We start from the raw sequence: 288,358 nt of genomic DNA, 5'->3' as shown, positions 1-288,358 counted from the left end.
GAGAGACAGTATTTACATGTAGAATCTAAAAAAGTTGAACTCACAAAAACAGAGGAAGAAGAGTGGTTCCATGGGACTTAGAGGGGGCGGAATATGGGGCGATGTTGGTCAAAGGGTACTTCTAGTTGTGAGATCAATAAGTTCTGGACACCTAATATACAGTATGGTGACTAGAGTTAATGATTTATTATATACTTGAAATATGCTAACAAAGTAGATCTTAAGTATTCTTACCATACACATACATGGTAAATGAAAAGGTTATATATATATGCTAATTAGCTTAAATGTGGTAATCATTTCTCCATATATATATATATATATATATATATATAAACACCATATTATACATCTGAAATAGATATGATTTTTATTTATCCATCATTCCTCACTAAAGCTGGGGGGAGGGGGGAAGATTAAAGATCACCAATTTCTTCTAGAATATATAATGAGAGAGGAAGAGAACTGTCACAATCCAGAGACAAGAGACTATGGGGACACGAAGTCCTTGCCAGTTGAAGACAAACAATTTCTGAATGTCTCTGATAGTAGGGATGTAGAAAAAAATGTTTCTAGGCCAATAATTGTATGCCAGGTGCCAAAAATTTCTGTTTATTTGTTTCAGCAAAGATAACACATTTGGATTTATAATTGTGAATTACAGCATGACCTGATTATGTCTACAATAATCTGTCATTTTGCATGAACCATTTAGCTTTTTTACTGACCAAAATGTACAAATTAAATAAGGATGATATGGTAATCAAGACGTTTGCATCTATTAGGGCTTTGATAAAAGTACTAATTTGTCATATTTCGAGGGAGCCCATATAGCTTTTGGTTTATTGTCTTGGGGAAGCATTTCTAGGGACTTCCACATGCCCTTTCTTACTATAAAAGTTCAGGGAACCATTGTGGGGATTCTTTCAATTTTTAGTGTATCTATTCCTATAATAGTGCCTGGATATGGAAAACAAAACAAAACAAAACAAAACAAGGGATGGACCCTCAGTCCCACTGGAGAGATTATGAGATATATTTATCTAAATTTCCAATTATTATCTGGTCTCCAAAAGCCTCTGCAGCCAGTGGGCTGGGGTGGTACTTTAGGTCTGGTGATTGTTGCAATTTCAAAGCTACTATGTAATATTAATGAGAAAGCGTGAGCATTTATCTTTTTGAGGTCCCTGTGGCTCTAGAAATGGCCCCTGACTACTTTGGGAAAGGCTTAGGAAAACATGCTTGGTGTATATCTGTAGCCACATGACTATGTCTTCCTCAAAGGGATAAGGTCTTACCCTCAATCAATCTGGATCAGTTAACTAGTTTATACCCTTTGGTAAAGACCATGACCTCCATGTCAGTGGCTCAAGTTTGGTTTCTTTAATTAAAAAAGAAAAAATTTATTTTTGAGAGACAGAAAGAGACAAAGCACAAGCATGGGAGGGGCAGAGAGAGAGGGAGACACAGAATCCGAAGCAGGCTCCAGGCTCTGAGCTGTCAGCACAGAGCCCAACACAGGGCTTGAACCCACAAACAGTGAGATCATGACCTGAACCAAAGTCTGACATTTAACCAACTGAACCAACCAGGTGCCTCTCAAGTTTGGTTTCTTTGTATCATACTTAGAAAATATCTGTTTATATAAGTGTCAAGCAGCATCTTAGAATGTTATTTATCTATTTAATTCTTCAGTATTCTATGATTAATTAGTTATCACAACAGTTCCTTATGGGTCCAAACACTCTGATTACCACTCTTGTGGGGAACTGTGGCTTATTATGAAAATTGTTCCCACCTTGTCTCTAATGACAAATTTTATCTCTGAAACTTCAGTAGAAATGTACAGCCAAGGGGTGCTTGGGTTGCTTTGTTGGGCATCTGGCTCTTGATTTCAGCTCAGCTCATGATCTCAGGTTCATGAGTTCGAGCCCCACATTGAATTCTGCACTGACAGCATGGAGTCTGCTTGGGCTTCTATCTCTGCCTCTATCTTTGCCCCTCTTCCACTTGTGCATGTTTCCCCTACCCCCATTTCTCTCAAAATAAATAAATAAATAAATAAATAAATAAATAAATAAATAAATAAATAAACAAACATTAAAAAAAGAAAGGTGCAGCCAAACTATGGCAATCTAACAACACTTGAGCCCTAGGAGTAATAGTATGAATTCTTCTTTGCCTGCACTGTTCTGCTACTGATGCCTCACTGTCCAAACTCCTCTGAAAGCCAAAGGGGAAAGGAAGCACACTGATACAGTCTAGAGCACAGAGCAGGATGGAGAAGGATGGAGAGTGAATCTAGGAAAGCAAAGGGAAAAGAGCCAGTACCCCCACTAGAAGGTGAGGTCCATGGTGGCAGGGACATTGTCTATTATCTTTCTTGTAGCATACCCAACTCTTAGTCACAGTCACATAGTACATGCTTCATAAATATTTGTTGAATGGATGGACACATGATTTTATGGAAGGGTGGACGTACTTGAAATTGCAGACATGTAGCTATATATCAGGAAAAGTACATACAAGGAAAACACATGAGAGAATGGCAAATAGATACTACGGTAGTTAGATTTCCAATAGATGATGGCTTTCTGTGTTAGCGCTGCTTTTAAAGGACAGACTTAGCCTGGTTTCTCTAGATAAACAGTGACTCTTTAAAGACTACCTGTTACCACTTGGGATATATGGTAATATTTCAGAATCAAAAGGAATTTCTGGCTTTACCCTAAAATATTTCTTTCCAAATTGGTCATAGAAATGTGTGGCTCTATGTTGTGATGACATTAGGCTCAATACACTCTTTCCATGTTAAACTGATAGACTCTTAGGAAAGAGGATGATTATCCATTTCAATGTAAACAAAATTTTTATACCGTTTCTCAAAAACTATTTTATTAGGGAAGAGAAAAGGAGAGTACTTTGATACTGGGTATCCAATGGGGAACAAAGAAACATATTTTTAATGTTCTGGGACCAATAGTAAAAGAAAGACTCAAATGTAATGGTAGAATTTATGGTCTGTGGCAAACAAACAAACAAACAAGCAAACAAACAAAAAATACTGGTCACAAATTATCTGAAACTCTTTAGACTAAAAATTCATGTTAATTTCTTAGTCTTTTAACATTTGTTTTAATATTTATTATTTTGAGAGAGAGAGAGCACAAGTGAGGGAAGGACAGAGAGAGAGAAAGACAGAATCTGAAGCAGGCTCCAGGCTCTGAGCTGTTAGCACAGAGCCCGACAGAGGGCTCGAACTCATGAACTGTGAGATCATGACCTGAGCTGAAGTCAGGTGCTCAACCGACTGAGCCACCCAGGTGCCCCAATTTCTTAGTCTTTTGATGCCAGGCCTAGCCTTTGGCTTTACTTTGTTTAGTGGGGTATGAGAAAATGTGATATAAGCGAAGGCTTGTGCATTGGGGGCTTGCTTGTTGTTATTGCTGGGACCCCTTCCAGTTCCACAGAAATGAATTTGGGATAATCTGCTGGATGACAAGATCTACAAGGCCTTGCTCCATATGACATCAAGCCAGCCACCAGACAGGTAGACAGGTGCCCTAGACAAACGACTTCCAGCCACCAGATATGTTTGTGAAGCAATCCTAAATTATTCTACCCCCAAATAACTTGACCCAGGCCATAAGAAACACCTAGTCAATCCACAAAACCATGAAAAACAATAAATGTTTATGATTTTAAGTACTAGTTCTTGGAGTGATTTGTTATTCACTTTTTTGTTGTTTTTTTTTTGCGATTAACAGAGTTTTTTTTTTCCTCCTGGATAAGAAGAAATAATGTCTAAGTATTTGGAGTGACAAGAATACACGGTGCTAAAGAGATTTACCTGAGATACCATAGCACTGACTCCTGCCCTTTACTACTCTGATTTACCTCCTCTTTATCATTTCTCACTCTTCCCCCAGGACTCCAAATTGGTATTGGATTTGTTGTGGGCAGAGCCAATCATACTTGTGGGTGAAGAAGTCTCTTTGTCACTAAGAGACATGTTAGGGTCATTTGTCAACTTCTACCACAGGACCTTCATTCTTGTTCAAGTTGCAAATTCCCTAGGCTGAGGTCATATTTTAAACTGCTTTCTGTCACTTTTGCTTTTCATGAGAAGAAATTTCAGCTTCATTCTCAAGAGGAGATTTTGATAGAGAAACAGCATGAGACTAATGGATTCCTAGAGATAAAAAGTGGCAGCATAACTGATTAGAAAAAGGAAAGCATGTTGAGGAAGGGAGAGAATTCGAAAATAAAAATCCAACTACTCTAAATTTTGCCAGCAGTGGACTTTGATCATGTGTGCATATCACATACTTTCAATTCCTGTAACTGAATCCTTTGTAAAACTTCCGTAACAACTTTCTCTCTCTTTCCTTTCCTGTCTAAGACAAGACAACCCCAAAATAATTTTCAAGAACATAAATATACCAGTTATTAAATGAAAAACAAGCAATACATATTAGATGCACACTAAATTATATGTTATATGTATATATGTTATATGTATCTATATACATGTACACGACTATATTATATGCACTATTATATGTACTAATCATGCCATAAGCTTCTAGTTAAATTTCCCTTCTTCCCCTATCCTCCCTCAGACTTCCATAATTATTAGAATCATGCTTTAAGCAGTAAAGAACTGTGGGTATAATGTGATACACCTTTTATTGCTAGCATGAGAGTAAAAGGCAATTGTCATCTTTGAGCAGTGTTATTTGATTATAGGGGTGAATTCCATATGAGAATGATAGAGCCATTTTAAGGTTATCAGAAAGATAGCTACCAAAAAAATGTATTATTTACAAAATGCAATTTGAGCTTGCCCTTTGTCCTGTCACAATTCAAGAAAATGAGATGCTTTTTGAAATTAAAAGACAATATCCGAAAGCAGATAAAAGAGAGATTGATATTTTTCAGGCACATAGCACCTTCTATCCCAAAAAGCTTTACACCATAATAATTTGCATTCCATAGTACTTTTCTTGTGAGATTTTTCAAAGCCTATTACATTAATATGAATTTGACTATGATGCATTCCCTTGAAGTAGGGATTTATTCTTCATATCCCTGTTTTACACATAAGCACATCAGGTGCTTTGCTGAAGGCTACACAGCAACTTACAAGTCAGTTAGGAAATTGATCCTAGAAATCCTAATTTCCTATCTCTTGTTCCGGTACCTTGACAAAACCATTTTCCAAATAGAGAAGCATATTACTCTTCAGCTAAATAGCAAATTAAAGACATGCTGTCTCATGTAATCTTGTAAATATGCTTTAAAAGCCACCAGCACTCCCGAGAGTTTTACCGTCTGGTTCCCATGGTGGCAAAAAAGAAATGGAGCTGAGAGCGGAAGACACACTGAATTGTTTTCAGCAGCCAGAGGTGGACTTCTGCACAGACGAGAGCGTTTGATTAGAATCTCCAGATTATCTTTGCATTAGAGAAGTCAATTTCATCTGCGGCCCTGCTGGAGAATACCAGACCTAGAAAAGAGAAAACAAGGTATGAAAACTCCTAACCAATCTGTGGCAAACACATTTAGTATTAAGTACTTACAGCCTGTGGCCACCACCCCCCAAGATGGCTCCCAGTGACCCTTGCTTCTTAGCATCCGTGCTCTTGTGATTGTACACCCTCACTGAATTAGGGCTGCATCAAAACAAGTGTTGCAGCTTCCACCTTGGTCACTAGAACCACTCCTTCAGGGAAGCCAGCCACCATGACATGAGAACATTTAAGCAGCCCTGAGGCCCAAGTGGAAAGGAGTGAAGACTTTGGTAGACAACCAGCACTGGTATTCTAACCATGCCATCGTGGGAGTGAGATGCTCCCAGCCCAATCGAGCCTTCAGATGACTGCAGCCTAGTGAACCACATGCTCATGAAAGACCTTATACCATGTCTTTCAGGACTGCTCCCCAAATCCTGACCTACAGTGACAATGAGAGATATGAAAGATAATAAATGATTATTGTTTTCTTAGTCACTAAGTTCTGGGGGAATTTGATGTCTAGTTCTGGCTAACTAATATTTAATCAAACAATTGATAAGCCTGAGAAAAATAAGTTGTTAAATTAGGGGTTTTGTTTGTTTGTTTGTTAGTTTTCTCAATTCAATTCAACAGGTATTTAATGAACATCTACTCTCTGTTGGGTACCATAGAAAAGACACTGATAGGTAAGCACCAAGCCTGAGGACAAAAGTGGGTTATCTCACTTAGAAAAAGAAATTAAGGTAAATACTCAGGTGAAAAGCATGCAAACTTCAAAAGATAAAAGATATTCATTATTAAATTCCTTACTTACGATTTTTCAATGGCTTTCCATAGCACTTTTGAGTTAAAATTAAACTCTGTGTCTCACCTGGGTCCTAACTAAGCCTCACCTGCTGCTTCTCCAAACATTCTGGACTTCAGTCTCTTGAACATGCCAGGCTTTTTATTATCTAGAGCCTGAGTGGATGCTCTTCCTTCAGCCTCATCCATCTCCATTCTCCCACCCCTGGCCTTGGTCATATCCTTAATATCATTAACTTCTTCAGGTCTCAGCTTAAATGTCACCTTTATGAGCCTTTTTTGGAGTACTTTTTGTAACCCCCCCATCACTACATGCACACATACAGATACAGAGAAACACACATTTTTATTGTCATGTGATTCTTACTTGTTTCCCTTAAATCACCAATCCATTTTTTTAAGTTTATTTCTTTAGTCTGAGAAAGTGAAAGAGAGAAAGCATGAGTAGAAGAGAGGCAGAGCGAGAGGGAGAGAGAATCGCAAGCAGGCTCCTCACCGTCAGCGCCGAGCCCGATGTGGGGCACAAACTCGTGAACCGTGAGATCATGCCCTGGGCTGAAGTCAGATGCTCAAAGTCACATGGTCAACTGACTGAGCCACCCAGGTGCCCCTCACCCATCTAATTTGTCAAACGGAGTCTGTGTTTGTTTTCTTTACCAATTTTTATATACCCATTAGTTAGCACTATGTGTCCATATGTTAGGTGCTTAATAAATGCTCAATGAATACCTAAAAATCAAAAAAATAAAAATAAAAATAAATCACTATGAACATTGGAGGGCTTGTGGGATCCCTTTAGGAAAGACTTCCTGGAAGCAGTGGCACTTAAGGGAGGTTTACTGATTGCTTTAGGCTTCAGAAAGCTAGCATATGTGATAGAAATTTATTCCACTGGAATCATTGTGTATGGAGAGTAAGGAGGAAGAACAGTCATGGTTTTTCAGAGAATTGTGGGGTTTTTTTGTAGCCAGTCTTCATCCTTGGCAGAGTAAACACTCGAGTCTGTGTTTGAATATAATACAGTATTGCCTGGCAGAAATTGTAGGGAAGAACATAAATACCACCCCAGCTGAATTGTGTTTGTTATGAATTGAATCGCTGCTATTGATTCAAAATTCAAAAATGGAATGAGGGAGTAATGCTCCATCAGTGGTGGTTCTGCAGTGTGGGTGTGGGAAGAATGAGGTGGGTCTATAAGAATTGATCTGCAGTATTGTGTTTACATTCTGCATGCTCCAAATCTGAACATTTTACTGAGATATTGTTGAAAACTACTGGACACAGGTCATTTTAAGCAAAACATCTGAGAGTGGGATATGAATATGAAACAATGCCCAATTAAAGAACAGCCTACGACATAAAAATATAAGGAATTGAAGCTTCCACTGCTTTGTGAAGACAGAATCACAGATGCCACGAGTTTAAGTTAGGAGACACTTTTTCACGTTGATCCCAATCTAATAAGTTTGTTTTTGCAAAATGTCACAAAAAGTTCTAACTCCTTGGTAAAAAAAAAATGCGTATGTAATGAAACTAACCAACCAACATGTACTACAGAATGATGCACATAGTTTGTAGCTTGGGTGGAGAATCTCATCAATGGAGTTGCCCATATTTGGACATATATGTGACTAAGCCTACCAGTTGAAATGAGAAGACCAATTATAGGGATCTTAGGCCTGATTTAAGAAACCATAAAGCATATGGTTCTTATCCTTTCTTTTATTAATGTTGTATATCACATTGATTGATTTGCAAATATCAAACCGCTCTTGAACCCAGGAATAAATCCCACTTGATTGTAGTGACTGATTTTTTTTTTTTTTTAGTGTATTGTTGGATTTGGTTTGCTAGTATTTTATTGAGAATTTTTGCATCCATGTTCATCAGGAATACTGGCCTTTAGTTCTCTTTTTTAGGGGAGTCTTTATATGGTTTTGGTATCAGGGTAATCCTGGTTTCTTAGAATGGATTTAGAAGTTTTCCTTCCTTTTCAGTTTTTTGGAGTAGTTTGAGAAAAATAGGTATTAACTCTTCTTTACATGTTTGGTAGAACTTGCCTGTGAAGCCATCTGATCCTGGACTTTTGCTTATTGGGAAGTTTTTTTGTTTTGTTTTGTTTTTATGTTTATTTATCTTTGACAGAGAGAGAGACAGACAGAGCCTGAGTGGGGGACAGGCAGAAAGAGAGGGAGACAAAGAATCCAAAACAGGCTCCAGGCCCCGAGCTGTCAGCACAGAGCCCGTTGCAGGTCTTGAACTCACGGACAGCGAGATCATGACCTGAACCAAAGTCGGATGTCCAGCCCACTGAGCCCACCAGGTGCCCCTGGAGTTTTTTGATTACTGACTCAATTACTTTGCTGTTATCTATCTGTTCAAGTTTTCTATATCTTCCTGTTTTCGTTTTGGTAGTTTATATGTTTCTTCCAAGTTGTCCAGTTTGTTGGCATAGAGTTTTTATAATATTCTCATATAAATGTGTGTATTTCTGTGGTGTTAGTTGTCATTTCTCCTCTCTCATTTGTGATTTTATTTATTTGGGACCTTTCTTTTTTTTCTTTTTGATAAGTCTGACTAGAATTTTATCAATTTTGTTAATTTTTTTAAAGACCCATCTCCTGATTTCATTGATCTCTTCTATTTGTTCCTTTAGCTTTTATATCATTTATTTCTGCTATAAGCTGTACTATTCCCTTCCCTCTGGTGACTTTAGTCTTCATTTGTTATTCTTTTTCTAGCTTCTTTAGGTGTATGGTTATATTGTGTATTTGAGACTTTTTTTTGCTTCTTGAAGTAGGCATGTATTACAATTTACTTACCTCTTATGACCACTTTTGCTGCATCCCAAAGGCTTTGGACCTTTGTGTTTTAATTTTTATTTGTTTCTGTGTATTATTTTTATTTCTTCTTTGATTTCCTGGTTGACCTCTTCATTGTTTAGTAGCATGATGTTTAACCTCCATGTGTTTGTGGTCTTTCCACATTTCTTCTTGCAGTTGATGTCTAGTTTCATAGTGCTGGGTCAGGAAAGGTGCATGGTATGATTTCAATTTTTTGTATTTGTTGAGACATGTTTTGTGACATAATATGTGGTCTATTCTGAAGAATGTTCCATATGCACTTGAAAATAATGTAGTTCTGCTGTTTTAGGATGGAATATTCTGAATATGTCTGTTAAAAACCATATGATCATTTCAATAGATGCAAAAAAAAATTTTGACAAAGTACAATAACCATCCATGATAAAAAACCTCAACAAAGTAGGGTTAGAGGGACATATCTCAACATAATAAAGGCCATATATGAAAAACCCACAGCTAATATCATCCTGAATGGGAAAAAAACTGAAAACTTTTCCAGTATAAACAGGAACAATACAGAGATGTCCACTCTCACCACTGCTATTTAACATAGTATCGGAAGTCCTAGCCACAGCAATGAGAAAAAAAAAAAAAAGAGAGAGAGAGAGAAAAAACATAAAAGAAACAAAAGGCAATCAAATTGTCAAGAAAGAAGTAAAACTTCCACTAATTACAGATGACATGATATGCTGCATAAAAAAAAAAAGAAAAGAAAAGAAAAGAGAAAAGAAAAGAAAAGAAAAGAAAAGAAAAGAAAAGAAAAGAAAAGAAAAGAAAAGAAAAATAAGGCGCCTGGGTAGCTTAGTCTTTTGAGCATCCAACTCTTGATTTTGGCTCAGGTCATGATCTTGCAATTCATAAGATCAAGCCTCACATCCAGCTCTGCTCAGAGTGTGGAACATGCTTTGGATTCTCTCTCCCTCTCTCTCTCTCTCTCTGCCCCTCCCCTGCTTTCTCTCTCTCTCTCTCTCTCTCTCTCTCTCTCTCTCTCTCTCTCTCCTCTATCTCTATCTCCTCTCTCAAAATAAATAAATAAATAAACATTAAAAAATCCAAAAACTCCATCAAAAAACTTCCAGAACTGATAAATTCAGTAAAGCCACAGGATACAAAATTAACATACAGAAATCTGTTGCATTGCTATATACCAATAGTGAAGCAACAGAAAAAGAAATCAAGGAATAAATCCCACTTATAGTTTTACCAGAAACAAAAGCTACCTAGTAATAACCCTAAACAAATAAGTGAAAGACCTGTACTCTGAAAACTATAAAACACTGATGAAGGAAATTAAAGATAGCACAAGGAAATGGAAAGACTTTCCATGCTAATGAACTGGAGGAGTAAATATCATTAAGATATCTATGCTTCCCAAATCAGTCTACACATTTTACACAATCCCCATCAAAATACCACCAGCGTTTTTCAAAGAGCTAGAACGAACAATTTTAAAATTTGTATGGAACCACAAAGGTTCCCAAATAACTAAAGCAATCCTGAAAAAGCAAAACAAAGCTGGAGGCATCACAATTCCAGATTTCAGGCTATATTACAAAGCTGTAGTCAGCAGGAAAGTACAGTACTGGCACAAAAACAGACACATAGATCAATGTAACACAATAGAAAACCAAGAGATGGACCCACAACTGTATGGTCAATGATCTTCAACAAAGAAGGAAGGGATATCCAATGGGGGAAAAAACAGTCTCTTCAACAAATGGTGTTGGGAAAACTGGACATTTATATGTGAAATAATGAAACTGGACCACTTTCTTACACCACACACAAAAATAAATTCAAAATAGATGGAAGACCTAAATGTGAGAGAGAAAATCATCAAAATCCTAGAGAACACAGGCAGCAACCTCTTTGACATCAGCCATAGCAACTTCTTGTTAGACATGTCTCAGGACGCAAGGGAAATAAGGTCAAAAGTGAACTATTGGGACTTCATCAAGATAAAAAGCTTCTGCGAAGTGAAAGAAACAATCAACAAAACTAAAAAGCAACCTTTGGAATGGGAGTAGATATTTGCAAATGACATATCTGATAAAGGGTTAGTATCCAAAATTTATAAATAACTTATCAAACTTGACACCCAAAAAACAAATAATCCAGTTAAGAAATGGATGGAAGCCATGAGTAGCCATTTTTCCAAAGAAAACATATACGTGGCTAACAGACACATGAAAAGTTGCTCAACATCACTCATTATCAGTGAAATACAAATCAAAACTACAATGAGTTATCACCTCACACCTGTAAGAATGGCTAAAGTCAACAACACAAGAAACAACAGATATTGGCGAGGATGTGGAGAAACCAGAAATCTGTTGTACTGTTGGTGGGGATCCCACTGGTGCAGCCACTGTGGAAAACACTATAGAGATTCCTCACAAATTTAAAAATACCTACCCTGGGGCTATTCTGGGGTGCCTGGATGGCTCAGTTGATTAAACATCTGACTTGGCTTGGGTCATGATCTCATGGTTCATGAGTTCAAGCCCCACATTGGGCTCTGTGCTCCAGCTCAGAGCCTGGAGCCTGCTTCGGATTCTGTGTCTCCTTCTCTCTCTGTCCTTATCCTGCTCATGCTCTGTCTCTCTCTCTCTCTCCCTCTCTCTCTCTGTCTCAAAAATAAACATTAAAAAAAGATATGTAAAAAAATAGAACTACCCTACTATTCAACAATTGCACTACAAAAACACAGATTTGAAGAGATACATATACCCTGATGTTTATTGCAGCATTATCAACAGTAGCCAAATGTCCATTGACTGATGGATGGATGAAGAAAATACACACACACACACACACACACACACACACACACATACACACATACACACACACACACACACACACACACACACACTAGGATATTACTTAGCCATAAAAAGGAATGCCACCTTGTCATTTACAGCATGGATGGAGCTAAAGAGTATTATGCTAAGTGAAATTAGTCAGGGAAAGACAAATAGCATACAATTTCACTTATATGCAGAATTTAAGAAAGAAAGCAAATGAGTAAAGGGGAAAAAAGAGAAGGAGAGGAAAACCAAGAAACACGCTCTTAATCATAGGGAACAAACTGATGGTTAGCGTAGGGGAGGTATGTGGGTGGATAGGTGGATAGGTTAAATAGGTGATGAGGATTAAGTAGTGTACTTCTGATGAGCACCTGGTGTTGTATGCAAGTGTTAGATCACTACTGTATACCTGAAAACAATATTACAGTATATGTTAACTAACTAGAATTAAATAAAAACTTGAAACAGAAAACAAAACAGATAGATAGATAGATAGATAGATAGATAGATACTTTTTAAAAAAGGATCCATAAATCATCATTATCCAAGTAGGGGCTACTGCTTTCTTTCACTCATTATATACGTACTTTATGCCCATCACTGTGCCAAGCACTGAGGTTACAAAGATTATTAGAACATGAGCTCTACCTTCAAGGGTCTCCCTGGCTGGCAGATTGGTCATCTAGATCCAGCAACAACTGAGTTCGTTCTGGCTCTTTTCTCATATAAGCGAAGGAAGCATTATGAGAAGGCTCATCTCCTGGAACCTAGATTGATCTTTGTAGCTGCCTTAATCAAAAAGATGTGACAGAAGTGACTACTGAGTGACTTCTGAATGAATTTGAGTAACTTCTGAAACAAGGTCACTAAAGTCAACAGAGCTACCACTTAGCTTTTGCTCAGGACACGCTTATGTTCCATACTTCATTCTACTTATGTAGCAAACTGTCATCATTTCCTCCGTTTACCTAGTCATAAAGAGTCAAGTTTTAAAGTGCAAATATTCTACTACCACGTTGTTGCTGATTCCCTTAACAAATTTTAGTTCACAACCCAAGGAAGTCCAACATCTTAATTTCCTATTTTCTTAACCCTTGGTTCTCTAATACAATTCAGAATGTAGTAGAATTGTTTACGTCCTTGTGGTCTTTCTAGTTTGTTTAGGTTTTTGTTGTTGTTATTGTTTTAATCACTCCCTTGAGGGAATTTCCCTGTCTTTCCACTGTCCTCAGATCAGACTTTCTAAGAACGTTCTCATCTTCTAGCTTTTATTCACTCTCCTTCTTGCCTGGGAGTACCTTATGCCCTTCTCAGCCTACAATCCAGTCTAGAGGAGGAACGTCCTTCTTCAATGTGAAATTTCTTAGAATGTCCCATGGTGAGCTCTTCCTCCAAAACTTATAGAATCTATTCTATGAAATCGCATCACACAAAATCATACAACATCTTGTGTCAGCTCTTTCATAGTATTATATTGGTATGTAACATTTGTTCAAACTTTCACTGTAACTTGATATTATTTCTTCTTACTGAGCTGCAGTCTCTTAGAATTTATTTACCAGAAAACTCAGAAACTTGCATTGTACACAATAGAGCAGCAATTATTTTTTGACATGGAAGATTGTATTTTCCAAGGACTACCACTGCAGTATATAATTTGCCCACGTGTGCTCTTCATGACATGTCGGTATTCCTCCCAAGCAAAGATAGTGTCCATGCTTTCTCTCCTTGAACCTGGAGGACCTTCATAAATTGCCCAGTCACCAAATTGTGGCAAAAGTGACACCGAGCGATCCTAGATTAGGTTATAAGGGCAATACAGTTCCCACCTGGTTTTCTGTCTTACTTCCCAGCCACTTGTCTTTGGAGCTCCGAAGTATTCTGAAGCCACCGTGCCGACATATCACATGTATAGACCACACAGGACAGAGAGAGATGCCTGAAGAGCTATGGCTGTTATAGCTCCCGGCTGTTTGGGTCTTCCCAGGCCCGATACCAGACAGCAGAGAGCAGAAGCTTTAGAGACGGTTCCAGAGCCAACCATTTCACTAAAACAGTGAAGAGAACCCAAGAAAGCACGACCTCACAGAGCCTCATCAATCCCCCAGAATGTGCAGTATAATAACAATAGATGGCTGATTTTGTTTTAAACCACTAAATTTGAGGCGATTTGTTATTCAGACAACTAAAAGGGATGCTAAATTTATTATTTTACCTCTTCTATCCATAAGGTGTAACACAAATGCAATTAACAGCATTTTCCACATTTTCCAAAATATATGTTTATTTTTTTCATTGATTAATTTCATTCTTAAATTCTTAAAATTCTTTAGTTTTTTTTTTTTTCCCGCAAATTGCTTATGTCTCCCTCCAGATGAATATAGGGTCAGTAAGGGAAGGATTTGGTCTATTTTATTCAGGGCTACATTCCCAGTAGATAGAATAACAACTCGAGTTCTCGGCTCATAAGTCATAAGATGGGGGGCGGTGCCTGGGTGGCTCAGAGGGTTAGCATCCGACTATTGGTATCAGCCCAGGTCATATTCCTGCGGTTTTGTGTTTGAGACCTGTGACTGACTGTGCTAGCAGAGATTATCTGTGCTTGGGAGATTCTCTCTATCTATCCTCTCTCTCTCTGCAAGTCCCCTGATTGCACTGTCTCTGTCTCTCTCAAATTAAATAAATAAAATTTACCAAAAAAAGTAAAAAAGAAAAGTGATAGGAGGACCTGGATATAATTCTAACTGCTGTTGGAAGTAAACAGAAAATTTAAGCATAGGTGTTAGGGATGATTGACACATACAATGATTCTTCTAGCTTTTGTTTGTTGTGATTGAAATGTGGAAGCATATTTGTGGGTGATATCTTGATTTTTTATAAATGCTCACATTCTTAAATTTATGTATTAGACATACGATGCTAATTTATCTTTATCTTCTCACCCTTGGGTCATATTGCAAATTCCATTAATTTTTTTCTCATTATAAATCTGAGGTATTATTCAGTAGTTCTCATTAACTATACACCCTTTTCATTAAGTATTGGTTCTGAGTATTACCTGTTCTCAAGGTCTGGGAAGTCTCTTTTCTCTCATTTCAATCTTTTTTCCATCAATTTTAAGTTTTACAGGCCTTTTATAAAATTCTTTCTCTGACCTCACTAGGGCTTTCAAAAGCTATTGAATTAATATCATCCAAATTTAATGTGCTGTTTGCTCCTTTTCGATCATTAATGAAGATGTAAAACAAGACCAGCTACCTAGCCTTTTGTCATTTTTCTTGATTTGCCACCCTCAGCCAGCCATCATACCAGTTAATAAAACTCATATCAAGTCCAATTTGGAAAGATGCCCTTTAAAAATAACTAATTTCAGCCTTGTTATTCTCAATTCATGTTTTCTGTGTGCACCACCGTTAACCCCAAAACTCAAAATGTTTCTTTGAGAAGTAGGAGAGAAACTGGTAATGTTATAAAACAGAATAAAACATTGTTGCACCTGCTTGCTAATGGCATTATTTTCTATGAAATAAAAAAATTTGATCTGAGTGGGGTCAGGTAATTTTCTTCTTGACACATGTTTCTTTAAAAGAAAAAAAAATCAAGAAATAAGCTAGCCAGGCTGAATTGATATAAATAAAATCAATTTAGTGGGAAGATTGAGGTAGCATGGATTTAACTCTTTATATACTTTCTTTGTTAATATACTTGGTCTCTGTTCCACAGGAAAAGAGCTTCATGCAAACCCTTCAGAGATAGGGATCTGGTTTATAACTTTTCTATAAATCTACAGTGATCCACATACAGCACAAATCACAGCTCTTTCCTTTCATTCTGATTGAATTTCTTGCTGCAATAATATTGCCACACATTTGGAACATAGAAACATTTTTTAATGTAGTGACTCTCGCTCCCAAGATATTTTGGATTATATAAAGAACGTCATCAGATTCTGACAGCAAAATGGCATTTAACAAAGGGTGAGGGACATTGTTTCCATAGTACCATTATATTAAAAGCATTACTTTGCCATTCTTCAGAACAATTATGATTGATATCATATCCCCCACCCGAGGCTCTGAATGATCTTCAAATGTCCTTTGGCAATTTGTCATTAACCAAAAAAGGCAGGACATTCCATGTCCACAGTCCCACACACCAAAGAGCTAACAGTTCTTTCTTTATTATTCACTTCATTTGATAGTTTTATGTTTTAAAATATAAGAGATAAGTAGACATGTATCAATTTGGGGTAAGAACAGAACACTTTGTCATATCAAGTAAGAGCTGTAAGTTAGGGAGCCAAATACTTCACTAACACTTGATAAAGCATCTGGGGTCTCATTCCCTATTCCTCCCATCACCATAATCTAGGTCAACTGCAATTCAAATGAGTCTTAAATCAAGAATAAGAAAATGACCCAGAGAGAATAAATAGACGTTAAAGGGAATGAGTCAAATCAAGTGTTCTCTGAGCTCACACCCCTTTCCTCCTCTGAGTTGAGCTCTCCCACAACATACCTGTTGTGTCTTGTAGCTCTGTAAGCACCTTCTCGTGGAGAGCACACATTCTCATTAATCCTAAGAGTTTGGCAATGGGAAGATACCATTATTTTCCCCAAACCGTCCCATACCCGGAACAGTTCTTGCACAGCAGTTACCCAGATTCCTTTGTATACATTCCCTTGGCTACTCCTTTGGGTTTTTTCATACACCCCCCATTTTTATGCACAGGGACACACATACCTATTACATACCATACCTATTATTTTATCTCAGGTTGGCTCAACACCTATCCCCACACTTGTACCCTATGAATAGTTTAGACATCTTAATATTTGCAAATAGTAAAATTATATTTCATTGGATTTTATGTGTTTAATGTGAAAGCATTTAAAACACACTAGTGTCTGTTGTAACTTTTTATTTGACATTAAAAGAAATATTATACTTTGAGACTTGGAAAGGTAATAGAGGATTGAACCTCAACCTGTGAGGAACCCAGCCTGGACATTTTTATCAGTGTGTTCCATCAGTGTATCGGTGTATTCTACCATAACAGTGTTATGTGGTACCGTTTGTTTAAGTATAAATGACCCACCACTGACTTTTTGGGAGACACAGATAATGCCTCATTTTTGTATCCCTAGAAATTAGAGTCCCTGAGACAGAGTAGAGACTCTATATGGTTCTGAAATAAAATGAATGACTGACCTGATGAATGGATGGAGGAAAGACAATACCATACCTAAGATGTCACCTGTGCCATATTAGATTGAGATAGAAAGATGAACAAGACAAATATTTCCCTCAAGGATTCATCCTTTTGTATGCAGAAGAGGGCCAGAGAAGCAAACATATATAACTCAAGGTGAGACTGGTTTAATGGAGTCACATGCAAGACCAATCATAGCCAATGTGGAGTCCTCCGAAAAGTCTAGTCTTGCATGATTAGCCATACATCTGAATTAATGGGTAGATGATTTAATGTATGAAAGGCAAGCAGACGTGGTGTTAAATCTCAGCTCTTTGCTTTTTATATAGATGGTAAAAATCTCCATAAGTAATAGTTACCAGTAGTTTATGTAATAATAATAACAAATGAAGATAATAAATTTTAAGGTGATATTCACATAATCAAGGGCCATGGGTCAGAGTCTTTTCGTTCAGAAGAATCATTCCTCTGGGAAGACTGAAGACTTTGAAGATGTTTTAAGATCCTAGCAGTCTTAAAAGATTGATTAAACATAAATACAGGAAAAAGACTTCAAGACATTACTAATGGGGGAAGAAAACCAATATGAACAAAAATACAAAAACAGCAACCATAAAATCTTCACCAGCTTAATCAGTGTGTCCATGCAGGGACAATTATTTCTATCTGACTCACTCTCTCAGCCAGCCTGGAAATATATTCTTACTGTCAGCAAAACTAAAAATGGACCGAAATGCTTTAGACATACAATGCTGAGAAGGACTTCACATGTAGGATGTATTTTTACTAACAATGATCTGGACCCCTAAGTTTTTAAGTGAGAGTAGAAAATGTTTAAGATCTGACCTCATTTTATGGCCATCCACGGCCACTTCCAAACCAAGGAAGACAGAACCTCCTTTTTGAGCCACTTTTATAGACACCCAAACACTTAAGAAGGATGTTATTTGGGCACAACTCCTCTTATGGCAGAAGCTCATAAATTTTCTGGATTAATTGCATCTAAGTCTAGCATCTCAAATCAAAAGCATTTTTCCCCGGTTGCTACCTGTTCATCTGACTGACAGGCTGTAAATCAAAGGTTCATTCCCGTGACCCCTTCCTCAGGTTCAATACATTTGCTGGAGTGACTCGGAGAACTCAGAGAAATGTTTTACCTACTAGATCGCTGGTTTATTATAAAAGGGTATAACTCAGGAATAGTCAGATGGAAGAGGTTCATAGGGCACGGCTTGGGGAAAGGACGAGGAGCTTCTTTGCTGTCTTTAAGCATGTCACTGTCCCCAGATCTCCCCATATCATCAACTCAGAGGCTCTTCAAACCATCCTTTTGGGTTTGTATGGAAGCTTCATTACATAGACATGATTGATTACACCATTATTTGTTGGTGACTGATTCAACCTTCAGCCCCCCTCCCTTCTTAGGAGGTCATGGGTGGGATTGAAAGTCCCAACCTTCTAATCACAGGGTTGGCTCTCCTGGAAACCAGGACCCATCTGTGGGTGGGGTCTAAAAGGCACTTCATAACAAACAAAGACACCTTAATGCTTCTCCTCAGTTATGAAATTTCAAGGGTTTAGGGAGCTGTAATCCAGGAAAAATATATTTTCATCATCTGTGTGACCAAATAGGTATTTCTTATAAATCACAAGGTCTCACCCTTTGTTTAATTTAGCTATCAAGACTTCCATGGTGGGGTACAGGGAGGGGAGAAGGACTACAGCCAATCACCTTAATCTTCCACTCTGATGTTAAATAGACTAGCCCATAAGAAGCAGTAATTACCAATATGCCATTGTGCACTTTCTAGCAAAATCACTCCCTCCTTCAAAGAGGAGAAATTTCATTTAAAGTGCTCAGCCAACAGACTTAGCAGAATATAGGCAGATATTAATGAACTAAAGCAAGCCTACTACCTTGCAATTCCCATTTTTCTCTTTTATTCATATTTTCAAAGCTGGAACTGTTTCCCTGTCCTCCTCTTCCCCTTCCTCCTCCTCCTTCTTCTAATTCTTCTAATTCTTCTAATTCTTCTTCTTCTTCTTCTTCTTCTTCTTCTTCTTCTTCTTCTTCTCTTTTACTTGTTTAAAAATCCTTCCTTCAACATTATATGCCCTGACTTTGAACAGAGGGACCCTCTAGTGGCTAAGTTTTCCAACAGTCTACAATTGCCTTCACAAAATGAAAAGGTACAACTGACCTGTGAAGTTGGAGGAGGGCAGGGCTGCCATTGCATCCCCTAAGTTTTCACAGAAGGATCTACACGCATTCTTCTGCTCGCTCGCCACTCAATGGCATCCTTCCGTTATCTTCTACAATAGCACGCCGGGACATGCTGCAGCGTGCTGCTTTTCTCCTGGGCCAACGTGACAGAATGCAGCTTTAGGGGAAGAGACGCACATTCATCACCCAACCTCTTTCTACAAAATGTTGCTTTTCCATTCCATGCTGCCCCCACAATAAATGAAGTTGGAGATTTAGTCATCAGACCTGAAAAAAACAAAAACAAACAAACAAACAAAACCAAAACCAAAAAAACAAAGACAAAAACAAAAAACAAACAAACAAAAAAACCCATGGCGTGAATCCTTGCCCTTGATAGAATTTGCTGAGTAGCTCAAGCCACGCTGTTTTCTGACTACTTGTGGTGAAAGATCAAATAGAAACTAAATGTTTCAGAGCCACTCAGCCAGCCCAGTGGCCTTTAAGGCACCTTTCTTATGTGAGATGTAAGTTTCACGGCCGTTCCCACTCTAGATTCGGAAACCTGGTTCTTCCAGTATAACCCAGAAAGGTGAGAGTCTGAGACTCATTTGCCATGGCCTCCTTACCCAGGGATCTGTCTGGGACCAGCAGCCAAGAGAGAATGTCTCGCAGATTTTAATTAGTTAATTAAATGTCATGCTTAACCCAGAGTGGCCTTCTTGCTAAATTATTTCAGCAGCACCGTTACCAGAAATCATGGCCATACTCGCCTCTAGGCAAAGAACTTGGGAATTTGGGTATGGGGAAGAAAGGAATGTATCCCTTAAGTCTCTCTCTCTCTCTCTCTCTCTCTCTCTCTCTCTCTCTCTCTCTTTTCAAAAATGGAAGAAAAACCTGGCTCAAACTAGGTTAAGCAAAGGAGGGAGCATACCAACTTAAGCAGTCCACTTAGAAGTGCAGGGTTTAGAGCCGTTTCAGGCACGACTAACTAGGCTGCTCAGAGCTAGGCTTCCCTCCATCTTGTAGTCTCTCTTTCAAGACAGAAAGGTGGGTGCTGTGGCTATAAAATTTGACACCTGTCACCTTCAAATCCAGCAAGTTAGAGCATCTGTCCTTCGAAGGCCCCGCTGAGTCTCACAGCGTCTCCCTGGCCTGACTCAGTATCTGCCCATGACAGAGGACTAGGAGATTCTGATTGGCCATAGCTGAGTCACCTGGTATCACCTGACTAAAACTGAGGGCGGAAGACCCCAAACACAAACTGGAAGCGACTTCGCAAGGAGGTGAAGCAGTGCAAGAGGACGACGGACGAGTAAAGCGCTTCTCTAGAGCCCACTCTGTACTGCAGACCAATTATATCAAACTTCTGGGGGCATCCAGGTGGCTCCAGTGTGCAGCCACTGCTGGAAAATATTGTGCCAGAGGCGGCCCTTCTTCTCACCACCAAAGTCCTTGAATTTCTTTCATTAATCACTCCTCCCGGCAGTCTTTATAGGAGATTTATTTGCCCTTGCTAGATGCTTTCACACATTAGTTAATCGTCTCAATAACATTATCAGGTTTCTATCATTGTTCTTTTCCCTTATACAAATCAGGTAACTGAAACAGAGCGATTAAATTGTTCATGTAACATCAAACAGTTCTCAGAAGGTGGCGGACACAGATGGGTCACCTTAATGATACATTTCACTAGGTAATGATTGTATTTACTGCTACTACAGCTGCACATCGGGGGGCAGAGCATGTGGGCTACATCGAAAAAGTGGAGTGCCATCCTGACCCATTTAGCCTTGTCTCCCCTCTTTCTACACTCCAGCTTTTACTCTGATCTTTGCTATGGAACATCTACAGACTGAATTCTGAATGTTACCTCCTAACCATGGAGACCCTTCTCACCTCCCCCTATGTCCTCCGTGCTCAGTCTTGGTTTTCTTCTAAACTTTCCGTTTCAAATTCTTGAATCGCATTTATTGACTGATAAACATCTGTACACTTTTAAACTCTCCTTAAATCACCTGTTTTAACTATATGCCATTTGGGGTGGACAAAAGAGATTTGTCTATCTCTGCTAGACAAGTTTTGTAACAGACATTAAGCAAATGTCTTAACTTCTCTGGGACCTATTCTGCAGTGAGTTGTATATCTACCAACTTACTTGCCATATGATCTTGTAAACTTAGAAAAAAATCTAAGCAAAGGGTCTAGGATAGTGTCCACACAACAGGGATTCAAAAATGGTAACTATTATTTTTGGTCCTTATTTCCAAAAATTCTTCAATTCTCACTTTTACCCACACAGAAAAAAATTTGAACTGAAAGTATCTTATTTTTTTAAGTTTATTTTTTTTTTTTGAGAGAGAGAGAGAGAGAGAGAGCACCGAGGAGGGGCAGAGAGAGGCAGAAAGAGAGAGAGAGAGATTGAGAGAATCCCAAACAGGCTTCACACTGTCCATGCTGTCCATGCAGAGCCAGATGCAGGGCTCAAGCTCATGAACTGTTTGATCATGACCTGAGCTGAGATCAAGAGTCAGATGTTTAAAGGATTAAGCCACTCAGGCACATCCAAATGGATATGTATCTTAAAAATGCCAAAGAGTAGCTGCACCAACTTGCATTCCCACCAACAATGCAAAAGGGATCCTCTCTCTCCGCATCCTCGCCAACATCTGTTGTTGCCTGGGTTGTTAATGTTAGCCATTCTGACAGGTATGAGGTGGTATCTCACTGTGGTTTTGATTCATATTTCCCTGATGATGAGTGCATGTGGAGCATTTTTTCATGTGTCAAGGGATAACGGTGCGCTGTTTCAAAGGGACATATGCACTCCAATATTTATAGCAGCACTATCAACAATAGCCAAAGTATGGAAAGAGCCCAAATGTCTATCGATGGACGAATGGATAAAGAAGATGTGGTATATATATACAATGGAGTATTACTCGGAAATCAAAAAGAATGAGATCTTTCCATTTGCAACTCTGTGGATAGAACTAGAGGGTATTGTGCTAAGCGAAATTAGTCAGAGAAAGACAAATATATGACTTCATTCATATGAGGACTTTAAGAAACAAAACAGATAAACATAAAGGAAGGGAAACAAAAATAATATAAAAACAGGGAGCGGGACAAAACATAAGAGACTCTTAAATATGGAGAACAAACAGAGGATAAGCTATCAGGACCTGTCTTTGTCCTGGTTTCTGCTAAGTGCCCTACATCAAGGGGAGTACCCAGCACTCAGTAGGAATATAATCAGTATTTTTTGGGTGAACTAAGTGAAGTGATGTGCACAAGGCCACATTCTGAGCTGTTGGAGAAGCCGAGTTGAACAAGCTCTAACTAACCCTTTTTCTTGCTAAAAACAGATGTCCTGAAGGATGGACTCATTTTGTACTCAGAGGTACTTGAGTTTAGTTGTAGAGGGTATGATAAAAACAATTTGAAGAGCTATTTATGGGGTGCCTGGGTGGCTCAGTCAGTTAAGCATCCAACTCTCGGTTTTGGCTCAGGTCATGATCTCACGGTTCGTGGGTTCAAGCCCCACATTGTGTTCTGTACTGACCCTGCAGGGACTGCTTGGGATTCTTTCCCCATCTTTCTCTTTCCCTACCCCACTTGCTCTCTTTCTGTCTCTGTCTCTTTCTCTCTCAAAAAAATAAACTTAAAAAATTTAATGGAGTGATTTATAAGCTCCGGAAAATGAAGACAGGATGCAAAACCTCTCTAAACCTCAGTTTTATGGCATGAAGAATGAAGACAATCGATGCCTGTAGAATTGGAGCACCAGGATGTAACATAGTAGTATCAACTTCTTTCTTATTATTTATGCATTCTTCAGTGGGTTAGATTTTTGGTCCTAGGTTGTGAAGGTGAAGCTATTTTCTAGGCAGCCAAGTGCTTCGTATAATAAACTCACTCTGTAGGACATCCCCTTGAAAAATACCCTGAGCATTTAATGTCCATATAATTGGCACTGGTTAGTTTATTGTTACAAGAGCTGACTCTTCAATTCTGCTGGATATTAAGTACAAGTCGCCATCATTCATCAATTCGTGACAACAATGACCATTCTTCTTTTCCTTGAATATCACAACTACTTCCTGTCCCTAGATCTCTGCCTTTGATGCTCCTTCTTTCTGGATGCCTGTTACCAGGAATGTCCCATGGTTGCCTTCTTGTCGTTCAGATCTTAACTCATGTGAACTCTTTTCAGGGAGACCTCCCCAACCATCTTACTAAAGATCCTGAACTCCCATGCACGCCTACTGTAACACTGGCTTAAGGTTTACAGAACACCTGTGGCTGCTTGAAACTACCATGTTTATTTCTTGGCTTTTAATTTTTTTAAGTTTTTCTAGACTACTCAAGGGCTTATGGGATACCATGTGTATCTTATCCATCATTGAACTCCTATGTCCAAGATTTTTATAATACCAATACTGTGACCAAGATTTTTATAAGAATATCAGTCATATAGGATTAGGAACTACCCTAATGACTTCATTTTACCTTGATTTCCTCTGTAAAGGGCCTATCATCAATAAACTTACATTCCTAAGTACTTGGGGTTAGGACTTAAACATATTATTTGGGCTGTAGGGGGACACAATTCAACCCATAACAGTGAGATATGCATTTGTATGGGCATTTATTTAATTTGTAAACATTCTTTTCTTAGTGAGATCAAAGCCTGTATTTCCCTTGTCAGTAATCTGGTTCACTTCATACCCTGAATTACCTACCACTGACAGCATCTAATAATGTCAGGTAAATATTAAAATCATCTTATAACTGAATGCTGAAAAGAAAGAAAGAAAGAAAGAAAGAAAGAAAGAAAGAAAGAAAGAAAGAAATCCTCATGTGCTATAGACTATGTGGATATGAAGGTCCAGAAAGATTCTCAGGGAACTGAAGATGTGTTTATCCACAGCCACTTGTTGAACTTCCATAAGCTTCAGCTTTATTGTAAAGATGACATATTTAGTGTAAGGTTGAGGAAGAAGGATGCCGTATTTATCACCCTCTTCTTTTATTCCAAGGTACCTGTCTTGAATCTTAGTGCTAGATGGAGAAAATGGTGTCAACTCTGAAGGAAGTTCTCACATGAGTACACAGTCTGAACTTACACAAATTTGGGGAGAAAAACAATCACTGGTAAAGAATTTTGTTTCAAATGTCCAACTTTGATCCAACATTGATAGTGCCCTTCAGAAAGTGTCATATGTATGTTCAGCTCCTCTCTGTAAGAACTCACTTCAGCAATCCTTACAATTAAACTTCCAAGGACTATAAGTCACAGATAAAAGTAAATCACAAAGTCACAAGGGAACAAGGTACCATAATCAAAAGCCAGCAAAAGCAGTAGCAGAATAAAAGTGCAATAATGGTATATATGGAGATTTACGTTACACACATGCACACACATTCAATATGTTTGAAAAAATTTAAAAAAAACTGAACACACATCAAAAAAGTAAAATATGATTAAAATAATAAAAGATCAGGTTTTAAAAGTCCAAATACACATTTTCAAAATTAAAATCTAATTTTTAAAAGTAAAATTCTATGAGCAAGTTTAGAGCAGATAAGAACCAACTAAAAAGAAAAGTAATAAACTACTTGTCAGGTTAAATAAATCACACATATGATGCAACAGAAGTAGTCAAATAGTTGGAAAATCTGCAAGAAAATTTAAGAGACATTATGAATAAATTAAAATCTAATATGTGATTAATTTTCTTTCCAGAAAGAAAAGAAAGCTTGAATGAAGGAGTGGTAATCATTAAGAAATAAGCCTTGGGCTGTCCCAGAATTAATAAAAGGAAAAAATACAGATTAAATTATCCCAGTTTTGTCCAAAAAAAAAAAAAAAAGATAAGGATGGGAGGGCAAGAAAAAAAGAAGAAATCAGAAGAAAAAGAATAGAAAAAATAACAGAAAATGGAAAGGACAGGGCCCATAGACTCTAATTTGTGGCAAATTTATTTTAAAAGTAAATCTGACATAGAAGTTATTATTATTATTTTTGCTAGGTAGGCTTCATACCCACTGTGGAACCCAATGAGGAACTTGAACCCACGACCCTGAGATCAAGGCCTGAGCTGACATCAAAAGTTGGACATTTAACCAACTGAGCCACCTAGGTGCCCCAGAAGTTATTTTTTTTTATTTTAAGTTTTTTTCTGCTATTTACTCAAAAGGCTATTAAATAAACACAAGTTTATTTTCACATTTGATCTTGAATTTCTACTTTTGTACTCCTTATACACACAGTTGACCCTGAACAATGTGGGGTTTAGGAGCAGCAACCCGTGTGCAGTTGAAAATCAGGTAGAATTTTGACTTCCCAAAAACTTAACTACTATAGCCTAGTAGTTAATTGACCAGAAGCCTTCATTGACCAGAAGCCTTACTGATAACATAAACAGTTGATTAACACATATTTTGTACATTGTACATATTATACTATATTCTTACAATAAAGGATTTGGAGAAAAGAAACTGTTATTAAGAAAATCATAAGGAAGATAAAATATGCTTATAAGTGGACCCATGCAGTTTAAACCCATGTTATTCAAGGCTCAACTCTACAGGTTCATTAGGCACTTATTTAAATATTTTTATTTTAAGCAAATATAAATACATGTTTTGTACATGGGGAGAAGTGCTATTTGGTAATAACTTTATCTAATCTGCTTTAGAATAGACATTTTTTCATAAATTCTGTACAAAGTCAGACATCATATTAACATCTTTTTCCTCCTCTTAAAATATGCTCAGATATGTTGTTATTTTATTGCTCTCTCTAATTTCTGGACCCCCATGCAGTGCATCCAGGCTTAGGTAACCTGCAGTGCTACATAGTAGATCTATCTGGACCCCCTTCCACAATACTGTTCCTTTTGCAATTCTCACCATAATATCCACTGTGCCACGCCATGTGTGAGACTTCTTTAGAAGGCTTCCAGTCTCCATAACACAACAAAGAAGGCATAGGACACTAAGCATGAGCCTCAAACCTACCTGGGTGTTTCTACATGCCCCCTCCTCTCATACCCTAAGGGTGGTCAACACAAAGGAGTAGAGAAATTCACATTTTACTGCCTGCGATGCTCTGTCTTCTTTTGCACTAGAGTTTTACCCTAACCTCCACCATTAGGTCTCTCTATTTCTTACAGCAAATTTCCCATATGCCGTATCATCCTCCTTTCCATTTGCCCTCACCTGTCTCTGGGACAATAACATGAAAGGCTACAGGAAATGAAATAAGATTATCAAAAAAAGATAAATGGTTGGAAATTTCAAAACAATTATTCTTGTTTATATTCAATGGACCATAATATCAAGTATTCTTTGCCAGTTTTTATCAGATTCCCACTTTCTTTTGTACCTTCTCTTAGGTTCATATGATTTCATGTTGGAGGATGTTAAAGAATTTCCACATGGGGAGATTTGCAACGACAGTTTGAGAACACTGCATAAACACAGGCTGCCCTAAACAGTCTTGCCATTCTATCCAACAAATACAGAAGTCACATGATCCTCCAAGAAATGCCTATAGCATTGGTGTCCTCTTGCTTATATTTATTATCACATTCTCAACTACTCTTTAATAATCTCATTGAGGTCTTTTTGAAATCAGAGAAAATTCAGTGCAGCTGGGCCATAGGGTCAACTGGGAAGACACGCAAAGTGGATGATGCTTCCAAGAAACTTTTCCCTGCAACATGATGCAATTACCACTTTCATGGAGGCTTCCAATACTTTACTCTGAGACATTTCTTCCAACCTTCTTTGGATTCCGCATCCTCAATTACTAGGGAATTTCCCAAGTTTGGGTTCCTATGATCAGCTTGTCTCATTACTTGATCCTGATGTTCAACACCCACACTTTTTCTTTGCACCGTTAACACCTTATTGTGGCATTATTTTATGAAGCACCACAAAGCTGTTTTATTAACTCTTTATAATTTATATCAGAGTCAATAAAGTGTTTTGACAAATTGTTCTTTACAGAAAGTTAATACATTGCTATACTAGTCTTTAAATATGCTCCGTCTGAGAGTGAAAGAATTAAGAGTTGCATCAGAAAAGGCATTTCTAAAAACAACAGAAAAATGTATAATTACATATTATACATAAAGACTATTGTAAGTAAGACAAAAATGGATATTACTGAGCCCAAGAAGAATATCATAAATAATGTCTCAGAGTATTGCTATCACTCGATATTCTAACATATAAAGATGTTGCTTTTAGGAAAGTATGGAATATCTCTTTTCACCTTCAGGATGCAAAGATATTCATACTTTACCATGGATTTTTGACCTTTGAGTGATGAAGACTTGTTCCAAAAAGACTTATTCCAGTATTCCAAAAATACTCCAAATAAGAAGGAGTCACTGAAGTGGTATTGGTAGATCTACCTGTTCAAAAGATTGAGTCTACAGTTATTAACTGATGAACTTGAAAAATAGTCTCTCATGAATAAAGTCATGTCAAACATTCATTGCTTTTAAATGTAGCAATAATTAAAATTGTTGAAGTCTCATATTTAAAACCTGATTTGATTTACTTTAAACAAATATAGTTTTCTCTTACAAAGAAAGGCAATAAAGATGGATACTCCTAGAAGCAAATAAAACTAAGTGTCCATAGGATATAGACTAGTGACACCTTTCTATTATTATGTTTGCTACAGCAATGGACTTCAACCTCAAACAATATATCCATAGCCCCTTTCCCCACTATTTACAATGGGCTTATATGGAATGTCTTCCTGACCCCTGAAGTTATCTACTTCATTAGGCTAAATTCATGTGACTCTAACCATAGACCACTAGTCAACTGGAAAAGAACTCATCTTTTCATTGTGAGATAATAAATATTTACTGCCCCATGTGTATGTGCAAATGTGAAAAGAAAAACAGAACATAAACTCTGGTATTACTTTGAATCTTCACAATACTGAGCGTTAATTTTCTTGTTTTTTTTTCCCCCCAAGTTTCAAATGAAATGCACTTCAATAACCACTGGAAAGAAGATCTACTTTTTGCATCAGGAGGAGGCCCAATATATAGAAAAAGACTTAACCATGAAGTAGGTTAGTTTCTATAATTCAAATCACTATAAACAGAGACTCAGGGAAATGTTGACATACCTTGGAGTATATCCAAGCAGGAGTCTGGCACTGATGGGAGTGTACATAAAATACATATATATACATATACATATACATATACATATACATATACATATACATATATGTAATATTACCTATAATAATATAATATATATTATACATAATACATATTATATGTATATATATTATACATAATAATATATATAATAAAAATATATACATATATAAACAAGGGTGCTTAGGTGGGTTAGTCAATTAAACATATGACTCTTGATCTTAGCACAGGTCTTCGTCTCAAGGTCGTGATTTCAAGCTCTGTGTTGGGCTCTTCACTGAGTGCAAAGCCTATTTAAAAAAAAATATATATATATATATAGTCTTATACTTGTATCATTCTATATTTTTCTTGATAATCTAGACAGTCAACCTTAATTGCATCATTTTACACAGGCAAGAAGAGAATGCTACAGGGAAATATTAAATGTGTGAACTACTACCTTCTCAAGTGATGCAATCAGATAATCAGATCAGGATCAATGTTTCTAAGAAAATATTCAGCCAGTTATATTTATTTGTTACTTACAGCTTGTTAAATGTCTCAATAATAAGGTGTATTGACATTTTGATAGGAGGGAAATAAATATCATAGACATAATTCATTTGGAATCTTTCTAGATGGGTGTATATAGTATCAGATAGTCTTTGGTATTTTTCATCTATTAGTTCTTACCAGTTCTACCTATCCAGGCCCCCAGTTAGTCTAAGAGTTATGAAATCTCTTATAAGGTCAAGGAATAAAAAATAATTACAAGGACTTTTGCATTGGAATACAAAAGTATCCAGCACACAAGCAAGGTAAAACTCACAATGTTAAGCATCCAATCTAAAATTACTGGGCATACACAGAAGCAAGAGCACATGATACATATTGAGGAGAAATACCAATTCATTGGCAGACTCAAATTGACATATTTTAAAATTAGAAGATTAGGCCATTACAACTATTATTATGACTGTATTTCATATGTTCCGTGAGGTAAGTCATGACTCGGAAAACATAAAAAGACTATAAATGAACTTCTGCAGATTAAATTGTTAATGTCTGAGAGAAAAAAAAATACACTTGAGATTAACAGCAGACAAGATTTTGCAGAAGAAAATATTGGTGAATTTTAAGAGATAGCAATAAAAACCATTTAAAACTAAACACAGAGGGGCGCCTGGGTGGCTCAGTCAGTTAAGTGTCCAACTTTGGCTCAGGTCATGATCTCACAGCTTTTAAGTTCAAGCCCCACGTTGGGCTCTACGCTAACAGCACAGAGCCTAGAGCCCGCTTTGGATTCTGTGTCTTCCTCTGTCTGCCCCTCCCCCACTCATGCTCTGTCTCTCTCTCTCCTTCAAAATAAATAGACATTAAAAAAATTAAAAATACATGATTAAATTAAACAAAGAGACCTAAAATTTGTATGGAACCACCAAAGACCCCAAATAGCCAAAGCAATCCTGAAAAAGAAAAACAAAACTGAAGGCATAACAATTCCAGATTTCAATCTATATTATGAAGTTGTAATCATCAAGACAGTATGGTACTGGCAGAAATACAGACACATAAATCATTGGACTAGAATAGAAAACACAGAAATGGACTCACAACTGTATGGTCAACTAATCTTTGACAAAGGAGGAAAGAATATCCAATGGAGAAAAGAAAGTCTCTTCAAAAAATGGTGTTGGGGAAACTGGACAGCAACATGCAGAAGAATGAAATTGGACCACTTTCTTACAACATACACAAAAATAAATTCAAAAGAGATGAAAGACCTAAATGTGAGAGAGTAAACCATCAAAATTATAGAGGAGAACACAGACAGCAATCTCTTTGACATCAGCTGTAGCAACTTCTTCCTAGACATATCTCTGAAGACAAGGAAAACAAAAGCAAAGATGAACTATTGGAACTTCATCAAGATAAAAAGCTGCAAAGCAAAGGAAATGATCAACAGAACTAAAAGACAACCTACAGACTGGGAGAAGCTATTTGCAAATGACATATCAGATGAAGGGCTAATATCCAAAGCCTATAAAGAACTTATCAAACTCAACACCCCAAAAATTATCCAGTTAAGAAATGTCAGAAGACATAGAATAGACTATTTTCCAAAGAAGACATCCAGATGGCTAATAGACACATGAAAAGATGCTCAACATCACTCATCATCAGAGAAATACAAATCGAAACAACTTCACACCTGTCAAAATGGCTAAAATTAACAACAAAGGAACAACAGATCTTGGTCAGGATGTGGAGAAAGGTGAAGCAGCTTGTAGTCTTGATGGAAATGCATACTGGTGCAATCACTCTGGAACTATATGGAAGTTCCTCAAAAAGTTAAAAATAGAACTACCCTATGATCCAGCAATTACACTACTCAAAATTTACCCAAAGGATAAAAAATACAGATTTGAAGGGATACATGCCACCTGATGCAACATTATCAATAATAGTTAAATGCCCATTGACTGATGAATGGATAAAGAAGTGATGTATATATAATGGAATATTACTTAGCCATCAAAGAGAATGATATCTTGTCATTTGCAATGATGTTGATGGAACTAGAGGGTGTTATGCTAATTGAAATAACCAGTCAGAGAAGGACAAATATCATCTGATTTCACTCATATGTGGAATTTAAGAAACAAAAGACATGAACATATGAAAGAGGAAAAAAGACAAATGGAATTAAACCATGGATTATCATCCTTAAAGATAGAGGATAAACTGGGGGTTGACAGAAAGAGATAGGTGGGGGATATGTTGGATGGTGATGGTTATTAAGGACAGCACTTGTTGCAATGAGCGTTGGATGTTGTATGTGAGTGGTGACTCACTGAATTCTATAGCTAAAACCAATACTGCACTGTATGTTAACTAACTAGAATTTAAATAAAAATCTGAAAAAAGTGGTTACAGTGAGGCAAAATTAAATAAATAATGAATAAATAAATAAAATTAAACACAGAGAAATAATCAAAGAAAAAATTGAAAGAGCGTCAGTGAGAGTAGGACAATTCAAGAATTCTCATGTATATCTGGAGTTAGAATCCTCAAAAGAGGAGTCAGAAATATTTGAAGAAATAATGGCCCAAAATTTTCCAAACTTAATGAAAACTATACACCCGATTGATCCAAGAATTTCACCAATCCCAAAGGGCAAGAAACATGAAGAAGCCCATAGCAGGTCACATTACAAAATGCTCAAAACTTGTATTAAGCAGAGAATCTTTTATTTTTTTATTTTTTTATTTTTTTATTTTTTATTTTTTAATATATGAAATTTACTGTCAAATTGGTATCCATACAACACCCAGTGCTCATCCCAAAAGGTGCCCTCCTCAATACCCATCACCCACCTTCCCCTCCCTCCCACCCCCCATCAACCCTCAGTTTGTTCTCAGTTTTTAAGAGTCTCTTATGCTTTGGCTCTCTCCCACTCTAACCTCTTTTTTTTTTTTTTTTTTCCTTCCCCTCCCCCATGGGTTTCTGTTACATTTCTCAGGATCCACATAAGAGTGAAACCATATGGTATCTGTCTTTCTCTGTATGGCTTACTTCACTTAGCATCACACTCTCCAGTTCCATCCACGTTGCTACAAAAGGCCATATTTCATTCTTTCTCATTGCCACGTAGTATTCCATTGTGTATATAAACCACAATTTCTTTATCCATTCATCAGTTGATGGACATTTAGGCTCCTTCCATAATTTGGCTATTGTTGAGAGTGCTGCAATAAACATTGGGGTACAAGTGCCCCTATGTACCAGTACTCCTGTATCCCTTGGATAAATTCCTAGCAGTGCTATTGCTGGGTCATAGGGTAGGTCTATTTTTAATTTTCTGAGGAACCTCCACACTGCTTTCCAGAGCGGCTGCACCAATTTCCATTCCCACCAACAGTGCAAGAGGGTTCCTGTTTCTCCACATCCTCTCCAGCATCTATAGTCTCCTGATTTCTTCATTTTGGCCACTCTGACTGGCGTGAGGTGATATCTGAGTGTGGTTTTGATTTGTATTTCCCTGATAAGGAGCGACGTTGAACATCTTTTCATGTGCCTGTTGGCCATCTGGATGTCTTCTTTAGAGAAGTGTCTATTCATGTTTTCTGCCCATTTCTTCACTGGGTTATTTGTTTTTCGGGTGTGGAGTTTGATGAGCTCTTTATAGATTTTGGATACTAGCCCTTTGTCCGATGTGTCATTTGCAAATATCTTTTCCCATTCCGTTGGTTGCCTTTTAGTTTTGTTGGTTGTTTCCTTTGCTGTGCAGAAGCTTTTTATCTTCATAAGGTCCCAGTAATTCACTTTTGCTTTTAATTCCCTTGCCTTTGGGGATGTGCCGAGTAAGAGATTGCTACGGCTGAGGTCAGAGAGGTCTTTTCCTGCTTTCTCCTCTAAGGTTTTGATGGTTTCCTGTCTCACATTCAGGTCCTTTATCCATTTTGAGTTTATTTTTGTGAATGGTGTGAGAAAGTGGTCTAGTTTCAACCTTCTGCATGTTGCTGTCCAGTTCTCCCAGCACCATTTGTTAAAGAGACTGTCTTTTTTCCATTGGATGTTCTTTCCTGCTTTGTCAAAGATGAGTTGGCCATACGTTTGTGGGTCTAGTTCTGGGGTTTCTATTCTATTCCATTGGTCTATATGTCTGTTTTTGTGCCAATACCATGCTGTCTTGATGATGACAGCTTTGTAGTAGAGGCTAAAGTCTGGGATTGTGATGCCTCCTGCTTTGGTCTTTTTCTTCAAAATTACTTTGGCTATTCGGGGCCTTTTGTGGTTCCATATGAATTTTAGGATTGCTTATTCTAGTTTCGAGAAGAATGCTGGTGCAATTTTGATTGGGATTGCATTGAATGTGTAGATAGCTTTGGGTAGTATTGACATTTTGACAATATTTATTCTTCCAATCCATGAGCAGGGAATGTCTTTCCATTTCTTTATATCTTCTTCAATTACCTGCATGAGCTTTCTATAGTTTTCAGCATACAGATCTTTTACATCTTTGGTTAGATTTATTCCTAGGTATTTTATGCTTCTTGGTGCAATTGTGAATGGGATCAGTTTCTTTATTTGTCTTTCTGTTGCTTCATTGTTAGTGTATAAGAATGCAACTGATTTCTGTACATTGATTTTGTATCCTGCAACTTTGCTGAATTCATGTATCAGTTCTAGCAGACTTTTGGTGGAGTCTATCGGATTTTCCATGTATAATATCATGTCATCTGCAAAAAGCGAAAGCTTGACTTCATCTTTCCCAATTTTGATGCCTTTGATTTTCTTTTGTTGTCTGATTGCTGATGCTAGAACTTCCAGCACTATGTTAAACAACAGTGGTGAGAGTGGGCATCCCTGTCGTGTTCCTGATCTCAGGGAAAAAGCTCTCAGTTTTTCCCCATTGAGGATGATGTTAGCTGTGGGCTTTTCATAAATGGCTTTTATGATGTTTAAGTATGTTCCTTCTATCCCGACTTTCTCAAGGGTTTTTATTAAGAAAGGGTGCTGGATTTTGTCAAAGGCCTTTTCTGCATCGATTGACAGGATCATATGGTTCTTCTCTTTTTTGTTGTTAATGTGATGTATCACGTTGATCGATTTGCAAATGTTGAACCAGCCCTGCATCCCAGGAATGAATCCCACTTGATCATGGTGAATAATTCTTTTTATATGCTGTTGAATTCGATTTGCTAGTATCTTATTGAGAATTTTTGCATCCGTATTCATCAGAGATATTGGCCTGTAGTTCTCTTTTTTTACTGGGGCTCTGTCTGGTTTAGGAATCAGAGTAATACTGGCTTCATAGAATGAGTCTGGAAGTTTTCCTTCCCTTTCTATTTCTTGGAATAGCTTGAGAAGGATAGGTATTATCTCTGCTTTAAACGTCTGGTAGAACTCCCCTGGGAAGCCATCTGGTCCCGGACTCTTATTTGTTGGGAGATTTTTGATAACCGATTCAATTTCTTCGCTGGTTATGGGTCTGTTCAAGCTTTCTATTTCCTCCTGATTGAGTTTTGGAAGAGTGTGGGTGTTTAGGAATTTGTCCATTTCTTCCAGGTTGTCCAATTTGTTGGCATATAATTTTTCATAGTATTCCCTGATAATTGTTTGTATCTCTGAGGGATTGGTTGTAATAATTCCATTTTCATTCATGATTTTATCTATTTGGGTCATCTCCCTTTTCTTTTTGAGAAGCCTGGCTAGAGGTTTGTCAATTTTGTTTATTTTTTCAAAAAACCAACTCTTGGTTTCGTTGATCTGCTCTACAGTTTTTTTAGATTCTATATTGTTTATTTCTGCTCTGATCTTTATTATTTCTCTTCTTCTGCTGGGTTTAGGCTGCCTTTGCTCTTCTGCTTCTATTTCCTTTAGGTGTGCTGTTAGATTTTGTATTTGGGATTTTTCTTGTTTCTTGAGATAGGCCTCAATTGCAATGTATTTTCCTCTCAGGACTGCCTTCGCTGCGTCCCAAAGCATTTGGATTGTTGTATTTTCATTTTCGTTTGTTTCCATATATTTTTTAATTTCTTCTCTAATTGCCTGGTTGACCCACTCATTCGTTAGTAGGGTGTTCTTTAACCTCCATGCTTTTGGAGGTTTTCCAGACTTTTTCCTGTGGTTGATTTCAAGCTTCATAGCATTGTGGTCTGAAAGTATGCATGGTATAATTTCAATTCTTGTAAATTTATGAAGGGCTGTTTTGTGACCCAGTATATGATCTATCTTGGAGAATGTTCCATGTGCACTCGAAAAGAAAGTATATTCTGTTGCTTTGGGATGCAGAGTTCTAAATATATCTGTCAAGTCCATCTGATCCAATGTATCATTCAGGGCCCTTGTTTCTTTATTGACCGTGTGTCTAGATGATCTATCCATTTCTGTAAGTGTGGTGTTAAAGTCCCCCGCAATGACCACATTCTTATCAATAAGGTTGCTTATGTTTATGAGTAATTGTTTTATATATCTGGGGGCTCCGGTATTCGGCGCATAGACATTTATAATTGTTAGCTCTTCCTGATGGATAGACCCTGTAATTATTATATAATGCCCTTCTTTATCTCTTGTTACAGCCTTTAATTTAAAGTCTAGTTTGTCTGATATAAGTATGGCTACTCCAGCTTTCTTTTGGCTTCCAGTAGCATGATAAATAGTTCCCCATCCCCTCACTCTCAATCTAAAGGTGTCCTCAGATCTAAAATGAGTCTCTTGTAGACAGCAAATAGATGGGTCTTGTTTTTTTATCCATTCTGATACCCTATGTCTTTTGGTTGGTGCATTTAATCCATTTACATTCAGTGTTATTATAGAAAGATATGAGTTTAGAGTCATTGTGATGTCTGTATGTTTTATGCTTGTAGTGATGTCTCTGGTACTTTGTCTCACAGGATCCCCCTTAGGATCTCTTGTAGGGCTGGTTTAGTGGTGACAAATTCCTTCAGTTTTTGTTTGTTTGGGAAGACCTTTATCTCTCCTTCTATTCTAAATGACAGACTTGCTGGATAAAGGATTCTCGGCTGCATATTTTTTCTGTTTAGCACACTGAAGATATCGTGCCAAGCCTTTCTGGCCTGCCAAGTTTCAAAGGAGAGATCAGTCACGAGTCTTATAGATCTCCCTTTATATGTGAGGGCATGTTTATCCCTTGCTGCTTTCAGAATTTTCTCTTTATCCTTGTATTTTGCCAGTTTCACTATGATATGTCGTGCAGAAGATCGATTCAAGTTACGTCTGAAGGGAGTTCTCTGTGCCTCTTGGATTTCAATGCCTTTTTCCTTCCCCAGTTCAGGGAAGTTCTCAGCTATAATTTCTTCAAGTACCCCTTCAGCACCTTTCCCTCTCTCTTCCTCCTCTGGGATACCAATTATGCGTATATTATTTCTTTTTAGTGTATCACTTAGTTCTCTAATTTTTCCCTCATACTCCTGGATTTTTTTTATCTCTCTTTCTCTCAGCTTCCTCTTTTTCCATAACTTTATCTTCTAGTTCACCTATTCTCTCCTCTGCCTCTTCAATCCGAGCTGTCGTCATTTCCATTTTGTTTTGCATTTCGTTTAAAGCGTTTTTCAACTCCTCGTGACTGTTCCTTAGTCCCTTGATCTCTGTGGCAAGAGATTCTCTGCTGTCCTGTATACTGTTTTCAAGCCCAGAGATTAATTTTATGACTATTATTCTAAATTCACTTTCTGTTATATTATTCAAATCCTTTTTGATCAGTTCATTAGCTGTTGTTATTTCCTGGAGATTCTTCTGAGGGGAATTCTTCCGTTTGGTCATTTTGGAGAGTCCCTGGAGTGGTGAGGATCTGCAGGGCACTTCCCCCGTGCTGTGGTGTATAACTGGAGTTGGTGGGCGGGGCCGCAGTCCGACCCGATGTCTGCCCCCAGCCCACTGCTGGGGCCACAGTCAGACTGGTGTGTGCCTTCTCTTCCCCTCTCCTAGGGGCGGGATTCACTGTGGGGTGGCGTGTCCCGTCTGGGCTACTTGCACACTGCCAGGCTTGTGTTGCTGGGGATCTGGCGTATTAGCTGGGGTGGGTAGGCAAGGTGCACGGGGGCTGGAGGGGCAGGCTTAGCTCGCTTCTCCGTAGGTGATCCACTTCAGGAGGGGCCCTGTGGCAGCGGGAGGGAGTCAGATCCGCTGCCGGAGGTTTGGCTCCGCAGAAGCACAGAGTTGGGTGTTTGCGCGGAGCGAGCAAGTTCCCTGGCAGGAACTGGTTCCCTTTGGGATTTTGGCTGGGGGATGGGCGGGGGAGATGTCGCTGGCGAGCGCCTTTGTTCCCCGCCAAGCTGAGCTCTGCCGTCCGGGGGCTCAGCAGCTCTCCCTCCCTTTGTCCTCCAGCCTTCCCGCTTTCCGCGCAGAGCTGTTAACTTATGACCTCCCAGACGCTAAGTCGCGCTTGCTGTCGGAACACAGTCTGTCCGGCCCCTCCGCTTTTGCCAGCCCGACTCGGGGGCTCTGCTTGGCCGGCGAGCCGCCCCTCCGCCCCGGCTCCCTCCCGCCAGTCCGTGGAGCGCGCACCGCCTCGCCGCCCTTCCTACCCTCTTCCGTGGGCCTCTGGTCTGCGCTTGGCTCCGGAGACTCCGTTCTGCTAATCCTTGGCGGTTTTCTGGGTTTTTTAGGCAGGTGTAGGTGGAATCTAAGTGATCAGCAGGACATGCGGTGAGCCCAGCGTCCTCCTACGCCGCCATCTTCCCTCAGCAGAGAATCTTAAAAGCAACCAATGGGGAATGGGGAGCATCCTACTTTCAGAGGGTCAAAGAAACACATCACATTTTCTTGTCAGAAAAAAATGCAGGTGATAAAAACAGTGAACCAGCAACTTTTAAATATAGAGAGAGGGGAAAAAAAGTCAACCTAGGATTTAATCTCCAGTAAAAAATATCTTTCAAGAAAGGTAAAAATGAAGACGTTTTAGACATATGGAAGCAGAAATAACATAGCACGACCAGACCTTTACTATAAGACACATTGAACAAATCTTTTAGGTGAAAGGAAAATACCAAATGAAAATAAAGGTCAATATGAATGAAGACCATAATAAGACATGATAAATAAATAAGATTTCCCCTGCTTAATTTAAATTTACTTAATATTAATATTATTATTTAATATTCAATATTAATATCGAGTCCAATAGTATATAAAATAGATAATATATATGAAACAAGTGTGTTTATCCAAGGAATGCCACTGTATTAACATACTGCAAAAGAAAACCATAAGTCTATCTCAATAGATGTAGTTAAAGCACTTGGCAAATTAAAGGCCCTTCCTGATAAAGTTTTGGCAATAGAATTGAACTTCTTCAACTTGATAAATGGCCTCTATAAAAGCCTACAGATAACATCATATAATGGTGAAAGACTGAAACTTTCCCTCTAGAATCAGGAATAAGGTAAGATGTCTATTCTTACTCTTTTTTTTTTTTTTTTCTCACTATTCTACTAAAGGGTCTAGCTAGTGAAATCAGTCAGGAGAATAAATAAAAGTCATCCTGATTGTAAAGGAAGAAGTAAAACTGCCTCTATTCAAACATGGCATGATATTTTAATTAGAAAATTTACAAAGATAGGAATCTACAAAAAAACCCTACCAGAATAATAAGTCATTTAGTGAGTTAAAATTAGCAACACAGAAATAATATACAAAAATCAGTAGTCCTAGAAAAAAATATAGAGAAATCAGAGTTAAAAATGCGATTTTAATATCATGAAAAAGGGTAAAATATTCAAAGATAAATCTGACAAATTTGTAAAAGTTGTATGCTTAAACCTGTAACACACTGTTAAGACATATTAAAGAGGATCTGAATAAACGGTGAAATGTACTATGTTCATGGAACAGAATACCAGATAATACTTAAGATGCCAATCTCCCACAATTTATTTTCAGCAGAATCAACATAATCTTAACTGAAATACCACTAGATTTTTTGTAGAAATTAGAGTAGGTATTAAAAATTATATTGAAATAAAAAGAGCATCTAAGATAACCAAAAAATTTTTCAAAGAATAAAGTTGGAGGCCTAAAACATTTGACTTCAAGACTTATTCTAAAGCCAAAGGAATTTAGACAGTGTGATAGTAGTATAAATACAAAGAGATAGTGAAACAGAACAGACATATATGGTCATCTGATTTTTGGTAAACGTGCAAAGGCAATTCACTAGAAAAAATAGAATCATTTCAACAAATGATGCTTGGACATATTTAAAAAGAGAACTGATCCATACCTCACATCATATCAAACAATTAATTCAGAATGGATTAGAGACCTAAATGTAAAACTAGAACTGTAACTAAATGGCAACATAATAGAAAATCTTTTTGACTTTGAGAAAGGCAAGAAAATTCTTGGGTATGACATCAAAAGCATGATCCATAAGATAAAGCTATACATTTACCTTACTGGGTAAAATTCAAGTCTAGCATTACCAAGTGTTGATAAAGATGGGTAGGAACTAAAACTTAGCCATGCTTCTAGTGAGAATATCAAATGGGATAATCACTCTGAAATACTTGTGTTAAAACTTACTCTTCTGTTTCAGTGGACACTGACAAATTAGATACTCAGAAGTAGCGTACCATGAAAAATATATATTTTGGTATGTTCCACCAGAAACTTATTTCCTACAGGTAAAGCAAAAACTGCCCATGTGGGAATTTCTTCAGCTATTTCTCAGCTATTATGACCAAATCATGATCTAGATGGAAATCATTTTTTTCTGAGGATGCACTGCTTGCTGTGGCAGTCACGATGATGAAGTTCCTAGGTTTCTTAGTTACACGAGGCTCCAGCTGCTGCAGTCCAACATTCAATTTTGTATTTGTACCAAGTTCATGGTTCCCATAGTTGCTCTCAACTAGTTACTGAACACAGCAGGGATGCCAAGTCACACCCATTTCTGGAAGACTCTATTTCTCAGGAGTGACCTGGGCTTAAGAACTTCCCTAACTGTCTTGTCTAATTTCCTCCAGAACTTTACTGGAGACTAAAATGCTTTCACCCACCTTTTTCCTTCATTCAAGAGCATACCCGCATCATGGTCTGCCATTCCTCCTCTCCAGTCCTGGCCCCCCTCAAATTTTATTCACAAGTTGTTCCCCTAATAAATGTCTTACACGTTTAATCCAATCTTGACATATATTTCTCATATAACTTGGGCTAAAGCAGCAGTTAAAACCATATATGCTCTGTGTCAAATGTAAGCCCTAGTGGTTAAATATATTTTGGAATTTTTTATTCAGTCTATCAACCCAGTAAACCACTTCAGTCAGAAGCGGATATCTGGGAAGTGGATTGCCACACCTCTACCATATTTGGCCTATTTTTCCTTTATTCTGTGAGAAATAGTGCAATGTAGAGAGTTTTTTAACACCAAGTGTTTAATATGTTTTAACAGAACAGTAACATTGTAGAATTTTGCTTTAGAGGGTTTAGATCAGGGAAGGAATAGAAATAGCAGAAGCAGAAAGAAGACATAATTTTCTAGAGAGAACATACAGCTACTGTCGGGATGGAAAGTAGGAGATAGAGATGAGAGGTTCTGTAAAGGTAATCAGTGCAACTTGGCAAGTGGGCAGCTATGTGGAACAGGATTTTAGGTTCATTATTTTTTGTGGAAGTACTTCAAATATGAAGTACATTCATTCTTTTGTTCTCAAATGGAGTACATTGAACAAAACTTACACTTTCGGTGGTTGGAAATGTAATATAATTCAATGATAATCTCAGGGACTCGGTAATCTATAATTTTATATGATTTATTAAAGATTTCTTTTCCTTTTACTTAATTTCAGTCACATCATACTGCTGATATATCATTAGGAACTGCAAATTATAAAAGGTAATAATTTATAACAAGGAACTAAATGTGACTTCTATGGTTAAATATCCCAAATCTTATCACTACACCAAATTAGTAATTGGTTTGTAATTTTAGTGGTCTTTATTTCTTGGCCAGATAAGGCACATTTGATTTTTTTCCTATTACTCTAGATCAATAAAAAATAGTTTTGAATGGGGCTTTTTCCATAAAGATGGGTGGGGGAAGGTAATTCTTATCTTCACTCTTCAGTCATGGAACAATATGGATATGACAGCAACTTACTGGCTTTCAATCTCCACTCCAATTTCTTCTAACATACAAACTAAAAATAGTAGTCTTGAATATTGAAATTTTAATAACATACTTCTAGGCAACTTAAGAGGTTTCACAGGTGGATTTTAATTTTTTTCCATTCATTAACTGATTCTAGAACTTAACTCATTAGGTACAACTCCACTATTACATATCAATAACAGAATTGGCACATTCTTCAAACATACTATTACACATAATCTCTCTCTGTCTCACATACAGACATAGTACACAATCTCATGAATACGCATGCATGCATACATGCACACATAGAACAGTCCTTATGTTGTTAAATTTGATTAAAGTTGTACGAATGATACTACCAAGACTATTTTTACTGATACTGCAATGTTGATAATTTCAAACGTGTTAAAATTATCACTAAACTGTAGGAAGTATAGTTATCAGTTAGTAATAAACAGAACACTATTCCTCTCTTTCCAAGGGTTCAGATTTGGATAGCTTACAGGGATGATATATCTGTCACTATTTTTTAGGGTAGCCAATATAATAAAAAATTATCTTCAAAACTTTACCAGTATTCATCAAATGTCAAGACAATTAAATGCAGGAAAGAATAGTCTCTTCAACACCAACAAATGATGCAGGAACAACTGGAGGGTCACATGCAAAAGAATGGATATGGACCCCTTTCTTACACCACACAGAATTAACTAAAAATGGATCAAAGATCTAAATGTAAATACAAAACTACAAAACTCGTAGAACATATTGAAGTGACTTTGAATTATGCCAAAATTCTTACCTAAAAAATAACTAAAAAAAAGTATAATTGAGCTTTAAAAATATTTTTAAATTTTATGCTTCAAAGACTACCATCAAAAAAGTATAAGGACAACCCATAGAATGGGCAAAATTATTTTTAAATCATATATCTGACAAGGGACTTGTATTTAGAATATATGAATAACTCTTACAACTCAGTATTTGAAGAACAACACCATTAGAAAATGTGCAAATAATCAGAATAGACATTTCTACAAAGATATACAAAATGCCAATGTACATGAAAAGATGCACAACACCATCAACCATCAGAGAGACACAAATCATGGTGATTATAATAAAAAAGAGGCAATATTAACAACTGTTGGTGATGATGTGGAGAAATTAGAACTCTCATCTACTGCTGGTGGGAATGTAAAATTGCACAGCCACTTTGAAAGAATCTGGGGGTTCTCTAGTGTTAAACATAGAGTTATCATACAACATAGCAGTTCTATTCCTGGATATATATGAAAGAAAAATGAAAACAAGTCGTGCAAAAATGTGTATATGAATAATCACAGAGGCACTACTAATAGCCAAAAAGTGGAAATAACAATGTCCATCAAGTAATTAACACATAAGTTACATATGGTGTATATGTATAATTGAATATTATTTGGAAATAAAAAGGAATAAAATGCTGCTACATGCTACAGCATGGAAAAACCTTGAAAATGTCCCAAAATTTATGGTGGTCATGTTTACATCTTTGCGAATTATATAATTCAAACTGGTGATTTATATTATATCTGAATCATATCTCAATAAAACTTTGAGAAAAGAAATGTAGTCAGTAGCATTTTTAGAACAAAATTCTCAAGATTAGAACTGTAAAGTTGAAGGAACTTATAAATAGCTTTTTTTGCAGAAAATTGCATAACTTGTTAATACATTGTGTTTGTGTCTGAGCGCAAAACATATTTACTGCTTTAGTTAAGTCTGAATCTTAGTAATTAGTCAGATTTTACTTGATACATCTTTTGAAACTGACCTGGATGTTGGGAGACAAATTCTGTCATGAGTTATTTTCTTGTCCATCATCCATGAGACTCCAACCTCCCTAACCATTAATGCTTCTTATAACACTCAGTTAAGGAGACATAAAGCTCTAGACATAGCACTTTTTAATGTCCTAACTCTTTTTAGTCTTTGGTAAGGAGAACACATTGCAACCTTTTTTTGTGTGTCTAGGGAGAACTAGATCCACTCATTTTAAGAATGGTGACTTCAGGAACTCTGGTAGCAAGTAACCGAACTGAGAAAAAAATAATCTCAACTTAGTTTTGATCTAAATGATAGAGGCAAAACCTAGTAAAATGTGTTATATTTCCAATCATCTGGTTATTCTTTGATCTTTGAAACTTCTGCATAAATAGCAATTAGTATTAATAAATCATAATAATATTTTAATAAATAATTCAACTCCATATATTTAATTCAACAGTCTTTAGCTTGCTTAAACTTTCATTGCACATTTTTTTCATCTAAGAACCATATAATATTTTTTGTATGAGGTTAAGTTTTAAAATAATTAATTTAGTTCACAGCATTAGTTCTATACAATAATTTCACTAAAGACAGAATTGTAAAATCTCAATGTGAAACCATAAAACATCAATAAAGTTTAATTTGAAAAGTTAACAAAGTCCATGGAGACTCAACCACATTTTATTACAATTCATTGTACTCATAGTTAATACTGCCAAGATGTAGAAATATTGTGGCAAATAAGCCTTTCTCATTTTTTTTTCAAAGTTATCACGGCAGCGCCTAACAGCACAATAGTATAGCTATCACAGAGTGAAGGAGATAACAAATAAATGTGGTAGAAATACACAAAGGAGAAAGGAGGAATAAGAGAAAGAGGTGTAGAGCATGCATGCACATATTTTCCGTTTCTTTTTCATCTTTATTGTGAAGTCCCTGACATATAAAAATGGTATATATTCATGGTATGCAACTTGATGGTTTGATTTATGTATACATTGTGAAATGATAATCACAATCAAGCTAAATAACTAATCACTCACATGTACATAATTGCCATCGTGTGCCTGTGTGTGTATGGTGAGAAAATTTAATGTAAGATCTATTCTATTAGCAAATTTCAACTATATGCTAAACATTGGCACCATGCTGTATATTAGATCTCCAGAACTCATTCATCTTGCATAACTGAAACCTTGTGCCCCTTTGACCAACATCTCATACCATCTTTCCTCTGCCAGAAACCACCATTCTACTCTCTGCTTCTATGAGTTTGACCATTTTTAAATTTCGCATGTAAGTGAGATCATGCAGTATTTGTCTTTCTGTGCCTGGCGTATATTTAATTTAGCATAATGTGCTCCAGGTTTATCTATGTTGTTGCAAATGGCAGGATTTCCTTCTTTATTAAGGCTGAATAGTATTGCTGTGTGTGTGTGTATGTGTGTCTGTGTGTGTGTCTGTGGTGTGTGTGTGTCTGTGTGTGTATACTACATTTCCTCACCCATTCATCCACTGGCAGATAGTTAGGTTGTTTCCATATTTGGGCTGTTGTGGATAATGCTTCAATGAACGTGTGTGTACAGAAATCTCTTCCAGTTCCAGTCTTTATTTCTTTTGGATATATATTTACATGTAAAATTGCCGGATCATATAGTAGTCCTATTTTTCATTTGGTTGAGAAAACTCGTATTAGTTTCTGTAATGGTTTTACCAATTTACATTCCCACCAAGAATGTACAGGATTATCTTTTCTCCATATCTTTACCAACACTTGTTACCTTTTGTCTTTTTGATAATAGCCATCCTGATGGGTGGTAGGTGATAGCTCAGTGTTGTTTTGATTTGTATTTCATACTCCTTGATTTCAAAATATGTTATAAATCTTTGGTAATCAAAACAGTATGGTACAGACATTACAATACACATATAGGAACATAAAAGAGAGCCCAGAAATAAATTCACACACTTGGGGTCAACTAATCTTTGACAAGTGTGGCAAGAACACGCAGTAGGGAAACGACAATCTCTTTAATAAGTGGTGTTGCAAAAATGGAATACCCACATGCAGAAGAATGCAAGAGTCTCCTTATCCCACACCATCTATACAGATCAACTCAAAATGACTGAAAACTTAATTTAAGACCTGAAACTATAAAACTATAAGAATAAAACATAGAGGAAGATCGTCTTGACATTGGAATTGGGAATAATTTCTTTGGTCATGACACCAAAAGCACAATCAACAAATGCAAAAATAGACAACTGGCATGGTGTTAAATTAAATAGCTTCTGCCCAGCAAAGGAAACAATCCACAGGGTGCAAGGGCAACCTACTGATTGGGGGAAAATATTTGCACACCATATATCTGATAAGATATTAACATCCAAAATATTTAAGGAATTCATATATTTAGTAGAAAAAAAAACTATGAAAAATGTACAAAGGTCCTGAACAGACAGCTCTCAAAAGACATACAAACGACCAACAGTGAACAACTAATAAGGAACAAAAATCCTCTGCATGAACACACTTTTGACCAGTTCTGGAAATCTAACTTGAAGCTATAGTCATACAGGAAAACAAAAGCATACATACAAGATGTTCATAGAAATTGAAATTGTATTTGGAATACATAGAAATTGTATGTGGAATAGCCAAATGTGGGGATCATACAGAATATTACTACAGGCCCAGTTTGTACTCATTGGTCCACCTTCCATCAGCACTTTGAATAGCATAGAGAGGCCAGGAAATGACAGTCCATTATGGCATATGTCTCCCTGAAAACAGTCTGAAGACAGATATATACAAAGCTTCAGACAACCCACCACGAGTGAGCCCAAGTGCTTGCTATGTCCTGCTCATTTTGAAAGGCATTTATCAAATGTCGAATGGGTGCTAGGTGCTCTGGTAGGAACTATAAGAGTCTTACTGGATAATCACCAAAAAAGCCATGCTTCTGAATGAGTCAAGTGGGTCCCAGTGAAGAGCAACAACAACAAAAAAATTGCATTCTAGGAGATCAAGTTTCCGTTAAAGTAGGTTGCTCATGATGAATGCAGGAACAAGTCTTGTATAAACTGACCATAAATCAGATTTCTTTCATGTTTCTCATCCAGAGTGTGTCCCCCACCAAACATCAAACTGTCTGCCTCCAGGATTTTGCTTATATTCCCTTCCTTTTGCTGAAGTAATGCCAATATTTCTATATACAGTTATAGTTATAACTGTTCTATGAACCAGTCTTCCTCAACCTTTCATTTCTGGTAGATGTTTAACAAATGTTTAGGACACTACTTAACTATTAACTACCTATTATTTATGTAAAATATATGATTTATAAATTGTATGGAATATATATTTTATAATATGTGTAAGGCACTATGGATAAACAAAAACATATAGAAAAATGGTGTTTAAATATTTTATTGTATTTTCCCATAAATGATGAGAATATTTCTATGTCACAAAACAGACCTCTCTATTATCTCTTTTGATGAGTTCTTAATAGTCCATTGCATAGACATATAGATGCACCAAAATTGACTTAACCACACAGATATTATTAGATACTAAAAAAAGCAACACTGTAATAAAGATCCGTATACATATATGTCTGAGGACACACTTTGTTTTTATTAATTCTTTATATCAAATTCTTAGATATGAATTGTTGGCTCAGATTTCCTACAGTATTTCTGTAGCAAATGCCTACAGAAAAGCACAATTTTCACATTCACAAGCCAGACATGATTTTTTTCCTTAAGTGTCTCAGCACGACTAAATCATATCACTATTTTTAAATCTTGGTAAATATGATAGTTAAAGGTAATATTTTACTATTTTAATAGTTCACATCTTTTTTATTTACTATCACAGTAGAAGTTCTTTCCACCCATCACATTTTTCTAAGCTTTGATACTGATCAAATTATATGGAAGTATCTATTCTTGGATGGTTTGTTAGACTTTTCTGAAAAGCTATCTATTCATGGTGAAGATAAAAAGTGTGTTTGCTTGTTGCTACATTTTGAGTATCTATTATGGTTATTGGCCTATTCAGGTTAAAAGCTATTTTTTAAATGTGATTTTATCCTCTATTTTATAATAGCAAGCAGTTATATTACTCTTTTTTTCCATGAATAGCTTTGCCAGTGGTTTATCTTTCCAAAAATTTAACCTTATCTCAATTTGTAAATTCTGTTACTTTTCTAGTAGTACCTATTCTCCTTAGAGGTGTGTGCATATGAGTATGTGTGTGTCTGTGTGACTGTATGTGCCTTCTCTTGATCACATAATTTATTTATTCTAATTTTTTCTTTGATAGTAAAAAATAAGTAATAGTCTTCCTCTTTATATATCTTGGGATAAATAACATCACTTTTTATAGGCATTGTTGTCATTATAACTACAATTTTTATTTCCTAAAACTTTGGCTAAATTTTTAGGTAGATTTCTTTTAAGTTTATAACAATTTGGGAATTTTAACTGATTTCTTTGGATAAGGGTAATTTTGTTTCTTTTTTATTGGATGGTGGTTAGCTGTTATTAATTTAAAGTGCCACTCTACTGCACTCAAGTAATATAGCCTTTGAAACCTCTGGTTTGGGCTTTGATATTTTCCCTGAGTCATACAGACAAATTTTGAAATATTGCATTTTGCACTTGAAAAGGAACTACATAGCTTTTGTACGAAGAGGACAGAGTTTTATATATAAATATATTAAATTAATCTATGTAATTAATTATCACCTACATTATCTGAAGACAAATTATATTAATATGTTACTGTCAACTTACATAATTGACTATAATACATATTGTCAATTTCACTTTACTTCTCTAACTACTTTGCCTTTAATATTCAATATTCTGTGTTCATCGAAGTTACTTAGTTATGTTATCATTGTGAATTGCGTCCTTAACTAATTTTTAAAAATGCCTACTAATTCTGTTTAAATGCTTTTGACTTAAAACATATGTCATGATACCAGTAGTGTGAAATTGTATGGAATAGTGAAAACAGCACTAACTCTGGAAGTCATGGACAAGTTAGTGCATAACTCTGTGCCTCAGTTTCTTTAGCTGTAAAGCAGGGATAATAGTACCTTCCCCGTAATTTGTCTGTGAGGGCTTACAACTCTGTAATGATTAGCAATAGTATCTTTTTCTGTTTACATTGTCCTGAAAATACATGTCTTCTTTGTTTTGTACTTGTTTCCCACTTCACTTTCAGACTATTTGTTATAATCAACACCTACTGATGTTTTGGTTTTTGTCGGGAATGACGGTGCATGGGGATAAACTTGTTTAGTCTTTGTCCTTCTGTGCAATAGCACAATAGATGTTGTGGTACCAATGGCATTTGGAGCCAGAAGATATGGGATCCAACCTCTCAGGCCTTATACTTTATCACCTTTGGGAAACTCATATAACCTCTTTCGGACTCAGGGTTCTTACTTGTAAAATAAGAATAGCACCCATTATAAAAATCTTTGGTGAGGCTCAAGTGAGGTAATATGCAAGAAAGCCCTTTAAAAACAGAAATGGTGTTCAGTTTTGCTAGTTACTATTGTCATTGCAAACTCACAAGTCCTTACGGAATCTCTTAGGAGCAGGTATCTTCATAATTCAAAATATTTTGGATTTCAGAAATGTGATTCGGTACATATGCCAATGATTAGATTGAGTGAGGTCTGAAGTAATCAGTCCATAATCAAATGCATTAATATTTCTGCAGCAAAATAGACAAATATTCCCACCAAGTGGGATAAATAAAGAGTGTATCTAGTTTTATGACTATCTTTAGGACAGGTTTCATTCTCAATTGAGTCACAGAAACTTTTTATTTCAATGGCTTTTTGTATTTTGGAGTTGGTGATGAGACATTGTTGACCTTTATTTCCGTGATTTAAATATTAAATCTAATTTCTGTGTTGGGAAGTTCATGCAGATTCCATTTTTAAAGAACATTTATTAAATGTCTAGATGTGTGTGTTGTATAAACAATGAGAGAGAATATGAAACAAAAGAAGAAGCTAGATAAATTGGATTTCATTAAAATTGAAATATGTTGAGTAGGAAAGGATCCCATCAAGAGAATAAAGAGATATAAAATGGGAAATATATTTGAAAATAATTTATCTGATACAGGTCTACTGAGTGTGTGTATGTATGTGTGTGTGCACTTGACTTTTATTCCTCTTGATTGTATGTGATAAAATATTATTTCCACACAATATCAAGGGCCTGAAAAAGACACTGACTTTGTTCCTATTTTCTGAATAATAGGTATGAGTATTTACACATTTAGAGAAAAGATAATGGACATAGCACTCTTCTAAAATTTGGATCCAGGCAAATTCTACTTTCCCGAAGTTGTCTATTTCACCTACTTCTACTACCTGAGTTTCGAATGTTTCCAGCTATTCAACTTTACTTATTTATTTATAATTTTTGAGAGAAAGAGCGCAAGTGGGGGAGGGACAGAGAGGTAGACACAGAATCTAAAGCAGGCTCTAGGCTCTGAGCTGTCAGCACAGAGATCATGACCTGAGCCAAACTTCAACGCTTAACCCACTGAGCCACCCAGGTGCCCATCAACCTAACTTTTAAATATAATTTCTAAGTTATCTGCTATCAAGAATTCTTTCTTTTGATAACCAATTTCTCTGTATTTGTTGTATCTATAACTTTCAGCATGCATGCAAATCTCTGTTTCATGGCTACTCTTTTGTGTTGTTTATAAAGCTCCCTTCATTTTAGTACCATTTTCTTGAGTGTGCAGGGAAGATTTGGTATAGGTAAGCAGGACAGACCAGTATCCAAGGTGCAATGAGACAAAACGTACCGGGGTCTTGTTGTTATTGGTGTCCAATCACGAGTCAGTGCTCATCTCGATACGATGACAGAAATGTGAATTTTGTCCATTTTCTGAGGTGGTGCCTATCTCACAAAAAGCCAGGTTAAAGCCGGTTCATAACCTAATTCAGTTTTCCTTTTTTTTTTCTTCATTCCAATTACCTTAAATCAGTCAAAAGTGTTCATAGTTTTTCTACATATTAGTTCAATATAGCTTGTATTATCATCTTATTTCTTTGTCCTCATAATGATAAGCTACATAGAGGCCATGTTGTATAATTTAGACTTGATCTGTATTTGTCTGAACACATTTGGAATGAGAAAACGTTAGATTTTGAATGGATTTTATCTGAAATTGTGTAATTAAATTTGCATAACACAACATTTTACAGAGTAAATTTTTGGAGAAACATAATGGTTAAGAGAATGTGCCTCAAATTTTAAAGAGCTGGATTGGATTTCAATTTTTTTAATTAATTTTCAGATTAATTTATTTAAAAAAATTTTTTAACATTTATTTATTTTTGAGACAGAGAGAGAGCATGAACAGGGGAGGGTCAGAGAAAGAGGGAGACACAGAATCTGAAACAGGCTCCAGGCTCTGAGCTGTCAGCCCAGAGCCCGGCGCAGGGCTCGAACCCACAGACCGCGAGATCATGACCTGAGCCGAAGTTGGATGCTTAACCAACTGAGCCACCCAGGTGCCCCTCAGATTAATTTATGGTATATAACTTTGAGCAAGATACTTTAAGTTGTGTTAGTATTCTTGTCATTAGCAATAATTTCACTTTAGCTATCAACAATTTCAGTTTTTAAAAACTTTTAAGTACAGAAAAAATGAAAATGGAAATTCTCATGAATTATTTTTAAGAGATTATTATCCATCATAAGAGAGGCAAAGAAGCAATTTGACAAGGCATATGATAAGGCTATTCCTTCTGAAAACCTTGACATCATCAGTGTGTTACATTTTATTTATTTATTTTTTATTTTTTTTAACGTTTTATTTATTTTTGAGACAGGGAGAGAGAGAGAGCATGAACAGGGGAGGGTCAGAGAGAGGGAGACACAGAATCTGAAACAGGTTCCAGGCTCTGAGCTGTCAGCACAGAGCCCGACGCGGGGCTCGAACTCACGGACCGCGAGATCATGACCTGAACCGAAGTTGGCCGCTTAACCGACTGAGCCACCCAGGCGCCCCATACATTTTAAAGAAATCATCACTTTTTAGATAAATGTAGCATATGATTATTAAATGGCTATAGAGTACCTGTATTGATTTGGTTTCATTTTGCTTTCTGGGACCCAGAATCTTGGATCACCTTACTTGCATTTTCTACTGAAGAGCTGGGAAAAAGAAACAGAGGGTGAGAAATCAGAATCAGTCAAAAGAATTGCATTCTAAAAATCAGTCCTTGTTGAACACGAAGCAGAAGACTATGGGCTTCCGTATCCAAACAAATTTTAGAAGTTCTTCTCTTGAGATCACATTCTTGAAACATAGTCTGGAAGATTGACCTTTATTATTATTTATTATTATTATTACTGAAACCTGCCTGAAAGGACAAAAAAAAGTTGCCAAAAAGTTGTGCGTTAACTGGTCAAATCATCATAACACCAGTGAATGTCAATACCTTTGTATCATCTCAAGTCTTAGGATTCAGAAACTCTAACAGAAATGAGGCATGAGAAATTTTGCTAATATTCAGAAAAATCTCAATTCAGAATTAGAATTTCTGTCCTAACGCACCTCTAATGTTTTAAAGAGAGATTAATTATTCTATAAGACAAACAAGTTATTTTAATGCCCACTGTCAGTTCTCAATATCTTTTGATGTTCACATGAACTTGATGTTATTCATCTCTTAAAATATCTAGATAAGAGACAGAAATTGCCGACTAAATACACAGACAAACCAAGGTATATCTTCCACCTTTTTGGACACAGACCTGTCATCATAGCTTTCCAAATCACCTTTTCACCTGCATGCACACTCTATACATTCATCAAACTCATTTCTTGAAACGTTCTTGATAGTATTCATTCTACTTTAAACCACCTGTCAAAACAACCCTTTAATTAGGTTAAGCTGTCTGGCTTTGTGAAAAGGTTTACTGTACTCAGTTGTCCCTGCCATAAAATTAATAGTTTGACCAACTTCTAAGGAGACAGATTTTGCACTCGTGAAAGTCAAATTAAATCCACCTTTGCCAAACGGGGAAAAATTGGTGTGTCTGAAACTTTGAAAGCAGCACTTCATTTATTATAATCTTTCGAGTGCCAAAGTACAAATTAGGTAGAACTGCAGCTGCAAGAAAGCCCACGTTAGAGCCCATTGCTCTCATGACCCTTTTAGAAGGCAATGCACCTACAAGATAATGAACAGACAGAATGACTGTACCAGAGTCAGCACTGCCAAATTTCCGACCAAATTTGCAATAAGCAACCAATCATTCAGTAAATTAATATTCCACAGACTCAAATATTATGTAGGCTAGTCACTGCACATCATTTCTAGACCACAATTCTGATATTTTCCAGGAACAAGGCTCATTATATTATTAAAACTCAGGAGAATAGGATTGGTTTTTAAAATGCTTTCTAATTTCATTCAGGTCTTACTAAAACTGCTTTTGGACCCACATTCTTTCGGTTGAAGTAGCAAAGGAAATAATACTTAAGGCCATTTAATCCTGAAGACAAAGTGATTTCGAGTTTTGGGTTGGGATTTTGTTTTTCCCCTCAACACGTTGCATAAATGGATCTTCTCCTGACTCGGAGATAAAAATGATTAATGATTCCAATTATTATTTAAGGTGTGTAAAGTCTTAAGTTCTCTAAGGCAGGACTCAAAGTGGACAGTAGAATTAGCTAAGACAAAGTGCTCTGATATTTTTCATAGAGTCAAAAGGAGTTATCAGGAAAGTTGCAAAAGCACTATGTTTTACCTTAAAACATTGAGAGGGTAAGAAGTAATTTAAGACAAATATTGATCAATTGATTACTTTCCTTTAACCTCATCTTTTCATTCAGTAAAACTTTATTGAAACTTAATTTGATAATTATCTTCAACTATAGTTTCACAGAGTTTTCTAGAAGTCCAGAAACCTGGTTTCTTGCTTATTCCTTGGTATTAGATGTGGGGTTTTAAGGCAGTCACTTAACTCTGAGAAGAGTTACGTCATCTCTCAATATTACCTACAAATGTGATTCTAAAAGACAAGTGCTCAGAGATGTTTTTGCTATTTCTTCACATTCTTATACAATACTTCTTAACCTAATTGAAACCTTTTTATAACAACATTTTGTAAGGTTTCTTTTACTATCCTGAAGTAAAATTCATGTATTACACAAAATGCCTTTTCTTAAAAGTCAATCTAACACATTAAGTGTTGCATAGAATACCAAAAAGCACTTTATAATGAAATATTCCATATAAGTGTGTCAGTGCTTAGGCTGACTATACTAGGAAACATAACAAAGTCATCAGATTATTTCACTAATTATTATAAGTTTGTTTAGAATAAGAAAGAGGAAGACCGTTAGAAGCAATTCTGTACAAGTTTTACTGAAAATGGAAGCAGACACCCAGGTGGACATTAGAATAAAACTAGTATGAGGATAAGAAAATAATGGAATAGACTTTTTTCTGTTAGCAATAAGACAAAAAGGAAAATGACTTTAATCCATGTAAATATAAAACGCTAAGAACTACCAGGTGGTTGAAATTGAGAAAATGAGGAGTCAAGATATTTGCAAATGATTTAGACCTTATTTATACATGCAATTTGAAAATAATCCTTTACAGTTTGTTTATCAAACATGTGTAGAGTGCTTTCTTTTCAATTTTTAAAATGATTTATATTTATTTTCTTTAATTTGTAAAAACTTTATTTAAATCCCAGTTAGTTAACATGCAGGATAATATTCGTTTCAGGCGTACAAATAGTGATTTTACAATTCTATACAATACCTAGTGCTCATCACAAGTGCCCTCCTTGGGGCACCTCACTGGCTCAGTTGGTTAAGCATCTCTGGATCTCTGCTCAGGTCCTAATCTCATGGTTTCTGACATAGAGCCTGCATCCGGCTCTTCACTGACAGTGTGGAGTCTGCGTAGGATTCTCTCCCTATCTCTCTGTCCCTCTGCCCCCTTCAAAATACACAATAAAATAAACTTTAAAATAAAAAAATTCAGTGCCCTCCTTAATCCCCATCACCTATGTAACTCACCCCCCACGCCTACTCAGGTTATCATCAGCTTGTTCTCTATAGTTAGAGTGTGTTTCTTGGTTTGCCCCTGTCTCTCTTTTTTCTCTCCCTTTGTTCATTATTTTTGTTTCTTTATTTCCACATATCAGTAAAATAATATGGTATTTTTCTTTCTCTGACTAATTTATTTCACTTAGCATAATACTCTGTAGCTCCATCCATGCCTTTTTGTGTATCTGGCTCAGTTCTCTGATTTTTTAAATGCATTATCTCATTTGCTTTTCATATGAATTACCCTGTGGGACTGAAAACATTATTTTGCCGAGGAAACTGAGACACAGACGAATTAAGTTTCTTACCCAAGAAGCCACAGCTAGTAAGCAGCAGATCCAGGATTTGAAATCAAGTATTCTGATTCCAGTGTCTTATACAATTGATTTCCAGGTCATTGTATGATAGGACAAAATCAAAGAATCACAAAATATATTTCACAAAATATATTTCATATATATATGGATATAATTTGTCTCCATTATGTTTTTTTAAGTTTACTTATTTATTTTGAAAGAGAGCTACAGAGCAAGCAGGGTAGGAGTGGAGAAGAGGGAGATATAAAATCCCAAGCAGGCTTCGTGTTGTCAGTGCAGACCCCGATGCAGGGCTTGAACTCACGAACTGCAAATCATGGCCTGAGCCAAAATCAAGAGTCAGACGCTTAAGGACTGAGCCACCCAGGCACCCCTATTTCTATTATGTTAAAAGAACTTAAAGACCATATTGGTCACTATACGATCAGAGAAATTGACTGTACATGGAAAAAGGACAAGAATGAAAATCTGTAGAAAAATGGTGTTTCAAATCTCTAGAATCATCTGAAAATAAGGTTGTATTTTTTTAAACTTTTATTTATTTTTGAGAGACAGAGAGAAACAGAGAATGAGCATGGGAGGGGCAGAGAGAGAGGGAGACACAGAATCTGAGGCAGGCTCCAGGCTCCTAGCTGTCAGCACAGAGCCCAATGCCAGGCTGGAACTCATGAACTGTGAGATCATGACCTGAGCCAAAGTCTGAAGCTTAACCACTGAGCCACCCAGTGCAACCTCCCCGCTTTTTTTTTTTTTAACTGAAAATAAGGTTTAAATACAGTTTACCCTTGAACAACGTATTTGAACTGTGTGGGTCCACTTATACATGGATTTCTTTTTTAATAAATACAGGATAGCACTGTAAATGTACGATTTTCATAATAACATTTTATTTCCTATAGCTTCCTTTATTGTAAGAATACAACATAAAAACATACAAAATATGTGCTAACTAACTGTTTCTGTTATTGCTAAGCCTTCCGGTCAACAGTAGGCTATTGATAGTTAAGCTTTTAGGGGAATCCAAAGCTACAAATAGATTTTTGACTGCATGAGAAGGTCACTACCCTTAATCCTCATGTTGTTTATGGGTAAACTCTAAGTATAGAAAATGAAAAATAAATTGTTTTCAATGTTTCCTCACAAGCTTTTCATTGTGCTGTAGAAATACTCAAATATAGAATGTCAAGAGCATGAATTATTTTTAGACAACCTTTATTAGTAAAATTTAATGAGATGCCTATATTTTTTGTCTCCACTAATTTCAATAATATTTTCATCTGGCTGTGAAAAAAATAGTCTCAGATATGCTCTATTACAAATTTATATTCAACACCTATAAATTGAGAATGATCCAGATTGAGAAATGTGGCCATATTTAATGGAAAATTCAAAATGATATGGAATATCTGATGAAATTTAAAATAGAACAACTTTTTCTTGGATTTAGTTCATATTTGTGTTTCTTGGTTATTCAGTTTGCTTTCAAGTTGTCCCCCCAAAAACCTGTTTTGAATTTGTACATAAAATGGAGTCTTAGTCTATAGGTTTAGGTATAAGCATACATTTTGGATGCATGGAAGATATTTAAGAGCTCTGCAGGATATGGATAATATTTTTTTGCAGAACAATCCTGATCATTGCAGGATGCTTAACCTTCCTGGCCGCATTCATGAAATCCTAGTAGTGGCTACCCCCCAAATGTTGTGACAACTAAAAATAACCTCCATAAAATTTCAAGATGTACCCTAGAGGGTGGTGCCGCCCCCACTGAGATCCATTGATTTAAGGCTTTGCCTACAAAAGTACCTAAAGCAAATTTCACAGCTTGAATGGTATAATCATGTAAGCCAATACATTCTTCTCTTATTTCTTAGCAATATGCACTAGAGTGATGATACATCAAAAAGATCATTTTAATTAAAATAAAAGATAAATAAGTTTACATTTTTGCTCATTCTAGGAGAATACAGGAAAAACAGGAGCAATATATGGGCAATGTAGAACTTTTTCTTTCAATCTCACTATAAAATGTATGAATTTTAATATAAATGTTACATTGTGTCCAACCTAGGAATGAAATCTGAACAGACCATGTGCATCAAGCAACCAGAGTATTAGGAAAATACTCTCAGAAACCTCTATTCTGGTTACAAAAGAGAACATGCATGTCTGAGCAGAAGTTCATTTTCAAAATCCCAGCAGAAGATTTAAGGAGTTCTGTGGAGTAGTCTGTAAATGAGTGTGCTGAGGCAAAGGTGGGTATGTCCCTGGCAAATGCTACTTCTAACTCCTATAACTAAGTGGACAGTCTTCCTGGAAAGAAAGGCATGATTTTATTTATATTTTAAGAAAATACAACAAATACTTTCTAAAAAACTAAATATCTTAACCCAAGGGATCAGACTGATTTTATTTAAGTTATGCTCTTCCATCGAAAATATTTTGTAATATGTTGAGAAATAAAACCCATTAAAATAGATTAGATTGAGTGGATAGATGTACATGTAAACATATGCATACATGCATATACACACATATACATATACATATACATATACATATACATATACATATACATATACATATATATGTAATGAGAGGTAGAATGGGAACAAATGAATCCGTCATGGGTTACTTCAAAGCCCCAGAGAAGTTTACCAAATTATGATAGTAGTTAGCATTGTTTTTTAAATGGTTAGCATTTTTAAGTGTCCATTGTTCTGTTCACTATGCCAAACCTTTACCTATGTTAATTAATATAATACTCATATAATTCCTTTAAAGACAGGTATTATTATATAAGTGTTCCCATTTTACAGAATAGCTCCAAAATGAAGATTTAAGTAGCAAGATTTGAATCCAAGCATTTTGGCCCCAGAGTATCCTCTTAAACACTGTATTCTATGGCTTCCTTCCACCATTCTATCAAACATCAGTTCTGAGAGCCATTCTTCATGTATGCTAAAAAACATCGTGAGACATAAGTTCAAGTTAAAGCCATGTTAGAATAATCCCATTGCTTTATAGACTTTAATATACTAATGTGCATTATGGTTGGCTAGAACATACATCCCAAATTTCGTGGACCACTAGCTCCTCTTATCATATACCATTTTGCAAAAAATAGTGTTTTCATGAAACACATTTGAAAAATGTGCTGCATGATTGTGCCTTTAAATAACATAGTTTTAAAATATTATTAATATGGAATATTAGTCCATATTTTTCACTCTTAAAATGTTATCACAAATGTTTTTTTTTTTAATTTACTGTGAGAGAGAGAGAGAAAGAGAGAGAGATAGAGGGAGGATGTGTGCGTGCATGGGAGGGGCAGAGAGAGAGGAAGGGAGAGAGAATCCCAAGCAAGCTCCATGTTATTAACGTGGAGCCTGACACAGCTCTCGAACCCACGAACCATGAGATCATGACCTGAGCCAGAACCAAGAGTCTGATGCTTAACTGACTGAGCCATACAGGTGCCCCATGCTATCCTCAATATTTTAAGTTGTGTTCCCAAGTGCTTTATACCAATTTTTGAAAAATATTAATTCATACACTCTAGAATCTGAGAATGTTGATGATATACATACATTTTTTACATTAAAAATAGTATTCTAACTATTGAAACTTTAAAGACTTACTAAATGTTTTTGAATATAAAAATCATCAGAGGGCATACTCTATGATTCCAACATTTTCTTGGAGATCCATATGAAAAGGAATTTGTTTTTTAAAAATATTGAATAAATTATTTGTGATGGCTTTAATGGAGATTAAATAAATGGTTAAAAGTAGCCTGTTTTTCTACAAGAATAATAATCTTGGACCTTGTAATACCTAAATATGAAGATAATGTGTTCAAAAATCAGAAGTACTCCACAATCTAGGAAGTGCAATAAAAGTTAATGATTTAGGATATATTTTGATAGATATAGTTATGGCAAGAGAGAGAAAAGAGAAAGAAAAAGACCAAGCAATCCAGAGAAAGAGTGCTGTATTCTCAGAGTTAATATATTTTTCCATAAACTCCAAATACTTTTATATCTTTGATATAAACTGTAAAATGTTTACAATTTTCTGCCTTTAATTTTGTGTTACAAAACATAAGTTTTAACTTTCAAAAGACAGCTAGCCTTTCCTTACCAAATTTTGGCTATTTATTTTTAAGCTCAAGTTAGAAATTTTAGATGACTTTCATTCAAATAAGCTTATATTAACAGTCATCTAAAAATTTAAATCTTTAAGCACTTTCTGTGGATCTAAATTGTGGTGGAACAGAGGTCCTCCAAAAGTTTTAGGTGAAGTCCTTATCCATGTAGTGTTCTAGTTTGCTGGCTCCTATATTTCATAGGAAGATAATTAAAAAGTGCACATTTGGGGCGCCTGGGTGGCTCAGTCGGTTGAGCGTCCGACTTCGGCTCAGGTCATGATCTCGCGGTCCGTGGGTTCGAGCCCCGCGTCGGGCTCTGTGCTGATAGCTCAGAGCCTGGAACCTGTTTCGGATTCTGTGTCTCCCTCTTTCTCTGACCCTCCCCTGTTCATGCTCTCTCTCTCTCTCTGTCTCAAAAATAAATAAAATGTTAAAAAAAATTTTTTTAAAAAAAGTGCACATTTGAAGTACATTCAAATATTTCTATGCAATGCTCTCAACTCAAATCTTTAAGACAATAGCGTCATGAGTGTATGGCCTTCTGATATAAAGAACTAGCATATTTAAATTGTTTTCCTAAAAATGAATGACTTCATTTCCTATCAAAATACTCTACCTTTCATCCTTCTACTTTTCAACCTTCAGCAAGGTTGATTCTTGCTTTGTAACAGAAAAAAAACGAAATGAAATAAGCAAGTGTCATCATGTATAAGTTTTAGGAAATGGCCAAGTATCAAAATATCCACAAATAAACCATTTGATTCATGAGTTACTTTTGGAGATAATCTATGAGGACCTTTCTATTACCTATCTACTTAATATTGTATAGAGAAAATTTTGAGTATTTTGAGCTGAGTTTTACGATTCATCTCTAGGGTTTATATGTCATATAAAAACAGGGTTGAAATAGAAAAAGGTAATTCTCTGCTAAGAACTAACGTCTTTTCTTTCATCTGAACAATGCAGTGCTAACATGCTCGGGGTAACATTTGGGGTTTGGGATTGACAATAAACAAGAAAAGCAGGTGCATCTGCTAAAAGGACTCAATGTGAAAATCTCTTCATTCTTTATAAGCTAATTTTGGCAGAAAGAGAATCTGACATCAGCACTGGAACAATGAGGCAAAAATTTCTATCACTTCTTTCAAGTCCTGGTTCAAACTCCAGTCAAATTCTTCCTTTTTATCCGTCTCTTGTATACGATTGCATTTAATAAGTACTACATTAGTTCTCTCTTTGTAATGTGTTATGACCTTTTATTTTGTCATTTCTACGCATACCAATGCAAACTTAATTGACTATCTCTCTTCCGGGTAATAGATTTATTTTCCACCACTTCTTCCTAAATACATGATATATTACCAAAATTTTAGTCATTACCTTCACAATTTTTGCCATATCCACTTACTACTTTTTTTGTTTGTTTTCAAACTCACTGTTTTTGGTTTTTTAGCAAGGCATCATTCTAAGGTTGTCTCCTGTTTCATGCACTGGTCACATGTTTTCACAATACACAAACACGTGTATATAACCATGGAAATAATAAGTTGGTCCAGATGCCACTTACGCTTATTTCAATACTATAGGTATCGCACACGATGAAAAACACTGGAGGAACAATGTGAAACGCAGCAGAGGGTTGGGCTTTCCACCTTCACTTAATTCACTCGTTTTCTGTTTGTTTGGATTCTAAATAATGGCACACTAGGGCCACAATTGGTTGAGCATCTAACATTGACTCATGTCATGATCATGGTACGTGGGTGTGAGCCCCATGTCAGGCTCTGCACTGACAGTGCAGAACCTGCTTGGGATTCTCTCCCAGCCCCCCACTTATTCTCTCGTGCTCTGGTGCTCTCTCTCTTTCTCTCTCTCTTTCATAAATAAATAAATAAATAAATAAATAAATAAAGGAATGCTTCCCAAATTTGCATATCATCCTTGTTTTGGGGGGGGGCAAGTTAATCTTCTCTGTATCTTTTTTTTTAAATTTTTTTAATGTTTATTTATTTTTGAGAGAGAGACAGACAGAGTGCAAGTGGAGAAGGGGGAGAGAGAGAGGGAGACACAGAATCCGAAGCAGGCTCCAGGCCCTGAGCTGTCAGCACAAAGCCCGACACGGGGCTCAAACCCACGAGCTGTGAGATCATGACCTGAGCTGAAGTCAGATACTCAACATACTGAGCCACCCGGGTGCCCCTCTTTTTTTTTTAAGTTTTATGTATTTGTTTTTGAGATAGACACAGACAGTGTGAGTAGGAGAGGGGCAGAGAGAGAGAACCCCAAGCAGGCGCCACACTGCCAACAGGAGCCTAATGGGGGTGGGGGGGGCTCAAACCCATGAAACCGTGAGATCGTGACCTGAGCCGAAACCAAGAGTCGGCACTCAACTGACTGAGCCACCCAGGAGCTCCTATATCTTTTCAATTGTGTTATAAGTGCTGCAAACACCCACTTGTTTTTTGTTTTTGTTTTTGTTTTGTTTTGAGAGAGAGAAAGCAGAGGAGAGGAAGAGAGAGAGGGAGAAAGAAAATCCCAAGCAGGCTCTGTGCTGCTAGGCTCGTCAACCCTGAGATCATGACCTGAGCCAAATTCAAGAGCTGGACACTTAAAAGACTGAGCTACCCAGATGCCTCAAGCACTCACTTGTTTTAAAATAAAATTATTTTATAAGTTATAAGATTTTTATGCTGATGACAGCTATAATCTGAAATACAAAAGTTAGATATTCACCAACTAAAAACCATACATTTGCACACTTTCCTGTTTAATTAAAAAACAATACATAGGGTGCCTGGGTGGCTCAGTCGGTTAAGTGTCTGACTTGGGCTCAGGGCATACTCTCAAGGTTCATGAGTGAGTTCAAGCCCCACATTAGGCTCGGTGCTGACAACTTGGAGCCTGGAGCTTACTTCAGACTCTGTGTCTCCCTCTCTCTCTACCCCTGCCCCGTTCATGCTCTGTCTCTGTCTCTGGCTCTGTCTCTCTCTCAACAAAACAAAACGAAACAAAATTTTAAAATTAAAAAAAAAGACAAATATTATATTATTTAAGTTAGCTGCAGTATGTAAGTCATTAAATATCTAGAGACAGAAAGTTGACCAGTGGTTTCCAATGGCTACCAGGGAGGAATAGAGTTAATTGTTGGTGGATACACAGTTATAGTTTGTGATAATGAGAAAGTTTTGCAGATAGTGATAATAGTTGTACAACTTTGTGAATGTATTTGATTACACCAAACTGTACACTTAAAATGGTTAAAATGGTACATTTTAAGTTATACTTATTTTATTAAAAATTTAAAAAGTATATATACTTTATATACATACATATATATGTTTTGCATGTATTATGTATATATGTATACATACATACATACATATGTGTATATGTACATATGTATATTATAGTTTAATACCATGCTACATCTGCTGAATGGCAATGACCTTAAATTGACAGCTAATAAACAAACCAACAATGTACCTATTACCTTTCACATCAACATATAACTTTTTGATCATACATTGTTATGGTCTTTTTTATTTATCAAATGTAATTAGTATATCTTCTCCTAATTGTCCTGAACGCTATATTGAAGTTAAATCTATTTTGGAACCATCACCCAATAATAAACCTTTGAACTTTCTCAGAGCTTCTGATTAGAGGTAAGTCAGCCTAAGGGATCATTTTCTATGATGAAGTTCTTTGATAGTCTCTTACTGAAGACCTTGCATTCAGATTTCTACACCCATCCATCAAAATCCCTCAACGAACTCTGTTATTTCTGTGAATTCAGCTTTCCCATTACCTGTTGAACACACTCCTAGTTACTTCTTCAACGCGGAGAGTACACATTCTGTAGAAAGAAAATACATCCTTACTCTAGAATAAAGGATCACCACTCCATAAGCTAACTTTCTACGCTGAGTTGCTGGCCATTACCTAGACTCATTGAATTCAGGTTCAGGAGCCTGTTTACTTTATCCGAATGCATGTGTAGAGGACATAACGTTGTTTATTCTTTCTCAGCATTCATTTTCTCTTCTGAGAGTAGGATCCAGTTTCCTTTGGAAATCCAGTATCATATTCTAACCCTCACTCATCTTCAATGCATTTGGTTTGTGTGTGAAAATCCTATCCCAAAACCCACGGGAGAAGACAAAGGTAGTTAATTAGCATGTTCCGTCCTCCTGTCCACTGGACTTATTTCAGTAGACTACATTAATTCCATAGATTAATTTAATTAATTCAATAAATTAATTCAATATAATTAAATCAAAGTAAATTTGTTGAACTCATTTAAAATAGAAGTCATTTCTCTAATAGGTTTGCGAAGCCAGTATATTTAAGCCAAATTTGTTAGTACCACATTAAAACCATTCCCAGTCAAAGCCTCCCTGAAAATGAAGCCAGCAAGTATAAAAGCAAAGCCAGAAGACAGAAAAAGTTTCCAGACGATTTCCTGTCAGCACCTGGGTCCAAGTTCATCTTAACCTTAAGGATCTGCTCTTGAACATTTTGAGCACTTGAATCAATATGTTCCTACTACTTTTGCTTAAATAAAATTGAGATGAGCTTATGTCCCTTGCCACAAAAAGAGTTCAATAATATATTAGCACGGTGTTCCTCAAAAGTGTTCTTGGTGATGACAAGGTGAATCAGAATTATCTGTACATCTAAAACATGCAGATCTTTGTGCCCCACCTTTGACTTACGGAATGAGAATTCATGGAGAATGAGGTCTGGTAATATACTTGTGTTATTCCAATGTCTGAAAGCCACTCATCTGGAATTTATTTGCTACTTTCCATTTTCTTGAGTCACCAGGCTTCCAAAATTTACTTCTATGTTTCCTTCAAATTATTTACATGGTTCTCTTATTTCTGTCTTTCCACCATTTTGAAAAATAACCTGGCCTTGACCTCATCTATCCCTGTGGTAACTACCATGCCTTTTGTATTTAATCAAAGTTCAGGTCCTGGTCTTGGTTATATCTAGAAATTTCCTTCAGGAATCTTCCTGAAAGAAAAGGGCATTTAGCAGTCCTGAAACTGTAAAAAGCTGAATTTTACATGGGCCTTATAGCAATTATTACTGTCTGATATGGATTCTACAATGCATCCAAAGGGGTACATTTATGGTTCAAAAGATTTCTGTGTATGGGTTCCAGGGCAGATAAATACCAATGTTGTTGAAAGACTTCTAAAATTGGAGCAGAAAAGCACCACAAGTAAGTATAAGGATTAATGCAATTTAAATCTATCACGGACTGTTTTGATGCACAGTGAAAGAGAGAGAAAGAAACACGTTAAGTGTTTTGGGGGTTGATTTGAGAGAGTGAACACAATTAAAAAAGGACCGGGTAGACCATCTGGACAGTCAAGATTCCAACTTGCTGTGAACTATACTTCAGCAATCACATCTTTGGTGCCCAGCAACTTTTCCAGGGCTGTGTTTGCTCTGTAGATGTTTCCTTCTGATTTCCTCCTGGTGGTCTGCCTGTTGGAGGTCTTTTCTGTTTCCATTCAGTACACTTTTTGACTTGCTTCCCACTTCCCTGGTTGGTTCATTCAGCCTAATTATGATTATCTGATAAAGAATGGAGGTGACATTTCCAAACCACAGTCCAAGCAGTCTCATTAGGCAGGAAACACTGCCATTTGTCTAATTTAAATAAAAAGGTGTGTTTTACACAGAACAAACCCAAGCAGCCAGCCACAGAAATTCCTTTCATTGGATCTATTTACTTCTCTTCGGTATTCAGTCTGATCTCTTAAGCAACAGGCAGTTATAATAAGAGTTAAATGGTCCTCTAATTTTTCAAATGGAAGTCAGATTTAGAAGGTGTTTGGCTTTTGCAGACCTGCTAAATTCCTAGGCTTACATATTTCAATAGTTAATCATGAAGTAGCTAAAAAATGTTCTCCATTTTGGAAGTATTAAATAACTACAGAGATTGTTTTGCTCTTTAAAAATGAAAAAATGCAGCAGGGAAAGCAGCTCATGAATTTAATTCTATGGCATCATTTTCAGAAAAGACAGGTTAATAATTGAATGGTGTTGTCAGGAAAGATGGACTATAGAGTAGTTATGAATGTCTGTTGTCAAGTGAACATTTGCTGTTGATGTTGATGTAAAAAGCTAAGACTGACTGAACTTAAAAGAGAACACTGATAACAGCTGAGATCTCTAGATAATCTAGAGCACTTGGACTCAAACACTTTCATTCTGTCCCCCGAGGATCTGTATGATGAGGCATGTAGGGGTATCAACTGCTTCTCCACCGGGGACCCGATGTTGGGAATGGGTGACCAGCTCTGTTCTATACAGTGGTGGTGAGGTGGAGGTTCCCACCTAAATTATCTGAATCCTAGACCTACTAAAAAAGAGATCTCTCTCCTCTGATGTCATGCGCTTTTCCAAAATAGAGAAACTATAGATAGTTGTGCTTTCATGTTCCAGACTACATATTTACTATGCTTCATCAGGGATAAATCCTGTTTGAGTCCATGAACACATTGAACCACACATGAAGACCACACATTTCTAATATTTTCTGACTTGATAATACACAGTACTTGGATCATCACACAGCAACAGCATTCTTTGCTTTTTCATGATTAGTTGGTTAGAGTGGTCAGAGAGTCTTACTAAAATAATCTCATCAACTCTGTTTAGGTTCACATAAGTAGGATATCAACCTGTTTGCACTCTTGGTAGCACAACTTTTATATGATGAGGGACCTGGAGAGTTTAATTTCACATGCACTTCCATATATGGCTCTTTAACAGTTGCATACTGTTGGCCTTTCTTCCATATTTGGCTCTATACCATTTGCATGATGTTGGCTATTCTTCCCATTCCAACTGAATTTCTGACCTGGAGAGGGATGAGTCTCGTTTCACTAATCTTTCCCAAACAAAGACATAATGCAGTTAAACTCTCTTGGTAATTTTTCCTGTGACTCTTAGACTTTTAAAAATTTTTTTATCTCTCCTGCCTTCCTGCCACTAAGAACTAGGCTGTTGGTCTTATTTTTCTTTACATATACTGACCTTATAATATCTTTAATATTATTATATAATAATAATAAATTAGGGTCAGCGAAAGATCATTCGGTAAGAAAAAAAGTATTTCGTTGACTATCATACTAAAGGATTGAAAACGGAAGAATTGCAAGTATAGATAAAAGGTTTTTGATGGGGATATGTGATACATTTTGCTCCATTTCTAGTAAAGTATAGACAGTGGATAGTAGAGTCCTGCTATCTTTGTGGGTTTTGGCCAAGATAGGAAAGGAGTCTAATAAGAGAGACTGACCTTGCATATGCTGATTCCTTTAAGTTACACAAAAAATTTAGACCTGTGTTTTGGTTTCCTTAAGCTAAATCATGGAATTAAAAAGATAATAACAATCTTGTTTCCAACTAAAACTCATATACCCTTATCTGAACAACACTGTTTCCAAAATTGAAGTTTGAACATGAGGTTGGGAACTGAAGTTGGTCTAGTTTCAATAAAAAAAGAATAAACTCAAGTTTGGTCTCTTGTAGTCAAACTTCAAAGTGATTAATTTTTTTAAACTTTTTATTTATTTATTTTGAGAGAGAGAGAGAGAGAGAGAGAGAGAGGCAGAGAGTGAGGGAGAGAGAGACAATTCCAAGCAGTGCAGAGCCCCACACAGGGCTTGAACTCATTAACTGTGAGATCATTACCTGAGCCAAAACCAAGAGCAGGATCCTTAACTGACTGAGCCCCCCAGGCACCCCAAAGTTATAAAAATTAACAAAACCAGTAAATAGACTTAGCAGCAAGATGTACTTCCTGATATGATGCAGCCAAAAGGGCATAATGCCTTTTTGGTCCTCTTGCCAAAAATGCAAACTTGAATTTGACCATGAGGAAACATCATACAAACCCAAAAGGAGAGACATTCTACAAGGTAAATGTCCAATCCTCTTCAAAAGGATAGAGTCATGAAAGACAAAGATCCTTCCCAATTTGGAGGAGATTAAGGACACATGATGGCTGATTGCAATGTGGGATTATGGATTAAATATTGGGCCAGTAAAGAATACCTTGGTTGGACAATTGGTAAAATTTGTGCAGTTCTACGAATTACCTAATAGTACTATGTCATTGTTAATTTTCTAGTTTGGGTTATTATAAAACTGTAGTTATATAAATATGCTATCATTTTTTAAAGGCTGGAGAGATGGCATCCGTGAATTCTTTGTACTGTTGTTGCCACTTTTTAAAATTTGACATTATTTCAACATGAAAGTTGAAAAAGTTTATGAAAAAATTTGTGGTCACAACTGATCACATGAAACCAGATTCCCTAACAGAGTTAGAGAATAATTTGTGTCGTTCAGCTATTCTACTAAACAGGATTACAACACTAATATAATTTGAGAGGTGTATACTCAGAGCAATTGCTGTACAGAATGCACAGGAAAACTCAAGTGTTGGAAGATGTAGTCTTTGCTGTTTACTAGTACACAAATACTGTCAAAACCTAAAACCTTTCTTTTAAAAAGCTGGGAAAATATATTTGAAAGTCCACGACACTAAAACTACATGGCATAATTCATATATTTCCCAGTATGTCAGAAATCACTGCATAATTTTGTAATTTACCAGAATTATTGTTATGAAGAGAAGTTTTCAGTGCATTATACACATGCAAAGAGATCAGTTATGTATTACAGTGTGGGATATGAGATATTCTCAGATAATATTCATAATGACTAATCACACAATTTGCACCGCAGAGAATCTGATTGTTGGGTAATTTATTTACTTGAAGAAGCACAATATGTGAAAGAACTTACACGTCTTCAGTTATGACAGAACACAATTATTAAATTATTTTTATGAAACAGGGCTATTTACAAGTTAGTACAGTCAAGATTTTGTATGTTTAAGTCATCTCTACACCCAACGTGAGACTTGAACTCACATACCCGGGATCAAGAGTTGCACGCTCTACTTACTGAGCCAGCCAGGCACTCCAGATGAAATAGTCTATCTATCGGAATACTCAATTTATATGTATCATTTGTGTGATATTTCCTCTCCTTAGAAAAGTTCCCCCTGAATTATACATATGGCAAACTTCCACTTTTTCAAGAATCAGTGCCAACGGCACCTCCTCCAAGAAGACTTTCTTCACTTCCCTAGCAGACATGAGCACACATTCTCCCATGGTTCGTTCCATTGTTGCTTCTGGGATAGGAACTGTCGCATCTCACTGTAATTTTCCATGCAGTGTCCTTCCACACTAGACGCTGATCACCTTACAGAGCACCTAGTCCACGACCCTATTTCGGTAAATATGTAAATAAACAATTCGACTTGTAAATCCAGGATTTGGATGGGCTCTTCAGAACCAGTCACACGAGATAAGTAAAATGATGATTTGATCGTGACCTAACCTGATTTCATGGGAAATTGCTTACTCAGATGTAGATGGGCTTTGATATAGCAATTATGGCATTGAATCATTGGGGTCCAGATGTAATCAGCAACAATAATGATAGAAATTACCATGCTCCCATGAGTTATTCTTAGAACTTTTTATTTTTATTTTTATTGACTTAATTTGAGAAAGAGAGGGGGTAAGGGGCAGAGAGAAAGAGAGTACCCCAAGCAGGCTCCGCAGTGTCAGCACAGAGCCTGATCCGGGGCTCAGTCTCATGGACCACGAAATTATGACCTGAGCCGAAATCAAAAGTTGGACGCTTAACCAACCGAGCCACCCCAGCGCCCCTACCATAAGTTATTCTTAATTATCAAGATCTAAAACAAGGTTGATTTGTTTAAAAAACAAAACCCCCCAAATTCTCCAATGGCCTGCAAACTGTGAATGTTTTCCACAGAGATTCAAGGAATGTCCATCTATATTCTTCTAATGAGATCGTTGAGGCAGCACCAGGAACATCAGAATCCTTCATATGTTGGCATTAGCCGGGCCATATAACATTCCAGCTAGGCCAGCCTGGGAAGGTTTTGTCCCATAAGCTGCCCAGAGCACACCTCTTCTATTCATGTCCCTGCTGTCTGTCTTAGGAACCAGTGCCCGTAAAATGGAAGATTAATGAGATCATTTCAGCCCTGCTTTGGGCAATCACATTTATCCCTCATCATTCTGCTTCCCCAGCCCTGACATTTAGCCTCTTCTTATACTGCTGTCTGATATTACAAATTGTGCTGGGCAATTTCCCCCAGCCAAAACAGGAGATTTAGAAGCACCAGGGAGTTCTGGAAATCTATCCTGCCCGTCACAAAATGCTTCCTGTCCTGGCTTTAACAGCCCAAGGGAGAGAAGAAATGAGTCTACATCAGGGTGGTGGGGCCACTACAAATAATAGAATCATAAGAGCCACAGAAGCAGGGGAAAAAAAAAAAAAGACATGTGCTTTTTTTTTCTTTTTTTGGTAAGAATTACTATCTTGACACCCCAAAAGTAATAGAAGCTGGGAAATTTCTTAAACATTACTTGACCTACCCACCTTAATATGACAGGATTAGTTTCAGCAGAATTATTTTATGGAAAAAAAAAAAGAAAAAAAAAGGATTTTAGCTGGTAATTTATACTCCTAACCTTGGTAGTAAAGATGTTTTTGTTAAAAAAGCTAGGGTGTGTGTGGGAAATGGCTGGTTTGAACCACTGCAATATGTGCATTGTACAGTCCTTATATAGAGGCACCTTCAGGCTCCTGTATCTCAACTGAATTCCAGAGGAAAGGGATTTATAGGAAAGATTGGTGGTGTGCTTATGAGAACTGCTTATTTTGCTTGAATCAAACAAAATAAGAAAGGTTCCACTCAGACTTCATTCCACCCCCTTCCTTGCCCTGGCAACCTCTCCGTGTGTTTGAGGGCTAAGCTAATTAGTAACTTGGAAGAATCGTAAACATTTTTTTAAAGGAAAAATTCTTCTAGGGGCGCCTGGGTGGCTCCGTCGGTTAAGCATCTGACTTCGGCTCCGGTCATGATCTCACAGTCCGTGAGTTCGAGCCCCGCGTCGGGCTCTGTGCTGACAGCTCGGAGCCTGGAGCCTGCTTCGGATCCTGAGTCTCCCTCTCTCTGCCCCTCCCCTGCTCATGCTCTGTCTCTCTCTGTCTCAAAAATAAATAAACATTACAAAAAAAAGGAAACAATCTTCTAAATGCTGGATTGTGGTAAATTTTCCAATTTTTTGCTTCAGGAATACGTAGAAGTAGAAAGAAGAGGAGGCAGGGGATGATTCAGAGTACCGCTCACTGTCAATGCCTACCTTGGTTTGGTTGAATGAAGTCAAACACAGTCATGGGTGTCCTGACTTAAAAAGTATCTTCACAACTTCCAAATGGAGTCTTCATTAGAAATAAGCTCAGGACTATGTAAGCAACTAACTATTCACTCCCAATGGCACCCTCCTCCCAAATGCTGGCAGGTGTACAAAGTGAGTTCTTAGCCTCCAAATTATCTGCCAGCAAGATAGAGCCTTACAGATATTGAAAGTCTGGCCAAATGTATTGCTTCCCCAAGGAAAAGAAAAAAAGAAGGCTCAGAGAGGCTAACAACTCTTCTCCAAAGACACGCAGTCAGCAAATAACATCCTATAAGAAGGTATGTGAGCTGGAACTCCCAAAATTTTAAGAACAGTTGCAGGGGTCTTTGATGCCCCTTCCCTCCTTCATCTCAAATTCAGAGTCCTTATGCTTTCAGAGAAGGATATAAAAAATATTATTAATACTAAGGCATAGAGATGGAAACATTTTCATGTGTTTCTCTTGGTATGAATTTTCATCCTTTAATGAATCAGGAATAAAACCAGTTAAATCTGTCAGAGTGCCTATGTGAGCTGACAGATAGAAAAGAGTCAGGGGAAAGTGTCCCAAAATTCTCTCTGCCCATAAAATATTATCCAGCTGATATGCCTCTTCTATACATTTGTTAGGAAGTATCCCATGGAAGAGAGGTGTAGAGCACCTTACATCCACAGTCTTGTTTATCTTCTTGGTTCTATCAACCCCACTCCCTGGCTTCAGGTCTCCAGGCCTACAGTAATAGAAAATTACAACTGTCTGTCAAGTCCAGAGAGAGTCTGGTATAGACTGACTCTCTCTCTCTCTCTCTCCTCAGTCTTGCTCTTGCCCACTCTCTCAATAAATCACCTGCTTTTTTTTTAGCATCACATAGACACAGTTTTGGCCAAACTTTGCATATGGGTGAATTCGTTTAGTAAATCTTGTCCTATGTGCTTGAGAAACGGACACTATGCTGCCCACTGGAATTTGGAGCCAGAAGCCATGAGAACTAACCTCTCAGTTCTGACACTTAATCACTTTTGGGAAAGTCATTTGACAAAGACTCTATCCTTCACCAAAATTTTTCAGGCTCTTTTAAGCTCTCTTTCTGGCTAGGCTTCAATTTTGGGGTTCCATGTTCTTCTTTGTAGAATCCACTTTTAGCAAGACTTCCGAATAGCCCTCAATATCTTATCACCCTCAATATCTAACGAAATCCCCTTTTTATGGCCCTTGGTATCTGATCACACTGACCTGCCTTCAGCAATAATCTTATCAAGTCAGCTTATCCAGAATCTCCTGTTACCCTGAAGATTCCTTCCTAGTAATTTCATATTCATTTACACCCCACCTTAATTTTTGGCTGTAATTCCCACTGGTCCATGCTGGATTTGGAATATAACCTTACAGTCTGTTTTTCCTTATTGCAGTAGCTTTAAAAAATAAATAAATAAATAAAATGTATCCTCACTGCCTCCCCTTCTATCTTGCTCTGATTTTCATTAACAGACCTCATCTCTCTGAGCATCATATTTTTACTTGTAAAATAGGTCTAACACACTCTATAAAAATCTTTGGTAAGGTTCAAGTGTGTTAATACAAGAAAACCCATTAGAAACTAAAAGGCATTACACTCTTGTTAGCTGCTAGTATCATTGCAGGTTCATAACCCCTTCCAGAAGTTCTTCAAAATTCAGAATATCTTAGATTTTTAAAAAGTAATTCAGCTGAAATTTACTAAGAGGATAGATCTCAAGTATTCTCATCATACGCGCGTGCGCACACACACACACAGGAAACTATGTCTGGTGATGGATATGTTAACTTGATTGTGGTAATCGTTTCACAACTTATTTGTGTATTAAACCATCACATTGTACACCTTAAAAAATGAAGCTTATTGGGATCCCAGGGCAAAAAAAGAGTAATTCAGTATATACGCCAATTATGAGGGTTAGTGGAGTCTGGGATAGCATCTCATTACTAAGCATATTAATACTTCTAAAAGCAAAATGGACAGATCTTCCCACTAAGTGGGATTAACAAAAAAGACTAACTCTAGCTTCATGACAGTTTAGGACAGGTTTAACTCACACCTGAATTATAAAAACTGCTCCTCTCAATAACTTTTCAGATTTTGGAAACAGTGATGAGAAATCATCAGCTTATATTTCCGTAATTTCAATATCAGATGCCATTCGTTCTTGGAAAACCCAGGCAGATTACATTTTTTTAATGTTTATTTATTTTTGAGAGAGAGAGCACACATGTGCATGCGATCGTGGCGGGGCGGGGGAGGGTGGCTGTGCAGAGCTAGAGGGAGATGGAGAATCCAAAATGAGCTCACCCACCAACCATGAGATCGTGACCTGTGCAAAAGTCAGAGGCTTAACTCACTGAGCCACCCAGGAGCCCCAAGGCTGATTCATTTTTAAAGAACATTTTTAAAATATCTGAATGCACTGGGCACTGGGCACTGTGGGAGACCTGGTAATCGGGTGGTATCAAAGCAAAAAAAGAGTGGACTTTATCAAAATTAAAAATGTTTTTTCACCAAAAGCCATTACCATGAGAGTGAAAAGCCGCCCCAAGAATGAAAGAATATCATTGCAAATCATACATCTGATAAGGATCTAGTATCAAGAACATGTGAGTTCCCTAAGAGCTAGAGACCCCTGGAAAATGTCTGCTTGGGTCCCTAGACAAATACTGAGTTGCCGCTGCTAGGTTATAGTTAAAAACAATTAAAAATTTAAAAGAAGAAGCGAAGGAATTGCATAAGAAATGTCTTCTTTATAGCTCATAATTGTGAAATGCCTTGTGCCCTTCTTTTTCAGTTTCAATTCCGGAGCGCACAGTGTTCATCTAACAGAAATGGAAATCGCATCCACGCTGATAGACAGCCCTGCTTGTGTTTTCATGGTTGCTCATTTAAGCATCACTCCCCGCTCCGTTTTTTCTGGCTTTTTGTGTCTATCGTATATATAAAGCATTTCCAAATCGCCTTTGAAGGAAGCAGTTTGACATGCTAAATTAAACAGAGCTCCAGAGACATTTGTTTTAGGCAGCAAAACAAACTCAACTAGACAAAAAAAATGCCTAGCCCATCAGATCTGAAACCATATTTCTACTCGTCTGCGTGTTAAACGGCAATAATGTCAATGAATGCGAATCGCTTGGCGAGCCGTGAGAAAATAAGCTGCAAATTACAAAGCTGGCGAGTGAATGTTGGAATTGGTGGAATGTGATGATAACGCAATGGGTGGGGACCTGAGCCTTCATTAGAGATTCTCATTTCTCACTCATTTCATTTCCAGTTATAAAGTCCAGTGAAATGGATCTTGGTAATTGCAAAGTTGATTGCTGCATCAGTTTAGGGGAAATAAATACCGCTTTACTTTTTCCCTTTCTCTTTCTCTCTTCTCTCTCTCCTGCTCTTTTGTTACATCCATGGGATTTTCAGAGAGCTTTCCCAACCCATTGGGAGGATCAAACTCTTTAGTAGTTTTGACATTTCTATGGCCTGTGGGCACCAGTGCAATCTTCCCCTTTAAAAATTAGATGTGATAGCATCCCCAGATGACAAACCAGAGCTGAAGCCTTGGTACCCTGGATATCACAACTCCTCTGCTTGCCAAGAAAAGAAAGAAAACAAAGAAAATCACTACTTTTTGAAGTAAAGGCTCTATAAGGAAAAGAGAGGCAGTGAGTTCACTGGATATTACTGGTGACAGAAAATAGACTACAAAATATTTTGTGTCAAAGGTGTTCATTTAACTGCATTCAAAGCTCTTCTTCAATGAAATTTATTATACTTTGATAATCACACTAAGTAGATTCTGTGAGATCGATTGTCCAGTGAACAGTTTTCCAAATTAAACCAAAAGCAGCTTTTGTGTTAGGTGTTGACATCTGTCTCCTGTCATGAAGAATTGACTGGTTCATGGAAACCAAGGTACCACTTTTTTCATGAGAGTGGCCAGATTTCAAAATGGCTGGCACAGCCCTTTTAAGATCTGTTGGAAGCAAAGATGGGTCATAAGCAAGGTAAGGGGATATGCATAATTACGTTTAGGGAGGGATGATATTGGAGAATGTTCAGGTGAATGCAGGTGAAACCTTACAGTCATTATGATAGACTTCCTGCCTGGGACATTATACCTCTCATGATCAAATTCCATTTTGTCTATGGGATTTGATCTTATGTCCCTATTCAAGAAAGGCAAAGCAAAGTTTCAAGATGAGTGTTTACTGTTATAACTCCAATGGGCTACACAAGGGAATTTGACCCATATTGACAATAGTGATCAGATTTAGGGACAGCAAAGCTCAGTAGGCTGTGTCGGACTTCACACTCAAGAATAGGTCATACCTATTATGGTTTGCTCAGAGTGTTGGGACTGTAGTCTTTTCCAGTTTGCTCTGTCTCTCCTTATAGCAGGCTTCTGATTACAAAAAAACAAGTCACAAGGAACATCCAATTCATACAGAGTCAGCCAAATTCCATCTTCCTCAAATTCGGAGCATCTACAATTCTCTGGTGTGATGATTAATTTAACATGTCAACTTAACTGAGCCATGGGGTGCCTAGAAATTTGGCCAAACATTATTCTGAATATATCTATGAGGTGTTTCTGAAGGAGGTTAACTGAGTAGAGTAGGTTATTCGCCTGAATGTGTGTAGACCTCGTCCAATCAATTGATAATACAACCAAAAGACTCAGCTCCTTTTGTCTTAATGTCGGGCTGGGGCATTGGTTGTTTTTTTGTCTTCAGACTTGAGCTGAAACACTGGCTCTTGCTGGGCCTCAAATCTGCTGGCATGTCAACTGGAACTTACCCCATCAGCTCTCCTGGTTCTCATGTCTTTTGACTTGAACTGGATCTACACCATTGGATCTCTTGGATCTCCAGCTTGTCGACAGTAGATATTAGGCCTTTAGAGCTTTCATAACCATGGAAGCCAATACCTTACAATAAATCTCTAGATAGATAGATAGATGTAGAGATAGCTATAGAGAAATATAGATACAGATAGATGTATCTATATATAGAGAGAGCCTATATGTACATATATACACAGTCATGTAAACATGAACTTCTCATATAGCACTGGTGGAGGACACCTAGAGAATATATTTTTCCCTTTTTTTTCAAAATGGAAAACTGAATGCTCATTATGATTTTGTATAACTATTTTCCTTTACTTTTTTTTTGTTTTTCTTTTTGATTTTTTGTTTGTTTGTGCTAGAAATTTCACTAGGATCTTCACACACACACAAAAAAAATTAACCTGTCAACAAACTTGCAGATGATGAGGAAATGAGGTCTGGAGTCATTACACAACTTGCTCATAGTCATTCATTCAGTGGCTAAAGCAACATTCATATGGGTTCACTTTATACTGCCCATCCTTGGCACTGGTAGAAAAATGGTAAAAGGAAGTAGCAGGGGATGTCACCTCTGATTCAAATCAGGAGAAAAGAGCAGTAGTCAGCATGTGTTTGTCACCCAAGCTATTTATCACTTTGCTTATCTAATTATCTTATCGTTTCTTTCTCCTATGTGCACAGCAAGATGCCACTTAGTTCTGTTCTCCATTACCCCTACAAGCTCATGGATAGACAGTAGCATGAAATTCAAGCCAAAACAGATTGTAAGACCCTTCTCATTGGGAAATGAAAATGGAACGAAATGGAAATCCCACATACATACTCAAAAAGAAATAATTTGTAACATATCTCTGATGTTGACAACTTCCTTTGCCCTTGGCCCTAGGTTGGGGCTGGGGGAAGGGGAGAAATAAAGAGGATCTAGTCAAGTCATTTTATGATGTCAAAGTTTGCTTTCCATTCTTATAGATAATTTGCCTGATTTATAAAAGAAAGACTTTAAATAAGATCATTTCTAATGCTCCCAGGATTAACGCTGTTTCTTTATATAGTCCTTTTTTCAAAAAGAAATTCCACAAACTTCCAGTGGATTCATTGATTCAAATTCTTCCCTCTACAATCATTTCTGAGTTTTGTCCAAACTTTAACAGCAGAGAGTTACAAAGTCCTTGACAAATTCACAGGATTTTCCTTAGACCTCCTCTTCTTGAACAGAATGCAGTATTTGGCACTGTGGGTCGCTTGAGACCACAGGTAGAAATGTGTTTTTATGCATTAGCATACTTTTCTAGCGAAAGATCTTATAGCTTTCATCAGAGTCTCAATGAATCAAATTTCATGGCACAAAAAGATTCTTTAACTAATATAATAATAGTTAAAACAACTAAAAATAAGAAATGGAAAGTCATTGGAGACCATTGTCAAAGTAGTTCTATGTTTGGGATAAAAGAAACCTATTGCAAAAATGCGTTGAGAAGTGAAAGAAAACTAGAGGCACCTGGATACCTTAGTCAGTTGGACGTCCGACTTTGGTTCAAGGCATGATCTCTCTGGTGGTGGGTTCAAGCCCCGCATCAGGCTCTGTGCTGAAAGCTCAGAGCCTGGAGCCTGCTTTGGTTTGTGTGTCTACTTCTCTTTCTGCCCCTCCCCTGCTCATGCTCTGTCTCTCTCTCTCTCTCTCTCTCTCTCTCTCTCTCTCTCACTCTCAAAAATAAATAAACATTTAAAAAAGGAAAGACAAGTGAAAGAAAACAAATAAAGTGAGAACATCAGATGTAGTCCATACTTTTAAGAATGAGGTCTCTCTCCTTTTAATCACCTTTATTTTTATGATCTGTATCAATAACCTGGTGCTTATATTCAGAGTGGTCATCTGGAAGGATGTGCAATAGTAATTCATCAAATTCTCTCATTGTATGGAATGTTTAACTGGTTTATCCAAGTTGATACAGAGAGTTGTGGCAGATCAGAGCCATGAACTTGGGTTTCCGCCTCCTTATACACAAACTCTTTTCATCGTTTTTTATTGCTTCCTAATGCTTCACATATGTAGCTATTTGTTTTTCTCCCAAACTCTAGACTAAACTTATATTTTAATATGATACAATTAAGAAAAGGATGGGATTTGACTTACAGGACCTGAATGTAAGTCTGGCCTCATTAGATGCCAAACTTTATTTTCTTCATCTGTAAAGTAGAGCTAATTATCATTGTGGTTTTGATATGAGGATGCACTTTGAAGTTCTTTAGAAGAGCCCAGTCCATAGAAAAGTTCCATAAATGTTGGGTAATTATTATTATGGCACTTGTATTGCTCTACACACTACAATATGGCATCCTGGTCAAGAATAAGGGCTTTGAGATTGCCAAGAGCTAAGTACAAACCAGGTGTCATTCCTTTCCAGGTGTGGAAATGTAGACAAGTATTGTTATAATTATAGGAACAAAACCTATAGGACAAAGGAATACACACTGTTTCAAATATTCACCATACTCACTAGTGGAAAATTTTTACCCACTCCCACCATGCCCGTGTCATTCTGCATTTAAAGTCTATCTTTCTTCTGATCTCTGCAGTCACTAGTAAGAGCTGATCTGCAGGCCAGACATTGTCTCTCTCATAAATCTGTGCAAGTAACTGTTGATTTGGTAATATCCCTGCTTTCCACGTGCAAGCAACACTTTGTCCTATCCTTGATGGATAAGCTTTTCATAAACAAATGTAACCAGTGTGGAATGCTTCAAGATGACAGGATGCAAGGAAGCTAAACTAAGGGAAGTACAAGGTGGGATGAGAGATGGACTTTGCTACTGAGGATTTGAAAGTCCTCTGAGTAACACAGCCTCCATTTCTATTACTCTTCTCCCCGCCAGAATAATTTTTGTCACCAAATCATCCCGCAAACTCTACAGTTGCAGCCATCAGGCCATATGATACTGTCATCAATCTATGTGATAATTCTCACGGCACACTCTGCATGCACAGAGGAATTTGTCAAAGAAACATAGAAGTAGCACGTGTCAACCTCTCTGAAAGGAATACTTTCCAAGTATGTGAGCAATCAAATGAAAGAGAAATCGGATATCCCCCTCATTTGATCTAACAGCCGTAAGAACTCATCTTTATAATGGCCCCATTCCAGGTACCTGGCAGTAACTAGCCAGTTTAATCCTGATTAACAATTCCACAAGGTAGGTGTCATTATTAGTCCATTTCCCAGATGAGAAAATTGAATCAAGTACAGGTTAAGTAATTTTCCAATGCCAGTAAGTGATAGAGACAGGTTCTGCTCCCCACTACAAATCTTATTATCCTGAGTCTGGGCTGTATCACCTCCTGCTATGCTCAGTGCGCAGTATGCGTAAAATTCAGGTGATTGTTTGCAACTGATTAACTCCCCTCATTGGCTGATATCTGATGGGTCTTCCAAAAGGACTCGCAAGGCCAAAGTCCATCAGAAAATATCTATCTTGATGCTGACACCAGCATAACACTGATTTGTTGGAGGTAAGTTTGAGGCAACACATCTATTGGAAATAAGTCCCAGATTCTCTTTTGCCTTCCTAATTCGTTCACTTTCAGACAATATGTTCCAGACTCTCAAAATTACTCTAAAGAGCAAAAGGAATCGAAGGGCTAAATCAAGGGGGATAAAAATTCTTGAGTACTTTGACTTAAGAAAAAGAAAAGAAGAAAGCTTTCAAAGTCATTTTCTGGACCTCATAACTTACAATTCCTTCCCAATCAGCACCGCATCCAATAAAACAAAATCAGTGTCACCCCCAGAAAAGCTCATTACCTTTCCTTCTCCGACATGCCAGGAGGGACCTTTCTCCCCCATGCCGGCTGTTTCAGGAGCCTGGGGCCTGCTTCACCTCTAGGGACGTTAGCTTTAACCTTTCAATCTCTTTGATTTAATCATACAATCATGTAATTAAATTCCAATAGTCGAGTTTCAAGGGCAGGGAGGCAAAGGCTGGGCAGTTCCATTTAGCCCAAGCAGATGGCAGACACTGCTCCTAGAACAGCATGCTCAGATTGCATGTTGCTAGCATTTATGTTGAGTTCTCGTTAAACACATGCAACAAAAAGGCAGAGTCAGTCTGCTTAAAGAATGAAAGCCTCTTCACCCGCTTCCGTGAGATAAGGTGCAATGTATTTTTAATGTACACTTTTATCTCTCCTTGGCAGCAAAGATGGTTTCCACGTGATAGCCAAACCATAAGGTAAGCAAAGCTAATGGGTCTGATTTGTAGACAGCATATGGACCCCTAGGTTCAAATTAATGCATTCTTTCTTCTTCTGTTGCCTCAAGCTTTTCAAATGTTGAGGAAGAGCTTTCAGGATTGAATTTAAAGATGCTTCTTCAATTTGTTTAACTGTTGTTAATAGCCAGGTGTTATTTCAACATCTGGTTGGAGTCTGTTTTATGATTTTACCAAGAAGACATCAGCGACGGCTCCAACCTTGTTACATTAGCAATGTGTTAGCGGGGCTAGCAGAAAACGGGGGTCTTTATACACTGCAGGTAAATCTGTAACTTGGTACAAACTATTGAAAGAATGTGATTATATGAAATAAAAGCTTAAACGTATTCAGACCTTTGCCTAATTTTCCCAATTATTCAAAGTGTACAAGCACGAAGATGTTCATGTTACTTTAAATATATTACTGAAAAAAAATTAATCTGAAAATCCTTCTTCATTGGACCACTGGTTAAATAAAGGTTAGTGCCTCAATAAGATGGAATAGTATATTCAAAAAGTAAATTTGTAAATATAAGTTGCTTAAGTAGGATTCAGATCTGTTTAGATTGGATTATCCGGATTTTATTTTTTTAAAGAAGAATACACGTACAGATATGAAAATGGTGACATTTGGTAGCTCTGGGCGATGAGAATATATGAGTAATTTTTATTTTATATTTCATGTGTTTTCTTAGATTTTCCACAATTAATATATATTACAATTATATAGAGAAAGTTATTTACAAATTAATACATGACATTTTCATAGCCATCTCAAATCTGTGCTATTATTCACAGAAAGATCACAGGCGAGAAGGCCGGTCTCTTCATTTCAGTCATTCCACCAGAAACTGAACTAGACAATATTTGGCACAGACATGAATGTCAAAGTCCTTTTGCCAACCAGTTTTTCTTTTAACATCTCTCAGATTAAGAGAAATTATTCTGATTGTCATCCGATAACTTTGAAAAACAAGATAAGTAACACTAAATCAGTTCATGTAAAATGACACTGATAGGAGATAAAATTGTAAAATCGCACCTTCTTAGTATCATGAAAAACAAAGGTACAGCTTCTTCGTAATTTACTTTAAAAGAAAAATGGGCATCATTTTTTCTGTTTTCTTCATTCATTTCTTAGGCGGCTACTCAGTTTTGTCCTGACGATGTCTCTCTAATAGCAACACCCAGCGAAAAGTTCATACACATGGACTTCTTCTCAAAATGTCCCTGCAACACAGGCCAGGAGTGGCACTTAGATGAGGACAAAGGTTAAGTTACTCAATCAAAGTAACTCTGTGGCTGCCACGTCTCCGGATCTCAGGGCACGTTCTCTCCAAGGTGGCTTTGGTGAGGGGAATACAGTATACTGGTTCCGAGTTTCTTTCATGTGCTTCTAGGAAAAGGCAGTGAGTTTGAGTAGCACTGTGGAGAATACTAATAGGTCCCCTAGCAGAAGGAGTTTTAGCTTTGCCAGAGATTTCCCTTAAACCGCTAAAAGATACAGTTAAATTGAGATTCTGGAGATCACTTGCTTGGAAGTTTGGCTTAAATGACTTAATGGAGCATCCTCAGTGGCTGAACATAGAACCTCCGGATATTCTTCACCCAGGGCTGACTAGCCAAATGGCACTCCATTGATGCCACCAGAAGATTTGTCATCTAGGATGACGAAGTTGGTATCTTTCCAAGTTACATCTGTTCCTTAGAAAAAACTATTCTGTGTCTGGGGTTGCTTTTTAAAGTGTTTTTTTTTTTTCTTTCTTTTTTGACTTTGCTTAAAACATTTCATTTGTAATAGGTGACTGGAAATAGCTTTAGCCTAATTACATAAACCCTCAAATGGATCACCAGTTGATTTTTTTTTTTTTTGGTTTTTGTTTGTTTTGTTTTTAAATGTGTTTTGAGTTCTGATGCATCATTGTAAATGTCTGGAACTTACTTGCTGCCTTCCTTGTTGTAGGTAATGACCATCATCCCAGCCATTGTGTATTAGCTGCCTTGGGTTCAAACCTTGACTTTCTCCTAGTTCTCATGTGGTTAAAGGGAACTTCCATTCACAGCATGGAATATGACATTCCTCAAGCAGAACAAATCAAAGGGATCAAAGTTCTACAACTCAGAGTGAAATGATTTTAGGATATTATTATGTGGATTAATGACTGAAACTTAGATTTCTTTTCTTTCCTTTATTAAAAGGAGTGGGGGAAATTTGAAAACCAAAAACGGTTCAAATAAAGCAAATTCGTTGATAACTTCTACATTTTTGTAAGTCACTAACAGTATTTTTATACTTATTAGTTGTGATATACTCATTTTGAGCAACTTCATTTGATATAACTTAACATAAACAAAAAGCCAGAGGTTCAAATTGTGCAATTGGCTCACTAATAGAGGAAGATTATGTTTAAGTTGTAGCCTAATAAAAGGCACACTCATTTGTTTTGATTGTCTGAAAGTTTTATATTTTCATAAGGGATAATTCGTCTAAAAATAAAGATGTCTTTTTTGTTTGCTTACCAAATGAAAAACTCAACTCAAGAATAAAATTCTCAGAAAATATTTTCTGTAACCAAAAAACAAAAGTAAAACCCACCCCAACGTGGAAAATGCACATTGCTTCTCAAAGAAAGCTTGCGGGGTGTGTGAGTGGCTCCAGGCTCTGACGGTCCGACTTCGGCTCAGGTCTTGATCTCACAGTCCATGGGTTCGAGTCTGCATTGGGTTCTGTGCTGAGAGCTCCGAACCTGGAGCCCGCTTTGGATTCTGTGTCTCCCTTTCTCTCTGCCCCTCTCCCACTCGTGCTCTGTCTCTGTCCCTCAAAAAATAAAATAAAAAAACGTTAACAAACTTAAAAAAAAAAAAAAAGAAAACTTGCTATCTTGGGTATTCTTCAGTGAAGAGGAAGCACGTCAGGGAACAGAAGTCTTTCCTAAACAGTTATAAAAAAAAATGCTCCTTAGTGTAAATGCTACTGCATATCAAAAAAACAAACAAACAAAACAAAACAAAACAAAAACTAGCAGTGTTATTTAGAGATTCTCCAAACAATATATTAGCACAAATCATTAAAATATCTTCTGTGCTGAAAACGTCTTCTGTGCTAAAAACAGAATTCTAATGACTTTAAATAATATGTTTATGAAAGAATCTTCAGCAACATGAAACATACTTCTAATAATACTTTATTTTCCTTCCTAAGAAATATTGGATGTTCTTTGTTCATTGCTTTACTTTTAAACAGTTCATTTAATGAGACTTATATAATCTAGATGATTTTCTTCGTGTTGTTTTGAAGCCCCTATTTAATAGAAAAGTCTTTTTTCAGATGTATGCGTATGTGAGCTCCCAGCATATGTAAATAGGCATGGATGAAGGACAGTAACATGTTTGAAAGTCCTCTCATTATTCAGGAGAAATAAGAAACCATTGATTCATTTGGACTTTAACTCAAACAGGCTTGCTGTGATTGTCAGGAAACCACTTTTTAAAAAAATAAAAATAGAATATGCATCTTCCAAATCAGTTGCGGGAGGGAACTTCCTCTTAAGAGACAGTTTAAGGATAAGGACAGAGGCTAAAAATAAGGGGAAAAAAACCACAACAAGAAAATATCAGCCTAAATAAAGTTAGTGTAACCATGATAACAACAAAATAGAGTCTAAGGCAATAAAGTGAAATGTCCCTCTGAGAAATGAAATGGGTCAGACATATTTATACAAGGAATAACTTAACAAAAACATAGAACTAGTTTAAAATCTACCCATTTAATAACATAGAGTCAACACATGACACAATTGACAAATTGCCACATGCACAATCATTTAAAAATTTACCTCAATAATTCATCAAACAAGCAGGTAAAAACAAAAAGTTGAAAAGATAAAATGAGGCAATCTTAGCTCAATCTAATGTTACATAGAATTCCATAAATAACAATTAGGGAAAAAACACTCGTTTCAAGCAATGACCAAATTCTACTAAGCCATAAAACAAATCATAATAACAAAGAATGGATATTTTCAGGCCATATTCTCAACTTAAATGAAAATAATTAGGAATAAGTAATTAAAGATATATATCTATAAAACAAATAAATCCTGGAGACATTCCAAATAATTTATGGATCAAAGAAGTTACATCAATTGAATCAGAACTAGATTCTAGAGCTGAATGTTAAACTTACACACGAAAAGTTGAGAGAGATGGTGAAACTCAGAGAAAAATTTGTAGTCTTGTATTAAGAAAAATAAATTTTAAAATGATTGCAGACAATATAACAAGCTAACAATTACTATTTAGCACATATAGAGGACTTGAACCGATAAGGGAAAAATTAACCAAATTTCCAAACAGATAAAAAAAATAAATAAATGAAAAGAAGCTTAAACACCAGAAGAATCAGGGAAATGCAAATTCAAATCAGAACAATGCTGTTTCCTTTCCTAAAATAGACAAACATTTAAATGTTTTACAATAGGAAATAGCAAGGGTGTGGAAATGAGAACTCTCATGTATAACTGGTGATAATTAAAATTTGTACAAACACTTTGGAGAACAATTTGGTAATATCAGGTAGAGCTACAAATGAAAATTGAATGTTCAATCTAGCAATTCAAATCTTAGATATATATGATCAAGAATTCTCATATATAAGCTATTAAAAGTATGTTCAGTGAAGATTCTTTGATCCTAAAATGTAAAATGTAAAATGACTTAAATGTTCATCAGCATGCTAACGTAAAAGTTAAATTCTCATATTATATTATTTGTAAAATGATATATTTATATGATAAAATATTATACCGTATTGAGAATGAATGGGTTAAAACACTATAGGTACATTTCACAAACATGATACTGAGTACAAAAAAGCAAGATAGAGAATGATTCATAGACGTTGAAACCATTTAGGTGTATATTTAAAACATGTAAAACAACACTATACACTGTTTATTGATTCATGTAAACATAGTAAATATTTGAGAAAGTAAAAGAGACTAGTGTGATAGATAAGAGACACAAAGGCTTCAACTATATTTGTATATATTTTTTAAATAAACGCAAGACCTGAAGTAAATGTAGAATAATATTAAGATCAGACAAGGGTAGTTGGTGGGTATATGAATGTTCTTCTTATTGCTGTCTTTATTTTTCTGTGTGGGTAAATAATAGTGATTTCCCCATAAAAAATATAAAATAGTACACAAAAAAGATAACAAAGCAATAAGTTGTACAATCAACTAGGACAGAAACTCTACACTCCTCCTCAGAATATGAGAAAGCGTTCTCTATGTGTATAGATGTATATTAAAAGCAGGAACTCATTGCCTTTGCCCAAAAAATGGTTTCTTCTCAGAAATTATTGACAAAATTCAAATAAAGATAATCAAAGACTTCAAAGATGACTCCAACATGTCAGTGATATTAAGTTCATTAAATTTTATAATGATGAAAAGTGCAGATACAATCAGATACTCCATTTTGAAAGAATTCATCTTAAAATCTTTTACCTAAAACTAGTGTGATAGAAACAGAGCTCTGGTTGCGATCCCGAGCTTCTTGTTTGTTAGGATCAATGTGACACCATCCTTGCACATTATTCAAAAACTTAATCCAATGTATTTTGTGCCACTGATAACAAATGTGGTTAAGGAGTTCATCTGACAAAATATTTTGTACAATTTTGAATTAAGTTCTGCCTCGAGACACACATATCTATCTTGGCTCCTGATTATCCTCTTGTTTTTCAAATTATTAAAGCACATAAACCAAAAGACCAACGGATGCGAATAGGAGTTAGCGCATTTGCAACAGATTTTGTTATCTGCTTCAGGCTAGTTCTTTCAATGAGCTATTAAATCATCAAAATTTGGGTCAAGTGATTTCTGCTCAAATAAATAGTTACCCAAAATAAATACTTTGGAGCTTTCTGGAGGAAACTGTAGAATAGAAAATTAATAATTAGTACATTTTCAGATTCTTAACATCATGTTTAAAATGCATACATTTACAGCTCTGATCCTGGAGCCAGACTTCAAGACAATCTTAAGTCACATTGACGTAGTGGCATAATGACGGGGGACAGTATCAAAATTCCCCAGAGATGTGGAATATCTGCCCACATTAGTTCTGGAGCACTGCCTGTGGCAAACTACTCTACATGGGTGTGGGTAAATTACTGGTGGGTGGGGAATGGGTGAATTAGGCAATGCCGATTAAAGAGTACACTCATCATGACGAGCACGCAGTAGCGTATGGAATTGTTGAGTCAGTTTTGTACACCTGAAACTAATATAACACTGTATGCTCACTTTCTATCTATTCTGGAATTAACTTTTTTAAAACTTGAAAAAAAAAAGAAAAAAAATCTACAAACTTTGTACCCGCTTACACATGGTTTCCAATCTATGCATTCAAAGTTGTTGTTGTTTTTTAAGTCCCACTACGTGTGATAGTCTCTCTCCTTGACTAAACTTCAGACAGTTTCTTCTGAGCCCTCGTTTCTTTTTTTTTTTTTTTTAATTTTTTTTTCAACGTTTTTTATTTATTTTTGGGACAGAGTGAGACAGAGCATGAACAGGGGAGGGGCAGAGAGAGAGGGAGACACAGAATCGGAAACAGGCTCCAGGCTCCGAGCCATCAGCCCAGAGCCTGTCGCGGGGCTCGAACTCACGGACCGCGAGATCGTGACCTGGCTGAAGTCGGACGCTTAACCGACTGCGCCACCCAGTGAGCCCTCGTTTCAATGAGGCCTCAGCCTCGAGCCTGCCTAGCCCACTTGTAGCAAGTGTCCTGCTAGGTCATGTTGTGAGAACCTTCCACATTTGATATGTGATGACCTTGCCCTGTGGAAAGGATGAATCCTAACTCTGTTAAACAAGATTCCCCCTGCCCTTGACATTTCCTCATAGTTAACTGTCCGTCACTGACAACTCACTTAACTCCTTGGCTATAAATCCACCCCCTATAAATTCCCCCGCCCCGTCCTTGCTGTGTTCACAGTTGAAGCCACTTCTACACTGAGCTCTCTTTTCCCTGGTTGCAATAGTTTCTAAATAAAATCTGTTTTCGCCACTCTCACTATTGTCTGTCTGCCTTTTCTGGTTCTGCTTACAGTGCGAAGCATTGTGCTAAGTTCTGACCAAAACAACCGTTGTCTCTACTTTCATGGATCTTGTGATGAAACAGGAGATAGTCGTGAAACACACAATCACACAGACAGATGACCACTGAAGCCAGTGTCCTTGATGCAGTTCCAGGGGTAGGTAAGGAGGTAGACACAACTGAATACCGATATCTAGTCAGAGATACGGTTCAAGAAATAAAACTTACCCTAGGTATTTAGGCAAAAAAAAAAAGGTAGATGGAAAATTGTAGGGAGAATTGAAGGAGCAGAAAAAGGGGACCGCCAGTGCAAGTAATCACAGTAAGTTCTAGAACACGTCTGAGTGATTGTTCTCTGGGAATTAGGAAAACTGCTGCTCAGTCCTGCAATTATCCCATCTCAGCTGCTCTTTGCACTCAGGTCTCAGTGAACTTGCTAACTGAAACAGCAGCATAAGCATGGCCTCTGCCTCAGTTTGCCTTTCAAAAAGGCACATCTGATGGTGTTACCTAATTTCCATCTACACCACTGGCAACAGGGGGGTTGGAAATGCCTTTTTAGGCCTGCAGCTTCTTTAATACAGGACAACACCCAGAAGGATGTGAGAACAGATGCTGAGTGCCAATTGACTGTATCCTGTACGCTCTTTGGCAACTCAAGGCCTGCAACTTCTACTTTAAAAAGGGGCGAGGTGGGGGGACTTCAATATGCACCTGCCTAATATATATGCACCAGCATTCTTTATACAAATAGAAATATTTGTATTTCTCCCCAAATGTATTTGTCACTGCGGCCATAGCTGGGCTGTCATCATCTGTCAGCTCCAGTCTTAATCCTAACCTGATAGTCTGTAACTGGAGGACCAAATTACAAACATCATAGTGTATATAAAATTGTAGAGGGAAAAGAAGGTAAAAAGGAAAGTCAGTACATACATAACAGGGCAAGGAAGAAAAGAGGAAGGATTATGAATTCCTTATTCCTTATTCTGCAACTGGTCACAAGATCACAGATGTTGATGACAGTTTATCCCAATCCCATTACCTTTACTTTTGAGTACCTCTCCCAGTACTGAAATTGGTCAGGTGTTTTTGTTTGTTTGTTTGTTTTGCCAGATTCTTGAGTGGTCTTTATTGTTGATGGTTCTGCCTCTACTGGGTTGGTATGGTCTTCCATTTATTTTTATTTATTTATTTTTTCAATATATGACATTTATTGTCAAATTGGTTTCCATACAACACCCAGTGCTCATCCCAACAGGTGCCCTCCTCAATACCCATCACCCACCCTCCATCCCTCCCACCCCCCATCAACCCTCAGTTTGTTCTCAGTTTTTAAGAGTCTCTTATGCTTTGGCTCTCTCCCACTCTAACCTCTTTTTTTTTTTTTCCTTCCCCTCTCCCATGGGTTTCTGTTAAGTTTCTCTTCCATTTAAATTTTGACCAAAAAGGTGATCCTATAGAATTTCCTAGGCTCCAATATACATCTCCTTATCTGTGTAGAAACAACTCTATTTTTCCTTGATAATCAGGATCAGTTGTGCCAGCCAATGCAGTTAACTTCTCCAACTATTGGTTAAGTGGCATGGGAAGACCAAATTATCCAATGTTAATCTTAGAATTCACAGGAATCACTGGTGTGTGTCTTCTTGGAAGAGAAGCAGTCTTCCTTTGAGTGCAAAGATCTTGAAACTATTGCAGCTCAAGGTCATGTGAATAGAAAGGTAAATATTCTGAGTCATCTCTAGATGAAATATAAATGTCTCCTCTCTCAGTTCCATAGCTTGGTTTCCAGACATATACTTTGCATGATTTATATATGTTCTATTGTTAGAAAGCATTCAATTCTGCTGTCTATTACTGACACACACACAAAAAAACTCATAAGATGTGTTATAAAGTTAGTAACCTATGAGCTATGTTAGCCATGTTAAATATCGATAAACAAGTATGTCTTCTGTGTGCTGAACATAGATATAAAGATATGGGAAGACCAAAATCCACCTAATATTCATGATATGCTAAATATACATGAGGTACCTGAGGCACAAAATACTCCTGACACACTAAAAGTACATAAAGCGTATGAGGTACTCAAATTTATGGGGTTGAGGATTAGCCACACATCTGTGAAACCAATCCTGAACCAATGTGTCCTGTCTCTCATAAATGCAAATGAAATACATAGCTGTTAGTGCAACAATTGGCGGTCTACTGCTTTTGCCAGTTAGGCATGGCCCTGTGCTTCTTGGGTAGGGTAAGTTAGCCCCAGAGTACTTCTATCTATTAGAGACCCTTCCTTAGACCTTAAGCTCACTTGCACCTTATTTTAAGAATAGTGTTAACTGATCTCAGCTCTTTCCCCTTACTTTCTGTCATGTTCTTTTTTAAATTTATTTATTTTGAGAGAGAGTGAGAGAAAGCATGAGTAGGAGATGGGTAGAGAGAGAGAAGAAAGAGAATTCCGAGCAGGCTCCACACTGAGTGTGAAGCCAGATGTGGGCTCGATCCCACGACACTGGGAACATGACCTGAGCCAAAATCAAGAGTCAGAGGCTCAACTGACTGAGCCACCCATGCACCCCTGTCATGTGTTTTAAATTGAGTTAGTCGTGTAAGATTTGGGCATCTTAGTTTAGTCTGTGAGCCTCTTTGTATTCAATGACCTCTGGGATAGCTTAAGGTAATTCCCACATGGCATTTAACAATAAAAATGTACCATGTATTGGTCACTAATTCAGATCACATTTCTTATTCTGAAACACTGTGCCCTCATCCCCCCATGGTATCTTCTCCCAAGTGATGCTATAACTGAGTCTTCAATAGTACATTATACTGTTTTAAAAAGCCAGTTGCTTCAGGCAGCTTGTGGCATATGATAACACAAGTGAATCCTATTGACTTGAGTCCATTTTTTCAACCTTTGTATCATAAATGAATGCATTTCCCCAAAACAGTATTGTGTGGGTCACTCTGATAATGTCCCATTAAATAAGTCAACAGATACAGAGGCATGGCCACAAAAAAGGCAAATCCATATCCAGAATTGTCTATTCCAATTTGGATAAATGTTTGCCCTTTCCATAATGGAAGGGGTCCAGTGACATTACCTGTCATCCGATAGATTGCTGGTCCCCCTAGTGAATGGTGATGTGTGAGAGTGTCAGCATTTGTCTCTGCGATTGGCAGCTTGGATATTGATACTGATATGGATACTGATATTGAACTGAACCAAATAAGCCATGTTGTTGAATCTATGTTTTAACCTATATTCTTGCTGTTGTTAATTTTTAATTCATGAATCTACTGAGCAAGCGAGGGGAAGTGGCTATTGAAAGTAACTTATTGACATTCTTATAATGAGTCATTGTATTCACACAATTATTGAGAGTTTCTTCAGCTGGGAATGGCTTCAGAAGAGAATTATGGGACATTAATATCCACATGGACTCTACCAGTTCTAAAAGGTCCTTCCACATACCTCTTTCCTAGATCTCCTTATTACCAGTCTTCCAAATTGTATTCATATGTCTGGCAACCTTCATTTCCAAGCAGAGTGAACAAGCACATGCACTACTCAGTGATCTGCCCACCTGGAAGGTTTCTCATCTCTATAGCTTTTCTGGGGAATAAGCATAGGTTAAAGAAGTGGCAATGCACAAACACATAATCCATTGGTAGGGTAAACAATTGTTCAAACAACAATTTTGAGCACTGAGCCAATCTTATATATACCATTTCTATTTCACGTAGGTTTTTTGTTGCCCAAGCTCAACTTTATGGTTAGTTCATTTTAAGAATGATAGCTATGGTTGCATGGCCACTTGGGGGTCCAATGGTCAAGTGTTTGGCCTGTCTTAGCATCTATTAGCAAAGTAGACTCTTTTTCACAAAAGGATATTAATAATCAATATCAGGAAAAAAACCTGATTTTGTTTCAATACCCAAAAGGTCTACATTATTCATCTCCTATCAGATTTGCAAGATTTTCCAAACGACAAGGCCATTTGCTTCAACCACTTTAGACACCATTGAATTTGCTGCATCATTATGACCAAGTGGCATAGGGAACAGCTTGCAGTTTAGCCTGGATGAGCTAGAGAGTCTCCTCTTCTTCTGGAACAAACAAAATTCACAGCCTTAGCAATTACTTGGTAAAGATATTGTAATAGCACATCCAAAATTAGTATTTTTTTTTTGCTTTCAAACATCCAGAAGCCCACCGAGAAGTGGGCCTGTTTCTTTGGAAGGGGTATTCAGACATGTCTCCCTGAATTTTCAGAAATAGGAAAAAGATGGTAGATCCTGAATTTTCATGAGGTGTTTTCTCCTACCTTGCAGCATGTATGTAAATTACAAAGTTGGCTAGGATATCATATATTCATAGCTCTCCAATTTCAGTCACTTGATGTCATTAAATGGCAGACCTGTGTGACATCTTCTAGTATGGTGAAACAGTCAAGGCCCCTGGAAGGGATGCATGAGATCACCATGAGAAATGTTACTTAACGTGAAAGCAAACCAGTTTGGTGTCTTTGCTTATTGAGATAAAACAAAGAGGTATTTTATGACCATTTCTAGGTTAATAGCTGAAATCAAGATGTCACAGCTCAGCTGATTTTTTCCAATAAAGACCATATTGTCTACAACCATAGCAACTGAAGTCACCACTTGATTAAACTTAGATCTGCCATTCTCCAAAATAGAGCCAACCTCTTCTGGGTGAAAGAAGCAAGTGAAATGGGGATAACGTAGAAATCACTATCCCTACAACTTGACTCTGGGTAACTCTTGGTACGTGGCTATGACACTCCATTGTCATAATTAAAGCCAGGCTCTCATTTGTCATACCTGGGTCATTTCTTCAGTTGTACAATGTAATATGAGTTAAGTTGGCTGGACATCTACTTTATTCATGAAGTTACAATAAATATCCACTCCTAGAAAATGGGTAAGCCATATTTGTACTCCTTTACTCTTGATGCCTATTATAATCACGTCCACCCTATACCTGGTAATAAGTTCTGTCATGTGACCTCTCTCACTCCAGGATTCCATCATTCCCACTTAAACATAGAACCCATTTCAAGGGCAGTATCATTTCTGTCCAAGATAGGACAGCTTCATCAATGTATTGCTAAATGCCTCACTGAAATAAATACCCTTTGGACTCTCATAGGAGACATAATTAGAAGTAAAGTGAATCAGATGATAAATTACTCCTCTGTTCATATGCCCCCAAGTTGCAGATTTTACCACATACCAAAGATTCCTTGCATCTCACCTTCATTTTGTGTGAGCCATTATTGAGTCCAGGTTTTAGGCAACCAATTCAGTAGACAGTTAGAATCACTCTGAGCTGCTTGGGAAAGCACATTAGATGCAGATTCTAGTGGGTGCACACATATTGGTTAATTTCAACCAATATGTTTATGATCTTTCTCATCTGGTGAAACTTCCTTCAAATCTATTGCCACACATATTCCCCAGGTTTCAACTGATAAAAATTAAAAAAAAAAAAACAAAACACCACGACATTTTCCCCATGTTTTAGCCTTTTCCTCCTGGTTCACCCTTTGGCCTCTTCTAACACCCTGGGAACTGATTCTAACTCTAGGTCTGAGAGCAGTAAAGTGGCAAGGACAAGCAATGAGGAAAAATGGCATTCCTTATACATGAGTTACCTCAGGCAAGTTAGTTCCCCAAGTCAGGAAAAACTGACCTTTTACAACAGGGATAATGGGCTTCTACTGGCAAGGAGGTTTCATTGGATTTGGACAATCAGTATAGTAACATTAATCTATATCCACCTAATATTTCCATCTGAATTTTCCAGGTTCTCCGTCTTTCCCAATCAATGCCGTAACTTTTACAGAGGAGACCTGGTGAGGCTGTGATTCAGCCCACATTATAATTCAGCAATAAACAAGATCTGACACTGTGCACCTTTTCTTTCTTTTTCTTTTTTTCTTTCTTTTCTTTTTTTTCTTTTTTTTTCTTTTTCTTTTTTTTGCCAACAGCAGCCCTGCAGCTACAAGATACAAAAGACTGTGGGGAGTAGTCATGGATGCTTTCTGGGCCTCTGACTTGCCTTGAGCAAAGTATCTAAAACGCTGAGCTGTTTTCTTTCTCTACACATTTCAGTCCAGTCATAAGGAGCTAGCCTACCCCACAATTATTATATTTATATTCCTATCATAAAATTCTATTGAAGAAATCACATTGCTCACCAAAACTTTGGCTTTAATAGGTATTTCATCCTAAGTGACCTCAGGTAATAATTTCAGTAGCTGATTTTTTTTTCCACTGCAAGCTAAGAATTGCTAATGTTCCATTACACAGTGATAGAATTGTCTCTTCTTGCACAACCAGGTTAGGTAACCAATACCAAATTTATATCTTTGAGTAAATAGAATTGCAACCAGTTTGCGTTCCAAATACTTCATCCAACAAGAATAAAATGCAAGAGATAGAAATGATTCCAGTATTTTAAACAGGAGAGGATTTAATACAAGTATTAGGTGTGCACAATATATTAAATGTGCATAATTTTTGGACAGCTTAACGGTTATTTTCTTTAATATCTTCAGCTCAAGCTTTCATTGTAACAAACCATGATCTACCAACATTCGGAAAAAACACTATTTTTAAACTATTTCCATGTCGCCATGCAAAAATTCTTCCTTCTATTTCCTATTTAAAAGGTGACTTAAAAAAAAATCTATTGTTTATAGAGGCTGACACTAGCCCCAGAAGAAGAGCAAGAAATGGCTAAGGGAGGAGAAGTCTGGGGCCACCCCTTAAACTATTGTATGCAATAACATTTTACTGTAGCCTTTATCTAGAAATCAGGGCTCTCTTGCTATTGGCTCTTGACCTCAGGCATTGGGACACTGATTATAGCTACCTTGTGTGACTGCCTCTATACCTAAACCCACATATTAATAGGCAGATAGCCTCCACTCCACGATTATCTTGGAAATTTTGCACGTGTGCATGTAATTTGCAAAGCCCAACTGACATCTAGAACCCTGCATGCAGGGGTGTCCTATACATGTGCTAGATTTCTTCCAGGAAAAAAAAAAGTATATAAAAGATATTAGGAATGACAAATACCAATCAGCCATACCTAAGGGCTTTGTCAAAAAGGTTAACTCTTACACCATGCACCTCAGCATTATATACTACATTCCCTGCTTTTTAACTGTGGGGGGTACTATGCTTTGCAAAGCCCTGTCATTAGTTTCACTTTTGCTTTATTTAGTTTGAGCAGAAATGTTTTATTATCAGGATAGCAAGGCACTACAAATAAGTCATAGACCAAGTGTACTACAGGTGGGATTATAATATTGCTACCCACATTATGGAGAACTGGATATAGGATGTGCCTTATATGCACTTAAACTCATTTAGAACTTATACCAAATCTATGGGGAAATGATGGCTACAGTTTAAACAACTTGCCCAAGGTCACGTGGTGAGTAAAAAGCCAGGTCAGGATTTCCACACAGGTACTCAGCTATGCTATGGAGAACCCTAAGGTAGGATCTATATTTTAGGAATGTCCCCACTAATTCTCTGAAGCCATATGTGGGAGAGAACAGGAGGTGGTTTCTCAAGATATGTTCACCAGGTTCCTTGAGAACTTTGCTGTCTTTTAATCAAGGGGCTTGAAGTTCTTTGCAGAGATGCCAGACTCCAACAGAAAAGACAGAGAGAGATCAGTAAGAATCTAGCACATGTATATAGACTCAGTAATATTCACAAGGCACATTTATTAAAAAGTAGGAAATTTATGGCAGCAAATTGTTGTGTAATGGCAGAGGTTTTAATGAGAGAACTAAGTCTCCTTATTATTATTATTAATGAATTCTGTCTCTTCTAATTTGCTTCTTAAAGAAGGCCCCAATGGCTTTTCCAAAGATTAAAGAAAATACCAAAACAATTCTCAAGATGTCTGATATGTGGTATATATACTTTGGTGACTCAATTTTACTTGCCAAGGAAAGCTGGGTCATGATCTGCATTAAAATCTGTAATTGCATGATTCTAAATGTAGTCAGCAGGATGGTTGGGTCATTAATCCACTGACTACCTTGCTGTTCTGATAAAATACACAGTTTGGGGAATAAAGTGCTCAGACTGGTCATTTCCAGATCTCTTTGGATTAATCTTCAGAATGGCCTACCACAGGTTCATCGCAGCATCAGCACTAGTTAGGTAATTAGGTAATAATAATAACTGCAAGAAAACTCACTAGTAAAGTAGCGAAATGCAGTGAGGGGAAACACCTGATTTGAAATCCTAAGCCCTGTGTTTCAAAGCGTCAGAGCTGACTCCATCACTTACGGATGGAGTAATTCTCTCAGGGGGCTTCAGTTATGGCATCTCTGAAATGGGAGATGCATATAAGGATAGCAAAAAAGTTTCTAAGTATAAATTCTATTAAGCACTCTAATCCTAGCCAAAATCATAAGAGAAAATTCAGCAGCCCTCTGATGGGGTTGAGACAAATCATTCATTGCTACCACTCCTTGGGCATATTAAAAAAGTCAGTAGCAGAAAGTAAAATCAGAAGTCTTAGGATTTCTGCTGGAGTCCCAGAATTCTACTTGCATCTATAGAAAGTAAATTTGGAGCCTAGAATACCTGATAGCCTTTAGTGCTTATCCTCTGCTTGCCCATGTGGGCAACTGCTTTCAAGAAAAGCTGCTCATTCTCAGGGCACCTGGGTGGCTCAGTTGGTTAAACTTCCGACTCTTGATTTTGGTTCAGATCATAATTTCAAAGTTTGTGGGATCAAGCCCTGCATTGGGCTCTGAGCTGACAGCGTGAAGCCAGCTTGGGATTTCCTCTCTCTACCTCTCAACTTCTCTCTCTTCTCTCAAAACAGATAAACATTAAAAAAAAAACCCTGCTTATTCTAAACCATAAACTACTCCAAAAAGAATTCAACTCTTTTATTCCCATAAAGATTTTGTCCACATAAGGAGAAGATGTGCTCATAAACAACTTGCCATCCAGATAGCTGCATTTGTCAAGTGGCATTATGTCTGAAAGAAGGAAACTGGGCCAAAGTGAGTGAGAGTCACCCATGTTCCCAGCATTCAGCCAATGACTGAGAAAATTCCTGGGATTTTGCAGGTATGGTTGAAATAATTGGATCATGAGAAAACATTTGTTACAGAGTAGAGACCGCCTGCTCTGGAAATTCTTTTCAGTTTGCTTTAGTTTTTGTCTATCCACAGAAAACACTTGTTCTCATGAAACCAGTAACCAAAGGGTCAATGGGACTGATCTCAGCTGCATACTAATAAATGCAGCTGCAAATTTTTACCCCATCTTTTTCCTTTGCCTTTACATTTCTCTGCCTCTCTTCCTTCTGGGAGGTGGGTTTCAGGCTTGCCCTCCTGTCTCTTTCTCCGGCCACCTCTCCAATAGACCCTTTCCTGCCATACGTGGCAGTGATTACCTCTGCCGTGCATCAAGCAGACAGAGTTGGATTTAGTTAGACTAACACACCAAGCTTTTCGATTGCCTTTTCCATATATCTTTTTCTTTTCATATAGAGTTGATAAACTTTGGTTTCATATGGCTTCAAGGAATTGAATGTTAACTGCTCTTTTGGGGTTTTTTTGGTACCTTGTGTGTTTTCCTTAAATTTTTATGTTTAAGGTATATTAGAGTTATTTTCTTAGAAATTTGACAATCATCAGAGACGGAGAAAGGTTCAATATTGATTAACTCACTAGGTTTGCCATAAACATGCAATCAAAGTTGGACCTCATGAGTACACGTTGATGTACGTCATTCAAATTCACAGAACTAAATGGTCAGAGGTTATAACGTGAAGTTAATTTTATTTCACATTGTTCAATAAATAGGGGACACCTTTGGGCTCAGTCATACCCCTTCATGTGATTATAGTCCTACGTCTAGTGACATTTAGCCCTGAGCAGAAGTGTGAAGCAGGCCGTGGTGGGTTGGTTTCTCAGGGAATCAGACTTGCACAGACTAGAGCACAAGAGGCTTATTAGAGAAGGCTCTTTCAACTGACATGAGTGAAAGGGATGCGTGAGGAGGAAGGACAGCGTAGAGGGAGAGGTGAACTGGTGATGAAATCTCAGGTGAACCTGCAGCCCATTGTGAACCCAGGTGACTACCAGTCATCAGGGAAGGTTGGCGGCCACGGAAAGAAGGAAGAAGCTCAGCGAATACGCTCTCTTCAGCCTCAAGCTTTCTACTAACAGCAGCAGTGCACTTCATGGAATGCCAAACACACAGGTGACCTTTGCCCTCCTTAATGCTGCCCCCAAATTTGGGATCCCATTCAGGGGCTGTCCATCCTAGTGGCCTGTGCTCCAAACTCTGCCATTTCTCCTTTTTCCAACCATACTCCGTTGTCTTTTGTCCCACCCTCTGCTGGTAATTGCTATATTTGGGTAAGACACATATGCCCAGCCCCCATCATAATGGCTAGTATACATTCTACATCTTGAAAACCTAGGTAACCTGTACCCATTTGGTGAGGATGCCTGGAATCAGAGGAATGAAGAAACTGGTGGGAATTTCAAACAAAGTGAAGGATGACAGAGCAAAGAGTAAGAGCCACAGGGAATTTAAGCTTTAAAAAAATTTTAATCAAGTTTATTGATTTATTTTGAGAGAGAGAGAGAGTATGCACACTTGCACGTGCGTGAGATGGGCAGGGGCAGAGAGAGAGAGGGAGAGAGAGAATCCCAAGCAGGCTCCACGCAGTTGGCACAGAGCCCGACACGGGGCTTGATCCCACAAACCTTGAGGTCATGACCTGAGCCAAAATCAAGAGTCTGACTGAGCCACCCAGGTGCCCCTAAGGTTTTTGTTTGTTTGTTTTGTTTTCCTTTTTGGCACAGTTACATAGGTACGTATGGTTAACTCTGTTGTTGCTAATGTGGGGAGACTACATCATGAAAAATTTGCAAAAGTGCATGCCCATCAGCTCTCCCACAGACACCCACAGAAGCTCAAAAGGCAATGACCACGTTTTAAAACTTAATTTAAATCAAACAATACATGAGCATGCCTGGTTGAAATGTGGATGGGTGGATCCACACTCAAAGCTCTGTCACTCCTGGTCGCATGAGATAGTACCTCTCTCTATCTCAGGATCTCATGAAAGAACAGACCGTGGGGTGTCTGTATTCATTACAGGAGCACAAGACAGCATTTTGTTCTATGAGGGGTGATAGAAAAGGAAAGAGACAGGAAATGACAGAAAGAAGTTGGATGGAATTAACATAGCTGAGCGATCACTAGGTACAAGGTACTGTACTGGTAACTTTAAATGAATTCTCACGCCAACACAATGATAGGGGTTTTTTTTATTATAGCACTTTAGATATAAGATACCAAATATTAAAGTGGTTAATTATTTGGCTAGGGACACAGCTGGTAAGTCAATGAGCCAATATTTGAACTCTAAAACCATTGCAATTTCCACCATCATATATGCTGTGGATTCTCAAATAACTTTCAATAAGAGCAGTTCAAATTTCTAGTACTTGAAGGTTAATATTTTTTCCCCTAAATGTTTATTTATTTTTGAGAGAGAGACAGAGTGCAAGCAGGAGAGGGACAGACACGCACATACACACACACACACACACACACACGCACAGAGAATCTGAAGTAGGCTTCAGGCTCCAAGGCATCAGCACAGAGCCTGACGCGGGGCTCGAACCCACGAACCGCGAGATCATGACTTGAGCCGAAGTTGGACGCTCAACCGACTGAGCCACCCAGGCGCCCCTGGATGGTTAATATTTTAAACTACTTGTTAATTCTTTTGATAACTTCTTGGTGTCGATGTTTCTTTTTTATTACATTTTCTAAACTAAGCCTGATTATCTTGTACCCATGCCACAAATGATTTGTATATGTAAGTGTGCTGATTCATGTACCTGCAAAACACATTGTGTGTTTTTCCCTAAAAATGCATTTCACACCCCAATTTATTTGCCCATACTTTAATCACTGCTCTGTAAAACTTTGTGTGTGTGTGTGTGTGTGTGTGTGTGTGTTTCATTTTGTTTTTGATGGGGGCTTTTTGTCCATTAACATGGTAATTTTATGTAAACATTTTCTATCTTTCTTCCCTATGCTGGTTTGTTTGTTGTTTACTTTTCCAGTTGCACTGGCTTGCACTGGCTTTCAGGTTACGCTACAATAGACTCACTTTGTAGTAATTCTTTCATTAACGAAAGCTTTGTTAAAATAAATTATTTCAAAAGCATATCTCTGAAGTTTTGAATTTCCTTCACTGTGCAAAATTGATTAACAATTACGTACTTTTCCCTCAGATGACTTCATCTTTGATTTACTTGTAAGTTCTTAAACTGCCAGGCAGAATTTTAATGTTTGGAAAAAAATACTATTAAGTAATTTTGTCATATTTGCTTTGATAAATTCCTTTAAAATGCGATTTTGGTCCTTTACAGAGGTAGCATAAGGCTTAACTAACTTTCGAAAATAATTATTGTATTAACTTGGTTACATTTTACTAAATTCTTTTCATAGAAGTAACAAACTTTTAAAAATTCCATAACAAGGACATAATGAATAAGTGAGCTTGTAAAAGAAGTGAACAGATGATGATACCTCGATCTGAGTCCCAAGGATCACTTTCTAAGTACATAGCTACAAGCTATTTATTTAAAATATCCATCATTAGATGGTATAAATTATTGGAAAGGCTGCATTATATAAACATCCTTAATAAAGCAATGTTTCATTATTAAATTCAGATGTATGATGTGATCAATTAAAGCTATTGCTTACTGGCTGGGATTCTTAGGCAACCACTTTAAGGTAAATGTTTTCAAATTAACATCCTTTGCTATCTGGTAAGCCATGGCTTTATAAATGTATTGAAGGCCCTGGAAAGAAGTATTTTCTAATTGTTCTAAAAACTCTTTCTTTATTTTTAAGACCACAATTGTATATTTTTTCAGGGTTCAAAGATAAGAAGTGGCACAGTCAGTGTTAAAATCTGTTCTATTTCATCAAAAATAAAGTACATTTATCATTCAGCATTTTCCTGGGTATTATCATAATTTCTTTTCTGTTGAATATTTAAAGTTTAATAGCTATTACATAAAAGGCTTACAAAGATAGAAGATGCACTCAGTATTTTAAGAAACAATCTTGTTTTACACAAGTTTTATTGTAGGGAAATCTATCTTTAATAATTTTTTATCGAAATAAAGTATTTTATAAATATGTCTACTTAGTAACATAGTTTGAATTTCTCTCTTTTGAGGGAAAGATAATTGAGTTAATAAGAATGAGCTTTGTTTCCACTTGCTTCTCTTCCTATTCATTTGTCATTTTTCAGCCATGATGAGCTTGAATGAATCTGTTACTGCACCGAACACTTGACATAAATTATCTCATTGACTCTTCACAAGTACTGTTACCCTATTTCACATATGAGGAAAATAAGGTTTAGGAACATTAATAACACACAGGTATCAAGTGGGAGCTCTTTGTGATTCCAAGGCTCTTTTCATACTTGTGCATGATGCTTTCCAAACATATTGAGTTTACTGTTGCTGTAACTAATGGGGGACATGCTAGTCTTTGTAATAAAGTCAATGAAATGGAATTTTTGCATGCTCCCTGTTTTCTCTCCCATACATATCTTCCGGAAACTCATGAAAACACATGGCATAAATCAGCCCAATTCACTATAGCTAAGCTTCATGGAAAATTGACAAGAGTGAAACAGAATTGAGAGTCCAAAAGAACTTAAGAAATCAACCAAAGTCTTATGCTCTCTACTAGAAGAAAGAGGCCAGAGAGATGAATGGTCTGACCCATGATCCAAAGGAGATCCAAGGTGTGTAATCCAACTTTGTGGATATTAATTCCCCATGTTTTCAGAAAGCGCCTGACATTGAACACTTTAGTGTGTGCCAGGCACCTTGCTGTATTGTTGCTGCTGAGGTAATTATTGTAATAACCTCAAGGACCAATGAGGAAATAGAAGCATAAATACACTCAAGGCCCATGGAATGGAGCAAGGAAAACTCTGGACAGATTTGAACTCAGAATCAGAGAGGTTCATCATGTTCAGTAAGCCCCATACAATAGGCTGTATAGAAACTGCTGCTTTCTGTCAGAGGTGATTGGCCTCCATTACAAAGCAAATGGTTCCCTCTTATTCAAGATCCACTAGTGGAGCACACTGTATTCCAACTAGTAAGAGTCAATATGTAAAAAGTTAACAACAGAAAAAGCCGGGAGGCAAGCTATCAAAACAGACACCAGCCCAAAGAGAAGAGAAATTGGCTATAGACCAGGGGAATGCCAATATTGGCTTCTCCCTGCCGAATAGCTGCCCCGAAACCAATTAAACTCTGCAGCCAAGGACTAGAAGAGAAAGCATTTTTCCCTTAGCATCTGAATGGCTAACCTTCTGCCTTTATTAAACAAGAAAAGGCAGGATAAAAGGAAAATAACGCTAATATAGAGTCCAAATGAGTGACCTGTTTTGAGCCTGTTTTCACTACCATCAATTACCATGCACCCAAGGAAAAAAGAACATGACCTATTCAAAGAGGACGTATGCCTCTTAGTTACAACGAGATTACAAAATGAAGAATGGCATTGATTGCAAAAAGTAACTGGGTGACAGATGGTAGACTGTCACATCTACACTGCAGAACCATTAACATGCTCTTCCGTTTGGTTGTTACCAGCCCCGCTATCTGCCAACCAAGTGCCGGTATAGATCCTATGGTTGGTTATAGTAAAACGAAATAAAACCATGTCATTTAACATTATAGATTTTTGAGCAGAAAGCTATTATCTTGCTTTTTTTTAGTTTTAATTTCCCAATGTCTTCTGAACACTCATTCTCAGAGCACATTTGATACTTCTGTGCTAATTTTTAGCAATAATCACATGTATGTGTATTCTGAAGATCAGAGAGGAAATATGTTAGCTACACTACAGAGAAGTCTATTCTTTTTCCTTTCAACAGTGATGCTCAATGGTCCCACCCATCATGAGACAGAGGACCTGGTATTGTTCTGTGCTACCTTATGGTGCCTCACTTTCCCTAACTTTTCCAGTAAAAAAAAAAAAAAAGTAGAAAAAATGGACAACTCCCTGTTGCACTGTATTGATAATGGTTGTACACAATTATGTGAAATTTGGGATGCTAATTACCTTTGAATACATGACTCTTGTATAATGCTGATCTTAATACTCATGAACTTGGGTGTCTTCATATAAAGTGGACAATATGCCACTCTGTGCTTGTGAAAGAGGTCTGTCTGAAAATATATCGTGTCCAATGCCATTTATTCAATGCTTGCCGAGTCTGGCAAACTGTTAACTGCTCTACATACCTGCACTTCTGGCAACCCCCATATGCGTTGGACTTCACTGTCTCCATTTCAGGTAAAGGAAACTGAGGACCATAAAGTATAAGTTATTAACAAAGCCAATTGGCAGAGACAGGTTTCCAAAATAAGTCAGCCTGTTTCAAGTTTGAGGTTTTAATAACTACCACCTCCACTGCATCCTTCTTTATGGGAATATCATTTCTAGAAGAGAACTATTTATTTGTAGAGCAAATAATCAAGATAATACAATGTGGACCTCTAAATGATACATGCCATATTTTAGGTATAAGATATGACACAGTGAATATCGACTGTCCCTTTTGATATTGCTGATGGAAACAAAAAACTAATCTACTTTTTTACACGTGAAAAGTTCATCATGCCTAGCAAAGTGTCAAAATGTTTTACTTGGACTTTATGTCTATCCATACTTTGTGTATTTCTCATGATGATGACATCTGGTAAGACAATTCTTTAAGATATGTCTTTATATGCCTTTTTGCAAGTTGGCTCAGAGTTTTGGGGTTTTCTGTAAAATATAAAAAGGATGTTCTTCAAATCATTTGAATAGTTCTCTCAGCCTTCCTTGTAGGTATAAACATATCCTGATTTCATAATAAAGTTTTCAAATCAGATAAATGTGTGATCAACAAATAATCACGAAAACAAAATTTCTCTAAAAATAGTCATGGGTAAACAAAAGATTTTTTTAGGAAATGTATGTTTTGTTTCTTGTAAAATTCATATCGTAGCTTCTGAGCAAGTCTAATTCTGCATATCCAGAATTCCACCGATCATTCGGAGGCTTTTAAGAAAGTCATCCAGCCGTAGGAGGTTGACAGGGTAGCTGTTATTTGAGCTGCTGCTGTTTGGGGACACCTGACATCACTTCATTGTCCCATGTGCTCTGTTCACATTTTACCCAAAAGCATGTACGAGACACCTGCCCAGGGCTGGACACTATACTTACTCATCACTGGATGAGATACAAAAATTGGCAGAGTCTGTCCGCTGTCTCCGGGGGGTTAAAATATAGGCATGAAACATACCCATGGAAACCCACAAAATATAGATGCCATAAAGAAAAGTATTTTGAAGTTATATTAACTGTACAGAGGAGTCAGATAGTTGACAGATGTGATTTGAGAAGCTTCCCAAAGGTGGGGGCCACTTGAGTCATATCTTGAAGAAGGAACAGTTCACCAAGCAAAGGAGAAAGTGAATGTCATAGGATAAAAAATGTCGAGCAAAACTACAGCAGTATAGAGGAGTTGACATTTCTTAGAGATAGACTGTTGGTTGATTTCAAGTATCTATCTAGTCCAGAGAACATAATGAATGAGGAGGACATACTAGTAAGGAATGCCAGGGAGTAATGTATATATGACACATTATGTCATACAAAGAGCTTGAATTCTCTCTTAAAATCATGGTAATGCCTTGTCACAATCGGGCATTATTTATAGACTATTATACCTTGTCCCACGGTGTGTAGGAAAGATGCAGGTGGACTAGAGAATACAGGAAGGGTCTTAACCATGTCAGAGTTAGGAAACGGAGAGGAGAAAAAACATTTGAGAAAGCATGTAAGTGTTGTAAGAACTGCTGTATGATTCCTTAAATGTAAGAGTGCGAGCGCTCAAAGGAGGCAAAGAGACAGGAAAAACGTGGCCCATGTGTTGAGCACCATAACTTTCAGGAAAGATTTCTGATGATGCCAAGTTGGCTGTCCCGGAAAGCAATCTTATTCAGCACCAAAACTTACCAGGCTTCATCAAATAGTTGCTAAATGAAAACAAAACTAAACTAACACAGGCCCATCCTACCCAAACCAGGGAGTTTAGCAGAATCTGAACCAGCATAATTTGATATTTGCTTAGGAATAGATTAACCCAATATGGACGTTGATTATGTCACAGAAATGACAAGAATCTCCTTAAGGATGTAATGAATTTTTCATTTAGTTTAGACTTCACACCAAGAAAATGGGCAAACGGGTTCATCAGTTGGTGTGTGTGTGTGTGTGTGTGTGTGTGTGCTAAAAAGACCTCTGTTTTTAGAGTGTACCATTACAAATGCTTTATCCTTAACTTTCCATATAACTAATAAAAACAAAGCTCCTACAAAATCCTCTAAAGTGCACATTTTCTATTTGTGCTATGAAAAATAATTGTAAATCCAGGAGCCAGTTTGCTAAGGCCCTAATAGATTCTGACATATGAGCATCTTCAGCAGGATCTACAAAATACTTCGAGCAACCTCTCAAGTAAGAAACAAACTCATTACTAAAAATAACCTCACTCAAGTCCTTTTAATAGTTTTCAGCTCACCCCGTGGGTGTAGGCATATCTTGATTCCATCTGAAGCTTTCAAGTCAGATAAATGTGCAGCCACCCAATAATAACAAACACAGAATTTCTCTAAAAAAAAAAACCAGGAATGGGATTTGAAAGACAAATGTTTTTAGGTTTTTAGAATGTTTCCTTGACTTGCCACAAACAATAATTAATATATGTGTCCTCAGAGTGACGTTGTGATATCTCGATCATCACAAATTTTAACTGTTGACAAAGAAGTTGTCCTGAAGGCTAGTCCATCTCAAAGCTAGTCAATTTAAGAGGCGAGAAAGTACTTAAGAGTCTAAGAATCACGTTTGGGGTTAACGCCCGACTCTGCCATTCACAGGTTTTATGATCAGGGACGAATCGCTATACTTCTTGGGAAGTTTTACATGCTGAAAAGCTAAGATGAAACACCTTACGTAGTTGAAGACAAAATGTGACCACATGTATCAAAGCATTCTAAATGTGGCATTACATTGGTGCTCAAGAATTGTCAGGTGCCATTCTTTATTGTTTTAGATTAATTTATATTCTGGTGCCCAGTGGAAATTTAAAGTTGCATGTCTAATTACCAAACACAATTCCTAAATGTTCAATTACTTAGTATATGTTTGAAAATTTGATTCAAATTCAATTCTAATTTCATCAACGCACCATCACTTTGCGTCATCTATTAAACACCAAGATCGTCTAATATATACAACAAATGCATCATCAAATGTATCAAGAAGTATGTCTATTTCTTTCGTCACCTTAGATACTCTGTTGAGGTTGAGAGAATGTAAAATTATTACATGGGCTCTGAGACTCCGGAATGTGTTCGAAAACAAGCTTCTTGCACAATCTGTGAGCTCCTTAGTGGTAGAGTCATATTTTTCTCTGAATCCCCAAAAGAACCTAACATAGAATTCTTTAGAAGGTACATGAAAAATAAATACTTTGGGTGAACAGACAGATTTCTTCAGGAACACAGGGAAGTAGAAGATGTGCTTGACTTGCCTAAGACTGTATTTTATTCTTCTACAAAACTTCTGAAGTCAGCCAAATGCTGACTTGTAATAAACTTTTTTTTTTTTTAACGAATTTTATTCCTTGACTAAGGGTCTGGTCTTCACAGAATAAGGTCTGCAATTCTTGGTAAAAGTGACTGAGAGTTGCATGGACAGTACTTGGCACAAAATCTCCCAAGTGTAATATAAATCACCAGTGACCACTGTCTTGCATACTTAATTTTCCAACATAGATTCTACAAATAATTAATACTAGTTAACTGAAGTGTCGTGATTTTGTTTCCTGATTTAATCTCTGTCAAATACATTATTAAAGAGTTAGAGGAAAGGGGTCTGGCAAAATCGTGAGAATAATCCGAGTTGAACTGGAGCACGTGAATAGATACATTTTCATGAGTGCTCATTAGAAGTATGGGTGCATGAGCTATAAACAAATCTGAAGTAGAAATGTACCATGGGAATTCTTAAGAAAAATTGACATTTTAAAACCAATAGTGTATGTTATGAAATGGGGGGGGGGCTCTTCTGATTGGATTACTACATTCGTATTTATCTCTATCCTAAGCAATACAGATTTCACAAATACAAAACAATATTCGTGATGTATGGTGTATACTGAAAAGATATGCAGACAAACACACAAGTTAGTCGGGAAGTAGCAAAGAACATGAAGATTTCATATAAACCCCTCACACACACAAAAAAGGTTAAATGGCTTTAAAAACAGAAGTTGTCTTCAAGGTAGGAGAAAAGGAAAAATCCTATCACCTCCTTTATTCCTGCCACCCTCATGCATCATCAGGAAGCCTTCCACATTAACAATTTCTCTTTCACATTAACAATGCAAGTGTTGGCTATAACCCAATGAACTTACTCAGATAAACAAAATGTGGTTTTCTTTTAAAATAAGCCTTTACTGAATATATCAACAAGGTACTGTATAGTGTAGAGTGAAGTTTGTAGTTAACAAGGTGTGCGGCATGGTAGGTCTCAGAGGACGTGCGATGCAGAATCTTCCAGCCCCTTGCAGTCCCTTGTTATGAGAACACACTAAACATAAACCAGAAGGAAATCAACATGTGGTTCAAACAATAACAAACCATTGGGATTAACTTTTGGTGAATATATACTGGTCTTAGAGGGACAGACAGTGGTGACGCCTTCACCTTGCCTCAAAAAGTTATAAATCTTATATCCCATGGACATCTTCATAAATGCCTCAGTGTGCGTGTTTGTGTGTGTGTGTGCACGTACGTGTGTGTTGCATACTAGTTTAAAAATGTCTGTTATGATGGCCTTGCTTTGTGCTCTTCTGGTGGATGATGTGCCTCTAGAAAAAGAAAAATGAAAACTATAGCAAAAGAATCTGATTGGTTTGTTGTAACAACAGTATCATACATGGACAAAACTTTCTCCCCACATTCTGTGACAAGCATCCCCCAGTGGTCAATTGTCTTATGGCCCTGATGTAGAAATCAGAGAAGGATGTAAGCCATAGCTTTCTTCATTAGTATTTTGACTTTTTAAAAAAGAGCATCAGGTCAGTTTTGACAAGAGTTAAGAATTAGGAGAGTTGTTTGTTTGTTTGTTTTGTATTTGTATTGCCCTTTGCGGCACAAAGAAATTGCTTTGCACTCCCATGAAGCTGGAAAGGTAAATCATGCGCAAAACTGTTCTTGTTCTAAAGTAAAACTCAATGTCTCCTTGTTGTAGGGTAGAGAAAAATGCTGTAAACAAAGAAATTGATGAAAACTAACCAGTTCACTGTCAAAAGGTGATCTGCCTCAGCCGTTCCCTGTAACTTTTGCTTGCATTGGGTGTTCTGCTCACCGCATGCAGAGCTGGTTCTCCACGTGGGGAAGTTAAGTTATGATCTTGGGAAGTGACTAAGACCATCATGATCGGCACTGGTAGGAAACGGAGCCTTAAAATTAGCGACTTCATTAATATTTTTTGCCAGACTGGTCACAATACAGCAACACAGTTTGTTCGTTTTTTTAAACCTTGGGGAACATATCTTATATATTTCCAACAGACATCCAGGTAATTAGAAATCGCATTATTTCTCAGGGGATAGAATCTTTTCCACTTCTCATACAAGGAAACCGGGCAGGGAAACACACTTTTTGTCTCTGCCTGTGGCCATCCGTTGTGATGAACTGCTAATGTATTTGACAGTTTTGAGGGGAGCACAGAGCCTCTCCCTGTTCAAACACATCTCCCCACAACAAGCAGGTATTAATGACAACCCTGGAAATGAATAACGATCAATAACATCTGTGTGATCACGGCTACACCCTTTACTCTTAGAATTTCCTCTGCACAGTGACAGTTGCCTAGCTCTGAAAGTGGCCGTGTGTTATCTGAAATCAGCCTGTTTGGTCAAACAGCATCAAATTCTATAAGCCAGGGTGTATGTCTTGTTGGTTCATGGTCCTGGCCTGCATCTTCAACTGTGACTCTTGGCTAATCTCAAAGTACATAACAATGGCAGCAAGAGAGGCTCCATTAGAGGGTAGATGTTTCAGCAAAACACACTTCCCGCGACTGAAGATGCCAATCAAAGCCTAAGCCAACACTGACGGTTGGTTATTCAGCAGTTTTCCTAAGACACGTAAGACATTACAAATTCCGTGATGGGCTTCCTATCCTGGCGTGAGAGCCCCAGGTATGCTATGACAAACGAGACAGTGATCTTATTTTTAGCAGCCTCCGTCATACTGTGCGCAAGATCAAAGCAAAGACTGCAACTAGGTTCTATCTCTTCAGGAACGTCTTTTAGCAGAGGCCCCTTCACATGACTAGGACTTCATTGTACCACTCAAGCCCCAAATAATTCTTTGAATCCCACAAGACATCATAGAAACCTTTCCAACATCAGTCTTGGCTCGAAACTAAAATGTTTCAGCAGCCAAATATGATGCTGGGGGTTAAATACACAATATAAATAAATGAGCATGATTATTTTGTGGATAAAAGAGAAAAAAAAAACCCTCAAAAGTCAAAGTACCATAATGTGAACACATAGTTTTATCTACACAGCCAAGGAGAAGACAACAGTGGAAGGGAATTATCCGTTTAAATACACACAACCCCATGTCATTGTCCTGAATAGTAGATGGCTTACTGTTAACACTGATCACCTTCACAGACTGTCTTGTCCCTTTGCTGTGTGGAATTAGCTTTCAACAAGCAACAGCCAGATTTTGCTAGCTAATAAACTCATATGGAAACCTAAGTCACTTTAGAATTAATTCAAATTAATTAACAGCTAATTTCAGTTCAACTGACTGCCGTTTCGATTCTTGCCTCTACAACATTATAACTTCAGTTATATGTTCTGCTTATTCTGAGGGACAAGGGAGATTAAAACATATAAGTTGGGGGGTACGTTATTAAAGAAAATAAAGCTCTTACTATAAAGAAAAACTTGCATAGCGTTTTATACCTAAACTCTTACAAAGAAGACACATCACAGTTCTATTTTGTTAAAAGTGAGAGAGAAAGAGCGAGAGAGAAAGCCAAAATGAGTGTGACGTCAATTTCACAGGTCCCTAAAAAATGGCCAGTGGTAAAGGAAATCCACAACACAGGGCAGAATTTGATTTTAAAAGGAATTTTCCAATGGTGTGTTTTTTTAGTTAATGTAGGTGATCGATAGCCCTTCTACATCTACGGGATGAAAAGGAGTGAGTTATACATACTTTGTGAAAATGGGCATTGCTTTGAAAATATCTAGAATTAAGCACAGACATCCCTCTCTTCTCTATGCCCTCTGCTCTTTGCCCACTCTGCCAAGATTAGGGGAAGGAGCCTGTGCTCTCTGACTTGTTCCATGTGATCCTACTAATGTAAGATAGATCATCCCTCCACAATTCCGAAAGAAGAGGGACATCCAAGACTGAAAGGGAATAAATGAAATTTCAAAAGTGGAATAGGATGAACATCGGTCCAAGGTGGAAACTCAGTATTGCTTTAAAAAAATACATTATTTCAGCCAGCTTTGATACGTCCTTATAGAATTATCAGCAGAGAAAATTAGTATACATTTTAAAGGGTATAAGTATATATGGATATTTTGTGGACCCGAGACTGGGATCTCATTTTCTCTTTCAAAGTTTAAGCAGAGTGGGGGGGAAAAATCTAGCATAAACGGCTAGTTACGAAAATATAGGTGAGGTGATTGGAAGACAAATTTGCAAGGGGATAAAGGTATTAATTCAAGCTATTTCAACATGATACTAACAAAGTCGTTTGATGAAGTGTAGCAGAATCACTGATCACTTGCTTTTGTCTAAATGGTACCAATAGTTTTTAAATAACAAGTTTAGTATATTCCAAACACTGATCTCTTGTTGGTCTAAATATCATGTTGACATAGCTGCGGTGAATCTACCCAAATAATTCTCATTATCAAAAATAATTCCATTCAATATAATTCTTCCCGTTATTTTATTAGCCTCTTCTAAAAAAGTATTCTAGAATATATCTCTGTTGAATGTGATTCAACCTGACATATAATTTGAATAGTAACACTTTTAAAGGGAGTTTTCTTGCTGGAACATCCTATCTGTCCCTGAAGATGGCCGGAATCAGACTCAGGTCTCTAACTCTGTTATCACATAGGATCAGGGAGGCGTGAGGGGTGATTTTTAAGCTCCCAGTCAGAAAGCCAACCCCCGGGTTTGAAGTTCTTTTCAAAGCCCACATCATTTTCTGGATTCTGCCGGGTTCGGTTAACTTATCTTACAGGAACGGGCTTCCTCGTGATGCTTTCTAGATTTCCTGCTTTGGGTCAAATCAGGGTAACTACCTCCTTTCTTCTACTTTGAAATTTTTAACTTTCCTTCCACACCAGGAAGTATAGAAATAGCATAAAGATATCTATCTGGGCCATTCCTTGTTTTCCCCATGTTGTGTAGCCTACCCTGATGAGTCCGTTTCCATGTGCCTTTTCATCTGACCACCAACCATAAGAAAGGAATTTATTCTGACAGCTTCAACAGTAAAATGGTGAATGTGCATCATGAGGAAGAATCACTCCTTAGCCTTGGCATTGGGTTCTCATGGTACAACCCTGTACAGTACTTCAGCAACTATTTTTTTTTTAAGATTTAAAAAGCAAAGAGTTACAAAACTGTTTGTCATTAACTTGAAATAGAAAAGATAGCACTTTTTTCTTTAAATCCCATTATATAGTACACCGTATAAATTACAGAGTATGCAAATGCACAAATGCATCTGGGCAACATTTATCAAATGTAATTCGTGTGTCTTTCGGTGCACACACGTGTGTGTGTTCTCCAGAGTCTTACTGTCCGCCTTTATAACGCTGGACCTCTGGCTGTCACGTGTGGCAGTGCTCCAGGTCTGGCACACTGCTGTTACAGTATCGCATGTTGTTGGGGATATGGCAGTCCGTGTAATTAATGCCCCCGTTTGGGGTATAAAGGGGCTGCAGTCTGAAATCTCCTTTAAGGAGCTGATCGTTATTTAAGGAGACGATCTGAAAGCTGGTTTCTGTCATCTCCAGGATGGAATTGTCTTTCTTGGTGCCCGCCTCGCAGTAGTCGTCTTTCCGCCGCCCTCGGTTGTATTTCCACTTCTGGGAGGTGTAGCGCCCCTTTTTGTGCATGTGCCAGCAAAAGACGCTGAGCAAGACCACGAGCACAAATATCACCGCGCCCCCGATCAGGCCCGCCAGCAGAAAAGGGGAGCCCATGCTGCGGGAAGTCGTCTGCTCGTGGCTGGAAGCCGTGTTGCTGCCATTGTTCAAATATGAGGCGTGGGTGGTGGCCTCGGAACAAATGGTATCTTCCACAGCTCGGTAGTTAAAAGCATCCAGTGGCACTAAACAAATCCGATAGGTGGATCTGGGCTCTAAATTAACCAGGCTCAAGTGCTGTTTCTCACCGCTGACTATGCGTTCCTGAACAATGCCCCCTACTAAACTGTGGCCCATTTTCACCCACGTGAGTTTGTATGCCATCACGGTAAAGAGAGAGAGCCAGCTGACTTGGATGGACGTGTCATTCACAAAATGGATAGAGAGTTGGATCCGTTCAGAAATAGGCGGGGTCACTCTTTCTCTGCCATCCCAGTCAGGGATCGTGGGAAGTTTGGCTGTGGTGGGAGTCAGAGGCATGTAGCTTCTGCTAGGGGTTGGGACAGAGAGCGTGGAAGGCTGGGTCGTTGGCGAGGCTGTACTTGGAGCTGGGGTAAAGACGGGCAGCCCAGGGGTCGTGGTGGGGCACGACAAAAGATTCATATTCAGCTCCCTGACAGCCATCCCCCGGACTTGCTCGGGCCCTTGGCACATGAAACCTCGCACGTTGAGAGATGAAGGGATGTATTTGAGCCATTCCGTGACCCACTTAATACTGCAGTCACAAAACCAGGGGTTATTCCGAGCGGTGAGCTGCTTCAGGTTGGAGAGATTATCAAAGACCCCTTGAGTCAACACGCGCAGTTGATTGTTGGATATGTCCAGGCGTTCCAGCTTGCGAAGATTTGAGAAGGCTGTCAAAGGGATGTGGTTGATCTGGTTGTCCTGCAGGTAGAGCCTGATCAGATGTGTACCTGGGAGATCAGGAGGGGGGTGGGAGAGTGAATTCCGAACAATGGAAAATTCCTTGAGCTTGGTGAGATGACTGAAGGTGCCCTCGGCAATGCCCTTGTTAGTCAGGAGGTTCCCATCCACGATCAGACGCTCTAAGCTCGTGAGGTTCTGAAAGGCCATGTCTGATATGACAGCGATACGATTTTCATCCACTCTCAGCTCTTGCAAATCCACAGGAAGCCCAACGGGCACGCTGCTCAGGTGATTCTTGGACAGGAACAACAGTTTGAGGCTCACAGCCTCCCGGAAGGCCCCATCTTCCACCCCCACCGTGGATATCGAGTTGTCATCCAGGTGAAGCTCTTCGAGCTTCAAGAGCTGGGCGAGAGCAGCCCGCGAAATGGTCTGAATGTTGTTTTCCTGCAAATGGAGGACTCTGACGTTCTTGGGAAGGTTCATGGGGAATTCATCCAGTTGGTTGCCATAAAGGTAGACCGTGTGCACCGACCGTACGTTGTGCAGTTCTGCGGGAAATCCAGCATTATTAATTTGGTTGTTGTGGAGGTAGAGTACGGTTACGCCCTCCGGGATCCCAAGAGGCACTGAGGTCAAGCTTCGCTCATTACAGTAGACAAAGTTCCTGTCGCAGCGGCACACGCTAGGGCACGCCAAGGTTTTTGACATTTGTGAGTAGAGCCCCAGGGAAATGAGAAGCCAAGACTTCAGGAAAAAAGCCCCACGGCTGGGCCACTGTGTGGTCTGTAGGCCCATTTCTGAAGTACGGAAACAAAATACAAGGTGGTGGGAAAGTAACAAGAAACAAAACCAAAATGACTGGAAAGGGCTCTGTTAAAGTCCAGAACTCCAACTAGAGGAAAAGTCCCAAGGACCTGTAATAAGAGAATTCTCCTGTGATCTCTGCTCTTATCAGCCTGTGTTGCTGTCTTTGTTACTGTCCTCCATGTGCAAAAACAAAAAAACAAAAAAAACAAAAAAAAATCAATAGGGAGAATTTTCCACACAGGCAATGAGTGAAGCCAAGTTATCTGCAGTCAACAGAGGCCCAACTGGGCAGGCAGAACTCCCTTCTGATGTTGTAGATCAGGTCAGTGTTGATCAGACTATGAACTTCTTGGTTAAGCTCAATCTGCACTCTGTTAGAGGAAAGTAGAGAGAAAAAAGTCAGTTTAGGATAGTGATGGATGAAGTTCTGGTTACTAGCTGCCTTTTAAGAACACTATGGCCAGAACCAAATGGCCAGGGCCACAGAGTTGGCGTTAAATGATGTTTTAAGCAGCAATAATTTAGTTGAAAAGGTATTCAACAAAGGAACACGATTCAATTACCTTATCTTCAACAACCCAATCAGTACCGTCTCTTAAATATCTGTTTGAATATCCAAATAGAAAGGGCACAAAAGGCACACTGCTGAATCCACTGAATCAATAATGATGGTTACCTACAAATCCAACTGGTCACATCTTCTTTCAAGATGAAACAAATGACTGAGTACCTAACACCACTTGAGAGAAGAAACGTGAAGCCTTTTCTACATGCAAAATAGGCACGGCTGCGGTCATTTAAAAAAAATGTGTCCTTTTGATCTAATGCCATAAGGAAGAGGAATAAACACAATGCACAGAAGCACGCGTGAAGGCAGAGAGATTTTTTTTTCTTCCCCATTTTTCGTCTCTCCTCACCTTTGTCTTCCATCAAAACAGCTTACCCTCAAGGTACTAAGGAGAAGGACCAAACTCCAGTTCATGATAACATGCGTATTTATTCCCTCTTTCGGGACCTCCAGGTACAGATTTGAGAGTTGCCACACTCATGATTGGGAATAAGGTATTTTTCAACACCACCCCCTTCCTCCCATCTGTGTTTATTTCTACCTTTTTTTTTTTTTTTTGTAGGTTCCACGTCCAGAGTGGAGAGCAGTACCGGGCTTGAACTCATGACTCTGGGATTAAGACCTGAGCTGACATCAGGAGTTAGATGCTTAATCAATTTAGCCACCCGGACACCCCTTTTTTCCCCCGCTTTAAAGAAAGACCTTTAGCACACTTTGAAATGACAGAAGACCCAGTTGGGGAAGTCAAGGCAATACACGGATAGTAATCATGCCTCCCTGCTCTACAATGTGTTCCATCTGTTTTTAGATCAGAGAGGTAAAGCAGATAATTGAAAGGTGCCAGATTTTATTTCCTTACAAAATAAGCCAACATGACAGGACATGGCAAGCTATGAGTTTCTTAATTCTCACCAAAAGACAGAAATTGAAACAACTCATATCTAGAAGCACAGAGGAACTATTTGAAATTGTTCCCTTAGCTATCTTTAGAAACATAATTAAAAAAGAAAAAAAAAAAACCACACCGCAAATGCTGTTTAACTGTCAAGGATATTGTAAATTTGTTCTACAACTTAAAAAGAATTGTGAACCACCTAAAAAAATGCCACTGATGACCTGAAACAGTAAAATTCATGTTTTGTTGTTCAAAAACCTTAAAAAGGGAAGGGGAGATATAGGGAGTTTTCTCCACGCCAAAACAGATCGAGATATGATACTTTATTAAAAATCAAACATTATTTACTTTGTTAAAACGTACAAATAAATATATGTTTTGCCACTAGACAGAAGCCATCCCTCCAACCCAGCAAAAATCTCCCTATATACTTAAAGAATAATTTATAATACAGCCAAGGATAGTATAAGGAAAATTAGTTTAATGCCATCAGCCTGACATCATCCTTAAGCTCAGATTTCAAATTTTTAAGCCATCTCAATGCTCCCTAATAGCTAGCTATTCAAGTTGTGATCTTGGTCCAGTAGCATGAGCTTGAGCTGGGAAATTGTTTGAAAGGCAGAATCTGCACGTTAGCAAGAACCTGGGTGTGCACGTTAAAATTTGAGAGGCATTGCCCTAAACATAGTAACATTTAACCATTCGAATATTTTAATTTATTAAATATAAAATAAATGGAAGAAGATGCCCAATGACTCTTCAAGAAGAGTGAAAGCATAAGGCATACTCATCACTTTCGTCCCCCGGAGACAGTCTCAAATGACATCTTATGTATAAATGACATCTTGGAGGTGGAGTAGTGCAATGGTTATACCATATGTGTTACTTGGCCTCAACAGACCCTTGAAAATGTATGTCTGCATGACAGGCACTAATGCCCTGTAGGAGCTTGCAAAGTTACTTGTGATCAGGGGAGCCACTTTTACAAAACATGATTTATTTAAGAATAAATATTTGTGGGGCGCCTGGGTGGCTCAGCTGGTTAAGCAGCCGACTTCAGTCAGGTCATGATCTCGCGGTCCGTGAGTTCGAGCCCCGCGTCGGGCTCTGTGCTGACAGCTCAGAGCCTGGAGCCTGTTTCAGATTCTGTGTCTCCCTCTCTCTCTGACCTTCCCCCATTCATGCTCTGTCTCTCTCTGTCTCAAAAATGAATAAACATTAAAAAAAATAAAAAAAAAAGAATAAATATTTGTTTGGTGTTATTAGCATCTGATCTTCACAGGAGGCAGGAAAGTGAGACAAAAGGATAGAACCTAACACATTTTTTAGCATTCCACAAGTATCTTCAACATGTGATAGTAGCACACAATAATTTCCTAAGATAGAAAACCACCTACCCCAGGGTTCTAAGTTCCTAAATAAAGAGAATAGATGTTTCTTAACTGAGTTTACAGTCTAAGTTTTAAGGCCCTGGAAACAATTAGCCGATACTTGAAGATGGCAGAATTTATTTGGAAAGTTCCTCAGCTAACAGCCTCAAAGTTAATAATCACTGGGAGCTTAGCAAAGTACTCAGTACAGACCGGGACACTATCGTGTTTTCAAATTGTAGATTTTCCACTTGCCTGAACTGTGTCTTCTGTAAGAACAGTAAAAGCCCCATCAGCCAATCCTTTGCCCCAGGCTTTGCTCTCTGGCCTCTGAACTCTCCTTACGAGTGGTTCTTTTATAATTATGCAAGAAGAGGATGTGGTCCCGAAGAAATCTCCTAATAGGATTACATGGGGCAAACTGTCACTGCTTATCCACCTTAAGAGGAGAAAAGTCCCATCGAGATCACCATGTGTTGATCAGCTATGACAAGTTCAATTCTAAATGAAAACAAACTCTCAGGGTTTTCTTTGAGCTTCTTCGGAATCCCACAAACTTACATCAAATAGATTTGTTGTAATCCTTGGATCAACGACAGCCTATATTATGTCAGCCCGTCTACTGTATCTTTGTTCAAATTAGTGCAAGTGTAAAATTACAAACATGTAGGCAATGATGACATTTTTTTTTTCATTAAATAGGCTAAAATTTCCTCCATATTTTCAGTGTGAATTCCTACCGAATACTGAGGGCAGAAATCCTTTTAGACCTTAAGCTGGAGACTCCATCCACAGAGAAGGCAGTACAGTATAATGGTCAAGAGCATAGCCCCTGACTTTTCATCCCACCTCTGACACAGAGTAGCTGCAGGATCTTAAACTCTATGCCTTCCTTTCCTCGCCTGAAAAATGACAATAATAATAGTTCTTATCTCATAGTATTCTTGAGAGAATTAAATAAGATAGTATTTGTGAAAAGCTTTTATGTTGCCTGATACCTACAAGAACATAATAAATATAAACTATTATTCTTTGTGTAATTATTAATATTTAGGTTGTCCAAAGAGGTGAACTCCAACGTATAGAGCAAAATAAAATCGCTTTGAACCTTTCAAGTTCTATGCATTTTTGTATACTCCAGGACTTCTCAACCTCAGCACTACTGATATTTTGGGCCAGATGATTCTGTGGTGGAGCTTCCGTGAACATCCAAAAATGTCTCCAGGCCTTGTCAAATATATGTCTCCTGGGGTGACTAAATCACCCCCAATTGAGAATCACTGACCTACACCATCTTACAAGTACCTTAGAAGGTTAGCATTATTATTCTAATTTTATAGAAGAAATCAAACATAGGTTTCTAATAAACAGAACCTAAAAATTCTTCTTGCCATGGACACCAAAAAAAAAAAAAAAAAAAACATGAAAATGCAGCATGGTTTTCATTCATTTATTCAACCAATATTTATTGGCCTGGGCATTAGAATGAAGACACACTCTTAGGCGGAAGCGATGTAGGTTTTGGCTTCATGAGCTTGATTAAGTCAGGGGAGAGAAATGAATAAGCAGGGAATTACAGTACTGTATAAGGAGTTCTAAACTTAGGGTACTGTGTAAGGAGCTCTCACCTAGTCCTTGGGGAATCAGGAAAAACGTTGCAGGACAAAGACTGTCTATGTAATGATCTGAAGGATAAAAAGGTACAAGAAAGGGAAGAGATTCAAAAAGTTCTGCACAAGGAACCAAGCAGGTTGTAAGGTGGATCAAGAGGTAAAACTCAGCCCAGCTAAGAGAAGGAACAAAACTTGGATGGCAAGGCACCTTCCCCAACTCTGCCTACTTCTCCCTGAGATAGTCTAGTTTCCAGAAGGTAAGAAACAAGCCCATGTTTCCAGGTCATTAGCCATTTCCATTTATAAGTCTCTAAATATGAGGAATAAACGTTTTTGCTTTTACAAGAGGTGTTTCAAATACTGAGGGCAATGTTTCCCCCTTTCCTATTTATTTGAATACCGCACTGAGTATGCTTCCTTTCCAGGAAACTAGCGATTATGAAGAACGGTTTAGTGGAAGGTGCTAAGGAAAAAGAAGAATTTTCACTGAAAGTAGCAAACACAGTTTCAAAAGACTGAGTGTAAATCAACAGGCAACAAATGCTCTTTGGAGACATCAAGACCCTGGCCCTGCCAGTCTGGTAAAGCTGACAGTAAGAACAGCAGTTATTCTAGGCTACTTTACCTTAATTCAACTCTTTTCATAGGAACTGAGACTCAAAGCACATAAATCATGTTAAAGCTTTCAGCAAAGTGTTTCTCTCCCAGTGCTGCCTAGGAAGATTTTTTTTTTTTAATTAATTCCGGGAGCCTGTATTCCAGGAGCGCTTAATAAACTCAGACTATAAAAATCATAGTACAGAAAATAAGAGTTGTCAATAGGCACTGCCGATTGCATAATATAGTGACACCAGGACAAACCTAATAAAATCTTAATGGTCTTAGCATTGGCTGGATTGTGACAAGACAGTGCAGTAAAGGAACTGGTGTGAATGAGAAAGGTGACCTGAAGAGAGATTCTCTGCAAAATTTCCCGGGGTACCGGGGACTTAGCACTTCTGGAATTAGGCAATTTGTGCTTGAAATCAGACACACAGGTGCAGAATCGATAGGCCTAACTATACTACAAATGTCTCTGTTACAATCTGGAAACACTAAAGCCATTTATAGATCTTGTGCACATTTCCACATTCCTGAAGATAGGTTATAAATACTGCTCTCACAACAGTCAGAATGCTATAGTTAGCTGGGCAAGATGTGGGGATTAGCAGAGGAATGTGGGGAAAAATAAAACAATAGCCACCCCCTAACTTGAAACAATTTTTCCATCTCCTTCACTGATCCTCAACCAAGCTCCTTGAAGTTTCTCAATAGACAAATATTTTTCTTTGCCAAAACAAAGAGAAAGAAAGAAAGGAAGAGGGAGAGACAGAGGAGAAGAGAGAAGGAAGGAAAGAAAGGAAACACTTTAGGTAAACAGTAGACAATTTCCTGGCTCCAGTCAGTCTAGGATTGAAAACATTAAAATTGGAGCCCCCCCGTCCAAAAAAAAAGAGCTATTCTCCCAGCAAGCATAAAATTCTCTAACACATTTGAAGAGTTGTCCCCATGTGGTTTCCAATGCAGTTGGTTCAAATAATAAGTTGAGAACACACAACCAATGTTAAAAGCCCAAATACATAAACTTTGAGGGCAAATTCATTACTGCCATTCTCTGTTCCTCATCCACTGGGGAGCTTCCACTGACCATTCCTTGGGTCCATTAAAATTTGCATGTCTGGATGCAAGACTGGCCTCCATGTTTTTTTGTCTGCTTGTTTGTTTGGTTTTTGTTTTAATGTTTATTTTTGAGAGAGAGAGACAGAGACAGAGTGTGAGTGGGGGAGGGGCAGAGAGAGGGAGACACAGAATCCAAAGCAGGCTCCAGGCTCCGAGCTGTCAACACAAAGCCTGACGTGGGTCCGAACTCATGAGCCATGAGATCATGACCTGAGCTGAAGTCAGACGCTCAACTCACTGAGCCACCCAGGTGCCCCTAGCCTTCACGGTTTTTAAACTCAGTGGTGAACAGACACTAATAGAGAAGAATTTTATTGAGACAGTACCAATAAAGATAGAAGTAGGGTCCATAAAGGATGGAGCCCTCTAAAACCCACATCTATATATTTTTCAATCCATTTCCAAAAGAGGTAGTTCATTCATTCATACATCCATTCATTTGGTCAAACAAATATATACTGAGTACCTCATGTTTCAGGCCTAGAAAATAGCTGGTTTCATGTTTTTATCTCTGACATGGATTTTTCCCATCATTTGCTCCAGATTTTCCCATCAAAAACACTACGGGAAGATGATGAAAAAAGAGGGTTTCTCGGTACCACCCTGCAGATGTGGGGTTTAATAGGCCTTCAAAGAAGGATGTTCATTGTCTTTCGTCAATATTCCCCAGGCGGATCTGATGATCATTTACTTTTGAGTTCAACCACCCAGATACCGCTACTGGGAATTGTTTTCAAGGCATCGAGGCAACTGATTTTTCTCTTTTTTGGATCAAACTGGCTTGTAAGAGGTGGAACTGTAGGTGTGGTGGCATGACAAGAACAAAGGGTTTGGGGTAAGTCAGAATTTGGCTTTGACCTCAGCTCAGCCACACTTCAAAAGCATGATGATGGAGACCTGACTTGAACTCTCTCAATCTCACTCTACACATCTCAAGAGAGGATATTAAGCCATGCTCACAATGTTGTCGGGAAGACTAGAGATAATGAATATAAAGCAACTAAGAGTCCCAAGTAGGCACTCAACGAACTGTGTTGGGCTCTGGGGATATGTGACCCGGATAGCTTTCTTCCTTGCCAGCTGTGCTAACTCAGGCACAACATTTCACCTCCCTTGGCCCCAGTTAACTCACTCGTCAAATGGAGAAAATGGCAGTTTTACTCTCTCCTACTTTTTGTAGAGCTGTAAATCATTTCAAGTGTTATCTAATATCTAATATACACACACACTCATTATGCTTTGGCTATTCCCATTTTTAGCTTTAAAAAACAACAATAGGGGTGCCTGGGTGGCTCATTCAGTTAAGTGTCAGACTCTTGGTTTCAGCTTGGGTCATGACCTCACAGTTCATGGGTTTAAGTCCCACGTTGGGCTCCATGCCGATGGTGCAGAACCTGCCTGGGATTCTTTCTCCCCCTACTCTCTGCCCCTCTCCTGCACCCTCTCTCTCAAAAATAAATAAACTTAAGAAAATAAAATAACATGAAAACAGCAACCATAACACACAACCTCCTGAACTGGGAGTTTCTGTCCCTAATTGAGTAAAGAGTTGGTTCTTTGGAATCCATGACATTTCACTTTCCTTTTTCATTCATTGATCATAGTTCTTTCTTTTGGAGATACACACATACATCTTCCCATGTATCAACACTGCAAATATGCAGAGACATTTACTGGGTCTCTCAGATCTTTCCTATGTCAATGTTTCATTTCTTTCATTTGCTTCACAATCTTAGCAATGCTGATGCCTCCATTTCTTGGTATGTGCTGCCCATAAAAGAAGACAAGATTCATGTGGTCTGATCAGCACCAAGTACAGCCCAGCAAACACATGGGGAGCACCTCACTCCCTGCCAGGCAGAGAACTAGTTACTAGAAATATATCTATGACAGAGCCCCTGTGTTTGAGTATCAGTTTATGTCAGATCAAGTAACTCTTTGCATGAAGCTCTTTACAATTCCAAAAGCATTTTAATATGTTTTATTTCATGTAATCCCACAACAACGCTTAGGAGATATGTATATGAACCTCAAATGAAGTCTACAGAGATGAAGGCATTTGGTTGAAGCCATATTGATGGTATGAACAGAGGATGGCATTATAAAATTTCCATAAGAAAATACTAGATACTGGTATGATTTGATGACTGGTGTTAGTTACGATGGTATTAAAGCCAACATGCAAAAACTAAAGCCTCTCCCACTGCTTAAAAATACAAAGCTATCAGTAGCCTGGCATCTGAAGTGAGTAAAACCTCTAAGCTGGACCGGTGCATAAATACAGAGTAATTATGCCAGGGAACGCAGTGTCTGTTCTCCCCATGTGAGTCCAGGACTCCAGAAGTAGGAAACCAAGCTGCAGCTAAGCTGATGAGCAGTATCGAGGTGCCAAGGACTGGAGGTGTCTAAAGGACTTGATGACTACTGATAGGATGGGAGCAAAACAGACAGCAAAGCTTCCGTGCCTACTTTATGTCAAAGAATCTCAAGTTGGCTGTCACCACATTCTACAGCTTGAGAAAGTCTTCATGTGGGGCCACCGTGGGAAACGCTGTTGAAGGAATAAAGCTAGTCCCTAACTACCCAACACACGGCCACCTTATGTATACTAATCACTCGGGATGATACGTGTCAAGAATTCCTTCAATTCTAAGGGAAAAAATCTGTAGAAAGTGAGATCAGTAATCTAACATAGAGTAATTTTACGAAAGATCTTGCTAGATCAGCGTTTTTTGTTTTTTGTTTTTCCTGCAAGAGATTGTTCCTAAGCAATCCCATTGGAACACCTGACTCCAGAAATTCTGAAAGTTTTCTGGGGCGCCTGGGTGGCTCAGTTGGTTAAGCATCCAACTTGGGCTCATGAGTTCGAGCCCTGTGTTGGGGTCTGTGCTGACAGCTCAGAGCCTGAAGCCTGTTTCAGATTCCGTCGCTGTCTCTCTCTGCCCCTCCCCTGCTCATGCACTATCTCTCTATTTCTCTCTCTCAGATATAAATAAACACTTAAAATATATTAAAAAATAAAGTTTGAAATATTTCTTGTATCTTCTGCCCTATGATCCAAACATGCAGGGCTCACTCTGAATACTTATGTCCCTTTCCAAGCTGTCTTCCAGCCAGTCATATCCCCAAAGGCACTCTGCCAGCATTCATCTGGAGTGGGGTGAGGGGGAGGAAATGAGAAGTCATCTTCTTTTCTTCCCTCCTCCCCTCACCCCCCTTTTTTTTTGAGAGGCAAGCTATGTTGGGATAGAACAAGAGATTTGAACTTGTTTTTATACAGTCCTTGGTAATTCAACAGAAGAAATAAGCAAATAACTATAATTACTGTATGTACTCTTAGGCTTTGGTACATTTCCAACTTGAGTTTAAATTCAGCTAACTATTCAAATACCCATTGAGTGTTAACCACCGTTAGTAGTGTGAAATACAGAGTGATGAGAAATAAGTCGTAATTATCCTGAATTTACAAATGAGGAAACAAGGTTGGAGAAGTCAGTGACTTACTCAAGTTCAAATAGCAGCAAATCCTAGCCATAGAATCCCAGCTCAGTTTTTGTGATAAAAAGAAAGAAAGAAAGAAAGAAAGAAAGAAAGAAAGAAAGAAAGAAAGAAAGGAAGGAAGAAAGAAAGAAAGAAAGAAAGAAAGAAAGAAAGAAAGAAAGAAAGAAAAAAAAGAACAGAAAAAAATTGGTGCTCTTCCCACTATATTCTCCTCCTTATTGGCTTAGGGTGTATAATCTGTCACTTCAAAAATCCTTCTGCCAACACCCAGAGTTCTCTTTCCCTCTGTTCTTTCATTGCACCAATCAAGCAAACAAAGCACCCAATCACAAGCGCAATCTCCCCTGTGCTTGCCCGAGTTTCAGGTTCTCGCCAGAGAAAGTCACCTAATAGCACAGATGAGGTCTACCTTAAATAAGAAATCACCAGCCTACGGTGAGACTGCACCAAATCGAGGAACACTGTTAAACTTCTCTGGAAAACTTGTCTCTCATTCTCCTCAAAGAAGGCTTCAGTCTTCAACTCTCCTTTAGATTCCCTAACTTCTCTCCCTTTCAGTAGACAACCTGACTTTCATCTGAAGATGAGCAGAAGGCATCAGACAGGATCTCCCATGTCTTTCTGTTGCCAAACATCTGAGCTGATCTGTGTCTGCACCCACTTTCTTTTCCTTAGTGGTTGACGACTCTATCTCTCCTGTGGAGCCCTTGCCCTGCAGGCTTCTCTAGAATGTAACTCTATGTGCTCCTTCCCTGTGTATGCAACCTTTCTGTCTCAGACTGGACCTGCTGTCAATCATATTTCTGATATTTTCCACCAAAAACATCTCTTTGACTCCATATCCTCCCTCCAGCTGTTGCCCTATTTCTCTCCTGCCTTTGATCCAAACCTCTAGAAAGAATAGTCCATAATTGATATCTCTGTTTTCTCACCTCCCACCCATCTTCACATTCTACACTGTTTCCTGCTCCTGCTTTCACACAAGCGTGTCTCACTGATGTCAACAATCAGCCCTGGGGTTATAAATCGAAAAGACTAGTCTAAAACCTTCTGTCTTCTTAGCTCCTGACCTGTACAAGCAAACACCCACCTGATTTACCTATTAAGTGTTTTAAGAGCATTTCTAACTTAGCATTTGCAATTTCAGACTTTTTAAGAAACTTACATTCACTGACTCATAATAAAGCAATACTTTGGTACTGTTACTACTCCCACAGAGGGAACAGGGCTCCAAGTGATGGACCTTCTCCAAGACCCATCAGCAGATAGAAGACAAGGACAGAGTTTGAACTCAGTCATGAGTTGCAAAGCCTTGCTAGAAGCAACCCATGTCTTGCCTCCCTGTAAGCTTCACACAGGCAGAGTTCAGACACCTTTTGCTTACTCTTGTTTCCCCAGGACCTACAACAGCACATGGCAGACATTCAAGAAGGGTCTATAGAATAAATGATGAATCAAAGAACGACCTTCAGATGATCACTTTGTTTGAAGAGGCAGGCTGTAAAACCTCGTTGACATCTTCAGTCTGAGGTCTCATAAGAAATCGCCAAGATAATATTTCAGAAACGGCTTCAAAGTTTTTAAGTAATACCAACCTACCCAGAGAGATTGAGGGATAGACAGAGAGACGGATGAATAGTCTTCAAATACAAAGAAACTAGAAGACCTTAATAAAAGGCATAAATCATGCAACTAGAAAGTAACTGTAATTATCATAGCACTATACTTGTTTTGTAACACAATATCAAATTCTGTGCTCTTATCAACTGAAATGGGGTCAGTCTGGCCCATTATTACAAACTTGGTTTGATGAAAGGCATGATGATCACCTTAGATACCTAATACTTCAGGTTCTATGATTCTGACCCGAATTCAGGGAAGTCGTTATGGTCTACTGAAAAAAAATAAAATAAAATAAAACAAAAAAAACACATGTTTCTGCTCAAATAATGCCAACTGCTTATATATGTTTACACAAATTTCAGTGTGACAGTTCAACTGTGCTTTAATTGCTTACCCCTTTACCATTCCTCATAGTTACAATCCATACAAAATAGGCCGGGAACTTTGAGAGCTATAAAAAAGCTCATGAAAAAAATAAACTGAATCCAAAAATGTAAACATGACCCATTTTCCCACCGAAATATTGCGCCACATATGTAATATGCATAATGAAAGAGAAAACCTTGTCTCCTTCACAAGGAGAATACAGATTTCCGTCAGTGATATTGATTAGGCACATGAAATGAAATTACATAGTGTGTATTTGCAGGTGAGTTATCTGGTTTTGAGTTTAAAAAAATGAAAAATTCATTGCACAAGCCTATTTCGGTATCATAGGGATGGCTCTGAATGTAAATGGTGCAAAACTTCCTCACTGAATAAATAGTTTTTACGTTGCACCTTCTCATCTTCAGAACACCTGTCACGCTGAAGTGTCAGGCTATGTTCAGGGGGGTATTTCTGGATTTGAGCAATGAGAGGGGAAAAGAAACAAAAGAAGAATGATTATTTCCTTTCCTTGACCGTCTCCTTTTCTCAAGGGCATCCTCCCCGACCCCTGCAGCATGATCAGATATGGGATAAAATCAAGTGATTTCCAAGACTTAAAATTAAGCCCCAGATGAGAACCATTGGTACTGTGTCCAGTGTAAGTTTCACACTGCAGAAAAGGAATAATTCAAAGGAAAATATTAAAAATGCACAGCAGATTTTAAAAGCTATCTTTAAAAAATCGACACTGGCAGCTTTTCTCATTTGAATGAATCTTAAGATATGTTTTCCAAACAAAGGGGAATTAAAACATATGAGCAGATCTTTTACAGGTTTATTATACACAGTCAGAGCACTGCTTTCATTTGTGAACACTGCAGACTTCAAACTTTATCCAAAGTGCAGAAAAGTTTGTCTTTTCTTAATCACATGCTGTCAATCATTTTCAATCACTTAATTCTGTTTAAAAACAATGCCTTCCCCACCGCAAACACACACACACACACACACACACACACACACACACACACCAGGAGAACATGATGACTTCTTCCTTTCCTTCCCTTCCCTTCCCTTCCCTTCCCTTCCCTTCCCTTCCCTTCCCTTCCCTTCCCTTCCCTTCCCCTTCCCCTTCCCCTTCCTTCCTTCCTTCATGATGACTTCTTCCTTTCCTTCCCTTCCCTTCCCTTCCCTTCCCTTCCCTTCCCTTCCCTTCCCTTCTCCTTCCTTCCTTCCTTCCTTCCTTCCTTCCTTCCTTCCTTCCTTCCTCCCTTCCTTCCTTCCTTTAGGAAAAGCAAACTACAGTCTGACTCAGTGCTTGCCCATGGTAAGCCTATGTACACAAAGCTGCCACCAGAGGGAAGCAACACAGCTAAATGATGGTCCCAGTAACTCTAACCCACACATCACGTGAGAAGACAGTTTGGGCTGTTTTTTCATCTTTGTCTTAGTTACTTGATAGTTGTACAAGATAGAGTTCCAATCTTCACTTCTAAGTAAAATTACAAACTCAAGTATTAGAGAGTAACAGCATGTTTGGGATGATAAAGCAAATTTAAAACATTGAGACTGGTGAGTCTCAACACATCATATGTATAGAATTAGATCAGATTGCTTCCTTAGTTACACTCTCATACTTGACTAAAATGTGCCCCCCCCCAGACCCTTGGGAATACCATGATTGTTCTAACAAGGTTTATCTTCTAAAGTATTACATCTTAAATGGCAGGTCTGCTCTCTGAGACAAAACATTCAAGAAATAGGTCAAAGAAAAACACACTTTGAGTGGGCACCCACTTAACGTGATGTGGTTTCCTCAAAAACCTTTCCTCACCAGGTCCCTGATGCTTAAAATTTTATAAATATAAACCAATTCCTTTGGATTAGAATGCTACTCTCTCTAGAAATCCAAACATTCTTGGCAAACATTCTAAACCAAGTAAAGGATATCTGACCTTTTCCTAGAGCTAGTGTTTGTCACTCATTCATTCATCAAACGATTGTTGAGCGGTTACTTACTATGTGCCTGGCACAGTGTGGGATCTTTGTGATACAAAGATGAAAAATACAGTCAAGAAGAAGAAAAGAAAAAAATACTATAAACATGAGACTAGAAATGCTAAGATAGTGAGCAATGTCATGAAGGAAAGAAAGAAGGGTGACAGAGAATATCACTGTGGGTGATAGGTGTAGGTTTAGATATGGAGGTCATGGATGACATTTTGCAGAATGGGATTCCCAAAGAATGAGGAGTTGTAATGAATGGGGCATCTGGGAAAAGGGAGGACAGCCCATGAGAAGAGAGAGACTAACAACACTCTGGGCATAGTAAAGGCAGGAGCAAAGATCAATGGAGGAAGAGCCTGACCTCTTCCCAGAACTACAAGACCAATGTGGCTGGCATCTGGTGAGGAGTGGAGTGAACAGAGGGCCACTGATGAGCCTGGTCACAAAAAGTCTCATGGCTTTAGCAAGCCTTTTGGATTTTATTCTCAGGGCAATGGGAAGCCTACAATTAAATAGACTAAAACAGGGAGGGTACAGTGAGAGAAGGTAAGGATCAAAAGAGACAACCTGAATCTCTACAGCAAAAAGCTGAAAGAAGTTTGGGGGAAGGGATAAAGTAGAACAGAAAATGCGATGGAGAAGAGGGGCTCGGTGAGGCAAAGTAAGCTCCGTACTTCTTCTGTCAGAATTTTCTCTTTAAATGCCCTGCTTCAGGACAAATCCGCCACCCCCCCTCCACCATTTTTCAGCTGTCTCAAATTCTCTTTGGAAATAGATGAAGTATAAATAATAAATAAATAAAAGAAATACAGCTTTGACTAAACAAGAACTTAAAAGACAAAGTGAGGTACCCATGCTGGGGAAAGACAGCCACATAATTAATTAGAAGGGTCTCTCCCCTTCTATCCTCAGCACTGAAGCCAGCCACCCTGCTTAGCATATGTCCCCTTCACTGGGAAAGGCACAAACTACCTGCTGTTCCCTAGCAAGTAAATTGGTCCCTACTATAAATTATTCTATGTGGTGAGGAAAAGCACTGGCTTTTTATGTATTTATTTATTTGGTTTTCTGAAGCTAGGAGCACAGCCAGGCAAATAACCCTAGATAATTTGAAAAAGTGGCTTTTAGTGACCCTAGTGACAAAAAAGTTGCCAGTGCTGTCCAGGGTGAGGCGGGGCCGCATCATTCCATGGAGGCTGTTCTGTCTCACCTGAAGAGGGTGCTGGGGTTGCTGCTTTGCTCCCCTCAGGCAAGGGTGGACCCCACTCAGGGTGAGGGTGCAGGAACCCAGGCATTGTCAGCTTCCACTGGAAATCTGCTCACACTTTCTAGACCCAAATCTCTTTACAAAGAATGAGTCCGTCTTTCGTGGGACTTGCGAGGCCAGAAGCTGGAGATTTATGATCAGGACTTAATGGAGGGATTGATTCTCAGGTGCAACAACCCCCCCTCCATTAGCCTCCTTTGGATGTGGCTAAGCCCTGACCTTAATGTTTCCTCAGACTGTTTTGTCCCCTCTCTTGCTCCCTCTTCAGGGAAGTCAGAGCATGGGAATAATTTCAAAACCAAGGCAAGCTCCTCAAAGAACTGAGACTGACCACTGACCACAGCATCACCCTCAAGACGTGCACCCTGCACCCTCCCACCAGGGGCACGGTGTGCACAGGGCTACAGGCCATGACCGTCCAGAGCCTATATAGCCCTTTCTAGGCTATGCTCTGAGTACCCAGGTTGCAGAAACTTTCTCCCAGAACCTTGACAGGCTTCTCAGCTGCATCTGTCTTCCCAGGGTTATGGCACCTCCAGGCCGATTTGTCTCGGTGGGGAAAATGCAGAGCTTGTGTGTGTGTGTGTGTGTGTGTGTGTGTGCCCAAGGCCCCTTGGGACTCAGGATACAGCCCCTGAGGGAAGAGAAAAGGGTTGCTACCAGTTTTCTCTGCACTGCCATTTTCCATGCAGAATGTGGTGGAGTGTGAGACTTCTAAAGTCAAACCTGGCTGGCCTTCCAGGCCACTCTAAAAGACAGATCAGTCACCTAGGAGAACTGTATACACTTTTTAAACAATTTGTTCGGGGCACCTGGGTGGCTCAGTCGGTTGAGCGCCGACTTCGGCTCAGGTCACGATCTCGCGGTCCGTGAGTTCGAGCCCCGCATCGGGCTCTGTGCTGACAGCTCAGAGCCTGGAGCCTGTTTCAGATTCTGTGTCTCCCTCTCTCTGACCCTCCCCCATTCATGCTCTGTCTCTCTCTGTCTCAAAAATAAATAAACATTAAAAAAAAATTTGTTAATAAGATTTATAACTTTCAAGGGATTAAATCTGAGGTGGGCCTCCCTCTCCAACTCTTGCACAGGGCCCCACAAATGTCTAGGGCAGTGCTGCTGGTGACAGTGGCCCTTCAGGTGATAAGAGGAAGTGTCACCATGGAGAGAGCAACTGTGCACAGCTACTGAAAAAATAGAAACACCGCCGTGGAATTTTATCTCTTTCAGGGTGAAAGAGATAAAAATATAAACATTTTAAGAAACTTACTATTAACTCACAAGAACGAACAGAATTCCTAATTCAAACATGGCCAAAAATAAAATAAAAATTCATTCATTAACCCATTCATTCATTCATCCATCCGTTCATTCATTAATTCACTGCTGAATGTCCACACACGACAGGTAGTGGATTATCATGAACTCAGTTGTGTCCCACAAAACTCATGTGTTAAAGTCATAGCCCCATGAACCACAGAATGTGACCACCTCTGGAGACAGAGACTCCAAAGATATACCTACGTTAAAATTACGTCATTAGCGTGGCCCTAATCCCTTATGACTGGTGTCCTTATAAGAAGAGGCCATCAGGACTCAGAGACACACAGAAGAACCATGTGAGAACACAGAGAGAAAATGACCACCTACAAGCTGAAGAGAGGGGCTTTAGAATCCTGCTGACATCTTGATTTCAGACCTCCAGCCTCCAGGATTGTGAGAAAAGAAATTTCTATGGTTTCAGCCACCCAGTGTGTGGAACTTTGTTATGGCAGCTCCAGTAGGCTAACAGAGAGATACCTTACAACAGTAGTTCACCACATAGCAGAAAAGAAAGATATGCCAGAGTCTATTGTAAACTGAGGTGATTAAGAAACAGCTCGCTAGGGGTGCCTGGGTGGCTCAGTCAGTTAAGCGTCCAACTTCTGCTCAGGTCATGATCTTGCGGTCCGTGAGTTTGAGCCTTGAGTCGGCCTCTGTGCTGAAAGCTTGGAGCCTGGATCCTGCTTTGGATTCTTTGTCTCCCTCTTTGTCTCTCCGCACCCTGCCCCCCACACTCTGTCTCTCTCTGTCTTTCAAAAATAAATAAATGTTTAAAAAAGAAAAGAAAGAAAGAAAGAAAGAAAGAAAGAAAGAAAGAAAAAGAAAGAAAGAAAGAAAGAGCTCACTTACGTCTCACTCTCAGAGCAGGACTGCAAAGCGATTTGAGTTTCCGTACCGCTGGAAAGTCTTCCTTCTGGACCTCCACTCTGGACCTCCTTCTGAACCTAATCTCAGCTTCTAGGCCTTAAGCATTTCTCACTCTTGGAGCTGAAAACCTTTTCTCAAGTGCCATGGTCATAGCCCTAGCAGTTTCAAGAATCCACCCACCCCCCCTACTTTTCAGGCAAATGAATAACAACTTCATACCTTCGATAATAATCCATTAATTAAAAAAAATGAAAGCTACTAAGAGGTCATTAAGAAAAGTATGTTGTCTAACTATAATTTCTCTCTCAGACTCTAAAAATCATTGACGTGCTTCAATTCCTTACAGGGTTGTCTGTATCAACAGTTCCCAAATCTAAGTGTCTGTCTCAGGGAAGGGGACATCCAGTGGGGAAGTGAGCATGACTCTCAGGTCAACTTGCTCAGCCATGTCCTGAGCCACGCCCACTCTAACACAGCGCCCCACTGCCTTGGGTAGAGGGGGAGTGCAGTCACCTGAAACACAATAGGTCATGCATTCTTGACAAGGGGGACAGCATCCCCAAGGCAGGTACAAACTGGTTCTTGGAAAAAAGGAGAAGAAATCCTTAGATATTATGATAGTTTATGGACTTTCCAGTGGCCACACTACATGAACAGACATACTGAATGTCTGCAGTATTAAAATGTCAGGAGGGAAGGGGGTCTTTAGGAAAAGAAAAAATCTAGGCAACTTTTCAGGGGAGGGCAATAAAAAAAAAAGTTTGAGAAATACTTCTATAGATTGGAAGTAAGAATACCAAGCATGGAAATAAGAATAATAATAGCTAGCATGTGCTGAGTGCCTTGTAAAACTGTGAAGTGCACACAGTCACAGGCTTGAGATCTGTCAACTCATTTAATTCTCGCGGCAACCCTATGTGATAACTATTATTATTATATTGCCATTCTAATGATGTAGGTATTGAGACATTAAACGTTTAATTTTCTGAGTGTTACGCATCTTAGATATATAGTAGCTGGGATACGTGTAGCAGAAAGTTCCTTACCAATATTAGATTTTATCAACATACCCAAAGATGATTTGTACCCTCACTGACTGCGACAGTGGCACAGAGGATGTTAGTGGCGGCTCAGTGTTCGTTTAGCATCTATATACACACTCTTGACTTTCGAGCTCTATGCCTACCAAGAATTCCCAACCATATTATGCTAGGGGTGCTTTTGTACTGTAGTTACACGAGAATAAAGATTCTATAAAGCAATAAAACAGAAGTACGAAAAGGGAGTTACTCATATGAAAACATGGTTGAATAGTTTATAAAAACAGGGTTTTTTTTTTATTCAATATCAAGTCAGTTAAAGTTGCTGGCGCATTAGGGAAGACAAATATGGAGAGAGCAGAATCTTAAAACTCTGTGATGATTTTGCACTGAGATTACTCTCCTCGTGCCTAAATGTTTTAAGTGCACTATAAGAAAGCAAACTGGAAATCAGAGTTGATGCATTTGGGGAAGAAAACAGGAATCCAATAAGTTCCATAAGCAGATGGAACCCTGGGCCCTACATGAAAAGACTGGCAAATTATTGTTCATTTAAATGTTTGTGTGTGTGTGTGTCTATAAATTATTATTAAATATTTTAATGCTTTCTTAATTAAACTTAATTAAACTTCCCCTAGTGTACCTGATATAGACAACTTGTATACTATGTCCATTTTCAAATGCGTCTTGCAGTTCTATTGGCCCTAAAACCTAGAAACCCGTAACCTATTTTACTGAAGCAACAACTTAAGCAAAACTGAGGAGCACCATCCAACGGAGACAGCTACCATTACCGAAAGAAATAATGCTCCCTATTTCTACCTACTGTTGTGAGCTAGCAAAGGCAAAATATAGCTAAGAGAAAACAAACCACTGGGCTCCCTAAATGACATTTCTTGACAAAAAAAGAGAGAGAGAGAGACATATATGTGGGGGGGGGGGAGAGGAAGGAAGGAAGGAAGGAAGGAAGGAAGGAAGGAAGAAAAGAAGGAAGAAAGGGAAGGAAGGAGGGAGGGAGGGAGGTGAAAGGAAGAATGAAAGAAAAAGAAAGAAAGAAAGAAAGAAAGAAAGAAAGAAAGAAAGAAAGAAAGAAAGAGGAGGGAGGGAGGAAGGGAGATGAGAGAAAGAGGGAGTGCAAATTTAATCTAATAGATGGAAAGTCTTGGATGTTATTAAAGAAGATGAAAAAGCACACTTAGAGTCTTCCGCACCCAGGCACTTCTGACTCCCTGAATTATTTATCAGGTGCACTGCAGTTAGGCTCCAAAAGGGTTATGAATTCTTAGTGGTGTCTTTGTGACCTGTGATGATTCTGAACCCTCCGTGTCAAAGCGCCCCGTCTTCACTAATGGGCCCTGACAGCCAGATGAGGCTGGGACGGCCACTGTGGTCTTCCCATTTTCTTTCCTAATCCCCGTGGGCCGCCCCTCTGCGCACACAGGCAGCAGGAAAGACTAATTTCTTTCCCATTTTCTAAGCCCTCTTTGAAGGTATTTCTCTAGCAGTGTGCTGAACTGCAGCGGTTTAGAGCGATTTAGTTTATCTGCATCTTTTTATTTCCTCTGCCATTAGTCCACTTTAAAAAAACAATAAGAACAAAAAAGAAATCGTCCTCAGTTTTAAAGACAATCCTTAGGCTTATTTATCTTGCTTCTGATTTTTTTTTCCTTTGGTGGAGGTTTCCAACTCTCAATTTCTTCATCCACAGCAATTTGTACAAACAAATACTGCCCACAGCCATCATTAATCCTTGAAGTGTGACCTCATGTGCATAATAATGTTCAAAAGTGCAGGCTTGGTTGTGCAAGGTGAAAAGAAGTCAAAGATGCGATCCAAGTCCTTGAAAAGTTTACAATTTAGCTGGGTAAATAACTATGCACATTAGAGAAGATTACCAGGCCACAGAGGAACAGGGTGGAAAACGTGAAATAAAGTATAACTGAAGGAAGACTTGGGTAAGATTTTTGAGATCCTGATTTTACTCCCGAATGTTCTGCTAATACAGGCATGTCGGTTGGGCGCCTAGGTGGCTCCATCGATTAAGCATCCAACTCAGGCTCAGGTCATGATGTCCCAGTTCATGAGTCCGGGCCCGCGTCAGGCTCTGTGCTGACAGCTCAGAGCCTGGAGCCTACTTCTTTAGAATCTGTGTTTTCCTCTGTCTCTGCCCCTCCCCTGCTCTCTCTCTCTCTCTCTCTCTCAAATAAATAAACATTAAAAAAAATTACAGGCATGCCAATTAACTTTTCTAGGCCTGGTGTCACACATATCTTTACAGAAGGAGCTGGAATCACTTCTATCAGAATTTCTTCCTTTCCAATGTTAAAATAGGTGACAGTTTTTCATCCCATGTCATCCCCCCAAATTAACAATGATAAAACAAAAACTCCCCATTAATGTTTTTAAAATCCAGTAAAACTGGGTAGTATTAATTTAGGTAAGAGAACTGTTGAAATTCCTGAGTTCACAGAAATAATATTAAAGAAAGCAATGATGTGAGCGTGAACAAAAGCGGTGTATTTTAACACAGCCAACACGTCCCCATCAAAAGCAGTGCAGTCACTTTTTTCGTTACCCAGAAATCTGTACAATGTTCATCTCTGACCTTTTCTCCATTCTTAATCCAGGTCTCAATTACCTGCCAAGATCTGACAAAAAGAAAAGAAAAAATAAAGAGAGAACCCCTTCATCTTCTATCAGAAGGTATTTATCTGCCCTTATCTTGTCCTCAAGCAGAAGTCACTCATCAATGAACAATAAGACAGGGTCATTCTTCATATGCTGGTTTTGAGCTTATCAGTTATTCAGTCAATGCGATTATTCTAGAAAGCATTAATGACAGAAGCCTTTTTTTTTTCTGTTAATAATCGATGCCCAGAACCTCAACTTTCGTCTTCCCTTCAGACACAAGCAAAGAGGTCTCTATCTCCTGTTCTCTGGGGTTTACCTCATTGGAATAGCTTCAGCAGCTACCAAGTGAGCGAGCTAAGTGAAGAGCTCTGTACTGAGTGCCTTCAGGGAATTCAGAAATAAATCAGTTCAAGTCCTTGCCTGCGCATTACTTAGGAGAAAAGAAGGCAAAGAAGATGGATAAATGAATAATTGAAGGCAGAAGGTCATAAATGCCATAAATAGAGGTATCAACAAAATTATATCCAGGCTGAAAAGAAAGAGGGGGGATATTTGGGAATATGTGAAGGACTTGGAAGGGAAGTGGCGTTTGAGACTAACTTCATTTCCAACTCCTCATCCAGTAGTAAAGAAGAAAATCACCTCAAGACCCCCCTGCCTGGCTCCCCAAAATAAATCCAAGAAGAGAGATGACCATTCATCTGGGGTTATGGCATATTTTTCTCTACAATATATCTTCCAAATGGTTATTAGTTTCATTTTCAGCAGGAATGAAGGGTCCCCACGCAGAATTCTCACACATCAAAGGATATGCCATCCATTTATGACATTGTAGCAACTCGTTTCCTGATAAATAAGTTGCCAGATCCATTCCCCTACAGGGTGAATGAAGGCATTGATGTTAAGGTAGGGTTCTTAAAGCAAAATTACACTCACTCTTTCCATTTCACTTTTCATAATAACTGGAGCTTTTTTTTTTTTTTTTTTTTTTACCAAATCAGTTTTCTGTACTGAATGTAGAGCCCCCTTAAGCTATGCTCACTTTGAAAACTCTAACTTGGCTTTGAACAGATCCTGATGAAGACAAAGAGAGCACAGAATGTAATCAATCCTGATTTCTCCAATTTGTTCTCTGAGCTACAGGGTGCTTTAATGAAATCGGAAGCGTCACGTTGCCTTCCAGTAGAGGAGCTGGGCCCAGAGAAGAGCCAAGAGCGTAGCAGGAACGATTCTGCAGTGGTAACTCTAAATCTGAGCACAGGGACCACTGCAAGGTTGTTATAGCAAGACGGTTACTTTGAGAAACTGAAATCAATGTATCATCATTTCGAAAGACAGCTTTATAGGCTAGAGCAAAGAAAATAAAGTAGCTGTATATGTAATTTTGTGTAAACATGCATGTAAAATTTTACATGCATTTACAGAATATGTGTGTGTGTGTATGCAAATATATACCCACAAAATACACTTCTCTACTCTTTACTACGAATACGTATTTAATGGTAAATTTTAGATATGGTTAAGAAACTCATGAGTCTATTTTGAAAAGAGCCTTTCCTCCATACAGACCAAGAAGAAGTATTATTTGTCAAAGTCTTCTACTCGACTTCTAGGAGCAACCACCGTACAGGGTATGCAGAACCTTTCATGGTGGACTCATGGACAAGTGCATTTCTGAGTACTGTACTCCAGGTATAGGACTCAGATACAGGGTAATCTTTCTGCTAGTGCTGTTTCTTAGCCATCCACACCTTTGCAGCTTTACCAACAATAATGAAAACCATTAAAGAGATAATATTTGCATAGAATTTGCCATTTACAAAGCACTCTCCCATACATGTCATTTGATCGTCCCACGTCTAATGAGGCAAGTCTTGTCACTGGGCCATTTTACAAATGGCAAAACTGAGGCTCAGGCAGTTCCAGGGATCTGTTCACCCTTATCGAAGTAGTGGGTAGCAGAGCTGGGGGTGAAACCCAAGTGCTCTGATGCTAAAGCTATGCTGTTTCCTTTGGGGTGGAAAGATCTTTAGGGCTTTTCTCCCCAGGCCACCCATCCACTGCAGCTTGCCATTAACCAGCTGCGAGGACAGCCTGCTGTCCTCTATTATCCAGGGGCCTGCAGTCTCCCTGGGGGAATTGGTGATGTTGGGCATAATTTTCGTCTTGGCAGCCTGGCTGTGCTCCAGGACCTCTTTATTAGGATCACGCTGTGTCATTTAAAGTTCAAAGGGGCTTGTAAGCAATGCTGACAAAATGGCTCGACAATGGTCTGTGGGTCCGTGGTGAGTTCAACCTTCCGCTGATGGGTTTGGACTGCCAGTTTACTGCCTGCCTTGGGTACATTCTGCAGGTGGTCTCTTTCATGTTTTGCGTCCTTTAAATCTCATCCTATGCTCCCTTCAGCGCACCGGTCTCTGTACCTGCATCTTCACTGCCTTCGGGAGCTGTAGCCCCTGCCCGGCCGTGAGCGAACCTTCTTCTTTCTGAACTTAACCCTGTGCTCTCCATCCAACTTCCTCTGCTCCCTCCTGCCAACTAGAGGTCATGGCTTCCATTTGTTTGTTTGATTTCATCACGCGTTTAATAAATAAAATGAGGGTACTATCCATCTTTCTGGCTTTATAAAAGGCTAAGTGACAATATTCCACAAACATCTACTAAGTACCTGGAGTGGGTGATACTATGCAGCTAGATGTTAAGATGAAGGTTTCCCCTCCAACCAGATCTTCTCTGCTAACAAAGCTGATCAGGTCTTCACTATTCAAAACCTCTTTCCCGATACTCAATCCCAAAGCTCTCGCTTTGCCTTTCTCTTTGCATTTACATACATCATGTCATCTCTATATCCTACCCTCTGGCTCCTTATGATCCAGCTTACATGATTCGAAACTTCTCTCTAAAAAGTCCACACTAGGAGGGGTGCCTGGGTGGCTCAGTTAGTTAAGCGTTGGACTCTTGGTTTCAGCTCAGGTCACCATCTCCCGGATCATGGGATGGAGCCTGACGTCGGGCTCTGTGCTGACAGCGTGGGGCCTGCTTGGGATTCTGTCACTCTTCTCTCTCTGCTCCTCCCCGGCTCTGTCTCTCTCAAAATAAATACATAAACATTTTTCTTAAAGTCCACAGTACGATTTCCAAATATAAAATCTACTGCTCTCCTTCAGTTGTCCTTTACCTTGACTTCTCCACGAGGCTTGCTACTCCTGATCATGTTTCCTTTCCCTAAACTCTCCATTTCCATCAGTTTCTCTGATATCCTGCTAGTTAGTCTTCCTCTTACTTTTCTGACCACATCCGTTTGACTCCCAGCCTCTAAATGTGGACCATCCTCGGGGCATCTGGGTGGCTCAGGCCCTCGGTTGAGCCAGGTCTTTGGCTCAGGTCATGATCTCGCGGTTCTTGGGTTCGAGCCCTGTGTCAGGCTCTGTGCTGATGGCTCGGAGCCTGGATCCTGCTTCAGATTCTGTGTCTCCCTCTCTCTCTGCCCCTCCCCTGCTCATGCTCTGTCTCTCTCTCTCTGTCAAAAATAAATAAACATTAAAAAAAATTTAAATAGGTGGACCATCCTTATAATTCAATCCTCATGCACCTTCTCTTCAACACACAATTAAGTGCTCCTGCTTTAATAGTATAAAGCTGGATTCCGAATCTTCAACCCAGTTCCAACATTGATCCATCTGATCTGATTTCCAGACCTATGGACGTTAACAGCCGTACATCCAGCCAGAATTTCAAACCGGTCTCTCAAAGCTCTTCTTCTGACTTCTCCAATTTAACCGGTGACAGTGACATTCCCTCAGTGACTCCACAGTAGTGGCCACCACTCGTCCTCCTTCTTCCAAACTTACCACCCAAATGAGGCACTGGTGAGGCCAGATCTTCCTTTATAAGTGCTTCTTCATATGATGGCTGCTTCCCCCATAATGAGCTAAATAAAACTACACTTTGTCCCACATCTCCTTGTCCCCAGCATCTCCTTTCTAGCCGCTCTCAATTACTTACATGAGTTTCCTGGGGGTATCATTGTGTGACGCCACTCAAAAATTTGTATCTACTGCTTGTGAGGATATTGTCACTTAAAAATTTTCATAGCCAGTTACAGCCTATCTTTTTATCTGGGTCTCGAATTGAAATCCCAGATTTGCTACTTTCTGGCTGTGTGACCTTGGGGAAATGACTTAATCTTGCCATGACCTGGTTTCCTCACTTGTAAAATACACAGGCAGGTGTTAACTCGCCGATGAAATAAAGAAAGGATAGATGAATGAATGCGTTAACTGAGTGTCTAAGGTGCAATTTAGGAAGGAGGAATTGATTTTGTTGTGAGTGGCATTGTTAGATGTGCTTGATAATTCTTCAACGTTAATTAGCTTCAATTTTGTTAGGCCAATGTGGTACAGAGGGAAACGTGTAAACTTCATAGCTAGAGAAACCAGTGTTCAAGTTCTGAATATTCTAACGACTAGCTATATGGCATGGTGAAAATCATTTAACTTCAGTGAATCATGGTTTTCTCCCAGTAAACAGGGATAGTGATACCTACCTTACAGAGTTACTTTAAAAATTAGGAATAGCAACGTGTTGTACCAGTGTAGCCAGCAACTTGAGGCTGTTTATTAGTACGATTCTTGAGCATGTTCTAGGGATGAAACAGCCAGAACATAGCCATCTCTGACATTGGAAGATATTTTTAGCTTATTGAGTCAAGAGTGTTTCATGCAGCCAAAATCTGGTCGCATTTGCCATCTGAATTTAAAACAAACAAAAAATCATTTCCCTTCTTTCATCCTAATTCATAGCTGCATAAAATATGTTGTAGATGATTAAATTCGTTACTCGACACTACTCTTTATTTCCATTTTTTTCATGTTTATTTATTTTTGAGAGTGATAGAGACAGAGTGCAAGCTGGGGATGAGCAGAAAGAGAGGAAGACACCGAATCTGAAACAAGCTCCAGGCTGTGAGCTGTCAGCACGGAGCCCCAACACGGGGCTCGAACTCACGAACCACGAGATCATGACCTCTGTTGAGGTCAGACACTTAACCTACTGAGCCATCTAGGTGCCCCTCAACATTAGTTTTCAAGAAAGCCTGTCTGAATAGCAGACAGAGGTATAGCCATGGATTGTAGCGACCTGGCTCTTTGTCTCAGTGTTGTTACTAACTACATATGTGGCCTTGAGGAAAGTTATTTCATTTCTCTTCTTGAGTATTAAAACCATAACAGGAAGAAGGTTTTTACAATGCCTCAGGTCTCTTTCAGCTTGAACATCCCATGAGTCCCAGGGATGGAGTGCCACCTGTTGGGTCCAACTGAAAATTAGCTTTGAGATTTAAAGAATTTCTCAGAGCATCTGAATGTTACCATCAGAAACCGAGCCCTACAATAAATAGAATGAATATAGTGTGATGATGAGAGTCACAGAGAAGACGGGTTCCCGAATCTGCTTCGGTACCTGGCTTCTGATAAGTATCGTTTATACACTGCCATCTAAACTCACTTGAAAATCTAAGGAAGTTTAGAATTCCAACAGAATGATTTAACTAAATTAGGAAACATGTTTAGTTCAAGGATGAATAAATACAGCCAGACAGACTTGTGTGTCCAGACACCTTCTCTGCCATTAATGATCAGAGCTCAGAGCTGAGAAGCAAACCATTTAACTCCTCTAATCCAAAAATTCCTTACAACGTGGGTGTCAAGATTAAATGAGGGGATCCATGCAAAGTCTTTACCGAGCAAGTGGCCTGAATGGACCAAGGACTCAATAAATGGGAATCATTATTTTCATCGTTGGATATAAATTGTTCTATATGAAGTAACGAGAGTAACAGTTTCAAGTGAAACCACTACAGTGAAATACTAGCAATACAAAGCTACTAATGTGAGTCTAAACCAGAGGAGATCAAAGGGTTATGTCCCAACTGCAGAAATTATATTTGTGGCTGTAAATACGTCACTTCTGTTTGTGTAAAAAAAAAAACACCACCGGAGTATATCATCGCTGAGATCCCTCTCAGCTGTAACATCCTATCGGTATATAATTTTAAGCCACACGTCTGCTGTAGAATTCACCAATATCTTTAGCTTTCTGCAGAAGTAGAAATGCATGAACTGTAGAGAAACATGCTGCCTCTGTGAGCAGACGGGACTTCTCACAAGTTGCTTAAAGCCCCCCCAAAATCTTAAAAACCGACTGCATTTTATTTCCAGTATCAACATAGAGAAGGTTAAGGGGAAAAAAAATAAATAAATAACCTCACAGACTTTTGTTATTTAGCTGGGAATGGCTGGCAGTAAAATCCAGTAGAACAAATAAAGAAAACTAACTTCGTAATGACACTGTGATGTTTTTCCTGACGAAGAAAAAAAAAATATCTCCAAGTGGCTTATCTCATTTACTCACATATTTCTATCAGCTAATAAGAGAATATGTACTGAGCACTTACATATATACAAAAGTAGTTCATGCCTAAATAGCTAATATTTCTCTTCATTTTTCTTTCACACCCTGACACATCTTCTCTCATTTTCCAGCTCCTTGAACTACATTTTTCCTTATTATATTTTAATTGACTCTTCATATTAAATTTTGCTTGAAAGGGTGATTTGAGTTCAAAAGCACCAAAGGAGTCATACCTTTTGAGCAAAGGCTTATGTCACGTTTAATTTGATCTAAACTTCGATAGCAAATTCTGATTTTCCTCTTTATTTTTCATATTAACACAATAAAATACAGGCACGGCTGAAAATAATAGAGAGGGAAGAAATAATTTCTGTCATTCAAACACTCAGATTTCACCTTGACTTTCGCTATCATGAAACTCTATCATTTTTTAAATGTTTGCTTGCTTTCTTAGAATCAAATCGTTAAAGCCATATGCTATCTCCCAGCTCAGCATTCTCATTACCATTTAAAGTGTGCTTAAAATCAATTGAAAGTCAACACATCACATAACCAGCAAGGCACAGTTAGCGTGTTCTGATCTGTGCAGTCGCATGGTAACTGCTGGTCTACGAAACATCCAAATTCTCCCAGGTGCCATAGTGATAGGCAGGAAGAGTTTAAATAGTGAAAATGTTTTTTTAAAAAATGGCTTTCAAAAGATGATGGGTTCAGTTTCTTCAGAAGGTCTAAATCTGTAATTCTGTTATCTAATTTGCACATTGGAAATTTCCAAAAACTAAATTCTCACGTTGAAGTCTTCTTTCCATATTGGGGAAAAAAAAAAAAAAGGAAAAAAAAAAGAAAAGAAAAGAAAAAGAAAAAAAAAGAAAAAGAAGAAGTTACTTTAAAAAAAATCCTGTCTTGCGTTTGTGTCTAATCTCTTGTTTGGTCCACGATTCTACAAGACATAAGCACAACAAATAGCAAATGTGCTACAGCATCTCAAAAAGAGAAAAAAGAAGAACTACATGAAAAGGGCCTGTCCAACTGTTTTCATGTTTACAGAAATGCTTCATTCATTTTAACTCTCTTGTGAAGATGAGGGGGTGGGGGGTGATTCTTTAATGGATCCCACCTAAATCCGTGAGGCCAGGTTCTGTGTCATTCTCCAGATCTGGAAGAAGAGATAACACATGAAAACAAACAACTGCATGAGTTCAGAGGAGCCTGTTTCCTGGCCCCTGGGTGAGAAGCCATCTCCCTGACCCGTGCAGGGAGAGACAGTTTGTTTGTTGGACACTGGTATTTTAAAAGGTCCTTCCTGAATAGTCAGAAAAATGAACTGTAATTTCCTGAGAGATGCAGCCCTAAAGCCGGTCCAAAGATCAATGAACATGAGCCCAACCCCAAGGGAAGAATTCTCAAAGGCCTCCCAACCCGCCCTTAGGAGATTTGTAGAAGTTGACTCTAAGTGACCCACCAAGTAAGGAACGTGCTCACCTCTTGCCAGTCAACTGAAGCCCTCTAAACCTTCTTCATGGCACCGAGAGAATATATATGTGAAGACAGGAAAATGCAGTGAACCAGAAATGGCCTAGTTTTCCCGCTGGGCCTGTTGCTTGGTATTAAGAAGTTATCCCCCTATAGAAATAGCTATGGGTTTCATTTCCAGGCCCTTCTGTATTAGGACTTCAAAGAAAATTCTGAATATTAATCCTATTGGTGCTCTTTGAACATGGTAGGCACTTATACCTTGGATAAAAGAAGGACATTAATTCCTAAGCTCTTTTCATATAGACTTCAAAGGGTTCTTTCTTCCGTATCTTTGAAATCCATGATTTCACATAGCCACGTGCATATACACAAATATAAAATAAATAAGCATACATACATATATTCAAAATGTGTCCCTACCAACTACTGAGCATGTTCTTAATCCCAAGCACCTTGTCAGGCATCTTTTTCTTACATCTTACCAGTAATCCTTACAAATCTCTTGTAGGTCATTACTATTAACCCAATTTTGAGATTAAAAAAAAAAAGAACAACTAAATTTAAGAAAAATGAAATGATGTGCTCAAATTTGCAGAGATTATAACCATCAACTCTTGAACCTAGGATTATATGAGTTCCAAAACCCAGGGTCATTCTATCACACGCATCTCCTATTAACTTAAGTTAATGTGGGTGTGTGTGGAACTAGTAAGAAAACTTCAGTTCTTTCAGGATTATATGAAATGTAAATAGAAAAAAGACTTACAAGTACCAAAACTTAAAAGCCTCATGTACGTTCCTCAACTGGAAATGACGGGAGATTGGCACAACTCTGGAAGCCAAACTTCTTTCCGTGCTCAGGGAGAACATTCCTGCTTATTGAGCACCTACAGCAGTAAGAGGAGTTTAGGGTGTGTGGCAAAGGGCTGAGTGGGTGCATTTTAAACAGGACATCTGAGCCGAGACCTTCAGGCAGGAGGGAACTGGGCACAAGGATACCAGGGGAAACAGTTCAATGAAGCTCTGCTCAGGCACACATCACCATACTCAAAAGACACACATGTGCATACGTTCCATGCACAAACACAAATGCCCAGACTCCTGCAACTGTAGTAATCATGGCTTACTCCCTTCCCTGAAGCACACTTCAGATATATGTAGGACCTGAGCAAGACCCTTGCACCCATCAGCAGTCACTCAGTCTTGACCGACATTTCTAATTTCCTCCTAGAGCGTCACTTTCTTTTACAGACTTGTAACTTTCCTTAGGGTCAAGTCTCTGCTTCTTGACATACACGCGGTGTGTCTGTGGAATTTCTATTACTTCTTTCTGTCCCTATGGGTCAGATGTTGTTACAACTGGCCTCTCCTTTCCTGGGTTTACTCTTATTCTAAATTAGAAACCAACTTCATCCCGTTTTAAGGGCTCTAGAGTATTAAGAGACCCTTTCTAATCAAGATAATTGTTTAATGTTTATTTATTTATTTTGAGAGAGAGAGAGAGAGAGAGAGAGAGAGAGAGAGAGGGCAGAGAGAGGGAGAGAGAGAATCCCAAGCAGGCTCCATGCTAAGTGCACAGCCCGATGTGGGACTTCATCTCATGACAGTGAGATTGTGACCTGAGCCCAAATCAAGAGTTGGCGCCCTTAATTAAGACAAATTTATATTTTAAAGTGTATTCTTATCTTCTGGAAGTTCAGCGGAAGGAAGCCATGCTAGTGGGTATCAGACGGTGGGGCTGATGTTTCAGGGAGGGCTTACAGCTCTGTGTGTCTCTTCCCACCAGTCCGAGCTTCATGTTTTCCGCCATAGGAAGAGGCTCATCTTGGTTATGTCAGGACAGAGTTTAGGCTGTTTCACATGGCTGCTAGATTATCTGGATCTATCAACTGCGATATGAATTTTCTTGACAAAGTAGATTGAGTTGCTTAGGTCTAGAGCCAATTCATTAAAATATTCAGAAGACCACAATTTGAGTGGGCTTAAAACCTCATTACTGTTGAAAATACAAATTTTGGCTAATCGTTTTAGGTAAAGAATAAGTATGGTCAACTACTATCAGTTAAAACTTTAATCACATGTTTGCTTCATATAATGTAAATAATATTTAAATATTATAAGCTTTGTATTAATGAATATTGTTTTTAGATAAATTTGAAACAAATTATTAAGAGATATTTGTGGTCTGAGTATTCTAAATAAGCAGAGAAATGATGGGATCTCAAGGACATAAGATGAATAGAAATTTTTAAAATATAATTTTTAGAAATCAGATACTGAGTACCTGTAATGCTAGAGCCAGGTCTATAATAATCTCAACTCAAGAGGGGGAAAAAAGGTAACCAAGAGACATGTAAATAATGCTAAATAGGGGTGCCCAGGTGGCTCAGTCAATTAAGAGTCTGACTTCAGCTCAGGTCATGATCTTGTGATTCATAAGCTCAAGCCCAGCATTGGGCTCAGTGCTGAAGGTGTGGGGCCTGCTTGGGATTCTCTCTCTCCCTCTCTGTCCTCCCTGACTTGTGTGCATGCACATATGCAAGCTCTCTCTCTCTCTCAAAAAAAAAATCATAATGCTAAATGACCAAAAGAAATAAAGTTTGGCAATGGTATAAAGAGTCCAAAATCTATAAAACATTATTAACTGGTTTCCAGATAGACTATAAATATTCAACAATATCCCTTCAATATTTCCAATCTCCAGAAAGTATAGGACATATTTAAAATTCTCCTGGAACCCACTGATTCTGGCTCAACATGTCTCAATCTTATCAAATCAATAGGGTTCCAATTCTATTTTTTAAAAAAATCACATGAAAGATTTGGTAAACCTTATATTAACCTACTCGCCATGCAGCCAGGTGATGAGGTACAGAAACAGAGTCTGAATATCATAAGGAAGAGGCAGCTGTTGGCTTCATGGAATTACAAAAGCAACACAGAGTAGAGCCCACAGGCATCAGAGAAAAACTTAGAAGTTTTAAGAAAAGTCTAAAAAAATCTTTAGTTAACCATTTGAAAGCTATGCCCGAAGAAATGAAAAGTTAATCTTGGTATTTTATGTAGACATCTAATCAAATCATCTTTTTCTCCTTTCTCCAGATGTTAACCTAAATTTCCCTAATGAATTGTAGTGTCACCCAGTGGTGACGATATAGCATACTGGGGAAAAAAATGGTACCCGTATCAGATGTGAATTGAGATGTAGTACATACAGGAGATGAAGATATATTTTGTGTATTTTCTTTCCACTGATTTGAAAATATTATGCAAAATATTAATGTGATTTTAAAATATTATGGATTGACTACAAAGAAAGCCCTGAGCTCATGGAACCGGCAATGCAGAATATTCTCCACGTCTGGATCCCCCACTGCCCTCGGCATGGCATTCTACATGAACAGGTGCAGAAGTCATGTGGTCAGTTTGTCACTGAGAGTAATGCCAATACTTCTTTGCACTTCTTTGCCCATTTATTCTGAGTTGATACACTTTCATCACCAAAGGAGAAAGTGTGTGTCAGTTTTCTTTCCTGTTAAAGGAGGAAGGGAGGGTGAAGGTCACTATTTGCTGTGTGTCCCACAATTTGTAACCCGACGGCTACCAGAGTGGGAGAAAAGTGGGGATGTGGCCATTGGGATGTAAAAAGGCAGAACAAAGGAGGAGCTGCCTCCTTCCTTCTCTAGAGTCATTTCCTTTCTTTTCTATTTTCTCTTCCATCATCACAGAATATATTGATTAACATTAAGAAATAAGAAAGCCATCTTTTTCCTATCACGTGTTTTCTTAAAAAAAAATCTCATAAAAGATTATTGTTTTCTTCCTGTTGCATCTATTTTAATGACCCATCTCAGGCAGGGTGAAATCAACTACTTATGTAGACAAATATTTAATTTGACACTTAAAAAAATCAATTTGTAATTTACTTTGTTATTTCAATTTAGTGGAGTGAGTCATTCATTTCTTGACTGCTCTATGTGTTTAAAACAATAAGATGAATGCATATTAAATTTATATAGCATTCTATGTAAGCATAATGCCTCTTTATTCCTCACATCCATAAGAGTCGGGGTTTAGCTCAAGAAATATTTATTAAGCAATAAAACTGCTATATACTTAGGAGACAAAACTGAATCTCATTTATAAGTTAACCATTCATGTACACCTGTCACTCAGTAAATCAAAAGCAATTAAGAGGAACCATTTACTTGTCTACTAACCTAGATATATAAAGATTTGTTTAATCCTCAGTTCTTGTCTATGCTAATTGGCAAGAACAATTGGGTGGTGATTTTGCAGGCCGAAGGGGATGCGGTTTCTGATCACCTAAGCATTCACCTAAATTACATTTCAAGTGCTGATGGGAACCTGCTCCATAACTTCCCCAAGCAACGTACAGGACTGTGGTCCTTCCCCTGCGTGTGCATCTTCAGATTTTCAGAGTTCAAATGCTTCCCACTGCAGACTTTCCACAGAAAATGAATTCCCATAGGACAATGCACTTCAAACACACTTAGACTGGAAGAAGGTCAGATATGTCCTCAGCTTCTGGGAAATGGACAGATGACACCAACATGAAGACCAATGGGTGCTTTCATTCCATTCTCCCAAAATGATATCAGTCTGGGGCACCTGGGTGGCTCAGTTGGTTGAGCATCTGACTTCAGCTCAGGTCGTGATCTGGCGGATCATGAGTTTGAGCCCCATGTTGAGCTCTGTGTTGACAGCTCAGAGCCTGGAGCCTGATTCTGATTCTGTGTGTGTCTTTCTCTCTGCCCCTCCCCTACTCGCACACTCTCTCTCTCTCTCTCTCTAAGAGAAATAAACATTAAAAATTTTTAAAAATTCAAAATGATGTTTGTCCAAATCCTCAGTGACTATAAAGTCTGAAAAGGTGACTACTCCTGAGAATACCGAAACCAGCCTGAGGATAGCTTGGGAGAGACTTGTGTTGCTACCTCCTTGCTTTCTTCTACTTTATATAGTGATGACTAAGAAATAGATCATATCATCTTAAAAATCAATCCCCCTGAATAATGATTTACTTTTCAACAAATTGTATGTCTCGGGATTCTTTTCAAAGTGTTCAGCAGTTAACCTCACACCGCTCTCTAAAGTCACAGTAAGAGGCACCACGATACAAGGGTGGTTCTCATTTCATCAAAACCACAAAAAATTAAGAAACGCAAAAGGCCACTCAGCTATTCATAGGACACAGTGATTAGAAGTCAACCCCATGAACACAAGACTACTGCATCACCCAAGCACACACTGAGCAAGGCAAGACAGATGAGCAATTAAAAAAAAATGCTTACTGTATGTTTCTTCATGCATGCTGCTTTGTGTGCGCTATTCCTTTCCCAATGTGCAGACATCTACGCCATTTTAACTGACTACACCCACAAAGAGAATAGGAGGGTGTTTATCACTGCACTTTTAGCCCATCATTGAGATGAACGAGCAGACATTATTGACCATTGACTATGGGCTAAAACTCTAAGTTCAGAAAAAAGAAAGGGCAGGGGAGAGAAAGAGGCAAGAAGAACTAAGAGCTGCAGCTATTTGCTATATGGACAGAGAAAAGCAATGCAGTGTGGGATTTTAGAGGAAGGGGATCCCCTAAGACATTCCCAAGCTAGGCCCCATAACCAGTGTTCTCAACAGGGGCCATTTTGCCCCCCTCCCTGGTGGATATTTGGCAATGTTGTAGACATTTCTTTTTAAGTTTATTTATTAATTTTGGGAGAGAGAAAGAGAGAGAGACAGAGAGAGAGAGAGAGAGAGAGCACATGACCAGGGGAGGGGCATGGAGAGGAAAAGAGAGAAAAGCCAAGTAGGCTCCGTACTGTCTGTGTGGAGCCTGATGTGGGGCTTGAACTCACCAACCATGAGACCATGCTGAACTGAGATCAAGAGTCAGATGCTTAACTGACTGAGCCACTCAGGTGCCCCTGAACATTTTTAATAGTCATGACTGGAAGTGCTACTGGCATTCAGTGGGTGGAGTCCATGGATGCCCAACGGACCCCACAACAAAGAGCTATTCAATTCAAACTGTCGATGCACTGCCGTGAAGAAACTCTGAACCAGTGACATGACCCTGAACAAGTTATTGACCTTTTGGAAGCCCAGGTCTCTTTATCTGCATAATGCTGATAATAATACAACAGAACCTTCCTTGAAAGATGGGTAAGGATATTGTAAGACATAATCCAAGCAAAGCACTTCGTCCAGCTACTGGAATGCTGATTGCCTCATAAGTATTTCTTTAAATAATTTTTATTGGTAATAGTGCCTGTGTTTTTCACTTAACACAAGAAGATGGAAAAGGAAAATATAAGAGGCCACAAGAATAATCGCTCATTTTAAGTTGTAATAGTATAAAAAATAAAATTCGGTACTCACATTGTCAAGTTTGGTTCATTCCAGAATATTTCAATCTAATCGCATCACCAAAAATAAAAAAGGAAGCTCAAATAAAAGCAGCATCCCAGAACACTTCCTCATCATTCACCAAGCAAAGGTTCCAGAACTCTTACTATAAGGCTGTTGAAGACAAGACAGCCTTGTGGGTAGTGTTTAACCAGGGAAATTTTAGACTAAAAGGAGAATATGAAAGCTTGTTATCATTTTAATATCATCTTTGGAATATGAGCTCTCATTCCAAGGATGAGTTTTTATTTCAAGTCTTGAAGCATTTTCATTTTGTTCTTTCGAACTGTCAAGGGTGACCACATCTGAAGAGATAGTTTTCATTTGCCTGTTGAACCTGTGGTAGGGTCTGAGCAACAGCAAACTGTTCACTTAAAAAGGAAAAAAAAATTCCACAGTCAAGTCTTTCCGTTTGTTGAAACAGTTAGAAGTTGAAGAGCAAGTTCCAATTACAACAGCCTGAGAATCGAATATGTTTTTCTGCTTTAGATGGTGAAGGAGGCCAGAAACCACAAGATTGCACATCAAATGAGCAAACAAAACAAATCAGGGAAGTCTTGGACAGCAGGAGTAGCTCTTCCACAAGAATTCTTTGGAAATGGTGTCTGTTGTCAGTATCAATTAGAGTGACCGAGATGAGCTCTGCTTTTTTTTTTTCCATTCCTTAGCCATCTACAAACTGGATTACCAAGCAGTTTTTAAAATCTACTTCTGCCCATATTCTGAAATGCTGGAAGAATAGAAATGTTTTTTTTTAATATCATTTTGAAAACTGTAAAAGTGAGTTTCCTCACTTGATGGTAAAACTGGAAATTATAACACCTTACCTAAGACATAACCAAAGGCCAAATATCAAGTCAGATATTAGTAATATAAAATAGTGAGATTCCCTGATAGCTAAACTGGATAATACTGATTTATAAAGGGAAGGCAACTCCAAAAATTACAAAAAAAAATCTCTACTATTTTTAACATTTACAAGCTATGTGGAAATTACTTTGATTCACCTAAATTCCATGAGAACCAGCTTACCTTCCTGTGTTGACATTTTGGATGTGAACTTCTTCCTTCTGACTTTGAGAAATATCATGGCCCCATTATACAAATGACAAGATCATTCCTCAATTGATTCCGTGTCTACTAGGCCCAGGAGAATTTGCCTGGCTGGTGTTTTAACTTCAATTGCTTAAAAAAATTTAAACCAGGATCCCTTTTTATATTTCACTTTTTATCTTGAAAAAAAATAAAACACCATATTTTCAACTCCTAAACTGTGGAAGAATTGACACCTCAGTAGAGGGGGAATTTATCAGGATTATGAAACACCAGTCTGAGGCATTGTTTCTTTTCTTTTCTTTTTTAATTTCATTTTATTGTGGTAAGAACAATGAATGAGATCTACTCTCCTAACAAAATGTTAAGTATACAATACTGTACTATAACTATAGGCACAATGTTATACAGCAGATCTCTAGAACTTATTCACCTTGCAGTAAGGAAACTTTATGCCCATTAAACGAGCATGATTTCTTACACCAGCATTGTCAATGAAGTCAGTGAAGTTGCTACAAGCTCAAGTCACACAGCCCCCTGTGATTGAAGCCTGGCTCCACTGGCTGTGTGACTTGTGGGCAAGTTACTTAACCTCTCTGTGCCTCATTTACCTCTTCTATAAAAAGAATTACGTAAGTCATATATTTTGTATGTTTGTGCATGTATAAGTGTGTATATATGTGTGTATATATGTATTTTATATATGCATGTGTGCTTACATATATATATGGCAAATAGAACCAATGCCAAGGAGATAAATGATATAAAAGTATTTGCTATCATTATTGCTGACTAACAGCAAAGCCGAAGCAATGGCACTCTTGAAGAACATTAAAAAAGGAAAATGTAGGAGTGCCTGGATGGCTCAGTCGGTTAAGCATACAACTCTTGATTTCAATTCTGGTCATGATCTCAAGGTCGTAAGATCGAGCCTCAGGTCCAGCTCCATGGAGCCTGCTTGAATAAAGATACAAGAGGGCTGAAATTCTCACAACTTGAGATTCTCTAACTTTCTCTCTCTCTCTTTCTCTCTCTCTGCCTAAGAGAAATAAAAATAGAAAAAAGAAAGGAAAATGTATATACAATTCTATTTGCCAATTATTCCTCAATAAGCTAGGAGACAAAAAGAAAAGAAAATGCAACACCTCATCTTTGTTTCCCAGCTCTTCACCTAAACCCTGTCACAGAGTCCAAGGCCAGATGGCATTGTCCAATCTCTTATGATTTAGATATATATAATATGAAGAAAATAAAATTCACCCATCCTTAATCTCCACAAACTTTATTCTGCAGAATCTAGAACTCTAAATAACACATTAAGTAAAATAATACCTAATAAAATACCCAACACATATATGTATACTCTCCTGTATAACACACACACACACACATACACACACACACACACGGATTCTTTATACTGAGATTACTATTTTTGGTTACTTTACTCTTTAACTTCAGGTTTATTTATTTGCAAATAAATTCTGCCTTATATTTGTGACCAGAAATAAGTTTCGTGGTTTTCAAAATAAGGATAAGTTTAGTACTTTTCTTATAACTGAACATTACCGAGCCCCCTTTGAGTGGGGAAGGCAGTATTAGCCAACAATGTAAAATACTGTCCAGAAAAATGATAGTCTGGGATGAACCAAATCTGAAAAAGACTAGTTAGTTATGGGGAATAAAACATTTGAGCAAGCAATCTTGCTCTTTCAACCCAGAGGGGAGATACTCAACTCAAACCTGCAGAGGGATGGCTTTGAAAGGCTTAGGGACTGGAGACACTTATTGAGTGCTGATGACAGATGACGCCACAAGCATTATATCTCCCTTAATCTCACCTCCACCTTGCAGGTAGCTGCAAGATTAGACCACCATCTTCCAAATAAAGAAACCAGGGTTCAAGGTCACACGGCCAGTCAGCAGCTGTGGTAGAAGGCCAACCACATTTCCTGGTTCTAAGTTAAATATTCTTTCACCATGCCACAGAAGCCCTCCCCTGTCTCTTGCCTTTCCTCAGCCCTCTTGTATTTTTATTCATTGCCTCTCCCAGGCCCCCCCTGCCAGCCCCGCCTTGCATGCTTTTTGGATGATGCCCCGTTTGCAATGACAAGTAAGTGGGGGTACAAAAGCCTCATATAGCTCCCACACAGAAGGCCTGACGAAGGTAGGGCCAGCGATGCCCGAACACGCCAGTATTGTCACAGACACGCAGCTGCAGACATGCACACCGCCTCTGCAGGGCTCATAAAGCAGCTCTCAGTGCCACTCAGCACCCTGTGTCGGCTGGCACCTGCGGCCAGCCACCGCACAGGAAGTCATTCTCTGCGGAGGCCAGGCAGGCCTGCCATGTGAGCAGAGAAGTGGCCACAGGAGCCCAGAGGAGAACGTCTGTCCTCTGTGGCTCTGGAGGGCATATTGTCATGTCCTGAAAGACAGGAAGGGAAGAAAGAGCCGCAGAAATGGCTAAGGAAGAACCTCCAAGCCTGACTGAGTCCAGTCACCCAACCTAGGCCCTCCATGTCTACTCCTGCACACGAATACAGAAGGAACGCACGATTCACAAGGCCTTTCGTGGCTTTAATTGGCCTCCACATTTTTCTCTTTAAATGCTTCAGCACTTTCCTTTTTTTTTTTTTTTCCCCATGTAACGGCTTCTGCTAACTATTTAAACAAGGATATAAGTGCAGTGCTCCCAGTCAATACTGTACATCCTGGTACGTGCACATCCCATTCATAAAAGACATTTCCTAGTCCTGTGCAAATACTAATCAGCTCTTCCGTTTGGCGAGGCAAGTAGCTACGGAGCCCTAGTTCACTGTTGCTTAAATAGAGATTAAGAGGAGAGCAGCTGAGTTGTGGAGCCTTCCCTAGACTGAAAGCTCCCAGGTTCCGGAGAATGGGGGAGCCCATATTCTCTGAGGGATAAATAAATAAATCCTATCACAGGGATAAAGACAGTCCAGTGCATCGCAGGAGCCAATCAATAACAAAACACCTCGGCCAATCACTGCCTATTCTTAAAACATCCTTCTAGCCATTGTCAGATTCTGATTAGCTTAAGAAAGGCCCCCTCCTCCTTTTTCCCCTTGATTTTCAGGAGGTTCCTGCATTCACTCGCTCCAGAGCACTGCAATCAGCATGCAGTGCTCCCGCCTGGTAAAGGAAGTTAGATTTTCATCTTTGCACAATGCCTGGAAGCAATACCCTTTAAGTGGACCTGCAGTCTGATCTTGACTTCATCCCGTAGGCGCTCTGGAGTGTGCTCGCAGCTTCTCCCTATGGCATCCACTGCCTTATTCTGGGTATATCTGGAGCTACTCCATTGCAAGTTTTCTGCTCCCAAAATTCATTGCTTTAACCCACATTTGACTTCTGCTCATGGTAAAGAGTGCCCATCAGTCACTCAATGGATTAATTCCTTGAAGCTACTATTTGGGAAATCTGCCCATTCCACTTTAGCCAACAGTGAGATTTTGAATGGGTCAAAAGTGTTTCCTTAATTTCTGATTTAACAAAACGGGTGCACTTTATATATATATATATATAATATACATATATATATATATATATTATATATATATATTTCTCATTATCTCCACTACTTTAAGTATTATAGCACAGTACAAAAATTGTATAAATTAAAATTAATTTATCTTACAGAAACAAATTTTCCAGAAGTATTTATTTTTGGAAATGTTAGGAGAGGCAATCTCACTGTCAGGATTGGATCCCCCCTACCTCCCTCCCATAATTTTCAGCATCTTAACAGAGATTATTTCTCAATGAGTTTCTGCGTACAAGTCTTAGAGACCTAACCCTTCACAAGGACAATCTCACTCCTCACACAGGAATTTTCTCTAGGTTCTTTCCTCTCAGATGGCTTTCTAATTTTCGATAAGTGCAGGGGGCGGGGGTGGGCAGGAAGCTTAGCTTTCACCCACAACGTGGTTCGGTGAAACAATGAGCAATTTTTATTCTGAAAAAAATTATACAGAATATAGGAATACAGTAGAAATATACAACAAAAATTAACGTATGTCTAACATATACGGAACCCTACGAAATGACGTCCTTTTCCACAGTCACTACTTAACATCTCTCAACATTAGGTGCTTTCATCCTGAGTTGGTAATAAAAACGGCTAGACATACTGAGCACTTTCTTAGAGGACAAATCCGTGCACGAGTATCTCCTGTAATCCACACAACGACGGCATATGATCGAACTATCATCCCCTTTATACACATCATGGTAAGTCGCTATGTTGTATCTATTGGGTGCCTAACTATGTGCCAGACACCTTATTCCAGATGTCTTCATTTAATCCGTACAGTAGCCTTATGAGGTCGGTTCTCTAGTTACTGCGATTATACCAATGAAGAAACTGAGCCCACAGCGGGTAAGCAACTTACCGAAGAGGAACACCAATAAATGTCAGAACTGCGACCCAGACTGGCCTGATTCTACACTTCATAGCCACTTGGCTCTACTGTCTCAAAAAAAAAAAAAAAAAAAAAAAAAAAAAACAAACCCTAAGTACAAAGGAAAATCAATGAGTGGGGCTGAAAATGATCTCCCAGAGTAACTGGACAAATCATTTCTACTTCTTTCTTAGTTTCCCCAACTCAAGCTTTCTATCACTTTCATAGAGGCTCCTGAATTCAAACAAACCATGATTACCAACCCGCTCCCCCTCCCTCCACACACACATCATGTAATTGTAAGAACAGATTACATCAAACTAATGCTCATCTGGCTGCTGAACAGAATCATATCAAAACTCCATTCATTTTGCCTTACCACCAGCCTGCATATATAATAGGACCGGAGCATATCTTGCGCCTGGTATATCATACAGGGTATGGGGTGACAGCTGTTAGTAAGTAAATATCTTCCACTGTTAGAGGTACTGCTCACTATAAATATCCTCTCATTTAAACTTCCTAAGAACGTTCCAGAAAGACTTCTTATGTACAGCTTTTAGAGACATGGAAACAGAGACTCAGAAAAAATTAATAGTCAAGTAAATATTTAAAATTAGCTCTTCCTCTAAAGCCTTTAATTTTTCCACTGACAAACTGCACTGATGATGCTCTCCATTTGCGAACCTCCAACAAAAGAACAGCCAGGGTAAAGTAGGAACACCACAAAAAGAGAACCGTGCCCCTCACTGTAGGGAAACGCATACATTAATGCCAGATCGCATCCACGTTTGCAGGTACAGCTGTCATCCACAGCCCGGGCTTCATCCCTTCAAAGGCTATGACCCAAGCTGAAATGTGATGACAGAATCATTGTTGTCACACGTCCTAATTGTGGATAGAATAATATTCAGAAATAACACTGCAAAATAACCCCAAATATTAGATCTCTTTTTCATTCCGGTGAAATATGGCAAAGCAACTTTGGGCACTATCTTCATAGCCCCAAGAAATACACACACTTTTTTCCTGAATAAAAATAAATAACTTTATTATTAAAATCTATTTCTATAAATTTAAAAATAATAGATACCACATAGCAAACTTTATGGCTATTGCACAGGGAGAATTTAACCTCTTATTCCAGAAGAAAATGGAAATCTTCCAGTGCTAACGTGCTGCACTCATCACTACAGACGTCCATGAGGACTGGGGCTTTGAACCAAAGGAAGGGAACAACCATCAATTTGTTCCGAGAAGTGGAGACGTGGTAGAATTTTCTAAACTGTTTAAATTAGGGCTGAATGGTACAGTCAAACTATTGTTTTCCTTTCTTTGACCACTAAATATAGAGGCCAGTCTTCTCTGGGGTAGGTGGCATCCTGTAATGAGCCACGTGAAGCCTCGGGCTTGTCATTCAGAGCACTGCTTGCTCTGTTCTAGAATCCTGGAATACTCCATGACTGCCACAGCAGCCTCCGGACCGTCTCCAAACAAATGGGAAGCTCATTTGCATAAACCTCATTTCCATTTTATTCATCCTCTGACCAAATCTAGATCAGGATATTTAATATCATCGTGCCGTGGGAGGTCACAGGAATTTAAAGGGCATCGTGGCCAACGATTAGAAAGCATACGTTCCAGAGTCGAGTGTCTATCTGAAATCAAAGCTGAAACAAGAGAAAGCCTGATGCCAGACACAGAGTAAGAAAAAAGGACCAACTAAAACATCAACAGGGAAGAAACTAGAACCATCTCTGTGTTCTTCTCTCTCTACAGATGAGCTAGAAAGCCACCGCTGAGGAAGTAGCTATGAGGCACACCGACAACTTCCCTTGCATTTCCATATTTAGTCTTTTTCTACTCCCTGATACCTAAGTAAAGACCCAGAGGAAAAGAAAGTGAAAAGGCAGGTGGTATTTTCAATGTTAAACATCCTCTAAACAGCAGAAGTAAGATTGGAACACAGTAGTCCCTGGCTTGTGACTCCATTCCCTTCCCCCAGGGGATCTCCCTTCCGCTGACCTGTTGTTTTCTGACATTGCTCTTCATACAACAGGAATGTGTCCTAGGACGTGTAAACCAAAACCTCAGCGATTTACTCAGCGTTTGCGTGTTTTCTTCTCCTTGACCACTAAAAAGACGGAGACAAACGGTTACCTTCAACTCAACTCTCCTGAGGTTTATGAGCCAGATTTTGAGGTTTGTGTGTCAAGGTTATTTTCCAAGAACAAGTCGGCTCGATGTCACGGTAAACGTATGCGCACACACCACTCGCGCACAAGGGTGCGTACGTGAACCTGAATTTCTTCAGCACGCGTGATCGCATCAGGAGGAGAAAACAAAATGACTTCTGGAAACTCTGCAGAAATCCTGCAACACCAACGGCACCTTCTCTGGCTCATTAATTCTGGCCTAAATTTGCTACTGTCAGGCAAATCAGGCACGCTGACCGGCAGACACCCACCTGCTATTAAGCTGAATGTGCCTGGCATCTTGACATTCTATTGACTCCATTCCAAGGCTTATGTAAAAAAGGCAGCTCAGAGTCCAAAAGGAATTTTAGCCACAAATACTTTGGGAGAAATCCAAACAACTAAAAACAGAAAGAAAGACAAGATGCACATCTGAGTGACACAACTGAGACAACCAAAGCAGTCTATACTGAGTGTTCAAGGACAAATCTACAAATGACCCAAGCACCCCCTTGGAGAACTACTCATGTAAAGAAATTCCAATAGCCTAGGCATCGAATGACCACTCCCCTCATCTGGATTATTGGCATATATCCTCCCAAGAGTATTCGTTATTATTCCAATGGTGTTGCTTTTAAGGAAGACCCTGTCAGTTCTTGCCCTCTAGATCTCTATACAGATTGAGTAAAAACTCGTTGCACTGTAAACATGGTCCCGATAATGACAAGGGATTCAGGTTCTTGAGTAGTTACGATAAACCAGAAACTATGCAAAGGGCTTTAAAAGACTGTGTCCTTTAATCTTCCAAACAGCCCTATGAGCCAAGAGTTTGATTTCCATTTTACAGATACAGAATACTGAGGTTCTGAGAGGTAAAGCAGTTTTCTCCAGGTAGCTGGACAATGAGATACTAGGGAAGAGAGAGCATCAGAACGCAGTTATAAATTTCCTGAAACGTCCCAACCCTTAGCCACCCCCTACCCCCAATAATTCAAGCATAAATAAAAGAAGTATACACCCAATTTCCTAATCCTGGCACTGATGGCTTTGGTGGCAGCTGCTTGTCACCATCAGCTATGCATAAACAGGATGGCCCTGGGTGTGTTCTTTAAAACCAGACCAACTCTCTCTTACTTTCATCCAGAGAAGGCAAACATTTCAAAATCAAAATCATATATACATTAAAAAAGAGAGAGGGAAGGAGAAACCTGTAAGCCCACCAGGCAGCATGAATTTCAGCTGGCTCCCACTCCTCCCCTCTGGCTTCTCACTCCCACCAACCACTGCACTTCAAAGAGGGCTCTGAGAGGAAGGGGGGCATGAGACCCATCGGGGCCATCTGGAAGAAGGCTCTTCTGCTAAGGGAGACTAGAATACGAGTGGAGATTCACTGCAGATGCCAGTCAACTCAAATAAAGAATTCAAAATGCTTTCCAAAAGCTGATTCCTATCAGAGCTTCTGGGAGGACCAGAAGATGGAAGGTTTTTCAACCGGAAGTGATGTGTTTCTGCTGCACAGATATTTCCCAGGTTTATAAGATGGTTCCAGGTTTTGAAGTGCCCGTGTGGGTTGAAGGAGCATAGACAGCCATCTAGATTTCAGTTAGACTCAGCTTACCCCTTTTACCACCTGACGGGGTGTTTCACCCTCCAACAGAGCTATCTGTGACTTTGTATGAGTCTACAATTGGAAGGAATACTCTTCTTATAAAAGTGCTCCTACATTGAGCTACATAAAGCCAATACATGAAATAACCAAAAACCAAGGTTTGTTAGCATTCCCCAACCCTCAGCTTCCCTACTCTGCTATGGCCTCTATTTTCTTGGGCAGCGTCAGCCCTAGGTAGGAGGCCAATGCATCCTTCCCACCACTTGGCCTTTGATTTGCAAGGTGACTTCTTAGAGACAGCCACTTGGCTATGGATTCTTGGTTTATCATCCATCAGTTAGCATTGCTACTGCTGCCATTATTATTCAAAATGGTTATATAAAGATGTTCTCATCTGATAATGATCTTTGCAATATGTTTTTATGCCACCTAGTCAACAAAGTGCCCCTGTGATTTTTGTGTTGGCACGAGTCAGCAAAAGTGCCACTCTGGAATGTTTAGCGGCTTTCTGAATGGTTATACGTAGAAATAGAGAAAAAAAAAAGGGAGGGGGGGTCTATGTATTAAAAACAACAACAGACTGGATGTCCTTTTGTGCATGGTTGACAATAAAAAGAGCAGCACCCCAGGCAATATTAAAAATATCTGGCTCTTTCCTCCTCAACTCAGAGCTTGACAAACTCTGTAAAGGCAGTGATTGTTGTTTGCTGAATAAAGGCCCAAGTCTGTCCTTGACCTTCTGGCTCAAGTCCTATCCACAGTAGAGGAAGCAGAACACACATATCGAAGGCAGGGCATGGTCCTCGGAGGCTAAGAAGATGACCAACAACGAGCATAGTGCCTAGAAAGCAGAATATCCAAGGGGGTCACGGATGCAGGGAATTAATAAAAATCCATGCACCTCCTTTTAATGATAGCAGCACTAGGCTAGTAACTAGAATTCTCCTCCTCATGATGCACTCACCTCTCCTTAATGTCAACAGGAGTTCTGTAACAGCACTGCAGGAGAAAATGGATTCATACGTCATTTAAAATGAATCATTTCCCTTCCTATCCTCCGTTTTTATACATACTGACAAAATACAAAAATAAATTTTAAAAAATTGATTCAGCTTTGTAGTTTTCTACTCCAACAGCAAATGCAAGCATCAGAATGATACGATTTGAAAGACTTTGAATAATTATTTAAATGGGGTCACCCACAATGGAATCCCACGAGCCTCAGATTTGCCAACCCAAAATGAAAAATACAAGTGGCAATCCGTTACAAGGTGAGTCAATTTGGAGGCACCCATCTTCTCTTCCTTGTTTATTGTGAGATTTGAAATTCCATTTTGTTTTTTTTTTTTTTTTTGAAACTAGCTCCCTAGTTTCTTTTTTTTTTTTTTTTTTTTTTTTTTTAATTTTTGGGACAGAGAGAGACAGAGCATGAACGGGGGAGGAGCAGAGAGAGAGGGAGACACAGAATCGGAAACAGGCTCCAGGCTCCGAGCCATCAGCCCAGAGCCTGACGCGGGGCTTGAACTCACGGACCACGAGATCGTGACCTGGCTGAAGTCGGACGCTTAACCGACTGCGCCACCCAGGCGCCCCTCCATTTTGTTTTTAACAAGGGTGGCAGAGTTCACTGACCAATGGCCGGAGCTACACTTAGAGGAGTAATAATATTTAAGATCATGGGCAGAACTGGCTTTTCACTTTTTCTAAACAGAAATACAAACCATGTGCTCATCATGACTTTCATGTCAAGGACTTGGGCTGGCCATCAGAATGTTTGCTCCCTTCTTAGCACAGTAGATGAATGCTCTTGGGGATCTGGAATGCCTCCAAGGTGTATCTATAATGCCCTTTCTCCAATGTAATGGAATATATCTACCATCAAGCAAGTAATTGGTTTTAATATGAAGAGCTCTAAATCTGAATGAGTTTGTTAACAAAAAAAGACAATGTATTGTTAAGTTACCCCCAAAAGGTACAAGCAGTTTGTACTGCCATTGCTATAAAAATTATATGCTCAGAAATCAGAAAACACAATTTTTGGCTTTCCTCGAAAGAATGCTAGAGGCAATATGTTGATTATTTTTCAAAGGAGGGAAAGAAGGTGTTGAAAGCTCTTCCCAACATGTAAAGTTCTGAGTTTGCAAGCACCAAACACAAAATAATGATAATGTTTTAGCACTTTATAAATTTAAGTTACTCTGTCTACCCTTTGGAGACAGTAAATACTTTTAGACAAAGTACAACGTCCCTGCCTCTATGCCCAAATAGAGGAAAACAGGCAAATACTTTAAAGCATCAGAAGATAACCATGGTGATGAAAATACGTAGCTCTTGTCCTGAAAGGAAAATAGGAAAACACATGTAATTAAAAAAAAATAGCAGTGAATCTGAAGGAAACCCAAATAACTGCGGGTTTGGTCATGAGTTTCTGAGACTGCTTCTGATGACCTGAATTTCAAATACGACACAAATTGTGAGGAGAGAAAGATCATTTTATCTCCGTTGGTCACTGGTGAACTCAATAGTAGGTTATTAATCAGAGAGAGTGCAGACAATAAATAAGCAAGGTTGTGAATAATCTCTTAAAGAGTTAACGCAATAAGTATCCTAGAATATACCCTCCCAAATGGAGTTTTACAGGCAGGAGGGAATTAAGGTTTACTGAACTCCTTAAAAAGCCATGTCTCTCCCAGACATTGTGCTAAGCACTTAACATATATTACTTGCTTTAATCTTCTGGATAGCCCAGCCAAGAAGGTAGTATTATCACTTCTTTACAGATCAACAATTTGACACTCGGAAGCCAAGGCACTGAATGGGGGAACTACGACTGGAAGGGGGCTGAGGTAGTACAAAGGCAGGCCCCCATTCTGTCTCCTCTCGTGCACACGCTCACTGTCTGCACCTCCCAGAGGGGCTGGACACTGCTGCCTCTGGCCTCTTCATTAATGCTTTGCCCCACAGGGAGAAGGACAGTCCGAGGCATGGTTTTCAACACTTGCTATAAGCAATGTTGGTTGGGGGACTTGGGAATCCAAACTGCTCCTCTCTCATTACTACCGTTAGCTGCCCTTTGCATGAGAGTGCCACTGGGGAGGCCGATGTGCCTGTCCCAAAGCAGACAACTATCTCATTTCTCTAGTTCCAACCTAACTTAAAAAAAAAAAAAAAAAAAAAGTGAGTCAATTTGGAGGCATTCATCTTTTCTTCCTTGAACTGCAGGACCCCTTAATCCATTCTAAAACAATGTTTTGAGGGGGAGACAGGGGTACTGATAGGTATTTTTTGAGTTTGAAGATCTAATCAAATTATCAACAGCCCCAGAAAATGAGAAATAGGGTTGCAGGTCACAAAGTCCCTTGTCCCACCCACCTGCACTCCATTCAAAGGCATCTGGAAGTATCAGATATACACATTCAATATTTACCTGCAATATAACATCGGGCCCTTTTCACACACAGGGACTTGGGGGGGAAGATTTGGGTTCAGGTTTCGAGATCTCGGTGACATGGGAAAAGCTCAGGAGCAACGCTTGGGAATAACTTTCAGGGTGATAATCAGGTTGGGTCCGAGCAGCTGAACTATTTCCTTGGTAATCACAACCACCTAGTACAGACTCTGTGTGAGTCTCTGTCATCTTCACAAGACAAGTGTGTCCATTAAGTGCATGGAAAACCACGCCCGATAATTTATTAAATAAAAACCAAAATGAAAATATTTGCTTACCCAATGACTACAGGCCTTTCCTGCTGAGTCAGTCTATAATAAGGGTGGGCGGTACCCAGAGATCAATTTCAACCTAAATGAATCCTAGTGGTGTTGGCAATGACCCGGTCTCCTCTCGAATGATGGCCGATGCCTTTGTTGCCTATCGTAAACAGCATGTCCTGGGTAAAATTTTTTTCCAAAAGAGACTAAAGAGATGCAACTCAATGACAGAGGAAAATATTCCATTTGGAAGAATAACTATTTGGGAAGACAACAAATTAGGCAACAGGGAACTCTTAGGTTCCTCATAAGCCTCACATCAAAATAGAGCTCCGTGATTTAGGGAGAAGGTGGTTGGTACCCACATGAGAAGCACTGGAACAAATTTTCACATGAAGTGATGGCTTAATAGGAGCCATGTGGCTAAATTCCCCTGCACTCTAAAAAAAAAAAAAACCCTCCAATTTATTTAAGAAATAAAAGTGAATTCAACAATGGCAAAATGCAGCATAAAGGCAAAGAAAGGAATAAAAGATAAAAAAGGCATCTTCAAATTTCTTTCTAATATAATGCTCTCAAAAGGATCAAGATACAAGTTAACAGACAGTACCAAAGTCTCCACATAGCCTTTTTGTGTCAGGATCCTTTCTGACTTCCTAGTATTAACACTTGTGAAACACCCAAGTGTTAGGTTTCTGTCACATGAAAGGCTGCCAGGTAAAATAAAATAAGATACAAACAGAGCATAGGACACGTGTATGCAATTATATATATGCATATATTTATACATATACATTCACTGTTTATCAAAACTTTGAATTTAATTGGGCAGGCTGTATTTTTATGTATTGAATCTATTAGGCTTATGATCAGTCATGAGCTAATTTTGAATGAACTATTTTTGAACCGGTGAAAGGTGCAAATCATTACCATGCTTTGTGATTTCCTAAGAAGGCCTTCGAAAATGCTGACTCCTGAGACTCCCTTACAGATTATTTCCCCTATGGGACAAACAGCACTGTGTTTACCTGCTTGTGGGAGAGTCTGGATACACACATATTTGAGAAAGACTGTTTTAACCCAGACTAATAAAAGGAAATGAGGAAGACACAGTAGGTTTGATTTCTCTGATGGCTCAAATCACTCCATTCAGCCTTTAGAGGGGGGTCAGATGTCTGAAATCTTAAGTGTTAATGTGAGAATGTCCAAAGGAGCTCATGTATACCCAAATACTGGTTAATGAAATATTATCATGGACCACTTCTTCACTACTCAGAGGAAGATGCTGAGGGAAAAATCACTCACTCAAAATTCGCGATCCAGAATCACAACCGAGAATAGCATCTCTGACACCTAATGCCAGAACTCACCCCATGCTGTCATTTCTAAACAATTCTTCCTTACATCCTGGCTTGAACAGCTGAAAGAGTTGGCACACCCAACAGAAGGAGCTGAGACATTTTTCTATCCTTAGCTAATGTGTAAACTCCTTAGCTACAAAGTAAGTGTCCAATCACAATATAGCATAAAGAAATTCACATTTGAATCAGGAATTATCTCAACAGATGTAAGCTGTTTCTTCATTGTATCGGTAAATGTTAACATAGCATTAAAAGTGAGTAAAGAAAAATCTAATTGCACTTTACTGAATATAAAACTCAATTACTTTTTGCTTCCAAGGATATGGGGTGTGTGTGTGTGCGTGATGCATGCGTGCATGCATGTATATTGCATCTGTGGTAAAAATGAGGGAGGAGAAAGTGTTTCCTTCTCTTGCTGTCAGCAGACTTTCTTCTCTGTGATATTCTAACCATTTAATGTAACTCCTCCATTTACAATTTAGCCCTCCATTTAAAATCGATGAGAATTTGCCTTCCATGGACTATATCTGACAATTCTAGGCTGCTAACTCTGAACTTCAAATGTCCAAAGGCATGGATCAGCCATGAGAAGATTTTAACATAGAAAGTATGTCTAATCAGTTGTAAGAGTGGCCAAGAACTGGAGAGTTAAAACTGAAGCATGGTCTATAGTTAATAGAACTTCAGTAGAGTGGAAAGTAGTGATAAAGACTCTCTTGAGAGTTGCTCAGACCTCTGTTTAAATCCAAGTTCTACCTTGACTGCCCATGAGATCTGGGGCAGGTTATTCAAACCCTCTGAGCCCCTTAGTCATTGGCAAAATGTAAATATCAGCATGTAATTACAAAAACTACCATGAGGATGAAATAAATCAGTATGTGTGAAGTACCTACCACATGGAAGGCCACACGGCTCACTAAATGGTAAGAATGAGAAGCAAGAGCGTGTGTTCCTCTGGGCCCATTGGGTCGCCATGTATTTGCTAGTGCAGTAAAAGCTTTGCGAGCATAATTCATTCTGGAAACACGCTTGTAATCCAAAGCACTTGTATATCAAAGCGAATTTCCCCAAAAGAAATAATGGAAACTCAGATGATTCGTTCCGCAACCCAAAAATATTCATATAAAAATAATTACAATACTGCAGTATAGTACAAAATAATAAAGAAAATGCAAAATATAAAGAAAAATAAACAAATTAATCTGCATTTATCTTTGAAAGCCTTCATGGCTGGTGTGAGGGTGATGAGAGAGCAGTGTTATTGTGTAGGACGACTTTCACTATCACTAGTAGAATCATTGTTATCTATTGGCTCAATGGAATCTTTTTCCGCATGGGGGTCACTTTATACACTGGCATGGATGTTGACTACAGTACAGTATTAATAAACTTGCCAAGTACTGTATTTAATGTAGTTGGCAATAAAGCAGCAGAGGAGAGGGTCTATATCTGCAGGTAGCCTGACCTAGAATGAAGCTAAGCATTCCTAAGCTTACTCTTGAATGGAAAAGCAAAGGACTGTCCATAGGTACTTTGAAGTGACATAAAATACACTAGTGCCAGTTGGGGGCACCTTCCCACGTTCTGAAAAGTCACTGGTTTCTGCCAAACACTGTGGCCTAGACCGAGCATCCAAGTATGGGAGACAATCAACCACAATCCCGCAGTGAGAGAGAGAGAAAAAACATTGGCTCAGTTGTGACCATGTGATGTTCGGCATCATGTACTACTCATATTGCAAGACATTGCTCATTTATCAAGCTAAATTTTATTAGAAATGTTTGCTCATCTTGCGGAATATTCCCGGAACAAGTTACTCACAATCCAAGGTTTTACTGTTCTTAGTTTTGAACTAACTCTGTACCTAGCTAAGTGGAGGACAAATGAGCAGGAAAAGAATATCAAGGCCTACTTACTGTCTGCATATAATTGTCTTATAATCAATTAGCCAATACATGCTTGATAACCCCTGCCATGAATATTGGACCTGATTAATTAATGATGATAATACAAAAAATTCTAAGACATATTGCCCTGCTCTCGATGTCTTGGTTAAGGAGATAACTGTACCTGCTTGAGAAGTTAATGAAAATAACAGCAAAATAACTACAACAAAAGGACAACATAAAAGTAAAAATGTTAGTTGATGGGTAGCTGATGAATTATGAGAGAAGTTGTATAACTGATAACACCTATGAGCTCCAAGGAAAAGGGAACCACCATGAGTTGAAGAAACCCCAGGAGTTCATCATGAAGATAAGCCACTTGAGATTCACTCTGAAGCGACGTGGGACTTAGATAAGCAGAGAAGAGAAAATCCTAGGTTTCTGATACAAGTAAAGCTGCAAAAAAGAGAAAACACAGGGCCCAGTGATGACTTCTAGAAAGATAGTACATTACCCATGTCATTATAGCACTGAATGCTTGGCACAAAAGACGAACCATTGCTATTGCTATTTATTTTTGAAAGAGACACAGTGCAAGCAGGGGAGGGGCAGGGAGAGGGAGAGAGAGAATCCCAAGCAGACCCCACACTGTCAGTGCAAAGCTCCATGCTGGGCTCGAATTCAAGAACCATTAGATCATGACCTGAGCCAAAACCAAGGTCAGACGCTTAATCGACTGAGCCACCCAGGCACCCTATGACCATGGCTATTTAGGCCCATGGTTCTCAAGATTTTATTGTTTGGCTCACTACCATACCACCGTCAGATAATAACAGAGATCATTTTCAAGATGCCACCCAAAAATGTCTGGGGTTGCTTAGACAAGATTGATTGTAAAGTATATATAATCTTAGTAAGTTGGCATTAATGCCTCCCTCCCCAACACACACACACACACACACACACACACACACACACACACACACACATTGCCGTTTCACTGACTATAAAACAATGGTGTCTCTTGACAAATGGTTTATACCATGGGAAACAGGGGCCATTAACAGCTTTGGCAAGCCCAATCAAGACACATTTGATAAAGAAAGAAGGTGCTAACTGTATTCTTCAGACGTGAAATGCAGAGTCAGAGAAGGAGAGTCCCACTATAGTTCTGTCTCAGTGGACTTGCCTCAGCCCACCTTGCTACTCTGCTATCTTATTACTCACGTCCCATTCCACCATGGTAAGAAACTTACTGAAGTACCAGACAAATAATGGTTATCTTTGATTCCCTTCTTTGGCATCAATCTTTAGACAGGATTTGGACATGTCAGTGAAAGGGAAGAGCTCAGAGTCTAGACAAACTATTTTCCTTTGTTATACCCACATTAACCAGCCCACCCATTGGATTATACTCTTAAACTGCCAGTTAGGCACCATTAAATGAAAATGTCACAATATGCACTCTCTGCTCACCTAATAATGTAATATTCTCCCTATCCCATAACATTCTTTATGTTTCTGGTTTGCTAACGTTTCTGAAACTAATACACAAGAGTGTGATGATTTCCATTTAAAGAGATTTTAGAATATTAAAAAATATTACAGCAGATCCAAATATAAAAACGTTATGGCCAACCCTAAGCCAACACTATGGTAGACTCTTAAAATGATGTACTCTTTTGGAGAAAAAAACATTAGCAGATAGCGTCCCATACTGAAATAAAGTATATCCTTTTAAACCACTCAAGCTTGAGCAAAACAGATGAAGAAAATCTCTGGGTTCCAAATCCTTATGAATGTCACCAGGCCCCATTACTGCCTCACAACCACACAAAGACAATACCACCGAGAAACCTAAACGGACACTTTCTCTAGAGACAGGTCTTACACACTTGAGGAAACAATGCTTTAAAACCTAAACTCTTAATTCAGTATAGAGTGTACTGAAGAAAAAAAAAAGTAAAACGGGATATATTAAGTTACCAGAGTTGTTCTCAAAGAAATAATGAGAATTTAAGGGAAAACAAACAGAAAGAATTCATTAAAACCATACACTCCACTCTTTGGTCCTTCATTAAGTGTACAAGTTAAAGCCCATCTATGCAGTGTTTTAAAAAATAATTGACCTCTAAATGTGAATTCATTTAGCTGCTTCCAATACTGTGGTCAGGTTGAGGTAAGAAAGTACAACTATGAATCCTAATGCCTAAAACAAAAAAAAAGGAGTTGAATCATTGTATGTTCAATTTTCATATCTACTGAGTTATTTAGAACATCCTCACATAGATTCTAATCTAGAGTTGAAACTTGAAACCCATGAAAACCAAGGGCTTTCACCTTTAATGGTCAATGCAAACTTGGCAAAAGAACAAGAGAACATCTTTAAAGGAGCCAAGGTCTAATTTACGTGTCCAAGTGGCAACTTCCCCCTCTTGGGTGATGGCTGTCAATACCAGAAGCCCAAGAAGGGGGATGGTAGAGACAAAGAGTGCTATTTCGTGTAAAGGCAGCTTGTCAGTTTCTTTTCTTGGATGTTTTTCTTACGTTGAAATATGATAAGCCCATTCGGAGAAAGCCTGTTTAGAGAATACTGTGGCAGATGAAATGGACATACCAACATCTTATAAAAGCCGCTAAGATTCACTGTCACATTTAATGAGCATGATCCCAAAATTGAACCGACCAAAACTTTTAGGAGAAAACATCTTGGTAATGGCAGCATTTGTGATCATTTTTATTGCTAATGTAAAATCCCTCCAAAAGCACCAAAAGAGAATGTTTTAATACCATTACTTCAGGATTGGTATTCTGCCATTGGCTCATCAGTGTTTAGCAAGATAAATGTATTTTTCGGTAGCTCTGATAAAAAAACAAAACAAGCCATGGTAACCAGAGGGCTTGGGGACAAAATAAGCTTCGTCTGAAATTCTTAAAATACATTTCTTACTGTGAGTGTCTGCAGACTTTTATTAGAACTCAAAAGGACGCACAGGGTCCTGGCTCCTAATGTTTCCTTGTCTCTAATGTTCATCCCTACGGGCCAAGTTGAATGCATCCCAGTGTGGTATTTGGTGCAGGAAATGATCTCTTGCCCAAACCGTCCTTGCCCTGCCCTGGTTCCATGGTCCCAGCCCAGAGAACTCCACACTGGGTTCCACACTCCCACTTGGAGAAAGTATCCTGCTATCATGTTCTGGTCAGCCCAGGGAACCAGAGGAGCTCAAATTTCCCCTTTACTCCATCCCAGACTGGAAGAAGGAAACCTGTATCGACACTGGTAGCCTTAACAATACATGGTCAGCTGCCAAGAATCTGTGGCAATGACAGAGCTGCTTTGAGCAGACAGGGTTCTTTTCTTTCTAGAAATCCTAAAGAAGTGCTCAAAAGCAAAATGGTAATCACCAGTAGAGGCTAAAGTGCCCTCTTTTTGCCCCAAAGAGTCTTCGCTACTTTGCTACAGTGCCCCAAAAGTCCATCATCATGCAGTCCTTCTTTTTCAGGGAAGGAGTGTAGTTGCCAGTAAATTACTGTTAAAATGTTAACCATTGGGGCGCCTGGGTGGCTCAGTCAATTAAGTGTCCGACTTCAGCTCGGGTCATGATCTCTCGCTTTCCATGTGTTCAAGCCCCGCATCAGGCTCTGTGCTGACAGCTCGGAGCCTGGAACCTGCTTCAGATTCTGTGTCTCCCTCTCTCTCTGGCCCTCCCTTTCTCACACTCTGTCTCTCTCTCTCTCTCAAAAATGAATAAATGCTAAAAAATATTTAAATGCTAACTATTTATCATGAAAGGGTTAACTGATCAGTTAGTATGATAGTTGGAATTTCTGAGATAAAAGAGAGACTGACCTACAAATCTTTAAGAGAATGAGAGGCAGAGAGAAGTGGCTAATATATGCCAGGCATATACATACCATGTCCATTAACCTCCGAAGTCAGTAAAGCCTGCACCATTTTACAGATCAGGAAACTGAGTTTCAAAAGATTACGTAACTGACAAGAGAAAGGTAAGCATCCCAAGAATAGGAGGAGAGAGTAGGCAAGGTGGGGTTCCACAGTGAGGTGTCCTCATTATGGCGAGGTGCGGGAGGCAGGATTGGGACACCTGGTTCCCAGATGAGGTTCATGGAAATAAAGAAAAGACAAAAACCAAACCAAAACAAAAAAACCCAAAAAACAAACAACAGCAAAACAAAACAAAACCAACAGCTGGTTAACCGACTGTGATGCTCAACCACCATTTTTGTACCCCTCTGGTCCAGACATGCTCCAAGCTTCCCGAATATGAGCACATTTCTTAAGGAAAATCCCCCTTTACATTATATAACACAAAGAAAGTTAAATTCGTTTGGAGATATACCTAGCAATGACCATTATCTTGGTGTATTAGTGCCTCACACATGGTCATTAAGGTTCTCCAATCATCTTTTAATTTCAGTGAACACTGAAGAACACTGTAAGAATTATTCTTACAATAATTCTTTTGATTGCCCAAGCAGGGCAGAAACATTCCTACTGAGTGAGAAACTGAGTGACTAGCCTATGACAGAACTAGAACAAAGCCACGTGTCTTACCTCAAAGGTCCGTGTTCTTACCCTGGCACTTCCTTCCCCCAACTCAACATGCTTCTGCTTTTACTATCTCCTCTTCATTTGTCCCATTATGAAACAAGAAAGAGGCCAAATTCTCAAGAGATCAACCACAAGGAGAACAGGGGTAATTTCGAAATAAGTTGTAAGACTCCTCACTTAGTGGCTCTGTACAAGCCTTCTGTGACTCACCTGCTGGGAGAAGGGTAACCCATGCTGTTCATAGAAGTTAAGCAAGATAAACATTCCTCTGATCTCTACAGGAAAGTAAAATTCACTTATCAAGTTACTTACTCTGTTCTAGGCTCCATTCTAGGCCCTGTGCAGATATTAACTCATTCAATCCTTACAACCTCACAACAGGAGTACATATGTAATTATGTGCGTTGTACCCAAGAGACTGAGGCAGAGTGGTAAAGGAACTTGTCCAGTCTCCTACGTAAGAAAATGGCAGAGTTGAGGTCTGAGTCCAGCCTATCTGGCTCCAGAATTCACGCTCTTAATCCATACAATATAGCAATAGGGCAAAAACACACAATGTATAAAGACAGCCCCCGTTTTCCTAGAAAGCGCCATTTTGGACTAATGGGAAAAGTCTGGAAGGAAGCTTAGAGGTTCTAAATACTTTTGGAGTTTCTATTATATGCAGGCACCAAGCTAGTGATGGGAATACTGTGTTCACAACAGTGCCCGGGTGCCTACAGTGTTCTGCGTGGACATGTCAATGTAGCAGCTGAACCGGATGGTTCTAACCACTTCTGTAAAGCTCGAATCCACAGTCCTGCTCCCAATTTAGGGCTGTGTTAGCGCACACATCTTTCCTGGCCCAGCTGCCTTGGGGAAGAAAGAAAAAAGACTCCTGAGCACAGGTCTCATCACATTTTTCATTTAAATATGTTCCAATCGATGTGTCCTTCCTCCAACTCTCAATGACACTGGTTGAATCACAAGAAATTCTGTGTAACCGGTGGAAACTATTTTCATTACTTTTTAGTCACAACACAAATATTATACTGTTTGAAAGTTTTCCACTGTATTACCCTTCATCTGGCAGAAACAGACTGTTTTCTTCATCATGACTAATTCACAAATGACCAAACTGAAAAGTAGTTATGCTTGCTTCACTCCTTAGAAGCTGATACAGGGGAGGGATATGTTTCTTTTTATTCATGCCAAATATTTGATAGGACCCAACACTGAGATTATTTTTCAGCCACCAGATGACATTTTCTTTCCCTTCAACTAGGCCAGAAATATAAATCCTGTGTATTCTACCAAAAGTATTTGGATCAACTACTGAGTAATACCAAACACTGCATTTTCCAAAATGCTGTCACCTAAATAGAAGCCGAGATTCCTATCCTTCTTAAGCACGTGCACACACGCGCACGGGCGCGTACACACACACACACACACACACACACACTCTTTGAGTGGTAAGAATGGCTCCTTTAGGATTAGCCTTGAAAATTTACCAAGTGTTATCTTACAGGTTGAAAAAATCAAGATGATCCCCTGGATTCCTTGACAAAGCCATTTTATTCTTAGAGGGCAAAGTCTGATTCCAGTCTTGAATGCAATAATAATCTGTTACTTTGATCTCTCAATGAAAGTTTCCCTTGTAAATTTCTACAATTAGACCCAGCCATCATCCAGTGAATACCATCTGCCCTGACCCATGAACGCGTGGCTCACCATGGTACTTCAGTCCACAACACTGACCTTTCCCCCACGTTAACACATCTAGAAACTATTGCTGGCTCATGTGCTCTCTTTAAGGCCTTCAACCAGAGAGAATTAGGCAAGTGCCAATATGAAAGAGAATCTCTATCCAGTTAGACCGTACCTTGTCCTCCAGTCCCCACTGTATGAATAATCGGGATAATTCATCAGAAAACTACTGGCATAGTAGCATTTGTAAATGTCTCTCCTTTTGTGGTTTTTCTACACTAGGTCACCTGTCAGCGTGGCCTAGATTTGCCAGAGGGCCAAGACCCATTTTTCTTATTCTAATGGTTGGAGGTTGGGGGCAATCTTATAAAAATTGCAAAATTGCATTTTGCTTATTCTCATCCTCTATTAAAAGCACTCCACAAGCAGTGACTTTTTCCCCCTAAGATCTGGCCTGTTGGTTGGCATTTTGTAATAAATTCCATTACAGGTTCTAAACCTTCCCAAGGACCCATGAATTCAATAGGTACGCATACATCAGTGTGATGTCAAGCACATTTTCCCTCATGACTTGCAACAGTTCTTTCAATGTAGGAGTCTTTTTTATGCTATTTCCAAGTGTCTTTTAAGCATGACAACCTAAAATAGCAACTCTTTTTAAAAGCTAACAACCTGTATTTTGAAACCAATAACCTGACCACAGGAACTCTCAAGCATATACCTCTTAATAAATCCCCATGGATTTGGTTCCTCAAATATTTGAACATTTAGAAAAATAAATAAACTTGGTCATTAGTCATGCAGGTACTGGAGAGCTGGTAATATTCCTACTAATAAGATTAAGAAACTAGTGGGGTTCCAGATGCTACAAAATATTCTGGATAGCTCCATAAACGTCATCATTTTTACACCCAGCCCATTAAAACAACTACAGTATCTAGTTGTCTCATATCCACATCGTAACTTAAAATGAATGTGACAGATTTCTTATGAGAAAAGTAACAGCACACAAGAGATATCATGACAAAAGCTATTTTTATGACTCCATACATACCGAAGATATTAATATCACTCTTCCTATGCAAAAACAATATATGACACCCCAGACTGCATGTCATTTGGACCAGGAAGATTGTTATTATCCTTACCCTGCCTAACCCCCCAAAAAATAAAACCCAGAAACAAACCAAAAAGGAAATTCTTAACGTAAAATATTTCATTCACATTTTCCTAAGATCCTTTAAAGGAATAGAAATGACAGACACGTAAGACTCATTTAAAATAAAACTCTAGGGGCGCCTGGGTGGCTCAGTCGGTTAAGCATCCGACTTCAGCTCAGGTCACGATCTCACGGTCCGTGAGTTCGAGCCCCGCGTCAGGCTCTGGGCTGATGGCTCGGAGACTGGAGCCTGCTTCCGATTCTGTGTCTCCCTCTCTCTCTGCCCCTCCCCCATTCATGCTCTGTCTCTCTCTGTCCCAAAAATAAATAAACGTTAAAAAAAAAATAAAAAATAAATAAATAAATAAAATAAAACTCTAAGCCTGCTTTGGATTCTGTGTCTCCCTCTCTCTCTTTGCCCCTCCCCCAGGCACATTCTGTCTCTCTCTCTCTCTCAAAAATAAATAAACATAAACAAATTTAAAAAAAAACAATAAAACTCTAGAGTGACACCTGTCTGGCTCAGTCAGTAGATCGTGCAATTTTTTATTGGGATAGTGAGTTTGAGCCTCATGTTGGGGGTAGAGTTTTTAAAAACAAACAAACAAACAAACAAACAAACAAAAAACTCTAGGATTTCTATGGCTTTGTACCTTGACTTTTGTATATAGTATCCTATCAATTCTGTTTCTACAATCGGTATAGTTCATAACTCTACTACTCTTTTCTTGCTGTCATAGAAACAGCAGGGCAGACATAAGATAAAACCAGTGATCGCATGATGAATTTCCTATCTCTTTCTTACTATGAAATGACCAGTACAGATTCAACAGCTTTCCTTTTAATATTATATAAATTAGGTGGAACTCCATCAATTCAGGAGTTTGAAAATTCTCCTTAATATTGAGGAAGCAATACTTGAAAATCTTCAAGGCTTGATTGAATTATAAAATTAATTGTTTGCTTTTTGGCAAGGCCAGGATTACATATGCGAAATAACTCACAGTTATACAGGAAATATGAGACAGTAAATTAGTGAACCAAAGGAAATAGGTTTAAATTGGGTATTACTATACAAACCTCTTATGACAAGACAGGCCACATGAAACATGGCTTAATGCATGAACTATCCAGTAGAATCAGAATAATAATCACCACTAGGACTCGCACATGAATAGCACTCTTCTACTTACAAATCACTTTTAGATACAGTCTTACATCTGATCACTACAAAAAAACAAGTCCTTTGAAATCAGCACTATTATAATCCTCACCATACAGATGAAGAAGCGGGTCTGCAGGACGATGCAGAGCTGAAGGGTTTAAGAGCCATTATATTAAATTACATATCCTTTGTTTCAATCATGATAGGTAGAGTCATATTCTTCTGTAATAATGTTACCTATGTCTACAAAAGACATAGAAAATGGTTTTCTACCGTCTACAAAATACATACAAAAGTGACAGAACCTTACTTCCAAATACTTTATTTCTGTATTATCTGTGAGTCCAATGGCACACTCAGAAAATCAGCTCTTTTTGCCAAAGACAAAATATCTTCACATAGATCCTCCATAAATGCATTTGGAGTGGTCTTGGTTGACCCAGTGGAGATGTGACGATTTAGGCTTTTCATTACCTAAATATGTTTCCAGTTCAGGTTGTTAGTGATGGATATTGTTGGTTCCATTTTTGATTATCTTCTATCTTTCTAAGATAACCCATTTGTATTAAATGAGGGAAACCAGTGTTACTTTTAACATTTACAAATTGCTACTCACCGTAAGAGTTTAAAAACTTCAATGAAGTTTCTAAACCTATCCATCCAACTCAAGTTATGCATAGTCATTGGCCAAATCTATTCAGTGAGTGAGACATGGCGGAAAAAAAATGCCAGTTGGCTACAATATTCTCCACGTATGGGCAGAGAAGAGTAGGTGTAGCCATGTGTCACTTTGGTTTTCTGCCATGTAAATATTGAAAACAGATCCACTGAACAGCAGACCCTCCCGCCTATCCTTTACTTGCTTTGATAAAGATCCTCTTCTGGAAGAAGCCCTGACTTCTGGATGTCTATTCAAGTGCCACGTGTTGCACTATTTTGTTTTGAGGGCTGTTTTATGCTAAGATTCTTACATGTGTCAACCCATCTCCTTTTCAACTCCAGTATCTTCGCTGAGATTTAGAGTCAAGAGTCATCTAGTAAGTTACTTACAAATACCAGACACATCCATACTCTCCACTTAGGATGTTTGACATTTCACGTTGTTTTGCGAGAGAAGTCCTCTCTGTTTTTGTGTTTCGTTTCTAAAGTCATGTTAAGTACTGAGGTCTGGATATTACAGAAGATCTGAACCAAGTCAGTCACAAAAGGCGGGAGCTGGGGGGGTGGGGGTCATTCAGTGTATTTGTTTAAATAGCATACACTTTGGAGTCAGATGAAACTGGAGCCATCCCAGTGTCATCACTTCCTGGTTGGGTGGCCCTGGTGACAGAAGTAACTGCTGGGATGTTATTTGGGCATAACCATGACAATTCATCTTTATCAGACTTCTGTAATGGTTGAATTCCGTAGGGCAGCACAGAGTCTACAAAACTGTAATTCTCAAAAAATGACGTGTCTCTTTCCTTTTAAGGAGTGCATGTGCTTTAGATGCTTCTGCGCGTCTGATTTTATGTAAGAAAATATAGATTAAAGCATATTGATTTATGATGTATCTTTATATTGAACAGTGTTATAACAGTCTTGGAAAAGTAAAACAAGAGCCCCAGGCTCTAGGCTTTTCAATTGCCTCTAGGTCTCTGGGATTCAAGAGCTTTGTCTCCTCACTCAGGGTTCTGTTACAACCCATTGATTTTTCCTCACAGTATAAAATTTCCTTTGTTTAATTTCATTGGGTTGTTTCCCCTGGGTCATTCTGACCAATTATGTTCCTTGTTGTTTATACCGTTCAACCATCAAGAGACTTCATTTTGAAGAATATGATGCAATCATGTGATGGCATTTTCTCCTGTTAGTGAAGTGCTGTTGCCTGAAGAATGTTCTAAAGAACAGGAAAATAACTGATGCCCATTGAGCATCATCGTCTTCATGACATGAAACAAATTAGAGATCATGTATCTAGATTAAAAAAGAAAAGACTAGAGCAGTGGGTCAAGCTGGAACCAGCTATAGGTACCTGTGTTTCACGCCTATCTACTCTCCCCCTCTCTCCGCGATATTATACCATCTCACGTGATCTTCAGAACAAGTCTATGAGTGGCTGTTATGAACCTCAGTTAACAGAGCTGGGGACTGCACTTCTAGAAAATCAAACAACCTGCGTTAGGTCCTCAAACCCAAGGGGTGATAGAGACTGCACTCAAACTTGGTCTTCTCAGTACACGCTGCCAGACATCCTCCCTGTCAAATACAGGAATCATGAAAAAACTTAACTTTGTTTTATATAACATTCCAATTACTTTGGGTTTGAATTTGAGAAGTGTCTAAGTCTATGTGACACAAAATATTCTTTTGAAAACCTGAGTGAGTCAGATGGGTTATTCAGAAGCCAACCAAGTGTATAGTGAACTTCCAGAAGAAAATGGCATCCTTCCTCCCATGAACACTCTTCCCCATTAGTTGTTCCAGGGCTGCCAAACATTCCATTTCAGAAACTGCTTGCATTTAGCCCAAGGCTTTACTCACAGTTTGAAAATGCAGCAACTTCTTACTAGACATGTCTCCGGAGGCAAGGGAAACAAAAGCAAAAATGTAAATACTTTCAAAAAAGTAACCTTTAGCACTGATGGCAGTTATATTCACTGTGGTCAGAATGAGTTTCCAGCTCATCTTGAGACTAGTTTTATCGGTAGGAGCTTGAGGACAGGAAAAAAAAAATACGGTGAGTAAAATGTCCCATAGAAGTCAGGATGGGGAGCTCTGGAAGTTTCGGGGCACTAAAGGAAGACAACAAGAAAATGCAAAGGCAATCATAATAATGACCAAACCGATGTCTTAATTTTACCAAAGGCCCGGGCTGTCTAAAGAACTAATGATTCTCAGGGCTACATTATCACACATCTTAATATAAGGGAGATTTACCATTCCACTTGGGAAGGCTTCTGGTATGATTCTATTTTGTCTCACCCTTACATTTTCATTATAAACCAAACAGTCATTCTGCGACTTGATCGGACGTCAGCAATATCATCTGCTGTAATAATGGAGGGAGGATTTGCACGTGGGCAAGACTCATGCATTAGGATGCCTTGATGTCTACCTGCCAGGGTTCTGGGAGCGTTCTAGTAGAATCCCAGCACTCGCGCTGCACTGTTCACAATCTAACAGATGGCACCATCAAGCAAGTGTCCCTGGTTGTCGGTGTCTTTGAAAATGAGGGCAAAGAAATGCAGACTATTTTAAGTTGGCTGGAAGAATGCATGTCCTTATTCCTTACTGTATGTTGACGATGGCTGACAAATTTCTAGCAGATATAATCTCACAGAACATTCAGGGTAGCATTTTACAACAACATAAACTGAGACTGTAAGATACCTTGATAAATAGCTCCTTTCCCGCCCCCCCCACCCCCACCCCAGGCTGGGATCTCCCCTCTCCAGATATGTGCCCAGCTCTCTGTCACCATCAAGCAGCCAGGGGAGAATGACAGACTGCTCGGCAGATAGTTTTGGAAGCTGCGAGGAGGAGTTTAAAAGCTGTGTTCGTATCATGGGGTGGCGGAACACAAACATGTTCTATAGCATGCAACATCATTTTCAGAGGCAAAAAAGAGAGACAGAGAGAGAAAGAGAGCGAGAAGAAAATAGACACCCTGCTGCTGAAAGGCAATGGGAACATTTTTAGTGCTCCACGCACTGACAGTGAGCCGTTAACAAGGTAAAATTAACAAATATTGGTGCAATTTGGAGCCTGCATTTTCTGTTTGGGGAATTATGATAATGTGACAAGGTTATTGTTATAATTAGGAGAGTAATTAAAGTAACGGAGTAATTGCTCTTCTGCATTTTTTTCTTAGTCAAAAAGATCTTAATTGTAGGGAAAAAAGAAAAGAATACTCTTCATTTTTTTTTTTTTTTAAGAAAGGCAGACTGCCATATGCAGCGCCTCATTTGGATGTGTCTGGAGTCTTGGAAGCTTGACTACCCTACGTTCTCCTACAAATGGACCTTGAGAGCTTGTTTGGAGGTTCTAGCAGGGGAGCGCAGCTACTCGTATACCCTTGACCGAAGAACGGTCCTCCTCTATCGGGGAAGGTCGTCCTCTTCGACTGAGCGCGCAGCTTAGGGAGGGACGCACATGGAGCGGTGAGGGAGGAAGGGGACACCCACCTAGCCAGCCAGATCAGCCGAATCAATCCTGGCGATCAATGGGTGACAGATGTCGCAGCCAGATCGCCCTCACATCCTCTGCATTTTTTTTTTATTTCTCACAAGCATCGCAGAATCCAAAATCAAGCAGCCTAGTCACATTGGCACATATAGCATCTTTCAACTTTCTGCTTACGAGCAACATTTTCTTTTTTAGCCGTTACAAATTCCTTGTTGCATAGAATGGATGCTACATGGGAAGACTGTCTTTAGGAGGAGGCGGTCCTTTGCTGTATGACATCACTTCTAATTTTTATAGGTTAAGGGATTTTTCTGCTCATTACTTCCTGATTCTGGACCAGTTTCCGTTAGTTACATGGTCACACTGTCACCCCTGTACAAATGAGGAAAATCAAAACTGCTCCTCCCAGGTGGGTATACGCCTCCCAGGTAGTAAATAAGTAATAATTTATAAGCAAACAAACAAACAAGCCAACAAACAAACGAACCTACCCATCCCTGAAGAGTCAGAGGTAGAACAGGCAAGGTCTGTCTGACAGAAATACTTTGAAGTACGGAAATAAGCCTGCAGCGGTAAGAGGTTTGTTTGAGTTCCTGGCAGGAGAAGGGAAGCCGACCTGGCAGAACTGTGAGAAAGTCAACATTTTTGCTCAAATCCTATGGGCTTCCTGAAACAGATAAAAAGTCTTGCCAATTTCACATGAAGTCATAGTGACCAAGCAGGTGCACTGACTACCGCTAACTACTTGTGCATCATTAGTGACCAATGATTATGGAAAGCCACCGACTAAATGCTGTTGACGTGGGGGATCCTGGGTACTGGAACCCTGGAATCTAACCCACCATCCACCCTCAGGATGGGAAGGGCAGTGCCGACTCGGTTCCAGGGGTGAGTCCAGGAACATCGCCGGAGGGAAACTGAACCATGTGACCTTTTGCAAGGGACACCATTTCTGGAAAGCCTCCCTTTCCTTACCTGAAAAAATAATGATCCTACTCATCTATCTTGTTGAACTGCTACGAGGTAAAAATGAAATAAAATGTAAACGAGCTTTATAAAGGGCCTTATGTATCCCATATACATGTATATATACACATATCGCCTATCACATACAGTCCTTACTACAAGCAACTGTGGTTTGGCTCCGTGACTCCCTTCCCTCTGGACAGTGAGAACAGTGCATTCAGAGAACATCTAAACTATTTGCTAACAAAAGAATTCACACTCATTTTGATGTCCATTTAGCCCCAAATTGATCACCTACTGCTCCTGATAGACCTTTCACTGCTTATCTGCTTAGCTAATTCCTTCCTCAAAGACCAGCGCAAAGGTCACTTCCTTCTGGAGCCTTCTCAGGATCCCACAGGGGAAATGAGGCTCATTTTTACTTGGCTGTCAAGCCGCTGCATACACCCTGCTAACCACCACAATGATATTTCCTCACGTATCTTTCCACCCCCAGGCCACGAGTAATTTGAGAGACAGAGGCTCAGTCTTCTGCCCCTCGGCACCCCTAAGCTGAGCATGTGTTCAAAGAATATGTATCGACTAGACTGAGTAACAAATTCTTCAGCATGAGTAACGATGACAGTTATAAGTGTATGTATATACGCATGCATACATGTGTAGAGATATAGATCTATACGTATGTATATGCTTATATGTTCCATATCTAGATCTAGGACTATATTTTAAATACAGGTTTCTTTGATTAGGACACTAAACTCTTCGGAAGCCACTAGCCACCCACACTGCCAAACCTGGAGAAGACCATGGAGCTAGCCAGCTCCTTTATTTTGGGAAACGTTATTTCCTGGAAGTTATTACCTGCTCTGGCAATAGCAATATCATAGCAATTACTCTAAAGACACATTGTGTCCTACACGCATGATACAAAAGCATTCCCAAAACGAAATGTTGATCTCTGAAGGAATCACATAGGGGGAAGACCCCGGTGAATAAACATCTCGATGCTGATGTTACGGCTGCTGTTCGTCTGAGCAACCGTGTCTTCCCCTCTCCTCTGCGATGTGATTTTAAACTGAAAGCATTAGGTAGCGACAAGCACTGTAATTAAAGCTTCAAACAGAAAATGATTGAAGAAACACTGAAAGAGACGTCTCCTTTGAAAGTGCATTTCAATTCTCCCCATGTCTCCAGAAGAAAAATGCTTCTGACAGTCTATATTTTACCACTGTTTCACTTAATAATGCATATCGACATTTACCCAGGAACATTGGCCATTGCTTTGCTTCTCATTAAAATCAGCTAAGCACCTCCCTGTGACTCTGATTCTCCCCCCACAACCTATCCACTTTGTTTTCTCGGTTTGTTTTCATTTACTTGTTTTTTTTTTTTAAATTAATTTTGAAGCAAGGATAAATGTTGCAGGGTGGAAATGCAAATCCCCTGGTAAAGCAGACTATAACTCTGGGGGCAAATGAGAGCCCTCTGCCTCTGGTTTTGTTTACCAAATGACAATTTCATAACCCAGATGAAAACACATGTGTGCAGGACATAAGTATTCCAAGAGCAAACAGACCACACAGAGGGTTCCTTATTCTTATGACCTATGCTTAGAACATCATAAGAAACACTTTTTAGAGATGCCCATTACCTGCTTTACATCCTAAAAAGGGTCCCAGATTAACTATCGGTGCAATCACCATTTTCTTTCTAATATGACATGATCCTTTACAAAAAGCAGTTGTGAGAAGTGTCTTTTTTTGTTTGCTTTTGTTTTTATAATCTCTGGGCCTGTGTAGGTACCTCACGTGGTCTGTCTCCTTTCGAAAAATCTGGGTATTCCATTCACAAACTTTAATATTCACACTATAAATGTAGGGAAAAAGCAGTTCAAGCAGATTTGTTCATCACTTCATTCAACACTTGGTTAGGAGCCATGGAGGTTTTACAAAACGAATATGATATGCACTCTGGTCTCAAGGTATCTGCAAACTAATAATGTAGCTATCTAATTAAAAAAAAAGCTTTAAAAGAGAACACTATAAATTAGTCATGACTTTAGCTTCCAGTTGAGTAACGGGGCCTATGTTTTTTTTAGGTTTATCACTCAGAAAGCAAGGAACGTTCACAAAGTCCTTTACTAGTTGATGACAAACGGGACAGAAATTGTGCTAGAAAAGCACTCTTTATAGTTAATAGAAATAGCTAATACATGACGTGCACAGACTACCTGCCACGCTGGTTCTGAGCACACTACACCATCAACTCATTAAATCTTCTCAACAACTTTATAAGGTAGATAATATCTCTGTGCTGTAGATAAGAAAACTCAGGTGCAGAGACACGATAACTTGTCTAGAGCAACTGAGCACCAAGGAAGAGATGGGATCTGAACCCGAGGAGTCTGGCTCTAGGACCAGCTTACCCATTTTCTACAACTCTTTCCAGGTACAGTTGTACCCCTGCAGGGAAAAGCGTGTGCAGAATCACTGGGTTGAAACTAGGTTCCTTCCAAGGAATGTGTGGTTCTCAGGCCAAGCTCAGGCTACAATTCCATTTTCCAAGTTAAAACGTTTTCCCAAATGAATGTTATCACCTGTTTTTGTTGTTGTTGTTTTGTTTTGTTTTGTGTTTTATGAATAAAGTCCCACTGGGTGTTGGGATGCAGGATAGAACTTGTCAAAAGGTAAGGTGAATATCTCAAATAAAGCTCCTACCAATGAGATGACGGTGCCCTGCACATACTCCCATGTGCTTAATTTTCAACAGCCCAGTGGGCATTCTCTCAAACTGGTAAATATTGCAGATAAAATTTATACAATTATCTCTAGAATACCAAACTTTCAAGACATTTTAAATGTCCAGACTGCACAGCCTGGTACTCATGCTTTGATTTAATTTTAAGAGAATCATCTGGATATTCCAGTTAAAACCATCTCAAGATCTTAAAAGTATAAAATATCTACATTCATAAGACTGAATGTATCAACTTCACAGCAAATTTCTTACTTACATCCCTTCTACCCATACTGTATTACCATCTCACTGCTAGAAAATAGAAACATGTATACATTTGAATGCTCATTTTCTTCCTCTAATCATTAAAAGTTATAACAGTTATTTGTTTTCTAGTTTTCACTATTTGGTTTTCTTCCCATTTTCTTTTCTCATTGCCAGATTCATTTTAAGATTTTTACATAGAGGAGAAATACTTCCATGGCCGATCTGTGCATAATCTTACAGGAATCTGGGCATATTCTGACACAGTGACTACTGCCTCTCTGAAGGCCCAGCAAGATTATGAGGGCTTCCAGCCTCCTTCAGCCCCTTGTATCAGGATCTGAATCGACTGTAAAATTTGATGTGAAAAGCCTTCAGTACCTTGCCACCTGTAAATTTCCTAATTCTACCTTTCAATAAAGACAGCTTTTGCATGAAGAATGATATCAAATTTCTAACTTGCAAGTGTCTAAGGACCAAAATTACATTACCAGAATGATACCTCTCTCCATTAGGCAGGCATTATTAGATGATGTCATAGGTCTTTAATTCATATCAGTGCCTTCTGCGGGGTGTGATGTATACCCAGGGGGTGAGGGCATGTGAGGCTGGCTCATGACAGAGTGCCATCTCAGACTCTCATTCAGCAAGCCGCCTTTAGGGGAAAAGAACCTTAGGATCACCTTACCAGCATCCTGTCATGATACCGTTCTGTTCTAACCAGGCCAAATTTATTGAAATTCACAGCAGCAGCTCTCTGTTTTTACATTCAGAAAGAAATGGCTACAAAAACATAACCCCAACACTCCGTAACACTACACTCCTACTGACAACGCTAACTACTTTGGTCAAAGTCAATGAATTAAATTTTACAAACAATGGATCAAGAAGAAATATCCCAATATGAAGAGGGAGGGATTCTCAGCTCTATTAAGTGAGTTGAAGTCATTGTCAGCTTTAATTGGAATGTCAGCTTTCAGTTAAGGCGGGGGGGTGGACCATTCAAAATAAGCATTCAAGCGGCAAAGATGTGGTCTGATAGGACCTAGAGTTATATGTACCTAGAGTTATATGTATGCCACTGGCCAGCTTCGAAAAAAAAAAAAAAAATGAACATGTTGTACATCCTGGACCGTATTTCTTTTTTTTCTAATTGTGAAGTTTCTTTATTTTGAGAAAGAGAGAGAGAGAGAGAACACACGGGCAGGGGAGGGGCAGAGAGAGAGAGAGAGAGAGAGAGAGAGAATCCCAAGCGGCTGCATACTCACGACATGGGGCTTGAACCCACAAACCATGAGATCATGGCCTGAGCCTAAACCAAGAGTCGGACCTTCAACCAACTGAGCCACTCAGGTGCCTCCTGGACTGTATTTCTTTTCTTTTTTATACTTTTTTTTAAATGTTTATTTATTTTTGACAGAGAGAGAGAGAGAGACAGAGCATGAGCGGGGGAGGGGCAGAGAGAGAGAGGGAGACACAGAAACTGAAGCAGGCTCCAGGCTCTGAGCTGTCAGCACAGAACCTGACGCGGGGCTCGAACTCACAAGCTGCGAGATCATGACCTGAGCCGAAGTCAGACGCTCAACCAACTGAGCCACCCAGGCGCCCCACCTGGACTGTGTTTCTTAGCTCGACTAATATTTCAGGGAATGAAGCACATAATACTTCCATTCTGTAGAAAGAGTATTTGCAGCCTGTGACCACTCACTGACAAATGCTTGTCTTCTGCAGTAATTTTTTAAAAATTTTTTTGTAAGATGACCGTTTACTAAATCCCTCAAGACCACTAAACTGGTACTTGGAACTTTCTGGTATTTGGGACTTTTATAAATAGCTGCTGATTGCTGGCCCAGTCATGCATCCTTTTTAAACTTACATATACGTAGTGTCTTGCAGAGCATAATGAAGTCATTTAATAAATAAGTGCTTTGAAAAATAAAATAAAATGTGTTCCCCTTTCTTCTACCTGAGAATGGAAAGAGAAGTGAAGCTTGACTTTCTGCCCTAGATGAGATTTTCTTTCCAATTTAAACTTCAAACTCATGTTAAAAAGTATATGCCTTATCTTACAAGCTAATGAACATAAAGCTGAATCTATTCTGTTTGTACAGTGATTTGGATAACGGTGTCAAGCACACAGAGCTGAGTTTCACTGTACTCCAAAAGTCATCTGTTACTCTATTTCCTCAATAACACAAAAAGGCTCTGTCATTTTCCAAAATCACAGTGCAGAAACACCACCACCAACAAAATTATTTATGATCGCCTGTTGGAGGGAACTTGAAATCTTCCCCTTTTTCCCCCCTCTTTATCTTTCCTTCTCTCCTCCTCTGATTCCTTCTTTTCTTTCCACAAATATGTGTTGAATCGCTAACTTTTTTACCTGATCAGTATGGAACTGGGGATAAAATATGACATAGACAGCTGTTGTTCCAAGGAGTTCAACAAGGAAAAAGAACCCATACATGATCCCAGTAGTATCACTGAGAGAAGGAGAAAGAAAAAGAGACGGGGGGGCATGTGGAATATTGGGGGCAAGTATTTAAAAGTTGGCCACTACTAAATACTCTGTTTGCATTCTAAGGAAATTTGATCATCACATTCTGTCCTGATCGCATTTTTCTTGGCCAATAAACTTTTATACCGCATTCTCCATTGCATCCTTTTCCTCTGTCCGAAGGCTGCGAAGGAGAGCGGGTGTGCATTTCATAACAATGACTAAGGCAGACACTCGTACGACCTTACTTGAAGCAAAAGAAAAGAGCCAACAGGTGGAAGGTGGCTGCTCTCTAAGTATTCTCAGCCTTATTTGCGGTGTGTGTTGAGCCTGAAAGTCTTTAATTTGCTAAACTCCCATAGTTAAAAATAAACGTGAGAGTCACATCTTGAACCTGGCATCAAAAAATGCCATTACCTCTGCAGTCTTCTGAAACTAGATCTGGGAGGTGAGGCTGGTAAATTTCCAGAAACTTAATGCATGGCAGAAATGTCAGATACAAGAGAGACCTGACTTGTTAGTTACAGCAGTTTAGGCCTCTTTCTGGAAGGATTACTGGAATAGCTCCCTCACACCAAAGGTTCCATAATCAGCCTTCCAAATCCTGCCTTAAGCCAAAAGGTCCCCGTGTCTTACCTGTCTGCACCAGGAAACTCCATGCTCTGACAAATCATCAGCATTAGCATTGTCAAACATTTACTGAGCTCCTAGAGGGAGCTAGAGGGACTCTATCTCTCTTTGAAGAAGCCTGTGAGATGTTCTTCTGTGATCATCTGCCCTTGGTAGCTTTGAAGGGCATGACCTAAGCTGCTGGGTGCGTAATGAGGGGACACATTAATGTCTGCTGCTCTTTCAAAACATCAGAGAAACTTTCCATATCATTTTTTTTTAATAAGCCATGCTGGAAAACTTGTTAATATTTATAGAGCACATAACTGCACCAGGTACTATGCTAAACACTCTCCACGTATGACCTCGTTTCATCCTAAGGCAACTTTTTAAGGAGGTTTTGATTTAAAGGCTCTTGCCACTGCACTGGTGAGAAAAGTGAGGCTTATTTGGATTACATACCTTGCCAAGGTGCCAAAGCTGTGAAGCAGGAAAAGCGGCTACAAGCCCAAGCAGACAAAATTCAGAGCCAAGCTCCGAATCTCTAATGCTAGCTCCCCAGATTCTGATAATTACACAATTACTGGAACTTGCCAGTGGAGAACAGATGAAGAAACTGAGGTCCAAGAAGGTTGAGCAATCTGACAGACATCAAAGATTTTTTTAGGGCAGAACTAAAACTCAGACTTTCTGGCCACCAACTGAACGATTTTCTGGGTATCTCACACTGCCCATCCAATTCAATCCACGGCATCAACTGTTGATAGGATGACTATAGGTACACAAAACACAGGGACATGCCCTTCAGCATTTCATTTTTCTCTCCGGGATTCTCTGAGAAAGGGATAATTACATACGCCCTACCTACTGCAGGAGACCAGAAAGCAAAACCAAAACGAAAGCTTTAAGGAATAAAAGAAACTTGAGTTACAAAAATGAAAAGGATTATGAAGAATGAATCCCATATTCAAGTTTCTCACTTCATACCATAATTTCCCTCCAGCAACAATTAAATTAAATCTTCAGGTATACCAGTAAGGCCCACTGCGATCTTAACTAAAATGAATCTTTTAGACATTTCAGGGCAGAACCTCTTTACATATTCATTCATCCCATGCATCTGTCCATCCATCTTAGGATACAGTGGTGATTAGCCCAACACATAAAACTAACAGCAATATACTAAGATCCCATTATGTATGATACTTTTCATCTCTTACATCATTTAATAATAACTCTAAAAAATATTAATGTGTGCAGTTTACAGAAGAGATTTGGATAAAATGTATACTTTGCCCCAAAGGTCACAGTTAGTTAATAGTAGAGCTGGGATTCAAACTCAGGCCCACCTAATTCCAACAATGAATGACCACACTGTACCTGAGGTTCCCTCTGTGTGGGGTCATTCTTGGATATGCCCGTGACCACAGGGAACTGCCCTTCCCATCCATTCCCATTAAACAAGACCAGTGGAGGTGACACCGGAACCACTGCTGCTGTCACTTGGGCTCTACAGAGTTAAATGATGGAACAACATGAAAAAAAACAAACATTTCACATTTTTATCCATTCCCAATAACCATCCCTTGGGGAAGGGTAAGAGCTACTGCACACAGAAAAAGAAATTCTTGGAGGTTATCCCTACCAGTGACTTGCTGGGGTGTTTCTTAAGCTTCTGTCTCTCTGACCCCATTTCCTAACTTTTCCAAATAATCCTATTCTTTTTTTTAAATTTTCTGTTAGTTTTTTTAATGTTTGTTGATTGATTGATTGATTTAGAGTGCAGCTGTGCATGTGAGTGGGGAGGGGCAGAAAAAGGGAGAGAGAGAGAGAGAGAGAGAGAGAGAATCCCAAGCAAGCTCCATACGGTCAGTGCAGAGCCCCACGGGGGGCTAGATCCCCCCACCATGAGATCATGACCTGAGCTGAAATCAAGAGCCTGACGCTTAACAGACTGAGCTGCCCAGGCGCCCCACCCCATCCTATTCTTTATATCACTTCAACTGCGGTCTGAGGGTCATATTCACACATTTCACAGATACCAACTCCCACTTCTCCATCTGCAACGTGCTCTTAATTTTTATTTTCATTTTAAAGTTGTACTTAAATTTTAGCGAGTTAACCTACAGGTCAATATGAGTTTCAGGAGTAGAATTCAGTGATTCAGCACCCAGTGCTCATCACAACAAGTACCCTCCTTCGTACCGGCACCCATCCAGCCCATCCCCCACTCCCCCTCATTCCGTCAACCCTGTTTGTTCTCTATCATTAACAGTTTCTTATGGTTTGCGTCCATCTCTTCTGTTCCCTCCCTGCCCCCTCCCCCTATGTTCATCTGTTTTGTTCTTAAATTCTACATATGAGTGAAATCATATGGTATTTCTTTCTCTTGTTGACTTATTTCACTTAGCACAATACGTTCTAGCCCCATCCACGTCATTGCAAATGGCAAGGTTTCATTCTTCTTGAATGCTGAGTAACATGCTCTTAATTTTGAAGAGAGAAGTTCTGGGAAAAGGGTGGAGTCAGATTCAAACTCAAACTACCAGTTAAATGAAATTAGAGATTTCCTCTGGATCTCATTATTTACTAATCTCTCCACCACTTAAAGACAAAGAATTATCTGAATACTTGTTGTTTTTTTTTTCAGGAATATATTTGCTATCCATTTTCATAGAAATTATGCGAATGACTGAGAAATACAGAAACACGGAACAGGAGGGGCAATGGCAATTCAGCTTCTTTCCATGCTTATCATGAAAAGACCAAACTTAAGCTAAAACCATCAAGATAATTATTCTTGTTATTTTCATCACTAACAAAGGGAATGCTATCGATAGTTTTCCCATAAACCCCTTCCAGATTTACAGAATATTTTACATAAGGAGATCAATATCTCCATACAAAGAAAAGCATAATCAAGGGTAAGTTCCAGTATCTGTTTGTTAAAAGTAAAAACAAACAAACAAACAAAAAACCAAAAGCCAAAACCAAAACATTCATGTTGTATAGTGTAGATCTTTCTTTATCTTCTAACACTGTGTTTCCAGACTATGGATAAGCCTTTAAACTGAAATCTAAGTAAAGGCTAACATGACCCTGATTTTTCCCCAAAAAGGAGTCAATAAATATAATTTTGCATAGCTGTGATGTGTTCATATGAAAAACACCTTCATAATGGTAGTGTGACACTAATATTATGCAGAGAAAGAAAAAAAATATTCATTATTCAGTTATAATTACATTGGTCATTCAGGCTAAATGAACTGTGTCTCTATCACATCGTATTTTCCACAGTGTGGTCTGCAATGAAATTATTTACTTAATTTGCCTTGTTTGCTTCTCTCTTTGTCATGGCTTCCATTTTGTTGTTTACCTGTTTCCTAATAGCCATTCCCTAGGGTTCTCGAACGGTTCATGTTCATTCTTAGAAGCTCTTACTTGAGAATTTCACCTAGTGGTGAACATTCACAGCACTGTCCCCAAAGAATATATTATGACTGTTGCTATTTTCATGTTTGTAGTGACAAGCTGAAATTTAATAGAAAAATTCCTTTTTTGCCTGTTGATAAGCCAGACTCCTCTGCAGGCAGTTGTTTTTAAGAGCACTTTCTTTGGATAATTCCTTTCTAATAATCCAGGATACCCACTGCTTTTGAGGCGATGAGACTGCTGGAAAGATTTTTTCCCATAAAAATAAGTGATTTTAAGAGTTTTTCAGCAGTGAGTATCCTAACTGAGACAGAGTAATGGCTATTTCTGGGGTATTGTATCCTCTTCTGGACCCTAGAAATAAATAGTGATATGGAGAAACTGAGTAGGAGGAACTGTGTCCCTACAGAGATCCTTTGGGGAAAAGTGACACAGGACTGAAGAATTGTCTTGTCCATGTAGGAAAAAAATTGCCATTTATAAGCCACAGAATTCATATTATTTCAAGTCAGAGGGCAAAGGGGAAGAGCGCTAATGCTGACTAGTACTTGATATGTATCAAGCATCACGAATCGATTTGCCATGGTGATCCTATGAGATGCGTGCATATTATTTTTCCTCTATTTAAACACTGAGAAAGTAGACCCAAAAGATGAAAGAAAGAAAGAAAGAAAGAAAGAAAGAAAGAAAGAAGAAAGGAAGGAAGGAAGGAAGGAAGGAAGGAAGGAAGGAAGGAAGGAAAAGAAAGAACGAACAAGCTCTAGTTACCCTAGTTGGCTGAGGCAGGACCAGGATTCAAATCTGAATCCAAACGTCATGGCCTTGCATTACCCCCAACCCTATGTCTTTATGCAGCTCCCTTGTAAAAAGAACACAATTATAGAGATAATAAAAAGCATGTGATTGCTGTATTTTTTCAAAACATCCAGATGCCGTCAAAGATTCCAGCAAGCTGAAGTCTATGGTTTTGCAATAACGCAAACATCTCTTTCAGTATAAACTACCACACCACTAATTTTGGCTATCAAGCCTCAGTTATAAGAATCCAATTCAACATAATCAAGTTCTAATGCCTCTGATTATGTCTATTTGCTCTTGCCTCAAGGCCTGGAAAGACTACAGGTTTCGCAAATATAAACAGAGGGTTCATGATGTTGTTGGAATGTTCTACCTTCCTGTTTTCAAAGCAAGAGTACACTGCTTTGACAAAAAATTCCACTAAGGGAACAAAGGGAGCTTATTCCATTATATAACTTTAAAACTCAAAAATGTAAGAGTTATCTGTGCAAACTTTGTCACTATTAATTTTTTTCCATATTTAAAATCTGATGGGAAGCAGTATAGAGGGAGACACGGACTTGTGCCGTGTGCAAATTTCACAGCGGTGGTTGGGGTCAGTTACCTGAGTTCAGTTTAGCTCCTCAAACATTTATTGGGCATGATCTTTGCGCTAGATGAGCTCACAGATAGTGGAGACAAAGCACTTGGTAAAAATGTACACCACAGTAAGACTACCATAAAGATAAAAGTAAGGCCATACTCTAAATTTAGTTCAGAAGAGAAGATAAACTTTCCTTGGGAAGATTAGGGAGAGCTACAGAAGGAACAGCCTTGAGTATCAAGCTAAGAAGTTTAGGCTTGACCTTGTAAATAATGAAAAGTAATGTCGTCAGCCCTGGAATGAGGAAGACTAAGGTAACTAGGGTGGGAAGGTCAGGGTAGGAAAGACATACGGGGGCCACAAGGGAACCAAAGTGAAAGGGGAAGATGGACAGCATTTTTAAAAGATGCATAAAACTAGAGATAGAACAGTTGAAAATGAAATAAAAGGAGTAATCAAATATGGCTCAAAATCGTGGCTCTAGACAGCATAACTTGCTTAACAAAGAAATATGAATTAAGTTCTCTGTTGGGACTCAGTTGCGAACAACGAGCTCATGCTGACACATACCCACCCTGAAGTCCAGGAGAAAACCAATCGGGTCAGCACTCAGAGTGGAGAGGGAAGAGTGACACGGGGTCACAGGCTCATCTGTTCCAGAAGCGTATGGTCCAGACAAACCAGGCAGTCACTACTGGCAGGGGCGACGCTAGTATGTTTAGGTTTCTTTCACGTGGCCTGATCATCTCTCGGTTGCAAACTGTAGATAGCAAATATTTTGGCTCTGCCCAATTCAGCCAAATTCAGACTGCTGCAGAAAGAAACACCACAGAGTTCCCCGAAGGGCCAAACAGAACTGGTGTTTTCATGTGGTATGGAGCTTGGCTGGCCATGGGGCCATTCACTAAACTGCTCCCGTGCCTGGGCAGATCCTGCTTTCATAACTCCATCAATGAGCTCATCTAGATTAACTCAGGTCACTGACAACACGGCCTTGCTAATACTCAGTGTGATTCAAGAATACTGACTCAAGTATGCCACTCATCCAGAGCTGCCTCATGACAGATAGTAGGCATACGGTGACAGAAGAACCCAGAAACACCAGGAGACAGCTAGACCCTGTCTAAAGGGGAACGAAGGAATTAAGGAGTGGAAATTAAAGAATTAAGGCAGCATGGATAATATTTACATGGACCTGGGAAGGACAGTTATTTGGAAGGTCTTCACTACGATCCCTGAATTCAGAAAACACAATTTTGCTATAGGCAGAGATCAGTGCATCGGTACAAAATGCACAAAGGGAGAGATGGCCAAATGTCATTCAACAGGGTGAAGACTTTCAAGCGCTTATTTTCAAATCATCAGTGTAGAGCAGCCCTTTCCAGCCCATCTCTGTCTCGTTTTTTCACCCAATATAGTCTACCGGCTGAGCAATTACATAGATCTAGAAAAGGAGAGAATCTGACCTATTTATAACACAGTCAATTCTCCACTATTTCCAGGCTCTCTCAGGGGCCACTGGCTTTACGCTATTATCTGCCCTCTGGTCATTCTATTGTCCATTATCACCTCCACAGGGAAAAGGAGGTGACTCTCAAATCAATTCATTTAACTATTTATTATTAGTGCTGGTAAAGAAAAGAATGGAAAGTGTTCTCTGTAAAACATGTACCCCACAATCAAGCATTTATCTATAGACGTTCATTAATACAGAAAATGGGATGAGAGTTGCCATACTTTATTTTCAAACTAGCGAGTCTTCTCTCTTCCCATTTTACAGAAATACCTTGAGAAACCCAACAACCATTTTCACTCAAAAAACAGGCAAAGAGCAAAGAATGATTTCTTAAATAGTTACCCATTAAAAAAAAATCATATACAGAAAGTTACATCACAGATTCCCTACTGGACAATGAGTCATCACCTCTGAATTTGATTTTTAAGGCATGGAAAAAAACAAATTTAATGTTGATTTTGGAAATTACCCAGTGCTCACCTATCCTATAAAGATAATAGCTACGAAATAAGTTAAACAACCTAAGGCAATTTTCTCTACTCTAGTTTCTTGTGGTGTCAAATTGGGTTATTAGCAGTATTACTCAACAGAACGTATTCATAGGGTTTCATGAAGATTTCAGTGTGATAATATACATGAACTTCATAAGCATACTCTAAATAAACCTCGTCTATGATCCATACTTTTATATATTGCTGTTGTTTATTATTATTATTATGGTGATGCCTAATCCCCTGATGACAATATGGCCTTGCTAATACTAAGTGTGATTCAAGAATGAGAAGAGCATATTGTTTCTAAACAGTCCCATAAGTTAACATTATAAGCTCTTCTAGGATGATGTTCGAAGCCTCTAGTATTAAAGCATAGTGGCTTATCAAAAATCAACTCAGGTGTCATTCTGTGTATTTCCTATTGGCACTGAAAGCACTGCCAGCATACAGACAGCCCCGAGGGAATCAAGGGTCAAGTTAAGGTGGGAGCATATCAAACTATGCTCCACCATCTTCCACCTACTTAGGCATCAGAAATGTTGCTGAAACTTTGCACTCACCAAGCCCACATGCATGAGAGTCACCTCTGCCCATCAGTTGATAATTCACCTTGAAAAGTAGCAAGGTATTGTTTGAATTATCTTTTGCCTAAGCAGAAGGACTGAGAGTCCAACGTCTGTCACCATCATGACCACATTAAACCTGGAAAGTTTAGAATTTATCGTAACCTTCAAATGTTCTTCATGTGCACGTCATGAACACTAAGGTGGATCCTGCTTTGTGGAGACAGAGTGATTAAGGAGTTATGATTTCAGGTCTTCTTTTCTCCTCTCTGGAGAGCCCTGGCTCCTCAGATATCTCCATCAGGAAATCATGTGCCTGAGATAAAATCAACAAAATAAAAGCAAAGGGCAAAAAAATGAGAGTACAAATGCACAAAATTTTCACAAGTTCTTTGCTTCGCTCTCTTTAATTAAGCCAAGAAAGATACACAAAGTTAATGGTATGAGTTAAGTTCTCATTCTATGGTTAACCACATCTGCGTGCACATCTACTTAACTGATGGTTTTACTCAGTGCCAAGAAAGATAGATCATCAAGTGGAATTATTTCTTCTTTAAACAGATCTTCCAGTGTGGCATCTGAATTGCCTCACGTGTGGTCTGGAGTGCTTCATGCTGATCAGGGTTGGGTTAACCAGCAGGCATTTGCCTGACAAACCTGCTTAGAGTGAGGTAGAAAGGTGGGCATTGTATTTTGTCCCCATTGGGCAACCAGTCTATGGGAATGAAAATGCACTTCTGAGGAAGCCACTCCTATCATTAGATTATGAATCTTCTTGTCTTCCAGGATTGGCCAGCACAATCATGCATTTATTCATTCAATTACATTTCTGCAGAACCAGGTGTTTTGGGCATGATTGTTAGCACTAGGGAGACGGAATGAATGAGCCAAGGTTCTTGGAATCTAATGGGAAAGACTGACATTAGAACAGACACACTACAACACAACATGAACAGGGAAATAATAAAGGTACAAACAAAATGCTGTAGTAGCTCAGAGGAAGGAGTGAGTAATTTTGACTGGGAGGGAAGGTGACATTTGTGTGGGTCTTAAAGGAAATGAGTTTGCCAAATGGAGAGCGAGGAGGTAATATTCCACATAAAGGATAAACAGTACGGGAAAGGCTCAAGAGGCCATTCCTTATCATAAAGGTGGGTGCAGGAGATGGGCGCTTGAGAATGAGGCCTGAATGATGGTTTGAGATGCAGATTTCATGGATCTCACATGTTATGACAACAAGCTTAGATGGGCTTTATCCAGACGGACAGGGAATCCAAGTGGTAGATGATCGAAGTAATGTCATTTGGTTTTTAGGAGGGTAATTGCAGGGATACCAAAAACAGTACAGTATAATAGTTGAGGCAACATGGATGGAAGCTGGAGGCATCATACGGAGCCTGTGGCCACCAAGAGAGAAGCCAGCCCAGGCGTCTGGCCCTCTGAAGGTTCTTTCCTAGAATAGTTGGGTTAAATCAAGCAGTATTTTCTTTGTGACAAAATACACAGAAAAATTACTGATGGAAATTCACACATGACTATAAACCAGATGATTCTAAAACTACTGGATCTTGGGTCAGAAAAAAAAATCCTAAAAAAATTATGTAGGTCAGTAAATTCCAATTCCATGAGTCTTTGGGCATCCATATCCCCAGGCTTCTCACAGGCTTAACAAATCGGAATCTCCAGGCCTAAGGCCCGGGAACCTGGATTTTTAACCAACTTCTCCAGTTAATTAAGACGGATGAGTCAAGTTTGGCAAAGGGCATCTCTAGGCCAACCCATCATATTTCTTGATGAGCAAGGATGAAGTCTTCTTTGAAAGAATATCCCAAATGCCAAAACAGCATGGTGTTTGGCACACGGTAAGGATTCAACCTTTGTCAAATCCCCAGTTACAAGCCCGTGACTAGAACGGATGTCTGCCTTGCATTCCTTCGGGACTCAGAGATTATTAGACTTGAGTTTTAAATTCCACTGCTGTCAGCACTATTGGACTTGTTCCTTACCTATTTGAGTCAAAGAAAAATTTTAAACTACTTTCCAAAGAATGTTAATCTCTCTTACATGTTCTAAAGTAGCAAAACAAGGTCTTATTGTTTTACGCCGGGTAGAACGTTTGGTTCAGAAGCTACTTACCAAGATGTGGACACCTTATGCTCTAGTGCCTGCTTCTCTCTTCTCCAATTTGATTAATTATATGTATATATACCACATTATATATTATGTGATCTTCCCAGGAAAAGCTTCTGCACTTCAGGACTTGGAAGTCTGGGACATGCTTAACATCTTGTTAACTATAATTTCCTACAGCAATAAACTTATAGATTTATACTGGGGGGAAACACCTAAATTTTAATGGTTGAGTAGAAAGCCAAACTTATACTATACATACATTCAATTACGGTGATAAATGAAAAATAACCCCAGCATTGTGTATTTTGACCAGTGACCTTGAGCACTATATTTGTTCAGAATATCTCCCATGGAAGCAGTTAGAAGCCCCTTTGCTTAATTTCACTGGAAATTACTTTCTGGAAGCAATAGTTCCACATTAAACTGATAATCCACTAGCATCATTCTGATTCATGCATCTGTCATTATACCAGCAAGGTACAATCATTCTATAAGTACAAACTAAGCATCATATAAACCTAACAATAATTTGCGTGTTAATCTTCTACGATAAAATACTCTCAGGACTCTGCCAAGACTCATGTGTGAGATGAATTGTGTGAAGCAAGTGTTTAAAATTCATCCGGATAAAAATCTCTGTACATTGGCAAAGACCTACTAACCGTAGCTCACTAAGCCCAGTGTCACAGTCTGGACGCAGGACTTTGTTGCAAGCTGCAGGCATTGGCCACCCCGGAAGGGTGCATGGAGGTGAAGAGGGCTGCGTGGAGAAGCACTCTTCGAGTGCCAAAGCCTGTGCTTTCAATGAACAACGATAACAACAACAACATCCACAACCATAACAGCAAAACCACAAGTTCGACAAGCCCCGGTTGACACCACTTTCTGATTCCCCAGAACTCAGACGAAAGTGTCCTCGTTTCTGTTCCCCTCCCTTCTCCAACCCCTATGACACCAGCCGACTGTGAGATACACCACTAGCTATGAGCTCACTCTGCCACCGTGTGAAGTGCTTATTTCCTTTGCTGTCCTTTTCATGCTCTGTTACACGCATACTACTGAGATTTTATTTTGCAGAAGAAGCTGTATCTTGTTGGTGAATCGGCTCAAGGGGTCAAACGCCTTTTTTTGGGATTCCAGAGAAATGGCAAAGATATTTGTAGAAGGGGAAAAGTAACATAGTGGAATAGTCATCATTTTGGAGAGAGAAGGATCTGCAGTCAGCATCTATTAAGCCTCTACTGTGTGCCACACAGGGGGACATTTTATATAATTATCTCAACCCTCTCAGAAGAACAGCTCGGTGAGTAGAAAATGTTTTCTCCCATTTTATACTAGACATAAAGATTAAAAGACATTGAAGGGGCTCCTGGGTGGCTCAGTCGGTTAAGCATCCGACTTCAGCTCAGGTCATGATCTTGCGGCTCAAGAGTTCAAGCCCCACGTTGGGGTCTGTGCTGACAGCCCAGAGCCTGGAGCCTGCTTCGGATTCTGTGTCTCCCTCTGTCTCTGCCGCTCTCCTGCTCACACTTTGTCTCTCTCTCTCTCTCTCAAAAACAAATAAACATTAAAAAAAATTAAAGATGTTGAAAAATCTGTCCATGGTTTTCATTAATACTGTGTATTCCTGGCACATTTCTTAGGGTTGACTAATCTTCGGTCATGTAGAAGTATAATGCAATTAGGTTTTGTGTCTCCCTCTCCCCTCCCCAGCTTAGGCAACCTCAAGGACAGGGATCCTCCTGCATCATTGCTTGCCTCTCCAGTCCTACTCTATGGCCGGCATACAGTAAATGCTAAAAGTCACCTCCCGGATGAATGGAAAAGCTTTATCATCTGGTGCATACCTTCTGTCTCTAAAAGAATCATATCTCCTTCATGAGTACCAAGCCATTCACACAAAAATATGTCCCCTCATTGCATTTTGTGCTTCTCTTTATTTAGAGTTTCCTTAGGACCCATTTGGAAAAGAAAATGTCCAATTAAAAATAACTTGGGCTATCTCATTATTCCATTCTGTTGGGGACATATGGGCTAGATTAGCACCACCAAGCTTAAGAATGTAATAGTACACCCTCCCCATGGTATCTAAGACTTAGATTTGTTTGTGCATTTCTAACTTCCCACACATATACCTCCAGATTCTTCTTGTTTTATTAGCAGAACTCTTCAGAGTAGTTGCAAACATTTTCCTTCTTCAAATGTTATTATTGTGTCACTCAGCACTGCCAGAACAGAAAGCACTCAGATTAATTTTGCCAAACTACAAAGGTAATTTGTCATGTAAAAATATAGTTATATGGCCAGGTACTTTACAACGTACTGCTAAAATACTCATCAGTTAAAAAAAAAGAAAGAAAGAAAGAAAAAGAAAAAGGAAGGCAGTGTCAGAACTTTGGCAAACTGTAAGTCAGAAACTGAAAAGAACATTATTAAATACAGATTGTCATAAGTCCAAATGACTGATAAAAACATTCTTCTGATCAAGAATCACAACCTAACCATACATTTTATAAATACACTTCCCATATGCATGTGTTTTCTGCAAGCTTCAATTAAGCAACCATAAAATGATTACAAATTCACCTTTACAAGGTCCTACATGTATACAAATCAGGAAAGTAAAATAAACACGCTAACTCTTGAAACATTTAAAATTAAAATGTCTCAGATGTGACAGTTATAAAAACACAACTGAAAAACACTATGGAAAAATAAGTTGCAAAAAACTGTCCCACAAGGGTTTTGTGATACTAACAATGTCAAAATAAGCCCAACCTTTGGAGAGTAATTTGGTATCTTAATAAATCAAGTCTTTCCACTCATTGGTAATGAGCTCACTAGGTTTGCTCTACCAAAAAGGCAGGCTTTTCACCAGCCTGCCTCATGTTGCAAAACCAAAGTTTTAAACACCATCATATATATATATATATATATATATATATATATATATATATAAATGTTTTAATGTTTACTCATTTTTGAGAGACAGAGAAACACAGAGCGTGAGCATGGGAGGGGCAGAGAGAGAGAGACAGACAGACAGAATCTGAAGCAGGCTCCAGGCTCTGAGCTGTCAGCACAGAGCCTGATACGGGGCTCGAACTCAAGAACCACAAGACCATGACCTGAGCCCAAAGTCAGGTGCTTAACCAACTAAGCCGCCCAGGTGCCCCAACACCATCATATATTCTACTAATGACTTGTGTTTTGCAAAAGGTAACTTGGATGACTGAAGTATAAATGCACCCAAGAAGAGAAACAGCCTTACTGCGGGGAATGTTAATGGTTTCTTCCCAAAAGATCCTCAGTGGAATCCATTTGTGATAAATTTAGTTTCTAACATTAAGCCAACCTCAAGGATGGGAAGCTTGGCCCTTACACAGATCTCACCATAATTACCCTTGATTCTTGAAAAGAATACTTGCATCAAAACAGAGAAAACTCACAAAAGAAGAAAATGCACCATTAAATGAAAGGAAAAAATGATGTGGACACTTTACTGACACTTTACTGCTTGGGTGATAGATCTCTCATGGCATTCGCAGAAACCAAAGCTCCTGGAAGGCAGGACACTGTCTTAATATAAGACCTAGAACTATCCTGGCATATGACAGTCTTGCATAGGTAAATGTTATCAACTTGAATAATGCGCCTTTATGGAACTATAACACTGTATGATTATCATGGTATTTTCCCACACATTAATCTCATCTGACCCTGCACTAACCCTGTGGAACTCTGCAGAAAGGAAATTAAGTCTCCAGCAGATTAAGTAATTTGTCCAAAGTCATAATGTAGAAAGGAGTGTGCTGACATGAGAATACAGGTTTTCTTTATATAGACATATATTTTCTTTCCTCCACAACAATCTCCCTACCGCTCACTCCCCACCACAGTTAAGGTCCCAAATCACAAGGCCTACATCATAAAATTAAAGCCATCCATAACAGGAAAACTTGTATTTAATATAATGGTGGGGAGATAAGAAATGCTATTTTTTTACATCTAAGTATTTATGTGATTGAAATAATTGTTACTATTTTTATAAAAAAATCCAACTCTAATCGTTTCGGTTAGGTTGGTAAAGGAAGAAACTTATAAACTGTATCTGGAGAATTCAACATCTATGGGATAAAATGTAACGTTCATCATTTTGTGCAAAGCCAAAGGATCTCAAGGGGAACTCTATGCAGACTTACGTAGCCTTCTACTGGTTTCTGGTTCCCATCATCCAGTGAGACAATTGACTAATAGGGCTTTCTCAGACCAACTCACAGAGGCAGTTGTGAGCAATAAAATCCCGCATGTGATAATTGGAAAAGGTACAAGAAGAGGGGGAAAGGCTAGGTATGAATCAATTTCATCCCTCGGAGCCTAGACAGAATTTTCTGGAACCTCTATGTCAAACGCTTCTCCAACCTACTTCCGTAACGTTCACCTCCCTCTATCTATGAGGAGTATTAGAATTCCCTGCATTATTTCCTTCTTCAAAATACTTGAGTCCAAGTTCTGGAGCAAAGTGGGAAAGGAAACTATCACAGAGGCTATTTTGACACTGGATTTTCATGAAAGTGACGCCCCTAGGCAGCTGGGGATAAGAGTGACACCAGCACATGGACCTATTTCGGGACTGATATGAGTCTAATGTTTTCCATTCAGCTCATGACCTCTGTTGACTTCAGTGGGCACTATATTTGTGAACAGACTTTAGGAGCCACTGTTCTTGTACTCTTTGTTGAAGGGGGTTTCGATATTCCAAGGACCTAATAGGTTCTATGAACTTTGAGACCTGATAATTTTTTGGTGGGTTTAAATCCAAAAGCCCTCAGGTTCTTAAAAGGTTCAGATAGAAGATTCTTTTATCTGTGTCTTGAAAGCTCTAATAAAGAGAACTGAAATATAACACATGACCTGTGAACTGAAGGGGACAGAGGAACTTTTGCCAAGTTTCCTGCACATTCCCTTAAAAGCAACCAGGGAAGAAAGTGAGAAAAACTGCTCAGCTCTAATGAGCACCTAACGGGTAGGAGGACCAGAGATTTACTTTGTGAATGCTTAAAAAAAAAATGACTGAGGTCTTTAACCACTAAACTGCCGGAAAACGTGTGGCCTTATTAAGCATCAGCAGAATAACTGACCAGTGTTTGAGAATCGTGAATGTGGCCTTTTGACTTCCCAAAGTATACAAGGATATTTTCTTTGACTTTCCCTTATTACAGATCCATAAAAACGACACTGCTTTGTTCAGGAGACTCGAGACACATGGTGCTGCATGCTTCTGCAGAAACACATCCCACATTAAATTAAGTTAGAGGTGGTATTTGAAAAATAAATAAATAACGGAGTTCCAATTCACTGCAAATGGTACAGGAGGCCAGTAAGTGGGAAGCCCACAAGAGAAGGACTTCTTTTAGAAAGATGTTTTACAGGACTTTTTCTGCATCATTAACTCTTCTGGAATCCTGAATATACCATGATGAATTTCCCTAAAAAAAAGTAGCTACTGTTTAATTTTGAATCACTTCAAAGAGCCTCAGTAGAAGGAATCAAAGAAAACCAAAAAAGACCAGTAGATGTGAAATTCGCCAAGAAAGAAAGAAAAAAAAACCCATGAAGGTTCTAACAGATTTTGACCATGTACTGAAAATACCACTGATTATTTTGCTAATACAGTGTTTTACTGTTCCATGCTACTGAAATAAGTCTCTGTATTCATCGGAACACAGGATATTTTTATTACAATATTTGTGTCATAGCTCTTTAAAAAGAACCATATTTAAAACCTTGAAAAGAATCTCTGTCTTAAAAGGGTTCTTGATGTGTAGGTGAGTGTGTGTATGTGTTTTAGTATAAACAGATACTTAATTGGAGTTCACGTTGCTGAAAAGAGTAAAAAGATACTGGAGTCATATTCCTATCCCCAACATGTAGTTCTAGAAAAAAAAAATACGTAACTTTTAAAAAGCAAAGCATTTGGAAGGCGGGGAAAAGAAAGAAAGTTGGCTAGGGTATTATAATGGTTGTATAATAATAATAATAATGTCTTTAAAAATGTCTTTTGCGTAAAACCTGCCCAAGGGAAAAGAAAGAAAACCTCCCAAAAATTCCATATCCCTGAATACCACTCCATCAAAAACCATCTGGAAAATGTCAGATAATGGTATCCACCCACCTAAGAAATTCAGTAAACTTTGTCTTCAATTACCATTTAGAATAATCAACTTAAATTGAAATTTCAATTTCAAAACCCTCAGAAGACAAAGCTGGGATTAGGAATCAGATTTTAAAAGTCTCCTTAAAAGACCATCTGTTTATAGACACCCTTCTCACATCCCACCTCGCCTGTCCTTGATCTGTCCCATAAGTTCACAGCAGAAGCACAGCTGAATTTAAAGACATACACACACTGCTACCACAAAGTCTAGTTATCACATATATGTTCTGAGCCTGTCTCAAGCTTCCCTTATTATGTAAGCACTTAGGGGCAATAAAATTTCACTTACATCCAGCAGCATTGTGAGTCTCAAAACATTAGTCTACCTGACTGTACAATCTTTTTACTGGCAGTGGATAGCACTGGTATTTTATTTATATTGATCAGACTGTCGATGCTATATGGAATAACCATTTAGTAGCCTATTAGCCTGTAACATTTTATTACTGTTGTTAAATATCATTACCCATACTGAACTCCGTATTAGAAAAATCAGGCTCGGAAATCTAAATATTCCGAAAGAACTACAGAGCCTTTGGGTTTTTTCCCCCTACATAATCTGCAGACTGATGAGAAGAAAGAAAAACAATGAGTATTCACTTCTCACAGATAGAGGTCACTAATGGACTGAATTTGAATCACCATGGCAGAAACCACAAAGTTATTAAAGTAATCTAGTGAAAAATGAACTTGAATTGAAATTAAAGTAAAAATACCAAAAGATGATTATCCAGAAAGGTCTGACCTGAATAGAAATAAAACTGCATCACCTTGACCTTTTTTGAATCTTCTAAATAGTGAGCAAAACCGAGACCCCTCCCCCCCCACACACACCCTTTGCTATTTTTTAACTTCAGACACCGCTCATTGCAGAAGCGGGAATTCTTCCTTGTAGGCTACAAGACCAAAGAGTCAAACTGGATCAGATGTTCACACTGAGTCTCTACAGAATAAAGCTTCTGGACGTACATACTTGAGCCTTTCTTGAAACCACAGCTTCAAACTGGGAAGATATAAGGTTGCTTCAGGGAGATATGTCTAAATCCTAAATCAAACTCTCCAGCAGGCCAGAATATAAATGTAACAGGCATCAGAGGAGGTTCAAATTAGATCCAGCCGGTCAAAGTCAAACTCGGATAAGATCACATCATCTGAAACCTAGCATAGGGGGGAGAAAAACCATGACTGCCTAGGGAACCTCAAGGCAGCCCAGCATGGTGTCATTTGGGAATCTACTTTCTTCTGTTAAAGAAGAAATTCCCCCCGGGAATTTCTAAAACTGCAATGAAACTACTGAAGTGTTCAGACATGGGCATTAAGACAAACAAACAAACAAACAAACAAAACCCAGCATTCTTTCCATGCTAGGTTTGTATTTGTAATAGGTTCTGCTACACAGCTAGCCCAATTCTTTTTACGATTTCTTGTACCTACTGGCAGAGACATTGAATAATGCTTGAAATTTCGTCTTCCAACCTCCTCCACTCACATACTGGCAATTCAACATGACAGTATGGTGTTGCACTGCCATAGATGATCATTAAAAATTCTTAAATGGTTTAACCCTATCCTGTTTGGGGCTTTTGAGGAGGAGAGGAAGAAAAGTTATATTTGGAAGAACAATAGCATCATGGGGAACGGGCAACTTTTCATGGCATGTGTATTCCCCAAAGATTTATTCTCTTCTAATATGGTGGCCTGTCGATCTTACGAATCTGCTGCATATTGCTTAGTGATACAAAAGAAAAAAAGTCCAGTTCTCACCCTTTAAATACTGACCTAAAATTTTACGTTCATACTGCAACAACTAAATACATCCCCGGACAAACGCCAACCTGCATTCTATTACCTCAAAATGGTTGGGGGATCCTTTCACTGGAGACTTAAGAAGGTCATATCACTTAAGTCCACAGGCAATATGGGTTCCTATATGGAAGCTAGCCTACATATTAGCTTTTGGCTAGGAGAAGTTAGACATAATACATTTAGCAATCAGCCTGTGAGCAAGGGGACATGCCCCAAAGCTCCCTGAGATGCTGTGTGATTTAAGAGCCTCCCAGCTGAGTGGGAAGCAATAGCTCCCATTGAGATGGGGCTTTGCATAGCAAATGCAGCATGTGAAGAAACCTAATCAGCACCTTGCACTCCCGCGTGAGCATTTACACGGATTTGCGCCTTGCACTTGATTAGCTTACTGTAAGCTTTACAAGAGATTCCTTCCACTAAAATTAATCAAAAGGTCTTGGAGACTGATTTCCATTTACAAGAGGAGTCAAGATGAGCTTCCAGGTGAATAAATAATGATCCCAATAGTGATGGTGGCAGCATGAAAGGAGTTTCATGCTTTGAAACTCAAAACTCAACAGGGGGGAAAGGGGAGGTTAGAGAGTTGGGGCTGGAATCTTTCTGTAGCTCTCTGAGGGAAAAGCAGGAGCTCTTTTCTTAGTTAGCTTAAGTAAGGCTGATGTTCTGGGAAACGTGACCATATTCTCTCCGCTGCACACCCCCCACCCCCGCCCCAAGTGCACACACTCTAACACTCACCCCCCACACACACCATGGCGCATCAGGCCACCACGGAAAAACCGGCCTCTCCGCAACACCACTACCCCCCCCCCAACACACACACACACACACACACACACACACACACACACTACAAACACTGCAAACTCACGTCGTCAATGGTTAATGCTTTTCTTATCAGCCTGCAATAAAAATGTGACTTCTAAAGTTTTTATTTTATGACGCCAGAAGGTGAATGGAAGGAGGGAGGAAGGGAAAGATCCGAGGATGTCAAAGGGGGGAAAGGTAGAATTTTTCCCTTTCCTTGAGTATCTCTCCTCCTCCCTCCCGCGCTCTCTCTCTCTCTTTCCCTCTCTCTCTCTCTCTCTCTCACACACACACACACACACACACACGCCCAGATTTGCTTTCCTGCACCAGCTAAACGGAGTGGGCGAATGGGAGTGGGCTCCTATCATGTTTAAAAGACGCTAAATAAGGCTGAGAGAGCGAGAGGGTGAAGGTGAGGGTGGGAATTAGCAATCCATGCATCATTCCCCCGGATTGAAGAATACTAAAAGCCCCCCAATCCACATTCTCAATTGCCAACGAGCTACGAAAAGAGGCCCCAGCTGTGGCCGAGGGTTCTCCTCCATCCCCAGGGGGAGCTTCGCCTCCCCGCACAGCTGCCCACCGGGGGCAGAGAAGCGCCGCGGGTCCCTCTAACCTGACTGTAGATCTCGCCGCGCTTCGTGCCCATCCCCGGGATCTCCAACTTCGCTTCCCTCTTACTTTCAGTCAGATCTGTCTGGCCAGCGTCAGCAAAGGCGCAGAAGCCCAGCGGCCGGGCACGGAAGCAGAGGGTTGGGGGTGCGCATTACCTGCGAAGGTTCTCGAGGTCTCCTTCCAGCCCCGGTGGTAATCTCGCTCAGCGCCGCGTCCTCCCCCAGATCCAAACTTTTGCTCGGTCCTCCGGGTGGCGGAGGCGGCGACGGTGGCGGCTGCCGAAGCCCAGCCCTGTCGCCCGCAGCGTCGGGGCTCGGGGGTGCGGAGGCCGGAGCCTCAGAGCGGCGCGCGCCTCCCCGCAGCCGGCCGGAGCCCGGGCGCCCCGCTCGCCTCGCTCGCCTCGCTCGCTCTCGCCTTTCTCCCCTACGGAGCCGCGGCATCGTCTTCCCCCTTCCTCCGCCACCTCCGCCTCCAGGGTTCGGGCATGCCACTTTCTCTCGGCTCCCGCCGCCGCCGCGGCCCCCGCCTCCGGTCCTCCTCCGCCTCCCCCTCTCCGCCTCGACCGCGCCACGAGTCCCGAAAGAAGAGGGCGAGCGGGGAAGGGAGCGGAAAGAGGCCCCGCAGCGCCGGAGCTCCGCGGAAGCGGAGGACCTCGGGGGGCGGCCCGAGAGGCGGGCGTGCGCGCCCCGGACGCCCCGGAGCTGACCGCTCAGAGCCCCGGACCCGGGCGCAGCGCGGGGCTGCGCGGGGGCGGGCGCGGGGCTCGCTCCAAGTGCGGCGCCGGCCCCGGTGTGGGTCCCGAGGCTGCTCCGACCTCACTGCTGCCACGCTCGGACGCGGCCGGGCTAATGTAGACGCCGCGGCCCCCACCCCCACCCCTCCTGACACCCCCGGGAGATGTTTACAGTAATGAATTCGCGGGATCGCCTCCGCCGCTCCCGCGCTCCTCCTCTCCCTCCGTCCCCCGCGCTCTGGCGCGCTCCCCTCCTCGAGTCCTCTTTCTCTGCCCCCCTCCTTTACTCCCTCCCTTTCGGAGTCCCTCCCACATTTCTGGTTTAAAGAATGCTTGGGAGGCGCGGCTGCAACCCTAAGCTTTCCAAGAGGCAAAGTCGCACTCGGCTTTTAACCCTCTCCTCCCTGAAGAGAGCTGCAGGGCGTCTGGGCCAACACCATGGATGCCACCCGGACCGAGCACGCCTTCTCCTCTCTCCCTAGCCTGCACCCCCTCCCACCCCCCAACTCTCAGGGATAATGCCACCGTCTGAGCGCTGAAAGTCGATTCCCCCCCCACCCCCACCCCGCCCGCCTGCGATGTACTTGCAAGGCAGAGGATCTATTACTTAGACTCGGAGAAATGATCGAAACGTGAGATTAGAGGGTAAAAATATAACAAGTCTCACAACCAAGATGGCGTTATTTCAAATGAAGGCAACCCTGGTGATTTGCGCCCCCACCCCCATCCCATCCCCCGTTAATTCCCAGATCCCGGACCTTATCAAATAACTTTAATTGGAAAAATAATCCGAAGTTTAACATGATTATTTTGAACACCTATTTTCTCCCTTCACTCTGGCTGCTGGGAAAAAGGGGTGTTCACTTTCCCCGTAGATTACCACGGACAACTGAATTCAGCCTCAAAGGTTCAGAAAAAAGGACTTGACAGCAAAAAGAGCCTGATTTGTATACAGGCGACGTTTCCACTTAGCAATCTCTCTGCAAAGGTTAAAGAGTAATGTAAGAAAACCAGGTGCACGTCTCTTTCTTGGAAAACATATTTTAAAAGGTTCTGGTTTTCTGCTCTCGTTTCATCGTCGCTCCTCCTGGCTCCAGTAAGTTGCTGTCATGTTTTAACAAGTCTGTAGAGAGGCTGAATGCGAACAGAAGAGGGAGAGCGAGCTCGCGCCAAGCTTGGGGTTGCGCGGAGAGGCGCCGTCGGTGGGGCCACGCGAGAAGCAAACAGCAAGCTTGAAACTAGCGCAGGACCAACTCCCTGGGGATCCACGGGCTGTCGTGGACCGAGAGTGGGGCAGGGGCGGTGGCCGCGACGGGCTCGGGAGGATTTCCCCGTCCTCAGTTCAAAGCCTGAGTCACTTGGCACCACTTTCCCAATTGTTTCCATTTCCTTCTCATCCCTGTTGTGTCTACCGCCTTCACTTATCTGAGTGCCTTAGCCGTGTTAAGACGACTTAGAGAAACGCCCCATTTGCCTCCTAAGCACAAGCCACGCACGGATCCACCCAGACGCACGCCTGAGACGCACGCTGGCACACGCGCTCACACGCGCGCACACACACACGCACACACGACCTGGGTTTGTGCCCGCGGGTCGCTGCTCCTGTTGCGTTATGCAAAGTGGTCAGGAAAATACTTTGATTCACATGTACATAACCGCTCCTCTCCCCAGACTCAGTGTGTGACTAACAAATATCCACGGGAGGATGGGGCACGGCTGGGGGAGTTAACTGGACTAGGACAGACAGAGTGCCATCTTGCTGGGAGGTTCCAGGACCAAGGCGCCAGCGAGGACAGCCGTGGTGGCCTACACCTCCACCAGCAGCTGCCGCTGGCTGGAGCCCCATGCGATCCAGGAGTTTCCCGGGCATCTAGTAAGAGTCCAGTCGGCCCCAATCACCCTGCTCCCCGATTCTTAATGTCCCCGGTTAATGCCCCGACCTCAACTGGCAACCTTGATCTTGGGCCTGATTAGAAATGAGAAGTGACCGCGCCGGCGCTGAAGGCACGGAGCCGAGCCCGACACTGGTCAGCGCGGCGGAGGGATCTTTCCAGGCTGCGCAGGACCCGCGCGGGGACACGGTGGCAGCTGGCGAGGCTCTGCTCCCGCCCTCCTCGCCGCCGCCTGGCCCCCGCACTTAGCGCCAGGGGGTGCGGGGTGGCGTGTTCCGCCGGCTCTCCGCGTCCCACGCTCGCGGCTCTGAGAACGCAACCCGGGTTCAACCTGGTGTGCTCCCTGAGCCTTCACCGCCCCCACTGGCGCGCCAGGAAGACGCGCTGGCCGAGCTCAGAGCTGGGCCACCGAAGAGCAGCAGAGCTGGAGAAAGACTTGGTTTTGGAAGAAAGTAACCTTCTCCCCAAGTCGAAGGGAAATGCACCTCGAAGGGAAAGGCACCTCCTCCGCATCCGTTTAGCCAGGAATCAGTCCCGGGTTTCGGGCAGGAGGCGGGCTACCGGCTTTGGATGCAGCCGCTCGATAACAGCGGTGACATTATCAGCAGATGGAGCGGGCGCGGGGGTGGCGGAGTAGGGGGTGTTACTCCTAGAAGTTAGCGTATTCATTCGGGGGAAGTGAGAAGCTGGATTCCAGCAAGCTTAATGGCTGGAGAACCCCCAATTGGGGATGGATCCTCCTAGCAAACTAGCAGATTTGCGTTTGACCCAGAGCTCAGTTACAAAACTCTTTAAAGGAGGTGAATTCTACCTGCAAATAGACCTCCCTAAAGTCGGGGGGAGAGTTAAGCAGCCTGTGCTCTCTCTGGAGGAAAAACAAAAAAAAAAAAACCAAAAAACCCAAGACATCCCATCCCGATGACCACCCCTGCGCTGGTTCAAAAAATACACGTATCCCCCCCACCCCCCCACCCCCCCGCGCAGCCGCTTAGCAGCAGCCCTGGAAGTTGCTGGAAACTCCACCTGGCACCTCTGTCTCTTTACCTGGCCGCCGTGTCTCCTCGCAGAGGGCTCATCCGAATCCGACAGGGTCGGGGAGGTGGAAAGGGAAGAAGCTGGCGCGGCAGCAGCGGGGCTCCCGGGGCATGGTATTGTTTTAGGGGTCACCGCCAAGGTCCCTCCTGCCCATCGTTGAGAACGGCCAACCTGATCCCTGCTCGGGGTGGACACCGCGGCGGGCGCGGTGCGGCCGCCTCGCAGCTGCTTCGCACCCGGAACCGAGGGCTCCAGACGCACCCCGGGCGGAAGCAGCGCAGCGCCTTGGCGCGGGGATTGCGGCCGCCGCCGATACCTCCAGGCGCTGGTTCTTCTGCGGCGACAATGGAAGATGCCCAACTCACAAGTGACAGCGACAGGTTTCGTCCGTACAACTAACTACAAGGTACCCGGCCTGAGACCGGAGGCTGCGTCCCTCCTCCCCCTCCTCTCCCTCCTACTGGGGAGGGAACTAATTTAACCCTGTGTGCGCCCTGCACTCCCTGGAGAAGCTGGAATCGACTCGGAAACCGCAGGCGGCGGCTCGCGGGGCCAGAGCTTTGTTCACGTGCGTTTCCAGCGGGCACTCGCGTGGCAAGACGCCAGTGGCAGGCTTCCAGCGCCCGGCCCCGGCATGGGAAGGAGCCCTAGCGTTTCATCCGGACCAGACCCAGCCCTCGGAATCTATTTTTTGCCTCCAGTTACCAGATGTATTGAAGTTGCCAGCAAAGTTGGGTTTTATTCCTCTGTTTCTTCCTCCCTCCCTCCCGCGCCCCCGCCCCCCGCCGCATTATTTCCTTTCCTAGCGGCGCTTTGAAGATGTGGAACTCGCCGCTCATTCTAATTCTAGCTTATAACTGTTCTTGCGTGTGCGAGACGAATGGTGGAGGGTCCCCACCCACCCACGCGAAATCCAAATGAAAACGCAGGGAGAGCTGTCTCCCACCCACTCACCCAGTGTCAGCCACAGCAGACGACCACATATTCAAATAAGACCAAGACACGGGAGGATGGGGTAGGGGGCGAGTTTGAGGGAGTTTAAGATGTGAATGGGCTGATGGAAGGGAGAGAGCGCGCCTTAGGACGGAATAAACAAGGGAAACACAGACAAGAAAGATGATGCAGAAAATATATCTGCGTACCAACATTGAAAACAGTAGGTCAGCTTTAAGTGCCTAGATTTGGATTGACAATATTTCCCGGGCTCCTGTGGAAGCAGAATGAATGAATGAATGAATGAATGAATGAATGAATGAATGAATTCTTAAAAAATAAGGGAGGGAGGGAGGGAGAGAGAGAGAGAGAGAGAGAGAGAGAGAGAGAGAGAGAGAGAATACAGGAGGCTCAGCCTTGGCCACCCAGATGCTTTGCGTTTTGTAAGCATCTTTGTCTAAGTGTTCCGGACTCCCAAGAAGTTAACTGGAGTTGGAAGTAAGTCATCTCCTGGAGGGGGAATGGAAGTCTAGACAAGAGAAACTGACAGCCAGCCGCCTCCGCTGTCACCGTCACACCCAAATGAGCCAGAACGTCACCCACGGCGCAAACTCAGACAATTTTCAACAGATTCCCTTTTTCTGCATCTCCATTCTGGACGAAAGAAAGAAAGAAAGAAAGAAAGAAAGAAAGAAAGAAAGAAAAAAGAAAAAGTTCTTTAAAAATCACTTAGAGGGTAACACGTGGTTCTTGCGAAAACGGAGTTATTTTTAAAAGAAAAAAAAAGTGTCTCTCCACAGAATGGATGTTCTAAGTTTTCTCTGCACCCTCCCCAAACCAATGGGAATCTGTAATAGCCATTCCAAACGCCTCCGGAGAGAGGCCGACCCAGGGAGGAAATGGGAACAGTTTCCAGCCGGCTTGGTGCAGAATTTCGCTGTAAATCCTTTCAGTTTGCCAAGGGGGCAGCAAAGCCTAGGGAGAGCTTGTCAAGCGGCAGAATCCATAGGGAAGACCACATTTTAGCACAAATAACTCATCTACCTGCTTTCAAATACTCATCTTGGTGTGCATAAGTGTATAGGAGTATCCACATAAGCTTCTGTCTCTGAAACCTTAACCTGACATAACAGTATAATTATTTCATCTTTAAGAATACATTTTGGTTTAAAAGAAGAGGGAACTCTGCACAGGTTTTACCTTGTCATTTGTGCTGCCAGAAAATGAGGAAGACTGAAAATGTGAGACAAGGTAGCTGCAGGTGTACAGAATTTGTATTATAGATTATCGCTGTTTATAAGTTATAAGGAAATAGGGATGCCTGGGTGGTTCAGTCAGTTAAGCCCCCACTCAAGGGTTTGAGAGGTCGAGACCTGCACCCAGCTCTGTGCTGACAGCTGGGAGCCTGTAGCCTCTTTAGGATTCTGTGTCCCCCCCTCTCTCTGCCCCTCACCCACTAGCAGTGTCCCTCTCTCTCTCTCATAAATAAACCCTAAAAAATAAAAACTAAATAAATGGTAAGGAAACAATATCCTCTGGATGTGCTCCTTACTAAAGACTATTGATGTGACGATTGCAATGGGGGTGAGGAAAATTAAGTACAAAAAAAATATCACATCCAATGTATGAACAGAATAAGTGCAACGAGTTTCTTAACCACGTGACCCCTACATCAGCTTTAGAAATATGTGCTGCTGGAGCCAGAGGAAGGAAAAAAGTAGTCAAAGTGGTCCGGGGGCTCCAGAGTGTAATAAGTTAGCAGCCTCACAAAACCGGGATTTTGAGGTCACTTTATTTTTATTAAGAAACTATCACTAATATAAAAAGGTACAAGAGTAGAGAAAGAAAAAGCACATCTGTGAAAGTAAAAAAAAAAAAATCAGCTCATTCCTTTTTGTTTGGACTTTGATCCTCAGTGGGGTTTTTACCTCTATTGAAATTTGACTGCCATTTCAAATCTTTTAGGTCGCCCTCCGTTTATTTGTACGCACCCCCATCTACACACGCACATGTACTTTGGCCTGTGTTTCTAATACTTTGAGGAAGTAAACCTAACACAGGATTTGGGTTTATAAGATCATGGTTTAAGCCCAAGGCACTGAAAATTTTGATACCGGGTAAGCTCGGCTCTGAGCCACTGTTTACTCGTTAATAAAATGGCCATAAAAATACCTGTTCTACCAGACTCTCTGTATGGTCACAGTATGAGTCGGTGCATGTGAAAATGCTTTAGAAAGTTCAGCTGTTATTCAGTGTTGCCAACAATATTATCATTACATCACACAGTCCCAGCCTTCAAAACATTGGAAAGTTACATCAACCTGAACAGTTTCCTCTAATGTTATCATCTTACATTACCCTGGAACGTTTGTCAAAACACAGGAGGTAACAGATCCCATCTAGGATACCACATAGCCTTAGTCATCGTATCTCCCGTTCTGTGTGACAATTCCTCCATTTTTCCTTGTTTTTGATGACCCTGGGAGTTTTGAAGAATAATGGCAGGGTATTTTGTCTCTCAGTTCAGGTTTGTCTGATTTAACTCTAGTTCTGGGTTCAGGGAAAGAAAAATGCCAGGGAGGTGGACTATTGTTCTCATCTCATCGTAGCAGGTGGTGCATGATATCAGCATGACGTCACTCACGATAACATCATCACTCTCTAACGTATCGTGTGCAAGGTTTCTCCACTATACAAACTATTTGTCCTTTTCCATACTCTGTGCTTTGGAAGTGAGTCACAAGTCCTGCTGACCTTCATGAATTTAGAATTTTTAAAAGCACAAAATAAGCATTTAGTGCAATTCATAAACACCCCAGATATTGAGTTCACCCAGGAATAATCTCTCAGGAAATTCCTCCTGTATTATCTACATCCTCAGGAAAGTGTTCAACTATCTCTTCTTGGCTATGTATTTTAAACCCATCTTCAACTATTCCAGGGTTTATAGTCCCCAAACCCAGTCCCCAAACCCCGTTCTTTTCTTAAACGTCTCCTACCTTCTTGCTTCTCATTGCCACAACTGGTTGGTGAATTCCAACTTTCCTACAAAATGATGGCATCCGTGACCTCTTATCCCTCCTTTCCATTCATGGTTTTCTCACAGTATGATGTTCATTTCATTGTCCCTCCAAGGGACAATAGCAAACAACAAGTTTGTCTATACATTAGTCTAAATGTCTAGTTTAATTAGTCTAATTACTCAAAGAATTTAGTTGCTGTTACATTTCTATTATTCTGGTAAACACTTGAAACATGCTTGCTGACATCATGGATAAGCTTCTGTAGCAGGTAGAGCAAAAGCCGATCTTTTTTTCTAAGATGAGAGCCACTGTAAAGAAATCCATGGTTAACACACTGTGGGTAGGTAACTTTTCATTTCTCTCACAGGAATAAAACACACGGAAGCATTTTTTGTGGGTTTGGCTTGATTCATGTGAATCTGTGACACTAAAACGCATACTCTTCTGGTTATGAAGCAGCACAATACAGTTCATGGTTCACCCATTTATCCAACAAACATTTGTAGAAAACACAAAACATGTAGCAAAACTTTGATGAATAGATTTAGTCTCTATTCTGTCAAAACTTCAGTGCATTGGAGATACACTGACAAATAATTACACACTCATTAGGTAAATAAAACAACTCAGGTATATGCAAAGTACTTTAGTGCACTGAAACAGAGTCTCTGTAGAGGGAAGGCCTTTTGCTAATGTACTGATTTTATATGAACTTTGCATCATTATTTTCACTTCCAGCCTTCTGCATACCGCAACCCCAGGTACCAGCTGGAGTCTCCTGTCTCCTGGACATCCCTTTGGGCCAAGAACTAAAAAATCAGTGTAGAAGTAATTGCTTGAATATCCATTTCCCCTAAGCCTTGGTTTCTTTGCCTCTCCATGGAGGTTACAAGACGATTATGCGTGAACACAAACAGAAGGTACATACTGACAGGAAACAAAAGCACGTTAAACCATGGAGATTTCTTTGTACATAAACCTGCCATTTGTTAAGTGGTTCCTCCTCGAATCCGAAGGGAAGCTGGCAAAAACTCGAAGCAAACCTTCTCCAACAGCACTGGGGAAGAATAAGTGAGGGAAATGCCTTTTTAAAAAGGGTATACAGTTGGTATAAAGATGTAAGCCATTTCAAGAAGAGATGGAAAATCTACCCAGAGATTTATTCAAACCTGGACGCTACAACTGTAGACAATGTTACCGAGCCTTCTGTATCTGACTACAGTTCTGATGAAGAAGAAAACACCATTTTATTTTTTTTTAATTTTTTAACGTTTATTTATTATTGACAGACAGAGAGAGACAGAACATGAGCAAGGGAGGGGCAGAGAGAGAGGGAGACACAGAATCCGAAGCAGGCTCCAGGCTCCAAGCTGTCAGCACAGAGCCCAACACGGGGCTTGAATTCACAAACCTCGAGATCATGACCTGAGATGAAGTCGGACACTTCACCGACTGAGCCGCCCAGGCACCCCAGAAAGCGCCATTTTAATCTGAGAAAACATACTTAAATCAATGAGTATAAAATATTCTGAATTAGAATATATATAATATATATAATAAATATATATAACTTCCCACTGTGTGCACAAGTATTCACACACACACACACACACACACACACACACACACACTTCCCACTGTCTACTGATATATTAGAAAACTAAAATTACATTCTTTAGAAGGTTTAGAAGGTCAGAGATAGTTTTGAAGCCTGACTCTTATTATTATAAGAACAAACACTACATCAGTTAAGCTATGTGTAGTGGCGGGAGGTCTGAACTTGGACTTGGATGATGGTACTTCAAGTATCTACTGCTTTATCAGGGAAACCACTTAACTGCCCAAAGCCTCGGTTTCTCTTTTCTCCAATAAGGAAAAGCAAAACTATCTTCTAGGGTCAATTAATAAACAGTAAGTGAAGTGGGTTATCTAGAAGCTCAAAATAAACTGTTATTGGGGCACCTGGGTGGCTCAGTCGGCTAAGCATGCAACTCTTGGTTTGGCTCAGGTCACGATCGCATGGTTTGTGACTTGGAGCCCCACGCTGTGGGTGCTGCTTGGGATTCTCTCTCGCTCTCTCTTCCCCTACCCCACTCATGCTGGCTCGAGCTCTCTCTCTCTCAAAATAAACTTAAAGAAATAAGCTATTATAATATATGTAATTAGTGTGTTTTACATAACATAATTTAATGGGACAACTATTTTACTTTGTATAATCTTAAGATACGGGTTTCACTTGTATTGCCATTTCTGGCTTTTCTGGTAACCTGTTTTACACAAAGTTTCAGAGCTTCAAAGATACAGAGTTGCTTGATCCCTGTAAAGTTGCTCCAAACAATACTTTCAGGTACCAGTCCTTCAACCAACTTTTGAATGACCTAAACAATAAAGTCCCACAACATAGGGAATTCTTAGTTGTCTTCTCACTGTATCATTGAAAATTCCACAAAAATTGCTGTTGGCCAATTTCCTTTCGTGCTTCTCCCACTTAGCTGATAGAAATAACTACAGTTTTCCAAGTGATTCTTTAATGTTTTTTTTTATTTTATTGTTACGTTATTTTCATGCTTGATTTGGTCATCTCATTTGCTTCCTTAGTTGGCATAATTTGGATTTCACATTTCCCCTTGAAACATTTTTGAAAAATTAACTTCTTACTAAAACTTGATAATAAAAATATTAAAGAGGAAGTTGCTCACAGAGAGTGTCTCTTTCTCTGTCACTCTGCCTCGCCTTTGAAAGTTTCCATTTGTACCATATTTTGTTGACACAACTGAAAGTCATATACTATGAATATGAACTTATTAGCATTTGAATTTTACTCTTTCATCAAGGGCAGGAATTAAATTCTTCTTCCTAAACACTGAGGGGCCATTGTGGATCAAAGTCTGGATTATAGGTTGGTAAAGGCCATGATGTTCTTTTCCCTGAAGAAGGCATTAAAAACTTGATTTTGAAAGGCTTTCCCATTTTCCTTGGTGTTCTGAAGAGATATCTAAGGAGTTTCAAACATAATATGAAACTGTGGAAATATCTGAATCATTCTGTTCTTGGATTCTGTGTTTATTTTTATTTCTAGGAATTCTGCTGCATTTCCACATTTATATAGTATAGTTTCCTGTTCTTTTCACTTCAGTGCTTTGTAAATGGAATCGTGTTCGATTATTAAGTGCAGCAGATACAAGAATACGGGTTACAGATCAAAGTTAGTAGGGAAACAAGATGAACTTTATTTATCATTATTGTTTATTTTATTTTTATTTTATTTTATTTTATTTTATTTATTTTATTTTATTTTATTTTAGAGACAGAGGGAGAGAGAGAGAGAGAATGCACAGGTGGGGAGAGGGGCAGAGGGAGAGAGAGAGAAAGAGAGAATCTCAAGCAAGTTCCATGCGGGGCTCCATCCCACAACCCTGGGATCATGACCTGAGCCAAAATCAAGAGTCTGATGCTCAACCAGCTAAGCCACCCAGGTGACCCAAGAAGGCATCCTTTAAAATACTTCCATTTGTAGAGCCTTTATCCCTTACAGCCTCCTCAAATGGATGACTGTGTCTGATATCTCCCTGCCCTCCACCCACATGTCAGAGGTCACAGAAGGAGTAAAAGCAACTGGTAGTAGACAATAGATCTCCAGAAACCTGTCCATAGTGTAGCTACGTCTGCTGTACATTTAATTCTCTCATCAGCAGGCAATATTTTTTTTATCATTTTGGATAAAACCAATGTTATTTAAATTTATTTCTAAACATCTGTAAATTAAAAGACAGTTTGCTTAAAAGACGCTGTGTATTTCTCCCATGTCTGTCCTAAGCAGGCAGACTTAAAAATTATAGAAGAAAAGCTGTGAAAGCTAAGGAAGCCTCAACATCATTAGGGAAACAAAATCACAGTGAGATATCATTTAACTCCTAGTAGAATGGTTATACTAGAAAAAAACAAAAAAAAACAAAAAAAACAAAAAACAGAAAATACCCAGTGTTGGTAAGAAAGTAGAGAAATTGGAGTCCACATGCATTAATGATGAAATTATAAAATAGTACAGCCAGTTTGGTGTGAATGCTTCTTAAAAAGTTAAACATCAACTTATCACATAACCCAGAAATTCTATTCTTAGGTATATCTACCCAAGAAAATGAAAACATACATCCACACAAACACTTCTATATGAATGCTCTTAGCAGCATTATTCATCATAGCCCCGAACTGGAAACAATCTAAATGTCTACCAGCTGGTGAATGTATAGCTAAAATGTGGTATATCCATGCAATGGACTACTATTTGAACAAAGCAGGGATACATGCTAAAGCATGGATGAACCTCAAAATAATTTTGATCTATAAAAGAAGCTATGCTCAAGAGACTACATATTGTGTGACTTAATTTATTGAAATTATAGAAGTAGCAAAGTTTTTGAAGATTGCAAATTAGTAACTGCCAGGGGAAGAGGGAACAGAGATTTACAGTAAATGTGCATAAAAGCTCATAATGCAGTGATTAAAATGTTTTAAAATTGATTCATGGTGATGTATGCATAGCTTGGTAAATTTACTAAAAGTAAGAATTGAATTGTACACTCTAAAGGAGTGAATTATATGATATGCAAAACGTCTAAATAAAATTATTTTTTAAAAGCTACAAGGATTGATGTCAACATCTATGAATATTTCATCTTGGTAATATTCTTCCTAGATCCCCTTACATCACCAATAAAAATGACTTGAAGTATCTTAGGAGTAATGAATAAGGAATATGCCCAGTAGCAGAAATAATAAACTAATATGTGAGTCTAAACATTCTTCTTATTACCTACTTTTTCAAAAAAAAAAGGTCACTTGCAGTCTGATTAAATCCACTCATGAGATCCGTAAAATTTAGAAACAAAATAAACAAAATACAGGTTGACATAGCATTTCCACTCCATTCTTTGGAGGAAATAAGTAACATTTAAAAAATGTCTATGAATCAATAAGGGAAAACAAATTCTTTGCTTTTGTATTAAGTTCTCTGCTCACCAGACTCCTCTGCCAAATGATTCTTCTATTTTTATAACACATAGTACATTTGTTTACTATGACTCAAGGAAGCATAATGTTTTATTAATAAAAATCTATTTTTGATAATAGAATTATCAATAATTTTAACATAGCCTTTGAACAGCTTAGTTCTTTAGATATTCATCAATCAGGAATCTTTTTTCTTTATGTCCAGTTAGGGCAATATAAATATCATTTTGTGAGGATGTCACATTTTTCTTTCTTTCTGGCTAAATAAGAAAGCATAAGACAGATGGGTGAAGAAGAAAGTCAGACACAGTATCAGTTACCAAAGGGAAAAAAAAATAATAATAAAGGCAACATCTTGTCCATCAAGGAGCTCAGATCAAGAGTCTTTTTTTTTTTTTTCTCAAATGATGACAGCCCGAGAGCTATGGGCAACCAGAAAATAAATAAAGCAAAACCACCAAAGGTGTTTCTCCATGGTTTCTACCACCATGCCTGGAGTGGATAAACATGTCATTTTACTAGGAGGATTACTTGGAAAAAAAAAATTAGCTCAAGCAGACAAGAAAAAGGAAGAAAATAGAATAAGGGCATGTCATGTCTATTTACCATGGGATGAACGGCATCATGCTTCTCTGGGTACTGCTGATGAAAATGTCTATGGAGAATAATCTACATCTGCCTTCAACAGTATCAAAGGATCCAGGCTACAGATTTATAATCCTCACATGAGGAGCCTCAGGACAAGTCACATAGTTGTGCTCAGTGGAAAGTCGGCCCTGGTTGGTATTCGGCACTCATTTTTTCTCGAACAGGAGTTTGCCCACTAGATGTGTGGTGAAATCGAGTTTATGCGCTCTTTAATAACCTTTCTACAGTCAGGAAGACCTTGTTTTTAAGGCCTCCGGAAATTGTTGCTAGAAGAAAGGAGGTCGGAAGCGGGGCTCTATCTACTGTGAGCCGTCCATCACTCATTCCCAGCGGTGTCCCAGATGGAAGAGGGATGAGCGTGAGAACCTTTAATGAGGTGTGAACTCCAAATGGACAGGAAAACAAAATTTGGAAAGTGTTGAGATCAACGTCTTGAGCTGACACAATGAAAAATCTTGGATCATAGAGGGAAAATCACATTTTTTTTTTTTTTTTGCATTTTTAACATGACTCTCAGGCTTTAGGGAAAAAGTAGAGACCAGGTTTGAAGATATTAAGAAAAATTGCTAATTAGCCAGGTTCTTTGCCAATTCCTTATAGGGTGTGTTTAAGTATGAGAGCATGTTGCTGTCTATTTGGAATAAAAGCAGGCCTAGTTGAAGATGTAGGGAAGCCACTCAATTTTCTTAGGCCCCAGATGTCTCATCTCAGAGGTGATAATAATTTCTGGCAAACTTGCTTTACATCTTTTTGTAAGCATAGGATAAAATGGTTAATGTAGAAATATCTAGGAGAAAAGCATTTCCCTAAGCAAAAGTGCCATTCTTATTAAAAAATGTGAATGTCTCCTATATTTAACCCCTTAGCTTACTTGAGGATGAAAACCAGGGTAACTCCTCTCGGAAATGATCGGGTTCTGTTTTACATTTCTTCTGTTATGAGAGTGATAAAGGGCTGATCTTCAGATATGACAAGTACAAAGTCCCGTGCTTGGGCGGGAGTTCGGAGAACCTCATTAATCACGTTCCATTGTGTTAGAGGTTCTGTAAACATTGCAAAAGCATAAAGTGCAGCCTTTCTATGAGTGACATCTTTCCAGCCTAACTCCAGGACGCCTTTGAGATTTTCTTAACTGACTGGATTTCATTTCAGTCATTAGTTAACCCTGCTTAGTGGGTGACTCTGGATCCCACCAGGCAGGAGTAAGGGGATATGTATTCAAAAGGTACAAACATGGCTTGTCCCAGTCACATAACCATTAAGAACAGTAGGGGGGATTTCCTTTCTCAGGATAAGTCAAATCATTTATGTGAATCCCATAATATTCCACTTTTTTTTTTTTTTTTTTTTGCCTTTGGAAACTAATGCCATAAAGTTGTAGTTAGAAAAAGATTGTTGACAATCCTTCCTATGGATACTTTGGGTGAGATGAAAAGGCAAGTGTTATTGCTTACAGATTTATATGTCCCATTGGCAAAGTCTTTTTTATGTATGAATGGGCCACTCGAGACAGCTAAGAAGCCAGGCCACCTTTGGGATATGGATCAGAGTACATTTGGTATTCACTAGAACTTTTGATATTTTGGTAACACGTCGCTTCCAAAGTCTGTAAAACCCTCTCATTTGTAAATATTTTATTATTTATTTGTTAATATTTCATTAATGCTTTCTTTCATGGAAATGTTTTAAAGCATATCTATCAGTTGGAATGTAGTTCTTTTTAGCAACAATAGCACAGATCCCAGCAGAATTAATGCAAACATGACCATTTAAATAGCTGTAGGGTGAAATTTGCACAGAAACATATAGATGTATATTTTAATATTATTAATGTTACAATTTAGTTGAAGGAGGTAATTTTAATTCCCAGTTTCAAAGGTTTTTTTTGGGGGGGGCAGTTCTAGACACAGTAAATTGAGTAAAAACATTAATTTCTTGTCTGCTTTTTCCTTGCCTTTGCCCCCCTCCATTCATTTACACCTTAGGGAAAGCCATGACTCTGATGGCTAGACATTGGTCTAATAAAGGCAAATGTTGGCGTTTACATAAAAGCAAGCTATCTTCCTTCTGTATAGATAGAATGGAAAACTTTATGAGTCTCATAGCAGGATGACATTTATACACAGAGGAAGAGAATATGGATGGATCAGAGATAATCCAAAACCGCCTGTATATAAACAACCCAAGCTATTGAACATACTTATGATGGATCATAATTAATATAATGTTTATGGATAATAAAGCATTTCTTATACCTATAACCGCAATTTTCCTCAGATTCGTCATTGACCCTACTGTCTCTCCTTTTATCTTCTTAAGGTTTTCTCCCCTCACACTAATATTTTCCACGTATTTCAAACTAGTAAGATTCAAACTAAGCAATTACCAAGAATAATAATAATCAAAATGCATATCTAAATAATTGCAGAGGGTGGGGCGCCTTGGTGGCTCAGTCGGTTGAGCGTCCGACTTCAGCTCAGGTGACGATCTTGCGGTCCGTGAGTTCGAGCCCCGCGTCAGGCTCTGGGCTGATGGCCCAGAGCCTGGAGCCTGCTTCCGATTCTGTGTCTCCCTCTCTCTCTGCCCCTCCCCCGTTCATGCTCTGTCTCTCTCTGTCTCAAAAATAAATAAATGTTAAAAAAAAAAATTAAAAATAAATAAATAAATAATTGCAGAGGGTAAGTTCGAATCATTAATGACACGATAATATGGATATGATGATGATGTCAGCATATTTATAATAATGGACAAAGCAGTGGAAATGTTTCCTGGTCCCAGCATATCATAGTCTAGTAAATATGTGTGGTTATTGCATCATGCTTTCTCATAGCTATACCATATAACCTTCTCAAATTTAGCTAATTTCCCAACAAATCCATATTCTTTCTACCACTTTGGGGTCTTGTCTACCTCTGTCTAAATTTGGTTGTTCTCTTGGTACTTTTACAAATTACACTTAGTACTTTTTTCCCCCTCAGTATACAAATGGCATCTATGTTTTATTGTTTACATAATTAACTATTTATGAAACTCTACGATATATTACATATGTCAGACATTGTAATTGATGCTAGTAAATGTGTCAGCAAGAAGTAGATTATTGTAGAGGATTCAGCCAAGTGAGTGAAACTACAGTGTGATTGTAGCAAGTGCTAGGTTAGGAGACACAGAAAATTGTATTAAGAAGCATAGAAGAGGCCGTTAACTTTTGGAATCAAAAGTCCTTTCTGGTAGGGTACAGAATATTATAGAAACCTTTAAAGATGTCCGCCTTGCCTGGGATATCTATTGTCGAGGAGGGGGGAAAGAGAAGGGACATAGGCAGTAATAGGGCTTGAAAGTTGTGGTTAGGAAGTTGAGCTTTATATGGAAAGAAAGGAGTCTTTGAAGGTTTTTTAAATGGGGCATGCTTAACATCTAATTTGTGCTTTCGCTACTTTACTCTGCCATAGACAATACGTAAACCCGTGAGTGTGGGTGTGTTCCAATAAAACTCTACTGAGAAAACAAGGCAACTGTCAGGAATTGACCCCCAGGCCACAGTTTTCAAAACTATAAAGTTGCTGATGAGGTAAAATTGCAAAGGTTTAGTCACTGCCTAGAAGGAAGGGAGAGGGAAGTTTCTGGCTCAATCAATGTGAGAGCGAGAACTACAGTGGATGACCCTAAGCCTGGTTAAAGGTGTACGTATTTATGTATCATGCAGAACATTGTAGAAGAAGGCAATGACGCAGTAAGAGCAGAGATTATAACCTGGAGGATATCTTTAAATGGCCGTACAAACGCAAGTTAGATTAAGCAGCGTAGAATCAAGGTGAGCTAGTCGTTCTATCTTTATTACAAATTATGACACAGCTTTATACCTGTAAAATGAATGATCACTTTTTAAAACATAGTAATCAGGAAGACAGCATTTGTTTGAACACTGCAGAGTTCTAAGAATAAAAGGTGCTAGATACAGGCAATGTATTACGATGCAGTAACGTGTAATATTTTGAAATGCTTAACAAAGAGTCACACGTAAGCTGCCGAGAGAGAGGGTAAATATGGAAGCATTTAAAGAAAGGATGTGACTCACAGGAAGAGAGCCAATCTGAACATTCAGAGAAACATAGGGAGGAGACCAAGGAGAAATCCAGAGTGAAATGAAATAACTGTTTGGGGAGCAGATGGTGAAATATCTCATTCTTAAGAGATAAGACGAGTGAAGAATCTGCCTTTTCTCCTCGACAAGTTCCATTCGTTATATTTTGTATCCCACTTCTTTCCTTGTGGGAGTGGTTTCATCCATAATTTATCTTCATTCAAGATGGGAATTTTACCAATTTCCCATATAATGTCACTTCTGTTATCTTCAAGATCTAGGGCTCTCATGCCTTTTTTTCTTACTGTCTCCAACTCCATCTTTGCTCCCATCCTTCGTATTCTGCAGATGAACACGAAGTCAGGGAAGTTTCACCACGACGTGATGTGAAAATATTTTGGCAACTCCTAATTATTGGTTTCTGCAAGACATTTGGGAGATATTATATGCTATGAGTAAAGGAAATCCCTCCACCCCTCCTTTTTGGCATGCTTCTCTTGGGCTATCACAGTGAGACCCTCGATGGGAGAAGATGTAACTTTTAAATTCTTGGCAAATACAGCTTGGAACTTCAACCTTTCATTGGTTTTAGCATCTAAAATCCAGATATCCTGCCCATGCCCCTCCCTCGTGCCACTTCACCAACCCCCATTCTCGGAAAACATGGTGTCAGTGTCTTCAGCGTCTGGAAACTTTTGGCATGGAAACCACCGTAACACAATGAAACATTTCCTTTTCATGTACATTGAGTCACGTCAACGTGCTTTAGATCTCGAGAACCCCTCCCCGAACTGTCTAAACGCCCCATTTTAAAAGAGGGCATTGATACAAATGTCAAAAACCAATGACAGCAAGGTTGATGCCATCCCAAGTTCTTAATCCCAACATGACAAGCCCTGAGTACGTCCAGATGTATGTGGATAAGGTTTTGTTTAACTTGCTTAGAAAAAGAACTTGGGAGAATACAATTGCAAGCTGTTTATTTAGAATATATATATACATATATATAGTATATATGTGTATATATATATGTATATATATATATATAATATTTAGTGTTTTACATTTCCAGAGGAAATAAAATCCATTGTGCAGAAAGTAAAGTAAAATGCATGGATTTTTTATGTTCCAAAAAGCAGATCCTAAGGCTTACTATTTTTAAAACTTTCATCAACTTCAAAAGATCCCCCTGGTTATACTGTCACATGGAAATAAGTACACAGGTCTAACAACAAATCCTTCAACTTTTCTCTTTAAATATATGGTTTATTTTAATGAAAGAGGGCCTAGGTTAAAAATAAAAATGAAAGAAAAGGTGCCAGCTTTCTACCAAGCATATTGTTAGCCTGAGGCAAAGTCTATCCAGAGTACCCCTCTAAGTGCCCCTGAAGGTGGTTCACCGTTGTCAAAGTGTAAGGAAAATTTCCATTCTATCACGTGTAGAATATAGCTAAAAAAGAATCTCATATACGTTTTTTTTGAAAGTTTCAGAAGATTCATATATAACAATGTTTTATTGTCTTAAGTTATATTAATATATCCATTACTCTGACTAAGTAATGAGGGTTAATATGGCTTAATCCTAATTTAATTTTCTCACCGCTAAGTGCCTACAGAGAGCAGGCAAATTACCATATCTCTTTATTAGGTTCATTAAAACCACTGAAAGGTGATATTTACAATTAGTTGTAAAAACTTATTACTTTGGCTGAAACAAATCCAGAGTAGGTGAGCAAGACTGTAACTCGTCAACATTTCATAGCCATAGTGCCCGAAATACATTTTAGATAGTTCAAAACACAAAGCTCAAAAAAATATAACACGTCAAAGTCCTATGTCAGGAAGTATCTGCCCAAGTCACTGGGGCATTTTCAGAGATTCACTGCTTAAGGTATGCTTATTAATATGTTTCTAACCTATACATTGGGATTTCTAATGTAGCCCAATGACCCTACCCATGTCAACTTTGCTACGTGTACCAGTGTACTGAGGGAAACACATTCCTAGCAGCTGGTGGCCCCATTGCTGAGAAAAGTGGCGGAAAGCATAGTTTGCATGTGCCCCAGACTTTGCATCTAGTTGAACATACATCTTATGCCCCCCAGAGATATTTACAAGGCCTCCAAAAAGAAGACTGAAGTTTTTCAGCCTCTTTTTGTTCAAGTCTCTCACAAGTCACATGCCTGTTGCCATTGCACATAATCTAGATACTCAGAGAGCCGTGCCTTTCGCTAGGCAAATAACTGGGAACTTCGTACGCATGTATCACACATCCACGTGAGGTTCTGGGGATGCAAAGCTGAATAGGAAGCTCTCCTAGCTGTGATCCTTCAGAGTTTATTTGACAGAAACTGGAAGAGAGAGAACACTAAGTTGCTTTAGTTGTCAAGAATGGTATGTATGTGTCAGATAAAACCCATCAATTAATGTCCAACTACAGAGTATTGGTTTGCTTTTGTTCTAGATCTAATATTTTTTAAAGAGGTATCTGGTAATTTCATTGGCTATCTGAAGCTTGTCAAAGTGACAAATTATTCTTGCAGTACTCCTCTGTTGATTCCAAGACAAAATATCATTTTAAAATATGTTCCCTTGCTCTGCACTTTGCTGCGAGTTTACAGGACAAAACCATTAAGTTAACAACTGGAGCTGCAAAGAAATCATTCCCCAGTAATTAAATAAATCTCAAAACCTCTAAGGTTCAGCAAGGGTAATTGCCAGGGAGAGGAGTTTGCAGATTCTGCCTGTCACAGAGACATCTTTCTCTTAGGTTTTCTCCACTTTCCACTACCGCTGCCAGTGAACTCCCCAACAGCCATTGGTTCCCTCAGCTGTAAACTCTAACTTCTTCCCCTAACGTTTAGGTGTGAACTGAAAAGCCCTCCATTTGATTTACCAGTTTAGTGGTAAAACTGAATTAAGGTGGAAGTTCTCAAATTGTTTCCAGAATATTAATAAAGAACAAAATAGGAACTAAATTAGAAAATAAAATAAAACACGGGTCCCTGCACGGCTCAGTCAGTTGAGGGTCCGACTCTTGGTTTCCGCTCAAGTCATGATCCCAGGGTCCTGAGATCGAGTCCCATGTCTGGCTCCACAAGAGCATGGAACCTGCTTGGGATTCTCTCTCTCTCACTCTCTCCCCTGCTCGTTCTCTCTCTCTCAAATAAAAATAAATAAATAAATAAGAATCGAAAAGAAAACGAGAAGTATTTTCCCTCAGAAGGTAGAAGTGTTTTACTGAAGATAGCCTCCCTTAGCATCTGTGACCTTATCTATTCAACCGGTTAATTAGCTCTAGAAGCTATCACGGTTAGTTACGTCACTGGGGAGGGAGACCCAGAGGGAGAATAGTGGAGTTGCTATACCTTACTTAGACAGTGTTGTTTTTATCTGTTCTGTTTATTTACGTTTTAGAAGAGGTTCCCTTTGAAGAACATTGCATGAACTAAGAATATTTAAAACCATCACGTAAACCATGTTGAACTAGTTGCTTTCGGGTGCATGTGTGACAAACATATGACATGAGTACTGCTTATGTTCCTTGCTTCCGTGGAAGGCATCACTATACTCTTGCAATCCCTCACTGATTCCCGATGGAGCCTCAGAATCCTTCTCAACCCAGCAGTTCAGAAAGCGACAATGACTGGTCAGGAATTGGCACACTAGTTTAATCCAATGAACCACCATCTCTTTTTTAGCCCTTTCTTAGAATGTCTTCCTTCCAGCTCCAGGTCTATCATGATCTGTGTGCAAGAATGGGCTCTTCCCTAACAGTCTTCCTTAGGGTATCACTCTCTGCCCAGTGTGTTAAACTGGAAGTCGGAAGTCATTTTCACTATCTCAATAGTTCTTACATTAACCCACTCTCACTAAATTTGTTTCTGAATATTACCTTACATTTCTTATCAAGCGTTCTTTGGAACACGATTCCTACTGTATATGCCATGAAAAATATTCCTGAGGCAAATATACTTGGAAAATGCTATCTACTATAGCCAACTTGTGAAGAGTTACAATGTGTAACAGCTAAGGAAAGAATCCAACAAGTGCTGTATTAAACGGTCTGATTTCGTTTAACCAAGAATTTCCCAAACAAATTTGACCACAGAAAACTTTTATTTAATGACACTGTTTACCAAGTCCAGGAACACATTTTGGGAAATGCTGTCATAACTTGACCAATTTCTTTATTCAAATTTCTTCTCCCTTCAACCCATCTTATTCTACCACCAGACTTATCTTTCTGTAATTATATGGGTGATCACATCATCCCCCCAAATTCTTAATGACTTCACATTAGTTATAGAATAAGCCCAAACTTTGACTATCATACTCACAACTCAAGGTGTCTTCTGCAATTCATCTTCATCAGCTGTAAGGCAAGGTAGGCAACCATTCTTTGCACATCGTCAGTGCTTTGTGCGTGAATCTGCCTCTCCTCAGCCCCAGGTCTTCCTGATTGCCATTCAACATGCCCACTCATTTTTACGTCTTTCTGCTTTGGATCAGCCTGGAATGTCCATTTTCTTTACCTCCGCCAACCAAAATTCTTCAATGTGCAGCTTCAGGAACACTCTAAGTGTGAAGTATCTCCTTTGCTTTCTCCAGATCCCTAAAGAAACTAATCACAACCTTAGATATGTTCTCACTACACTCCGAATACCTTTCTCCACCTGTTGCACTCCCTGGACATAGATGGAAACACCTGCAAAGGACTGGTCCAGGGCTTCTCCGTCTTCTCACTTTTGGCACGTTGCACTGGATGACTCTTTGTTGTGTAGACATGTTCTGAGAATTGTGGTATGTGTAGCACCATCCATGGCCTCTACCCACCAGATGCTAGTACCATCCCTCTCCCTAGATGTTGCCAAGTGCCTCTGGTGAGGGCGGGGGGAGGAGGGTGCAAAATTGCTACCATCAAGAACCGCTGTCTTAGACCAAACTTTCGCATCTCCCTAGCCTTGGTCCTGTGCCCACCGAGCAGCCACTGAATTCAACATAATTGAATGTTCCTATTTGCCCCTTGAGGGTTTAATTGCAGTTGATGAGGAGAAAAGAGAAAAAAAAAAGAGACAAGGAAAGAAGATATTCCCCAAATGCTCTCATTTGGGAATCTTGTGAGCATCGTTATTTTCTCATTTTGAATTTCTCAAAAATCAAAGCTGAGAGGTTGCAAGACCCATTCTCCCCATTCAAAGAATACCTAGACTTTCGAAGTCTGCTTCTCATTTCTAGGATTTTGCTATTCCCAATTCGTCTTTTGTTTCGTGCTCTCTCCAGTTTTCAGTTTGGGCGAAGTGAATACACAATCGAGCCATTAGGACTCGTTAACTGGATTGCTTTGTCTTTCTCTTTCTGTGTCTCTTTCATTAATGATACATAGCGATTTGTCTCCAGAGACTTTTTTTATCCTTTAGGAAAAACTCTCATATTTTATTTCTCACAAAGAGTTGTCTTGTGGCATGCAGCCTCATCAAAGTCATAATTACGTTTCATTTGTCGGCATTGAACTGTCTGTCATCTGTAAGCATTTGAGCCTGGCACACATCTTTCTGCATTTGTACCACATTTTTCCGAGTTACTTACCAAGCTGAGATGATTTGTTGGTGAGTATAAGATACTTTTGGCACTCTCTGCCTTTAATTTTTCCTGGCTACATAACAAGGTTGTTTATCATCTTCTAGCTGTCCCCAGGCCAAAATAATAATGATGCTATTTGTAATTTTATTTATAAAAATTGCTAAAAGATATTGTTTGTCATTAACCTTGATGGGTGTCTGCATACTCCATCTGTAGCAGCGATTTTTATGGTTTTTTTCACAAATACCCAACTCCCACTTTAGGTGGAAAGGATGAATTTAAAAAGCTCAAATCCACCCATATGTTAGGATCTTTATCTGAACCTTATCTGAACGATCTGAGCTTTCTGAAACCCTCAAATTCTGAGCTGGAAATTAGAGAGTAACCTCTCTCACTAGGCTTCCTACATTCAAAAAACTGGCAAATTCAGAGGGAATTGGTACACGCACAGAACTTCTGTATATCAGCCCTGGTATTTGATTAAAATTGCAATAGACACTCTATCACTTGGCTTTGTTTAGCATGACATATCATTTTGGACCCAGAAAGAATCTTAATTGAGGATCAATTTGAGAGTCGGCAATCTGCAAATGAGGAAACCCTGGTCAGGAGTCATTAAATAGTTTGCGCTTTTAAAAGAAAGATAAAATCCAAGTTAAAAAGAAGAAAAAAAAAGGTGCAAAAATATTTTCTACCCTTCTAACTCAACTCTCCACTTTCAGGGTGAAATTTGACAATCCACGGCAGACACTATTCATTTTATCTGATTTTGCCTCAGCAGATGTACAGATGTAATTTTAACCTAAACACAAAACAATGGCAAAAGAACGGGCCAAGAGTCAGTTTCTGCCCTCCCCTGTCTTGTTTCTGCTTTTAACTCAATTTTATACTGTCCATTAATTCCATTTATAAAGATGATTAAATATATTTTCATAAGTCTCCTCAGTCCTCTTGGCTCTTACACTCACCGGAAGAAGAAAGCATGGCTTGTAATCACTCTGTGGTTGTCACTGTGTATTTTTCTCTTAGAATTAAAATGTAATACTTGCCTCAAGATTTCCATTGGCTTTTTCTAGTCTAATTGCATTTCTTCCAAGAACACTAAATTTTTTTTTTAAAATGTTCACCTTTCTAGATCAGTGTTTCTTGAAGGATGGCTGGGTAGACCATCTGTGCCAGAATCATTTAACATGCGTGACAAAAATGTAAAAATCTGAGAAGGCTCATCCCAAGTGTGATGAGTGAAAATCTCTGAACATAGATATCAGGTCTCTGCATTTTAACCGAGTTCCTTGAGGGAGTACCCTGTAAAAGTCTGAGGTGACTGCCTCAGAAATGGACCTCTAGATACCAACTGTTGGACTAGATGGCTTGTGTGCGCTATTCTCACCCAAATGCACCACCATTTACTATTCTGGACATCTTACTTATTTTTGTTGTTGTTGTCCCTCCCCCAACTGTAATGCGTAAGGGCTAGACATTTTTTTTAACTGATTTTGTTCAATGCTATAGTACAGACCCTAGAATAGTAGACACAGACTCAATAAATATTTATTGAATGAAATGCAGAAACCATCTCAACTCAACAACACTGGGGGTGCCTGGGTGGCTCGGTCGGTTAAGCGTACAACCTGGTTTTGGCTGAGGTCATGATCTCACGGTTTTATGAGTCTGAGCCCCACATCCAGCTCTGTGCTGACAGTGCAGAGCCTGCTTGGGATTCTCTCACTTCTACCTTTCTCTCTGCCCCTCCCCTACTCGTGCTGTTTCTGTCTCTCTCTAAATGAATAGACAAACTTAAAAAAAAAAACATTAAACAACAACAACAAAAAAACAACTCTGTAAAGCAGGTGCTATTACTGTTGCTGACAGACAAGAACAAGGAGGCTTATAAAAGAGAAATAAATGACTCACCCAAAGTCATGCAGCCTGTGCATAGCTGGGCAGAACGTTACGCCAAAGCTTCCATTCTTTCCATGAATTCTCAAAGTTTCTCAAGGATCCTCTTGTTCAATTTCTTTGTTCTTCAAATAAAAGAGTGCTTTCAGCCCAAATATTACATTTTCAGAATGAAGGAGAGAACCAGACAGCACATGGTTCCAATGTGTAGGATAGACAAAGTGTTTCCCTGCTCTCTGCTCCCTTCTTATGTTCCTTATTGTGTGAATCCAGGCAAATCTAGCTGGATCTAAAGCATATTTTGTCTTATTTTATTTTATTTTATTCTAATGATTTTATTTTATTTTTTGGCTCTTGTTTTTCAGGGCCTGAAATTAGAGTTAATTATACTTATCCATTTGTACCAAATTATCATCATGAATTCAAGCAAAATATGTCTTGCTTCACTCATCTTTAATTTTCCCCTTTTCATCCGTGACCTCTGCCCCCATTCCTTTCACCCTGTAGACATTTACCATAGTGTTTGATATATGTCTTTAAATACCTACCTATCCTTGTAAGAAAAATGAATATGATGCTGTTGTTGTTGTTCATATGCTAAATTTTGTTGTTCATATGTTAAATTTACACAAAATGTATTATGCTATAAATAGCATTCCTCATATTTTTACTAAGTTTTATGTTTTTGAGATCTATCTTTGTATTGTTTCTAATAGATAGTATCTCATGCATCCTTGACATTTTGTCATCCATTTTCCCAGTTCTTTCTCTCAATGCCATGAAGAATATTTATATGTCTGAACCCTTACCCACCTCTAGGAACAAGGTGCCTGCAGATCATAGGGTATGTGCTCAATTTATTTCACTAAGTATTAACAGACTGCTTTCCATATGGACTGTTCTGGTTTACCCACTCACCAGTGTATCTCTAAACATCCTCCTCCATACTTACTAAGTTTTGTGATTTAAATGAATATAAAATAGCATCATTAAAGTATGAATGTGTCTGATTACTTACAAATGATCTGAAACCCCTCTTCATAGAATTAGTGCTTGAACTTTCTCTTTTGCAAATTGCCTGTTTTAATATTTCTGACCACTTAAAATTTTGTATTTATGTCTTTTTTTAAAATGTGAAATTCTTTGTGTATAACAGATAGTCATACTGTATTTATCTCAGATATTTCAAATATCTTTCTTCAGTCTCCGATATGTTAACTTCGTTTATATTGTACTTCATTAGACTGAAATTCTTCTTAAGTTTTTCTTATCTTTGCTAAATCGAGAGATATTTACAAAGATATTATTCAGCATTTTATTTTGTTAGCTTAGTGGCATTGCTTCAATCAGTTTTTAAATATTTACGGGGTATGCTTTTGCATTTGTGTAAGGTAGAGAACTGGTCTAATTATTCTCTGTAGAAGGAGCCTGTTTTCCCAACACCATATATTGAGCAATCCACCTTATCCTTTTTGTTTTGATGCATCATTTTTATCCCACATTTTGTTTTGAGTAACATCAGTTTCTTTGTATACATAGGTCTGTTTACAGACTATATATTCTGTTTCATTAACATTTTTGTTCCTGCACATGTGCTATACTGCTTGTCTTATTAAAGAATATATTTTAATATGTGATGAAGTAATTCCACCTAAGCCAACCTCGGTTCTTTCATTACAAAACTGAAAAAAAAAATATTTGCGGACTTTTATTATTCTGTATCAATTAGAGAAGGAGTTTTATCAATTTTCTATAAACATCTGCTGAGTTTTTTTTTATTGTGATTGTTCTCAACTTGTAGAACAATTTGGGAAGAATTGACATAATCATGCTATGTCGCCTTATCCGTATAAATGGTTTACCATTGTTCACTCAAAGTTTCTCCTATGATTTTGTAAATGCCTTCTTCTCTGTCTAGTTAGTAGCTAAAAGTTTCGGTGTCATTAAGAGAGCGTTTATCTTCCAGTTGGTTACTACTAGGAATACCTTGTTCTTGCAGGTTGAGCAGGACTTGGAATGGTAGAGATAGGCGAAAAGCATTCCCGTCAGAGGGCAGGCTTTAGTGAAAGCCACAGCCTGCAAAGATGAGAATACATATGAGAAACGGAAAAGAGTTGTTTGTCTGGAGCCACAAATATCTGGAGAGAGCTTTTGAAGAATAAGAATAAAGTAAGTGGTCGAAGGATATAAATGGCACGATGGGATTTAGGTTTCAAAGGGAGTATAGCATGGTGGCTGAAAGCACGGATTCTGGAGTCCTACTGCCAGTACTCTGGCTCTGTCACTGATTCACTGGGTGACCTTGGGTCTCTCTGTGCTTTAGTTTCCTCATTAGTAAATGAGCATTAATGATAGTGCCGACCTCATTAGGACATAGCAAAGATTAAGACATGTAGTACCTGGCATGGAATAAGTTGAACTGTTTAGATTTTGTTGTTATTGCTATTATTGGTATAAAGTGGAAAACTATTAAAATTGCTTATGTAATTAGCCTGAGGTTAGAAAACAGGTGGGAGTGGTATAGCTGAGGGCAGAGGCTTCGGTCTCCGGATTTGAGACAAGGGGCACCTGGGTGGCTCAGTCAGTGAAGCGTCCTACTCTTAATCTCACTGTTGGTGAGTTCAAACCCCACATCAGGCTCCACGCTGACAGTGTGGAACCTGCTTGGGATTCTTTTTCTCCTTTTCACTCTACCCCTCTGCCACTTGCTCTCTCTCTCTCTCTCTCTCAAAATAAATAAATAAACACTTTTGAAAAATCCTTTAAAATCTGCGACAAGTTAAAACCAGAAATGAGACTGCTTTTAAAGTTTGTGGAAACAATTAACTATTTACATTTTTTTAAATGGCTGTTTTGTGCAATATTTTAAAGAGCCCACTAATATCAAAAGCATGAACACTGTAGTGCTCTCTATGAATGAGCTGGCATAGTATACCCAACACTGTTTACATACATTTTAAAACAGAAACGGTTTATATACTCAAGAACTGATTTACATAAAACCCCATAAAAATAATTCAGAACTTCCTTGTTCTGACAAGTAAATATGATGCAGATACACTTTTAAAAATCTATTCAAATGTGCCACTGTGTATTGTATTTGGAAGAAAAAAAATCTTGATCAAATATTTACTTTAAACTTTAGTAAAGATTTCAGTGTCATCTTTCGGAGCTGATAGCCTCTTGGAAACTGAGAAAACAGCGATAAAGAAGGATACAACATGAGGTTAATTCACGCTCAGCAGAATGACCATATCACTGAAATAAACTCAAATTAGAGACCTTTGTAGAAGGTGATATATCAAGAAAACCCAGCTCACACTGGCTAGCTGTGGAACAGATTTTAGTTTCTTTTGCAAATGTAAAAAAATATATAAATTATTTTAGCTTTTCTAATGAGTACTATAAACATGAATAATATTAGCTTATATGTCACTATCATAACACCCCATATCCACTTACATATGAATTCTTTCACTTACATATGAATTCTTTCAAAATTGAGGAATGAATAATAAGGAAATTTCTTTTGCTATTTTAATTTCGTTTATTATCATCATTATTATTGTTACTGGGTTTTTTGTTTTTGTTTTTGTTTTTTGTTTGTTTTTTAGGGAGAGAGAGAGCAAATCTTAAGCAGCTCCACTCTTGGTGTAGAGCTCAAGGCGAGACTTGATCCTATGACACCGTGATCATGACCTGAGCCGAAATCATGAGTCTGATGCTCAAGGACTAAGCCACCCAGGTGCTCCTTCTTTTGATATTTAGGTCAGCATTACAGTTTGCTCCCCGCCCTCTTTCTTTCTCTCTCTCTCTTATACACACACACACACACACACACACACACACACAGAGCTATTTCTTGTGTGTAGGGTCTGCATCCCTTGTAGCCTATAGAAGACAGACCTCTTTGAAGACAGGAAACATGGCTTACAGACCTTGGATCTTCCAAAAGACACTGCAGGAGATAGTCACATAATAAATCCTCAATAAAAACATAGTGACTTTTGCCAGAGAGGGCTGAGATGATTTGTGCTCAGTGAGAAATGACTAACGAGTTTTGACTGAAGAGGCTTTAATTTAGTTCAAGATGCAGAAAGCTTGGCGACCCAAGGAGTAGTACTTCCTACTGGGGGGGGTCACAGAAAATGTGTGGGTCAGTGTAGGGGGTGGTTAGTGGCAGTTGATTTGCAGATCTACCAGACAAGATTTGGAGTTGTATAAATTAGGTGATACGACATCCCACTAAGTCTAACATTTCCCAAGAAACCACTCAACGTGAATTCCACCAACATATCTTTCTGTTTTGTCTTCAGAGCGCTAAAATTCCATTTACCCTCCCCCCACTGTCCCTCATGCACATACAATCTTAATCCTTTTTCTTCTTGTTTTTGGGGGTGTTCTCTCTAAAACACTGATAACATAAAGTGTTGAAAGCCTGAAAGATTTGCTTTGAATAGAACAGCACAAATACATACACAAAAGCTGTTTCCCCTGAATTCCCTCTGGGCCTGTTCTAGGACCTCTATTCTTTGGGTAATAACTCTAATTTGGTTAATAACTAGGAAAGAAAAAAAGAAAGAAAGAAAGAAAGAAAGAAAGAAAGAAAGAAAGAAAAGAAGAAAAGAAAAGAAAGAAAGAAAGAAAAGAAGAAAAGAAAAGAAAGAAAGAAGAAAGAAAGAAAGAAAGAAAGAAAAACAATTTAGATAAAGCAACTACCTATTTACAACTATCTTTTAAATTTATCTTTTAATGGACTTGAAACCTGAAGTCCAAGGACAACTTTTTTTATTCCATTTTTTAAAAATTGTTTCTTTTGGTACTCTCAACAGGAAAATGTAAACCACACATACACAAAAATATGTCTTAGTTTGGCCTTTAGGGAAAACTTTTTCTCTTGGTCCAATACTTCTGTAAATTTTAACTCAAGGTAAAAACTAATATTTCCAGTTTTCCAAACACACCATACTCTTTCGAGTATACATAAAATGAAAACTATTGATCACATTTAAAAGTTTTTCAACTAGCAAATTTATATCCAATCCTTTAGAAGATTCTAATTACCAGAATTTTAAAAATGATTCATGTCAACTAACACCCAAACTGACAAAAAAATACAAAAAGCAATTTTAAAGAAATAAGGATAGTCCGTTGATAAAGGCCTTTGTTGCAAGTGGAGAAAATAGACCCTTAGTCTGCTTTGGCTCCAGTATTTAACAGTTGGCATCTAATTAATTAGTTATCAAGGGTGGAATCACACAGTGGAGCAATTCCCTTTTCTCCTGATTATGGATTGCATTTTGATGGTAAAATTGTTGGTTGTGTCCCTCTTTAGTGACAGATTTTGTGTGATTAATGCCTCTAGCGTCTATTTTTCTTTGTTCCCCTCACACAAAAGATGCTAGGAAATCAGCATTGCCAATGAAAATGTAGTCTCTATCCTCTTAAAAAAAATCACCTTCCACCTTCTCTTGTTATGGCTGATCTTTAGCTTAGTGTGTTTGGAAATTAAGAGCAAAATGAAAGACCACCAAGTTGCTATAGCTATTACTGTCAGTTCCATATAAATTATGGCTACCCAGGTCTGAACTTCAACAGACGTTTTTTACACAGATGAGGTCATTTGTAAAGAGTAGTTCCTTAAATGCACTTGTTTTAACAGAATGCCATTCAACAAAACATTGTTTTCTGAAATTGACCTAAACATTTGGTCATTTAACTGTGGTTCTGTGCATTGTTGTTTGTTGACACCCTCGGGAAAGTACACCTGATTTAACAAGCATGTGCTCCGAGGCATGAGTAAGATATTTTTTATGTAGTTAATATACTTACACTTTTATAGAAATATTTTATGTAATATAGTTATAGAAAATATGATATCATATTTTATATTTATTTATATATTTAACATTTAAATTTACATATTTAAATATTTATATATGGTATATGTATATTATAAAAATATATATAATATTCAGATAAATATTTTATGTAATATAGTTATAGAAAATATAATATCATATTTTATATTTATTTATATATTTAACATTTAAATTTACATATTTAAATATTTATATATGGTATATGTATATTATAAAAATATATATAATATTCAGGTAAATATTTTATGTAATATAGTTATAGAAAATATAATATCATATTTTATATTTATTTATATATTTAACATTTAAATTTACATATTTCAATATTTATATATGGTATATGTATATTATAAAAATATATATAATATTCAGGTAAATATTTTATGTAATATATTTATATAAAATATAATATCATATTTTATATTTATTTATATTTAACATTTAAATTTACATATTTAAATATTTATATATGATGTATGTATATTATAAAATATATATAATATTCAGGTAAATATTTTATGTAATATATTTATATAAAATATAATATCATATTTTATATGTATTTATATATTTAACATTTAAATTTACATATTTAAATATTTATATATGGTATATGTATATTGTAAAAATATATATAATATTCTGATAAATATTTTTATGTAATAATATAAATATCTTAACTATACATAAAAATATCTTAAATATTTTTATATATAGTTAGTATAAATATATTAACTATGTAAAAAAAAATCTTACTCGTGCCTCGGAGCACATGCTTGTTAAATCAGGTGTACTTTCCTGAGTGTGTCAACAAACAACAACGCACAGAGCCATGGTTAAGTGACTAAATGTTGCACCCCGATGTTTATAGCAGCACTTTGAACAATAGCCAGATTATGGAAAAAGCCTAAATGTCCATCAAGTGACGAATGGATAAGAGGATGTGATTTATATATACAATGGAATACTACTTGGCAATGAGAAATAATGAAATCTGGCCGTTTGTAGCAACGTGGATGGAACTGGAGAGTGTTATGCTAAGTGAAATAAGTCAGGCAGAGAAAGACAGATACCATATGTTTTCACTCATGTATGGATCCTGAGAAACTTAACAGAAGAGCATGGGGGAGGGGAAGGGGAAAAAATAAAGTTACAGAGAGGGAAGGAGGAAAACCATAAGACACTGTTAAAAACAGAATAAACTGAGGGTTGATGGGGGGGGTGGGAGGGAGGGGAAAGTGGGTGATGGGCATCAAGGAGAGCACCTGTTGGGATGAGCACTGGGTGTTGTATGGAAACCAATTTGGCAATAAATTATATAAAAAATAAAATATAAAAATAAATATAGCCTCATTGTGCATTTAGCTGATGAGTTTGTTATACTCACTTGTTTGCAAGGCAAAGAGGCCTATTCAAGTTACCTTGAAAACTGATTTACAGACAGATTGGTATGTTTAGGAAACAAGACTTCTCCAGGGACCTTGTTTTATTATCACAGCTTCTGTGCTCTTCTCTTGCTTCCGTTTCATCTCCCTGTGAATTAATTTCCTGTGCACATTGTGCTCTACCCTTTCCTATCTTTGCTGTCTCTATGGACCTTCACTGTCATCTCTGAGTCATTCTCTGCCTTAACTCTATCAGGTGGCCCAAACTCTCAGCTTCCCAAAACCAAATCCTCAGGAGAGGACTCCTCCTGGCTCATCTCACTTGCTTAAATGAGGTTCCAGTGATGAGAGAGGTCAGTTGACATGACTGTGGATTTCACCGCCCTGGAGTTGTGGCTCATTCCTGGTTTTAATCAGGCCCAGAAGGAGCATTATCATAAGGATAAAATATTGCTTCTGTAGTCAACTCCTTAAAGTTGTGTGGGTAAGAGATGTCCCCTTAGACATCTCAGAAGAAGAGGGGTCCTCCTATATGAATGATGCTATCTACTAACTATTTGTGATACCACCACTGCAAATGCATATATGGAAGCCTAATCCCAATGTGATGATATTTGGAAGTGAAACATTTGGGTGTGATTAGATCAACAGAACAGAGACTTCATGAGTGGGATTGGTGCCTTATGAGAATAGACACGTGAACACTTGCTTCCTATCTCTGTCTCTCTGCTTTCTGCCATGTGAAGATACAATGAGAAATGGCCATCGGTAAACCAGGAAGGCGGCCTCACTGAGCAGTTAGAGAACCAACAGCTTTGTTGGTAAACAGGATCTGGGATGTGAGTAAAGTACAATTATTTTGGCTTCAGAAGAATTGAGTTTTTGTTGACTGAGACAGGAAAACTGCAGGAGGCATAGGTTAGTTGAGGAGCTGTGGTTTATTAGAAGGATAGTTTGGAATATGTTAAATTTGAGTTGCCTGTTAAACATTCAAGTGCAAATATCTTGCAGGAAGTTGGATATATATTTTAGGTCTGGAGGTCAGGAGAGAGGTACAGGTTAGGGTGGTGATATAAACTTGGTAGTCATCAGCCTATAGGTGGTCTCTAAAGCCAGGAGAATAGATAAGATGACCTAAGGACCGAGTTACTTAGTAAAGAGAATGGGTTTCTTGATGTGGATGACATCAATATGTAGAAGTAGAGAAATAAGTGAGAAATAGACACTGACAAAGAGTCGGTAGAAAGATACAACCTTAAAAAAAAGAAAGGTAAAATATTGTTGGTGCGGTATCCCAAGAGACACAATTTAAGAGAATGTTAAACTGTATAAAATGCTCCTGGTAGATAAAGTAAGATGCCAACAAAGAAAACAAAAACGATCATTGGATTTAGTAATGTGGAGGTGACATCAGTCAGCTTGGGCCACCATAACAAAATGCCACAAACTGGGTGAATTAAACAACAGATTTTTTTCTTTTTTTCTCACAGTTCTGAAGTCTGGAAGTCCTCCATCATGCTGCTGGCAAAGTTGGTTCTATTGAGTCCTCCTCCCTTGCCTTGGAGATGGTGACTTCTTTCTGTATCATCATACGGCCTTTCTTCTGTGCTCACATACTCCGGGTGTCCCTTCCCTTTCTTATAGAGACACCAGTCATGTTGGATTGGGGCTCCGTCCTTACGACCTCATTTAAACTACATTACTTGTTTAAAGTTTTATCACCAAATACAATCACATTGGGGGTTAGGGCTTCAAAATATGTTTTATTTGGTTGTGTGTGTGTTGGGGGGGGGGTGGTTAGGGTTACTGTTCAGCTCCTAAGAGAGGTCATTGATGAATTGATAACTATAGTTTTGGTGCTATGGGGTTGTGTTAGATAGAACCTGACTTGAGTGGCTTCAAAAGCGAATGGAAGGAGAGAATTACAGGCAGTGGTTACGGACAACAACTACAAGGAATTTTGTCGTTAAGGGAGGGCAAGAAGTGGTGATGGACTTGATGAGAGAAGGCAAAGTATATATTAATTAATTAATTAATTAATAATTAAACAAATATATATTTTTAAATTTTTAATGTTTCTTTACCTTTGAGAGAGAGAAACACACACAGGGTTTGAGTGGGGATGGGGCAGAGAGAAAGGGAGATGCAGAATTCGAAGCAGGCTCCAGGCTGTAAGCTGTCAGCACAGAGCCCAATGCGGGGCTCGAACCCACAATACATGAGATCATGAACTAAGCCGAAGTCGGACACTTAACTGACTGAGCCACTCAGGTGACCCAATATATATTTTTCCTAGATGGAAAAATATACAGTTTGATGCTTGATTGTTTCAAGAGTGAGCTGCCTTTTGCATTGGGGAATTTTCTGCATTTACTTTGTATTGGCAGTGGAGTGACTGGCAGATCTGCTGGGGGGCCACAGAGCTGAGATGGGGCTTGGGAAACAGTTGGAGGAAAATTAATGGGTTTCATAATTCTTTGGGATGTTTCAAATTTTAGTTATTTATAAGACATTTTAAGATATAAAATTCTGTTATATGGCTTATATAAATATAATGTAGCATTTATTGATATAAGCATAATCTTTTGTTTTCTTTTTTAACATTTATTTATTTATTTTGAGAGGGAGAGAGAGCATGCACATGTGTGTGCACGGGGGAGGGGCATAGAGAGAGGGAAAGAGAAAGAGAATCTCAAGTAGGTTCCATGCCCAGTGCAGAGCCCGACTGATTTTGACCTAAGCCAAAATCAAGTGTTGGACGCTTACCCAACTGAGCCACTCAGGTGCCCCTGGTCTTTTTGTTTTCTTACTGAAGATCCCAAAGCACGGACATTTTGAAATGCTTGTATACTTTGTTCCCTATACAAACTTCAACTCAAATATAAATAATTGTTAATATGTTTCGGTGCTTAAATTGCATTCTTGTATGACTGGTAGTGAGTATATCAATACTCGATCAACTACATATCGTCAGAGAATTCTGAAATAAGAATACTATGTGTTCCCTTTTATACTCAGAGGAGAAGGGAAGCGTCTGTTTACCTGGTGTTAGATACTCACTGTTCTCAATGAGTGTTTCTATCCAGGGGTAAAATGCTTTTGCAACATGGTTTATTAAAAAGACCATGGAATTTGGAGTCAGCAAACCCAGATCTGTGTTTTACTGCCCTTATAACCTAGCTTACCTTATTTTATTTCCCCTCTTCAGGTTCTGTATGTGCACAATGGAGATAGTATTATGTGTTACTATACATACTATTTGAAACTATGCTGTCTGACTCACACTTAGACCAACTTTTTCCCGAATTGAAACCACAGTTAACCATTTGTCAATAATATGGTCTGGGATTTCCTATGAATTACTGGTCATCTCAGGAATGTGAACCAAGGTCCTCAAGACAGATGTTGCCATTGAAAGGAAAAAGGGATAGCAAAATTTCAGGAACAGGAAGTACTGTTTGCTTTAGGAACAGGTATCTAATGGGGATCAGAGATTTTAGCTGTGACGTGCCAAGGAAGAGACATAGAAAGGCCAGTCCTAAAATTTATGGTATACCTACAAAGATAAAGTGAATTAGAGACTTCTGCTAATTCTACCACTGTAGGATAGCAAATCTGGATGTTTTTGTCCTTGGCTTTCCCATTTTATAAAACTACAGTAGCAGATTTAGAAGAAATTGAATGAAATCAATTTCATTCTTTGCTTTTATAGACAAAAGGATGCTTGGCCAGCAGTGGTGGGCGGGGAGGGCGAACCCTGGGAAAATGCTCTATAACAAAGAAAACTCCTGTATTGTGATTTATCCTTCCTTTAGTTTTTGGATATAGAAAAAGGTCACTATAGAGAAAAAGAAGAACCTAAAGTTCTTTCAGAGAATAAAATTATTCAGGTTTTCTCTTATTCCATCATTATTTTTAGCTACTTGCTGTGTATCAAGTTTCTTAATTATTCAGGTAGTGCAAATATGTTCTATTCTCATATGCAGAATAAACTTCTCTCTACAAACAGTAGGCAAAGCTAATTAGCAACTTATCACTCTTATTTAGGCCGGAAGCCACTTCTATTGAACTCTCTACCCTGGGAATATAACCTAGCTCTAGGAGCGTTAATTAATCTGTTCTTTCAATAGCCATACACTTTTAAAAGGTAAGGTTAGTTTATTGTCACAGAGCCTAAGGCTTCTTGTTCCTTTTCTCAAAAGGATCGGAAGCATTGTATTGCATTTCTTTGTAGGGTTTTGTTAAAGAACAACTGTGACTTTGAAAGCTGAGAAATTTGAAATGTTTTAAACAACTGAGAAATCTAGAGATTTCTGGCTTATATGTGAATGACAGGCAAAGAAAATGCCATATGTCGATGAAAATTAGAATCTTACGAATCTTATAACTAGATAAGAATTCATCTACATTCTATTTATGGAACACACTTGCACACATGTTGTGCCAGCCATGTGGAGACACAGAAAATATAGTGAACACAATTAATATAGTCACATCCATTAGAGAAGTGGTCTTCAAACAAGTTTCCATGTACCTTGGAGACTTGCAGGCTTTCAGTGTAGACAAGACAGGCCAGAAAGTTCTACAGATATCCATGTAAACAGTCTACTTCATCCACACACTTTCCTAAAATTAATCTGCCTGAGATAGAATTCCCCTCCCCACCCCCTGTAGCCCTTCTTCTTACAAAATTGTCTCTTAGGTTCTGCCTGGAAGGTTAAGTCCTCCCTGGCCAAACAATGAAAATAAGAAAATGAATCTAAGGACCACGTAACAAATTTCCTTGCAAGTCTGGTGGTTTTTAATTACTTGCTTAAAATAAATGGGAATCTCAGGGTGCCTGGGTGTCTCAGTTGGTTGAGAGTCTGACTCTTGATTTTGGCTCAGGTCATGATCTCAGGGTTCATCAGATCGAGCCCTGCATAGGGCTCTGCACCGACAGCGTGGAGCCTGCTTGGGATTCTCCCTCTCTCTCTCTCTCTGCAACTTTCCCACAAATGTGTGTGCGTGCACGCTCTCTCTCTCTCTTTCTCTCAAAAGAAATAAACATTTAAGAAAATGCAAATCTGATTGAGTTGCAGACTGATGGATTGTAAATACTTTTAGATGGTGGTAGATTATGTAATTTTTGCTGTGCAACTCAAAAGATGAGTCCATAAAATAAGTCTCCCAAATCTCTCTCATTTCCAACTACTTATTTATGGTAATAAAGTTTCTCAGCATCACGTCTAAAGTCAAAGATAATAATGAGAAACAAGGGGGAAAGCTTGACGCTGAGCCCTGTGTTGTTCCATCAATAATCAGCATTTATTTATAACATGTGAGCTTAGGGAAATAATGGATAAAAATATCCCAGTTCATCTCATTATGGAACTTTTTATAATAAAGTTTTTCTTTTTATTTAAAAAAATGATATTCACAAATATTTATTTGTAAAAAAATGTATCAGGATAAGTTTATGCTAAGCATTGCAGCAATAAATACAGTTGAAGAAAACAGAGCAACTCTGCATTTACACATTGGCACAAACAGGGAAGTACATGCAAACGCATCACCCAGACCTAAATGTCTGCAGCCGATTTTTGTACAAGCTCCTTTAGAAACACCACTCTGAGGACACCTGGGTGGCTCAGTAGGTTAAGTGTCCGACTTTGGCTCCGGTCGGTCATGATCTCACGACTGGTGGTTTCAAGCCCCGGGTCTGGCTCTGTGCTGACAGCTCAGAGCCTGGAGCCTGCTTCGGATTCTATATCTCCCCCTTTCTCTCTGCCCCTTCCCTGCTTGCACTCTGTCTGTCTCTCTCTTAGAAAGAAATAAACATTTAAAAAAAATTTTTTTTTGAAATAAACACCACTCTGAACAAAGATCTTGTTTTTGTTTAAGTAAGAGAATGAATATACATATAATCACAAATGCACACTGATCATGACTTCATTTAAAAGTTACCAAACAAAGGGCACCTGAGTGGCTCAGAAGGTTAAGCGCCCAACTTCGGCTATTTATGGAACACACTTGCACACATGTTGTGCCAGCCATGATATCACGGTTCGTGAGTTCAAGCCCCAGGTGGGGCTCTTTGATGATCAGCGCAGAGCCTGGAACCTCCTTGGGATTCTGTGTCTCACTCTCTGTCTGCCCCTCTCCCACTTGCACTCTGTCTCTGTCTCTCTCTCTTTCTCCCAAGAATAAATACACATTAAAAAAATTTAAGAAACAAAGTTAGCAAACAATACCATAGAGACATGGATATGTAAATTTCTAAAATGCTGCATCTTAAATTTAGTTGGCAAAGACCACTTAGCTATAAGCATATAAGCATGAGTTTAGTCTTCCATGTAGAAACCAGATACTAAACTGTAAAAACAAAACAAAACAAAAAAAGCATCTTATTGTTTGAAAATCCCAGTGTAAGTAGTAGTAAGAATGCCTAGGTCTTTAATCAGAGAATTGGCTGGAGAAGAGTACTTCCCTTTCACAGTATTTCTTTTTGTTTCATATTTGAGTTATTGTTTATGCTGTAGGATTTAACTGTTACAGAACTAAAAGGCAAGTATTTAGGGAAGAGGCAGAAAAAGGAAAAGGGAATAAAAAGTTTAATAAAATAATGATAAATTAGTCACTTGATGATTAATAGTAATTTTAATAATACCTCAATCCAGAAAAAAATGTAATATTTGTAGATTTACAGTCATTGGAATTTTAAATTTTAAAACTTAAATACCCTTCAATTCATCTACATATTTTTGTTGTAGGTTAGTATTATTGGGCAGTGAATAAAAGACATGTATTTATAAAACATACTAAGTTAGGATCAAATTCTGCAGGACAAGAGAAATGGAACTATGAAGTTAAGGATGAATAATTAAATGATTTAAAATGAACGATGGGGGTTTCCCATCTGCTATTATTTAGTGTCAGTGGATATTCTTAAAACATACATTATCACACACACAACACACTTTACCACTATTTAAATTCACGATTAGCAATTTTAGAGGCCATGGAAAAATTGTGTGAGGTTTATATGGCTTTGCAAATTCTTTGATGGGGTTCAAGAGCGAAAGATTAGAAGAAGAGGAAAGAGAACACGTCCCAATAAACAATCACTTTCCATGTGTGCCGGGGGGTTGAGGAGGAAGGATTTAGGCGCAGTGAATATGAGGATGTTTTGGCGTGAAGGCCAGTTTACAGGGTAAGAGACACTCTCCTGAAAGGGGTGATTAGCAGGATTTACCTGATAAGAGGGTGAGTATAGAGTGGGGAGAGGGAAGTGCTTCAGGGAGGCAACGATATGACTAGAAAGTCAAAGTAGAGGGACGTTAGGTTCTAGGTTCCAAAAATAACTGAGTGTAATCAAGATTGAGAATGATAGCTGCTAAGGAAGAAACAAGGATACGGGAGTAGAAATGGGAGGATTTTCTTCCATCATTTTGAAGCCAAAGCTTACTCATTTAGCACTAGTGCCTACGTTTCAGGAGTTATTAATGATTGGCTTGAATTATGATTTTCTATTTTTTGTTGAAAGCAAGGGTTACGAACATTTTCTGTAAAAGGCAGAAGAATAAATATTTTCGACGTTGAAGTCTCTGCCGCAACTATTTCACTCTGCTGTTGCAGCATGAGGGCAGACACAGACAATATATAAATGAATGAACATAGCACGGTTCAATAAAACTTTATTTAGAGACATTGAATTTTGAATTTCATATAGTATTTGCATGAAACAAAATATTATTTCTGTGTGTTCTTGTTCTTATCCCAGCCATTTAGAGATGTAAAAAACAAACAAACAAACAAACAAACAAACAAACAAAAAACCACTCTTAGTTCATAGATTTTGTGGGGCGGTGGGGAGGGAGGGAGGCAGTGGACTGGATTTGGTCCATGGGCTTTGTTTGGCCACGCCTGACTTAGAGTATTTCAAGGATTTTTGTCATCCTCTATCTCTGCTTTTGCAAACCACCATGGAATCCATCTGTTTTCTTCCTTCTTGACACCAGAATTGCATAAACACCAAGATTCCTTGGCATATAAGTTTGTTTGGCATTTTAAGAGTTGAATCTTATTTATCTATTGATGTTTCTGTATGTGAAAGCCTTAGCTATACTGACGTCCTTCGTTTGAGCAAAAACCTACTGGAAGGGTCTATTCTCCTTAAACATTTGCATTCTGAATTTAATAGCTATTAGTCCTATGTAGCAGCATCTAAAATTTTAAGTGAGGGTTAAAAAATGCATCGAACAATATCATATAGTGGAAAGACCACTGTCTTCAAAGTTGATGACCTAAATTTGATTCTTCTTTCTACTGTCTCACCCTTGGGCAAATCAGATCACACCACCGGGCCTCTGTTTCCTTCTGTGTAATAATAGATGTGATTATTTAGGCTTTTGTGTTTGTTGTTGGGTTTTGTGAGAGTTGAGATAATAAATGTAAAATGTACAGCATATGGCACATATGTTAATTATATTTCAATTATTAATATTAATAGCATTTGTATGAATATTTTTACTTTTTACTTGTAATCAACAGAGAGCTCTGGCTAGATAACAACAGATCTTCGATAAGTTCTCTATGCTGTATTATTATTTTTGATTCACAGGTTAGAAGACTGAATAATCTAGCCATTTGAAACTTGTTGGTGACCTCCATCTTGATCATTGTATTCTGGGACGAGGAAAGCTGGTCTCCTGGGTAGCGGGTCTTCTCCCCTTACGTGATCGAATCAAATAGCCAAGGAAGTCCTGAACACAGTGCTAGCTGATTTCAAGTCCTGCCCGATTCTCTAGTCTCTGCACCCTTTCGTTCCTTACAACTGGGCCTTCTTCATCCTGCTCTTATGTTCATCCTCTCCTGACTTCCAGGAGCAATTGGAAGCTGATGGACGCAGTCCCAAGCTACTTCCTGGTTTTTGGCCTAGAGTATCCTAAGCAATTCTTTTTCAGTATCCCCAGAGCCTTTTCCCAGAGGACCCCATCCACTTCCATCATATTTACATTGCATGCCCACTGTGGGCTCCTTATTTCCCCTTCTAGGAACTTCTCTAAGCACCCCATTTCCCTCTTGGAACTGAGGTTTTGATACTTGGAGGCTTCCTGCCCAGAGTATTTGTATCTTGCTCATGAATCCCAGCCACGTGGTGAGAGTCCTACCGGTTGCTAACAGAATTCCTATCTCTTTGTACAGCCTATGAAGCCTCCGCTCCTGGAAAGTAGTGACTTGCCCCAATTTCTTCGGGTCTGTGCTTCGACTGTGGGCACTGACACACTGCTCTGGGTATGTGTGGCGGACATGTTTGCCAGAGCTGATATCTGAGGTAATTTCACACTAAGTTTGCTCATCTGCAAAATGAAACCGATAGCGGTACTTACCTCATGGGGTTGATGCAAAATTGAGAAGAATTAAAGCCCGGAAAGACTTAGTGGAACGCCTGTACCATCACTGCTCGATAGTGCTCAATAAATAATAGCTGTTTGCATTGTCGTTAACGCTCTTGGATCAGTGTTTCCAAACTCGTCGTCTGAGTCATGTAATTAGTTTGCCTCGGTGGCATACTACCTGCTCTACTCTTTCTGAAAATATTCTTCATAGCCTTTTAAAACATTAAATAGATATAGCCTTCTCCCGAGCTGTTATTAGATCCAGGTTGCCTTCATATACCGTCTTATTTCATTGGAGCTAAGATGTCACTAATTATAAAACATCGTTATTTTTGGTAACATATAAAAATAAAAGCCCTGCTGTTTAATCTCGGATCTTCCATTATTTTTAAGAGGCACTGGGATATCAGAGATGTTAAAAAACCAATATATATATTTGGAATCATGGATTTTCCTTGGAATCATGCCCTGGTAATTTTTTTTTTCAGCACTACACACACTGTCTCTCAGAGTTCTTAATAACTCCTGCAAGTTAATAACCACTTGCACACTGATGACTCCCAGCTTCACATGTCTGGGACCACCTCTGTCTTCAACTTCAGACAAGTTCTGTTTATCACCTGCTTGACATCTCTGTATGCATCCCACAAAGACACACCAGACTCAGTATGTGCGAAATGAACCCCTTCTCTTTTCCCTCACCTGCTTCTTTATCTCTGTTCCTCATCTGATGAATAGGGGCACCAGCAAATAACTGCTCAAACCTGAAAACCGGGGCTCCTCTCTGACTCCGTCTCATCAGTCAGTTTCACTCCCCCTTTTCCCTTTCTGATATTTCTGCCAGAGCACCCTGCCTCCGATGTAACTACCCTCTCCCATCATCGGCTCCACACTGCTACCTTCCCTTCCCAAGTTGCAAATGTGCTCAGTTATTTTTACAGAGGTTCCATGGCTCCCCATTACCTTCAGCATAAAGCTGGACACCCTCAGCGTGTCATTCAAGGCCTGTTATGGTCTTACTTAGGTCTCCCATAGCCCAGCCTCCCTCTCCTGCTCCCCGCACATATACCCACCACACTTGTTTCTTACCCAATCCAACCTCCACTTCCTTCCTCCACTTGTTCCAGAACAAGCCATCCCCTCTCTTGCACTCCTTGGGAATAGTGTTTCTTCTCTCCTTCTTTCCTGCCCCTCCCTTTAGCTCTCCTCCCTGCCACCTACTTCCTTTTTCCTACTCCTTCCTTTTTTCTACTTCCTCCTTCTTCCCCTTTATCTTTCTCTGCTGCTGGCACTTCTAAGGATCCTTGCCACGCCCAAGGGCGAGGTAGGTGTGGCTCCTTTTGCTTCCAGAATCTCTTTGGTTTCTTATAACTATAACTTCTACTGTATTTCTGGGTTATATCTGACTGCTACTTGACTATCTCCCAACAGAGCTGGTTGCAGGTGGATAGTTTAGTTTTATATGGCTATATAACAAATCACTCCAAGCTGAGTGGTTTAAAACAACCAAGCATTTATTATTATTTCTCATGGTTCTGTGGGTTGACTGGGCTCAGCTGGGACATTTGCACTTGGTGGCTCATTTGGGTGAGTTATATGACAGCTGTGTCTGGAGTCCTCTGAAGGCTGTACTGGGCTCATTCTCACCTCTGGTAGTTGATGCTGGCTATTTGGCCGTGAGCTCAGCTGGGTTTGTCTACCAGAGAACCTACATGTATTCTGCCTATGCGGCTTGGGCTTCCCTTAGTATGACAGCAGGTTCCTAGAAGGCTCTAAGAGTGAGGTTTCAAGAGGCCAAGGCAAAAGCTTCTGGCTCTCCTAATGCCTGGACTCAGAAGTTCCAGGACTTCTGCTATACTCTATCAGTCAAGGCAGTTACAGAGCCTACCCGAGTCCCGGGGGAAAGTATAGACTCCAACCATTGATGGGAGTGGCAAGACCACATTGCAACCAAACACATAGGATGGGAGGTGTTGCAGTGACCGTCTTTGGAAACACCATCTACCACAGGGGACATTAACTCTGAGCTCTGTCTTCTCTGAGTCAAGCACTGCGCCTGGAACTAAGTAAATGCTAACAGTCCCCTAAACAGAATAACACACTGGTGAAAGGCATGGCTTCTGGAACCAGATGTGCCTGGGTTGGTATCTTGGTCGTTCTGTTTTCTCTGTCCTGAGATCTTTGATGAGGTGCACTTCAGTGGTAAAATGAAGGTAGACTCTACCTCATAGTGCAGTTGTGAGGTATGGCCAGGTTAGTATAGAGACCTTAAGACAGTGCATGGCACATAGACTCCAAAACTAGCTGCTGTGACAAGGAGGAGGGAGAGGAATTGTTTTCCTTTCATCAACTCTTCTTCCGTACCTTCCACAGGCCAGCGGTAAATACTGGGCTGAACCCCCAAATTTCTACCATAACTAAGTCCCTATATGACACTAGATTTTTAGCAATCTGAAGCATACTGAATATTCCTCCTGTGACATAGACAACAGTTCCAGATATCTCAAGATTTGTTTGGTATTCTCGTTAGCTATGTTCTTGTGTCAAAGTTTATTTAGTGTTCTCCAATAGTTTTGGCTTATTAAAGGACTAAGACTGCCTTATGGAACCTGGATATGACTACTGTAGAGTCTCGTACAGTGCCAGAGATATGCCAGGCGTGGAGTAAATATTTGCCATTAGTATGTTATTGACATGCTGATAATTAAAGAACTTTTGTAAAGAAAATTCTACTTACCACAATTTCATGAAGAGACAGTTTGGGGGATTTTCAAAGAGAAAAAGAGGTCATGGGCTATCACCCCCGCATCATGTATCCAGCTCTATTTTCGTGATTTTCAAGAGTGTGATGTCTTGTTGCTGGTACACCTGCTCACAACTGGGATCTTGTACTGGCTTTTTACCAAGGGAGTCACTAAGTAGAAACACACAGCATTTGGCAAGAAGAAGGCATTGCCTCCTGGAATGACATTCCACCTTAGCTGGAAATCTTTTAAATAATTAGTGTGTGAGTCTTTCTTTCTTTCTTTCTTTCTTTCTTTCTTTCTTTCTTTCTTTCTTTCTTTCTCTTTAGAGAATAAGAGAGTGCTAGAGGGAGAGGAGCAGATGGAGAGGGAGAGAATCTTAAGCAGGCTCCACCCCTAACACAGAGCCAGACGCGAGGCTGGATCTCAGGACTGTGGGATCATGACCTGAAACAACGTGAAGAGTTGGAGGCTTAACAGACTGAGCCACCCAGACGCCCCATGTGTGAGCCTTTTCTTAAACTCAGTTTCTTCAGAAGTTCTGAGCACCCTGAAATTATATGCCATATTTTATGTGCATGTGTAAAAACATATTTCTTCAGAGAAAACCTGTGTTTTCCATGAGGTTCTCAGTGATCCCTAAGAAAGAAAAAGTTAAGAACCACTGGTTATGACAGTTTTGGCAGAATTCACTGATCCTTGACACATCCTGGAAGTTGTTTACTTCTGACCAAAACTTTAATGGTGTATTTACTTAATACTTCCCTCACTTTTAGCAAAAATTGGAGGGTAGCATTTACAAAAATCCCATAAAATCCATTAGTGGTATTTCCCCATCCTAGTGGTCTGGACTGTGGTAAACAGGAATTTATTGCAGTGTAATATTGGTTTAAAATTTGGACCATGGGAATTTATGGGCAGAGTGTATGTCTCTCATTATACTCTTCTCTTCAAAAGAATTTGAGGACATAAAAAATATCAAGAAAGACAACTCCAGCCCATATCAATTAAAAAAAAATCTTTCTCTTTTTTCAATACCAACACAAATACAGGCACACACTCCCTTGTTCCCAAAATATATATTCTCTCATAAAAATGCCACAGAATTATCCATTATATTTTAAAGGGTTCTCAGTCTGTGTGATTTATAGAAAGACAGAATTATTTAAAAATGATCATAGGTTCATAAGTTCTGCTAACTCACAGAAAAGCTTATAACTACATACTAGAAAACCCTGTCTATATTACCTTCAGAGGCATAATTCCTGGGGATTTTAATCCTTAGTTAGCTTCTCTTGCTCACAAACCACATATGATTGCAAGTTGATTCCTGAAAGTTTCCTTTTAATTAAGGCCTAATATTTATAATAATAGCATTGATAATTATATTAGTAGCTTTTTATTGAATGCCTATCATGCACCAGGTTCAATGCTAAGCATTTCACGTGTATAACATCTAGTCCTTTATATATGCCATGATAGCCTTCAGAAATTGCTTCCCCAGATTTAGGTAAGAATGGCATTCCATTGCCTGCCTTTTAGGAGAAGTTGACTGCTATTTCAATAACATGCTGATGTACACACACATACACACACACACACACACACACACATACACACACACACACTTATACAGTGATGTCTCCTGTGAGTAGATGAAAACTCCTGTGATTTCCTCCATGGCCCTTATTTTCTTAACTTTTGTTATTTACTATCTTCTAGACACTGAGCTGGGCTCTAGATTATAAAAGTGAGCAAAATAGTCATTGTCTCTGCTCTCGAGTACCTTATACTCTAATTGGGGTAGAATGCAGTATGTAATTTGAGCGTGAATTTATGTGAGGCTGGGTCAGATTTATTTGCACCCTGCTCTTCAATGGACAATACCAAAAGGGGTTATTTTTCTTTGAACTCCATGACTTTTGGGAGGTATGATGTTGTCATTTTTTTCATTAAGTATGTCAGAAACACATTCAAATTAGTACAGGTGTGGTTATAGCTGTGGTCATGGTAGACTAGAGTCACTTTTGTTAAGTAAATAAAAAGGTTTGAAGACATCATTGTTCCTTGGCCGCTTATAAATATTCTCACTCAACACAAAACATATCTGTGGGAGTGAGACCTAGCAAAGTAGGAAATAGCAAGAGAGATCGATGGTAAGAGGAGAGCTGGGGTTCTGAGACTACCTCCTTCAAACTACTCTGGGTCCTTGCTAAAAATGTAGCTTTTGATGCCCAACCTAAAATCTACTCAATATAATCATTGGGTTTCATGATCGAAAATATGCATTTTACTTATATGGGTGGCTTCCTAGATTAGGGAAAATGTCAGATTCAGCATGGTGACATGGAAACCTCATGTTACTAAGAGTCAAGAGAGCTAAATTTTTGACATCACATATGCGGCTACTACCAGGATGTCTTTGGGCCAGATCATTTTAATTATTTGGCTTCAATTTCTTAGTACTCTTCCTCCAACTATTCCCATTAAGTTGTCTCAAAACATGACACTCTGATAAAGACATATGAACAATTATCCACAAACACAGGGTCAGACGAGGACAGATCCTTCAGTCAATCAATTAGCATCCAGCGAACACATAATGTGGGAGATTTTAGACATTTATAAGACAAGGTCAGTGTCCTCAAGAGCTTACCGTCTGTTTTTTGAAAATAAAATTCATCTAAGCCAGGACAAATAAGATAAGGCTGAAGCGGTTAATACAGACAGGCAATATATGAGATCGGAGATTGTCAGAGAAAATGTCATCAGAATAGACGTCAAATGACCCTTTGGGGCAAACAAATTAACAATGTTTGGAATTACTAATTTAATATTCCATGCAAAAGTCCAGAAAGCTGTCAGTCAGATTTCAAAGGAGAAAAAAACTGTAGCGGAGAAAGAACATCCCTAAGTCAGTAGACCACAGTGTTAACTGAATTCCAGCTGTAGACACTTTGAAAGACTATTGCTCTAACTTGCCTGGTCATTATGTCTGTTAATGGCAAACTATACCTATGATTTTTTAACTGGAAGAATCTGTCCTTGGATGCCGGCTGTGAGAGAGTCAATATTTACTGGTAGGCAAGGAGCAGCAAAAAAAGAATTTTTTTTTGCTCAGCCTATTTTTTTAGGCTACTCAGGGCACAGATGGAGGGTGGAGAGGAAAGTACCTACCATTGTCTACTCAGAAAGGCTGGGAGTGACAAAATGTCGCTCCAAAGCACTCATTCCTTCTTCTGGATTTTCCTGTGGAGCTTGGATTGCCACATGACTTGCTTGAATGAGTCCTTTTGAGGATATTGTTATAGTCTGAGAAGCCCACATGGGAACACACGCTCCAGCAAAAGAGGGATAAATGCTGATGTAAGCCATCCGTTGTCCAGGGAGCTAAGGGTTTTCGGCCACCAGGCAACGACTTCTACAAAAGAGACCAGAAAGCTAGAAGAAGGTAGAATTTTCACAGATTGATAGGAAAGCTATGAACTCCTAAGCAAAGTTAGATTTGGGGGTGTCTCTCTGAGGAGAGCCTCCTGTGAGATGCTTAATTCCTAGGATTTCTACTATCTGTTTTTGTAGATTCACCTCTTCCTCACTTCTGTGGCTTCTCATGAAGGAAGCTTTTCCCTAAACATTGCTGGCCTTTTGCCCCACGCACTCACTCTTCCCCCCAGAGAAGGGAAGGAGTGGTCAGAATGCTGAGTTTGGGGGCACCTGGGTGGCTCAGTTGGTTAAGCACCTGACTCTATTTCAGCTCAGGTCATGATCTCGTGGTGCGTGGGTTCAAGCCCTGCATTGGACTCTATGCTGTCCATGCAGAGCCTGTTTCAGACTCTCTCTCTCCCTCTCTTTCTGCCCCTCCCCTGCTTGTGCTCTCTCTGTCTCTCTTAAAATAATTAAATCAACTTTAAAATTAAAAAAAAAAAGGTTAAATTAGGAAGCCCAAAAACCCAGGGTTGCCCTTCTTCCTGTGTTCTCTTGGAGGACTAATCTGCTCACTCAGAGGGTGCATTCCAGTCTGGGCCTCACACTCCACATTTAACAGGAATGGACCCTGATGTGAGGAACCCCGGGGTTGTTCAGTGCCACCTGGGGCTGTGGGCATAAGGTCCATTCTAAGATTCACTGGTGGAAAGTGCATTGTAATCAATTACGTAAGCCACAATTCTCCAATCCAATTTTTACCAGTACAGAATAGCTCTTTTTGTCTCCACTTGCTCAGCTTTATTGTTTATCTCTCAATCGTTTCAGAATTGGGCAGGAAAAATGTTATTTACTGAGCCACGGCCAACTTCGACTGTAGGAAAAGTATGTCTCACACACAGTTTTATATTATTTTACTCATTTTTATTGTAATTCGCCGGGGTCAGATGCATTGGCAATAAACATGTCAAATTGTTTTGGGTGTGGCCTCACATTTACCTGCCTGCTGGAACCTATACAGAGAGCAGCTTCCTACAGAAGCTAGTGGTGATCTTCTGCTGAGCTCAGAGAGGCAAATAAAGAAGCCGTATTCTGTGAGTGATAGTTCAGGAAGTTTTTAGGATAATACTTCTGCTCCACACGTTCTAGAAAAAGGTAAACTTGGGGGAGGGAGAAGTTAGGCATTTCGGTTTCAGTAATGTCTGAATGGTTTCAGAATGTCTACTTTGGAAGGTTTTGAATAAGTTTTGAGAAAACATCAACACTGCATAGGTTTATACTGACATCTCCAGAAGTTCAGGAATAAACTTAGTTCTGGGTTTTCAGGAATGGCAAGCACCACAGGGCATTTCCAACTTTGCTTGTTGGGTTTCCCAGTTTCCAAGACAATTTGGAAGGACATTGCTACCTCTAAGAGGACTTTGATAGAGATCTGGTTTGGATGCAGGGCTTTGAAAGCTGAGAGGGCTGGTCTACTGATCTGAGTGGTGCAGGCCACAGGCACTTCCAGAAGTTTTTAAGGAAAAATAGGCCCAAAGACAAAATTCTGACCATTTTTGAGAGACTTAAGGTAGCTTCACTGTGATAAACTGGGTTGTGGGTTTGGAAATATTCCCCAATGATGTGAAATCTCAACTCAGCTACTCAGTGAGTATATGACCTTAAACAGCCCCTTTAGCTAACCTTTAACTAACTTGTTTAAATCTATAAAACGGGGATAATAGTATCTCTTATAGGGAGAAATCCGTGTGAAAGTGAACTGCATATATAAATGTTCAATGTATATTAGTTAAGTAAGACATGAACAAGGACAGAACCTCAGACCAGGAAGTCTTTAGTGACCACCCCATCCCTCATTTCAAGGGAAAAAGGGATGATAAGAGTGAGGGGGTCTGAGCATTATAGAGAATCAGTGCTTGAAGGTACTTGAGAATATTTACTGCAGTGCTCTATTTTGAGAATCTTAGGTCTATAGATATTGAGCAATTTCTGGTACTCACACAAATCAGAAAGTGTGGAACTGAGCCAAGAAGCCAGAATATCCATCCCGATTTAATGCCTTTCTATGATTTTGTGCTTAAACCTTTATTCTCTAGTTAAAGTAGCAGTAGAGGCACAGAAATGTGACAACCCTGATGAGTGAGGAAGAATCCCAGAATTCTCTTCCAAAATTTTGTTACTGCCAAAGCCAAAGTAAACACTTTGTAGAAACTAATTGTGATGGACAGATGAAAAATCCCCCTGGTTAGCACACTCCAATTTCCAGGTCAAACACATGAAAATCAAACTATTGAATTTACAAACAAGTTTATTCCCAAGAGGTGGATTATTCTATTCCATGGGATTATACTAGGGATAATTATATAATAACGTAAAACCATTGGCCTCCACTTAATAACTAGAAAAACCAAAACCAAGTTCATGGGACATAATTCAATGGAGGTCTTGCCATTTCTCAGACCACAGAAGCTGATATATTTTCAATATAATATTTTAGATGAGTAGCAGAGAGACTTGTATATGACCTTTGATGTAAAATTCCTACTACACTGACCATAAGGTGCATTATTTATATTACCTTCATGTCTCTGGGAACTGTCCATAACTGGAAGGCAGGGGAAAGATCCTCACTTATCTGTGGGTGCCAAAAGATTTATGAAGTTCCAAGAAGTAAAGACGCTGAATTCAGGGTGTTTTCCATCATTGGAGATGGAAGTGATGATAAATGAGTGACAGTATCTACCTCCCACCAGATGCTGCACGGTGCTAACCTAATTGTCAGACTCCTCTCGTGGCATCTCTTGGGACATGAAGCCATCACGTTCTAAATTTCATCTATAAGCTTCTTCTGTCTTTTCCACAATCTTTCTAGAAAAGTCCACAAGCTAGCAGGAAGGGGAAAGAAGCCACACACCTAAGCGAAGTACTACAAACGTTTTCTCATCACATTGTTTGGCTGACTGCAAAGGAATATGCCACCTTTGGACCTGTCAGTGTCTCTCATTCAACCCCCTGCATTTGCTTATACTCATAATAACGAGACTTAACATTTCTTCCAGGCTTTGTTCATTTCTACACGATTATGAATTGTGACAGGAATACCAGGCAATCAGATTTTAAACCTGTCAGCTCACAACATTTATTTCCAATCTCCAACCCTTTTACCAGCTCTTCCCACACGTCTGGGTGCCAGGTCGGTGATGCTATTGACTCATCTATCGACTGAGTATGAGTTTCCTGGAAGCACTTTTTAGTTCTTTGTTAAAGCATGGCTCTTTTCTCTTTTGGGTTTGTGAGCCACTCTCTGACTGTGTCAGTATGTTTGTTTTTGTGAAGCTGGAAAAATAACAGGGCTAAGAGAGCCTCTTCAAGAAAGAACATCTGCCGAATCATCCTTGGAGAAAAGGAGATCTCAGGAGAAAATCGTCCTTGGATTCAGTGGTCATTGGGGGCATCTCAAATTTTCAAAGCTTCAGAAGGTCAAAATGTCACAGCATGATTCCATGCTTGTACATACACGGATAATGATTTCTGCCTCCCCAAACACATGTTGGGTACTATGATCTAAATGTACTTGCTACATTTTCATCCCAAATGCATGTGTAGTAAAGCACATTTCCTTGTGAATTAAGCATTCTAAATGATAGTAAGTGCCACTAGTATGTATCGGGAGGTTTTTGATATTTTAATTTCAAGAAAGAACTAACATATAGCTAGCTTCACATTGTACGCATTACAGATACTAGGAGAGAACACAAGGAACATTCACCATCACCAACATTTCCTGAACATGGGACATTTTTATACCAAAAAAAGGTAGGAAATACATAGTGATAATTCTTTAAATCAAATATACTGGCTTTCTGAACATTGTTTTTATTTTTTCTCATTTTTGCCATGGACAGCTTAAGATGTAGCATGGGCCATAAGCAAACTGTCAACCTATACTTAGGAAACGCTACACATTCTCTCCATTCACGACATAACTAAATTTCAGCCATCTAAATTGAAGCAGGAACAGCATTTAGAGAGTGGCCATTGTCATCTCTGCTGATCCAAGTGAGAAAAAAAATGCAATGGCATTTGTGATTACTTTAATTAGCTAGTAAAAGACATATTTGACTCTAAAGGTGTCATTAAAAATTCCCCTTTGCAGTCTAATCTTTTCCAGAGCCTGCGCTTGCTTTTCTGAGTTATCTTTCTCCTCATATATATGGCTTTTTGAAAAATGAATTTGCTTGGATTAGAAACATAAGAGACCCACTTAACCAGTTTCTACTCTTTCTACTTAAAAGCAGGTTGATTTTCTAGGGACCTGGGACCCTTGTGTTGCAAATTTGTGTTTCTCTCCTCTAGGGGAATATAAAGTTGGTGTCTAAACAACATGGCCAGGCTAATGGGAAGTCTTGCAGCCAAAATTTAGCTGAGTGCTTTGAAAGTTCCCTTCTCCTTTGTTTTCTCAGTGGGTTACCACTTCCCCTGTACCAGCCAACGTTTTTAGGGACAGAGCACCTGATCTTTCAGGAATTATAAGTCCCAAAGGACTGCAGGTAATTTCTTTTGACTAGTAGAACCTCTTTATAGTCTCTTGACTGGGACCTGTTCTTTAAAAAGAAAAAGAAAAGTCATCTCTTACAGTATTTCATTTGGCAGAAAATTGCTATTCCAGATTTGTTACAAATTACCCATGGAGATCAACACATTGAGAGCATTTTATTTGAAATGCTGACTTTCAAGTTTCTTTACCTAAGTTGGTGCTTGTAGGAGATGATGTTTGAGAAAGGGATGTATAGACCAACCCCATAGGATGTTTGAACATTTAAAAAAAATGTTTTTATTATTCTCATATCCAGTGCATTTAAAACATTACCTTTAGATCTCAACATTTTTGGTGAATTCTCTTCAAAATGCATTAGCTCAGGTAAAATTTCATATTTTTTCATTTAAAATAAAACAAAAGCTAAAATAAGAAGGGGTAAGGTACATTCTCATGTACTAACATTATCACTTTTGTATCACATTTGCTCTTTATTGCAAAGCAAACTGCCTTATCTGGTAAAAAAAATTCATGGTTATCCCCAGTATCTGTTTGTTTTTTGAGCAATATTTTAAGTGATCTTTGAGGATCTTGAGTTCAGACTCTTATATCCTCTCACCGGTTCTCAGATAATCAAAAAATAGTCACCTATAAAGTACCTAAATAGAACTTTGTGTTCTCATCATAACTTAACATTATCATTGTAACCCAGGGTAAAGGTGGACAGTGGGTAAAATAAGGAATTTCAGTCCCCAGGGATCACACCACAAATTACAAAAACATCTTTTTGCTGTAAATGCTTCATCCATCCTTTTCATTCACTCCATTCATGTTGTAGATAGTTGCAGGTAAAATCCTACAAATCATTGTGTAGGCTGCTCAAGGCATCTTTATTCATGGGAATAATCTCCAAGATTACAATACTTTCAGTGGGTATGGACTGAGCACTTTTTGGGTACCAAGCACTTGACTCAATTTTTGTACACATTAAATAACTCAATCCTCACAATTCCATTATTGTCTTCATTTCACAGATGAGGAAACTGAAGTTCAGAGACGTGACTATCATGTGATAGTCTCCACCCAGGTGATAGACTAGAAGCAACTTTATTTAAAAAAAATTAATGTTTATTTAATTTTGGAGACAGAGACAGAGGGTGAGCAGGGGAGGGGCAGAGAGAGAAAGGGAGATACAGAATCCGAAACAGGCTCCAGGCTCTGAGCTGTCAGCACAGAGCCCGACATGGTGCTTGAACCCACAAACTGTGAGATCATGACCTGAGTTGAAGGCGGATGCTTAACCGACTGAGCCACCCAGGTGCCCCTAGAAGCAACTTTAAAATGCATACTTTTTCCGATTCTGTGTTTCCCTCTCTCTCTGCCCCTCCCCCGTTCATGCTCTGTCTCTCTCTGTCTCAAAAATAAATAAACATTAAAAAAAAAATTTTTTTTTAATGCATACTTTTGACTTTTGTGCTCGAGTTGAGGGTGTGAAGAAATTGCATGGATAAATATTAATCTACACATACAGCACTTGGTTCCGGGTATCTTCCCGAAAGCTGCTCAAAGTATGGGGAATGAGGAGGGGAGTGGAGGGAAATACAGAGTTCTGGCCTCAGTGCCCTTAGCACTCTACACCACTGCCCAGATGACTCTGTCTGCAGTGTCCCCCAACCCCTCCCAGCTACCCAGCTCATTCTCCACACTTTCTTCTAGACTAGTCCCAGCCTCTCACATCTTCCAGGAGATGTCCCTGTCTCACAAACTCAACCATCTCCCTACTTTGCACCTTCCTTGTCTGTAGCATTGCCACAATCTGCACTTGGAATGTGGCTTCAGAAATGGGTTTTTATTTAGTTTACGTAATCTCTTGTTTCACAGTCAGCAAATAATGCTCCTTAAAAACAGAGTTGAGATGTTTCATTTTTATCCCCTTCTCCTCTCCTCCAACCATCCTCTCCAATGTTTAGCTCTGGGTTTAAGAGCAGTGATTGTGAAACATGGTTTGTTTTTGTTTTTGTTTTTGTTTTTTTGTCCATGTGATTATTTTAAGTGTCAGCCAAAGGGAATGATGTTGAGTTTTAGTAAAATGGATGTAAGTTATGTCTTCTTGCTTGGAAGTGTAAGGAAATAAATGTTCTTAGAATACCTTTTAGAAAAGGCAGACACCATTCTGGGCTATTTTGGAAAATTCTACCAATAAGCAGAATACTCTCCACCCAACAAAGAATGAAGGGGCACCACCTTTCTTCCATAAAGTTTTCTTATTCAGAAACTTTTTGAGAATAACTGTTACAAAGTTATTATATCAACACAAATGGAAAGTTTTAGAAACTTCTACACTTTGTGAATTATCCCTTTGTGAATTAAAAGGCCTATCCTTTTGTGAATTAAAACAAAATACATTACTGTTTTTAATCTTGTGGTTTCATGTTAAAAATCCAGGCAAATTTCATCAAAAGGAGAATCAACATTCTCCTTTTATCTTTCCCCTGGCACACTACTAAAAAAAAATAAAAATTAAACAAATAAAAAGAAGGAAAAACTCTTTGCTATCACTTTCTGAGCCAACGGAAAAACACTGCAACAAGGAATATCAGCATCATGAAATACTGAAAGAGGGATTTTACATTTTAGGATGAGTGTTAAATCTTAAGCTTTACTTCTAAATAAAGTTGAGCCAGGGCTCATGTGATTAATCTGCTGAGTTTCCTGAAGATATGTTCTAATATCTGGGGAGAAAAAAAGTATTTCCTGTACCAAAAACATTTTTAATAGCTCTTCTAGTGAACAAAGGATGGTCACTCTTTTTTTCCCGGATCAATGTGCCAAAATTTCTGGGAAAGTTGTTTTTCATTGTTTCGGCATTCAGTCAACATTTGAAAAATTGAGACTTTTTTTTTTTTATCAAAGTATTAATATCCAGGTCATGGGTAATAGAAATCTCACCAGCTTTGGTGCGCTGGGCTTATGAAATTGAAATAAGTGAGTCTGTTCATTATTAATAAAAATATATGGTTGTGTTTAAACTAAATATCAAAGTCTTGGTTGAGTCTTAGCGACCAAGTGACTCCATGATATAAGGCCCCCTCGCTGCCCTTTTATGATTTTCTGCAGAGCTCTTCATGCAATTTACAGCCTTGTAATCAGTAGGGGCCTATAGATCAAGGTGTAAGCAGGGTAAAATATGTTTTGTTAAACAAAAATTGTGAAACACTCCGTTGTGGTTTATAAATTACTATTTCTTCTCTACTTTTCTGCTTTCAGATTTATAGCATTTATCTGACAGAGTTTTTTATATAGAAGAAAATCCAATTACTTACATTTATTTAAAAGAGATCTCTGGTTTAAAAATATCATTGCTGAGATGTTAAATCCATAAACCCAATACTGAAGTTGTCCTTGAGCAATGTGGTGTCTATTGGTTATTAATACACTAAAAAGTAGTTTTTCTACAATGTATTTGTATAGAAATTGGCAAGGTAGTGGGTATCTTTTAGTTAAATGCATTGCAGAACTAAATAGTTAACTTCTTTTTATTGCAAAGAGAACAAGACACTACAAGCAACAAACTCGCCAACCTATTATTCTAAAATAAATAAAATGATTTATCCAGGTCAGATAGATAGAAAGAAAGAGAAAGAAAAAAAGGAAGAAAGAAAGAAAGAAAGAAAGAAAGAAAGAAAGAAAGAAAGAAACAGACTGACACCAGGTGTAGACAAATTCTTGGTCTACTCTTTCTCATATTTGTCAAACTCGATTTGGAATCATTGAAAATCTGGTAAATTACTTGCCCAATGCCCTACATTATTGGATCCAAATGTTTGGAGATGTGATTTATTTTAGGCTTTGCCTATATAAATTATAACAAAATTATGAAAGGAGTATTTCGTTGTTAATTCAGTGTTCTGGATCTCATCCTAACATGAGTTGCTATATTGACATTAACCTGAATGGGCGTCACTGGTTGGAGAATTAGGCAGGGCACAAGAAAGGGGAAATTGGCAAAGACTTTCAACATGAATTAATATTTAAGAGATGATTGTGAAGAGGTTTAAATCTGTGAGAGAGTGAGAACCCTAAAACTCTATAAAGAATCAAGGTATTCTCAATTGCTTTCAAATCATTTCACATTATTAATTCATATGAATACTACATATATTAAAGTAGTATCTGTTGAGTTTATCTTCTCTGCTAGGCTAAGTTCTTTACTCACATTACATCATTTAATCCTAGTATACTTCTGTGAAACAAATATTATTATCCCATTTTACAGATGAAGGAACCAGGTCTTAAGTTTCTATAAATTGGCTGCTGAATGAAGAAGCCCAGAATGGCTTCTCCTCAGAACCTGAGTTCATTTTTATCCTGTAACATCCTTGGCCTCTGAGTTTCATCCCCACACAATCCTGTTGTTTGGCATCTTCTCCTAAATTTTCTTTTCTTTTTTTTTCAATTCTTTTAATGTTTATTTATTTTTGAGAGAGAGAGAGAGAGAGAGAGAGAGCATGAATGGGGAAGGGGCATAGAGAAAGAGAGACACAGTATCTGAAGCAGCTTTCAGGCTCTGAGTTGTCAGCACAGAGCCCAACGCGGGGCTTGAGGTCACCGCGAGATCGTGACCTGAGCCCAAGTTGGACACCCAACCCACTGAGCCGCCCAGGCGCCCCTAAACTTTTTAATAAACAAAAGAGATCTCACTTTTGGTTCTGCTTGTAGAAATGTTCACCTTGTATCTTCATAGCTTTCAATGGGACAATGCTTGTTAATGCTTAACATTAGTCTTTCTTTTAAGATGACAGGCTATCTCACTATGGGGTCAAGCTTTCCAAAATTTGAGTAAGCTCAGTTAAATTATTCTCTAAGTGGCTTGAAGGTAAATTCGACTAAAGTGGGGTCTCCAGCAGTTTTACAAGAAAGGGCAGGAAGGGACTTGGGATCCATCAGGGATCTGCTCTTTTTCAATGGCAGTGCTGAGGACTTCGCATCATTTAAACTTCAGGAGAAGCTGGTCATTTAAGAGAGAAGTGAGATTCAGAAAAAAGCAAAGCACAACAAAACAAAACAGGGGCGCCTGGGTGGCTCAGTCGGTTGAGCGTCCGACTTCCGCTCAGGTCATGATCTCGAGGTTGACAAGTTCAAGCCCCGCGTTGGGCTCTGTGTTGACGGCTGGGAGCCTGGAGCCTGCTTTGGATTCTGTGTCTCCCTCTCTCCCTGCCCCTCCCCCACTCATGCTCTGTCTCTCTCTGTGTGTCAAAAATAAATAAACATTAAAAAAAAATTTTTTTTTTAATCCTCGAAGCTGCCTAGATGAGGCTAACTCTAGATCATCTGGCAATGAGGGCCCCTTCTGTGTCATGTTCTCCTTCATTGAAAACTCACAGACAAGCATAACTTTAATGATTTATCTGTTACTCCCTTGGGCATTTTCAATATCTTGTCAATCCACTCAATATTTTAAGCATTGCAATCTTGCTTTCTTAATGGAGAGAGGAAAATATCAGAACTTTATTATGTGGGAAGGATAATAATGATTGATAGCATTAGCGCCCAGGAATTAGTTTCACAAAACAAATATGCTTTTCTTTTGGTTGAAAAGTTATTAAGGGTCTACAGACATGGCTGAACAAAGTGTTGGAAAGATAGAGCAATTTTATAATTAAGCTATGGTGCTTTGATTCTATGTTAAATGGTTTAGTGAAAGCCGAAATGCAGTATAGACCAAAATGGATCTATTTTTCCCAATGCGATGGCCTCTAATATTTCATGTCTATTTAAGCTTGAGATATTTAGAGAAAATGAAGAGAAATGCCAATATAGTCCATGACGATTATGTTTTTCTTTTTCTCTGTATTATTTTCTGCCTCTCCGTAAAGACAACATAATTTCGTTAATTAACACAAATGGTCATAAAAACCACCACTTGCCATTGTGTTATTCCCATTTAATGTTTCTATAATGTGGCATAATGTGAAATTCTCGCACAGAGATACTCAGCCCGGAGTGTCAGCAGCTAAATTACCAAGTGTTGGCAGAGTATCTGCTAAAACTTGATGAGTGTAAGTTCTGAGAATAAGACGTGTGAAGCATGCAAGAAAAGAAAGATGACCTATCTAAGATAAAATATATTTGTTTCTCACTTCTGCAGTTAGTAATAGTATTTAGCCTGTCTTTTAGTAATTTCAGTCAGTGCCCTAAGGCACAGAATAATTAAATATTTCCTTACATTATTACAAATGGCCCCGGAATATTTTTTGCTGTTGTTCATTCTGTGGCTTTTGATATTTTGTCATTTTTTGTTAAAGAAAAACGTACCTTAGAAGGGGGTAAAATGGAATGGATTGGTTCATATGAAGCCCATGGAAGTCATTTAAGGTACCTCAGATTTCTGAAATTAACTGTTCCCAGAGTTAGCATGAATCCTATTTACCTCAAGTATCACTATCCTCTTTGCCAGGAACTCTGACAAGCTGAATAAATATATGAAGGGGGAATCTTGGAAGTGGGTAGACAGACTGGTGACTCATGACGGGGTCAGAGCCTTTGCTATTTGCTTAGAAACAGATCTCTTTCCCTGGCCGCCATGGGGAGGAAGTGATGATGGAGAACGGTTAGTTCCAGAGCAACGTGCTCTTGGCAGCTGGAAGGTCAGGGGTTAAACATGTGCTATCTCAGCTACGCTGGGTGCAATAACAACATCAGACATCAGGAGAATGATCTATCAGGGCAATTAGTCAGACAGGCCTTGTGGTAGCTCAGATAGGCCCGGCTCTGTTTGCATCTGTTTATCGCTTTGAGATAAGAATCCTCGTGAACCTTTTTGTTACCTTGAGAAAGTAGACACCTGGAAGGCAAACATAAGACAACTATGTCTCTGAAAATTGATTTTGAAAACTGACCACAGCCCACAGAGGGGATTCAATAATCTTAATTCTGGCTCTTAAAAAAGAAGATGAAGAAGACGAATTTCTTTATTTTTTTTTTCCCCTCCTACTTCTTAGTCTATTCTCCCACGAGCAGAAATTACAGAATTGGGCTTCTTTTGATCAAATACGAAACTTGGCCCAGATGCCCTAGGAAGTGGGAAAGATAAGTGAAATTATTGTGGTTTTCATTTTTTTCCTGAGACTTTCCTATAAATGCCACGTTTTGCTGTGGTCCACAAACTGACCTAGATGTTCAAAACATTTGTTTTTGTTTTTCTTGGTTCACGCTGGCCTGATTCAATATTTCTTTCTCCTCTTCTGACTGCGGACTCCTGAAGGGTACTGATACAACCTTTCCTTTGTCCTGATGCTATCATACCAGGTCACAGAGTCAAAAACTCGTGAAAGGGATTTTCCGTAGAACTATCTGTGACTAATTCTAATTGTAGTAAAAACTCAGAAGTTTTCAAGATGATAGTTAATGATATATTTTGAACAACAATTTGCTATGCCCTGCCTATGCATAATCATACCTTGGCTAATGTGTTTCTCTGTGCCCAGGTCCTTTCTACTCACACTGGCATAAAACTGCATTTGCCCTAAATCATATCCAAGAGAGGAGCATACTGGCCTTCAACATCAGTAAGAATGATGCATGCAATCTTGGGCCTCTCTCCCAACCCAATTTGAGCTTAATCATGATTGAATGATCCCATCTGGCATTAACATTTTTGGTTGTCTTTAAATCGAGTTTTATAAGCTGTACCTACCTTTTTTTTTTTTTTTTTCCAGGAGAGCAAAGCATTTTGGGGTAAGAAGGGATTCTTTCTTCCCACCTTCTCATATCCACTCCTAACCCAAAGCCAAGCTTAAGAGTTAGCTACCCAGATGTGTGTAAGAATCATTTTTATCCCTCTGACAGAAGTTATCTGTGTGACCTTGGGGAATTTAATTAACTTCTCTGAGTCTCATTTTTTTTTTTTTTTTTCCATCTGAAGTTGGGAATAAAAGCGGGAGCTATTTCACATGGCTCTTGTGCAGAGTCGATGAAAAGCAGGCAAAGGTGCCCCACCTGGTGCTTACAACACAGGAAGCACTGTGTAAATGACCCAGCTACGGCCATCACATAGTACCTGATACTAGATACATTAAGCTACAGGCAGATGAACTGCTGCCTTACGCTGCTGATATTGTAAATTCAAGCTTACACTGTGACCAAAAAAAAAAAAAAAATCATGTTTTCCGTAACAGTTAAGACTATTAGCCTGTATTTATTAGAGCAGTTTTAGATCACAGCAAAATTGAGTGGCAGATCCAGAGATTTCCCAGGTACCTCCTGCCCCCTCAACATGCACAGCCACCTCCACGGTCAACATCCCCCACGTGAGTGGCTGATTTGGACAATCGATGAATGATGTGAATCGACACATTATTACCCCAAGTCCACAATTTACACTGCAATTCACTACAGATTAAGTGTTCAGGGTGTTGAACGTACGCTCGGTGGTATCCATTCATTCATTCGACCCTTCGTTATTGTCCTTACTTTGTACATTTACTTCTCCCCCAGCTGCGACATTTATTGTGCTAATAAGATATGATCTAGCCCGAAAAGGCCTTATAATCTAGTGTTTATAATTTTGATCTAAAAATATTGTGTTTAATTTATTTTTGTAAAGGGCCTATTTTTCTACCACCCATGTGGAGCATAGTTCTACCAGCCCCATGGCCTCTGATCGCACACTCCCAAGGATTATAACATGCAAGTTTCTGCCAAAATATAAATGAATGTGTTTTCTGAACCTTACTCTTCATCTTCACAGTCAGAACGAAAGGAGACAATTTAAAATCACAGCTCTGGTCATTTGCCTTTGCAAAACATTTCAGATGAGACCCTTTAAAAGTTCTTCTGGATAGATGTTTGTCTTCATTTTTAAGTTATTCTTAGATTCTAAGAACACATGAAGGACCAGCCACAATACAATCTGCTTTAGCATAGAACTTGGAATGATCAGAACTGTTTTGGCCCTCAGATTGTCATTCAGAGATATCTTTCCAGAACAGGCTCTGATATGAAATCCTGTGCTGTCAGCTCCTCTCTATATGTAATAAAGACCCAAAGATATTGAGGAAGTGAGTCTGGGTGAAGACAGGGCACCAGCTTAGATGGACAGCTGTTTTCATGCCTGAATTTGGATGGGCCAGTCCAGATTGCCAGAGATCCGGTGCAAACATTCACTCTACAGGAGATATCTGGTACCTGTCTTTTCAGAATGAACAGCCTGGTAGATGGCCCAGAGGTTTGGGCAATACAGAATGAATGCAATGACAACACCGCCTCCCTCACCTTCTTTGTTCCAGCCACTCTGGCTTTCTCAATGTTCCTCAGTGTGACATGCTTCCCTCCACCATGGAAACAGAGACGTGCTCCTCTCTGTCCACAACGCAAAACTTCCCTTTAACCTGTTCACTTAGACAGTTCTCCTTTTCAGTTCTCAAATGCCAGTTGGTTTAGGAAGACACTTCTGATCTTCGGACTAAACCTGGTATTCCTCTCCTGTTTCATAGCTTGTAATAACGTATTAATGGGATTATTCAGTCAATTTTTGTTTCATGCGGTAGAGTTCTCATGGCTCAGATCTTGAATCTCCAAGGTTTTGCATCACCAATGCAAAGAGATTTTATTTTATTTTATTTTTTATTGGAGATTTTCAAAAAATGCTTTTGGAATTAATGGAAGGAAATATGTTGTAGGAGCACTAACAGAAAAGAAAAGGAATTAAAAGTCATTCATTACTTATACTGACTTTTCTAAGTATATAAAATTTTATGTGAATTAACTAGAGCTTAAACATTCCAGGAGTTTTGAAGACAACACAAAATGAAATGAAAAAGTGGAAAGGTGGCTTTATTTGTGACTACAAAGCCATATTCCAATTTTGGTAAATTTGCAAGGTTAAAATCAATTTAAACAGTGCTACTTATTCTTTTCATCATAACAATTTAATTATCTGGCTCTTACGATTAATAAGCAAGTTTCCTTTTCCTTCTATTTATCTTCTTAGGAGATAAATAAAGGAGCCAAGTAAAATCCAAATTTGAATGGAAACTGAATTTTAAAGAATAACAAATAAAAAGTCACCAATACTCTAAATATTTTAACATTTACCTACAAACTGGGCAAAGTACAGGTACATTAATTCTTTCTCATGGTTTATGCTGTACAGTTTTTCAGTCAATAATCTATTTATCAAACATGACATGACTTCTGTAAATATTTTATGTTCCCAAAGTGACAATGGAGTAGAAGACAAATAGAAGTTTGCAAACCATAACTGTTGGTTACTTCTGGATTATTTTGCTCAGGTTAGTGAAATGATTCATTGAAATGATATGGAAAAAAAATGAGGAAAATCAGATTCCATGCTGTTAGGTGAAAGGTGTGTCACTAAAGATTTAGAATCGATCAAATTATTCAGGAGAGAGAAGAGAAGTTAAAGAAATTCTCATCAAAAAATCCTGACTCTGAAATGATTTAACATCAGAAAAATCTAAGATATTTTGTGATCTTCATTTTATAGCAGCTGTAGAGTGTACCATATTTTCAGATGAGTTATCATGATTTAACATTTAATTGGCAAGCATTGCCATGCATGGGATGAGTAATGGCAGAGAATATTGACTCAAAGAAGCATGGACTATTGGTATAGTAAGATAGGAGGAGAACAGCAGGTGATGGATGAAGCCCGGAGAAGTAAAGGGTAAAGGAAGAAACCAATGACAACATGGATGAGTCAGCTAGTGACCAGACAGATAATCAGGTCATGAAAAACCTGGCAGATGTCATGAGTCAATCCACCAAGGCCAGGAGATGATTCAGTAGGGGAAGGGTCAATATGGCCACAAACTTGCAAAACAGTGGGTCCAGAGGCTTTGAGAAACAAGTTGCTGATGCTTCAACTCATTATCACCTTTTGGCATCTATTTGCCCTTTCAGAAGATTAATAAACCATGTTAGTTTCAAATTTCCATTATATATACATACATACATGTATGTACACACACACACACACAGTATTTTAGGTTAAAAGACAGAGGATTTTAGTCAAAAGCATGCCTTTCAGGGTGCCTAGGTGGCTCAGTTGGTTAAGTGTCCAACTTTGGATTTTGGCTCAGGTCACGATCTCATGGTTCCTGAGATCAAGCCCCACATCCAGCTCTGTGCTGACAGCAGGGAGCCTGCTTGGGATTCTCTGTCTCCCTCTCTCTCTGCCCCTACCTTGCTTATGCATATGCTCTCTCTCTCTCAGGATAAAACATTAAAAAAAGAACATGTCTTTCATTTTTGCTCCAAAGATAAAATCGTAGATCTTCTTGTGATAGATAATCTCAACTCCAATGTATTTCCATGATCTGTAGATTTGGGGATCATTTTAGTTTTAATCTTCCAATTTTCTCAATACCGTTCACGTGTTATGTAACCCATGTTCTGTAAATAGTTGGCCTTAGTAATCCAATATTTTTTGTGAAGATGAACTCCCCAAAATATTACCTTTAACTGACAAATAAGGTACAATATAATATAATTTTTGAATATAACAAACCTTCCCATAATGTTTTGATTTCTCAGTTTTCAAGGGCACGTGCTACTCATAACACACAGATATCTATACCTTTGTAGATCAAAGTATCTAGGTTATGATAAGAGGCTTATGGTCTCAATAAGATTCTAGGGTTAGAAATTTGCATAAATTCATATCTAGCTGATCTCATGAGTTTCAGTGAAATCTCCAAGGATTGAAACTTAAAATGAATGTACTTTTTTTTCTAGGCCAGTTGAGTCTTAATTATTTCAAGCCTGTATAATACTGTACAGTGTAATTAACTCTGATGTGTGTTTCACACCCAATTAGGAGCTATTTGAGCACCAAGATAATTGGACCCAGCAGCACCTGGGAAGTGTAATCAAACAAGTTTATCACCACATATTATTGTCCTCTGATCTTCTGCACTTTATGGTATGCATAAAGAGAATGGTCAAGACATCTGGGGAAATGTTGCTCATTATTGAATCTTTACTAAGACATGCATCCAGTTCAAGGTATTCCTGTTTATCTAAATGCCTCTAACCTTTTCTAACCTATGTTAGAAGGTCTAACCTCCTAACCATAGGCTAGAAGTCTAACCTATGACTTCACAATGCTTGTGTTGCTTTTACAAATGATGTCTCCCTTGCTTATCAGGTGGATAATACTCGTTCACTTTCCTCGGTGGTCAATGTTTTGTCATATTTTCTTGGTAATGATAATCTGTTCACATATTTTTCTTTGGATTCTCTGGGGATCGAGTACAAAGCTGGAGTTGGGGGTACAACCTTTATTCTGGAATTTTCAGATGCCATCAACCACAGGTTCAAAGGACCCGCATTAGAACCTTGTGTCTGATAGTGTGATTTGTGGATCTACAGACTAGAAGCTCACTAGAAATGCAGATTTTGGGATCATGCTCCAGGCCTATCATCTCTTTGTTTTATTTTATTTTATTTTATTTTATTTTATTTTATTTTATTTGTTTACTTTTATTTATTTATTTATTGAAAGAGAGCAAGTGCATGTGTTAGCAGGGGAAGTGCAGAGATGGAGGGAGAGAGAGAATCCCAAGAAGTTTCCCTGCTATCAGCACAGAGCTCAACTTGAAGGTTGATCTCAGGAACAGTGAGATCATGACATGATATGAAATCAAGAGTCAGATGCTTGACTGACTGACCACCCAGGCTCCCCCTCTGCACTTTAAAAAGATCCCTGGTGTACCTGGGTGGCTCAGTCAGTTAAGCATGCAACTCTTGATTTCAGCTCAGGTAGTGATCTCATGGTTCATGGGATTGAGTCCTACATTGGGCCCTGCAATGGTATTGGAGAACCTTCTTGAGATTTCCTGCCTGTGCTCTCTCTCCCAAAAATAAATAAATAAACTTCACAAAATAGTTTTAAAAAATTTAAAAAGAGAAAAAAATCCCCAAATTATGCTTAACTATGCACATAAAAGTTTGAAAAATATAGTCTACTTAGTATAAGAAATCCTTTATGATAGGGCCTATGGGTTGATTGTCTTCAAAGTCCTGGTTGTACCCAAACACACAACAATATATATGAAAGGAAGCTAAGAAGGAAAGAAGGGAGAAAGGAAGAAACGTAAGCAGGCAGGCTGTGTACCTGATGGTCACAAGTCAGTTTCTTCAAAATAGACTCTTCAAGTACTATGTGCACACTGTTGGTCTCAAAGTTTACCCCTCTCACCTTGATCCTTTTCCCTTCTAGGTCCAGTGTTTCCAATTTGCTGCTAACTCCAGACTCATCCAACCTGACCCTTTGTTCAGGTCTGAGCTGTCCCTTATGAGTCCTGACTTTCCCTTACCAACCTTATAGTAACATGACTTTCTGGCTTTAGACAAAGGCAAGGACACCATCATCATTTTTTAAAATAGATTTACCAAAAAGAAATGGCAACTCACTTAATCAATCCTGCTTAGATAAAAGCTTTTTCATCTCCTTGGGTTTTGTTGCTGTTGTTGTTCCTGATTTGAGTAACATGTCATGGGGCACCTGGGTGGTTCAGTTGGTTAAGCATCTGATTTCTGCTCAGGTCATGATCTCATGGTTCGTGAGTTCAAGCCCTGCATTGGGCTCTCTGCTGACAGCTCATAGCCTGGAGCCTGCTTCCAATTCTGTGCCTCCCACTCTCTCTGTCCCTCTCCCTATTGAGCTCTGTCCCTCTGTCCCTCTCTGTCTCTCTCAAAAATAAATAAACATTAAAAAAATGTCATATGAAAATCCTGATGAAAAAGACATTCTCCATAAGCAAAAAAGTATAGTATTGTTTGCTGCCTCATGCAGGAAAATCCAATTTTATGTAGCCAGGGCTTTTACACAGGGAAACACACCAGAGTCCTGTAAATCCTGGCTTTGTTCCTGTAGGCAAGTAAGACTTCTTTTTCTTCTCCAACACATTTTTGGGAAGAACCATACAATCACTTATAATTACATTAGGGTATTTTGTTATTTCATTGGAGTATTTTAAATGATTTTTAATAGTACATTTTGACCCAATTTTAAAACATCCAGTGAGCCAACTAATAAAAAATACACTAATGCTAAAATTAAAGTTAGTGGATGCTGAGGAAATGCTTTTTGAGAATTTAATGCCTTGGCCTATCCATTTGTGATTTTAAGTTCTTTAAAATTAAAAATCTACTGGGTGCTGGATAAAAAAAAAACATATAAATATAAGCAAATATAAAGAAATATAATCACCCATTGACTTTGAAGACTAACAATCTGTTTAGCAAAACAAAATGTGAACATAAACTGTACAAGCAGAACATGATAAATGTCAAGAGAGGCCTTTGGGTCTCAGAAATACAGGCCCCTGGGGCACTGGGTGACTCAGTTGGTTACATGTCCGACTTTGGCTCAAGTCATGATCTCCCAGTTCACGGGAGCGAGTCTTGAATCGGGCTTTGTGCTGACAGCTCAGAGCCTGGAGCCTGCTTCAGATTCTGTGTCTCCATCTCTCTCTCTGTCCTTCAAATGCTCACATTCTGTGTCTCTCTATCTCTCAAAAATAAGGAAACATTAAAAAACTTTAAAAAATAAAAATAGGACCCCTTCCAGCTAGGTTGGTATGTAAAGGATTTACATAGGGAGGATAGTGAAGTCCAAAGGTTTAAAACAATTTTTTTTACATTTATTTATTTTTGAGAGACATAGCTTGAGCAGGGGAGGGGCAGAAGAAGAAGGGGAGACACAGAATCAGAAGCAGGTTCCAGGCTCTGAGCTGTCAGCACAGAGCCTGATGCAGGGCTCAGACTCATGGACCGCAAGATCATGACCTGAGCCGAAGTCAGACGCTTAACCAACTGAGCCACCCAATGCCCCTGAAGTCCAAAGGTTTTAAAGACAAATACCATCAAAGAGCGGTCAACATGGCTGAGAAATAGGGGGAACTGAAGTCCCCTTGTCCCTCAAACATGGCAGTGTTGAGGCCAGAGGACTTCCAAGTCTCTGCAGAGTCCCAGCTGCAGAGTGACAGAGATGTCTCCAGGGGCCCACTGGGACAACCTGTCAGGCCATAGGTGAGATTGTGAACTGGGAGAGATAAAAGAGGCAGCGTAGGCACAGAGGGGAGGGATTCCCTTCTGCCGAGAGACAAAAGGAAGAGAAAGACAGGCTATGGAAGTGTAGGATTATATTCGGAGAAGAGAAAAATCAGGGACCAGGAACTGGAAAAAATGGAGAAAGATCAAATCTCTAACTGCAGGGCTATCTGCAGCCTGGAGCAGGCTGCTCTGTTCAGGCACTCTGGGAGGAGGGGAGCCACCTCCAGGCTCGGTGCCTAGTTCAGAGGTGCTGTTGGCAGTGGGAGAAAGCAGTTCCCTCCCTGGAGTGTTGTGGGATGAAGGCAAAGAGACCTTCCAAGGACAAAGAACACTGCTTCCACCCGCCAGCCAGACCCCCTTTAACAGCAGGGCAGCGCTTCCCCAGAGCTGGGAACACAGAGCAGAATCCTTTAAGACAACAAGGTTTGAATCCCAACAGAGTGCCTGGCAGGTACGGGAAACTGTGGATCAGGAAAAAAAAAAAATGGCCGTGGCACCCGCACAGCATTGTGAGGACAGCTTGAACAGAGTGGTTTGGGACACCCAGTCCAGGGAGGAGAGACTATGATGTCTCTGTTTTTCTCCCCATCACCAACAAGGTAAGACTTCAGGAAAAGGACAAGGAGCCACAGTGGAGGTTGGACCCACCTACACCAAACCACTCCTCTTTGTGCCTCTCTGTAACTGTGTATCTGCAGGAACAAGATTGACAATGAACAACCAGACACCTCCTCCTCCAGACCAGTGCAGCCATGAGTTTCAAGGCACTCAGTGGTTTTGCATTTTCTGATTTAATATTTGGTCAATTCTTATTATGTGTATATATATATATACACACACACACACACACACACACACAAATATATATATATATGTGTGTGTGTGTGTGTGTGTGTGTGTGTGTGTGTATTTTTTTTTCCCATCCTTTTTTCCCTCTTATTTCTTCCCTTTTCTTGTCTGGTTATTTTGGTTGTTGGATTGTTTAAGTAGACCTACTTAATCTATTCTATTTATACCTGTTCTGCCTCTCCTTTACTTTCCTCTCTCTCTGGATTAAGCTGTATAGTTTCTCTGCCTGGTCAATTTTATTTTATTTTATTTTTCCCACTGCTGTCATTTCTCTCTTTGTATAGGGCAAGGCTTCTTCCACCACCACCACCACCCCCTTTTATTTATTTATTTATTTATTTATTTATTTCCAAGGTTACTTCAATGAACAAATCAAAGCACATCTGGTAGAGGGAGGTAAAGCAACCAGAATCACAACAAGACAGAGCACGTAACACACTCCAAAAACACCTTCTGAAGGACCAGGTCCTGGACAGTGTATGACCCATTTTTGATAGTAGTGCTCACAGGTGCAGGACATATAACAAGCTTTTAAAACACATAAAGGACAGAAATCTAGCCAAAATGATGAAATGGAAGAATCTCCACAAAACATTTCCAGGAAGAAATGACAGCTAAATAATTGCTCAACACAGATATAAACATTATATCTGTTCAAGAATTTAGAATAATAGTCATAAGATTAATCTCTGGGCTTGAAAAACGCATAGAAGACAACATGAATCTATTGCTGCAGAGATCAAGGAACTAAAAAATACCTATGATGAATTACAAAATCTTGTAAATGACGTGCAAAATAAACTAGATGCAGTGACAGTGAAGACTGAAGAGGCAGAGTGGAGAATAAGTGAAATAGAAGGTAAAATTATGGAAAATGATGAAGTGAGAAAAAGATAAAAAAATACTAGACTACAAGGGAAGACTTAGAGAACTAAGTGATTCAATGAAACATAATAATATCTGTATCCTAGGAGTTCCAGAAGAAGAGAGAGAGAGAATGCAGAAGGTGCAGAAGGTTTACCTGAGCAAATTATAGCTGAGAAACTTCTCCAATCTGGGGAAGGAAGCAGACATCAAAATTCAGGAGGCACAGAGAACTCTCTTCAGACATAACAGGAATACATCTTCTCCACAACATATCGTACTGAAACTAGCAAAATGCAAAGATAAAGAGCGAATTCTGAAAGCAGCTAGGTACAAACCAGCCTTAATCTACAAGGGTAGAAACACAAAGGTAGTAGCAGACCTGTCCACTGAAACTTGACAGGCCAGAAGGGAGTGGCAGGAAATAGTCAATGTGCTGAATAGGAAAAACAGGCAGCCAAGAATCCTTTATCCAGCAAGACTGTCATTCAGAATACAAGGAGAGATAAAGGCTTTACCAGACAAACAAAAACTGAAGGAGTTCATGACCACTAAACCAGCCCTGAAAGAGATCTTAACGGGGCCTCTGTGAGTGGAATGCTATAAAGACTACAAAGGACCAGAGACATCACCACAAGCATGAAACCTACAGATAACACAATGACACTGAATCCATATGTTTCAATAATAACGCTGAATGTAAGTGCTCCAATCAAAAGACATAGGGTATCCGAATGGATAACAAAAGAAGATCCATCTATATACCACCTACAAGAGACCCATTTTAGACCTGAGGACACCTTCAGATTGAAATTAAGGGGATGGGCAACCATCTATCACGCTACTGGAAGTCAAAAGAAAGCTGGAGTAGCCATACATATTTCAGACAAACTAGATTTTAAATTAAAGGCTGTAGTAAGAGGTAAAGAAGGGCATTAAATCATAATTATGGTGTCTATCCATAAAGAAGAGCTGACAATTATAAATGTTTATGCCATAATTTGGAGGCACCCAAATATATAAATCAATTAATCACAAACATAAGCAATCCTATTGATAAGAATATGGTAATTGCAGGTTACTTTACTACTCCATTTACGACAATAGACAGATCATCTAGGCAGAAAAATCAATAAAGAACAATGGCCCTGAATGATATACTGGACCAGAAGAACTTGACAGATATATTCAGAACTTTTCATACAAAAAGCAGAAGAATACACATTCTTCTCAAGTGCACCTGGAACATTCTCCAAGATAGATCACATACTAGGTCACAAAACAGCCCTAAATAAAAATAAAGGAATAGAGATCATACCATGCATATTTTTAGATCATAATGCTATGAAACTTGAAATCACCAGAGGAAAAAGTTTGGAAAACCTACAAATACATGGACGTTAAAGAACATCCTACTAAAGAACGAATGGGTCAACCAGGCAATTAAAGAAGAAATTAAAAAGTATGGAAGCAAGTGAAAATGAAAACAGGACAGTCCAAACCCTTTGGGATGGGGCAAAGGCAGTCCTAAGAGGAAACTACATTGCAAACCAGGGCTATCTCAAGAAACAAGAAAAGTCCCAAATACAAAATCTAACAGCACACCTAAAGGAGCTAGAAGCAGAACAGCAAAGAAACCCCAAGGCCAACAGAAGAAGAGAAATAATAAATATTAGAGCAGAAATAAATAATATAGAATTAAAAAAAAAACAGTAGAACAGACCAATGAATCTAAGAGCTGGTTTTTTGAAAAAATAAACAAAATTGATAAACCCCTAGCCAGACTTCTCAAAAAGAAAAGAGAGAGGAACCAGGAAGATAAAATCATGAATGAAAAAGAACAGATCACAGCCAACACCACAGAAATACAAACAATTATCAGAGAATACTATGAAAAATTATATGTTAACAAACCGGACAACCTGGAAGAAATGGGCAAATTCCTAGACACTCACACACTACCAAAACTCAAACGGAAGACATAGAAAATTTGAACACAGCCATAACTAGTGAAGAAATTGAATCGGTTATCAAAAATCTCCCAACATATGAGAGTCCTGGGCCAGATAGTTTCCCAGGAGAATTTTACCAGACACTTAAAGCAGAGTTAATACTATCCTTCTCAAGCTGTTTCAAAAAATAGAAATAGAATGAAAACTTCTGGACTCATTCTATGAAGCCAACATTACCTTGATTCCTAAACCAGACAGAAACCCCACAAAAAAGAATTACAGGCCAATATCACTGATGAACATGGATGCAAATATTCTCACCAAGATACTACAAATCAAATGCAACAATATATTAAAAGAATTATTCCCATAATAAAGTGAAATTCATTCCTGGGCTGCACAGCTGCTTCAATATTCACAAATCAATCAATGTGGAACATCACATTAATAAAAGAAAGGATAAGAACCATATGATCCTGTCAATAGATGCGGAAAAAGCACTTGACAAAATATAGCATATTTTATTAATAAAAACCCTCAAGAAAGTTGGGATAGAAGGAACATACCTTAACATTATAAATCCTTATACAAAAAACCCACAACTAATATCATTCTCAATGGGGAAAAACAGAGGTTTCCCGCTGAGATCGGGAACATGACAGGGATGTCCACTCTCACCGCTGTTGTTTAACACAGTGTTGGAAGTCCTAGCCTCAGCAATCAGGTGACAAAATGAAATAAAAGGCATCCAAATTGGCAAAAAAGAAGTCAAACTTTCACTTCTTGCAGATGACATGATACTCTATATGGAACACCCAAAAGACTCCACCAAAAAGCTACTAGAACTGATCCATGAATTCAGTAAAGTCGCAGGATACAAAATCAATGTATAGAAATCGGTTGCTTTTCTATACACCAATAATGAAGCAACAGAAAGAGAAATCAAGAAATTGATCTCATTTATAATAGCACCAAGAACCATAAAATACCTAGGAATAAACCTACCCAAAGATATAAAAGATCTGTATGGTGAAAGATACAGAAAACTTGTGAAAGAAATTCAAGAAGACACAAAGAAAAGGAAAAACATTCCATGCTCATGGATTGAAGGAACAGATATTGTTAAAATGTCAATACTACCCAAAGCAATCTACACATCAATGTAATCCCAATCAAAATTGCATAGGCATTCTTTTTTTTTAACTTTTATTATTATTTTTTTTATTTACACCCAAGTTAGTTAGGATATAGTGCAACAATGATTTCTGGAGTAGATTCCTTAATGCCCCTTACTCATTTAGCCTACCCCCACTCCCACAACCCCTCCAGTAACCCTCTGTTTGTTCTCCATATTTAAGAGTCTCTTATGTTTTTGTTCCCCTCCCTTTTTTTAAATATTATTTTTGCTTCCCTTCCCTTATGTTCAACTGCTTTGTATCTTAACGTCCTCATGTGAGTGAGGTCATATGATAATTGTCTTTCTCTGACTAATGTCGCTTAGCATAATACCCTCTAGTTCCATCCATGTAGTTGCAAATGGCAAGATTTCATTCTTTTTGATTGCCAAGTAATACTTCATTGTGTATATATATATATATATATATATATATATATATATACGATATCTTCTTTATCCAGTCATCCATCGATGGACATTTGGGCTCTTTCCATACTTTGGCTATTGTTGATAGTTCTGCTATAAACATTAGAGTGCATGTGTCCCTTTGAAACAGCACAACTGTATCCCTTGGATAAATACCTAGTAGTGCAATTGCTGGGCCATAGGGTAGTTCTATTTTTAATTTTTTGCGGAACCTCCATAATGTTTTCCAGAGTGGCTGCACCAGTTTGCATTCCCATTAACAGTGCAAAAGAGATCCTCCTTCTCTGCATCCTCGCCATCATCTGTTGTTGCCTGAGTTGTTAATGTTAGCTATTCTGACAGATGTGATGTGGTATCTCATTGTGGTTTTGATTTGTATTTCCCTGATGATGAGTGATGTTGAGCATTTTTTCATGTTTTGATTGGCCATTTGTATATATTCTTTTGAGAAGTGTCTATTCATGTCTTTCGCACCAGCATTCTTCTTAAAGCTAGGACAAACAATCCTAAAATTTGTATGGAACCACAAAAGACCCCGAATAGCCAAAGTAATGTTGAAAAAGAAAACTGCAGTGGGAGACATCACAATCCCAGACTTTACCCTCCACTACAAAGCTATAATCATCAGGACTGTATGGTATTGGCATAAAAACAGACACATAGACCAATGGAATAGAATAGAAAATCCAAAATTGGACCCACAAGTGTATAGCCAACTAATCTTTGGCAAAACAGGAAAGAGTATCCAATGCAAAGAGACTCTTTAGCAAATGTCTCTTTAGCAAATGGTGCTGGGAGGACTGGACAGCTACATGCAGAATAATGGAACTGGACCACTCTTATACACCATACATAAAAATAAATGCAAAATGGATGAAAGACTTAAATGTAATACAGGAAACCATCAAAACCCTAGAGGCGAAAAGAGGCAATAACCTCTTGGACCTCAACCACAGCAATTTCTTGCTTGACATGTCTCCAAAGGCAAGGGATGTAAAAGCAAAAATGAACTATTGGGACCTCATCAAGATAAAAAGCTTCTGCACTGAAAAGGAAACAATCAACAAAACTAAAAGGCAACTGACAGAATAGGAAAATATATTTGTAAATCACATATCAGATAAAGTGTTAGTATCCAAAATATATAAAAAACTTACCAAACTCAGCACCAGAAAAACAAATAATCCAGTGAAGAAATGGGCAAAAGACATGAATAGACACTTTTCCAAAGAATACATCCAGGTGGCAAACAGACACATGAAAAGATGCTCAACATCACTAATCATCAGGGAAATACAAATCTAAACCACAATGAGATGTCACCTCATACAAGTCAGATTGGCTAAAATTAACAACTCAGGAAGCAACAGACACTGGAAAGAATGTGGAGAAACAGAAATCTTCTTGCACTCTTGGTGGGAATGCAAACAGGTACAGCCACTCTGGAAAACAGTGTGGAGGTTCCTCAAGAAATTAAAACTAGAACTACCCTAGGACCCAGCAATAGCACTACTAGGAATTTATCCAAAGTTACAGGAGTGCTACTTCATAGGAGTACATGTACCTTAATGTTTATAGCAGTGTTTCAACAGTAGCCTAGTTATGGAAAGAGCCCAAATGTCCATCAACTGATGAATGGATAAATGCAATGCCATTTGCAGCAACATGGATAGAACTGAATGGTATTATGCTAAGTGAAATAAGTCAGTCAGAGAAAGACAGATATCCTATGTTTTCACTCATATGTGGAACTTGAGAAACTTAACAGAAGACCATGGGGAAGGGAAGGGGGAAAAATAGTAGTTACAAATAGAGAGGGAGGGAGGTAAACCGTAAGAGACTCTTAAATACAGAGAACAAACTGAGAGTGGATGGGGGCAGGGGAAGAGGAGAGAATGCGTGATGGGCATTGAGGAGGGCACTTTTTGGAATGAACTCTGGGTATTGTATGTAAGCATGAATCCTGATAATCTATACCCAAAACCAAGAGCACACTGTATACACTATATGTTGGCCAACTTGATAATAAATTATACATTAAAAAAATACCATCACTTCTTACTTGGAAATTAGGGGAAGGACTTGCTGTGGCCATTTCAGACTAGAAAAATTATTGAGTAAAACATTAGAGTACAGTGATTTCTAAATAGTACAGCCAAACTACCTCTTTAAAAATCACCATATTGCATCCGTGCACATTTAAGACAGACTTATGTGTAAGAGATAAGGAAAAAAAAGAAGAAGACGAAAAGAAAATCTTCCACATCCCTCAATATATGCAGATAGCTATGTGGTCATGGTGACCAGAAAACAAGTCAGCAGAAAATATATTTAAACCTATATTTATTTCAACAAAGTAGCAAAATCTACTTATAAGAAAAAGTTTTGTTCCATATGACAATCAGGAATTGTGTGGGTGCTCACGAGTGTTCATATTTCATATAAAACCCAAATATCTCTTCTTACTGAGATGTTTACTTTTCCATGTGTTTGGGCTCTTATAGATAAATGTTTAATGTATTTTTCATTCCCTATTCAGTAGCCATATGTTTAGTGTTTGGCAAATTTCCATAGATGATGCATGGGGAGAAGATTCATGATCAAGTTGTCCATTATTTGCTTCCTGTTGCTAACTGTACTGGAAGCCAAATGGGGTGGGGGGTTGACCAGTAAAGCCAAATGGGGGGTTTGTTTTAAACAGCACATTACATTTCTGAGGAGGAGGAGGAGGAGGAGGAGGAGGAGGAGAAGAAGAAGAAGAACAAGAAGAAGAAGAAGAAGAAGAAGAACAAGAACAAGAAGAACAAGAACAAGAACAAGAAGAAGAACAAGAACAAGAAAAACAAGAAGAAGAACAAGAAGAAGAACAAGAAGAAGAAGAAGAAGAAGAAGAAGAAGAAGAAGAAGAAGAACAAGAAGAACAAGAAGAACAAGAATGAGAAGAAGAAGGAGAAGAAGAAGAAGAAGAAGAAGAAGAAGAAGAAGAAGAAGAAGAAGAAGAAGGGGAAGGAGAAGAAGCAGAAGGAGGAGAAGAAGGAGGAGAAGGGGAAGGAGAAAGGAACAAGAAGAAAAGAGGAAGAAGAAGGGAGAGGATGAGGAGGAGGACTAGAAGGAGGAAGAGGACAAAGAGAAGAAGGGAGAGAAGGAGAAGGATGAAAAGTAGGAGAATCAGGAGGAGTGGGGGGCAAGGAGGAGGAGGAGGAAGCAGGGGAGGAGAGTTGAAGGAGGAGAAGAAGAAGGAGGGAAAAAGAAGGCGCAAGGGGAGAAAAAGGAGGAGGTGAAGGAGGGGTAGGAAAAATGAGGAGGGAGGGGAAAGGAAGAAAAACAAAAGGATATTCAAGGTTTTGGGCTTTGGCCTCGGAAATTTCCACAAGGAGAAATCAAAACTTCTAAATTTCAATCCTAAGAGTAGAACTTTTAACTATTAATCTCAATTTCCCTGTTGAGAGCTTGCAATTATGCCATGCTAGGCATATCTTGGACAGAAAGATTTCATATTAAATCAGCTCTTTGATATAGAAAGTGTTAAAAGCTTATTAAATATCTCCCCGTTTCTTCTGTCTTTCTGCATTTGTTTTCCTCTACAACTATAGAGATCTTTGCTGTTGGATTTGCAAAGCATTTGGAAGTCTTTTTTCTTTGACTCTTTTGTCTTTAGTGTTCTAGCTCACCATCTCTTGAGTTTACAGATTTGCAAGCAGCCAGAAAAGATGTTTAAAACCCAACAGTGACTGGCCATCATAAACTACTTTTCATGGACTATCAATGGCCTATAGTTTCTCTGGGTCTGGCATCTTCACTCTCCTTATGTGCGTGACTCAAGGCATAGAATTAATGCTTTGGGACTCCTGGGATGCCATTATGAGAAGCAGATGAACTAAAAAAAATGTACAAAGTAGCTGAGAATCCAAACAGAGAAACAGGTTTAATTTTAGAACCCACTCCCCATGACAGTATAAAATTTTAAAGCATGACTCAGTGAAAGGCTCTTTAGAACTTTAATCCTTGAAATATTTCAGTGTATGCATGCTTTGGGAGAAGGTATTACTCAGAATATTCTAGAATAAAACATTCATAGTAGGGAAAGCGTGGGGATCTCAAGTAGTATTTATCTGAGTGATTAAGGTTGTTTAACACAACGGAGAACAACAGAGAAACATTTCCAATCACTGGAAGATGGGTAACTTCTCCCATTTTTTTTTTTAAACTGGTGTATAGATGAAGTATGAAATGTTATGACATTTGGGGCTTGCTCTTAAGAAGGGTCAGTGCTAACAAGGCAAGAATCTTGGTGCTTCTAGTATTTGATATACAGCTGTTTAAATAGAGTAGGCATAGACGAGTGACCTGAAGGAACATTTGCACTGGAGCTTGCTTCCTCAAAGGTTAAAATAAAAGTTTTACTTTCACAGTGGTAGAAAAGGGCACTGGGAATTTTTCCTCACCAGAGGGAATTGAGGAGAAAAGATAATAATGTTGAACAGATTCAAGCGTAGGCTTCCAGAATACATTTGTGCACTTCTTCTGGGCGGCTGTCCTCTCATAGGCCCACCCGATCCAGCAGGTGTTCTGCTTGCAAAGGTAGAAAATATTTCCCCAAATCCTCACGAAAATAACCTCTCTCTATCACACGGCCACTGGCTTCCTTAGATATTTTTCCTCCAAGAAAGACATCAGCACCTTACTCTGGACCCCCGGAGCTAGTTTAAATGTGTGCTTTTGTACAGATAGTTTGCTTCAACTACGGCGTTGCTGCGTAAAAACTTTCAGAATGGAGAATGAACAAGTGTAGTCAAGTGTAAACAGGAGGGGCTGTGCGGAGGGCTTCTTTATCTTCTGTGGGTGTCGGTGATGAAGATTCTGTGAGGGTTGCAATCTTTTTTTTTTTTTTCAGTTTTAGGGGCCCAATAGACCCTTAGATGATACCTGTAGGAGGTAGGCTACCAGTGGTTCTCCTTGCTATGCAGTATCGAAATCTCCAGGCTTTTCCATCTGCCAAAGTCTTCCTTCAATTAATCCTTTCCTTGCCTGTGCTCTTTCCTTTGCCTGGAAATTTCCATAGTTCTCTGTGCCGCCACCAATAATGGGGCTTTTATTCCCACAATGTGTATTTACACAATACAAAAATGTGTATTTAGCTGTGTGTTACTGATTTGATAACTAGTCTTGTTTCTTCATGCATCAGGGAATGCCGACCTATTCCTTCAAATAAAATATTTGTCTTCAGAAAATGGAAGTTTTAGTAACTCCAAAATAGACTTGGGAACATCCCAGGAGGCCGGCAGGGAGGAAATCTGGGGCAGTTGCTAGAAATCACAAGGATGGTGGAAATATTAGTGAGATAGGCTGCTTCATTTACTGTTGGTAGGAAGGTACATTGCGTGATCATTCCCAAAAGCAAATGCAAGTTAAAAGCCTTCAAAAGGTTCATTAAGTTTGGTCCAGTTATTCCACTTCCAACAGCTTATCTTCAGTAAGGGATCAAAAGTTCACATAATTATTAATTTGGTAATGATGAAGAAAGAATAATATTTTTAGTAACACTGAAAACTACTTTTATTGAGTGTTTACTGTTTATTGAGTATAGACTGGAGTGTGGAAAGTACTTGGCATGTCTTAACTAATTTAGTCTTTGCAGCAAGACTCTAAGCTAAGTATTATTTCTATACTAACATTAACAGTGGGGGAAAAGGAGACTTAGGAAGGTTAAATGTCAGATTTAAATGATCACAGCAGAGAAGCTAAAGGGGTAGATTGTCTCAACTAGGTTTGGAGTTCTTGTACCGTGCACAAACTACACACTGGTACCTGGAAGCCATGGTCTGACCCTAATGGCCACATCCTTCATCTCTGTAGTCAAACTGCTTTTGCAAGAATATGGTTTTTTCACAACCATATTTATTCAAGAGCTCTTCTGCATTGCCCTGGCTAGATACTGCTTTCAGTCCCTCAGAATCAATTGAGGGTTGTATGACAGGAGGTACTGGGAGAAGCAGAGGACTAGGATAAGAGACATCAATGTATTATCTCTTAGACACATGGTGCTAACAGATTTCCTGGTCCCCTGTGTTTGATTGAACTCGTGAACAGAGGTTGAGCCTCTGATTTCTTGTCTGTAAAATGTGGCTACTGAGACCTTCTTATCTTATAGGTTTGTTGCTACGATAAAATTAGATCAAGTTCTACATTGAAGGCATTACTGTATGAGATGCTTTGGTCCTTTGTAATTTCTGGAATTACATCGCACATTTATCAAAGCTAGTGATAACTCAGGGTAGTTTTGCAGTTGTTTAAGACTGAAGATCAGTTTAAGGCCTGCAAATACTTTTTATACTTTTTAGCATTGAACACGATAACAAGAAAGAAAAGTATGAAAGAAAAGTATCTTTCATAAATGATCTTTTCTTGAGCTGAAGTAAATTGGAAGAGGAGATTGAGTATCTAGACTAGAAGTTCAAAAGGTGATGGGCTATTGTGAACCATGGATGGCTTCATAAACATTTGACTATTGCCTGAAATAACAGCTCAATACCAAACAAATCAAGATTAAAATTATTATAATCTGAAGATACCATATTTTAAAAAAGATAAACAAATTTAGAACTGTATTCAGAATATTAACTGAGGGTAGATTTTGAATTTTAGCTGCATTAGTAAGCATATCAAGAAGTTATTCCATTTAGAACTGTGAAGGAGTTGAGCTTTTTTAAAAAAAAAATTCAGTCCAAGATGGTTTTTCCATTCTGTGATTTTGCAGATGGCTAAAGAAATTAATAGTTACTTCACATATATATATATATATTCATAATATATATTTCATATATATTCATTATATATATTCATAATATATATTTCATATATATTCATTATATATGTATTCATAATATATATTTCATATATATTCATTATATATGTATTCATAATATATATTTCATATATATTCATTATATATATATATATATATATATATATATATATATAGTGAGAGAGAGACTCAATTCAATAAATGCCTTTTAAATGTCTAGCATGAGTTATATTCTTTGTTAGGTACCAGAAATTAAAAGTAGAAAAAAAAGACAAACTCTCTGCCTTCAGGGATACTATAGTTTATAAGAGAAAATGGACATTAAACATTTTATTGCAAATGATACAAATGTGGAAAGGGCTATATTTTGCCTGTTATAAGGTTTGGTGTGTCCCCTCCAAGTGGCCATAGGGAAGACTTTATACAATTGAGAATATTGATTCTTTATTGAGATATAATTGACATTAACATTGTATAAATTTAAGGTGTATAACATGGTTTTATAAATGTATATATTGCAAAATGAATACCACAGTAAGGTTAGTTAACACACCCATAACCTCACATATGTGCACGTAGGGAGAACTTTTTACTCTCTTAGCAACTTCAAGTATAAAGTACAGTATTGTTAGCTATAGTCATTATATTGCATATCCCCAGAACTTACTCAGGTTATCACTAGAAATTCTTACCCTTTGGCTACATTTACCCATTTCCCACACCCCAACCCTCCTCATGGCAGCAACCAATCAGTCCTCTGTTTCTTTGAGTTTGGTGTTTTCAGATTCCACATTTTAGTGAGATGGTATTTGCCATTCTCTGTCTGATTTGTTTCATTTGGCATAATAACCTCTAGTTTCATCCATGTAGCTTCAAATGGCAGGATGCCCTTCTTTGTACTTCCAAATAATGTTCTAATGGACACACACACACACACACACCCCACAGTTTTGTATCCATTCATCTGTCAGTGGACACAGGTTGTTTCCATGTCTTGGCTATTGTGAATGATGCTTCAATGAACATAGGGGTGCAAATATCTCTGAGATAGTAATTTCATTTCCTTCAGAAAAATACCCAGAAGTGGGATTGCTGGATTGTATGGTGGCTCTATTTTTAATCTTTTGAGGACACTGCATATTATTTTCCATAGTGGCTGCACCAATTTACAAAGAATACTTGTCTTGTTTCTCAAATTTCAAAACAAATGTTTAACTCTGTCTGCTCACATGGTACCTAAAATTTGGGCTAATAGGTGATGGGTATTAAGGAAAGCACTTGCAATGGGCACTGGATGTTGTATACAAGTGATGAATCACTGAGTTCTACACCTGACACTAATATTACACTGTATCTTAACTAACTGGAATTAAAATACAAAATGTGGAACTAAATGTGTGCACACATACACACACACGCGAATAAAATAAAACTTATGGGTACTTCCTTAAGTAACAATTGAAAAACATATCCTTGCGTTGTATAAGACATTTCGACATTAGAAATTATATCTATTATAGATGATCTTGGGATCATTCTATTTACTTAGCCTTTTGGGTATCCTAATTATATCATTGCATGAAATTAGATAAATAGCAAATTATACACATGGACTTTATTTGCAGAGGTGCCAATTCATTTATTTGTGCTTCAGCATAATGGCATTGGCATTATCAATACACATGTGTAGTTTGTATATACATTACTTTTTTATACATTGTGACCAAGATGCATACTCAGGTTGAGCTTCTGTTTCAGAATACCGACAGTAGAAAATATTTTTAATAAATGTTATATTAACTTCTATAGGATAAAAATGTGCATAATTTATTACATTTCCTCCTTTTTATCCTCAGCTGCCAGGGGTCTCCAACATAAAATTCAAATGTGCGATAATATTTCTTCAGTCTTTCCTAGTGATTGAACTATTTGCATTGCTTTTTAATTTATGGCTTTAATTTGCTGTTCTTATCCTAATGAGAATTGTCTTATTGAATACGCTTTTTATTGCATATCATCTCTAAACTATTTTATATTGAGAAAAATTGTAAGGAAATCAGTGAAATACTTGCAGTATCTCAGACCCTTTATTTTGCCACATAATGATGTTTAGTTTGGTTGTTAACATCTGTCTCAGCGTTTGGAACATTTTAACCCACCGTGTGGTTTCACATGGTATACTTCAAGGCATCTTAACATCCAATTAATAACCTCTCATTGTGGAAATAAGGAAATTCACAGCTAAGCAGCTCAAACAGAGGTATAGCCAGAGACGAAAGTAATTCCTAAAATGGTACTTTCTCTTTCAATGAGAGAAAAGGGAAGTGCCACTGATTTATTAGTAATTGATTTAAAATGACCCAGGGTCGGTTCTGTTGAAGCGGTACATTTCACAAGTAGAAAAGATGAAAGAAATCCTCGCAGGTTAGGATTTATAGCTCAGCTTTTGTAATTCAAAGAAAAAGCATCACAAACTGAGTGGCCAGCTGTTTTGTAACTCACGTGGCAATCAATAATTCAGGTAAATATTAACTCAGAGTAAATCCAGTGTCCTGGTACCTTCGTGTCTGCAGGTCTGAAGAGGCCAATCTTCTAAAGAAGACAAGATCTGCGTTTATCAGCGCTCTTAATAAAGTGAAAGCAGCCACCTGAATGGCCTGGTGCACTCCCAGTGGAATGTCATCTGTGTCCCCTCCTGTTGTGAGCAGACCCCTGGGTTGACCCTGTCCTGCCCCTGAGATCTCTGGGACCCCCAGGCACTTCGGATCAACTTCCAAATCTTTTGAAATACAAATCTCCAACCCTGGAGAGTGTCGCGCAGTATATTTCTTGATTGGATGTCACTAGTGTGGCAATTTACAGGAAGTGACATGGATTGCTATTTTATCATTCAATAAAATAAAATCTCAAAGATGAGGGGAAAACATGAATGGATTCAACTGGCTTCTTAAAACACACCCTAAATCTCTTTCTTTTGATATTCTTAAAACAAAATGACAGCCGCAAAGCTTTTCTGTAGTTACTGCATAAGCAGAGTCAGATACACTGCTATTATTTTCATAATTCAAATTTCGTTCTTTCTGCCACTGTCTCTCATTCGTGGTAACCAGCAGCTACCCGCTCTGCCAGGGCAGGTTTCAGGATAGAGAATCAGCTATCTTTTGAATGAATCAAGAATTTGCCAAAATGCCAAGCAGAAACACCGAACACAAAGAGGATTTGCTGAAATATTTCCTTGAGATTGGTGTTTCAAGTAAAACTCTTGGCACAGCTAAAACTGGAAGCTTATTATTACTCTGATTACTCACTTGCTATGTGATGCAATTTGTATTTCCTCCTCCTCATTTTTTTCTTCTTCTATGTTTTCTTTCCTATGGATCGTCTCCATTTGGATAGGAGTAAATTCTGCTATTCAAAGAGGTTAGGGTTTTTGCTAAAATCAACTTTGCTTCTAGTAATAAGTTTCCTTTATTAAGGCTCTTTTCATTGAATGAAACTCAGAGCAGTTAGAGGATTACCTAAGATCCAAGTCTATCTTGTCATTATAAAGCAAAAGACCTTCCACTTGTTTTGACACACCTACAGCTTTTTCTTGGCACTTGTACTCAGTTACGTGATGGCAAGTTCCAGATTTCTCAAAACAACCCCCAAGTTCCCTCCCTACTCACCCTGTTCTTCAGTCTGGGAAATATCCCGGTATGGATTTCAGAAGTACTGCCTGATTTCTTAAGTCCTAGATGTTTGGTAGCCAAGGAATGTGTTACTATTTCTAAAGTAAATAACTGAGCCATCCAAAAAAAAAAAAAAAAAAAAAAAAAAAAAAAAAGAACAAAACTCTGAAAGAATTAGAGCGATGTAGTACTTGTTTTCATTCCATTTCCATACTGGCTCTTTATCCTTTAAGGCCTCTTCTCCCCTAAAGGACAAAATGAGGATTTTTTTTAAACAATCATGATTATTTTTTTCTTTTTCCAACTTCCTTGAAGTATAATTTACATACCACAAAATTCACAAGTGGGAGAACAGAATACAATGATTTTTTAATAAATTGGAAGAGTGCAAATCCATCAGTGCAACCCACTTTTAGAACATTTCCAGCATCTTCCAAAATTCCCTAGAGGTTATTTGTCATCAACTAACCGCATGCACCAGGGGGCTGAGAGAAAAAAGAAGGTGCTTCTGGTAAGTCAGTGCCATTTTGAGGGCTGTATAATGGCAGGATAAATGGTTGGATGCTGGGTTTATAATAAACTTGGAACAATGGAAGGTATTACAATGGAGAATTATTTTGAATTCATAATAAGTAATTATGCAGACTGAAACTTCATGGGACACACAGAAGATGATGAAAGCAGATATTTACCTAGCGCTGCTGCTAGACCAGGTACTGTTCCAAACACTCTCGATAGATTTACATATGTAATGGATACAACAGCCCTATGAGAAGGCACTGCTTCACCTCTACCGTTCCCATTTCTCAGGTAAGGAAACCAAGGCCCATACAGATAAAGAAAATAAACACATAAGGGATGGAACTTGGATTCAAACCTAGCAAGACTCGCTCTAAAATCCACGTGGTCGCTGACCAGTCTGTTCTACTCGTCGGCGTAACGCAAGTCATAAAATCCTGACTAAGCAAAAGGAAAACATGGCGTAAGTTGGAGCCACCTGATTAGCAATAGTTGAGGTCCTGGGGCCCAGAAGCAGCAGACCAGGAAAGAGGTGTCCCTGTGCGGTGCTGAGGCTATCTCAACCGGGCTGCTCTGCCGGTAACACAACCAGACATGTTGGTGTCAAGATCAGTGTTTTGGTGGAGTGAGAGGGAAGCAGGAAATGGGCAGGAACCAGCCAAGCACACTTGCAAAGGCTGGGTCTTGGAACGAGTCTTCTCTGGCATGAGCCCGTGTGGCTCCATTTCTGCACACAAAGCAGTATCCGCTAACGACTTTGTGTCCACGTGCAGCTCCCTACTTTTCTATTCCCCTTTTTGTCTTGATCTGCTCAATGAATAGTTTTGGTTTCTTGGGCTCCCCCTCCCTATCGGAGCCCGCCCTGTACTCTTTTTCCAGATGTGGGCCCCAACCACTTTTGGTCTCTAAACAGATTTCAGACTAATTTGTTTAATGGCTATGTGTTCCCCATTTTGCTGATACTGGAGGATTTTAGAAGTCTAAGGAGACTTCTATGGAAGCTGCTCCATGGTAACTCGAGTTCCAAGTTTGTGAATATATGTCCTGGCAGCTTCGCAGACCCAAGTACTTCCTGGAGCCCAGGGCCAAAATGGGAAATGCAGCTGGGGCAGATGTTTTGGACTGAGAGTTGCCTTCTTGGTTTTAAAAGCTGAGAGATTCAGATCGTTTAAGGGTCTCGGCAAAGCTAAGCCAGGTGAAACAATGGGAGCCGCACCAATAAATGCATTTCCATGTACTCACTGCTCTGGGCTGTTAGGATTATTTTAGCAGCAGCTTGTGAAATGGCCAGCATGTCTGATTCCTGGTAAAGGTATCAATGAGGATACAGTGTTATAGACAACAACAAATGTACATTAAAATTATTATCCCTTTGGGATGATATGCAGGATTGGAAGATCTAGCTAAGGGGAACAGTTTTACCCATAATTAACGGTCTAAAGACACCACGGAAAAGGTGTGCTTTTCAAGAACACTCGGGAAAGAGTATCCATTCCAATAGTGTTCCTTTCCAAAGAAGTAATAGTTATTTCTTGTCAATTTTCATGAATCAAACCACACCTTCATTAAATGCTGTGTTTCCGAGACCCCATATGGAAGAAAAAGGATTAGACTCTTGCCCATTTAATATCCATACAGTTCTCTTTTCGGCACATTGCTTAATTTTAGCTCTTATTCTCTAACATGAAATGTATTTTATCATTTCTGAAAAACAAAGGGTATAGAAAGAGTTTCCCAGGTTTTGTTTTTTTCTTAGCTTTCTAGCCACAGCCGCAAAACTTCCTTAATTCTTGTTTGAATAATTGCACCGTCCCATGCAAGAGTATGTGCATCAATAACCAGTTTAAAATTATGGCCCTGAAGAAAGCATGCTTAAAAATATATATAATAAGATACACAAAGTAGCCAGTTAAACTAATGTTTATTGAGTATCTTCAGTACGTGCAGTTACAAATCTGTCTAGACTGGGAGCTAGACCAGATCCAGTCTCGGGTTCTCATTCTTTTTCTAGTGGCAAGTTATATGACTTCCAGTTCTTTGGTTGCTTCATCTGCGAAGTTAATTTCGTTTATTAGGATGCATCTAGGTTTAAGAAGAAACATCTCTGGCTAATGTAAGCAGAAAAGAAATGCATTAAAGGGTTCAGGTTAAAGGTGGTTCATAGATCCTTCGGGATGACCACAGACCTGGTCTTGGGAGTTAAGGAAGAAGAAACAACATTGGTAATGCTGGGAAGGACAGATTGGGGGACTGGCCCTTTGAAGACCGCATTCCCCCATCTTTGGGCCTGGGACTTTCCTACCTTGTACCACTGAACCAATCAGAGCTCACTGCTAAAATTACTATCATTGCTCTTCTGGACACTGAGTGTAACTATTACAACAGCCACCAAACTTGTCTGCAAGGATACAGAGCAACTTCTGCTTCCTGCATTCCTGGTC

At 39.0% G+C, this 288,358-nt stretch overlaps 1 protein-coding gene across 2 annotated transcripts; it reads right to left on the bottom strand.

The window, feature by feature from the left end:
* Positions 1–102,271: 102,271 nt before the first annotated feature.
* Positions 102,272–206,359, bottom strand: FLRT2 (fibronectin leucine rich transmembrane protein 2). Of its 2 annotated transcripts, none has more exons than XM_042990278.1 (2): positions 206,052–206,359; positions 102,272–112,619 (listed from the first exon to the last, which is right to left on the bottom strand). In XM_042990278.1, the coding sequence occupies exon 2, from the start codon at positions 112,234–112,236 to the stop codon at positions 110,254–110,256; it is 1,983 nt and encodes a 660-aa protein (XP_042846212.1). In that variant the 5' UTR covers positions 112,237–112,619; positions 206,052–206,359; the 3' UTR covers positions 102,272–110,253. The 2 variants fall into 2 exon arrangements, with proteins under 2 accessions (XP_042846212.1, XP_007095055.1); XM_007094993.2 differs by lacking the exon at positions 206,052–206,359 and adding an exon at positions 202,538–202,604.
* Between the last annotated feature and the right edge of the window lie 81,999 nt (positions 206,360–288,358).

This window comes from Panthera tigris, chromosome B3, assembly GCF_018350195.1.
Source record: "Panthera tigris isolate Pti1 chromosome B3, P.tigris_Pti1_mat1.1, whole genome shotgun sequence".
Classification (NCBI taxonomy): Eukaryota; Metazoa; Chordata; class Mammalia; order Carnivora; family Felidae; genus Panthera; species Panthera tigris.
The sequence above is the reverse complement of the archived record's forward strand: the minus strand, read 5'-3'. Positions and strand labels throughout refer to the sequence as shown.

Coding starts and splice junctions, on each gene's coding strand:
- FLRT2 (XM_042990278.1), bottom strand. CDS start 112,236: ATGGGCCTACAGACCACACAGTGGCCCAGCCGTGGGGCTTTTTTCCTG.